Here is a 232,495-nt window from a genome sequence, read left to right as displayed (position 1 = left end):
CCTTTGCACACAGAAACAGGGTCATGCTCTCCCAGTTTATCCATCTGGGGTGCTCTCTTTCTCCCTCAGATGGGGAAGCTGCTGATGTGGAGCTGCCACTTGCCTTCCTGCTGCTCTCCAGCTGCCTTATTAAGAAAAACTGCCACAATTGTGAGCAAACTCTGCAGAACCCACACCTCCCAACAGGCACAAGCCAAACAACAGCCTTCCCATGGCCACCACTCCTCAGGAGGGAGTGACACAGGATTAATTTCCCTTCTCTCTGAAGGAAACTCTTCAGTGTATGGAAGCATTCCAGGAATTTAGATGAAAAACAATTCCTAAGAGATCAATTAGGAGTTTGGATAGATTGCATATGATATGTGCTATCCAAAGGAAACTTGGCAAAGAAAGCTACTTGGCCTGGGGGGAGCTGATGAGAGGGCAAGATGTCAAGCATGGAAAACACTTGTCTTCTAAGAAAACACAGAGACAAGAATGGCAGAGAGGAAGGGATGGCAGTTCAGGGCCAGAGGACAAGTGGTACCTTAGGAAGGTTTGTGACCAAAGGCAAGCAAACCTCTGCCAGAGCACAGCCTGGCATGAGACAGAGCCCCAGGAAAAGCTGGGCTTTCTAGACCTCCCTTCCAGCCTTTGTGCCAGCATCCTGTCTTCATTTACATAAAAAAACATGCAATGACAACACCAGCAAAGCTCTCTGCAGGCTGACACAGTGAACCCTGGAGCAGATTTTTTTAGCAAATAAACAACTCAGGTTCCCTGTACAGAGGAAAATGCAGCTTTTCTCTCTGGCTGGACTGCAGGGTCAGCCTCATGCTGAAATGACAGCAGTGAGCCATCCTCCCTGAGGGCTGCACAGGGCAGCCCTTGTCTTTGTCACATCAAAAGCTTCCAGGGCTCACCCCGTGCACTTTAATAGCAAATCCTCTCCTCCCATGCTGAGCTTATGTACATCCCATGCTGAGGCTGGTCTGTGCCAAAGCCCAGCCCTGGGGCACTCGTGTGACTGGAGAGTCCTGGATCCCCAGTAAGGCCAGACTGTGCCCAGGAGCCTGATGTCCTCTCATGCAGTACCATGAGCATTGTGGTCAGCAGAGCAGGAAGCACGGGCCCCTTGTGTGCTTCCAGACTGATGTTCAGTTGATTGGAAAAGGTCACAAAATCAGCAAACAAGAAATAGCATCTCCCCTGCCCCCAGCAAGAGAAGGAACAGTCACCCCAGGAACAGCAGGCTACAGCCAGCACCTTGAACAGCTTTGAAGAGGCTGTGCCTGACTGGCACTCAGACCAGAGAAGCAGCACAGCAGAAAACAACTCATCTGAAGCATTTTCAGCTTCTCAAGAAAAGCCTTTTTAAAGCGAAGGAGATTGAATTTGACACCAGCAAACTTCTTTTGAAACTCCTGGATAATTTTTAGTTTTAGATCCATGGAGAAGGGGATGGAAGAAGGTCTGGAAAGCAGATTGCTGGCTGCTGTTACAAAAGCAAGCTTAGTAAAATTAATAGAAATATTGGTAGTTCTGCTATGCTGTGCCAAGGATGTGTTAGAATAGAACCTGAGCAGACAGGAGAGATACAATGTCAGCTTAGCCTTGATATGAAAGATGAGCCTTCATCTCCTAAGGCTGTGCTAGCACACCAGCTTGCCTTCCCCTCAGAGCAGGTCTCTGCACAGCCTGCCTCATACAGTTCATCACTACCACAGTCTTGTACAAATAGTACTGGGATGGCCCTGGCTCACAAAGAAGTTATAAAATAAAGAGGGAGACATTTTTCCTTACTGGAGTTTTAATGACATCACAGTGCAACACAGACCAGCTTGGTTTCCTCCACAGGAAGGCTACATCAAGTTCTTTTGGACCAAATCTACTCTTCCCCAAGCCCATGAACAGAAGCATCTGGCCACACCACAGCTCTCCCTCCACCTCCTTTTCCCAATCCAACATGCCAAAGCAACAGCCTTGCCTTCTGCCATACCAGCAAGCAGAGCAGGCAGACTGCTGCTGTCATGAGTGAGCAAATCTCACTTTCTAATCCTGCTCTCTTTCCCCTTGAGCTTGCTCTGCTGGTAACAGGAGGAGGGAGAGGAAAGCTCTCACATTCATTTTCAGAGCTTATTTTGGGAACTGACAGCCAGACCCTTGGGACCACAGCTAGTTGTTTGCATGGTACTGATTCTCTTCCAAGGTTTTCTTTAATCTGCTGAAATGCCCTTCAAAGCTTGCCCTGCACTTTTATGCTTACAAAGTTAACCCAACCAGGAAAAGCAAAGGGCATGTGCATGCTTGTCCCCTTTTCCCCACATGCTGATCACATGTAAGCTTGACTTTGGCTTAAGGATCTGCATGTCCACAGCTGCACCCAAATGTGGCTGCTGTTCCCTCATTAACTGCCCCTCTGCAGCCCTTGCCTTGGTTATTGCCAATAACCCACCCCCAATTGCAAACCTAAAACCCTTGAAACCATTTGCATCCTAAAAAAGGGTTCTCTGTTCTTCTCCCTCAGCACTTCAAGGCAGGCAGCAACCCCAGCAGAGCCAGCACCTTTATTCAAAACAGGCCCAGACTATAATAAATGGTTTGCTGGTGGCCTCTCAATAAATTTGTTTAGTCAAATCTATTTTAGCTTTGAAGATAAAACACAAACCTGCTCCTCAGCACATCCACCTCCTGTGAGCAGAGAACCAAGCCCAGCCATGGTTTCCTGCCACCAGCTCTAGCCAGGATCACTCATCCCTGGGAGCTGAGCACAGCCACATTCCAGCTCCCAAACCTGTGATGGGCTTTGCCAGGCTGCCACAGCAGGAGGAAAACAGTGTCACCCTGAGCAGACAAGTCTGTCAATGCACACTGCCTGTGAACTGCTACGTGGGAAGTGCCATCTCCACTTTGGCCATGACTGTACAACATAAACAGCTCAAGCCTCTTGCAGAGGCTCATCCTTTACTCTCACAGCACGATGCTGCTCCTTGTGTGCACTGTTTGTTGAGGCCCAAATAAGTGATTAAGCCTTGAACTTTTCCTAGCCTTCCCTTCAACAGCATTAGTCACTCAGATGTCATTAGTATCTCCTCTGAAAATTGCATGTTCCTCCACAGAGCAACAGGGGCAAGATGGATGCTCATTCCCTGAATGCCAGTCATGCTCTGAAGTCAACAGACAACTCAGCTATTGCCTTTACCCACAAAATTCTAGCCACCCAGGTATACAAGAAAGCAGACAAGGAAACAGGTGCCTGTGTCCTCAGAGACACTTCAGCAGTCACTGTTTCAGAGAAACTGTCACTGTTTCAGGCTTCTGATTGGAGTGCACTGAACAAGTCAGAGTAGTTAAGTACAAAAGCTGAAAAATTTTCATCCTTGGATATAATGGACAGTCCTCAATGACAGGGGCACAAGATGACAAGAAGAAAGGGAAAGACAACTTACCCTTAGCAACAGCCCACAGCAATTTTCCAAGACAAGCATCCCTCCCCTGACAAACAACCATGGCAGAGACCAACCTGTGCCATGGTGCTGCTAAAGAAAGGGAATAATCTTGGAGAAAGGAGACAATAAAAACAAGTTAGTGCTTTACTCACCTGCTCTATCAGGACTGTACACACTGCTTGGAAGCCACACAGTGCAGAGCCAGTCCTTGGCCTGAGTATAGAAAATGAAGGAGCCCACAGAGCCCTTTCAAAACTAAAGCCATGCTGATGTTGTGTCAGCAACAGAGACCACAGCCAGTGCAGATATAGTGAAATAGACTATTTTATTGCTGCACACATGCTTACACATTTCTTCTTAAATATAATGTCGCTCTAGTAAATTTTACAATCTTCTTGATTCAGCAAGTGGGTAGTAGTAAATAAAAAGGACAGAGGTAACAAAACACAGAAAAGACACTGGCAACAGAAGAAAAATCAGAAGGTTTTTATTTTGTGATAAAATTATTTGCAGCAAGAATAAAGTGAATTCAAATCTAAGTTTTGTCTTGGGCTCATCTTAATTAGAGAGCTTGCCTGCATGTTGACCATCTGCTTCTGCATGCTTTTGGATAGCCCTATTTTGCCAAAAGGGATGGGGGGAGTTAAAGGATCCCAAGTAATTGGACAATCTGACAGGCCTCACAGATGTGACCACTAAGTGCAAGCAGACAGATGAGGCATTTGCTTGGAAGCCCACGTGGACTTGCACTGCTGAGGAGGCAGATCAAAAGGCCACACTGACCTTTTCTCCCATATGTACAACTGCAGCCTCACTTGCTCCACACTTAAGGACACAGGAATGGAATTATTCAAGAGCAGCCATATGGAAAATGCTTCCCAGCACTGCTGCTCCTCCTCTGCCTTCCTCCTGCTTTGCCCACTGCCAATGTCCATTTGCTTTAGCAGCTGAGGCATCTGCAGAGAAAAGCATTAGCACATTCCTTGATAATCCTGCTTCTGCATCTCGCTCAGTACAGGCAGAAGGCAAAGGCCATGTCCTGTTCTCTGGTGGCTCTGTGCAAGCCTCAAGGGCTGTCACAACCACTGCTGTGGAAAGTCAGCTGCTAAGATGTCAGAAGCAGAGGAGGAGAAGAGATGTGATAAACTAAGCATCCTGCTAATGTTCAGTGTTATCTTCAGACATATACAGAGGAGAAATATAGGGGAACTGAGCCAGCTGAGTTAAGCTGCTAGTTTCTGTAGCAGATTCTCATAAGCCTGGACACTCCACTCAGCAAGAAAACAAGCAGTTCGCCTTCCACTCTACTTTCTCCAAAATATATGGGACTTGATATTAAAGCTTCCTCAATAGCCCTTCACCCTCTTCAAGTTCATGGAAACACCTTAATCAGTTGTGCTGGGCTCTTTGGTGGTCCTGTCAAAGACACACTAAGCTTAGAGATGGAGAAGGAGGTACATTCCACAAATTACACAAGAAATGCACAGCTCCTCTCCATGTCACTGTCCAAACAGCAGCACACTCCTGCTGCTTCCTGCTTCCATGCAACACTCCTGTGGAGGGACACATCCCCCACCCTCACCCAAATATGACTGCAGAAGCAAACCACAACTCCTTGCACTTCTTCACAAGGGTTTTCAAACAGAATTGAAGCACAGGCTGCTTGAATAGCCCTGCCACAACCATCCCCTGCCCGAGAGACTTGATCTGCAAGAGACACCACTTAAACCCAGATGACAAAGTACACAAGCATCTAGGGTTCAATTATATCAATGAACCTCATCCCTTCTCCCCACCACCCCCACCCCAGCTTCTGTTAAGTGCAACTCAATCCTGACACACAATTTTGCCAAAGTCTGGCTTTCCCCAAGCACAGTGGCCAAAGCCCAGAGTCCCCTCCTCAAAACAGAGTGCAGCCTCCTTAGTGCAGGTGGTGCCCAGAGCCTGCCCATGTACCTGCCAACAGCTTCAGTGCAGGAGAGGCACAGACAGTGAGGCTGCAGCTATCAGTCTCTCACCTGGTGAGATTAGCAAAGAAGAAAAACCCATCCTCCCAATACATCCACACCTGAAGCAAGTCCCTACCAAACAACAGATCTCCAAACCACCACTATTACAGAAAACAACACCCTGAAGCTGCAGGGGATCCTTGCCCAGTTCTCACATCATATAATAAAAGCACACCTGGCACAGTATATTTCCATCTCTTGCCTCAGCAAGCGACCAAAATGTATTGTATCCTGTGCAGGATCAGCATGTGCTTCACTCAATGCCTCTTCTCCCTACCAAAGCACAGCATGGGAAAGCATGGTCTGCACCCTGGGGACCTGAGGATCTCTCAGTGCACCATTCCAGAGATGTACAGCTCCAAGGGCAGCCTGTTTGGCAAGGCAAGCTTTATGTAGGGTTATCACCTGCTGATTAGTGCCAAGGAGAAGGAACACCATCACCCTCATTAAGAATCCAGGCAGACAGTATGAGATAACCTGACCTACTGCAGAATACAAATTCAAAAACATTCATTAGTACAAACAGTGAATTTCCTGGAGAACAATGAAGCTAAAAGGCTCAAGGCTGAGCAAAGTCAGAAGGTCGTAGAGTGGGACAGCAGCCCTGTGAGGGAACCAAAAGGCCCCTTTCCTTTTAAGAAAGGTTTCCAGTGACCCCTCTTCCCAGACCCACCAGCAAGTCAGCCTTGCCCTACCACAATGGACAAAAATAAAGGGAAAAGTGTTATTTCCAAAAAGATGTTTCTGTCCCTTCTTAAAAAGGGCTGCTCTCACTTCTTTTGTGCATTGAAAGCTACTGCTTTCTAAGAATGGAAGGATTCTGGTCTCTACTGTATTCTAAAAGATGCTTGTTCAGAAAGCAAAGATTTAAATTCTGAGCACATCAAAGCAATGAAAAGCTAGGGAAGACCTGGAAATCACTTTTTTTGGTTTTTTCCATCTAAGTACTAAAACAGCAGGTGAAGACATGCCTTCCACATAGCCAAGTACCTCTCTTCCCCATTAGGGAAGCACTGGCCAGTTTTGCCAGCCTTATAACACTGACAGTGACAGTGCTGACCTCCTTTCCCATATACTTATTAAGACTTTAATCCAGTTTCCTTCCTCTGCTGCTGGTAATTCAACAAATATTCTGGCATGAGCCAGTTTCAGAAGTGTGTGATTGTACCACAGAATGGGATGGGTTCTAACCCCAGGCAGCAGGAAGTCCCCAGAACAGCTCCCTTACCATTCCTAACTGCTCAGTCTCCTCTCCACAGTGTATTGTACAAAGGAGCAGCTACCGGCTTAGGCTGAGCTTTGGAGCTACTTCTGAAAGGAGAAACAAAAAAAAAACAAAGTAAAACCAAACACAAACCAAAAATGCAAATGTCCAGACACAAATAAATTAAAAAGAAACCATGCCTGAAGGTGAATGGGAAGGAGGACAAAGAATGGGAAGTGGGACGTTCAGACTCAGATGTTCTTGCACCCTGAGCCAATGCAGTGAGGGCTGTGCAGGCTGCACATGGCAGGCAGGGTTTGCACACATCAGCACTCGAGCCCTATACTGGCCAGGAGGTTTTCTAGAGCTTCAAGTTTCTGGTTGGCTTCCTCAATGGCACTGTAAGTCTGCACGTTGCTGGTGATGTGGAAGCGGATGTCATCGACCAGGGGGATGGAGTCAGTCTCCTGCCGCTCCTCCACGGCCTCTGCGTTCTCCTTCACAGCAGCTGCAAACTCCTCCAACTCCACCAGCTGCACCAGAAGGACAAGACAACCATCAGGAAGACAACAAGACAGGTAAAAGAGATGCAAAGCATTGGGATGATGGTCTCAGCCACTGTTAAAGGATCCCACAGCAAAGAAAGGAAAGCTAGGGTACATGGAGACCCAAATCGTCCTACAGACACCATGTGGAGATGCATCCTGCCACCCATCCAAAGGAGACAGCAATACTCCAACCATGAACAGTCTCAACTGAAGGCAATCTGCACCTCCAACAATGCCCTGTAACAGCCTCTAACTAAGCATCCCTCTGTGTGTGCACAGGCACACACACAATATTCCCCCCAAAAAGGCTCCCTGGCAGGAACCAGGAGATGTTGCCAGACACTTTTGGGCAATGCCTTCTAGCAGAGAAGCCAATGGGTGCTTGTGCCCACTTCAGAACCAGCAGCCACAAATGACTGTCCTCCCTTGACTCAGCCCCACCACCACCAGCAAGGCAGCTGCTCTGCTCTGCACTCAACCTGACAGAATTGGGTCACCCATGAATGATTCTGCATCAGGTTCCCAGGAATAGGGGTGAGCTGAGAGGTGAGAGGCAGCTTCCATCTGTCTACAATACTGAACTGTGCCTGGGCACAGCAGGTTGCTGAGCCCTGCTCTGCTACCACACTGCCAAAATCTCTCCCTGCTGCCATCAGTGCATCTCCACAGGATGCTGGCAACCACTGATGTCTGAACATCAGCTGGGGTGGCTCTGTCTGTACCAACACCCTTAAGAAGACATACTGCCAATGCTGGGTTCAAGGACTCCCACTCAAGCTAGAGAATGGGGAACATGCAAGCAAAGCCCTATTCTGATCATTACTTGGGATATTCACCATCTTTTAAATGCTTTTTCAGAAGCCAGAATCTGGGTACATGCTGATGTGCCTGTCATTCCCACGCTATACACTGAACAAAGTAACAGCCCCAGAACCATTTCCTTAGTTGTTTTCTCATGTCAAAAATAATTTCACACCTTTCAAGCTGCAGGTGAAAATGTTACGTTCCCATGTGAACTGCACAAGCCATTTATAAAGATCTGTCTCAGCATAAAAACCCTTCATAGGCTCTAGTTTATCCTTCCATATGGCAACTTTCTCCAAGAGTCCTGAGACTAAGCTATAATCACTCAGGATAACACTTAAATTGAGCCCCATAAGGAAAACTTCAGTGTTAAATTCATTACTTCTTGCTGTTCAACAGCAAATTATCCACTGAGCAAACCCCTACTATTTGATGTGTCATCCTGGAGTTGATTAGAGGTCACACTGATTTCTCCTGTCTAGAGCACTATGCCAGGAAGAATTTCCCCCAGCAAACACCAAAAAACATTTCCTGCACAGAGCTCCCCTACACTCCCCTTTGGCTTTTCTAGGTTGCAGCTGGTGTATTCAGGCAACACCATGGCTACTTGGGCACGGTAGCTGAAAGTTCAGTGAAAATCACCTGCCCCTGGTGCTTGCAATGCTTTTTGGGCAACGTTTTCACCCCACATTCAACAGGGATGTGCTAGCTAGGGACCAAAATCTGGCTAAGTGTGATGACACCAGGTACTGCCACACTCCTCCTCCTCCATCCTAACTCACCATGTGCTTTGCTACTTAACTGCTGCTCATTTTCCAGAAGCACATTAATCCAGAGAGGATGACCATTAACTACAGACCAAAGTACAGCCATTCAATCTGCTGTCTCTAGGGCTCAGATACACTGCCCTGGGGAGTGTTTCAGTACCTTCTCGATGATCTTGGCCATGTACTCTGTGCACTGGTCCTCCAGTCGGGTCAGCTGGAACAGCTTTGCAATCCTCCAGATGTTGATGATGTTGTCCTCGTCGAGGATCTGCGCCAGGGTCCTGCCACAGAGGCGCTTCAGCCCGGGCAGCAGGTACATGTCTGCCACACACAGCACGTCATAGGCGTTCTCTGGAGACAGCTGGCAGGGCACAGGGGAGTTACTGCCCACTCCTAAGCACCCTGCTTGTCACTGGCAAGCTAATGTGCTGTTTGACCCATTACTGGGCAAGTGCTGACCATGGAGAGACAGGAGCTCTGTCTTTGAGGCTGCATCTCCCACTCAGTTACCATAGAGGAATTTAAAGGGCAGCATGGAGTTGGCCATGCTGCAGGTAACCCCTCTAGCTAAGCACAGGGCAGTGCTGAAACACCCAAGTGCACCTGGCTGCTAAAAAATGTTCAGTGAGACAGTGACCGGTTGTTTTTACCAGACATAAGCCAAGAGACAAACAAAGAGGACAGCAGGACTGAGAACCTTCTCCCCACATTTTTTCTCCCATTTTATACTGCTGGACTCCCATTTTGTGAAAAATATGCAAAATTCTCTTAAGAGCCAGCACAACCTCCCCGGCACAGGGAGTACACTCAAGGACAGAAAACTCAACACAAAATAAACTGTAGGTGAGGTCCAACTGGGTGAGAACACATTTTGCACATCAAATACTAGTGGAGTTCTAACATGTGTTAAGAATGGACTGAATTAATGGACCAGATGCTCAAACTTAAACTGTTGTGAATGGCCTTTAACATTTTAAGGCTCTTGAGCAAGAGAACAACCTTCCATTGCCTCTTCCCCCAAGCTGGGCAAATCCTATTTTTGTCAGCCACCTGCGTCACTAACCTGGAACCAGAGTCTTTCTCTGTTCCTGCTAATGTAAACTGCAAAAAGCTCAGTTACCCAGATCCATTGTAACAGTGGATCTGCAGGACACTGCATGCCCTGGCTGTGGAGGAGGGAAGGGCTCTTGCATTTAGAGACAAAGCCACACTAGCCTGGATGGATGGAATGATAACTGGTGCAGCCTGACCCACTCTGCTCATAACCAGTGAGCAGCAAACACACTGCTGTGCACATCTGCATGTGTGGTTGTTCACCCTGACAACTGCAAAGAGCTCATTATTTCTTCCCCACAGCTGTCTGCACCTGTGCTTGGAGACAGCTACCAGCAAGTGATCCAGCTGTGTAACACCCTGCAGCAGCTGGGCAAAAGAATGCAAGAAGTAGGAGAGCCATACCATGAGGGCTATGTATGTACATGGCGTAACAAAGCCCTTGGAATTATTAATCAAGTGCTGCTTTGTCCCTTCATAAGCTGCAGAAACCTCAGGAGCTGGAGGTGTTTGAGCCAGTAGTACTGATGGCTGCAGCTCCCAACTGCTTCATCAAGGACAAACCTGGCAAATGTTCCTCCAAGAACTGCCCTCAAGCCTAAAGTATTCTGATCAGAAACTTGTCTTTGTGCCTGGAACCCTTTATGTCCTCTGCACACACCCTTCCCCATAACTGCAAACACTGTCACTACTGCACAGCAGAGAGACACCTTAAGTCCTTTGCAAAGAAAAACACGGAATTTAGAGTGCTGACACTTGGCCGGAGAAACACAGGACAGGGAGAACACCCCATGTGTAAATGTGGAACTTGGGCTACATTCCTGTCTTCCTGACCATTTTTTTTGGTAGTGTCTCATGCCAGATGAAGTCTCTGCAGAAGCTCACATCTTGGCTGCTTGGTTTGAAACTCAAGCACCATTCTGCACATGAAATATATGAATAAGATTCTTACAATTCCTAAACATTGTTGTTGGTCTGTCCTCCTGACCTAAGCCCAGACAGAGCAGCTGAGGCACTCCTTGGAAAGGAACAGCTGCTTGGGAAACATCATCATGAGGAGGGCAGACTGGAGAAGTGCAAAGGAAAGGGTCAGGCTGCAGTGCAAGGGAACAAGGTCAGGAGGATCTTCAGGCAGCTTCTTTCCCCCCCTGCCTGCCCTTTTAGCAAGTGGTTGAGGGAAAAGTGCAGGCAAGTGAAGGATCAGCTCTCTGGCACACCAGTAGCAATCCTGCCCTTGCTGCCTGCCAAACACATCTCTCCTCACTGCTACCCAGAGGTGAACAGATCAGCAGAAACAAGGTCACAGCTGTCTGCACCCTCTGTATGTGGCACCTAATCCAGAGCACAAACACTGCTTGGGGGAAGTGACACTGGCAGGTGCAGCAGCATCTCCAGTCACTGCCCTGATGGCAGAATGTGTTCTTGGATCTTGCAGTGAGACCTGCTGAAAGCATCTGCCATAAAACCAAAGCAGGAAGTGAATTAAACACTGAGATTTGCTGCATCTTCCACTAGGCTGAAAACTAAGTGGGTTAGGGCTATTTTGTTACTGCCTGTGGTACTGAGCACAGCAAGGCACTGGTCTCCCAGTGGAACCTTTGCCCATCCCAGTAATAAATAACAGTGGAAATAATGACTTGCTACAAATGGAAAAGTAGGCTATGATGTCAAGAGTAAACAAGCAGAATCTCTCAACCTATCCAAACCTCCAAATGTGTTCAATCTGCCATCTACTGGCAGATGCTTCCCTTATCTTTCCACAGAGCCCAAGAGGGAAAGCTGTAAAAGCCCTATTTTTATCATGTCAATAAACAGCATGCAACCTAATCTCCAGATTCTTATGTGGGATAAAAGACTAGGGATTTGCTTCCTGAACATCATGCACATGAACTACAACCCTGCCTGGCTAACAGCACATCCCAGTATGTGGGCTCCTGAAACAAAAGTGAAGTAGCAGAGTAGGTCAGTGAAATTCAAGAATATACACACACACCCTGCTCCAGATTTAGAAAAATACTGCTGAGAACACCTCAGAGCTCACAAGCACTCAAGGAAGGACCAATGGCTGGTCTCACCTCTGTATCATCACTGTAGATGTAGTAGAGGACCCGGATGAAGATGTCTTCTGAGATGTTGTGCAGAGTCACCACAGGGATGCTGGGCTGTGTCTGTAGCTCCTCACTCTCACTGAAATGATCTTCAAGGAGGGCTTTGAAATAATCACTGCGACCACAGAAAAATGCCTGGAGAGGGATGAAAAACCAAAACACTGACATCTTGCTCACTGCACCAAACCAAAAGGCACTAGCAACCAGCTGTCGGAGTAGCTCAAAGATATTTCAAAAGTTCAGACTCTGAAACTTTGATTTTCCCTGCATTTTGAAGCTGTATCTCCAATATTTTTCCAGACCTTATTCTATCATGCCTACCCCCAGAACCACAAACACAAATGGTAAACCCAAGAGATTTGAAATTAGCATGGCACTAGGGCAGGACCTTGAGTTGAGGCTGGATCTCAAAATTCATTCTTACTGCTGATTAAACATTCCCCTCTCCATACTGAACTCATAAGCCAGCAGCAGCAGATTTTGCAGCTCTGAATGCTGTAGCTGATTTATAAATTTATCTCCATACCTCTGCAAGAAAGGCAGCTTTGCTGCTTTGTTAAATGCTTTAAATGCAGTTTTCCAGCTGAATCAATGCTGCTTCTGCAGACTACATCCAGCACAGGAGGAGTGGGGGACACAAGTAGACTAGATTCATGGCAAAAAGGGAGGAGAAGGAAGCACAGCACAAGCACATACCTTATGGCACAAGAAATTGTAATCCTCCACCCGGAAACACACGTCAGGACAGCTGTTGAAGTTGTCAGTGCTATCAAACGGCAACTCCCCAAATCCAACCTAGGAAGAGACACCAGAAAACCCCTCCTTTAACATTCCTGCTTGAAGCATGCTCAGGTTCCCAAGTTCAGACTTCTGTTTTCCCAAAAAATGCCGTCCCTCTACTCCCTCAGCACAGTGCAAAGCACCAGAGATGTTCTGAACACAGATTCCAATATCAGGAAATAAAGAACTTGCACTGCTTATAAGAGATATTCCTGGTACACGTTACAGTTGCCTCCTTTATCCATGGTAATTTCCTGACTCTCCATACCCCTTTGGAAAGTGTCTCTCTGCTATCTAAGAAGGCAGATAACCAGATGGAAGTAAAGTTTACTTCAGTTTAGGACCAGCCTTTTACTGGGTACATGTAATAACATATAGATTACATCCATGTATACACCAGTTTGAAATGGTTTGGCTACAATTATTGCCTCACTTGAATAATCCAAAATTGCTAAAGCACATTTTAGATTTTTGATTTGATTTGCAGCCAAAGCTAGTGTTGTTGCAGTATTAATACTCAAGTGAATTATTTTAACAACACACCTCCACCCAATCCCACATGCCAACAATGACAGCACACACCAAAAAAAAACCCTGTTTGCCTTATGTTATTTTAAAGTGACACTTTCAAATATTTTCTCTTTCACCTTATTCTATATACAGTGTAATTCAACTGCCAAAAAAAAAAAAAAAAAAAAAAAAAAGTTCACATTCACAGTATGCAGCCAAGATAATCCTTGGAAACAAAAGTTCCTCCTGGTTCTTGCTTTCCATATACATGTCCCTGAGGTACCTAGGATAAGCAGTTTATTCCTGCTGTCTTTCATCCAGGAAAATGACATCCCAAATTTGCACCCAGGAAAAACCTGGGCAGACAATAAAGATCAGACTCACAATAGCAGACTGTCCATTTCCAACCCACCTGCCTCCAACCAGACTTCCAGCTCTTCTGAGGAGCCAGATGACTCCTCCCTGCTGAGCTAAACAAAGACACAGACTGGAACACACTGGGTGGGAGCTCTCAGGCAGTGAGGTTTCTCACAAAACATGTTCTCAGATGTGGCAAGGCACCAAGCTGGCAAAAGCTCACACCACCACTGACCATGGCAATCTGGACCCATCTCCCATGCTCTTTGTCCACAGCAACACTGGGAAGCTTCTGATTCCTAATCACAGGAGAAGCCCAGTGATGCAAGTCATGCCCATGGCTGTTGCAGTAATGCTGGCTCTCCATAGCCCCTCTCTCCTGCAGTCCAGCTCCACTGAGCAGCTCCTGTTCCAGAAGAGATGCAGTAATTCAAGGAATGTTGCCCACCTGATCTATCACCTGCTTTTCATATAGCTGCACAAAGGGCACCACTTTATCAAGATGAAAGGAAATTGTCCCATTTGTAGGCTCCCCAGGCTGCTATTTTACTGCTATCCACGTCTCATATTTCAAGGCTTTGGTTCTTGGTCCATGGTCTGTGGATCTGCACCCTCACTCTGTGGCAATGTATTACAAACACCAGTATCATGATGGAACTGCCTGCTCTGTTTGCATTGCTGTTCTCCCCCCCTCCATGCCCACAGCTTCCTTGACCTCTTCTACAAATTCTGACATAAATCTGAAAGCTACAGATTTGCAGGCACGTCATAGGTAAAACAAACCTAGAAACAAACTTTGCCAAGATGCCACTCTGTGGCACAGGAATTTTAACTGAGATAAACATCACATCTCCTATGTGCATCTCTTCCTTATTCTCCTTTTATTGTCCAAAGGTAAATCTCTAAAATGAGTCCATCCCTCTGGAATAGATATGGGAGTTTTATTTGTCTCAGAGTTTGTCTCCTGAATTATAAATTCCTCTGGGCTCAATTTCCTGCTTGTAGCCTTGCCTGGTCCCCAATCTGCTGCTCAGGTTTACAAGGCTATTTTCAATTCCTGCTACAAAAGCAGGTTCACATCTTTGTTTCTCCTATTCAGCATGAAGTGGCTTTGCAGAATTTTCCCTTTTACTCCCCTTTCAAGTCTCTACCACTTCTACTCTCCTCCCTTGTCATGCTTGAGGAATCTAATCTCCTTTCCAGGATCTTCCTGCAGAAAATTGGCTTATTCCTCCTACCACCCCTATTCATACAACCTCCTTCACGGGCCTCTGTCCAGGCAAAGCACAGCTGCCAAAGTCAAGTATTCTGCCCAGGGAGCACAACACAGTCCAGCCTACAAAGTGCAAATACATTCACAATAACTCAATCACTATATAGAAATACTCTGAATACTTTCAATCTCCACCATCACATGTGGAACACCAAGTCTTTGCTGCTACAAATTTTCTATCAGAGCTTAAATAGAAATGTTGCTGGAGGCAAAAACATACGAAACAAATCAGCGGCAGCAATTTGTACTTTGGCCAGATTATCTCAGCGAGAAAATTGTAAATAAATTACAACACAAAATACAGGGGCTGGTGATCCAAGAGAAGATTGGCAGCTCACAGCCAGATGCAAGTGGATTGGATACAAAAAACCCCTAAACTGGAAACACATTGCAAATATTTCAGTCAATCTGCCTCTGCCAAAGGGGCAAAGCAAAGCACAGGAGTCATAGCCATGGACAAGCCCAGTACACAGGTGTAGACAGACAAGATGGAACCCATCTACTTGTTTCAAACTGTTCTTCCTCTGCATTACAAGATCTAGTTTTACCCCCAAAATAGCAAATGGTCTCTTTTTTGCAGCCACACTGCATATCAATACGGATGGAAAGAACAGTATTTATCTCATGTCAAGCTCTGACTTCATCTTGGTTTGGAAGGTAAGATCTCAGTTAAAAGGTAACTGAAAAGCACTTACAAGGAAACCATGTGCCTACAGTGTCATACACTGGAAGCCCTGGAGTCTATAACTCAGAGGTCACCCAGCAGACATGAAATGAAGAACCAGGCAGACAGTGGGAAGCCACATGGTTTTTTGCAGTTGCCTTGCCTGTCATGGTATTTCACTAAAATCTGGCACTGCTAAATTTTATTGCAACAAACTGAGGAAGCAGCTGCTGTGGACAGAAAAATCCTGCCCATTAGTACTATAAAACAAAAAAGAGACAACAACCACACTTGAAAAAGAAAACATTATGGGGGGGGGGGGGGGGAAGGGCTTTCAAGCACAAACAGAAAAGAGAAACAAGGTACCAGAATTATAAATACGTTTGAGATTTCAAAGAATAGATAGTTCTCAGTCTAGAAAATAATAATGAGCTGTGATTGGATGTCAAACATTCATTATTGTTCAAGTTCATTTAAGATACCACTAACCATGAAATTGGAATGCATGAAGTTTCACACATCATTCAAGTATCAAAGACATTACATGTAAATTGTTTGTTTGTACTGAAACAGAAAGCTGAATACAATCCCATTTCATGTAATATGGCATTACATGACGTGCAGCAGCTCAAACTGTTTCTAGCCAAATTCTGGGAATGCTGGCTTTTATCCAGAAGGCAAATACCTATTTTGTTCTGCATAGGCTAGAAAAAAAACATAATGTATGTTTCTCTTCAGAACACAGATGTCTGTGTGTGACTACTCAGTTGCTCCTGACATTTTAGGTTACATAGTTTGTATTCTATTCCTTGTACGGCAGCAAACCCTGCAAGAATGAGGATGTGCAATGCCTCTGTCCCAGAACAAAGATGCCTAATTAATGGAATTTAGCAATTTGAAAACATTAGAGTAAGAGATAAATGACAAACAAACAAAAATGAACAAACAAAAAGTACCTAGAGAGAGAAAAATGGGAATATTTTAGAATTTATCAGGCTTAAACAAAGCACCCACAGTTGTGCATGGCACACGAATTCCCTAAAGGGCAGGTGTGTGTGCCTATGCCCTCTTCACTTGTACAGCTGTAATAACTGTAATGCTGCCTTCAATCCACTCTATGAACACAGCAAGAACACCACAGCTCAAAATTCACAGCACTGTCAGATGATTATACTATCCCATGTTTCTTCCTTTCCTTCCAGTTCCTATTCTATATGAAAGAATTAAGAAGGGAAGTGTTTCTAACTCTAGAACAACTTAACAGGAGTATACCATCTAATTCTGGAAACAAGCAAACAGGAAGTACTCTTTTTATTTGTGAAGTGACATAAAATATATGTCAATGTCACAATGTTTTGGGGTCCATGATGCTTTTTTTAATTCCTGGGAAGATAATCTGAAGTTTACATATAGTATCACCTCCCTTTAAAGTCTGCAAACATACAGAAAAGCATACTGAAACTCACAAAAAAAATCTAGTTATGTGCAGGTTACACAGGAGAGATTTCTGAACTGGTAGTTGTAAACTTGATGGAGGAAAAAACCTCCCTCTATAGTGAAATATACCTGAAAAAGGCAGCACAAAACATGTTGACTTATTAAGGCTAGAAACATTATCCATGTACACACACACTCTGCACCAGGCAGATCTATTTGGCAGAAGACAGAAATAGAAAAGGCAATAAAACTTTGCTCTGTCACTCAGTCATACAACCTCTGGGCACAGCAGCCACCTAAAATGAGTCTACATTATTAAACACAGTTGGTATAAGAAAGAGGACAAAAAAAAAAGGACATACCTAAGACCAAAATGAATCTGCTAATATTACAGAAAGCACCAGATGCAGAACAATGAAGACAACTAATAGTTATCCTGTTCTGCAAGTGGGAGAGAAGATCTGAGGGACAAGACATAGTTGGGAAAAGCAGATTTATTGCCAATCAAGTTAAATTCTCTTCAGAGGGACTCACATTTCTGCTGGAAACATTTTCAGGGTTTGGAAGCATCTCTCTATTGCAGTGTGTCAGTTCCTAGCAAGCAAGCCCAGCAAGCCATCCTCCACCTAGATATCCCTTTGGGTACCAATGCCTGCTGCTACAGCATTTTAATTCTCAACAAGGATGGCAAAGAAGAGTTGGTGGCCTTGTCCCATTGTATTGAATGGGGAAATCCCCTCCAACCACATGGAAAAGGTTTTATTTACCAAGATCCCTGCAGGGAGGAATACCCAAGGGGAAAGAGCACTGACAGCCTCATTAGACAATTTTACAGCATCTCCAAGCAATAAAAGCCTTTCAGCACTTGGAGGAAACAAGCAAGCACTGGAGTCTACAGAGCAAAGATGTGAGTGGACACAGGTGAGCAGACACCCAGCCCCCAGAGCCCAGGAGGTAGAAGTGCTCCCTACCCGCAGTTCAGGCGGCAGGGCGCAGTCTGCCAGGAGAGCCAGATCTTCCTGCAGCCGGCAGTTACCTGCGGGCTCAATCGTCAGCACTTTCACACAGGTCCCTGGCTTGGAAGAGACTGGAAGAAGCAAAAAAACAAAAGAGCAGAGATGCCTGAATTCCTCTGCAAATATTCTCTCCCATTTAGATAAAAGAAAGGCCAGGAAAACTAGAGTTATTGCTGTTCAGCTCTTACTGCAAAACTCACACAATTCTTCTATGCACACACACATCCAGCACCCCTCAGTGCAGCCAGTGAGCAGGGCTAGAAGGAGATGCATGTATTCTTGTCTCTCCTCAAACCTCCACCTAATTCCTTATGCTGAAATATCAACTGTGGGAAACAAAGTTATCACAAGCATATTTCAAGCCCAACTTGCTCTTTGGAATCCATGTCAACAGTTACAGTTAAGGACCATGGATCAGGCTGCCTTGATGCCTGTAGAAGCCACTCACACACTGCCTTCCCCAACCACCCCTACAGCTGACAGTGTCACCTAAGGTAAAGCCCATGCCAGGGAGTTTTTTAAATTAATCTGCTTCCATGCCTCTCTGCTCTGTCATGTGCTTTCACTGGCTCCCATTTCAGCTGTGCTATCCTGATTTCACTGCAGGGAACAAAGGGATTTATTCTTGTTTAGCCAGTAAGTTCAGCAGGTATGAGTCTGTCCTCTACTCTCCATCTATAGATCATTAAAGCACAAAAATCCCTAAATACCCAGACTCCTGCCATGTGCCTCAATTAACCATCACTACCATCAGAGCTCAAACCGACCATTCAGAGACAATAATTTCATTTGCCTTTTTCAGACCTAGTGTCTTATCAGCCTACAAAATAAAACAGCCCACTAATGGGAAAGCAAAACACATGATGATACTTTAGTGGTCTTGCTATGACCAAAGCTGTTGTGGAGCTCACAAAGACAACCCTAACTTCAAACGAGTGGTAGCCCAAAGCAGACCCACTATGATATGATGCACTGCCAGCACCGCCTTTCCTGTTTCTGATTACCTTGCTCCACCACCTCAGCTTACCACCTGAGGTTTGTTCCCAGGTCAGCATGGTTTGGGGGAAGAACTGGAGCACATAAGACATTCAAGGGTCCCTGGCATACAAGGAAGCATGTGAAAAAAGATAGAGCACCACTGGAAAATTGTGGTGAGGAAACCTTAAGATACTGTTGGGAGCCAGAAAGACACAGAGTTAACTCCAAAGCATTCAGAGGAATTTCTGACAGGTATGATTCACCACATTAAAACCCCTCACAGGTGAATCACGCCACCTTGAGACCTCATTTCTCCTGACATTTTGCACAGCATTACATGAGCTCCATCAGATGACTCCACTGGGTCGTGGGCGAAACAAGACCATGATGTGCCACAAAACAAGATCTCCATCCCCTCCTCCACATCACTGCTGCACCCTTCAAACATGCCACCACTGTACCTCTCCATAGGCCCATATCCCAAAAAGATTTCTGGACAGGGAAGGATAATCTACCAGTACAAAACAGTCAGGTACCATGATTGCTACACACAAAGCTCACCAGCAAGGAGACAGGCTGCCCTATTAGCACAAAATACTGCCCTCATAGATGACTTCCAGGGTAAATAAGCTAAGAGGAGGCCAGCACCAACACAAACCAGACTGAGTACATTTTCTCAAAAAGTCCTGGTCACTTACACATCAGCATGAGAGAAAGAAATTTCTTACTTTGCAATTAGAAATTCTTCAAGGCAAAGAGAAACATTAGCATTTCTGTAGTACTTATTGTAACAGTCACCAGGCTCTGTAAGTGTTAATAGACTCAGCAAGTTTTATATAGTAGTCAAGGCAAAGAGTTCTTCTCTTGGGATCCACAGAGTATCTTTCCCAGTGACATAAAAGAGCAGTGATTTTTTTCTGAGAAGCAAATCTATTCAGACACTGCATCTCTCAAATCCAAGGGCACAGCATTTGTCATCACTTGAAAATCTTTCCTAACAGAGAAAATAAAAATCAAAGTTGTGAAATAGGAATAAACTGCTGGCTGCCAGCAAGCAGCACGGACCATGAAAGAGGAATGCAAGATGAATGGAGGGGTTTCTGAAAAAAGCAATTTAAACAATGGAAGGAGCTGAAGGGAATAACCAAACTGTGATTGAGGTTGAGACTGGGTTTCTTCCCAGTCTAGCACAGCTGTATAGCACTGAACATCACCTACCCATGTACCAACTGCCTTACTTTTCCTGCTCAATACTTCTTTGCAGTCTTCTGGTTAAACTGAGCCAATGTACCACAAAACATAAGAGCCACAAATAAACCACACTAAACTTCCAAAATCTTCAAAATTATGCCACACTCAGATGCATCTTCTTCTCAATGGCATAATTAGCTATAACCACAGATTCTGTACATCCAGTGTGTTTGCTACAAAGGTAAGCATCTCAAACCTTGCTCTCACCTTTTTAGCCCTAACACTTGCTGAAGTAACTGCAGAACATTTATTTTCTAATACACACACTTCCAATGGAAGGATTATGGCTTAATCTGGACAAATTGTTTGAGCTCTTCCAAACACGGTGAAATAATTTTTTCTTGTTATAGCCACAGATTACACACAGGAGAAAATACACAAACATTCACATCCAAATATATCTCAGGTGCAACAGAAGGCACTGGGTCATCCTATTCCTGTACTACTTTCTGTGCATGCCAAGATATTAAGTGCTTTTGAAATACTGATTAACTCTAGATAATGAGATTGCACACACTGTAATTATCCAGTGGAGCTGCAGAGGCTCGAGTTCATCTTGTTTTCTTCTTTCAACTTCATAATACAGATGCAATACATGACCCTGCTCTGCAGACCTGAATCACATATCTGTTCCACAGCATACACTTGAAACAGGGAGAGGTTCCTAAAACACTCAAAGAAACAGACATGCTTTGTCAAGTGCCAGACATGATGTGGTCTAAAATCCTTCAAATTTTTTAACTTCTATAACTCTTGATTCTGCCTTTCTGCAGAATCAAGTTTTCCTGGCTTCCACATGAGATTTAAGAAACAAATTTTTAACAGTTGTTCTATTTGTTTGAATCCAACCTGTCATAAATCAAAAACCAAGACCAGTACTTCCAGTGCTTTAAATCACCCATTGATAGCCTTTTGTCAGGCCTCAAAACTGAAGAGCTATTCCCTCCCCAAAGAACACAGAAATTAAATTATTTGTCCAGAGCCATTATATTTTCAAGTGGTGCCTTTATCTAAAACCTGCAACTAACCTGAAATTTTACTTCATTATTTTCCATTTGAAAACCCACCAAGTCAGCTTTTTCTGCAGTTCCCAAATTTAAGCACCTTCTTTTCCTTCCACAACATAATATGAGATTTTAACTAAATTAATTAAGGTGGAATGTCTCAGCTAGATCCTGGGAGAGAAGGATGAAAAGGAAAAAATGGATCTCTGGCATCTCACCAAATTACTCTGATATCAAAAGATGACACAAAATAATTCTCTTACCTGATTTCTGAGTAGCTTTTATTTTATATTCATTTCCACTCTCCTTTTCCACCCCTTATTTAATACAAACTGATACCCTACAGTTTTTGTAGACACCAGGAAGTGCACTTCTAATCTCTTCAGGTCAATGTTTACATTTGTGTTTACATAGCAGAAGTAAGACCTGTGACACAGCTTCCACAAGGACTTGCACCCTGGTCTACATGAGAACAGATGTATGGTAATCTTGTACCCCAACACCACCAAACAACTGCACATGTGCAAAGAGAGACCTGCACATGGTAACAGCTTCCATGTGAGTTGTAGATGAGGAATTTCTTGAGCCAGAAGTATCCTATCAATTATGTCCTGCAACTTCAGGAGGCTGAATAATCACAACTTGTATTAAAAACAAAAAGGTGGAACAGCTACACCCCTGCCTCTTAGATCAAGGAAGAAGATCCTATTGACTTTAAACCATAGACTGGAGTCTCTTCTCAAATCAAAATTAGGCTCATTAAAGTAAAGGAGTTAGCTCAGGGCACAGAATTAGAATCAGAAGCTTTCAGCTTGAAGGTTTTGTTATCTGGTAATTTTTTCTGCTTCGTGACTAACGCACTTGAGCTGTTCTGATCATTCTTCATGTGTCCCTTAGCTTGAGCTAAGGAGATGAATGATAAACTCCAACTGCTGATCTTCATACAATAAGCTTTGGATAACAAAAAGTCCTTAAATAGAGGATTGTTTCATTTAAAGTTTGGCACATCCATGTGTTACTAATATACACATGCTTTCAGAAATACTTCTCTGCTTTTAAAAAAAAGTGTTACATCTCCCTCTACACCCGTTTTGGGCCAATTATCAACCATTTACTTTGGTTAGGGGTTAGATAAATGCAGAAAATTACTTCTAACTGTAGATATTTTAACTTTCTGGGGATTTAAACAAGCTCCCTGCTGGAAGGCACTTCCCAATATATACTCCACCACGCTCAATTGAATGTCTGGCAACCATAGCAAAGTCCTGCTGCCATGGCTGCTCTACTATAAAGAAAGCATTCAATATAAATAATAAATATGTGTGTGTCAGAAACTACTACAGCTGCCCTACAGAAAGGCCATGACTTAAAACTATCACACAAACATGGAAATTCCATTCTGGAAGCTCCAAGGACACCATGAAAGATCCACCATCACACTTCCCTGCTTCTCCCTGAAAGGGCACACAGGCACAGCAGAGACAACAGCAAGTCAAATGCTTACCAAATTCATAAACTTTTTTACATTTGGTCTCCAAATCATCGATGAGGTCCTGCAGCCGACACTGCTTGGCCAACCTCTTGCAATCACTGACATATTCTACGTCAATATCCAGACGACCTGTCAAGAAGAAATGCAGTCAGATCTCTTAATCCACAGGATTTAGGTATAAAAATAGCAAAAAATAAAGTCTGAAGACTTAATAGCACAAAAATGTAATAATTAGATACACTGCCTCACTTTTCAGCATCCACTTACAACTCAGTGCCAGAAGCTAAGACTTGGTATGCCACCACCACCCACCACAGTTTGGCCTTTAAATCACATTTTCACTTTCCAGGGTTTACCCTAATAGCTTCATTCAAGAGTCCAAAGACCAAACAGGCTATATAAAACACGTCTAATTCTCTCAGAAAATCAAAAAACAGCAGCACAACAGCAGCAGGCATGACTGTCACCATTGACTATCTGGCTTTGGGTAAGAATAGACCTTAGGCTCACAAGTTTTCTTCCCAGGATCTTTTACAATCACTGAAAATGCGCCAAGGGACATTTCTGAACTCACTGGATTGGAAAAGCAGAGCCTTGAAGACAATGTTAATTTCTGGCACCACCTCCTGGCCTGAGATAGTTCAGCATTTAGCATGCCTACAATACAATACTGGGCATTTTCACAGAAAGTTTAGGATCAACTTCTGTTCAGAAAAAATACTAGAAAGTCTAAGTATTCAGCACACACTGCTCAGGTCTGCCAAACTGGAAATGTCCTACATGAGAAACTGGCTTTTCACCACCTTAGGAGGCTGTTACACCAGATGACAGATTTTACTTCCTTAAGTTAAAAATACAGTCTCCAAATCCATCCAATCAACCTACCTAAGCTGATTTTGGTTTTAACTGACTGTATAATTACTGACAGGACAACAACTTGCAGAAGGTACAAACCTCTTGGAAGAGCTGGTGATTGTTCACATTCTCCTTTTCTGCCAGCAGAGAGGATTTGTTGGCAACTCAAGCACCCAAACACTGCTGAGTGCAAGCCTGTGCCACTCAGTGCAGAGGCACAGACAGCTGCCCACCAGCCATACAAACAAACACCACAGGGTAAGGTCATTTACCTGTGTACAGATACTGCAGAAGAGCACCAAAAGCTGCTGGGTTAATCTAAAACAAAACATGAGAAAGTTACATTTGGAATCACCATGAATTTAACAGTAACATGAATGAAACACAATCATGAACAAGTAATAAAAAAACTCCCTAAGTAAGAACTTGCACACTGCACATGATTTCCTTGTTCCTCACACAACTAATGCTGCCACTCCATCTGGCTTACACAGCCCCTTACTGTTTCAACTGACACTAATCCCTCAGGTACCTCAGGGGATAGGACCTGACTAATGGAGGAACTCAAGAGACATGGCTGTAATACAGACTGCAAAATCCAGGCTTTTACTGATCATAAACATTTCCACATCTTCCTAACTATAGAGGAAAGACATTTTTGTACAAAGAGAGAAGAGTGTCCTGAGAAATTGGAATTATGTTTGTCACAAGAAGATTTGCACTGCCAGGGTCAAGTTACAGAAATGTGTGCCAGAGTATTGATGGTTAATGGATGGAATGCAAAGGCAACAAAAGGGACTCAATTAGTGCCAATTATGGAGGATGTCTTCACCACAGACCACCTGTCCACCAGGAATTAGACAGACTCAATTCATCCTAGAGAGGGGTCATGATGCAGCTAGCAGATGGTAACAGCTACATGCTACTGCAATTAATTATGTTTGAGTCCATGACAGAGGAAACAAAGGCAAGATATGCAATCTAGAGCCTTTTGTTATCTGAGAAAGATGCAATTTTACTGCATAAAGTGCCTCCACAAGCCCTTCTCCGCAGCTAGGGTCATACTGAGCCCCAGGAGCTAATCACTCACTTCCTCACCCAGCTGGAACAGCAAAAGAAAGGAAAGAACTGGAAGCACAGCCTTGCTCACCAGTGGGTGCTTCAACACTATCATGTTTTTGCCCTTCCATTTGGTCTCAAACATCTCTGCAAAGTAGGCGCTGCGAGCGCTGAGGATGCAGCGGTGGGCACAGAAGGATTTGCCATGAACGATGAAAACAATGTCACTCTGGTACCCCTGCTCCAGCAACCTGTGAGGAACAGAGAGCAAGGAAACTCACTGCAGGATGAAAAAGGGAAGAATGGAGTAGTGCTAGTGGGGAACATGGCACAATTAGGTCTAAATGAACATATATTCCAGGCATTGCAGTCTCTCCCTGCCCAGCAGGAAGGTCAGCATGGGGGCTGGTACTTCACATACTGCAGTGGGATTTCTGACTCCCTTCCACAACTCAAAGTAGTTTTGTTGGTGCAACAGGGAGGTTGGAGAATGAAATCTTCCTGCCTTAGGTGAACACCTGAACACCAGGAACAGATTTTAAAGTGGAAATAGTTGCCCCCAAGCACATCTTCAAAAGTGAATATTGCAAAATGACACATTTTCAAAAAGAACTACCCTGCTACAAAGTAAGATGCAACTTTCCTGCTCTCTGGCCACTAACAGTGTGTGCACTTTAACCATGCAACAAATAGGGGAGGACTTGATGTCACCCACCCTCAGAAGAAGGAAGGATGTGACAAACATGAAATGCTGACAATTACCACATCAGAGGTGAAGCCTTGTTTATGCCTGCATGCCCATACATTCATTTTTCAAAAGGGAAAAACCAAAACTGCTACTTCTAGATTTTACAGCAACCATCACCAGTATTTTCTAATGCCCATCACTCCTTGCATATATATCCTCACAAACATCCTCAAGCAGTCAAATCAGGTGGACATCAAGCATCATACTCCTTCTAGAGAGCTGGACCAGTGCATAGAAAGGTGTGCAGTCACACACAGAGATGTTTTCACTCCTGAATGCTAATCTCAATCTCCTGCCACTAGAACACCCTTCCTTCTAAGTGCCTTGCCCCAGACCAAACAGAAGCATTGTTTTTTTACTTTTTGCCCCTCTACTGTTACTTTTTGTTTCAATTTTAACACAAGGTCTGCTTGAATGAGAAGAAGACACCAGCACATTTTAGCTTTCGTGTATACTCAGCCCTGCACCATCGGAGCCACAGTAACCAGGGCAGTAATAAATCACCCTGCAAAATTCGACTTCCCTGGAATACAGAATCTGCTTTTTCTCAAATAAATGAGTTTCCTTCCTCCCCTCTTTTACTACAGCTTCAGAAATTAGGACACTGTAGTACTGGGAAGATTGTCAGATTTTTCTAGGACTTATTAACATTCTGGTTTCAAAGATATTAAAAAAAAAAAAACACAACAAGGTTTTAACATTTGTAAGTCAGACCAATGGGAAGTAAAAATGAAAAAAACCCCAAATCACACAGAGCAAGTCTGTAGTAACATCAGAATTACCAAGGTAGAGACAGCAAGAAGAAAAGCTTGAAATTAGTCCTTTACTCCTGAGAAAGTCAGGTTGCCACTCAAGCTCTAGTACAATGTAGGACAGGCAACTTTTAGAAGTATCTTTACACACTTTAATAATGAAAAAGAAAGAATTGGGCAATGTCACTTTGAGTGACATTTTGAGTCAGTGTGAGGCTTCCTAAAGTGCTCTATCTCACAAATGAGAACATTTTATAAGTGTTGAAAATTTCAGCTTGCAAACTATAGTAGCTTCAGGCCTAAAACTTAATTTCAGTTGACATACTATCCTACATTGTTGATGTGGTTTTAATGATCTGATTTTGGTTCAACAGTCAAGGATGATGGCTTAGTGCTTCTGCCTTATAAAAACCAGCTTTCTGTTGACTCTAGAGTCTGTACCCAACTCACTGGAGTCTATGCACACACATACTTGGAGATCACCCCTCAGGGCACAGAGGAACATCCCTTAGGAAGCTCTACACACCCAGGAATGAGGGAGGGTACTCATGAGCTGCCTTTCAGAGCTGCCCTGAACAGAGAGCTGAAGATGCAGAAGAGCTCAGGAAGGATGATGGGGTGCTCTGCACATACCGCTGCAGGAAGACATCGTAGTAATCCCTCTTCATGCACTTGGCCGTGATCTGCTTGTACTCCTTCAGCAGCCGGCGGATGGCATCGCTCAGGGCTCCGTACAGACAACGCTCTCCATCAAAAGTGTTTGCCTCACACTTTGCTCCTGTGAAACAACCACAGGCACAGCCCAGCAGGCAGTTAGATCCTCCTCCAGTGTCCCCAAATGGTCACTAAACAAGTGTGACCTCTGTCTGCTGACATGTTCCACTGATGAGCATATTGACAAAATGTATACAACCTAAAGCTGCTTTCCCACAGACAAATCCCTCTCTGAGGAAGTCAGACTTGTTTGAACTGACTTGTGTAAAAAGCCTCTCAATCACAGCTCCAGCAGTGTTCTGGGAAGACAAATCTCACTGTACAGAGTGCAATCATTTCTTGGACTGTTAAGAGCTCCTCCTAAAATGTATTTCTGCTTTGTGTAAGACAGGAGATGCCTCTTTAGGTTAGAATCTGCTAGAAATTTGGAGGGCATTTGCATTTTCCTATTTAGAATTACACAAGTGGTTGATTAAAATGCTGGGAATGCAGTAGAAAACCAAACCTTTTGAGACATGACTCCACACTCTGGTTCCTCTGGCAAAACTCTACTAGTATCTAGGGGAATCTGGGTGCTGAGAACAAAATGGGCAGGCACTTAGCCTGAAGAATTGGTCTTGCTTTGTTGGAGATTAGCAAAATCCCTTGCATTTCACCTTGAAGTCCTGCTTACAAAGCCAGGCTATCAGCAGAGTACAAGACAGTTTTACACAGTCAATTCTTCCTATGAAGTACAACTCTTAGATCAGCATATTCCCAAAACCATTGCACCCTCACAAAACACCAGCTGTGATTTCAGACACATGCTGCCTTAAGCCATCACAGACAGCTTCCCTTTCTGTGCATTTTCAAGCTTTCAAGCAAATCAAGAAATTTCAAGCAATTTCAAGAAGCAAATTCAAGCAGGAAATGGCCTGCAAAAGAGACCATGAAAGTGTGTGCAGGGCTCCCTCTGTAGCCTGAGATCACTGATCAGATGGTTGGTTGTAACAGAAGTAGTTTCCACAAGGGACAGCTAGAAGGACATACAATCCCAAAGGACCAGAGAAAGACACTGCACCCACTTTTGCTCACCATTGGCTAGAAGATAACGTACAAGCTCCTCATGTCCACACAGACAGGCGTAATACCTGACAATAATGAGAGAGAGAAAATTAGAGATGCAGTAGGAAGCAAATTCCAGTGTTTTGGCACATCACCACACACAGATCACAGCACTGAGCATCCCTGAGAAGCTTAGGAGACAATTCCTCATAGGAGTGAGGAATCACCAAATAGCACAGAAGCCTGATCCCAGCAACAGACTAAGCAGGATCTGTTCCCAGCAATCCCAGGCACTGCAAGGAGATCTCAAGGTGCCAGTCTGGGTTCAGCATCTTCTGCTGCACCACCAGCTGCCAAATCCATCCTCATTTTAATGGAGATCATTTCATGGCTACTCAGCAGTCCACTGAATTCTCAAAAACACTCCTTGCTCCTTCTGTTCTCAGTCTGACTGCCACACACTATGCCAAGGAAGGAACAGCACCCACACTAGATGTACAGCAAATCCACCCCCCAAAGTTCTACTTCAATGAGTTTTGTTTTCACTTTCACAGTCTCACCTTTTCATAATTCTCTTTCACAAGGACCTCAAATTGTCCTACAAACTAGGAGAATCCTGTAACATGCATTGCAGCAGCCAAATGTTAGTCTACCTTTACTCTGGGAAGTTATTCTGTACTCTAAATATATTGTAGATGTCTAAGTGTGCTTTGGAATTGTGGGGAAGCAATAAGCTCACAGCACATCCCTCAGCACCTCCAGGGGTATTCTTCATTACCTACTGCCAGACAGACTGTGATCCCACAGTACCTTGGCATTTTACCAGGCCAAGCTTTCACCTGAAAAAACATGCTAGAATGTCATGGTGGGGGAAAAGCCTCATCTAGCCAAGAGCAGATGCTTAATCCAGGTAATTTGGTGAACAAAACCCCCAGTTCTCAGCATCACTACAGCAAGCCCCAGTCAAACTGGGAGACAAAGACACATTTAGCACAGCACCCACAGGGAAGAGAAGCAGAACTATGTAGCCAAAGCTCAAAAAAAGCAGAACCTGAGACATTTTGTAACAGTGCTCATAGCTGCTGATGCAGACAGAGTAAAGGAGCTCTGCAGGCCCTACCCCCCACCCAGCCAGTGCTCCAGGCTGCAGCACTCACAGGGGTGTACTGTCCCACTTATCACGGACATTAATTTCCACATCTCGCTGCTCAAGAAGGTATCTGGAAGAAAGGGAGAGAGCAAAGTTATAACTTCATGCAGCTACTCACTTAGTCACATTCTCCTCTTTCAGAAGACATAACTTCAAGTTCACATAGTAACTTCCAAAGATATGACAGGATCCTGCACTGGACTTGGGGAACTGACAGCTATGGCTGAAGGGGCATCAGCCAAATCTTCAACCCAAAGAATGGTGCTCCACAGCATGGCCTGGCAGCTCCCTTCAATTTTAAGTGGTGCACATGGGGAAAGAGGGTAATCACACACATCTCTATGGGGCAGCAATCTCAAAAGAAGCCTGAGTACTTCTGAGACTAGCTGTCTCAAACTTCAGGCTCCCCTGATCACATTCAACATACCAAGCACTCAGCTCCTTTCTACTCAGTCCCATGTGGTCAATTTGTCCCCCCTGCTCTGACAGCACTCTCAGAATCCAACTCCTCCACCATTACCTCTGTAAGGCCATCCCTCAGACCCCTCCTTCTACAGAAAACCTGCAATTTACTGCTTGCAAGGATTTAATCTAGCACAACCACAACAGATAACAATGTTCTCCAGACCTTACCTATCTGTACACTTACCCTTCACTAGTAAGCACCTTGAAACAGAGGTTGCTTTGATTATCTGGCATATCACACATTAAGAGATGGAAGAATCAAGTAGGATAAAAGGGAGAAGAACAGTTTTAGACTCAAACCATGAGATGCAGGAAAAAAGCCTGCTGTAAACCCTAGACCTTGCATTCACCCTGCAGACAACAAGCCCGTCTACCTCCTGATCCAAAATCACTGCAGTTAGGCAGTGCAGCTTTGAGATGAGGAAGGAAACTTGACCTGAAATTTTAGCATCCCCCTATTTCTCAGAGATACTCCCACAGTCCCCAGCACAAGGTATCTATAAACATTCCCATGACGATGGCGTCCCAGGGATCAAGCAAATACCGTTTCAGACGGTGAAGCAACAGCAGCTGGAGAGGAGCCTTGTGCAAGGCAATTGGCACAGGCAGCACCCACACCCAGGAGCACGCAGGGACCGGCGGGCACACACCGGGACCGGGCACACCCCACCCGAGCCTCGGCACGGACCGGCGCACACCCAGCCGCGTTTGTGACCGCGAAACAAACTGCGGAAGCACCCCGGGAGCTGGTGCCCTGGGGAGGCCGGGACGAGCTCCAGGTGGGCACGGCCCGGCGGGGCCCGGTGACAGCGCGGTTAAAGGCAGCGGCGAGCGCGAGGGACCCGCTCCCGGCCCAGCTCACCGCACGCGGCTCACGTCGCCCTTCTTGCAGCTGGTGAACAGGTCGCTGGTGTCCATGGCCGGGCCAGGCCGCGGGGCGGCGGCGCCGCATTGACGCGGAGAGAGGAGCAGCGGCCGCAGGCCGGGCCGGGCCGAGGGGCAGCGGCGGCGGCGGCAGCGGCAGCGGCAGCGGCGGGCGCTGTAAACACGGCGGAGGCACCGCCCGCCCGGGCCCGCAGCTCCCGCAGCGCCCCCTGCGGCCCGGAGGAACAACTGCGGCAGCGCCGGGCGGGGCCTGCGGGCGGGCTCGGGGAAACGGAATGGTCTGGGATAAACTGGAACAAACCCGGGGAATAGTCTGGAACCGGAGCTCGGGGAAAGGGGAATTGCTCTGGAACCGGGGCTCTGGAGAAGGGGAACTGCTCTGGAACAAACCGGGGGAATGGTCTGGAGCCGGGGCTCGCGGAAAGGGGAGTGGTCTGGGATAAACCGGGGGAATGGTCTGGAACCGGGGGAATGGTCTGGAACCGTGGCTCGGAAGAAAGGGAACTGCGCTGGGATAAACCAGGGGGATTATCTGGAACTGGGGCTCGGATAAAGGGGAGCTGCTCTGGAACAAATCGGGGGAGATGGTCTGGAACCAGGGCTCAGGAAAAAGGGAACTGCTCTGGGATAAACAGAGGGGAATAGTCTGGAACCAAGGCTCGGGAAAAAGGGGACCTGCTTGGGACAAACCGGGGGGATTGCTCTGGAACCGGGGCTCGGGAAAAGGGGAACTGCTCTGGACAAACCAGGGGAGGGATGATCTGGAACACACCTGAGGAGGGGAGCTGGCCCAGCACGGCTCTCTCTGCACTACCTGCAGTTGCAGTGAGAGGGGGTCTCATTAATCCATTCAAAGGCAGGTGCCAAAAGGATGGTGCCAGATTCTTTTTGGTGGTGCCCAGTGACAGGATGAGGAGCAAAGGCCGTAATCCAAAACACAAGAAATTCCACCTCAACATGAGGAAGAATTTCTCTACGTTGAGGGTGGCAGAGCCCTGGAACAGCTGCGCAGGGAGGGCACGGAGACATTCAAATCCCACCTGGATGTGTTCCTGTGTCACCTGCACTGGGTGACCCTGTCTTGGCATGGGGCTGGGCTGGATGATCTCCAGAGGTCCCTTCCCACGCTAATAATTCTGTGATTGTGTGTGGGTTCCAGGTCTGGATCAGGTGTGGGATGGTGGAGAGCTGCATGGGACATACATGGCACAGGCACACAGGCAGGGACTCTGCTGTGGAACAGAGGCTTGTGCTCTAGCAGGAAAGGTGTCCTGGGCTGGTCCTGTGGGTACTCCATGGGGGAAGCCTGTTTCCACAGCCTGGGCACCTGGCATGTTCAGGGCTTCCACAGAAACCTGTGATGGGAGAGTTAAGGAGTGCACTGTAGGGAAGGGGGGCCAGGCTGACAACCCCCATCCTGGCAGAGAAACCCTGGCCAGTACTGCATTACGAGATGCAGCAGATATGAATTCAGGCAGATCTAAGCAAGCAAAGCACTGCACTCAGGTCAGTGTTCAGACACCCAGGAGGTGTGTTTTATTGCAAAGAAAACAAAACCACAACCCTGTTATTTCCAGGGCCAGACACAAGTGTTTCTAAGTGTTCTCCGGCAGCAATCCCGAGCAGTGGCCAGGGCTTGCAGTTTGTGTCCAGCAGGAATGAAGGTGTTGAGAACGGCTCCAAGCCTGGCTGTCAGCATAGATGAGCACATGAGGCTCTCATGAGCCAGCACAGATGAAGGTGCTTGTTGTGTCTGACTGCTGGAGCTGTCCCAAACCTGTTGTGAAGGACAGATGTGCTCCTGCATGGCTGCAAATGAGAACAGATGAGTTGCTGATGGCAGTGGCTGCAGTGGGATCCTGCTGCAATGCTCTAAGGTCATGCTGCAATAGTCCTCAGGATAATGTACCTTCATTTCACACCAAATCCTCTGCCAGAGGGATCCTTAAAGTGTCTCTTGAACTGTATTTTCAAGCTGCATTACATCCTTCAGTGCAGTTACTGGGTCACTCCTCATTGCTTCTTTCCACCCTACAAACCCCAAAGCGGTGTGCGGGATTCAGAGTCCTGGGACATGTCAGACTCCATGTTACAGGCACAGTTCCAGATATCTGGGTGACACCTCGGAGTAATCTGCAGCGTGGCCATCCCAGATCTCATCTGGAGGATCCCACAGAGATGGAGAGCCACTCTGGCCTTGGCCGTGCATCCAGACGATGCTATCGCCGGTGTTCCCCGAGGCTCCTCACAACAGCACCTGATGCTCTCTCTGAAGAAACACCTCCATTTCAAGGCAGAGTCCTTGCATTCCAGCTGTGGTCCCAAGGAGCAGAGGGAGCAAGTGGCAGACAAAGCAGGAAGATGGAGCTGAGACCATGTTGTTACCCAGGTGACTCCAGGCAATGTCCCATCTCGCTGTTTTGCAGACCAGGACATCCTCACACAAACCATCCTTGACATGCCTGGCACAAGCCCCTCTGCTCACAGTCGAGTCCTGCAGCCCCTCGTGCATAAAGCAGATTATCCTAGGCAAGTCACAGGAAACAAATACCCAAAGTTAAGAGAAAAGTTCCTTCTTTTTTGCCTTTTTTTTTTTAATTTTTCGTTTCCAACTCCCAACCGCCACCAGGTGTCAGTGCGACCAAACATTTGGCAGATGGAATAATGGTGATGTCCGAGTAGGTGGCAAAGTTTCCCAGGAATTGCTTTGTCTCCTGCATCTGCTCTGTTGCCTGGCACACTGCTCTGAGAAGTCCAGCTTTCACAGTTTTTATTAAAAAGAAGTTTAACTACATTAGGGTGATAGAAAAGCTTCCTGTTACAAATGCTAAGACAAAGGTTTTCTTCCTCTTTACATCCTCCCTGTGCAGAGCTGGAAATGCAAGCACTGGACAGAGTAAAGTGGGCTACCAACAGCCTCTCTGCAGTGCTTCCCAGCCCGCAGGTCCCCGGAGATGTCTCTGCAGGGCTGGCAGGAGAGGGACAACAGTGCAATTGACTTGACAAGATCAGCCTAGTGCAAAAAAATGATACAGAGAAAAATCGAGCTGTAAAAGGATAAAAAGTATCACCAGACTAAAGTGAAATTCTATCAACCAGTAGATTTCTGAAGCTAAACTGGGATCATACAGCCAGGTGCACCCTGTCAGAGACAGCAGAAAAGCGTCCTCAGCCTCACGACAGCCACCCTTAAAAGTGTCTCTCAGATCACCTGGATGCTCCAGACAGAAAAAAGCATCTCTGGAAAATCCTCCAGGCCACGAGAGGCCAGAAGAGCAAATGAGAAGAATTTGCTTGCTAGCAACTTGCTAGCTGATTATTGAGCCCACATAGCCCCCTTGGTTTATTTAAAGTTTGAAGACTTTACACGAGACTGGGAGGTGCTAAGCCCAGCCAGAAGCACTGCTTTATCAGTGCCTTGTTCTTTCTCTGAATTAGGATAGTGGAGAGAAAACAGGGCAGCAAAGCAGCTCTTAGCAGGGATATGCACCAAGGAAGCGACTTGTGGGTGAAATTATTCACATCTGATTGGTGGCATTATATTTTTAACAGCCACTAGGCAATAAAAAAAATATTTTATGAGGATTATTGAACTTGGAAAGATTGACACGGTGCAGCTGCCTAAAGGCCACGGGCATGCTAGGCCCATTATGCTAAGTGCTATAAAAACTCAAATTTTAACTCCATGCTTTAATTTACTCACCATAACAACAATTTGCATTTAATCCTGTGAGCCCCAAAGTGCCTTCAACACAGCCAATGGGCATGTGCACTTTTACTGCACAGATCCATGGGACTCAGGAGGAGCCATCAGTGAAGGGTGGTCAGAGAGGGCCACGTATGGCTGTCCATGGACATGGACTGTTCCCCACTACCAACTGCTGGGGCAGGAGAGGGAACTCTGAGCATCTCTGCAACCCTACCAAGGTACAAAAGGAGCTGATGATCACTGTCTCCTACATAACACCAGGAAAGATATGGGGGCAGGCTAAAAACACTGAAAATCGGAGTCTGGATAGGAAACCAAAGGTTACCACCTTTCTTGAATCCCTAATAAACTGGTATTAGAGTGGTCCTACATCGAGGTGATCTGTGGTTCAATTTGTATGCAAAGCGCTATACAAACTGCAACAACAGACTCTTGCACCTTGACTTTAGGCACACACACCAGGGAGGAACATGCTACAGGTCTCTATACACACGGTGATAGATTTACAGGCTCAGCATCAGGCTGCACATCTGGGGCCTCTGCATACAGAGGTCCCCTTCAAGACCAAGAGTGAAGCTGCATCTCGCAGGAAGCAAGCATGCAGATCAACACTAGGGAGAGAAGTACTGGTGCCTCTGACCGAAGCAAGTCCCTCAATCCCTCAGTAACAGAAGAAACAAATGTTCTGGGGTTTCAGGCTTGACAGCAGTTTAGGCAGGGCTCAGAGAACAATTACACATATTCACGTGCCTTTAGCACACATCTTCAGGGAGCTGGAGCCTCAAAGTTGCCTTAGGCATGCCTGAGAAACATTCATTGGGGAGTTCTTACATCCAATTCTCATCTCATCAGAACTGGCTCTTACACTGTTTAAATGCAGTGATTCTAAAGATGTTACCCTGATTTATACCTGTGGGATATTAAACACTTCCACCCTTCACTCAGGGCAGGATGCTGAAATGGACACAAAAGGATGAGAACATTACTTGTTTCCCTATTTAAAAAGTTTCACATAGTCTTTATATTTACTGCAAAATAACCAACTGAAACCAAACTATCCTGAAAAACAGAACTGGAGTGGAAAAGGACAGCCAATTTAAAACTTACACTTAGACAAGGGATATTTTCCTGCTGATTTCCCAGGCTATTGTGAAAGAGGCATGTAAACATCATTTTTGAGCAACGCTCCAACCTAAAGCACATTTCCATCTAAAATGCTGCACCATGGCACTGAATTCTCTGCAATCAGTCAAGCAAGGGTAAAGTGCTCAAACTTCACAAGTTCAGCTTGGAGTTGTGGAGCTGAAAAAAGGAGTGGGGCTGTTTGTGGTACCAGGGGTGAAATGAGATGACAGCAGGGAGTGGGTGGCAGGGGTATTTTCCCCAAATGTAAACATCAGCTCTCATACAATTAGTAGCTGAATGCTAGAGCACTAGAAAACCTGTATTCACATGGGGAATGCAAAGTCTGCCCAGGACATTGATGGAATCTTGGCTCCCCTCCATCCAGAATGCACAGGTTTTACTGCACCTGCATGGACTGAATGTGCTCTCAAGGTCAGGATCTGGAAAGTGAATTACTCCCCAAATCTGGACTCTTGGTGGCAGGCAGCCCCACCATCTTGTCTCTCCAGTCCAGTCTCAGCCACTACCACAGCCACTACCACTATACAGTGAGTGCATTTAAAGGTGATGAAAGCATTGGTGCTACTGATAGGAACACACACACGGAGATCTATAAACCCACCCCTCCCGCTTCCCTCTGTTCGGTGATCCTCCTGGTTCCAAGCCTCAGGTGCAGGCTCAGGACTTCCATAGGGAAAACTTGCCCAAAGACCTGTTCAAAGGTTTTAAGAAGTTCCTGAGAAGCCACCTGATCCCATGGTCCATCAGTCAAGATAGGAGAGAAACAAGTGTGTTTGAGAGGGTGGTTCCCTCCTTCCTTTCTCTAGAGATGTGTGTCTTCCTCAAACACATCCACATCCTCGCTCGCCCGCTTGTTGATCAGGACATCCCAGCTGTCAGGGCCGTTGATGGTGTTCCCACCGTTGACACTCGGCTTCTTCTCCTGCATTTCCGACTGGCTGTCACTGGCCACGTCCAGGGTGGGGTTGTCATGGCAGCCGTTCTCAACAAAGCGCAGCTCCTCGCCGTGCGACTGCCAGGGACGAGAGGACACAGATGGAGACAAAGGGGGACAGGTCTCAATGCTGCTGGGGGGCACAATCACACCAGGCTGTGAGGGTCACCAAGAACTTTGTGGAGTCAGTGGGAAGAGGTAGATTTATTCCCAGCCCAACCCTCACACTGGAAATGAGCTGTTCTAAGCACACCTGCATCTCTCTTACACCTGAATGAACTCCACTGCTGCTCCAGCAGTGTATCCTGCTATGTCCCGTAATAGGGCAGGGGAAAACAAACTGCCCTCTTTAACTTTCCAATCTCCTCCATCCCAAGGGCTAAGAGTCTGGCTGCCTTCTCCACCCACCCAGTGCTCACCATGTTCTTCATCTTGGGCAGGCGTCTCTGCCAGCAGTTGTAGATGAGCCCCAGCACGATGATGATGGCGCAGATGGAGCCGATGATCACCAGCACCACAAAGAGCTTCCCATAATCGCTGCGCGTCTGGTTGGGGTGCGACTGGCAGCTTGTGGTGGTCGAGTAGTTCTGGATACCAATCTGGAAGGAAGGAAGCAGTACACTAAAAGTCCTGACCTGCAGGCAGGTAAGACTTTCCAGGGTCCAAGTATAGGACCATGAATGTGGGCAGAGGAACTAAAAGCCAGGGTTGGAAACTGAGGTTGTACACTGTCTTACATTACTACAAAGCTCATAACTACACATAGCACTATTTTCCATGAAAGTTGACACATCAGCAAATGACAGTAGGCACAATTTTATTTTGCTCACTTGCACATGGATATCACACCTTTGTGTAAGACAAGAGGCTTTCATGGGAGAAAGTGCCCAAGACTGAGAGTTCCCAAGACAAACTACAGACCACTGACAGGTGCTGAGGCTTTGGCAATCAGTTGGCAGAGAATGTAACCCTAGTAAATAGGTTTCCATTAAAGCTCAGGTCCTAAGAGTGCCTAGTGGTCTTTACAAGGTCTTGAAAGTGGACAGCTGCCCATTGAGCCTAAAAGCTTAGGAATAGCTGCCCAAGAAACTGGCCCCTTGTGGCTGTCAGCAACCAGCCCAGCCTTGGTCCCAGTGACTTGGCAAATCTGAAAAGGGTAATGTATGTAATGTATGTATCAATAGTAGGTGTGACAAGTCTAAGAAAATATTCTCCCTCCTCCTTGCAATCCCATGCTTGTGCAAGGGCAGCACTGTGAGCAGAGTTTCATTCCTGACAGAGTCAGAGTCAGAGGCATGGAGCAAGGAGGCTCTGGTAGGACCCATGTTAATATGAGGCCACAGTTGCAAAGTCATCCTTGCATCCACACAAATCCTGCTTTCTGGACAATTCTAGGTGCTGATCCTTCAGTCACACAATTTCTACAGGGTTGGCTTTTTGCACTTTCTCTAGTGTAAGCCAATCAATACACCACTGAGCACTTAATTTGCTTTGTCTAACCACACCAGTTTGTTAGGTCAGGGAAAAACCTGAGAGCAGACAGCCAGCAAGGCAGTGGCCCAACCCTGCTGCTAAAATCAGCAAAATTACTCCAGTGGCTGGTGCAAAAAACTCAAGCAGAATCAGGTCCTAGTACCTACATACCCTGTAAGACAAGGGAAAAGCCAGAGATCATGGGACTGATTTGTCTTTATCTCTATCCTCTTCCAAGCTGCCCAGGGTTAGAAGGGAATATGTGAGGTCTAGAGGAGGCTGACCCAGTCCTCTGCCTGCTCTTGGGGAGGGAGTTTAAGGAGTGAAATGCAGACCCTGGAATTGTGGAAGGTGTGTGAATGTGTCAAAAGAAGCCAGTGTATGTAGAACAGCCACAGGGTGAGCAGGGCCAAATGTGGGTGTCTGCAGCACCCACACTGCTTTTGACAATAGTATGGAAGGGGTGACACTGAGAATCCAACAAAATGAATGTGTGAAAGCAGTCTCACAACCAAGCCAGACCCTTCCCAAGCAGGGAGGGAATAACCCATAGTTACTCTCTTAAAAAGAGGAGACATTTGATGGCCTGGCTACCAGTGAGGGGAGAAGGGAGTTTGCCAAGCATCTGACTCATCTGTTTGTCTGCTGTGGGTTCAGCACTTGGTTAGATTGAGACATACTCCCAGTTTTCAAGTTGCTTATTTTAATTGTATAACTGGTCTTAACAAATGGATGCAGGCAGACAGGCTCTTACCTCAGCTAAGCTCCTCTTAACATCCCCCAGTGCCATGAGAACATCTTTTGTAGGGATAACACCTGCAAAGTAGAGGAAGGGATCAGTGCTGCTCTCAGCTCAGTTAGTCAGATGTATTCATCAGTCCAAAATCCCCAACAGGCTGGAGGCAGGGAAACACACATTTTTGTTCATTGGTGTTTTGTCAGGAGGCTGAAAGAACACAGGATCACAGACAAGGGTACCAAATACTCTTTAAAGGAGTAAAAAAATCCAGGGGTGAACTGATATCAGAGCAACCTAAGTACTCTCCCCATCACCACAGAAGCTCTCAGGATCTGTGTCTGCTCTGGGAGCAAGCAGCAGCACTCAGAAATCATGGAGACAAGTTCATAAAGGTCACAGAGACCATAATGTCAACATTAGAAACCTTTGTCACTAAGCAGGCAGCAGAAGCAGTACAGCTCCTGTACCAAAACAGGAATAAAGAGAGTAAAATGTTCCAGTCCAGCCCATGTTCACTGTCAGCTTTTGTTTATTTGGGGATGAGGGAGGGCACTTTGAACCATTCTAGTTCAAACAGGACTTAAGAATTGATAGGTTAGGAAGTGAACCAAGAGCAGTCTGTCATAGCCTGCCATGGAGGGGAGTACATAAGCATCAGGACAAAGCTGACAGATGCTCAGGGAAAGGCAGTCCAGGGAGGCAGCAAAGCTGAAGGCAAAGTGCAGAAGATGGAGCTTTGTGCAAGCAGTGAGGGACAACCCAGAAGGCAGATGTTAAGAAAGGTGTCCTCAGTCCCTCTCCATCCCTCAAGTCCAGTGAACACCAAGAACTGGTGGGACTGAAATGGATTGGAAAGCAAAAACTCCTTCCAAAATGGCTGTGTACCTCCATTTGGGAGCCCCTTAAACCCACTCCCCATCACAGGAAGGCTCCTTCTGCCAGCACTTACCCTGTTCCCCTGCCAGTGTCATTAGCAAGTGCTTGTCATTCTCGTTGGGTTTGCTCAGAGAGATGAGCCAGCGGTCCTGCAGCCCCTCTGCCTGCCTGGAGAAGGCATCCTCCACCAGGGCCAGCAGCTGGGGACCCCTCTCCAACCGGAATTCCTCCTGCCACAGGAAAGGAACCTTGGTGAGTGCATGGTAGGGACAGGGCAGCTGAGACCTCTCAAGAGCCAGCAGTGTTAAACCTGGCACAACACTCCACTGCACAGTGCCCCATGCTCGAACACAATCATCTCCTGATTGACCAGCCTTCCTCCTCAGCCCCTGTGGCTGCCATATGCCCCACACCAAGCCCAGCTCTCCTGGCACTCAGGGGCTCACTCAGGAAGCAGCATTATGGTGTAAGGTGGGAAGGAAGCAGCCAGGCTCTTCCCCACAGCCAGCGCTGGGTCAGCAGGTGCTGCTCAGCCTGTCGTGCTCCAGCCAGCCCTCAGCAGGCTCCTTTGCTGCTTTCACACTCCTGTGTTTCTATTCTCATCTCCAGTTGCCATGCCAACCTGAAGGCCACACAGATGATTAATAAAATGGAGAGTTCTTGTTGCCATGGCAATTTGAAGCGCTCAGGGCAGGCACAGGCCTGTGCCAAAAATGGTCTAATTGGAGAAGACATCGATGACTGGAGCCTGAATCACAAGAGCCTGGCAGTGCCTCCTCTCATCAAATTATGGGTTTTGGGATGGGGAGGCAGGAGGACTGAGTGAGGAAGCAGCACTGTGATGCAGCACCATGATGCTCAGCTCCAGCTCCAGCTCACGGTCTCACTGCCAGCCTGAGGCTCTCTTTTGGGGAGAGGAAAGGGGAGCAGCTGAGCCAGGAGCAGGAGGACAGAAGTGAGATGTTTGGTGATGGGGAAAGCAGAGGTTGCAGAGCACTGATCAATTCTCCATGGTGGAGAGGAGGGAGCAGTGAAGGAGCCTGAATGCACCTGTGCCAAGGTAGAGGGCACCTGCCAATGCACAGCCAGGTACCACTGCTGGGTCAGAGCCTCCAGTCCTCACCTGGGCAAACTTTCCAGGTGTGTTGAGTGGGAGATTTGCCCAGACAGAGACTGGAGCCCACTGGGAAGACAAATGGGCTTCCAGCTTAACTCAGAAATACAAACACAGTCCCTGCAGCAGGTAAAAGTCTGGTACCATGAAGTGTACTGAAGGCCAAGGTGCAACCCTCTGGAAGGAGCCAAGAACCCTCCTTGTCACTCAGCTTTTCAGTGGGTCTCGATACACAGCAGATCTTGGCACCAAAACATTGAAATATGTGAGGAATACCCATTCACACTAATTCAAACTACAGCACTTACAACACAGGTTCTCCCTCAAAGCCCCAGAAACCCAAACACCACAGAGTTCAGATACAGAAACCAAAAAACAAAAGGGACAGGCAGACAGAAGGTGAGGTGCCCAAACTGAGAAAAGTACCAAAGGTAGGAAACAAACTGCATCAACATCAGCAGAAAGAAGAAGAGCTTGATTCCAGCTTCACTCATGCAAAGTGGTAATGGGAGGCAGGGAAGGATGAGATGCTCATGTTAAATATGTATGTCAACAAATGTCCCTTTGAATAAGGCCTAGTACAGCACAAATCATTCACTGGGAAATATGTTTTGAAACATGAAATCAAGTAGAAAAACAGTTCAGTCCTGCCTATCCCAGGGCACCACCTTCCTCCAGCAAGGCAGAACTGAGGATTTAACAGCAAAGACATAATTTGATCAAGAGACATCTGCACATCTGCTTTTCAGTTCTTCCCCTTACAGAGGTTTAAACAACACAAATACAAGTGACCACAGAAAGGAAATTACTACATATTACAAAATTAACCAGTATTTAAAGTCCACAGAGATGGGAGAGAGAGTGATGGGGACATGAAGAAAACAGAGCAAAAGGACACTGGTTTTCAAGGACTCCTTTTCTGCATTATGATTGTAGCAAGGATACTTAAAACCCTCCACACTGCTGGAAAGAAAAAGGAGGAAAAAGACTGACTTTTCATCTATTCTTACAGCATTCAACATGCTTTACTGTGTATAGGAATTTCCCGATTTTCCCTGTCCCCTAAAAGGTCACCTTAAAAAAAAAAAGAAAAAAAAAAACAACACTAACAACCAAGAACTCACCAGTAGTGGCAAGAGGTCAGTGCCACAGAGCAACCCTGCAGTAACAGAACCAGCTGGCTCTGCCCACAGCAGAGCCCCACAAAGCAGGAGTGCAAATGCAGGAGGCCAGAACACAATTCCTTAGTGAAACATTTTGGTCTCAGGTTGTCAGGCTCATAACAATTTCTTAGAATTATGAAAGGCACCTTAACCCCAGGCCTTTCACAACTGGTTTTTAAGTGCCTGATAAAAAGCCCGTTAGAAGTGAACAAGCCCTTTTATCAGGGATCCACAAAGGACTCTGGGCTCATGAATTAACTGCAGCTTTATGAGGATGGATGGACAGGCACTGGATTAGCAGAGCATGGCTGGTTAACAGACACACATAACACACAAGATAATAGGGTGGGGAGAAGAACCCTTAAGGAAGATTTAGTGATAGCTGCTTGATACTTAACCATGCACAGTGCAAATGGGAGTCCCTATTCCTCTGAGCCACCAGAGGATTGTTACTATATGCTGGAAGGAATGGATGGAAAAGGAAAAGAAGGAAGGAGAACTGCATTCAATCCTGTAAGAGGTTCAATGTTAAAAGTTCTCATGTCTCATGACAATCCAGGTACTGACTGGCACAGACTAGCAGCCAGAAGTTAGTAAAAAATCCAATATGGAACTGACATGTGCTAGACTTGGAGCAAAATCATCTCTCTCCACCCACTCTTTTTCCCTTTTGGAGAACTGGAATATTTCTGTCCTCCTCCCCTTCTCTTCACAACCTCTATAGGTTGATATTTAGTGCTTTTAAAATGTTTTGTGATGAAAGCAGACAGCAAGAACTGTGCCTGCCTTCACTTTTCTAAACACCATTGCCCCCGTGCCATCACATCTCTTTGGAGTGACTTACACAGTCGATGTTATCTGACATATTCAGGATGATATAGTTCTTTCCTGCAAGGTTGCTCCAGTCTTTGCAGATCACCTGGAAAGACAAGACAAAGATAGCTGGGTTCAGGTGTGAATGGAACTCTGCTACTGAAAGCACAGGGTACACAAGGGACAGGAGCAAGGCATTTTACCATACTCCCAGAAGCACTTCTCAAAGGAAGTGACTGTCCTTTAGCTCTCTGTTCTAAGGAGGAATCACCATTTCAGTGCTAACACAAAACAGGGACAAAGTTACTGTGCCAGCTTGCCACAGCTCAGCTTGACCTTCCACCTCTATCTAGACTCAAGGAGGACACAGATTCTCAGTGGAAAGCTCTCTAGCCTGCAGCCTTATCAGCACTTAACACAAAAACTAACCAGGAACCTCTGTGGTCCTTAAACAAACTGGTGAGACAGGACAGCACTTAGCAGGCAAGATAGGATGCACAGAGGGACCAAGTCACTTGTTTAGGCTCCTGAGCACCACAGGCAGAAAGCAAAATTAAAAGCTTTGCTTGGTACTTTCTCACCAGTAGCTCTTGCTACATATCTTCTCTTAACCAGCTGCCAGTTTGCTGGATTCAGGAACTGCAGTTCACCCCTCCTCTCCCACAGGCTCTCCTAGACCAATATCCTCACACCTAACTGTACTCTGCTCCACCTGCTCTGCATCTGCTCCCTGCAGACAGCAGCAGCAAAAACACCACTTTCTTCTCACTCCCCTTCCAGAAATCCTTGGGGCCATGTTTGTCCTGACACTTCCAATAATGCAGGCTGAGGAAACAAGGAGCTGTTTTCTCTGCTGTGCATGCCCCAGAGGAAAGGTGTTCCGCTTCTGTTTATCAGAAGCAGGATTTTGTGCAGCTAGGAAGATGTGAAGGGCCAGTGCTTTCACCAAGGATGATGGATAGCCTTAAGAACTGCTGTGAAGAACTCCCTGAAAATTCACTTTTGACTGGGTGAACAAAAAAAAACTACTTCCAGCAGTCAGACTTAGGGGTTAAACACTGCCCAGGAGTGAAGTACCCAGATATCCCCACTGCAGCCTCCCAGCCAGCCCCTGCAGCAGTGCAACCTGTGCTGAGTCCCAGGGCAGCTCCGTTGGCAGCGCGGCCACGCGCGCATCCCCTGGCGGCGGCGATGAGCTCCTCTCTGCTGCCCCAGCCCCAGCAGCTGACTCAGTGCCATTCCAAACAGCATCCAGCGCAGGCTCCTCAGCTCTGTCCCACGGAGACACGGAAGGGGGGTGCTGCTCACTGCCAGGAAGAGGCTGAGTGCCTGGGGAGCTGCTTGCAGGAGAGGGTGTCCCCACAGGCATTTCCACTGTCTGCTCTGTTTCAGTCAGCACCGTGGGCTCCAGCATCTCCCAGCCCACCGTGGGCTCTGAGACCTCCTCCCTGGCTGAATGCTCTTCCCCATCAGCCTCCAGTGTGGTCTCTGCAAGCTCTGCTCCTGTTGTAGCCATAGTCAGCTCCAAATCTGCTCCCCCAACAGCCCAAGTGTCTCCAGTGGTCACCTCAAGGAGTTCTTCTGAATCACTGGGAGATCTTGCAGCAACAGTTGTAGAAAAAGTAGAGGGCACAGATAGAAGACCTGGTCCCATGCTGCTCCCAAGGTCTAAGCCTGGAGAAATAGAGTCCTCTTCTTGCCCTCCTATGGCTGCCTCAGTCACAACATCTGGCCTGGAAGAGGCTGTAGAAAACAGAAGGGAGAAGGAGTCCTCTTGGTCCACTGGTTCAGAAGATGTAACCTCTGGTCCAGAGGTCTGGAGGCTCTCCATTCCTCCTCTTGAGTGGTCTATAGGGAGCAGCCCCTCCTCTTCCTCCAGTGTGGAGAAAGGTGTGTGTAAGTCAGGCTCCACAAACTCTGCTGCTGGCTGGACAGTGGCCATTTCCCAGTTGTCTGCTTGTGTCCCATTTCGTTTCAGCAATGCCTTCTGAGATGAAGCAGGAAAAGTATAATCTAAAAAGAAATCCAAAAGATTTCATGTTACATCTGAACTAAGAACTCTGAGAGGGCAGAGAATATCCCATTATATGTGTCCAGCAACAGGTGGGGGTCAAATGGCAGAGACCCTCCAATAGCAGGTAGCCTGCCACAGCAAGAACCATCCCATCCAGTATGTGCACTTCTCCATCTACCCATCCCATCCCAGTAAACCTGTATTCCCAAGAGATAATTTCCATGTTTGTTCTCTCCACATCTGTTCTGCCCATAGGCACTTTCACAGACAATAATAAATAACAGTTTTGATACCTGGCATCTTTAAGTTGAGGTTATGAGTGCTAGGAATCAGCTAGAACCAGAGATTTATTTCAGATGGGATTGAGAAAGATATGGGGTCAGCCACAAGCTAAATGGGAAATACTACAGAAGAGAAACTAAAGCACAGAAAACCAAATCCCCCTTCCTGGTACACCCAAGTAATACCACCAAACCCTGAATCGACCTGGGCATATTTGAAATGCAGAATTTTAGTTTGTACAGCACTTCACAGCAGAAAAGTCATCCCACAAACATCTTTATTAGTTTAGCTTTGCAACAGCAGCTGAATCTAACTCCCCTCCCTCCAACTACAGCCCCTGTTATTCTGTGGCTCTGACCACGAATGGAAATGATGTTGCTAGACAAACATAAATGCTGAAGGAGATGCAGCTCACAAATGTAAGGTCAGAGCAGGCTGGGGTTTCTTCTGGAAGCTAACAAGCAGCTGGGGACCCAGGAAAAGTAAAGTATCTGTAAGATCAGATATGTTTAGCTCAGGGTGGCAGGCACAAATCCAGCCAGCATAAATCAACCTTCATCTTTCTTGAGAAACTGCTCATACCCACGGAGTTCTGTTTCAGGAGTCTGCATCCCAATTAACTCCCTTTCTCCCCAAGCCAAGCACAGCACATTCTCAGTGAGAAGGGAAGGAAGACGATCCCTTCACAGCCAGAAATCAGCCCCCTGCTCTGTCTATGGTTATTAAGTAAATGACTGTCTGAAATTCCCAAGGCTCCCGTCTCCTCTCCTGCCTGCCAAAGCAGATGCTCCACTGAGCACAGTGGGCAGCAGCTGTCTGGATGCCTTACAGAGATCTGCACAAAAAAGCTCCACACATCCCTGACTGCCATCCATCGCTCGCTGCTGCCACAGTGGGTGCAGGCTCCCAGGCAGGGAGAGCAGAGAGTCAGCAAACACACCCACTGCCCTGGGCATCCCTGGCAATCAGGGCTGCCCTGCCCTCCTGAGTGGAAAACACACTGTTCCATCCACCCCAAGCAGGGGGTGTAACAATCCTCCTGTTCAGCTGGTGAGTGGCTTTCCTATCCCACAGCTCATTCCCTGGATGGTGTCAGCAGCTCCTCCCACATGTTGCCCACAGGTGAGTGTTACCCAGCTGCTGACCTTCAGAGCCCTGGTGTGGAGACTGGCTCCCAGTTCTGCCTGCAAAGGGGCCACTGGGACTCACTGCCCAGGGCAGGCAGAAGCCATGCTGCTTTGCTGCTGTGTCTCACCAGAGAGCACCCTCCAACTGACACCCCACCCAAAGACCCTGAGGATTAAAAGATTTTTGCTTCCCAACAGCCAGCTGGTGATGCTTCTCATAGGCCAATGAGGCTGGTAAGAGCGATCAGCAGCAGCACAGACCAAAAAGAACCCATGTCTCCTCCACTGCCCGGCACTGGTCTTCCCAAAGGCCCACACCAACAGGTAACATCCCAGTGTCTGCAGACATGGTCACTGCCGTGCTGGATGGATGGCAGGAACAGCCACAGGCCATGGGGTTGAGTGCCCATGGGTGGGACTGTCTTCAGACAGACAGTAAAGCTTAGTGCATCTCCCAGGGCTCTGCTACTCCTCCTGCTGCAGGGATAACTCAGGGTTTGCACCAAGAACCTGCTCTGGCCTGACATGCTGTGGGTGAAAAGTGAGGGTTTCACCCTCTAAAACAAGGCCCTGTCAGATGAGATGTTGTTTCAAGGACCAGTGATCCAATCTGCCATCTCCTTTGCCTAAAGACATTCTAAGATATTCTCAACTCCTCTCCACCTTCCTCTCCTCTGTGCTCTTCTTTCCTGCAGCAGAGCATGAACTGGCAGGCAGATGGGCACAGCGAAAAAACAAACCACGAGAAAGCAGCGTGAGGTTTGTCCCATGGGACCAGAAATGCTCCCAGCCTGTCAGCTCTCCTTTGAAGTCACACACTCAACCTTTCCTTAAAGTGCTCTGTCACAGATTAGTTGGCTCCCATGGGGGAAAACCCCGCATGGTGCAGCTGTGCTGCCTTTCCACCAACAGGATCTAAAGATCTCAGAGGAACTGCCACCTCTGCCATCTCTCCCGGGCAAAGAAAGTTTAGGACCCATCCCACTCTCTCCCAGCAGACTTCTATCTTACAAGGCAGCCAAAGATTGAAACCTGAGCTGCTTCTATAGGCAAACAAATCAACAGGGTAGAAGCAGACACAGGAATCCTCACACTTGCTACTAACTGGGTTAACATTCTCACTTGTCATCAGTTTCCCCACTAGGCTGCATGTTAAGCTGGGAACATCCTTCTGTCTGGTTCATAAGAGCCCACTGATTAGAAACTCAGCTCCTCTCAAATCCTGAGAGGGCTATTACTCGGATTCAAGTAGGAAACAGTGAAACTTGAGGCACAGGGGTGCTGGATTGTGCTCCTTAAAACAAGGATCTCTCCATATAACCCAGTTTCCAAAGGGGTTCAGTCCCTTCCCAGGTTCAGGAAGGATCACAGAATGATCAAGGTTGGAACAGACCTTCAAGACCTAGTCCAACCATCAACCCAGCAGCACTATAATCATCCCCAAGTGCCACATCCAGATGCCAACTATGATGAGTCAATTCTTCCTTCCAGACTCTTCAGCTAGACAGCTCCCATCTGGAATCAGCTCCTCCTGTCTCACTAACAAGGGCATCTGCCAACTCCTCAAGATCAGGTGTCTTTAAAGCACTCACATTTTCTTTTAGTTTACACCCCTCTTCTATGATTTGAAGGAATTTTTGCACCCTGTCCATCACCCTGGTATGATCTCAGCCCCTAAGCTGGTCCCAGTATATTCTTCCCAAGCCTCCATCCAGACAATCTGGCCTTTTATCCATCTGTGCAATGCAGAGCTAGCAGCTTGCCCATTTGAAGAGTCTTCTCAGCATTTCTCTTGATTCCTCTTCCCTTTGACCCTAAGGGAACTCAAAGGGATCTCCCATTTTTAGCATCTCTCCCAACATTCAGGCAGCAGCTCCCCTTCAGCAAGTTCCCCTTGGCCCACCTGGCCATCCCCTACCTTCAGCAGACCCCATACACCTGGTTCCCATGCTCTGGGCTTTATGGCAGTGCACCCACAGACCTTCCACCTCCCTGTGCCACTGCCATCCACCTCCCTTCTCACCACTTCTGTGGGCAGAAACAGCAACCATGGAACAGAGAGACACAGCAGCCTGTGCTCCTGCTGCAGAAATGGGACTGAGTCTCCTGCTAAAGGGGACAGGTATTATGGAGCTGGCTGATATGTCAGTGTGCCTGGCTTGTTTATCAGCTCATCTAATTTCAGGGAGGAAGCAGAGCTCTGCCAAGGCCAAGGATGGCCAAGGAGAAAAGAGCAGCAACTGCACACACCATCAGCTCCTTCCTTTCTTGCTGTCTCCCACCAAGAACAGCAGTAGGCTGGAGCACAAGAGGATCTCATGGCCACACACAGACATGGCACAAGCCCCTTTCCTGCCACAAACAAGAGCAGCCAAGCCACAGGGGAGCCAGGCTGATCCCAGGGGGGACAGCTCAGGAGAACCAAGCACTGGAATGATGAAACTCCCCCAGCACCTCTGGCAAAGTCTAGCAGGGATGGACCAGAGGCAGACACAGCTCCACGTCATGTACCCTCCCACAGCTTCTCAGCCACACCATCCCCTTGGGAGTCTGGTTCACAGATATGAAATTACACACCTCTATCTCACCTCTTTGCCACCACATCCTTAGCTTCACCCCTTAATGCTTTCCACCAGTGGTGATATTATGCATATTGCAGCATCCAGCTGCCTCCCACAGTCCCCCAGCTTTTCCCTTCCAAGCTCTCTTACAAAAACCCTCAGGCAGTATTTTTTAAAGAAACCATCTTTCACAGCCTTTCCAAGTCTTGCCCTTTGCATCTCCCAGCAGACCCAGGTCTGGGTCACACAGATCCATTTTCTTGGCCTGGGGAGATGATTTTCCCTAGGAGAGGTGAACATGAGCTTCAAACCTCTGTAAAAGCCACCATTCAGGCAATGTCCTGCTTCCTCCAAAATCAATACCAAAACATCCCTGACACCAGATGGGCCAAGACATGGCATTGTGCCAGAGCACAATTCCCCAGCCAGACATTTAATTCATTACATTTCTGCTTCTCCATCATTCCGAAGAGCTGGTCTCAGTTACTGCCCTACAAGGTTTCCTACCCTGTATTTGCTATTAACTGTTTAAAGTAACTTTGACAACTCAGAAAGAGGGTGATCCTCATTGTTTTTAGTACACATAACCTGACCATAAGGTGTTTATTGGATTAAACTGGAAGATCATGTTAACCAGTGATTGAATTACTGATGACGAGAATGTACTGTAATAAAGACAAGAGCATTCCTGGGCTCTAATCATAACACATAGCACCATTCACACTAAAACATCTACCAGTTTTGGGAATCACAAGGTGCACTCTACTGAAAATGCAGCCAGGTCTGAAACTGTATTTGCTCTCTTTTTTGCAGGACAGAACAGTAAGGCTTACTGCAAAAAAGTCATACTCCAGCTGATTGAAACCACAGGGGGATTTCAAAGAGGCAAAATACAATTACTGGTGCTGGAACTGAGCCAGTTGGGGCTAATATACTAATCTTCCAGAAGAGCTAGGAGAGGTTATTATCTGTGACTCCAAGACAAGTCCACACACACAAAAGAGATCACAGTCAAAAGAGACCCAAAAAAGCAAAGTGATTAGGCCTCATTATGGTTGAATTTGCTTGAGGTACAGACCTGGCACCAGGGACTACAGCTGTTCCCAAACAGCCTCACACCTTATTCCAGCTCAGCACACAGACTGCAGTGAAGGCAGAATAAGTATCCTCATCCAAACACAGTCAGTCAGGGATAACTGCAGAGTGACACCTTGCCCAGAGAATCCCTCTGTCACAGGTCAGCCCTTGGCAGCAGTGCCTTGTCCCAAGATAGATCACCCATGGCCCTGCACACTGAAGCAGGGCACAAACAAGAGGCTCCCCAGGAGCTGAGCTGGGGCAGGCGGTGCTCAGCACTAAGCTGCTTATGGAGACAGTCCTTACCAGGTGCTTCATTTCATTAATGCTTGGCTTGAAGATGGTATTAAGAACTGCAGATCTGCTGTCAGTCTGGATGAAGAGACAGTAGATTTCAGTAAGGCTGAGAGATACCAGGATCTCTCTGGCCAGAGGCAAGTAATTCAGCATGGAAGGAACTGAATCTCAATACTGGAGAAGATGGAAGGTATTTTATTCCACTAGCTGGTCAGAAAACTTACTTTTTTTTTTTTAATATAGTCCTTCTAACTTGTCTGTCCCACTATCCCTCATCCTAACTCTCCTGGGAATCCCTTCTGCTAATTACTATGAATAATTAAAAGATTACAATTTCCTCCCCCATCCCACAAAGCACCACATGCTGTCCTAGGAAATCACCAATCTATAAGACTAGATTTGATAGCTCCCAGTACAGCCATCCCTTGGTCTTGAACCACCTTGGAGCTAAAAGAGCAGTCCCTGTCTGTAATGAAGTGAGCTTCATGCCAGCCCACTGTAACACTGGAAAATGGGATGATGCACTCCAATGCTTGAGTACTCAGCTGTTGGGCAGGGGAGGAGAGGGACTATGTGCCCTCATGCACTAGACATTCACAAGTCTTGTGTCCACTTTCAGGAGCCCACACTTCCCTGGAATTAACAATTAGGCTGCCTCAGACTCGAGCCTTCACTGGAGGAGAGGAACATGTGGGGCAGTGCATCCTGACCAAGCCAAAGGAGAACACTGAGAGCTGCCAACAGGGAGCACTCCAGGGTGGACACACCACCAGGTGACTCCTTCACAAAAACAAGGGACTCAGAGACCTACAACCCTATTGATCCCATCTTCTAGCCCTAAACCTGGATGAGATGTTTTATTTGTTGCCAAGGACATCTTTGTAACAGCAAGAAATACAGGGAACTGGAAGCCTCCAGGCAAAGCAAGATGGAGAAATGGGAAGAAAGGAAAGGAGGATAGGAAGGGCCAGATGCAAGACCCTGCAGGTCCAACTCTCTCTTCAGAGTGGATCTGTGGCTCAGGCCAATTTGCTACCAAAGGTGAAGCAAAGCAGCCAAACCCAAACTACAACCAGAAGCCTGAAGGGATGCAGAAGTAACAAGTCCACTGCTCACAGACTTGCCTTTTGGCAGCAGTACAAATCACACACTGCTTCTTTCCATAAGGATATAGCATCCAAATTCCCACCAGACATAATCCATCTCCTCCACATGTGGCTCCACTGGGTAGCAGCTGTGCATGGGGTGACACATACAAGTGCACACTTCTGTGCACCCTCAGACAGAACGAGACAAATGTCAGGGCCCCTCCAAAGGCTGGTGCTCACCGATGTCAATACAGAATCACTGTTCCATAGCATAAATCAGCAAAAGGACATTATTCAGGAGAGCCAGAGCCCCAGGCTGAGCTGTGCTCTGCCACTGGGAGTTTGTTCTCACTTTCTAATGGACTAACAGGTGGCCCTAGAAAAGTTTTCTAGAAATATTTTTAAAGGATGTTTTTTGTGTGCTTAACAATTAAAAAAAAAAAAAAAATAGAAGCAGCAGCTGCAGATTGTTATTGCTTTTTAGCTCTTGCAGCCTTGAAGTCACACAAAGGCAGGGCAGTCTACCCAAACAGAGTTCAGATGGACATAAAAAAAGGAGAGATGGAGATAACCAATACAGCTTTTGAATAGCAGGAGATCTGGCCTATCTGCAAGACCCCCACCAGTTCAGGCCAAATATCTTTATACGAAGACAAAAAGAAGCCAGCACAGGTCTCCTTTCATAGCAAGTAATTTTCTCTCTCTAGGAGTACAACAATCCTGTTCTGTGCCTTGATTGATGCAGTGTTTCTAGTCTGTGCCTGGGACAGAGTTACCAACTATGCTGAGCTACACTTCACTGAATGAAATCTCATATAAGGAAAACTTACACCATAAACTTTTCTTCCTTAAACAGCAGCTGTTTAAAACTGTTTAATGGGTATATACATCGAAAATAGCCCAACAGATGTCATCACACAGTTCCACAGCATATCACATGGCATCTGTCACACATGCAGCATGTAAGTTCCACTGCTTGGGTGCATCTCTCATACAGACAGGAGAAGACTGCCCAATTTAAGGATGCTATTACAATATCCTTTATTGTAAAATGACACACAGCAGGTTTCTAATTAAATTTTAAGTAGAAATGTGCTCCCAGCTCCTGAATAATTCAAACCCTTCTATTAACCAAGGTTCTGAAATGCCATTGAGACACAAGCTCTGGACACAGCAACTGTCAGGGGAAGAAACAGCCCTTGGAAGCAGAGCAGTGGTTAGCTGGGCAGCGGATAGGGCAGGGTATGCATAAAGGACAGCTGAAAGAGCACATCTGCTCCGGGAGGAAAGGACTGCAGGCGGGAACGGAAGGGAGAGCAGCGTGCTCCGCATGCAAATGGGGCGAGGCACGTGCAGGAGGCCAGGCTGGTTCAGCACCAGCCATCCTGCTCTCAATGCACAAGCACATGCTGCTCTCCAAGTCACGTCCAGATCTGTGAGGACACGCAGGTGCCTGCTGGCACAGCGAGAAAAGCTGGCTGAGCTGAGCACTGCCAGTGCCTGAGAGCCCTGAGCAGGGAGTGTGGGGCAGGGACAGCCCCATCCCATCCCCATCCCCATCCCCATCACCCCTGCAGGCACAGCTGCCCCTCAGCCAGTGCCCCAGGGCAGGAACAGCCCCATCCCATCCACCCCCAGCACCCCAGCTGCCCCTCAGCCAGTGCCCCAGGGCAGCCAGAGCACAGCCACACAGCTTTAGCAGCACTGCCAGTGAGCAAAGGGCTTGGAGACCTAAGCTGGGATGGCCCCTGCCCCACATAGCGTGCACTGTGCCCCAGTGGACAGCCCAAGGCACAGCTCTGCAGCAGCTCTCAGCCCTGTGTGAGCACAGGTGTTTTTTAAGGTCACAGAAATAGGAGTGGAGATAAAACAAGACTTGTGCTTTCCACCTGCAGACTCAGTCAGATCTGCTGAGTGCGATAGTGCATAAGGGAAGAGGGATAAGGCTGAAGCCTGGCCCTTGGTAACACTTAATACATGTCCCACATGACACTTAAGAGCAGGAGCATGTGAAATAATCTCCTAAGCTACTGGAAACCCTGCAATGCACCTCCTCCTTCCATCCCTCTCCCTGAGAACATCTCAAAGCCAATGAGGGGCTTGGAGAGAGACTACTGAGGGGACTTGGTGGTCTCAGAAAAACATTCCACAGAGGAAAGTGAACTCAAATGCCAATGAAACCCACTTTGATCATGACCTATCAGGAAGCAGGACAGAGTAGGCAACAGGACAGCTACCCAAGAGACAAAACCTGCTGCTTTCTCTTGGACCAAATTCCCATTGAAGTCACACAGAGAGGAATCCAGAATTTGATCCAGGGAACTCAGCTCTGACTCAAATGCTAAGATGGCCTTGATCTTAGCTGGGCTCTTGAGACCTTAAAGTTGTGCTTAATAGACAGCAACAGAAAAAAGCAAGAGAGAAGAGAGCATAAAGGGGAGAAAGTGAAAGGAGGGCGTGAGGCAATGGGAAACTGGATGGAGGCAATGCTTTTCTCAGCTCATAGCAGCTCAGGAATAAAAGCTCAGCTCTAACTTGGTTCCTAAAGCCTATGGCCTATGCTTGCTCAGGGTTCACTGGGGACACATCAGGCACTGAGGTGAGAAAATAGAGCTGACATTTAATCTCAGGCCCTCTTAGCAAGAGTTGTGTCAAAGCAGGAAGATAGATCCCTGCATCCTTCCACCTCCCCAGAGTCCCTGCAGAGGGGGAGGAAGAATGGGGTAAAAATAACTCACCTGTTGCTGGTCCCAAGTCCAGGCTGGAGTCATTGAGCTCTCCCCCATCTTCCCAGAAGTACTGTGGGGGCTGCAGGATCTTGGACTCCTCATTCTCCTCGCTGGCAAAGCCTGACCCTGGAGCAGCCTGCAGAGAGCCAGGGGCGAGGTCCGGCTCGGCAGCCCCCGGGCTGGGCTGCTCCTGGGAATTCATGGCCTCCAGCTGGGACATCATAGCAAATTCCAGCAGGGAGGTTGATGTGAGGCCATCGGCAGCTGGGTCCTCCGAGGAGGCAAGGCAGAGGCACAGGGTCCCTGGATAATGACAGCAAACACACATCAGAGAGAGGAGTGACACCCACTGGGCTTGTCTTCCCCCTGGAGCCTGTTCCTGCCAAACCAACCTGCCCTGAGCACGGGCTGTGCTCTCAGCTGATGAGGAAAATTAGAGTATTTTGGGAAACATCCACAAGCATGCAGAGTAGCATTTACATCCAGGAGGAGTCGTGCCAAGCAATCATCCAGCCTGGGGCACCTCTTTCTGCAGTGATGATTCACCTCTCTGAGGTGTTTTTGCCTCTGTTAATCACCCATCCTGGAGAGGAGGTGGAATGCCTTGTACTCCAGCCATGAAACTCTGGCTTTGTGAGAACAATGACAGTTTCTATCAGACTGTCCTGATCTACAGCTATATTACATGCAGGGAGACTGATTCAAACCAATATTATCTACAACAGTGTTAATCATGTTTTAAATCTGTAGGGTGAAAACCTATTTTTTTATTTGAACTTCAATGCACTCACATTGTTCGTTTTCATAAGAAGGGCTGACCATTACAGATAACAATTATATTGTGACAACAGCAAACATCTATTGAACACTAAGCAGGGAAGCAAGCTGCATTTTGCACTTTTCTTTCAACATTATACTCTTATTATTTCCATTTTAACTATTAGAAGGATTGACTGACGCTTCTTGATTCCTAGATGAGACTTTAATTGTGATTTGTGTCAAGGTACATTCACATGCATATTGAACTTCAATCAAAATGCAAGAAAACGGCACCTGGGACTTGGCTTTATTCAGCTGCTAAGTACCATTATAAATATGGAAGCATAAGGAAAAAATAAAATTACCAAAAGCTGTTTTACATTTAAAACAGTTTTGTTAAGCAAGCAAAGTAACTAATTTGGGTGAACTGTACCATTTGCTTTGCAGCCCTCTATTATTCAGCACATCAAAACTAGAAGATCTCATCCTCTCACAGCTGATTTTTATTCATAGATTAGAAGAAAAAAAGGACAAGTTTTCTTGCTTTCTCAGCTCAGACTCAGTTTGTCAATTGTTAATGAACTAGTCACTGAACTGAACTAACTGAATAAGCTGAAATGAAGACTAATTTGGTATTTTTCTTTGATAACTGATTTTTTAGACAACAGAAATGCAGCAGCTCTAATCCATCTGGACTTCAGTCAAATATCTGATACAGTGCCTCACGCAGAATTACAAGAGACACAAGAAAAGACACCTATTAGCAGGAAAACTGTAATGCATTGGCTATACAGAAGAATTACAGAGGCTTGTGCTGGAGGGAGGCTATAGTGGAATACCTCAAGGTTTGTCCTTGGATCTGCTGTTCTATCACATTTTCCTAAGTGACCTTGGAACAAAACGTAGGAACGTGATAATGAAATTAGCCAGGGACAAAGCGAGGAGACATCCTTGCTGTACAGAAAAAACACAGGTACAGCTAGGTGATCTGGAGAATGGGAATAACAGAAGTATTATGAAAAGAAATAGCATCAAATGATAAGGCACCCTCTTGAGAACTAGCATAAAACATTTCTGATACAAGATGGGAAAACATCCATTAGCAATGTCTTAAGAGGAGAAACTCCCGTATTAGGAGCAGCTCTGAGATATCACTAGAATGCTGATATGAAAATCCTGGCAGAGCTGTGAAGTATTAGAAACAGAAATTTTACAAAGCACTGCTGAGACATCACCTGAGTGCTGCACACATTTCTGGATACCCGTGGTCTGAAATGATTTAAGCAGAGCTGAACTGCCTTCAGGCAAGGGCACAGACAAGGCAACCTCCTGATGTTGCTACCCACCACTGTGCCCTGCAACTCCACATCCCAGAAGCACAAATCCAAACCAGGGCAAGTGCTAAGATGAGCTGTGGGGCAATGGCAGATGGGTAGGTCCTGGTGTGCTCATTGAAAACACTGGCAAGCTGGCACACAAGTTTGGCAGTCGCTGCTCATCTGACAAACTGATTACTAAACCTGTCCTGGGAATATTAGAAGCCAGAAATGCATTTCTTAGGTCTTCTGCCTGCTCTGACCCTCTCCACCTTCCTCCACTATTCTCTGAACTCAGGAAAAGCCAATATTAGTTACCCTTTCCCATACACACTTGGGCCAGGCTTCAGCACTTCTCAATCTTGTTTACTTTGCCCTATTGATCCAAGGCAAGATCAGCTGAGGCCTGAGCAGCAGCAAAAAGGGAATGGCAAAAGAGGCAGTGTGTCAAAGGGGAAGGAAGCTACTGCAGCATCACAGAGCAAACCAACACACCTCAGGGCATCCCTAGGGATGTGCCAGCTCCTGAGCTGTGCATGAACAGTGAAGTCCACAGCTGGAAATAAGAGCTCACACATCCCTTGTGCGTGAGCATGGACCCAGGAAGATCTGGCCAGGACAGCCCTGTCCTGGTTCAGGGGTGCCCAGCAGGCTCCAATGTGAGCTTCCCCAGCTGACAGATGACATCTGCATCAATGCAGGAGCAGTCCACCACAGAGAACACTTGTCTTGAGGAGCTTACAGCTTAAGCAAACATGACAGAGAGCAGCACAAAGGAGAAAAGAAACATTATTCTCAAAGTTATCCAACAAAGGAGAGCAGAAGGATGGGAAGAGACCATGGCAGGTCCAAGGCCACATTGAATATTTGGTTTATATGTGACTGCAACTGACTGCTTAGATCCTGAGCAAGCTCTTTATCCACCCCAATGCCTCAGTTTCCTCAGTTAATGCCTGATTTCCATTAGCAGAGACATGGCTGATGCAGCAGTTATCCAACACTGCAAAGCACATCCTGGGTCTCCCCAGCAGCAAGGCAAAGCCTCAAAATATACCTGTGTGCCAGCATCTACAGTGCCTCAAACCTCTTTTCATCAGCTACACTCTGTTTGGGCAGCCTACAGAGCTCAGCCAGAGCCCATCCCAACCCTTCTACAACACACATCCCACGGCAGGTGAACCTGGTAATCCAGAGAGCTATTTCCATGCATGTGGGAAGCTCAGATGCTGAGAGTTTGTTTACCCTCCTTTAACTCTGAAGTGTTTACCCAGTTAAAACCCCCTAAGCTGCATTATCTGGTTTACTGGGATGCTGTGCTTTCCTCAGCCCAAGATAAAATGACACCATCTTATCCCTAAGAATGAGTCATGCACAGCCTGAGCAAGACAGGTGTCTCCTGGGGTGGATGTAACCCCTCAGGGTCTGACCTACAGGCACAGGATGCAGAGACTGGTCTGGGGAACCCTCTGTGCCAGCACCAGCCTGAAAGTCCCAGGGCTTAAAGAACCACCACACCAGGGTACAAATCAGTACCTCTCCAGACACCACCCTGACACCACTTCATTCATGCCTTCTGCACCAGCAGCAAAAACCCAAAGGCTTGGGGTGCCAAAAAGCAGCCTGAAGATTTGCCATCTTCCCCCTCTCTTTCAAGCCTCTCATAAAGGAGCTCCACGCAGCTGTCAACTCCAAGGCAAAGAAAGAATCAAAGCATGAGCTGAGCTGGGAGGCAGGGGAGCACAGCTGAGAGAGGAAATCTAATGCCCAAGACCTCAGTTGCAAGCCATTTTCCTCCTAGGACGGGTAACAGGGATTAGACAACTTCTACCAGCCATCAGTCTCCCGATTTTGTATTCTAAAACGCAGATCAAGTGATAGGAATAAAGAAACAAATGAATAAAGACCTGCAACTGTAGATGGGAGGGAGCAGGGAATGGAGCCAGGGCTCACCAGCTGCTTCAATGGGGCGTTTGTCTCTCATTTCTATTTTTGCGGCACCTCTGCGTAACCTGGAGGAGACGAGGCTCTGCATGCTAAAAAGGGCAGCCAGCCTTCGGGGAAACAGCAGGCTTCGAGCACGGGAGGGAAAACCCTCCCAGAGCAGGCAGAGGAGGGGCAAGAAAGGAGAGAAAGTGGGAGAGGTAGATGGAGAGGGGAGAGGGAACAAAGGCGGAGAGAACCGAAAGCAGGATGGGAGCTCCGGCGCTGTCCTGCTGCCAGCATCCACAGAGGAGACGTGGGGACAATGCAAAAGGTGTTTCACCTCTACAGGGAGCAGGATGGGGCAATTCCAACAGCAGGGAATAATGCTGCAGTGCTACCTTCCTGAAGACACTGATAAAAAGCCAGCCAGGAGGATACAGATGAAATGAGTTCGCTAGTGCTGACCCCACTGACCCCTCAGAAAACAGTTCTAAGTCAAAGTGGAGAAGCTTGCTCTGTTCAGCTCAGCAGAGGATTCAACACAAGAGGCCCAGACAAGGAGATGAGGGAATTTCACTCAACAACAGAAAAAAAAAAAAAAAATCTGTAAAAAGACTATCTGCCATCTTTCTCACAAAGTGCTGTGAATAAGAGCAGTTTCACAATTCTAAATAATTCTAAAAGAACCCCAAAGTGTTTTCTACATCGCCTGACCAAGAATCACTTCATCCCTTTGCCACAAAGCAAGTCACCTCTCCATGGGACAGAGCAGCTATTTAAAAGCTCCCAACTGGCCTATTGAACAGGACTAGAAATAAAAGAGGAAATAAGTCATTTTTGTGTCCAGCTGAAATGAGAAGAGGGATTTGGGGAGATGAAATGGAATCTGACTGTGACTGTGTCAAACAGCCTTTAAAATTTTTTTGCTTTTTAATTAGTAACAAGCAAACCTCAATTTCTCTCCAAGGAAACACACAATCATCCCTTAAGATGTCATCACATCAGCTTGATCTGTAGAGGGGCTGGAGTGCTCTTCACTTTACCCAACAGAAGGTTGGCTTATTCTCTCCTTCCTAAGTGTTGTGGCTACACCACAGTGCCATGGAAGCAGGATCAGCCTGCTGAGGAGAAAAACACTTGCCTGGGGCACACTCTGACTTACCTGTCTGCTGCCACCACCCTGCAGAGCTGCACACCCCACCCAAGCACACTGCACAATGGGTCCCAGGGAGGGAGGTCAGAGCACGGTGGCATTGCCAACGAAGCAGCCACAGGAATGTCCATCTGGCCCTGCTACCGTTGACCTTCCTTTCAAGCCCACCCCACAGCCAAGAGCTACCCAACAATTATTTCCTAGGAGAGCTGGGTCAGGAATGGGTCATTTACTGATAATCAGTTAGGACAGAAACACAATGACCAGATGAGGGAAGCATCTGCCAGGGATATTCCCTCCCCCAGACCACTGTGCCTTTCCAGCTGGGGAGCAAGGCCCAAGGGCAGACAGGAGAGAGGCCCCAGGGCAGGACGGTCAATGGCACAAACCACTTCCAGAACACAGCAAAATGCAGGGAAATTCAAATAACAAAAAAAAGATCCCAAGCATGGCCAGCGGAGGAAGAGAGTGAAATGTTGTTTGACTGAGAGATGTCCAAACTGATTCCCACAGTCACCTGGAGCCTCTGCACTCCAAACCCTCAACAGCTTGCACATGGGATGACTCTGTATCCAACCAAGTTCTTCTGGTGCTCATTCAGAGTTACAGCCATACCTGTTCTGGGACACACCACCTAAGGGAACTCTCCCACTCCAGCTCCCACACAGCCTTATTGCTGCTCTCCCACACTGCATTAGACTACTTACACTTAGGGCCAGCCATGGCCCTAATCTCAGAGATCATTTCCAATTAGGGCTTCAGAAAACAAGATCAGACTGCCATCCTCCTCTGGTACTGCCAGCAGCCTTACTGAGTGTCCCTCTAGAACCATCCACCTTCCTGTGTCTCCAGCATATTTTAGAAAGCAATAGGAAAAGCACTTGGTCTGCAGGGAGCACATACCTACCAACCCACACCAACAAGAGCAGCAAGGCACAACGGAAGAAGCCCTTGCAGTGGGACAGCTCTTTAGAGGGATGTTGTGCCAGCATCTTTAATCTTTTACAGCTCCTTACAGCAAGCATAATGAGAGCTCCAACACCCAGCTGCAGGGAGTGCATGTCTGCACGTACGGGGTGGGCACTGCCTCACAAAGAGCTGCCAACATCTGCTCCCTTTCATTTCAGCAGAGAGTATCCCCAGCACGCAGGTATAGCCACGGGAAACAGCCAGGCACTGCCAGGGGATGCACCTGCTATTGCAGGTAATTGCAGGTGTGCCCTTTGCCAGCACTGGTGTCCAGAGGTGCTGGGCATCCTCCTTCCAGCACCAAGACATGTCAGCTGTCCTGTCCTCAGGATCTGTAACATCTGGACTGCTCTAAACACCTCCACCCATGTGCACACAGGAGACTCCCCTCAAGCAGGTCACAGACACTTCGACATGCCTGTCTGTCCTCCCCCCTCTGCTCAGCCGTTCATGCCAGGAGCCACAATCTCACTTGGTTTCAGTCTCCCAGACTGTTTGCCTTCACTCCCTCCCCAGATTGTCTCGTAGCCTTCACACCTCCCTCCTCTGCTGCCGCAACGTCTGCTCTCCTCCACGGTTCCTGCTATTGACAATGGCAGCTCCCAGCTCGGGGCCAGGGGAGACGCAGCCCCTGGGAAAACAGCATCGGGTAGACACTTCTATACAGCAGACGTGAATTTTCTTTCCTCAGTTATCTTTCATAGGCCTCTTCAAACAGCCCACAGTCCCCAGGGGTTAACAGATCACAGGATGAAAGTCACTCATCTAAGAGAAAAACCACAGTCCACAGACTTCTTTGCCCTCTCACCAGCCCAAAGCATTTCATCTGTCTCTCCAGGTCTGTGCTTCCTCTTCTCACTCTGTCCAGCCTGTACCCCACAGTGTTCATTCTGATTTCCAGCACACCAAATAAAGGTTCATGCCTGCTTCTTCTGCAAAGCCTCCCTGCCCAGGCAAAGCAAGCCATACCTCAGGTGCCTCAGGGTACTTCCCTTGAGAGTGGTCACCTGTCAAAACGTAACTAAAACCTTTTAGACCCCAAAAGGTCTTTAAATCCCCCAGCACAACACTGAGCACAAAATGGTTACACTCCACTCCAGCCCCTGCAGCAGAGTAATGACAATCACCCTGCCACACACTGCACTCCCAAGAGGCTCCACTGTCCAAACAACCTCATGTATCCTAGAAAAAAAAAAAAGCTCATGCAAAGGTTTGGGGGTCTCAGGGCACGTGTATGGGTTCTGACTACCTCCACAACACCAGGAAGGACAAGAAGAACCATGGTTGCAGTCGGTGTATAGAGGGAGGACTGCAAAGCTGGTTTCCCAGCATTAACAAACTGACCCCAACCAAGAATGTACATCCAAAGCCTGGTAAGCACAACAGGGCTTCACCAGCACAGGGACAGTCAGGGACCAGTCTGAGCCCCAGCAGGGTGTACCTTCCTTGCCAGCATCCCTGGCCTGAACAAACCCACACACGTGTTTTGTTGGCCTCAGTGCAAGCCATGCTCGTGTGGCTGACAAATAGGCTCTCCCCATTCTTTTGGGATTACGTGTTTCTGTAGTGCCCTGGTTTCAACAAACAGCCAGTAAGAATGAGGAGCCAGTTCACCCAAGCACCAGCTGTGAGCCCTGATGCACCTCCCTCCAGCCCCTCAGCAGGGCTGTCAGTGCTGCTGCTCGCCCAGGTACCCTCAAAATGCCACAGCTTCTTCCCGTGTAGAGTGAGTGGGAAAACTTGTGTGCACTCTGATCTGCAGCTCGTTGCCAGCAGCTTCCCCTTGAGGGCTTAATGTGGTTATTTCTACCCCTGATGCCTGTAATTAAATGAACATTTCCTTACGGCAGTGAGGCGGCCAAGGAAAAACTGACTAAAGGGAATTTTCATTCATCCTGATCTATACTCCCTCATCTCTGGCTTGTTCACACAATGCTAACAAGACATATTCTAAGCAGGCAGAAAGGGGAAAAAAAAGCCCTTAAACAGCCCACATGCAGACAACCACCTGGGGAGAGAAAAAGAGGAAGGAGACCAATTCCCTCCTTCTCCCTCTGCATCATTTTTCTACTTGCAAAATCAAAGGGGCCAGTTACCCCTCAGATACCCTAGAGCCTGGAGAGATGTTTCCACACTCTGCCAACAGACTTGTGCTGCCCAGCAGTCAGCTGGGACCCTGATGAGACACATGTCCCATTTCAGCACATCCTGCAGGTCTGTGGAGGATCCCAGCCCAGGGAAACATGGGGAACCACACACAGACAATCCAGCTCTCCCTCAGGTATTAACTGTTCCTGTCCTGCAGAAGTGAGGCCAGAGGGCACTGAATTATTTCAGACTGGAACTGATCCTGAACCATCAAGCAAAGCTACTACCCAGAACCCCAGAACAGAGCTTGATGTGCAAATTCCCAGCAGTCTGCATCTCCACTTCTGACCTCCTATCCAGGTAGGAGCCCAGTTGTCTGGGGACACCTGGCCCACCAAGTCCAGCCCCACACTGTTGCCACAGCCCACCAGGATTACAAATTTCACTAGATTAGGAATTGAGCTGTCCCTGGGAGCTGCTCCTCACCTCCCACCCCTATGCCTCTCCCTGCTAGGATAGCAGAGAGGATCACAGGGAAAGCCAGGGACCCAAACCCTCCATATCACCACCAGCTGGACAACAGTACTACAAAGTTTCTAGCATCCTCAGCAGAATAGGAATAGGAAGAATATCCTCCTCTCAGCACAGCAGTACCACTGGTAGTTCTTTTGGCTGTCACATTTGAAAACCACCATGAGGTCCATCTCCTTCCTGTGCAGAGCAAACACAGCTTTCAAGCTGTGGGAATGGGGTCAACCCTTGGTGGCAGACTGGCAGGGTGGGATTGTGGCAGCTCCCCTCCTCACACCTTACACTCTTCTCTGGAGGAGGCAGAGGTTTGGCTGAACTTGTGAGACGCAGCTGAAGAACCTTTGCCAGCTGTGCCCAAGGTTTTCCCTTAGCGTGGACAACCTGCCTGAAGGAAGCCACAAAACTGGCTCCCTCCTCAGCTCAGGAAACACTTATTGCTTCTGTGCCACAGAGTATTGGCACAAAACCCCAACAGGTTTTCAAATCCGTTTTGCTCTTTCAGCTCACTATTGTTTGCAAACCTAAAAGGCTTTATCTCTTGTCTTTACGGAGCCCCAGACAAGAGAGACTCACAGCCCATGGACAGAGCGGCTCTACAGATGACACAATCCCCAAGAACATTTTCAGGAGATTGGGGTAATAAGAATATGTGCCAGGGGAGTGGATGTCACTGTATCACAGCTTGGTCGTGCTGGAAGACAGTGACTGGTTGGTAAATCAGCCCTTCCCTCCCTGTCAGAATGACTCAAGACAAAGACTCCCCCACACTTCAAATGTCCCCGTTCACAACTCCTGTTCCACACTAACCAGATTTCTGTACAAAGGAATGGATTAGGGAGGAAGAGGACAATCTCAGCCTCATGGGTCTTTGGGGCATCCCTTTGTTGGGAAATTTCCCCAGACTATTTAAAAATAGAAGCAAAGCCTTCATAACTCTTCCGAGTATTAATTATTCCTGCACTTAATTGCCTTTCCCTGGCACCCTACCTCTCCTCCAAATTTCAAGACAAGGCTCTTGGGGAATGGAGAAGCAATTTGCGGTGGCCCGTTCTTTGTATCAGTTTCGCGGTAGTTCGCAAAACCACCACGACGCCAGACGAAGGCACCGCTAGCCGAGCGGGCGGTGTGGGGCAGCGCTGCCGCAGCCGGGCCGGTGCCCCATCTCCGGGGCAGGGGAGCCGGGAGAGCGACCCACGAGCATCCAGCCCAACATGCCGGGAACGCGGGGGGCCCGACAACCCGGGGTCCCGGGGCACACACCGGCTCTGATGCCCGGCGCGCACGGAGAGCCCGGGGTGCGACACGCAAGTCCCGGTACTCGGGGTCAGCGGTGCCCGCGGGGAGCAGCGCGGTGATGGAGAGCTGCCCGCTGCAGAGGTCCCGGCGCCCCGGGGCATAGGAGGCACGGTGCAGCGCTGTTCCCCGGGATGGGGGGTGAGCAGACCCGCGGTGCCCGCGGAGGGAATCGACACCCACCCGCCGCCCAGCCCGCAGGGACGGCAGCCTCACTCACCGGCGGCCAGAAGCAGCAGCAGCAACGGCGGGGCCCGGTGCGAGGGCTGCATGGCGGCGGCCGCTGCCCTGCCGCACCGCCTCTTCACGGGGAGCGGGGCCGCCCCGCCGCCCGCCGGGCTCTGCCCCTCGCCGCCGCGCCCGCCCGCCGCCCGGCCCCGCTCCGCATCCCGCCGCCCGGCGCCGCCTCCTCCCGCCGCCGCCGCTCCGGGGGCGGGGAGCCGCCAGGGGGGTCCGCACTGCCCGCACGGAGCGGCGGGGCAGGGGCGGAGCGCAGCCCGTGCTTTGCTCCGAATTTCTGCCTGCGGAGCCGCCGCTCCCCCGCCCCGGGCCGGCGCCCCCCGGCCGCAGGTCCCCGCACGCCGCCCCCGGTGCCACAACGAGCGCCGGCGGCGCGGCTGCTTGCGCCGGGAGCGGTGATGAGCCCCGCCGCGGGCAGGGGATGCGCCGGGCCCCGCCGGCGGCACGGCAGAGCCCGGGAGAGCCGCAATACCGCCGGCAGCGACGGCCCCCAACGCACAGACCCTCCGCATCTGCATGCTGACCTTTCTTTAGCTGGCCGCTGCTAACGGAGCCGTCCCTTCTCCCTCGCCCTTCAACTCCCACTCATCACCTGGAAAAACTTCTCCCGCTGGGCAAATTAATTTCCTCACCTCTGGTCCAAGCCCCTGTTCATGTGGGTCACCTACAGCCAGTTTCCTAGGACCGTGACCCGATGGCTTTTGAGTATCCCCGAGGCTGGAAACCCCACACCTTCTCTGAGCAACCTGTGCCACTGCTGATCCTCATAGGAAAAATGTGTTTCTTGATGTTCAGAAGGAACCTCCAGTGTTTTGGTTTGTGCCCATTGCCTCACTGGGCACCACTGGAAGGAAATGGGGCAGTTGGATACCATCAGTATATTTGTCGTAAAGGCACATCACTGGCTCACATTTTATGTGGTGTTGCCACGACCTCTAGTCCTTTCATGCCAAGCTGGTTCCCAGCTGGGTTGCCCCAGCAAATACTGGTGCATGAGATTGTTCCTCCCCAGGTGCAGCTCTTTGAAAGCCTTGCTGAACTTCAGAAGGCTCCTGTCAACCCACTTATCCTGTAGACCTGTAGAGGTCCCTCTGCATGGCAGCTTGACTCTCTGGTTTACCAGACAGAAAAGGATATGCAGCTCTTCCCAGTTTTGTGTTGGGATCCTGAACTCCACCATCTCATGGTCACTGCAGCCAAGGCTGCCTTTGACCTTTATAGGTCAACGAGTATCTCATTGCTGCTTAGTGTGAGATCCAGCAGAGCATCTCTTCTTGCTGCTTCCTTTATCACTCACTGCATCCTGAGGCTTGGGGCGTTGCATCTGTTTTCTGAAGCTGGGTCCGTGTTGGAGCCTCTGCCCTAGCAGGGACAGCTGCTTCAACACCTGCTGGGAAAACCATTCCATGGTGTGTCACCACCATACCCCAGACTGTCACATTGATACTAATTCAGCTGATGTCCCCTTTCTCATGCCCTTCTGTGCGTACTGCTGTGTCTACTAAAAAATAAAAAAATCTGTATTGCAGCAGCTTTTGGGTTTGTAGCTCTTGGAGCAGGTGGATAGCACAGCAGAGGAACACGCTGAATATCCTGGCAAAAATCATTATTACAGCAACAAGACCAACTGCTCCAATTACACTAAATTTCAAATTAAACACATCTTTAGTGGCCTCGGGGCACAACTTTACAATAAACGACACAAGCAATGGCTTTGTCAGACAGGTGCCCAAGAAATAAGGCTCAAGAGGTCCTGTAACACCACAGCAATTGTGAGGGAACACGTGCCAGCTCCCTGCACTTCAACCCCTCTTGCCAGCTGGATGGGTAGAGCTGCCCACTCCCCTCCTGCAGCCCTACAGCGTGTGGCCCCTCAAAAAACCCTCACAGCTCTTGGTTCAAGGCTGCAAATATGATCTGACTCCAAACCAAAGGGCCTGAAAGCATATTGGTCCCTTCTCACCAGGCACCCAGCTCATGTTTTCAAGTTTCCCTCAGCAGTGGCCAGGAACATTTCTCTTTAGTTTCAAAACAATTTTTTCATCACACATTCTAGGAGGGCAGGGGATGCTAAAATCCAACACTGCAAGTTCTGGCTGAGGAAACAGCTGTACTGTCACATTTGGCCTCACCAAATGTCTTTGTGCTTGCAGTGCTTGTACCGTGTGCCCAGCACTCTGCCTCTCCCACACAGCATGTCACTGAGACAGCAGGACATAGCTCTGAAGGTGATCAGGATTTTAAATTCAAGCATTCTGATTCCTCAAGTAAGTGTTTATTAAAAACACTCCAGAGTCTTTATTTCCCTGTAATAAATTGATTTTTTTGTTGTTGTTTGAAGAATAAGGCTCCTGAAGGAAAAACTGATGGTTTTTGTTTTTTTTTCAGGCATGAACTTGCTGTTTTTCAGCAGCTAGAGAAAGGTGTCAATGTGCCATAACCTGCTGAACTCTGTAATGAATCAAACAGCCAGCTGAGGGTACTCAGTATTATTGATACTGACCTTTACAGCTCCTGCCAGGCTGGCACTGGCACATATCCCCCTTTTGTGCAATTGCCAGTCTCTTTTGGCCAAATCCTACTTTCCATCATCTGCTCCAGTGCTGCAACTCTTCCCAGCATGACCAGGGCAGGTAACAGCCTGGCTTCACCCCTTCCCCAGCATGGCAAGGCAGAGCTCACAGGCTTGGACCAAAGTACTTGCTTTTGGCTTCTTTTAGACCACATCCACCCAGGGCTCTGAAAGTCCTTTTTATCCCAGAATCAATGCAGCCCCCAGCCCCCACCAAGCAGGAAATGCAGCAGGAACTACTGAGCTGTCGCTTATCCACTGGATGAGATAAAAACACTTTAGTGCACTCAGATTCTAGCCCAGGCATGGCATTTAATGAATGCTCTTGTCATTTTTCACTTTGTTGCTGGTAATTTGGCTGTCTTTGCATGCAGGTGGCTTACTACAAGTGGGTTACTAAAAGCCTTTCAGATCTCCTGACCCTGCCACATCCAGCTCCCCAGTCTCAGCAGCTCATGGCGCTCCCTGGATTTATTTTGACATTATACATCAATCTCAGACTGAGCAACAAAGGGGGAGTATGAAAGGAGAAGATACATCTTAGGCAAGAAAATTAAATAAAATTAGTGGCAACATCGATCAGCCAGGTCAGCGCTGCCAGGGGAACCAAAAACAGCCAGCAGGGACGGGCAGCACCAGCTCTCTTTAAAAAAGCAGCACCAACTTCAACCCAGCACAGCCCCTGCATCTCCATTTCACACTCCCTGGAAGAGGTGCAGCTGGCTTGGCTCTCTTCGGAGGCATTGACAGCTTTAAAGTCAAAGGCTTGTCATTTCTCATTGGATCTCCCTCCAGCCTCCCTACCTGGAGTACATTCGCGTATGATGTTCAGAGCACTGGTAAAAGAGGCTTTACAATTGCATTAAATGCTTTTTTTTATAGCTGCTTCAAAGCTGTTCAGAAATTTTTCTTGGTATTACCATTATCTGTGCTTTTCTGTTCTTCCCCAAAATTGTTCAATTTCACAGTTACGTCTGTTAGGCAGAATCAGAAAGCAAGTGTGTATTTTAGGCTGGCAAAACTGAAAATCCTTCTGTCTCCCCCTGTGAGTTACTGTAACAGCTTTTGCCTTCAGGAAATTCAGCCAGCTTTCCCATTTCAGTGTAAGGGTCACATTTTGTTCCAAAATGCCTGCAAACAAATACTACTGAGGTAGAGGAATGAGGTGATAGCTGAGGGAAAGAATTTGGTGCCTAAGACTTGTCAATTAAAAAGAGACTAACCACAAAGTCTAATCTCAGGAGAAATTTAACTTATTTTGAAACTCCATTAAAAAAAAAAAAAGAAAAGAAAAAAAGCAGGCGACTCATTAACTTGAAATATGCTGGTGAGATGTTTTATTCTCCTAAATACAGCAAAACTGAGTTCACCTACAGAAGTGAAAGTGATCTATTGCCTGTGCTCAGCAGAGCAAGAAAGTAAACAATAAGCAAAACAAATAAACAGTCATATGTTAAGTTCTGGCAGTGTTAAAAAATGCAATATGTCACTAGTACCAGGAAAAGGGTTTAACCCTTCTTTCTTTGCCTACTCACACTTGGCAGGGCAACAGAAGTTGATCTGTGTCCATTCTTAGGTCAGAAGGAAAAAATGGGCTGTTCTCATCACCTTAACTGCCTGCTCCTTGGGGCAGAGGCTGGGTGACACAGCAGGCTTGTGCCACACCATGCCATTTAACACAATCTTCTGTCAAGCTATACAGCCTTTTGGCATCTCATCCCTCCAGAAGAGGAGAATTCCCTACCCTGTCCAGCCCCTCCTTCCTTGGGCACAAGGAAAGATTTAACCTCTCCCTTTTTCCAGAATATGTGAATTTACTTCAGAGCCTCTGACAAGCTTTATATAAGCTCATTTGCTGACTTAGCCTTTTTAATTCTGGGACACCATGAAACATTTTGACTGTACCAAGCAGGGGTGGGTACCCACTCTATTCCTGCATAGCCCAGGCATGCAGCCATTCTCTGGGCAAAGCACACAGCTCCTGCTCTCATCCAAAATCCTGCTGGGGAAGGTCTGTAATAAACACTTCAAGAGGAGTGACCTGGAGCAACTAACACCTTCCAGGGTAGGCTGTAATTACAAGGGAAGAGATTCTGTTCTGTTTAGAGCCCCAGCAAGATTTTCAGTATCAGTTTGAGCCTTTCTTCATCTCTGCATCAGCTTGTTCCCCTTAAGGGACAGCACACTGCCCACCTGGGACACAGTGCTGCTACCAGCCCTGCTTTTTTCCCATTCCCTCTTATGAAGTACAGGGAAGAACAAGCACAAGTTGTGCTTGACTTTGCCCGTTTCCACATGCCCCTGCTGCCTCCCATCCCTGCAGGTTCGTGTTTCTCTCCTCACCAAAGCAGAGCTGATTGCTGCACTAACAGCCACTCGACAGCAAAGCTCAGCAGATTCCTAGAGGGCAGAGCAAAACACAGCTATATTGAATTTGGTTAAGGGGCCAGAATAACCTTTAACAGAGTCACCTGGGGCAAGGAGGCAGACAGCTCTCCAGCTGAAATCTCACACAGGTTTCCTCACAGCCCAGGGCACAGGGCTCCTCACTCGAGGGGAATGGCAACCAGGTCACATTGCTCTGTCACAGCTGGCGTGCAGAGGGATGGTCACAGCCCTCCATCTACACAAGTGGTGACTTCTGAGCCTTTATCTGTGTTGAGCGTATCAACTCAGACAGTAAGCAAATTGCTTTCTGGAAGGGATGAAAAATCTCCAGAAGTCAAGATGTCATGAGGGCAGCAAGCCTCAGATCTTCTAAAGCTTTTGACTGAGGCAGAAGGACAAGCAAGATAAAGCCCAGTAAAGCCAAGGGGTTGATGACATGGCACAGGAGGTTTAGTCTTAGCTCTGCCTGTTTTAGAGTTATGACCAGAGCCTGAAGAAGTTGCTGTCAGACCTTCATTGTAGCAGGTTTGAGGAGCACACATCAGGGAGCTGAGCACAGCAGGCAGCAGGACAGCCCCCCCAGTACCTTAGACAGATGAGCAGCTCAGAGATGACACCCAGATTGAACCAGAAGTCCAGATCCTCAGAGAAGGTCACAGTGATGAAGCCAGTCAGTCCCCAGGTGAGAGTCAAGGTCTGCTTATGGCAGCCATCCTCCAGGAATCACTTGGCAGTTCCATAGTTGTAGAAGGTGAGGGGGACATCCTGTCATTTAATGGGCAAAGTGTTTTCACTGGGTAGAACCCAGTAGTGGTCTATAGCTTTCCTTTTAAAGTGAAAAGGCTAATGTCATCTTCAGAAAAACTCTTGCTATTTTAATTGCTGACTAAGCTGGAATGTGGGTATGTATTTTCAGAGTGGAGGGATCAGCCTGTACCTGAAGAGGGCTGGTAACTCTTGACTCTGAGAAGAGCCAGTCACTGTCTCATAGGCTCTATTGGTACTCCTACATATGTGTTTCTATGGGATTTGGTGGGACTGAAGCTCTTCAGCATCTTTTAGGCAGGACAGTTATTGTCAGATCTCCCTGAGCACTAGATCACCCAGTGAAGAAACTTGGCACTTCCTCTGGGCTCCCCCAACAGCCCAGCTTCTCTTTTAGAGAGAAGTGACTTTCAAAACAAGCAGAAAGGAGCACAAGCCCTTCCAAGGTGCTTTTGCTGTAAAAATGCAGAGCTCAGCAGCCCCTTAAGGCTGCTCACAAATGTTTAGTAGAGGCCGAGGGGGATGCTGGATGGCTGGAAGCCTTGGCAGACCAGTGCTCCATGATAATGGAGACATTAAATCAGTGATGGCAGCAAGAACTGCATAATAGATGCAAAATACAGCTGAAGCCTGATCCAATTTTGGCTCTGCTTTGTTAAGTAGAAAAGTATTTTAGGAGATGGAAAAATACTAGGAAGTTCAGAGTGCACCCTCGCTGCAGCACAGTAGGAGATGTAGCTGTTTGCAGTGACTCACCTGTATCCGTGGATACACATCTGCTGTAAACATATTCCTATACTGTCTTCCCATGCTGGAATTCAGGTGAGTTGAATCAACAAGGGCAGAGCTGCAAGCACCTGAAACAGCCCTCCTGGCTGAACTGCAGCTGGCTGGACTGCACTAGGATGGGAAGATGCCACTATCCAACATAACTGAGCACTGTTACACTGGGAAAGTTCTTGTCAACCAGTTTCCAGACAGCTTTTCAGTAAACACAGTGGAGATGAACAGAGAAGGTTCCAGCCAAGGTCTGGCATGGGAGAAAGTGAAACACTGCAGGTCCAGAAATGCTGAATATGCTCATTTTTCCAAGAGGCTTTGGGGAAAAACAGACATTACTGAATGCAGAACTTCACCTGTTCAAGAGGCATCTGCCATTTGACACACAAACTCAGAAACAACCGCTGGCACACTGGATAAGCCCGTGATTTGCAGATGCAATGTGTTGGTTCATGATCACAATAAAGGCATAAGCTAAACTCTGCTAGCACAAATGAAAAGCCCTTTCTTATAAGCTCTAACTCTCTCTTTTTCCCAGCTCACACATGCTGATTGATTAGCTGGTATCTGCAGGCACTTGCTCACACCCCCCAAGCAGGTGCAGTGTTTGTGTGCATTGTGTGTGTTTTCATTCCATGCTGAGCTAGAGTCAAACAGCTTATTAGGAGCCCTGCTGCTCTCTCAGGAGTTTGCACGCAGAATGTTCAGATTAAACTGGATCAGGATCTGGCCTATCATGCCCTTTTCAAATCCAGATGATCTTTGAGGCCAGACTGACCCAGCCTTTGCCAATAACCACAGTCCCAAGGGGAAGATGACCACAAGAAGGGACACCACTTGTCTCCATAAAGCCCTGTCTCCTTTACAAGGAGCACCTTTATTATTTTATTATCTTTATTAGCATAGCCAGCTGTGAACAGACCTCACCTCCCTGACTCTTACCTTTACCCCTGGCTGCCAGGGGCACTGTGCAGTTTGAATCACAGCAGCAAGAAGCCAAGTGCACAAGCTTGGCTAAACTCAAGGTTGTCAGGGGAGCAACTCCTCACCCTCTTGAGGGTGTCTTGGCTTGCTGAGCTCCAGAGCCCTGCAGCAAAATCCTGGCTCTGTTGAGCAGGAGCATGGCTCCTGGCAAGGCAGTCCCTGCTCAGAGCAGCGTGTTTTCACCCGGCTGCACCCCTGTCCAGACCAGACACCTGATGCTGTCAACAGCCAAAGCTTGCTGCAGGGAACCTGAAAAGCTCAGTGGCCGTGAGAGGAGGAACATGCCTTCAGACTGGCATGAACACTCCAGTGAGCAGCTGATGCCAGCATTAGTGAGGGCGCAGCTGCAAGAATTCATTGCGCTGCTGGATGCTGGCAGCACAATGGTGGGAGGGTACAACTGCCTTTGTGTTGAAGATTTGGGAGGCAGAGTGAGAAAAATGACAAACAACTCCAACAAGGGACACTGCATGTGCCAAGTGAGGTGGGACCAGAGCACAAGAGGCAGGAGAAAGCTGCAGGACAAAACTGAATGGTGCCTATCAACAGCCCTGTCCAGCAGCAGGGCAAGGAGTTGGGAAAATCAGGAGTCCCACCCCATTCCTGTGTATCTCTCATGGTTTGCAGTGACATGTTTTGCCACCTGTTTAACTGCAGGTCACTACAGGCATAGCACAGGCTTCACAAGGTTGCAGGAGTTTAGGAAGCATTTCCTATTGCTCCAGTATGACACAAAGCCTCTTTCCTCCTCCTGCACCCAACATTCATTGACACAAACACACCAGTTTGCTTGACAAGCTTGTTTCATCCCTTGTGATTTCTGGTTTTGCTCTCCCAGGGCCAGGACCTTCCCCAGCAAGGAACTGTGCCCAGAGCTGGGCACAGTGTGCAAGCACCTGCAGTTGCTGTCCCCAGGGACAGTCTCTGTGGCCTCTGGCTTTAGGAGATAAGGTGCTAACAGCTGTGTCCCTGAGGAACCACACTGGACTTGACAAAGCAGATGCAGCCACACAGCAGCTTAGCCATCCCCAACACAGACCTGATCCAGGCCCACGTTCAGGGGCAAAGCTCAGGCAGGGAAGGAATACCAGGAAGTGTCTCTATGGGCTGCCTGCACAAAGTCCTGGTAGACAGAGACCCAGTAGGAAGGGAAAAAACAGCCCAAACAATTAAACAAATACACAGGGGGGAGCTGGCAGACAGAGGAGGCAACATGCAGAGCCAGTTTCAGGCTGAGCATCATGTGCTCAGCCCCCAGCAGGGCTCAGGCACTGCAGGCTCCAGGCTGGGAGGACACACACACACACACACACACACACACACACTCATCCCTGTGACAAACCCCACGGTGCCAGTGCCACCTCTGCTTGGACAGCACACACTGCAGCAGCCAGCCCAAATTCTCCTGAGCTCAGGCAGGAGATGCTGTAAGGGCCCACAGCTCCAGCCAGGAAAAAGCACACTCACTGCAGAGCTCAGCTGCATCCTGGAGAGGGGTTACTGCTTCTCCCAGCCTGGAATCCAAGTGGCAGCCAAGGCATGAGAGCAAGGCTGGCTAAAACAAGTGTGTGTAAGGAAGGGAGGAGGGAAATACTGCAATGGGACAGTCACAGTGGGATACAAACATAAACAGGCAAGACAGAGAAGGAACCAGTCCTTGGTAGGAAAGGCAGCATTCATGGCATGGTCCAGGGCAACTGTGTCCTGCTATCAGTCCACAGATACCTCAGCTAGAACTGAGAGCCAGAACTGGCCCTTCCTTATAACCTGAAGAGCAAATATGAGATGTGATTGTACCCAAGCCTAACCCCACAAACTGCTGAGCAGTTCATGCAGCATCCAGGTTGCTCACTTAAGCTCTTACTTCCAACTCTTGGTGCAGGAGTTACCAAAAGAGGAAACACAAAAGTATTGGAAAACAAATGTATTTAAAACACACATATTAAGAAAATTGCATGTGAACACTGAGCCCATCCTGTCCTCCCTGAACACATCCAGCTTAGGCCTCCTCACTGCCATGCCCAAAACCAGCACTGGTACTTCACCCTCAACAAACTGGTGTGAGAGGGTGTTTAGGTGTCAAAGGTAGCACTTGGATTCAGTTGTGAATTCACACCTGCTGACAGTTACACAGAGATAACACCCTCCAAGGCAAGGGAAGCCTCTCCACTCCAGCTTCTGGAGATTCCCCAGCACATACTGAAGAAGTTTTCAGTTCCCATACACATCACCATTAAAATCAGAAAGAGCTATGTTTTGTTTCAGCTCTTATCTTCCTCTGCCTCCCCCCTCCTCCCCTGTAGAAACCAAGTACAAGGTCAACCCATGTGGGGACCTGGGGAAATGTCAAGTGTCAGGCACAAAGGCCTGGAGCAGAGAGGCTGGCTGGTTCATGGAGAGTTGAAAGCAGTTTCAATTATCACCCATCAGGCTGTAGAATGACCAGAGATGGGAACAGAGAATCCCTGAGGGTGCTTGCAATCCAAGGGGGATGGATAATGCTTTCCAAATGCTCCCACTTGGGAGCAGAGGAGCCTGTAACAACTAGTGACAAACAAACAGAAAACATGCCATGTATATCGCCAGCAATTCTCTCCCTGCCGTGCTTAGCTACAAGGCAAAACAGTGAACAAAGTTGCTAAACAGACTTGACAGGGCATTTAACTACTTAATTCTGTTCTATTTACAAGGTCTTCAGCAGCTCAGCACTCCCTTAATCCATAAGGCACAAAGCAAGCAGAAGGATGTGCAGCCTAGTCCCTGCAGCTCAGGATCTCTGTAGCACTCCTGGAGGGCTGGAAGATGGAGGTCTCATCTCACAGAAGCATGTGGCAGGCTCTGCTGCCAGCCTCAGAACTGCTGGACAATCAGCTTCCTCTTCACATCCCGGCTGAACCTGTTCATCTTGAACACTTCACTGTCATAGAAGGCTGAGAGGTTGTGGATGTTGATCTGCCGAGCCTGCCAGGAGGAAGAAGGGAGAGGTAAATGTTTATTTAATCAAAGTAAGAACCACGTGGTTTTCCACAGCAGAGGCTGCATAATATTTGACAGTCAGCAATCTCTGCTTTGCTCAGCAGGAACCAGAACTGCAGCAGCAGGGGAGACTTCAGGTCAGGAGGAAGGAGCATTGGCAGTGCTGAGCTGAGCCAAGAGAGGATGCTGGCTCAGCATCTGCCTGCTCTCAGCTTGTCCTTTACTTCCACCAGAGCTAGAATGTAACTCCTATCCCAAAGCCCCCTGAACCTCATCTAGTGGGAGAGTTTTGCAAGGGAGACATCTGACTGGGGGTGCTCACCCTGGCAACACCAAGCTGTGGCTTTGGGAGCAGTTGTTACTCTGCACATCTGATGTGCAGAGCAGAAAAGCACTAATCCAGGCATCAAGCCCTGCTTTAGTGCCAAGCAAGGTCAATACTTTGCACAGAAAGGCCAATTCAGAAGTGCAACCAGGATGAAGATGCATTAAGGAGGAGGAGGCAAGTGAGCCTCAGGGGGGATTGGAAAAGTTCATACACAGATTTATCTGCTTTTTGCTTCTTCAAATGCAGATGCCAGGGAACTTGAGTTCTCGTTCACCTGCATAAAGCACCATACTGCAGGATTTACCATTCCAACCCTGAAGCTTTATGGGGGTGTATGAGAACAGAGAGGCAAGAATACAGAACTTCCAAACATCCAAACAAGAGGAGCAGATACAGAGGAGACAATCCTGATGCTGCGTTATACTAACACCAGGATTTTTAATGGCATCATAAGGCAGGAAGGGAAGTTAGAAGTCTCAGATCTCAGAATGCCTCTGGTTCTGAGGCTGCAGAGAGCATGAACCAGTCCCAGAGGCAGCTGGTTGTAAGCCCATACCTTGTCCACCAGGTCCTTCTCTGGGACTTCTATGGTGTCTTGCTGGGCTCCGTAGCGGTTCCTCTGGTACATCACCTGCTCTGCCACCAGCTGCTTCAGGATGAACAGCAGCAGCTCGTTGTTGTCTCGCTTGAACGAAAGGTAGCGGGAGAAGGTCTGGCAGGGAGGATGAGATGAGCCATGAGCATCAGAGGAGTGATGCACTGCAGTGCCCAACATCAACCACCCCCTCCTCCCACAGAGCACACAGGGAACCAACTGACACTGGTGTCACCTGTGCTATTTGTGTATCTCAGTGACTATGGCCTTGCCAAGGTGCCGCCTGCACATGCAGTGGCAGCCCTCTGACAGCCACAACTCCTCTACTGACTGCTTTTATTCCCATCTGGAATCTCTGTAGGGGTGCTGGTGCCTCTTGGGGCTAGCAGTGCACTGCTGTGGAGTTGTGCTGCCCACAGGGACACAGCCAGGGGAGGGCTGACCCTGGGCACTGCACAGAGCAGTTTCCCTTAACCCAGACTGCCCTGTGCCTCCCCAGCAGACGCTCCTACTTGGCTGGCTGTTAGAGGCCAAAGAGAGAGGCCACGAGTCATCCAGACAGAGGGCAGACACTCAACAGTGGATAAATGCCAGTGTGTGGCCAGCCAAGAGCTGTTTGGAGCCAGCCCCTGCTACTCAGAGAACAGGGCAGACTGCACACTAACCCAGAGTGAGTGCTACCCTGTGGTTAACTGTACTCTGAGAGCCCAATAAAAGCGTGAAGAAACAAACTGCCTGCTTGGCTTGATCACCTGGCAGCAGCAGTGGCAGGAGCCCAGTGCCAAAATAGCAGGGAAAGTGTCAAGAAAGAATAGACATGGCAGTGCTTTTGACTCAGAGGCTCAAGGTACACTTCCTTCTCAGACCCAACAAAGACATTGCCTCACCACAGACTAACAAGGGGCAGTCACAGAATAATGCCTTGTTTGGGGTCCCTCCTCAAAGGCACCCAGCTGGAGCTGTTTTTATTGCACAATGATTAAATTATTTCAAGTATCCACTCTGCTATGGGAAAACCTGGAGTCAAGCTGGTAAGGAAACCTCATCTGACTGTGAGTGTGGTGTGTGTAGCTGTGAAGTGGCTTGATCCCAGCTCAGGTGGTGTTAGTGTGACAGCCAGAGTGGCTCCTGCACGGTCAGACACGGAACTTCCTCGACACTTCAGACCCACAGTACAGCACTTACACAGCTCAGCCTGCACAGGGCAGAGCCCTGCAGAGCATTAAGTCTCCTCCCACAGCCAGGGCAGGGCAGGGAGGCTGCAGCTGAGCCCACGGGCCCTGGGGTGCAGCCCAGCCCCGGCGCGGCGGGTGCCCACCTTGCGCATGCTGCGCATGACGCTGAACTTCTGGGTGTCGATGAAGCTCTCCAGCATGACCCTGATGGCCATGTTGACGTCGTCCTCCACCACGTAGTCGCGCAGGTGCATGCGGGCGTGCGCCTCGGCCATGCGGATCATGGACTCGATGTGCCGCACCGTGATGGGGATGCTGCCCGTGGCCTGCGGGAGGAGCACGCGTCACTGAGGGTACAGCACAGGGGCCCTCTGGCCCAGCATCAGCTCCTGCCACGCTGCACAGCTCTCTGCACCTCAGAGGTGACTCAGGACAAGAAGGCTCTGCCACCTGCTGGCACAGCCACACAGCCTGGCACAGCTTCCCTGCTCATCTGAGCTCAGCACAGTGCAAGGGGGTGTTGTAGGGTCACTCTAACACTCTTTAGGGCCTTTCCAAGATTAGCAATCCAGTTTCCCCTGGATTTCCTATTTTAGGAGTTAAAGAAACAAAAAGCCAATCAAAAAAGGTGCAGTTTTCCTAAGCTCAAAAAAATCTCCCTCATACCTCAACAAATTCCTCTTCTGCTTGGAGAGCATGAAATGATCTTGAGACATGATCCCATGGACAAAAGAGAAGGGCATTTCTACAGATAATGGCTCCCTGTAATGCATCAGGAGCATGTGGATCTGAGCGAGTGCACACATCTCCTGTGGGCCTGCCAGACTGGGTGATAACAAAAGGACTTTGCCATGGCAGGCACTGTACACGTGTCCAGTCCATCAGTCCACACATCACTAACAGGCGAGACTCTGCACTTAGATGAAGAATCATCTGTTCAGCAGATGCTGCAGGATCTGCCTGTCTCTCACAAAACAGTGGCACAGACTTTTGTGATGGGAATGGCAAGAATGTGTCAACAAATGCTGGAGCAGTCTCACGCTGATTTGCAGCCTAGATACATACAGCTCTTCCCTCCTTCCCTCAGTATTCTCACCATAGACTCCTTCCTGAGGTCACTGTACATCCTGGCCACCTTGTCCTGGTCCATCTGGTTGAGTTTGGGGTGGACCTTCTCTTTGGCGTAGATGATGTATTTCCTCAGGATCTCTTGAGGAATGGGTTCAACCCCATAGGTGTTGGGAAGGATGACCTCATTAGTGTCCCCATTCACTGCCTCCTTGCTGCCTGGGTGGTGCTTGACATGGCTGCCAACAACGAACCGGGCAAGCATTTCATCCTACGAGAGAGCAGTGCACCAACAGACACTGAGCACACTCAGTGGACAGAAAAAGCCCAGTGGGCAGCTGCAGCTGAGCATCCCCAGAGCAGCAGTGACGCCAGCACACGCTCAGACCCCTGGCACAGCCCCTACCTGCACCGAGTCCACTGTGTCTCTCACCACGCACAGGATATCGAAGCGAGAGATGATGGGCTCCGTCAGGTCCACGTTCTCCGAGAACGTCAGCGACGGGTCGTACCGCCCACCTGGGTACAGACACTCCACGTCAAACAGGCTCCAGGGCTGGAGCTCTGGAGGAAGGACACACCTCCAGTATGCTACCAGACTCTTCTGCTTGCTTGGTCTCTGCCCCAGACTTGAAGGAACCAGGCAGAGGGAGGGGAAGCTGTGCCACAGCTCTCACGACTGTGCACTTACAACCAGAGCCTCAGATGGTCCTGTAGTCTCTCAGCACTCACCTATGGGATTGGCAGCAGCAATAATGGTGCAGCGAGCTTGCAAGGATGTGACAATGCCTGCTTTGGAGATGGAAATGCTTTGCTGTTCCATGGCTTCGTGGATGCTGGTCCTGTCTTGATCATTCATCTAGAGGAAAGCGAGAATGATTTACAGTGAAATTATGTCTATACCCCACTGCCAAGGGCAATCAGCTCCAGATGCTCTGAAAAGGCAGCAAACTGCACTATGGACCAGAAAGGGCCTAAGCAAACTGCAGGCACTTTGGTCATCTGGGAGATGTCACCATGAGCTACAGTGTGTCCTCGGAGGACAGAGGTTACAGCTGGTCACTTCACAGCTAATCCTTCCCAGAGAGATGAAGCTGAGCTCACCTTGTCAAATTCATCAATCAGGCAGACACCTCTGTCAGCCAGCACGAGGGCTCCTGCCTCCAAAGTCCACTCCTTGCTGACTGGGTGCCTCTGCACATAGGCTGTGAGGCCCACAGCAGAAGCACCCTGGCCAGTGGTGAAAATTGCTCTGCTCGACGCCTTCTCTACGTATTTGAGAAACTGTGACTTTGCAGTACCAGGGTCTCCACACAGAAGCACATTGATGTCACCACGAACTTTGTGTTTGCCACCTACAAAAGCAATGGGAAAACCATGTGGCAGCTGAGTGCATGGCTTGGCAGCAACCCTGCCCTGAGCACCACAAAGCTGAAGAGAGGGCAACCAGCAGGCAAGGCAACCAGTTTAGAGGAAAGTTGAGGGGGAAAGAAGTCACTTTTGGACACAGTCATCTTTGTAAAACACTCTCTTAACGTTGCTGACACATCCTTCTAAGGAGATGGTAGCAAATCAGGGTGCCAGAAGATCAAACCTCTAAAGAAGCATTAAACGTGACCTCCTCAAGGAGGGATAAAAGCTTTCCTGGGTTTGCAGCAGAAGCTGTTTTCAGTCACAGCATTTCTACTATCACACCAGAGTTTTCAGTGTGATAAAACAGCCAGTTCAATCACAGATATCACTCAGCCTGCTAAACCTTGTTTGTTACCAAGCCACACAGACAACTCTAACCACTCTTGTTGCAATGGCACAGACAAACCCCAGTCCCTTTGCTCTCCCCTGAGTGAGGCAGGACCAAAGGACACAAGTGACACTCACCTGGGTTTTTGGGCTCTCCACCAAAGAGAGCTAAAGCCAAGCCTCTCTTGATATCTTCATGTCCATAAATAGATGGGGCAATGCTGGCAAAAATCTGAAAAGGAAACCAGAGTTGTCCAGGGAATACCAGCTCTCATTCTGAACAGAATCTTGCAAGAACATCAGCAAGGTGCCATATCTAAATCTACTCTTAAGATACTGCTGTCTCCAAAGAGTATTTTATTATCCAGGGTGTGAGGGCTTTTTCAATGGTAACGACCCCACTCACTGTTGCCTAAAGGAGCTTCACAAAAATTCTGCTCTTGGGGCACAGCAGATTGTTTAGTCTGGTGCTGGAAAATGCTGCCACTGCCTCCACAACCCTGTTGTACACAAGGCACATCACAGTGCCTGTTATCAGCTCCTGTAAAGTTGGAGACCTTGATCAGAGGCTTACTCAGTGCACAGGACAGTACCTGAATGGGCCATGAATTGTCATCAGAGTCAAACATTACGAACAACTGGGTTATTTTCTCAAGGGTATTCTGAAAATAACCTGATCCTGGAGACTACTCATGTTAAAACACTCCTGGCTCAACTGAAGTTGCTGCATCCACTGCAACAGCAGTCACTGGAACAACAGCACACCCAAGGCAATAGAGAAAAGTTCCCCCATCACAGAAATTAAATCTGACCCAGGTCAGGTTGAACATGTACCAATTCAGGAGCTTTGCTCTTTCAAGCATTAGATTCAGGTCTTAGCACATAGAGGAAGCAAAGCTAAAATCTCTACCACAACTTAAGCTAAGCAATAATATCCCCTTCAGGGGACTGGAGATAGTCACTGGCCTCACAGAACACTTCCCTACCTGGCTTTCAAGACACGGGAGAGAAAACTCATATAAGCAGTGTCTGGATGTCTCTCACCTGTCTTCTAGCCCCATTGTGATGTAGAAGGCTCAGAGAAGGAAAGGGTGAAACAGAAAATTTGACCTCCAAAAGTACAAGGGCAGTTCCTTATTTACTTCCCTCCTATAACTGACTCTCATCAACAGCTGTCTGAGAGCTACAGACCATTGAGAGAGAAATGGGATTTCTGGGCTCCTTTAACCACTGTTTGGCCAGCTGACCCATTTCATTACTTTCTGATCCAGCTGCCAGGTGATGGCAAGCTATCAACAAGGAAAAGAAGGGATGCCTGAGGCTGACCCACCTTCTCCCCAATTTGCTCATCCTTGGACAGACCCACAATCACTTTCACGTCTTCATCAGTCAGTTCCCCAACAGCCAGCTTGTTGTCCTTCTTGGCAATGTGGTTGGCCAGGATCACAGTGGCAAACACTGGGAACCCGTTGGCAGTGTTCAAGGAGCCATCATAGTTGTTGTGGTAGATCCCTGTCAGCTCCTGGGAAGCAGGAAATGCTGAGTCAGTTCCTGCACAGTACAAAACAGCCCCCTCTCCATTCTAAGGTAAGGCTCCAATGCATCTGAGGACAACCCTTCCCACATCCCCACAGATGGTCTTGTGATGTCAGAATTTAAAAATACCCTGTGCTCTCCCAGCAGTTGAACAATGTACTCACAATCTCATCTCCTGGCTTGCAGCTGTCCACCAGATCAGCAAGCAGGATGGCATCCTTGGAGCGGGGCAGCCTGCCTGCAGCCACCTTCCCAGGGCTCTCCTGGATCTTGATGCGCTGGTAGTTCTGATACACTGTCTGCAGCAACAAAACCAGTCACCCAGCAGGCACCAGCATGGCTTTTCACAGCATCTCACAGTGAAGGGCCATTCCAAGACTTACTGTGCTTCAGTTAGAAGACTATGGATATGACAGGATGGAGGTTGTGAGGAGCAGTTCCAGGGTGTGATAGAAAATAGTGGGGACAGGAAAGCACTTTGCTGCATCTCAGAACTGTGTTTCAGCCTCACAGTCCACCCAAATACCAGATCAGTTCCTGGGAGAAGAATGCTCCACTTGTGATGGTTAGAGGTATCAAAGCAAAAAATGAAAGTCAGGAGCTCCATGTCAATGATTTTGCTCTCTGGTTTCCTTAGCTGACAGGTCAGGACAGACCTAACCTGGGAAGGAGATCTGGACAGTGTGTGTCTGCATTTCTAATATAGGAATGAATAACTGTGCCACAAAGGTGATTGTGGCAAGATTCAATCCAAACACCTACAGTGCGGCAATAAATTACTTTTGGTTGATAAACTGAGCCATTCAGGTCAAGAGGTGAAAGAGACCTCAAACAGACCTATCTTCACAGCCCCCTGGATACAGCAGAAGGCCCCTCTCCCCACAGAAGCTGTTCAAAGGGTGGGCTGTGAGGAACAGGCAGTGGAGAGGATGAGCAGCCACTCCCACCCAGGCAAGCACAATCTTACCTCTTCCATGTTGATTTCAAATGGGCCAAGAGACTGACACTCAGGGCAGGAACCGGGTTTCACCTCCTGGTTCTGTGACTGGAAAAAGGGTCCTAGGATGAAGTTGCACTTGCTGCAGTTGTATTTGACCATGCTGAGCTGAGGCAGGACCCCTGTGCAGCTTGTCACCACTCCACTGGTCCGGATCAACTGATTCAAGTGCAGCTGCCTGAAGAAAGACAGAGATATTCTGGATGCCTGCAGGGCACAGAAGGCAAAACACCCTCCAGAAACACTCTTGCTGCAAGGCACAAGTTTACCTCAGGGATGCTGAAAGTTCATCCTCACTACGGTTTCTTCCTGTGCTAAGCTCAGCTAATCTGTTAGACTTACCCAGAGGTTTATCTCCCAGGTGAGTCCTGAGCACCCCAAGGCCTAATGCAAGCCCCACAGGCACTGCTGGAAGCTCTGCTCTTACCTGAGTGACCGCAGCTCTTCCACCAGAGGCAGGTGGGAGATCCGGACATGGATCTCCTGAGCAATACGGTCATACTTGGGGTACATGGCCAGCACCACTTCCTTGGCTGCTTCATCAAAGATCTTCAGCATCTCTGCTGGGGCCTCAGGCAGAAAGTAGGCAAGGACATGCTCCTGGGCTGCCAGATCCTCGTAGTTCACCACCAGACTCTCTCTGTTCTCTTAAGAAAAAGATGGGGTGAATTGTAATTTCAGCCTGTTCACTCCTCAAGGAGTGCGCAAAGGATAGACAGAACAGACAAGCCTGTATCCTGCAGGCTGAAGTTAGTAGAGCTCTGCACCTTTTCTGAAGTTTAGAGGTTAAAATTTGAAAATGGGTGAAAAACCCTTTTATTTCCCTCACAAACTCTTCATCAGTACCAAGCTTGTGATTGCTCCTCTCCAGTTCTACACAGATACTTCCCAGGCTCAGTGTTCCTGAAATTCAAAAGCCTCAGCCCAATACACAACACTCTCAGAGACCTCCAGGAAACAGAAGTTAATAGGAGAGACATTATGCGTGCTGAATGGCTGGCAAAAACCTCCTTTGTCTTATGTTTGTGGAAATGGGTGAGACAAATGCCTTTTATTTCCTAGCTTTATAAAACTGATCCTGTTCCACTGCTCAAGCTTCTGCTAATATAAAGAAGAAATACAACATGAGCTGTTCCTAGATGTGACAATTTCTGCTTTTAAAACTCATCAATGACAGCCTTAATGACCACTTCTCTGGCAGTGCCTAGTCAGAATATACAAGGCTACAACACTGACACAGTTTCCAAAGTCACAAGGTCTATTTGTGTCCCCTTGCTGGATAATCCAGTTTCCAGTGTGAGAAAGTAACTGGTGCAGACAGCAAGCAATTGTTGTCTCTTTCAGATCACAAACTTGCAGACCACTGTCTGCTGCCCCACATATTCTTCTGCTAGCATTTATACGAAATGAATATTAATGAGGAGCAGACGCCAGGGGCCTTCTAATTAGTCAGCCAGAATCAAAGAAGACAGTAGACATGTTTCCATTATTCATTTATCTCCATCAGCATCAGCCTTTCTTAAAGTGCTGATTCAATGTCTGGAACAAGGAGGGCAGGCAGCAAAATGTCCACCTCTGTACTGGATCACCACAAAGTACCGTGACCCACATAAAAAAAGGGAGAGCCTCCAACGACCCAGCCCTACCTTTGCACATGTCACTGATCCTCTCCTTGAAGACATTGTGCCCATGGTCATCCACATGGGTCTTCAGGAAGTTCTTGAAGCGGTGATAGATCTCAAGCCGGGGAGCTGCCATGGACACCCACTCCCTCACTGAGTGCCCCTTCATGTCTTCCAGATTCTCAATGCTCTCAATCATGTCTTCATCCTCCTCTTCCATGCCCTCAGCAGCCCGCTCCGCCAGCCGCCTCTTCCGTGCAGGGCGGTCTTCATCCTCATCATCACTGTCTAAGGGTGGGAGGAAAAACTGTTCAAGACCTGGGATTCCCATTGCCACTCTATGGATTAGTCACAGTGGGATTGCACAGGCTGTGGAAGTAAAAAGGTCACAGTCTGGGACACAAACCAAGGGACATCCCAGGCCCAGCCTAAATCCAGTTCTAACTTGCTCCTACATCTTCCACAACATACCTAATACTTTAAGGGTGTGAATTTGAAGATTTGTATGCAGCAGCACACATTCAAGTTCATTGATGCACTGACCAAGGAACAAGCTTAAAGTGCATCAAAGGCCCTTCCATCCAGCCCACAAAAGTCTGTACAGGAGCACCAACAAACTCTACAGCATATGCTTGGTAGAATCCCAACCCTTTGATACAGGCCAGGATCCTAACTTTGTCACAGCAGTAACCAGAAGGACACCAAAGGACACTGAGGAATCCAGCCAAGCCCACAGCCAGTGATTTCATTAAGAGCCCAGACACACTGGAGCTCTAGAGACCTCCCTACTGGGAGAGCAGTGAATACCCAGCTGCCCCCACATGGCTAGGTTGTTCCCAAGCACCCAGGGCGGCCCAGCTGGCACAGCTCACTGCACCTACCGTAGAGCAGCCCCCTCCTCATGCGGCCCATGCCCTGCTCCAGCTCGCGGTCCCGCTGCCGCATCACTCGCTCGGCGGCTTCCCGCTGGCTGGCAGTCAGCTCCTCCACATCTTCATCATCCAGGGCCAGCCCCTCTGCCTCGTACACATCCAGCTCTGGGATGGGCCGGTAGTCCCTAGCACACACACACAGAGCAGGCAATCAGGCCAGGAACGCAATCCTGCAGCGCTTCTCCTGCTGGGCAGGTGTCAGACAGTTGTTCTGCAGCAGGACAGAATGGTACTGAGCAGAAGGCACTTCCCAGGGGAAGATGCCCTGCAGTAAAGGGCTCCAGCAGCATGGTTAGGAATGCAAAGGGCTCCAGAACCATGGTTAGGAATGCCAGCATTCAAGCCTTTGTGTTGTGAAGTTCACCTTGCCGGCAGGCCTTGCTGAGTTAAACAATATTAAAATTCATGCCTGCAGAAGTAAAGAATGCACATCACACATGCAGGCAGATCCTGGTTTACCCACCCTGGACCATGATAGCACTTTGCTCAATTCTCCCAGGACTCAGATGACACCATTCTCTGACCTTTCTCATCGCCCAGCAGTTCTCCAGCCCCCTCACCCCAGCTACCAGCACAGCAGAGGGACAGCCTGAGAACTCCCTCCAGGCGGCTGCACTGACATCTCCCAGCGCCCCACCGCCGGACACAACCTCCCGAACATTTCCTTACCTTTCCATCCCTTCCCCAATGAGCTCTTCCCCTTCTTCCTCCTCTTCGGGGAGCCCCTCGGTGCCCAGGAGCCCTTCGGACTCATCCTCGAAGGGGGGCAGGTCCCGCCCGGGGCTGGACGTGAAGGCATCGCCGCGGCGGGAGCTGCGCACGGGGCTGGTCACCGCAGCCTGCGACTCGGAGGAGTCCTGCCGGGACAGAGGGAGGGTGAGGGATGGGGGCCGCAGGGACAGAGGGGCCCGTGCCTCCAGGGGCCCTGGATGCGGGCCGCGGTCACAAGGGGGTGTACGGATCACCGATGAGTTATAATAATCAGCCCTCCTCGCAAATGACAATGGAAACAGTGGGGGGGGGGAAGGAAGACAGGGGTAAATCTATCCTCCGAGCCCAGCCGGGGCGGAGGGAAAGGGTCCGATCCTGCCAAGCCCGGCTCGCTCCTATGCGGCGCCGGGAACGCGGGAAAATTCCCTCGGCGTTTCGGGAGCACCCCCAATATCCCCCGCACCCCAAAATCCTCTCTGCACCCCGCAGGGCCGCAGCGCCAAGCGCCCCGCAGCGGGGAGCACCCGGGGCCCGCAGCCGCGGGGGCAGCACCCCAAATGAGCGGCTCCCCCGGCCCGGCACGGCCACTCACCGCCATCACCGCCGCTTCCTGCCCGCCGGATTCCGCGCCAAAACCACCCACGTGGGCAGAAAAGCGCGCGAAACCTCATGAATAATGGATGAGGGGCGGGCCCCGCCTCGGTGCGAATATACATGAAGGGGGCGGGATTCGGGAGCGGGCGGGACCCGGGGCCACCCCGGCCGAGGGGGCCGGCGGGCGGCACTGGCAAACTTTGGCAAACATTTCCGTCTGGGCTCGAGGGGAGCCCGAGTTACGGGAGAGATCCCAGTGTGGATTCCAGAGCTCTCGCTGCCTCTTCGGCAGCAGAAATCAAGCCTGGCTTGACCGGGTTTGCCATTGATCCAGTTCAATTATCTTTTGTTCTGATTCTCGCTGAAAGGACAAGAGGTTGGAAGGAGTTCTGGCATTTTGTGGTTGTCGTGGGTTTTCTTTTTTTCTGTGTGTGTGGTTTTTTTTTGTTTTTGGTTTTTTTTTTTTTTTTTTGTTTTTTTTTTTTTATGTTTGTTTGTTTTTTGGATTTTTTAATATTGTTTTGGGTTTTTTTAATCTTTAATGGTTTCTTAAATATTTTAGTCTTTAATGTATGTGCTGAAAGTAGTAGGAAGCTGATCAGAGCCATTCTGGAGAACAGACATATTTGTTTCTCCAACTGTTCAGTGCAGCAAGCAAATGCCATTTGTGAGAGGAACTGAAGAAGAGCACCTGTGCCATAGAGACTGGAAGAGGAATTTAGACAAACAATCAATGGGCTGATGTTTGTAAGGAGGTGGAATGCCTCAGGGTCTTGCCTAACAGCAGGTGGTTTGGATTTTGGAGATCTGCATTCTCTGAAGGGTTTCTGACCACTATTTAGTATCAGGCTATTTCTGCTCTTGCCTGGACTGAGATAATGACCCTGAAACAAGAGATACCAGAAGCAAAAGTGACTGAAGAGGCAGCTGACAATCTGAAATGGATCTTCCAGGAGCCCAGCTGGATGATTCAGGCTGGTACTAATATAGCAAGCGCATCATGATATAAATAGGAGAGTGGCTCAGCCTCTTCTCTGTGACACATGACAAGGAGCTGGTGAGTGCTCAGAGTGAAACAGAGACAGGATACCCCCAAGATGCTCCACCTGTAGGTTTCTAGAGACCACCATGGACTTGATGGTCTTAGAGGTCACAGAATCACAGAACCATGAAGATCAGAAAAGATCCTCAAGGTCATGGAGTCCAACCCAGGGTTAATCCAGCCCTGCCAAGTCCATCACTAAAAAATGTCTCTAAACACCACATCTCCATGGTTTTGGAACACTTGCAGGGATGGTGAATCCACCACCTCCTTGGGAAGCCTGCTCAATGTTTCAGCACCTTTCCAATGAAGAATTCTTTCCTAATGTCCAGTCTTTTCCAACCCAAATGATTCTATGGCTTAAGGGAAGGCAGCCCAAGACCTGGCTAAGGTGGTGCTGTCTGACAAGGCCCAGATGACACACTGTGATGAGCCAGTGTCACCACAGGGTGCCACTGTCTCTCCAGGCACTGGACAGCTGGATGAACAGACAGATTTTCTGTTTGTCCTTCCTGGATGAACACACACCATGTCCATGTTTTCACTGCTAACTTTGGGTGCAAACTACAAGTGGTCCTATGCTTGAGCTGGGGTGCTCTGTCTCTTTGACAAGAGCTGAGCTTGGGCAGCTAAAACCACCCCTAAAATCAGGCTGCTGCCATTCATGGAACAGCATGGGCTCCTTCTACCACACTAGAGACATGGACTGGGCATGTGAGAGGGCTGAGATACAGACAAGGCCCAGGCTGCTCGCTGGGGTGACCTCACCTGAGCACCAAACTCCTGATATCCAACTATACCACTAAGATTTTGTAGACTCGTGGCTTCTTGCAGCACAGGAAGACCCCTAGGGACTGAATTTTCCTCAAAAAAAAAGGCAGAGACACAGAAGTGCAGTCCAGGTGGTATCCTGTGGTGCAAATTTATGCCCAATACTAGAAATCAGATGGTTGGTAGAACAGCTCTGAAACAAGACAGGCACATCTGTCCCTGCAGTTGCTCAGCACCTGAACAGCAAAGCAGTTTCAGATGAGAAGTAATATCCTGTCCAGTAGACTGATCTAATAAAAGCTGAAAGAGTACTTGAGAGAGATAAAATGTCACAGAAGAGTGGGATTTGGTGATGACACGAAGGTGTAATGCTCTCCTGGACAGCATGTCTGCATCTTCCACCTCTGACACCTGCAAGGCAGGTGAGATTGGCACAGCACAGCAGCAAGGTTGCCAGCTTTCCTCAGGGCCCTCAAGGTTGTATCAAGGCTGCTGAACATCACCTCTTGTCCTGCTTCAGCCCAGCAACACCAAGTGACACAGCAAGAACAAAGGGAGTGAGCCCTGTTATCTTTAAGCACTGGCTGGAGGAGATGATGCATGGAGCAGCAGGGCTCAGCTGAAGGATGTGTGTGGTTAAGGACATGGAGCAGTCCTTGGAGGTGGGAAGAGAGAGTTGTGTGTGTGCACACCATGTGGGGGCTGACAGGCAAGGTGGTTAATTCAAAGGAACAGTAAGTGTTCCACCTCCTGTTTCACACAAGCAGCGAGGAAGGCAGGAGCTAAAATGTCACTGTCCTTGCAGTGGCACCCAGCAGTCTCCTGACCATGAAACAGCTTCTGGATATGGTGTCCCAAATACTGAGCTCTAGCCTCAAACAAAATCACATGGCAAGAGCAGGTGGATTGGAAAGCAAAATCTCTCCTTCTGACACAGTTATGTGGGAGGTAACACATTCAACTAGTTAGTGCCTGAGGCTACAAGTGAGAAGACATGGATTTTACTTGTCTGTTACCAAGGCACTTTTTAGGCAGAAACACTCCACCTCTCTTGAAACAGAAGTGTCCCTTCTGTAGCTCAGAGATCTTGGTGTCAGCCAAGCCTTTGAGCTCAGATCATAAATGGAACACGTCAAAATATTGCAACATATCATTAACCTGAAGCACAGGGTGAAATGAGACAAGCTAAGGACTGGCTCCTCCAGATGTCATTCCAGAGGCATGACACCAGCATGAAAACCTCTTTCAACCCAGCGGAAAATCAGAGGAATAGGGCTGAGGCAGGCAAGTCTCCAGGTACAACCCTTTCATGAGGCTGAGGTGTAGCTGGAAAATTTGACCTGAGAAGATCAAGCTGATTTAAGGCGAGGAAGATCTGTCTATGTGTGAGGAGAGCCTGGAACCCCCTGTGTATGGTGTTTGCTGGAGCAGAATGTGCAAACCTGACCAATGTAGGGATCTTTTAGAGGTGTAGGCTCTGCATAGCAAACTTCAGAGTAGCAAAATCCTTGCATTCCTACAGAAACAAACCCTGCAGCCACAGGTGAACCACAGGTAGAAAACCACGCCAGAATATATCCTCCAGTCCTTGCAATGACTCAGATAACAAACATTCTCCGTGAAACTTCCCCGTCAGTCAGCTCTTACTGCTGAGAACAACGTGCTGGTTATTTCCTTTAATTTCCTAAATAAATCTTGGCTCATTTGTCACAGTTACTTCCTTGTTTACTTTTGCCCGTCTGGTATCTGCACCTCCGAATCCTGCTAATTATTGATCGCGTTTCCCTTCAGCAGCAGTTGTGCAAGCTACGCCGTTTCTTCAGTCAGCTTCAAACTCTCCTCAAAAGCCAAACTCACAGGTTGTTAATCATTATCCCCTGCATGAACTTATTATGGGATGTCCCTCAATTATTAACTGTGCTGCCCCGCATCCACAGGCTGTACGGAATTCCTGGGAGGTGCATCCTGTTGGGTGTGTGGCGGTGGGTGCAGGATGGCACAGCGCTCCTTGCTAGGTGCGATGCTGGGCTGTGCGGGCTGGCCCGGGGGTGGGATCGGGCTGTAGAGGACAGAGCCTGGCCTGGCCTGCCCTGCTCTGCTCTGCTCTACACGGACAGAACCGAGACCGCCGGACCCGCCCGTCCCCACCGCGCCCCGCCGCGCCGGCTACCCACAGGTGGGTGGGGATGAGGCGCCTTTAAAGCGCGGCGGACCAGCCCCCTTAGTCCCGCCTCCCGCCCCTTTCTATTGGCTCACTCCGCCACTTCTTGTGGGCCCTTTGACAGGACGCTCTCTGATTGGCCCAGCCGCGGGCCTCTCGGGGACCGTCTCTCAATAGCGCTCCTGGCGTCCACCGACAAGTCCCCGCTTGGCCGCGCGGCGCTGCGCTCGGGCCTCTCTTCAGCGACGCTCCCCGGCCGAGGGGAGCGGCAGGGCCGCGGCCGGGATGGCGGGGCCGGGAGGCCGGCACTGAGCGGCGGCGGCGGGAGCGGGGCTGGCTACGAGCGGGGCCCGGCGGTACGAGCGGAGCGGGGCCGGCGGGAGGGGTAATGGGGAGGGGGGACACTGCGGTGCCTCAGAGCGGGGCGGCGGGGCCGTGCTGCGCGGGGGCCGCGGGCCTCCGAGGGCCTCCGAGTGCAGCCGGGGCCCCCATGGGCTGCAGGCTGGGGTGGAGCTGCAGCGGGGCTCCAGCTGTGCTGCTCCGGCACGCTGAAACGGGCGGCGCGTCCTCGCCAGCCTAGAGCCGAGTGACCGCGCACTGCCGCTTCTCGTGGTGTTGTGAACCCGCCTTCCCCAGGAATCAAAACTAAAACTGAAAAACCCCGGGATGTGCATTTCTGAAATCCACCTCTGCGCCGTGGTTTTCTGTCTCTGGGGGTTTGGGCTTATTATTGATACTTCTGCTTTCGGTATTTTTCATCGTTTGGTATTTTTTTCCTCGTTGCAGTTCCTTTATTTTTAAGCTTAGGTCAGAATGAGATGGAAGAGTGAAACTGGAAGGGAGCACTTCAATCACTTTGGGAAAATCCCTGTCTTAAATGCTGAGAATGAAATGAAGACTGCAACTGTAGTGACCAAAAGAGAGGGTTGAAGAGACTTCTTAAAAAGGAAGAGAGAAAAAAAAAAAAGGCTTTTTTTTCTTTTCTTTTTTGTGTTGGTGGGGAATTTTTTGTTTGTTTTAATTTTAGTGTACTGAGGTATTTTTAAGCATTTAAGCTACTGAAGTAACAGTTATATTTGAGCAGGGATCTACTCAGTGCAGTTTTTATTGTGCAAATAGAGTACTGTAAGAAGCAGTCTTCATCCTATCATGATCTGTACTTAAGAGATTTTCTGATGCTGTTTGCAGGAAGACAAAAAAGTTTCGATTTTTTTATTACAGCTGCAACTTGTAATTCACCTTTCTGTAGGAACAGAGAATTGCTAGTGATGTGAGCTCTGAATTCCACTGAGCTCTGATATTGTGACAGTGCCATGATTCAAGGACTAATATGCATTGGTGAGATAGCATTTCCCTGAAAGTGTAGCAGATCCTTACCCAGTGCTCTGTCACTGCAGCCCAGGGGTCATGTCCATGTTCTTAGTCTAAAAGCACCTTGTCCAGGGTCTGGACTGAGGAATTGGCCTTGACCAAGCCAGCCTGACTTCATCTGGAGTGTAGGAAACATGTTGTTTTGTTTTCTGGTGTATAGAGCTGCCTGCTGGATGAAAAGCGAGACCAGGACAGCAGCTCCGGTGTCTTTTCATGTGGCTCTGGGGTGATTTTACCCTCACATGAGCTCGGCTGGCTGAAGTGAGCAGTCCCATGGAGGCAGGGTGTGGTGAGTAAGCTCTTGGATAGGCTCAGCTGACTGGACTTATTTAGGACTTGACAGGGAAAAGATAGTGTGCTGAAAGGAGCAGTGGGATGACAACCTCTAGTTGGATCCTTTCCATCGATTCCTGGTCCAGTTGCTGTGGGATTTTTGCTGTTGATTTGTGCGGGAGCGAGCCAGTTCTCCACATCCTTGCTGTAGGCCTTAGCTATTAGAAAAGTATGACCACAGTGCTGTCTGTCTGATGGCCTTGGCTGCCCTCTCTTATCAGGTCCATGTTGGATGTTCTGTTGCTTTGTGTACACTTTATCTGGGGAGGAAGAATGCAAGTAGCAGGCTGTAGCCTGGCTGAGAGGTGAGCTTGGTTCTGCTTTGCCCTTTGAAACCTCGTGACTGGAGTTCTGTTACGTGTAGCCAACTCCTCTCCTTATCAGCAGCTGCTGTTTCGTGATAGTGGTGGCTTCTGGGGAAAATAATGGAGCCTGTTTGCTCTTTCCATAAGAAGTTGTTTTTCTAATGTAAATCTCTCACAGCTTTATACTTGAGCTCTTTTCAGTGTGGCAGGCAGATGGAATTCTTTGTCCCAGAAGAGCTACTGGGAGGTTGTGATGGTTCACAGTTGATAATGTTATTCTGCCCATGGTCTTTGAGGTTCTTGTCTACTTTTCTCCAGCTTTAAAAAAAATGATGTAGAAGTTTTTCTGTGTTGGCTAATGTGACTGTTCTTGGCCTCACCTCTACTGATGTAGAGGTGTTACAGAGGAAGAGAATGGAGCAAAATTGTTCAAAGAAAATCCTGCTCTTAACAATTCAGAGAAATGAGTAGCTGAAGGGAAGAAAGGACAGTTCCAGAGATCAGTTTGGAAAGTGAAGGTTGTTTGCTGGAACCTCTACTTAGAAATAGAATTTTTTGGCCCAGGCTTTGCCATCTTGGCACAAAGCTGCTCCTTCCAGGTCTGTGTGTTTATTTACTGTGATGCCTCTCCTGCAGCAGAGCATACGGCTGTCATGGTAGAAAATCCCAGCTCAGGGAGTATCTGTCAGCAAGGATGAATCAAAAGGAGGCTTTGTTGGCTGAGGGTGGGATCATTCCCTTGCCCCTTTGAGAACCTGGGAAGAATCTCAGCCTCTGAAGAGAAAGAAGAGCCTGTGACTGACAGTCTCGAGCAATTTGTGAAGAAGGTGCTGCTGAACTCTGAAAGCTCAGCAGATGACACAGGGCTGTGCTGATGCTTTCCAGCTTGTGACTCACCCAGAACCTCTAAGGGAAAATACCTCTGAGCCCTGTCATGGGGGCTGTCAGTTTTCACCACTCAAGTCAGGGCTGGAGTCAAACAGGGAGAATTTTTTTTTAAATAAATCCTGGATTAGCTGTAACACACAGACTGCTCAAGTGCTGTCCCTGGCAATGTGCATCTTTAAGATGTTGGCTGTCAGAGATTTATAATTTTTGCACATGTGGGTTGTGTATGATCTTTCTTTTGGGGATTTTCAGGAGGGGTGATTGGACCCTGTATTTGTATTCAGCTTGTAGCTACTGAAGTGCCTTAACAGTCAGGGTTCTCTTTTAGGGTGGGAAGAGAGTTGCTCAAAAATAGAATTGTTCTGGTATTTTGCAGAGGGTTAGAAAAAGAATGCTGAATCTTGGTTTTTGCCAGCGTTGGGTTTGAAAGGTAGAGACTGTACAATCCCTTCAGGTGAGTGTATGTGAGGCACTCCCTGCTCTCAGACTTCAGGGTTGCTAACAGCAATGGGTTTTTGGGTTTTCATCTTTTCTTTGCAGTAGCTGAAATCAAATTACTGGCTGTCACTTCTTGATCTTGGGACCAAGAATGAGTATCCTGATAAAGTAGGTTTTTGTCTGTATCTGATGATGCCATGTATTGCTGTTGAGTTTTGATTTCTTCTAGGAATCTGCCAATACTCAAAGAATAACAAAATTTAATCCCACATAGCACAATTTGAAGCTGCTTGTTACTCTGATATCAGAGTGTGGTTTTGTACTGACCACCCTAATGGCTGTGTGTAGGCTTAGGGCAAGGTGGCATTTCATTGTGTAATACAGTCTTTGACATGATGATAATTGGCTGTACCAAGCAGGAAGCAATTGTGCAGGGGCTTAATGTCAAGGATGTGCTTTTTTAGCTGTGACTCACAACTGATTTAATATTGCTTTTTTCTCTCCTGTGGTTGTCTTGCTCTGTTTGACCTGGACCAGAAGGAAGACAGGATGTTCCAGTCCATGATGTCTGTGATGACATTGTCCATGTCTGACAACATCACACATTCGACTGCCCTGGTGACAGCGCTGGATAATGTGACAACTCTGTCCCCGATGACAACGCAGGTGATCAACGACACGAACATCACGGTGCCGCACAAGTGCCTGCTGCTGCTCTATGAAGACATTGGGAAGTCCCGGTGAGTTGGAGCAAATGGGACCACAGTCTGACCCTGGAACAAGGGAAGGAGCTTTGTTTGTTTCTCAGTTTGATTGAGAAGGGACTTGGACTGGTGCTTTCCTTTCTAGAGCCTGAAGATCAGGGATAAAACCTGTTTTATTTACTTTTTGCAGAGTCCGCTACTGGGATCTTCTGCTCCTGGTTCCCAATGTGCTTTTCTTTATGTTTCTTCTCTGGAAGCTGCCCTCTGCCAGGGCCAAAATCCGGGTCACTTCCAGCCCAATCTTCACTACATTCTACATACTAGTGAGTACCACTCTGTGCCTTTGAACTGATGAGTGTCATTTTTAATACCACTCATGAACAATATCACTGAACTAGTGGAGAGAGCCTAGACCAGCTCTTGCAGGGATAAAATCTGTTTTCCATTGAAGGTGTTCTACAAGAAATAGACATTTTCACTGTTTCAATCCAGCTTTTAATAGGTTCTGGGGCCAGATCAGCTGTATTTTGTTCTCCTGTGGTGATTTCATTTTCTCCTTTTCCTTTTTTCTTCTATTGTTGCTTTGATGTCTTGGAACCTAGTATCTTGTGCTTTCTGTGCTCTTTGCAGTAAGTAGCATAGGACACAAACCCAGCGTTTCATTGAGGTAGTGAAAGGCGAATAATGTGTGAAGCTGTTGGAAAGCTTGGTCATCTGCTGAAGAAAATGATGTGACAGGGTTCTGGTTAGTCTGGGAATGTAGAAACCCAACCCTGTTAGTTTCTTTCACATCATGTCAAAGTGTCCCTGACTTGATGATGTTCTTGATAGTTCTTAAGGTGGAAACAGAATAGGTACAGTACAGTACAGTTATAGTTCACAAACATCTAAGATCTTGCTGTTCTCCTCTCACCAATCCCGTGATGTCCTGTGATATTGCTTACAGGACATCATAAATGCAGCTAAGGACCTACCTGAATTTGTTTAAAAATACCATTCAGAAGCTTTTTGATACCCTGGCGTGCCTCAGTATGATTGCTCTTCCTCAGTGGGATTAGTACAGGTTGTGAAAGGGAATGTTTGTTTGAATTGAGTTAGATGGACACCTCTTTCCCTGGCCTGTGTACAGGTACTGGCATGGCAAAACCCAAGAAGCTCAAAACCAAATCTGGCCTAGTAGCCTCACCTGAATCTTTGCTGGGAAGCCTGGTTAGCTGTTTCAGGCCAAGAGTTGGGGTTCTGGGCTTCTGCACAGTTTTGGATAACCAGGTATACACAGAAATGTTTTTAAAAATATTACCATCCCTTTCTAGTTTGGGTTTAAGCCTTTCTCCATATTTCTAGTAATGCACGTGGTCAGGAGAAGTTTGTGCCAAAGGCTTTGAAAAACAACTCTTGATAAACCGAAGGGAGAAAAGTGAACTGACTTTATGCTCTGGATGGCAACTCAGCCCCTCAGAGCTGCTCTCTCACTCCCCCTCACTGTAACAGGGGAGAGAATCAGAGGAGTAAAAGTGAGAAAACTTGTGGGTTGAGATAAAGACAGTTTAATAAGCCAAAGCAAAAGCTGTGCACACAGAGAAAGTAAAGCAAGGCATTAATTTACCACTTTCCATGGGCAGGCACGTTCAGTTTCCAGGAAAGCAGGGTTCCATCACATGTAATGGTTACTGGGGAAGAAAACACTATTAATCTGAAAGTCTTTTCCTTCCTCATTCTTCCTGTCTTTATGTGCTGAGCATGATGCCATATGGGATATTCCTTGGGCCAGCTGGGGTAAACTATCCCAGCTGTCTCCTCTTGTGCACCTCCAGCCAACTCATGCTGGAGTGAGGTGTGAGGCAAAAAATGCCTTACATTCTGTGTAAGTGCAGTGCAGCAATAATGAAAGCATTTGTGTTATCAACACAGTTTTCAGCACAAAAATCCTAAACACAGCCCCATTCCAGCTACTGCAAAGGAAATTTCTTCTCTCCTAGCCAAATTCAGCACATAGTCTTAGAAGAAAATGTGTTAACTCAGTTTTATACTCATTTCTTGAGCATGTTATTGGGAACTGAGGATGGAAGTGTGTTCTGTGAGGACTTCCTTTAAATTGCCTGTTTGTCATGTCCCAAAGGAATGCTTTCCTGTGGAGTTGGTGATTAATGTGGAGTTAACAGATTGGGAAGACTCTCTACCTGCTTAGAGAGGAAACAAAAAGATGTGTGTTCCTCTCCAGTGAGTTGTTGCAGCTCTAGAATGCCATTATATTCAGGGACCCTTCTTTTTTGTCAGTGTTTTGTCATGAAATTTTCCACCCCAGGAGGGATTGTTGTATTCTTCTTTCTTGCCATTGCTGTCCCTTTTTCCTCTAAAAGATACTCATCTGTGAGTCACTTATTGGTCATTTCCGTTCTGCAACCACCTTAGAATCAGCTTGGACTCTTGGTTCTCTGGTAGGTTTAGCTGTATCCTACCTTCATCATTAGGATCAGCCTGACATTTAGAGAATTTTATCTGGAAAAATTCACTTTCTTAGTGTGTAAGTCTGCACAGTGGAGTGTAGATACACCCAACTTAGCTCTTAAGTGCATGGTATGGCTGTGACAACACAGGGTAACTGAGCCTCGCTGAGCTGTCATGTCTTTAATGGTATATGAACTGAGTTGGGGATCTCTGATGCCCTGTGCAGCAGGGTAAGATGTTTTAGAGCTGGTGGCTGCAGGTGACTTTTCCTCTGCTTTCCTGAGCATTGTCAGTATGGAGTGAGAGAACTGCAGGTTTAGTTTTGACACAGTTGTGTAATGTGGTAGTTGGTATTGAGTGCTTGCTGTTACCCGATGTGATTGGTTTATCAGACATACCGACCTTTTGGTTTTGTAATTCAGAGAGATTTGTTTTCTGTCCATTTCTTCTCCTCCTCTGCCCCAATAGAATGAAGGGTGGGAAGACTGTAAAGATACTGTTGTAAAGACTGGGTGAATACTCTTCAGAGCTTAATCTGACAGCTGAGGCAATTGTTTCTTCCTAAATTCTAAGGCTCTGCTCCTACCTAATGGGTCTGAGGAATCTTTTTCAGGAAATTAACTTTAGTTTGCTGCAGGAAATTCTTAGTACACGTTATCAGACTTGAAAGATGACCTGAGAATGGTATTCCCCAAGGGTTTCTGATCACTACTGCATATGTGCCTTTTGACATGAGCTCACTTTTGCTTTTTGTTTTGCAGGTATTTGTGGTGGCTTTAGTTGGCATTGCCCGAGCCGTTGTGTCCATGACTGTGAGCGCCTCTGACGCTGCCATGGTTGCTGACAAGGTAGGTGCAACACTGACATTGGAAGCTGTGCTTTGTGTACTTCTGATCACAGCAATCTGCTCTGGCTTTCCTCTTATGTATGTACAAGAAAAATGTGCTTTTTTTGCAGTACTCTTAGCTATGTGTACTATGGAATCCTGTTTTGATAGCTGAATATGAATCATCACAACATCCAGGATGGTAAAACAATGGATTTCCTAAAATAGACACACAAATAGAGGCAGCAAAAGTTTCCTGTTACAGGGGTGAAATGGTTCTCTTTTGCAAGAGATAAACATTCAGATACCTTTACTGGATAGGCAAGACATGGTCTTTGTTACTCTTTCAGTATTCCAGTGGCTTTTTGAAAGTGTTGAAGTTTTTGTATTGAATGCAATTAAAACCAACTTCCCTTTTGAGACTGACACCTGGATGTCCTTGCAACCACTCTGGGCACTGGGTGAACCTTCAGCAAACAGGAAATATCTTTGTATGTGCTGTTCCTTTGTAGTAATTTGACTTGTAGCAAAATATTACTTAAAACAAAAGGCTCAGCAGTTCTTGAGCTGTTAGAGAAAGAGGAGGCACCTAGAGTACAGGTCTTTGGGCTTTATTCTCTGGGATCAGTGTGATTTCCTTGCTTTTCCCTTTAATGTTATTGTCAAAGAATTGTGATGAGCTGCTGTTGTGAGTGGCTGGATGTTTGCAGCATTTTTCATTTACCTCTGTCCAACAGATGTAGGTCCAGGACTTAAATAATGAAGAAGAGATGGAAAGGTGGTTTTCTTCAGCTCTGGTGTTGCTGCTAAGTGCAGCTACTGGGAAATCATGTAACAAGACAGATACTCTGTTTTTTTTCTGTAAATATGTTGTATCTTGTCTGTTTATTTTGTGTTCTTTTATATATATATATGCACACACAGTGTGTGTGTGGATTAGAAGTCTTATCCAATGCCTTTTAAAATATTACTTATCTTCAAGAGAGTATCATTCAGTATTTGGAGGTAAAGAGTTAATAAGCCAGAATCTGGGTGCTTGTTCTAGGTTTGGCACTAATTTATTGCATGACTCCCTGAAAAATTGCCTTATCTGCTTTTTATTGTTCTTGTTTCACCAAATAAAACATGAGATTGCAAATGACAGGCTGAAGCAGGGGGTGCTTTTTACTTGAATATGCTTTAGATTTATGGACCAGTAGCTTTGGAAGAGGCAGAACAATGAGTAGGTTCAGGCATATCTACTGCTTTAAGAACTTGTTTAATATTTTACTTCTGAGGTCATCATGGGCTTGTGCTCTTTGGGAGCACAGCAGCAAGAACACATCTGAAATAAGTGACAGATCCTCAACTGGGGCAAACCATGGCCACTTCCTCTCTGTAGAGCTTTATTTGCTCATTCACACACAACTGTTCTGTTCCATAGGCACAAACAGGGCTTGGAACAAGCATGTGGTCAGTATTCCTACAAAGCATGAGAAGGGTTTGTGGGAATGAACAGCCATTCAGAGGCTGCCATCCCCTGGAGTTTTGCTTTAATAATTTCAAACTGGTTCCTGGCTCCATCTAATCTGTTTGTCTGGTGTCTGTTATCCCTCAGATCCTGTGGGAGATCACAAGGTTCTTCCTTCTGGCGATTGAACTAAGTGTGGTGATTCTAGGCCTTGCCTTTGGTATGTGTCAGGAGGTTTTTGAGTGCTTTGAATGTTTCCTGTTGCCTTTCCTTCCACAGAGGTTGCATCTGTAAGTTTATGGTGATGCTGATTCTATGAAGTGAAGAGGCTATAGAATAAATGCAAAGGGCAATTTGTGGAGATTTAGTTAGAAGTGGCTGAAGGACTCATTATTCTTACAGATCTATGGTTTGTGTGATTTAAGGGTTTGTATCTGCTTGGTTTGTCCTTCACTTATATGATGGAGTCTACAGCTTAGGTAAGATTTTTATGCTAAGATCAACAGTCTGATCTTTGCTTGAAGCCCATTTTATTTAAAATGGTCCCTTTGGGGGCCCTTCTATCCCCTTCATCCCATCCTTAATTGGTTTGATCCATCCTGGCCACATTCAAATGCTTTATCTGTAACAGCAATTGTAATTCTATTTTTTTCAGTTATGTAAGTGAAAATGCCTATCCCTGTGGGTCAGAGGTAGAGGAGAGGGTGGGCGTTTGTTGCACATGTCAGTGGGACATGTGAGCAGTATATTTTTCATCTTTTGAGAGCTCATAGAATAATTTAGATTGGAAGGAGCTTCTGGAAATTGCCTACTTCAGTATATTCCAGTACAGATGTCTCTACCCCAGCCTTCCATCTCCCTGAGAAGCAGCTTTATAACACCCCAGCAGCTAGTTATTTTCTCTTAGTGTGGACAGGAGGAAAGCAAGTTAAAATCTGTTGTTTTGTAAGTAGGATTTTTGCCCGTGAAAGGCTCAGCTCTCCAAACAGGGTTTAGTGAGCTTTAACCTTCCCTTGAAGGCCTCTGGAAATACAAGTGTTTTCCTTTATTTGTTCTGAGAAGAACTGTTTTTAACCAGTGCTGGGATTGCACCCTGAGTCACTTCCATACTCAATAATTACAGGTCACCTGGAGAGCAAGTCGAGTGTGAAACGTGTGCTGGCAATCACCACTGTGCTGTCTCTGGCATATTCTGTCACCCAGGTGAGTACATTGAAGCAGAAGAATTTGCAGAAGAAGGAACTTTGCTTGAAGTTAAGCAGTTAAGTGTGTGACTCCTATCTGAAAGTGGCAGCTTTGCTCCTTAGATGAGGTTTTGGAGGAAGACAGAATGCTTGTGGCAGTGTATAAGCAGATAGTATCTGCTTGTCTTCTTTACTGCATAAATAGCTCGATTAGGTGAAGAAATGAGGTTTGGATGGATTGCCTTGTTTAATGAATCTGGGAACAAGAGTGAGGTTTTCCACACCTGAGCCACAAGTTCTGGATCTGGCCTCAAGGGCCATGAAAACCGTGTGCTTGCCAAGTAAGGGTACTGCAGTGCCCTTGTCCACTGAGTCTTTGAGAGCTGAGAGCTCTTGCTTTTCTTCAGACTAGCAGCTGGCTTGCTGGCTCAGTTTATTAGGCATGTCTTCATGTCCCTGAACAATGTAATCTGTGTCTGGGTTTATTCTCCTCCTCAGCATTCAGTGGTCAGCTCATGTCTATACTCGGGGCAGCACCAGAATAACACACAGAGCTTTGTTCTGGGACCAGGCTCTTGGCTGCAGAGGCAGATCATTACCACATGATAAAGCTGGAGGAGTCTCATAAAATATCAAGTGTTGGAGCTATATCTGGGTTCAGTAGTGCTTATGAGCACTTTTCTCTCCACTATCTGTATGGGTAGCTCCTAAACAAGACAGTGTCCTTTCCCAAACTGACTATATTCTGGATATTTCAGCAGAAAGGTCTGCTTTAAGGATGGAAATGGAGCTCTTGGTCTGTTTTAGATAAGTGCTTGCATCCCCTGTCCACCTCAGTCTCTTTTCTGCAATTTTGCTTATGCCAGTTTCCTTCAGATGCAGATTCCTGCTACTCTCTTTCTCCTCACTTCTTGCCTTCAGTTTCTTCCTCTTCTGTTTTTTAACTGTAACTTGGTCTAAGCAGGGCAGGGCGTGGTTGGGTTGGAGCAAGGGGGCAGGCCAGCTGTTTTCTGAACTTCTTTAAGCATAGTATCCCTTGTCCAAAAATGCATTTTAGTGAGGGTATTATATTGCTTGTAACAGAATCATGTTGGTGCCACTTCTTTCCTAGGGCACCCTGGAAATCCTGTACCCTGATGCCCACCTCTCAGCAGAAGACTTCAATATCTATGGCCATGGAGGGAGACACTTTTGGCTTGCCAGCTCCTGTTTCTTCTTCCTGGTTAGTACTGGAATATGTTCTGCACTCTGATAGCTTTTTTTTTGTATTTTCTAAATGGAACAAGGAGAATGATTTGAGTACAGTAATGCCCTAATCCCCCTCCTGCCTCCTACAGCATGGCATTAATGCTTCTCATGTGGTGGGGAAGCTGAAGTAATAAAGGTGCAGTGGGAGTGGGTAAGCTGGGGCAGCTGTATTCCAGCTGAGCTCAGATGTTCTTCCCTTGTGTGTTTCTCAGCTGTTTTATGCTTATGGGAGTGAGTTGTGGGGCCTCCACATCTGGGCTGTGTTTAATGTTAAGGGTTTGTGCATCTCCCCTGAGACAGGGAGTGCATAATACCACACACCATCCCTGCAAAGGTTGATGAGTTCAGTTGCCAAGCAGCCATGGAACTGTTAGTTCTTTGTCTCAACAGGTCTATTCCTTGGTGGTGATTCTTCCAAAAACTCCTCTGAAAGACCGGATTTCTTTGCCCTGTAGGTAACTGTGGTGTTTTCCATAGTGTAGATGGGTACAGCATCAGGATAAAGCATAGGTGGGAATAAAAGGTTCCTATGTTTGTGCTGCAGATGCATTCCAAGTCTCAGAGTTTAGATGACATGGCAAAGGACTGGTAATTTATCCATAGAAAAGTTAGTATGTTGCGTCTTTTGGAGAGCAGATACACTGCTACTTTAGTAGCTAAACAATAAAGAAAACAAGACCTACTGCTCTGGTAATGATACAGGTATAACGTAAATACATAATCTTTTGAAAGCCTTAAGGAATGGCTTCTTAATAACAGCTTCCTTTGAAATGCACACATGTTAAAGTGTGCATGCTAGTCATCCCCTGGGAAAGGAAGGCTAAATGGCAGCTGTTCAACAATTTTTATCTGGGCTTTTACATTATCAAGATACTTCTGTTTGTTTGGTTTTTGTTGTTGTTGCAGAATATCTCCAGCTCTTGAATAGAGAGAAGCTGTTATTCAAGTGTTTGTCCTGAGCTTTTCTCTAAGTAGTGTTGACGTCCCTGGGTATCCTGAGGGAGTGGGATATGTATGTCACAGGCACAGGTCCTGGACCTGATCTGCCTGATGTCCAGCATACCCTGCTGTTCTTATCAATGTCTCCTGAGCAGTTTTATTAGTGCTGTACATTGGAAGGGCACAGCTCCTGGTTTAGCTGGGTTATTTTTGTTTGCTTTTCTTGCATTCAGTTATGTGACTGACACTGGTTCCAGATGGCTGCAAATTAAATCTTTGCATGTGTTTCTGTAACCTTGCTTTCAAAACCCATCTTGTGTGTGGATATACACATGCAGGAGGGTATGATTTAGTCCATTATACCACCATCAATCCTGCCAGCATGGGACAGGAAAATGGAGTCTTAATTCTTCAGCAGTTCTTAGAGACAAGGTGGTGAGAAGCTTCTGTTGCATTTGGCATCTCCATCAAACAGATTTCCACGGGCCTGGTGTTTGAGGTTGATGTGTGTCCATGTCTTTCCCACAGCCAGGAAGAGTTTTTATATTTATGCTGGCATTCTGGCACTGCTGAACCTGGTGCAGGGCCTGGGCAGTGCCCTCCTCTGTGTGGATATCATAGAAGGACTGTGGTATGTACACTGGGGGAGGAGGTCTGCAGCCCTTGGTCTTGTGTTGTATTTGAGTGTCCTTCAGCATTGCCTTTCCCAAGAAAACAAACCTATGCTGTGTTCCTAAGACGGGATAAACCTGTTGGTTCTGTTTTGTGCCAAAAGAGACCTCTAAACAATCAGGAATTCCCCAGTGGAGAGGTTGTGGAGCTGCATGTGCTGCAGTTGTCTTGAGGTGGTGAGTGAGAGTAATAGTGTGAATCTACTGATGTCTGGTCATTAGTAGGTGATAAGAGAGGAAATAGTCAGTTTGCTGGAAATAGACTCCAGGTATAAGGGTGACTCTCATTCTGCAGGGATCAATATCACACCTGTGAGTCAAAATTGAGAGTACTGAGACTGCTCTTGGTCAGACCTTGGGTTTTGGCATGGTTCCCCTGAGTGTCTAGAAACAGTGAGACATGTTGATGACAATGGCTGTTACTTTGCATCAGTTTAAATTTGTTTAGCATGATTTTTTTCTTCATCTTTGGAGGGAAATTGGATCATCTGGGAGGATGTGAGTGGTGTTATACAGCTGTACTGTGCTTGAGTGCTAAATGTTCCCTTTTGCTATTGACAGCTGTGTTGATGCTACCACGTTCCTGTACTTCAGCTTCTTTGCACCTCTCATCTACGTGGCATTCCTGAAAGGTTTCTTTGGGTGAGTAGCCAGGACCAGGAGTTTAGATGGGTATATATTGTCATTTAAGTATTTTGCACTCAGGTTCTCTTAGTCTGTACAATAAAAACAGCAACTAGAATGTGAGTTAGAGAACCAGTCTTAGTTTCTGCCCTTGAAGAATTTCTGTGATCCGGGGCTGCTCACTTCTGTGCAGGGCTACTTTGTATGCAGAACAGAGCTGATGGCTGTATTCTCACACATTTCAGAGCATTTCTTCAGCATCAGCATCCTGTGTAGTACAAAGTTGTTCTGCTGAAGTTGATAGCTAAATGCTTAATGAGGAATTAAGTCCTGGGGGGAGCTTAAACGGTCTTCTGGGTGGGTTTTGGGGTAAATTTGTAGAAAGGATTTCAGGGTTTAGTAACTCTTCGGTTGAGGTCTCTAGCATGGACCCAAAAATCACCAGTGAAAAGTCCTGGGAAGATGGATTCTCAGGCTGGGGTCGCCGCCGTGTGGCCACTCACAGGAAATGCACCTTGGTGGGAAAACGAGTGGTTTAGTGTAAGCTTTAGTATTTGTTGGTCATTAGCGAGAAACAGCAGGCTTTAAAATAACTAAGATGATAAAGTGCTTTTAAAATGTAAAAGTGCACCTCTGCATCCTTTTGAAATTAGAAGGGATGCTGATCCACAAGTGTTTGTATTTTGGTTTTCGTGATGTGCACAGGTAGAACTTGAAGTATACTCCTGTTCTGACTCATTCTGGTGTCAGTAGCCAGGCTGCTGTGGAGTTCAGTAGTGTTTGGGTGCTGTTGCCCTCAATAATTCAAAACTCCTGAGGATGAGAACTCTTTTCCTGCAGTAGAGTCAGGATTCTACCATTTGTATTTGTATGATTTGCCATTTGTATAAGCTTCATTCAAAGCTTAATTTAGCATTGCTTTATGGCAGTTACTCTGCCACAGATTTCTAGACCAAAAGACATTCATTTAAGAGTATTTAAGGTCTGAATGCACAATTTCTTAACACTGGTGAGTTTCAATTAAGGATAGTTGGCTGGGATACCACATAGATTAAACATGCGTTTTAAATCTTTCATCACTCCAGGTCAGAACCGAAGATCCTTTTCTCCTACAAATGTCAGGTGGATGAACCTGAGGATGTGGATGTGCACCTACCCCACCCTTATGCTGTTGCCAAGAAGGAAGGAATGGATTCTGGGTTCTACTCGAGCACTCAGATTGACACCACAGCCTACCTGGATGACGTGGCCTCTATGCCATACCACGTGGGCAGCATCAACAGCATAGACAGTGACCGCTGGAAATCCATCAATGCCTGAGGCAGGCCACCTCAATCACAAGATGCCTCATTCCTGTCCTTCCAAACTCCCTGATACCACAGCTCTTAGGATGTCCACTGGAAATCTGTCCTTGGCTACCTGCTGTGGCTTTCCTCTTGTCCATAGGATTTCCAAAACCTGTTGGAACTAAGTTGGCAGCCCAAACCCTTTTGGAAAGAACACTTTCTGTTTCTACCTGAGAACAATGTAGAGCAGTTTCGTTCATAAACCTTTAAACACTGAACTTTCCTGATTCTCCACGTTCCAGATGTGAATATGACCCAGAAGATAGCCCTGGCTGGCACATCTTCCTTTTCAGTGACTGAAAGCACTTAGAGGAATGGTGTTTAGGGATGAGGGTGCTGCTTTGACTGCTGTATTGTACATACATGGAAAGATTTTGGTGGTTGAAACCAAAGATGGTCTTCCTGGGCTTTTTCAAGCAGCATTGCTGCCTGCATCTTGCCATAATGCAACAGCACAGGTGGTGATAGTGTCTGACAAGGGAAGCTGCTCACTGGGGCTCACTCCTGGTTTCAGCTAACACTAATGAAAATTGTGATTTGGACTTGCTAGTGGTTAAAAGAAATGTTCTCAGTGGGGAAAAAGAGGTATGAAGAGGAATGAACTATTCTCTGAGCCCAAGGAACATTTGGCAAGGTTGTTAGCTCACAGCATGGATATGAAGTGACTGAACAGTAGGGAGACAGAAGGACAGACAATGCTGCTGTCTAGCTGAGCTGAAGGAGCTGTGAACCAGTGTGTAGAGGCTGTACCGCTGTGTGTTTGAGCTCACAGGAAAATCTGAATCTCAGCACTGAATCAGGGCTGAGTTTCAAGAGTAAAACCTGTGAGGTAGGTGTGTTTTCCATCTGCACCCTGCTTCATGGCTCTGGCAGGGGCTTGGAGAGTGCTGTGAAGGAGGAAGTGACTCTGCAGATGAAGGCTCCAGAGGCATTCAGGTGCTTGAGGCAGAGCAGAGCCCTATGATGAGTCTGAGCTGTCAGAGTTTAGTGACTGGAAACTCAGACACCTTAGGTGTGCTAGAATCAAGCTCTGGCTAGTGTGCTGCAGTGGGAGGTGGATGTGTATCTCTGGCAGTGTCCTTCCCTTACTTTGCAGTTCAGATCCTCAGATTGCTGCTGGTCTGAGGAAGTTTTATGGCTTGATATGTTGAAAATACTTCTGTGCATGTGGGGAGCTGTCCTTTTAAAGACTTTCTAGAACTTCTTACTAACATCTTCCATGCTGGAAGGGGAGAATCCTGTTCTCTGAGCTGTCTGGCATGTAGTATCAAAACACAGTGTTCTAATCCAGCAACTGTTCACATAAAGGCTGCATCAGTCTGGTTTCTGGGATATCCTGTGCTTTCCAAGGATGAAGATGTGTATTCCTCTAGATTTTGGGATGCTTTCCTACCTGAGTCCTCCAGGTAGGTGGAGATGCGCTATAAGCAGCTTTCCACTAGGGGTGGTAGAAAGAGGGAATTTGCAGTGTTTGGGGCCTTTGTGAATCTCTTGCCCCAATTTACTGCTGTTCCTGAAGAATACTGAGGTAAGAGTTAACCAGGTGCAGTGAGGAGGTGTTGGTGTGGATCATTAGCAGGTAGATGGTGGTGTTTGCTACCAGGTGTTCCACCACAGAGGAGGAAAACATGGGTAAGAACATGAAGTTTGTATTGGTTGCCAAAACTATGCAGGCCTTTGCTATCTTTTTCTGTTAATGAGCAATGCAGCTTCTCTGTCTGCCTGGGCACTTTGCCCTGCAGCTCTCTTAAGTAGCACTGGCACCTTGAAAACAAACAGTGCCCCTACTCAACAACCTCCCCTTTTTTTTTTTTAATTTTTATTTTATTTACTTTTTAGGGGAAAAGGCTTCCATCTGTCTGTGTGCTAGAACTGAGTAGTTTCTTTAGGTCACAGCCTTTCACATTTCCATTTCATGCAATGACTGCAAGGGCTGGCCAAGGAGCTGGCCAAGTCAGCCCTTGCCAGGTTAGGAAAGTGTTCCATGCTCCTCTGTCACTGCTGTCAGCCTGAGCCACGCTGGGCTGCTTGCTGTAAAAGGGATGGATGATGTGATGCCTGAATTGCTGTGCTGCTGCTCCTATAGCTGCTTACAACACTGATCCAGAGCTGCTGTTGAAGGGTGGGGGAACCTGCAAAACTTCCCTGGGCCTTGGACAGAGTCAAGAGAGATGAAGATTTCAAAGCAGTTGAGAATTAAAGGAGCAAATGGTTTTCCATCCCAAGGAGTATTTGGCCTTCAACACCCTGACTGAAAAGACTTGCCTGCCCTTCTTGATGATGTGATGAGCCTGTTATGAATTTGCCTTTTTTACCACCTGAATTCAGTGCTGAAGGATCACCTGTAGAGGTTGTCAACACATCCATCCTGTCCTTTGCTGGCAGGACTCCAGTATTTCTGGGATGTCCCATGTTCTGCTGCTGAAGAGCTTCTGCACTAGGTCATGGACTGACCTTCCTCCTGATGTGTATTTATGTATATATAATGCTTTGGGCCATCTTTCAAGTGGTTCTTGAGCAAAGTGTGTTTTGTGTGGGGGGTGGTAAAGAGAGAAAATATAGAATAAATGTATATTTTTGTTTGTAAAATAAATAAAATTAAGTTTGGCATAAATGGTCATGCTTTATTTCTCAAACAAGACACGGGAGGGGGAATAACTTGAAGATTTAAAAGTAAAAAAAAAAAAAAAAAAAAAAAAAAGCAGGAAGACATGGGCACAGGTGTGATGTGGGTTTGTTTGCCTTTGCCAGCTCTCCTTCCTGGATCTTTGCAGGTGATGTCTGCCACCTAGCTGGGAGTGTACACCTGGAAAAGACCTAGAGAAGGATGACAGGAATGATCACAGTTATGGAAGGACTTCTGGAGGAGTAATTGCACAGTTGAGAACTCGCCAGTCTGAAAGAGCAAGGGTGCAGGCCTGTGAAACCCTCAGAGGACAGAAGAGGTGAATAAGGAGTATGTGTTCATGGACTCTTTCAGTACAAGAGTTGGTTGCTGTTAAATTAAGTGAGCAAGTGCCAGGTAAGAATCGAGCAGGAGGCAGGTGAGTGTGTTCTGGGAGGGAGCTTTAGCCTCTCCTGTGCTCTTGCCTGGCTGGGTATAGTGTTCCTGGGCTGCAGACAGTTCATGGTGTGCAGTGCCATTGTCTTGAGAGCTCGAGCAATGGGCCAGCTCTCCAGCATACAAGGTTAAAAATCGCTGCTTCCAGGAATGTGCTCTGGAAGAGGCCTGGATATCCAGGGGGGTTTAAGGGGTGCTGAGTCCCAGATACTCCCTTAATGCTGGGCCAAAGCTCTGGTTACCACATTAACTGTAGTAGAGGAATAGCATTACAGAGTTAAAACTGCTCCCGTGCACTAGTGAGGAGTGTAGTGTGCTGAGGAGATAAGTAGATGTTGATACCAACTGGCCTGTATTTCTGGGAATACAGAAAGCTTGTTGGAAGAAGATTCTCCAAAGCTGTTATTTCTTGGTCCAGCTGCCTCTGTGCTGCATTATCTCATTCCTTTGGTTTAGGCTGTTGCTCAGCCATGCCGGACAGCGGGGGCTGTATCAGCTGTATCAGAGCGGCTGGAAGGAGCGCAGGTGCATTCTGAATTCTGCTCCCAGCGCAGCTGCTCTGTCTGACGGGAGGTCATCCTTCCCCAGCTTGCGGAAACCCCGTGAGCTGGACGTGTGGCAGTGGAAATGGCACGGACAGTTTTGATGCCGCGTTCGCTGACAGGGGCGGTGTGGAGGGCGGGCTCGCCGGGACAGGAGCGGGACTCTCCGCTCTCCCGGAGGCGTTTCCCCGGCACAGACTACAGCCCCCAGCGTGCACCGCGCCCGGCCGCCAGCACCGCGCCGCGCTATTGGCCGCCCCGCGGCCGCCGCCAATGCGGAGCGGGTATATTGGCAGGTGCTGCCAGGGCAGAGGCGCTGCGGGCAGCCGGTGCGGGAGAGGGGCACGGCCGCTATGGGCAGCAGCGCGAGCAGCCACGGCGGCAGGAAGGTGTCCTTCGGGCTGGACGAGCGGGAGCAAATCCGGGTGCTGCAGGGCATCAGGGTGAGGCGGGCCGGGCGTTGGAGGCTGCGAGGGCCGGGGGCGGAGGGAGCTGGGCTGGGGAAGGGTCTGGCCGGGAGCTCAGGGGAATGAGGTGCAGTGGGAGAAGCAAGGAGGGGAGAGAAACATGGAAAGCTGAAGGAATAAGGGGTTGGAGAAGTGATGGAGCGAGTGTGAGTGGTGGGAGAGGGGTCTGGGGGCCTGGGCACGGCTGTGTCCGAGCACACCAACTCTTTATTTTCACTTCCAAACTCTGCTCTCAACCCTCCTGGCTGCTGAATGACCTCGGTTTGCCCCTGCCTTGTGCTCAGCAAGCAGTTTGATGCTGAGGGCATCCAGGAGGAGACAGCTGTGCCCTTGTTGCCGGGGCGGAACGCCGCGGTGCGGGCGTGTGGGAACAGACGGGGTTTGTGCAGGGACACTGGGACACTGCTGCTTGCTTGGCCTGCGCTCCGAAATTGACAGGAGCGTGTTGTGGAAACAAACCATGGAGAGGTGGTGCTGACACTGACGAGGATTTTTTTTTCTCATTAATATTTTCCTTTTTTTTTTAGATGTTAGTTTTGGGGTTTTTTACTACTACCATCATTTTCATTGCTCTTGCTTCTTGATACGTTGATGTGATTTCCCCCTAGAACCTGCCAGTGTGTGTTTTGCTGTGGCTGCTTATTTTTCATCCCATTTTGGCTAATTATTTGACAAAAGTTAGCTAAGGTTCTGCCTATCTCCTTATTAAAGTATTTGATGGAGGTAAAATTGTCTTTGGCTAATTTCTCTTTACAGGATATAGACAAGGATTTGTGTCTTTAAAATCAGGAATTGGGCACGATAACAATGTAAGATGAAGGTACTAAAAATGCTGTTAAGTTGGGTAGTAGTGGTATAGCTGAAAATATGTTTCTTACTGTGGTAAGTCTAGGTGGGGGAGCAGCCTCATTTTATTTTGTTCTTCAGCCAGACCCTCTGACCTTGGCAGGAGGAAGGGGTCAATTTTAACCCAAGTTTTAACCCTGTGACAAGCCTTTTGGACTGAATTGCCAGAAAACTTCAAGTTAACTTTTCTTTCTTTTTCATGGGTTTGAATCCATGTCAGGGAGTGAAAATGAAGTTTGCAAAAATGTTTGCAGTCTTATGTGAGTGGGAGGTCTGCGTGGCTGTTTTCTGTCATATGGCTTGTAACACATCTGCCATGCTGAGCTGGGTTAGCTAGCATGGAGCAAGAAGAGGAAAAGATGGACTTAAAACCTGCTTAATTGCTTTCCTTCCACTTCTGGTGAATTTGTCCCTATACAAAAGGTTGTCTTGTTTGGGGGTGCTCTCCACCTTTGTTTGTGGAAGATTGTCTAGTGGAGTTTTTAGGGTCAGGCAGTTGATTGGAGGTTGTGTCACTGACTGATAGGGTATGGGTTATAAAAATGTCAATCAACATACAAGTGCTGACCACCTGGATTGAAGGGCCATTGCAGTGAGTTACTGGCAATACTTCTGTAGCATCATGGAAAGTAACAAACAGGGAGATTCACAGTGAAATACACACCAGAAACTGACTTGGCTCATGTCTTCCCTGGTTCTGTGTTTCAGCTCACTGAAGATGTAGTGAACCGAATGAGGGGGTGCTCTGTAAGGAAAAGGGACATCCATCCATCTCCCCGTGCATCCGATGGCACAGCTCCATCTTCACTGGCTGCAGGAGTGAAACCCAAACCTACAGGTACTGTCGGGGTGCTGCTGCCACTGCATGTCACAGAGGATGCTGGTGTTTTTCAGTGCTACCTCATTGTGAGAGGAGCTCTTTAGTTAGTCTGTATCACTCTGTGAACATTTCTAGCATTTCAGATATGCAATAAACAAGGCAGAAATATTTTGGGTTTTTTTCTGGCAAGCTGCCTTGTTGCCTGCTTTACATATGCAGGGTGTATATGGTGCATGGGTGAGAGAAGTACTGCTTTTTACTCTTTGCAAAGAATCTCATGGGGAAGGATAACCAGTCTAAGCACAGCTGGCTAAGTGGATGATAAAAATTTGGTTTCTCAACTTGTCTTTCTTTTCAGGTCAGAAAACGATTTGATTTCTATTGGTTCTCAAATAGGCTTTGTTGATAGATATCAGCAGTGTGGATTTGTTTAAGACATCCTGGCTAAAATGAAGTTGGGGAACTAGGCCTTTACTTTTAGGGATTTGTTTGCTGTCAGCCTGTGTCTTTCCTGAATGTAGATTTAGCTTTATGGATGGACTGAACTCCATTAAATAATTTCATCTTTACTTGTAGAATCCCTTGTAACTACAAGGAGAGAAGGAAGTCAAGAGGAAGACTTACTGGGACTAGAGGAGGGAAATGGAAAGTAGATCTACAACCATGCTTATATTTCAGTATATATAAGTGTTTGAGGACTTAATATCCTCACATGGAAGTTTTCTGTAGCATGGTTTAATCATTGTGGCTGGCTGAAAATTATGCTGTTGGTGTCTCTATTTCATAAATTCAAACTCTGTCCATGAAAATTAAATTTTCTTGACATTTTTTTTTTCTTTTGATGAAAAATATGAAATTCTCCTGAAATCATTTATGTTGTGGTGGAGGACTACATTTGTAGTACTACTAGTTGTCACAAGTTTCTCTTCTGTTTCCTAGGAATTCAGCCACCAAAGGCAAGTGACTCTGCTGCAGAGCATGAACTCTACAGGAGGTGAGATGAAGCTCTTGAAAAAGACAATAGTTTAGCTCATTTGGGAATATATCTGTGTATGCATATGTCTGAGTTTGGCTTCAGTCTGAGCATGATGAGTGTCTGTTTGACGCTGGCTGAACATGAGCCAGCACAGGTGTGCCCAGTGGCACCCTGGCTGTGTCAGCAATGGTGTGGCCAGCAGGACCAGGGCAGTGATTGTCCTCCTGTGCTGGGCACCGTTGAGGCCACAGCTCAAACCCTGGGTTCAGTTTTGGGCCCCTCACTACACAAAAGACATTGAGGGGCTGCAGTGTGTCCAGAGAAGGGAAATGGAGCTGGGGAAGGGGCTGGAGCACAAGGCTCCTTGGGACTGGCTGGGGGTGTTTAGCCTGAAGAAGAGGAGGCTCAGGGGTGGGGGTGTGGAACTTATGGCTCTACAACACCTGAAAGGAGATTGTAAGGTGGGGATCAGTCTCTTGTCCCAGCTAACGAGTGACAGGACAAGAGGAAATAGCCTCAAGTTGTGCCAGGGGAGATTTAGGCTGGGTATGAGGGAAAATGTCTTCACTGAAAAGGTGGTTAGGCATTGGAACAGGCTGCCCAGGGAAGTGGTGGAATCACCATTCCTGGAAGTATTCAAAAGGCTTATGGATGTGGCAGCTGGGGACATGGTTTAGTGATGAACATGGTGGCGTTGAGTTAATGGTTGACTTGATCTTTTCCAACCGTAACAATTCTGTGATTATATTCTATGATTATGTTTTAATGCCTGAGGATCCCCTTTGAAGCCTTTTTCAGTTAAGGGCTGCTTCTCTTAGTGCTGTTGCTGCATGCATTTTGTGTGATTTTTCTTTCCTGTGTAAAAGCTAAAGAGCAGCATTGTCAGCCAGGCTGACTCCTTTTATTGTTGTATGTCCCTTGATCTTTTCCAAAGCAGTGTCTATTTGTCTGGCTAACTGCTTCCAATTTTCAGTGTTTTCAGGTGATAATTAAGTACTTAATGGAGCTAAATATAACTGAAATATACATTTATATGGTGCTGTGTCTGCTGTTGTTGCCAAAGTTGTACCTCACTGAAATTGCAGGTCATATTTAAAGTTCGTTGGGCTTTTGAATTCTTGCTGATGATGAGATTGTGATCAGATTTTTATCAAATAGATTCTGGACTTGTGTTTTGGCTCTAAGCAGGGGTACTCTGTGACAAACCATGACCCTGTTGCCAGAAGTCTGCTGATGACCTTCTCTCTGCTTTTGATGCTCCTACAGGTATGTGGAAGAGCAGGCACTGGTCCAAGAGGAGTTGCTCTGGCTAGCCAAAAAAGAAAGGGAAGCAGCCTGTGAGGCCAAGCAAAGGAACTGCATTATTGAGGAGAGGCAGAAAACAGCCCAGGTGGTGAGTAACAAACCCCCTGCTATGTGTCCAACCTGAGCAGGCTAAAATGGCTCTGCCTGAGGGGATTCATTTAATGTCACTTGTGTGATGAACTTAGAACCTTGGGTTTAGGCTGAAATGCTCCTCACCTCACTCATCACTTCACATTTGGCTCACAGTGCAGCTGCAAGCTCCACCTGCAGCATGTCACTCTGTACTGCCAAGGCATGAGCAGTGGCTGTGCTGGACAGCTTTCCCATGGCAGGGAGTGTGGTATGTGTATATGTGGCCCTTGTCTAGCTACAGAGGGCTCTTTTGAACTCTTAAGTGTATGAAATAAATGTTTCAGTATATGCAGGGTCACATTCTCCTGACCTGATGTATCCTGAGACTTTGCTCTGTTTTTTTTTTTCCTAGGGTATAATTGTGCATGTACACAAATTAATAAAAAGTAATAATATCTTTATTTGTTTGAGTCTTTTATAAATCTGGCAACAGAAGAACTGTTATAAAACTGTCAAGTACTGTAATCTTTTGAGGAAGGATTGATTTTTAAGGCCCACGAAGCATAAACCCTCTTTTGGACACACCACTGACTCCCAGACTAACTTGTTCTAGCCCAGCTGGCAGACTTACTTTTGGGGACTTCTTGCTGCAGCTTTTACTATTAGTCAGGCACCTTGGTGTTGTTGAGGTGACCCATTGGGTTGCTGTCATACCAGTGCTGAGAAGAGCAATGCTGGAAGCAGAAGTACAATGAGATGAGACTGAGTAGAGCTAAAGGCTTCTATCAATCACTGCAGTACACTGGGATTGTCATTGGTGCTTAATATTCACATGATACTATTTATATTGTTTTGTTTTACATACTGCTATTCCTGTGGCAATGGTGTACTGTCTGTAGTCAGTGCAGGGTCTTACTGGAGCTGCCACTTTTTCCTGAGCTGCAGTGGTGTCAGGGTGTGACTGTGCTTGCCACAGTGAGATCAAACTGCCCTTGTTTAGACTGTGCTGTTAAAACTTTATTGAGACAACTAGACCAAGAGAATTCTCCTTGGCTGGTGCATACTGTGAAAGGATGGTTTGGGGAAAGGACAGACTGGAATATGGATAGTCTTTATTGTGGTTCTTTCATCCTACTGATATGTAGCTTAACCAATGTTAGTTTGATTTAAGTAAAGAATCCTATGAGGTTTGGGTTTTTTTTTCTATATGTTGAATGCTCTTTAACTGTATCTTGATCAGTCATAAATTTAGGATACTTGAAAAATGAGATAGTCTAGTCTGTCCTTGCAAAGATGAGGGCATAGCTATTGTTTGTCAGCTTCTAGATATCATCCTAAACAGGAACTGTTTTGGCCAGACTTAAATTATTTGGATCCCTATCAGACTTGCTTTTTATCAGATACAGTTTCCTTTTGGGTATGGTTACCTTATTGTATTGACTCAATCCTACTCAAACCATGTCTGTCCTTTGTCTTCTAGTGTTATCCTCCTTTATTATGAACAGGGCTTGAGTGTTTCTTGCTCTTCTGTTTTTTTAGCCCCAGTGAATGGGGAAAATACTGGATATGAGCTGCTTGTCCCTGTCTTGTGTCAATCTTCTCTTTCAGGTAGAAGATAGTGGAACTCAAGGAGCCTAGTGGTAATCCAGGTGCAGACAGCAATGGAAGTTATCTGCATGTATTTAGAAGGGAGAAACTTCTAGGCCTTAACATGTCATTAGTTCAGTGATTAGTAGCACTTTCTTGTACTGTTGTCTGCAGCAGTGCTGGAACATTCTTCTGTAACTATACCACTTGTATAAATCTGAGTACCATAGCTGTATTTTGAAGTGATTTCATTGTGATTGTGCTGAACGTTACTTTCATTTAATCTGCTCTTTATGGCTTTCACTCACTGACTTTTATTATTGGAAATATTACTATAAGGACTTCAGTGTTATTATATAGTGCAGACAAAGAGAGAGAGGACTAGAATTAACCTTTGATATGGAACTTGCTGTCAGCTTCTGGGGCCAGTTACTTGATTGTTTATGGGGCAGAGTGCAGATTAAAACTTTTTGTTGTTTTATAGTGGTTTGTATGTTTTGTTTTGCTAATTTTTTCTCCTTGAAGTATACTGGTTTCAAGAGGGATTTAGAGTTAAGTACCTGGGTCCTGTTCTACATTTTTGTCTTGATCTTTCTTTTTCTTTTAATGACTTTGAAGAAGGTACTTAGCTTCTAGAAACCTTAAGGTTTTGAGTAAAACTCCTTACAGCTTTAGTTTAAGAAGCAAAAGAGCTCTGTAAGTAATAGTGCAGCATTCACTTTCCTCTTTGAGTGAATATGGCTTTTTGATTAACCTTGGGCACTGGCTCAAATGGAAGTAGTCTGCTAAGCTGCTGTAGAAGAACTCTGCTCAATTTGTGTTAGAGATAAAATGTTTTGTTGTTTGTTTGTGCAGCACTGCAGGATCATGGTGCTGAGTGGACTCTTTGAATAATTTAATGCTGTGGGTATTTACAACACAACAAGGATTATACATGCAGTATTTCAGAGCAAGGCCTAGGGTGTTTAACTAATGCTGGTGCCATGCCTTAAGTCTCATGTGAAATACCCAAGAATTAACACAGCTATCTTTAAATCCTTTTCTATTTCTAGCATGAGGAACTTGCAGAGTTGTCAGTCAAGTTATTTAATTGCTTGCCTATGCTGAGAATAGTCTCACTATTCCCCTATGTGAGAAGTCTTTCCTTTTTCATTTCCAATTAATCAAAACGTCTTCTCTTACCTTCTTAGTTCTTTTGGGTTTCTTTTTTTTCCTCCTTCCTACCAATAAAGGAAACTTTGCAAACAAAGCTGCTCTTTTTCCTCTTTGCTTTTGTAATCTCTGAAGGTTGAGCAGCATGTGCAGCATGCATCAGGACCCTGTTGGAGCCAGTGACTCTCTGCCTGATGGTTTCCACTGAAACCTTTAAGACAAATCAATGTGGAGTGGGAATGGATAAAAGCAGAAGCTGGGAGGGGGGGAAAATAAACGCGATTAAGCGAAGACATCTCATTACTACTCTACAAAAGGGAGGATTATAACTTATAAAATAGGAGGATCTCATTTAGAGGCCATGTGCACTTGTGTTATCAGAAACACAGGGAGAGCAAATAGAATAAATGAAATTAATACTTTGAAAAGAAGCATTACCCGGATTTGAGCATTGAACTAATATGATTTGTGCAAAGCCCTGAAGTTCTTATCTCCCTGTTTAATACCCCAGGGAAAATGGCTTTGTCAGAGTTATTGACCAAAAGTCGTCATCTTCCTTCTCACTTTGAAAGAATGAGTTCACAAATGGGGTGATGGTAGGACAGACTTTGCACTATGACCAGCTGTTTCAGGCAAGACTGATGGGCACTGGTTGCTGCATGAAAACAGACTGGGCAGAGAATTTGTAATTTCTGGAAAGTTTATCCAGCTGTCCATGATGGATGACTTGCTATTCCCAGTGTTTCTGATCATGTCTGCTCACTGGCAGGCATTGGATTGCAACCTTTGCTTTCTGGTGGTTCCAGCATTGGACTGTTGTGACTAGCATGAAATGGGCTCAAATGGGCATGAAAAAAAATACAAGGATTTGGATTTGTTTCAGGATGCTCCTATTGACCATAGGCTGTTGAATTCCTTCAGATGATTTCTTGCCCAGATATAATCTCTTTGTTTTTCAGAGCCTCTCATCTCCTCTTCCTGATTCAGAAAAGATGGTATGAAGGAAGAATGCATGACTGGGAATGCCTTTGATCAAGCAGTGGGTTTTGATAACGCTGTCACCTTGTGAATGTGGCATTCTGGACTCTTGGGCTTTGCTGTGGTGTACTTTGGACATTTCCACCCTTGATTTAGTGTATATTGGGCTGCTGACATTTTAACTGGTATCTTTTCTTCTCCATTTCAAAGAATGTGGAGGTGAAACTGCTTAAAATTGCTGAAAACAGCATAAACAGCCAGGTCATAGATTGGTGCAATAGAGGAGAATTTTGGTGTTAGGGAGTGATCAGATCTTTTTCACTTTGTAGGGATGGAGGAATGATCTAATCAACCTATTTGTGGAAATTTTCCTTTATTTTTCTGGCAATTGATGAAGGTTTAAGTGAATCTTGTCGGTTTGTTTTTTTTTTGTTTTTTTTTTTTTTGCTTTGAATTGCCTACTGTTGTTGATCAGTGTCAGCTGTAGATGCAGCTGAGCTGGCATTGAAGATGGTTTGAGAAACTGTGCTGAACATGGTTTAGTTTGTTAAGGCTTTCATTTACTTTGTGATAAGCTGGGGATCAGCTTCATCCTGGCTGATTAGCCATAGGTAAGCATTCCTAGATTAGCTGGGGTTTTGCTGTGTGTAATCTCCTACCATTGTGACAGGCTGTAGTGGCCGGATGAGGCCCAGCAGTAGAGTGGTGATTGTTGGAACTGTGACAGCGTGGAGCCATCAGTGAGGTGACACTGCTGGTTTTGAGGTCAGGTCTCTATTGTCAAAACTTGCCCTTTTTTTTCCTCCCTGTTTATTTGAGTTGATGTAATGAAAGGTATTGTCTCCATGGGCTTTGCATTATGGTTTGGAAACTGCTCACCTCAGGGATGGTTTATTTGATCCTGCTGGCTCTACAGCTGAAGCACAGCACACTGAGCTGAACCCTTCCCTTTCTAAAGTTGTAAACCTGTGTGTAGAAAATAGGTTGGTTCTGGGAGGAGACATGACTAACACATAAAGTTTGGTGTTTCCTGGCTTTTTATTTTCTGTAAATACTTCTTGATTGAAGTTTATCAGTGAGGCAGGAAGCATGGATTCAAATCTGAAAGTATGGAGACTGCAAATAATAGTGGAAAACAAGGAAAAAAAACCCATTCAGTTTGATTTTCAGTGATGTTGCAGTTGTTAGCAGCAGGTATCTATATGTGTTTTTGAAATGCACCTTTTTAATACTTTCTTTAATGTTTTCTTTAGAAGATAAGTGATGCATTAAGTTATTAGAATCTTCATTTCTACCTATAGTGTGGGTGACATCAGTTGTAGGGGCAGAACCTCCTTGTGAACATGATTTGCTGGTTTGGCTCTTGCAGAGCATTCACAGACTGTATGTCAAACACCCAGACTTGCCCTTAGTGCCTGCAGAACCAGGTAGGGTCCTAACTAGGTTAGCAAGAGTGGGAGTGTCTTGGGCTGGAAGCTGCAATGCAGTTGTTTTTGATTGCTCTCACTAATTGACAGCTAATTCTTTCACTAATTGAATAAAGCTGCCTTTTAAATATGTTGATACAAATGGAAAGATGTATTTTTAGGTTTGAGGCTTAATGATTTATTACCAAATGTTGCAAACTATTGACAGGGGGATTTAAATAGCTTCAGTCCTTGTGCCTTGTATCCCACTCATTCTTGCTGTGTGAGCTTGAGACACTCTTCTAGACTTTCTCCTGAAAAAAAAGTGTTGGTATGTGGAGACTTTAAATTTAGTGGTCTGTTATTCTATAGTCTCAGGCCAGAACATCCCTCCTTTTCCCTACGATTTGGCTCCTCTTTGTCTGTTACCCTCTACTATAAAACCAAGTGTATTTCTCCAGTGAGAGGATTACTTAGTGAAACCATTAAAATATTAAACATTTAAGGGATCCCTATAGAAAGTAATATTGAAGTGTGAAATGATGGACTTTGGAAAGGTTTGCATTAAATTTAAGCTTGGCATGGTGAGGATCTATCTACATGTCTTCTACCTCCAGCAAGCTAATAACTTCTGTTCTCTGGAGCATCAGTGAGGTCTAAATTTAACTAAAGCAATTTTGGAGAATGTGCACTACAATAAAGGCAGAAAGTGAAAACACAGACAATGCAAAAGAGAACCTCCTCTTCTCTGGAGGGAAGGAAAAGGTGTTACCTGGCTAAGAGTAAGATTCTGCCTATGTACTGCTTATTTTCCTGCTTCTGCTGCTCTGATTTTTCAGACATTTATAGCATTTTTTAACAACTTCCAATTTCTGCAGCTAGTCTTTTATCTCCTGACTGAAGGTTAATTTGTGTTTGGAGAGTTTTTGCAAATTTCAGCAGCTGATGGTCGTTTGAGCTTCCCATTTTTGTAGTCTCTTGAGCTAAGAGACCTTATCACAAGGTTGGCCTTTTTTAAAATCCAACAGCTGCAACAAATTGAAGTTGTCTGTGGTGCTGCCTACTTCCCCTGTCTTGCCTTCCATTTTCCATGCTCCTATTTCACACTTTTTTTTTTTTTTTTTGTCTACCAAGTTTACATACTCCACAGAAACTTTTTCAAGATTCATTTGTTCTGACTTTTAGGGTTACTGTAAAGCCATTTCATCATTTAGGAAGTAAAAGATAAGATTAGCCTTCATTTTCCCCTATGTAGAACTACAAAATATTCAGTTCATAAAGAAATAGGAGAATAATATCATTCTATTTTTCTGTGACTGGTCCAGCAAAACTAGTACTGGGTTTTCTTATTCTACTGTCAGACTGCTGTGGAATAGTAGAATTCTGCTCTAATTTACAGCTCATTGAGGGAGGCATAAGCAGCACAAGACAGGCCCCAAGGCCATTCTGTATCTTAACTGTTTGTGATCATGTTTCCTCAAATACAGTGTTTTCCACAAGTCCCAGTACAAATGGCTTTGTTGGATAATACTAGTAGATCAAACTGAGTCTAAATGGTATGATCTGAGTAATCAAAATAAATACTGATGTAACTTTTTATTTCTCACCTTAAAGAACAGTCAAAGTGAGCTGATATAAAGACTAAGTTTCACTGAGGTTTTTTCCTGTTTATTCCCTCTGCTACAGTTGGGCATCCTCTAACCTGCCCCAATTTGCTGACGTTTATTTTAATTCTTGCTTGCTTCCTTCTTTCTCTCTCTCCATCTTTTTACTTTCCCAGAGCTGCAGGACGTTTGCTCCTGCTGCCTCTCCTCGTTGTTGGTGTTATCAGGCACGTGTGCAGCGGGTGAGATTGCAAACGCCGCTGTTCTCCAGGATTCTAAGCATCAGACAATGTTTTACACGGCGTCCCATTCTCTAGCTGGCTGGTTGGACATGATGTTGGTACCTTATCTTCACGCTGACACACACTGGACATTAATAGAAATACATTGCTGAGGCACATGTGTGGAATTTCAAGCAGCCTTTCTAGCTGTGCTTTAGATAGTCTATTGTGTGCTTAACCTCTTGGAAGAGGTTTTGATGAGAAATGCCTGATGTTAACTCTTAGGTGGCTGGGTGGACTGTCTCCCAGTTCCTTATTATGGTCAGCATAATATCCTCCTAATTGAACACTGCTTATCTGTTTTGGAGTTTCAGCAAGTTTAAACCTATCTTTCTATGACCAGTATTCCTCCTTCCTAATGCAGATTTTTAGGGAAGAAATAGCTGTGTTTTGCAATAAGGATGAGGTAGGAAATGTGTTGCTGCAGAGGGAACTGACTTGCCAGCACCCTTGTGTAGCTTTGTCTAAAGTCTGTCCCTGTATTATTTTTGGCTCTCTGATTGCCATACATCAACTAAAAAAATGACCTGGATGCAGCTGCTTCTATTTGCCTGGAATTCTTTCTGCTTTTGGAGCACATCAGAATATATATTGTTTCCTTTGTACTGTATCTGTATACTTTCTCTGCTTGTTTGCTATGACCATCTGCAATTATCTATATTATTTATGAGTGCTGAGTAAAACATGATGGAAAGTAGCTTCTTAAAAGGGACTGTACTAAGGGAAAGGAAATGAGCTGATGACTTTGATTTTTTAGACAATGAAAATAGAACACCTGCAAGCTTGTGAGAAAGGGAAGGAATTAAAGCTAGCTGTATTTCTTTTTCCTGTCTGTGCATTACGTGGGGGGTTTAGAGCCCTTTTAGCCTTGAAGACTTTGTGATAATGGGCAAACTTGAAGGATGATACAGTAGGAATCGAGTAAAAATTGATCAAACAGACTGAGCAGGGCTATGTATAATTACTGTCCAAAAGAAAAAAAGCTTAAAAAAAGTTTAATATTTACTTGAATAGAACATTAGACTAAGGATACATTTGTTAAATAATCAGTACTCTTCCAATTAGGACTGAGAGCTTGCCATTTACATTCACTGCATCTTCAGCCTAATGCTTTTGCTGTGGAAAAAGTGATTCACTGTCTGGTAGAAGATTTCAAGCCCCTTTATTTTTTTCAAAGATACAGGTTCATGTCTCTTCTTTTCTCTCCATCCTCTGAGCAAAATGGATTTGTTCCTTGGTTCATCTTGCTGTAGCTGTAATTGGCACTGTCAAGCTGAGACTCTGGCTGGCCCCCCCCGGCTTCCAAACCTCCAATACACAAAAGGTTCCTTACAAAAGCAGCTCCCTTACCAGCTGAAGACCTCAGTAATCACTCATTTTTGTATTTTCATATGATAGTCTCTCCTAGTTTAACAGCTAAATGTGGGAAAAGGGAGATGGAAATAAAGATTTGTTTAAAAAATGCCAAACCAAAACAATCAAACCCTCAAAACCAACAAACCACACAAAGCAACACACTGAAAAAAATCCCAAATCAGAAAAACTCCCCCCAAAACCAGCTACAGTTTTAAAGATAATGAACATCAGTCCAGCCTGTTGTTTTCTATCATTTAAAAAGTTGTCTTCCCAGCTGCTGTGCTGTTTCCTGTTCAAGACTCAGCATTTTGCAGTGTAATTTTTCAAAGCTTTGTGTTACTGAAGGTTATCATAGAGTTCTGTTAAAAAGCTGCTTGCCTGTGATTTCCTGTTAAACAGTGATCTGCAAAAAGAGGTGTTTCCGTGGTCAAGTAAGATTTTTCTGTTCCTTTCCTGGGAACAGAAGTGGGATGCATCAACACCCTTTCCCATCTGATGGCTGTTCAGAAGCCTCCTCTCAGGTCACTGCCTTTGTTCCAAATCATGCTGAATGTCTAAATACAGCCTTGAAGCTATTGCCAACCTCTTGCATTTTCTTTTTTTTTTTTTAGACTACTTTAGAAGTAGTCCATCAAATTTCATGCATCTAGTGTAAAAATAAGGGTTTTCATTGTAATAAATGTGGCTGGAGTGTCAGTTTGTGCCCAGATTAAGTGGGGACCATTACCTGTGCTTATGCTCCAATGTCATCCTGCCATAGCAGGCTTTTTTTTCCTGAACTTAATAAGGAATATGGGTAAAGTACCTGGAGGGAGAGCAGCACTAATGGTCTTAGCTGCCATTCTCCTCTGTGAATAGGACTAATGTGGTTGATAAATACTTCCCTGCCTCAGGCCTTGCAAGTGCAGGCTGCTCCCGTAGGAAAGAGAGTAGCCCAAGGCATACCATGGGTGTTTTCAGGTATAATTGAACCAGCTAGACAGAAGAGATTTTCTTCAGCATAGAGGAATTTTAATCCCGCTTAATTTCAGTGTTTTACTGTGGAGTATCTTGGTGAGCAGGTAATGGTAGATGATAGGTTTTTTTCTGACCATGTGCACACTCAAGCTTATGAAAAATTTAACCTTGTTGTTTGTATATCTGTTTAGAGGTTACATCTGCTTTTTGTATCAGGAATGTATCTTACTGGACATTCTAAAACTGTAGCAAAAATTCACACGTTTATATGAAGGAGTAACAAACTTTCCTGTAATCAGACTAATTTCCTCTAGTTGCTTGTTGCCCAGCAGATGTTGCTGTTGAGCTTGGTTAGGCCTGGCTCTGCAGGTCATCGAGCCGTCTGCCTATTGTAAGTGCTATGATGCAGAGTGATTGGGAGCTAAGTTTCCTCCTTGAAAACTCATATCCTCTACTGCTAAGTCAATACACTCTCCAGAAGCTTAAGGTATGTCTTATGTAGGTGTGTGTATATAAATAAATAAATCATATTAGAATGTCTTTTTTGACCCATGCATTATGTTTTTCACTTAATTACTGACTCTGAATTCTTATGAAACTTTCTGCTTTCATTACCAAAGCAGTTTTGATAGCTTGGTTTTTCTAATTATTTTTGAGGGAGAGTGGTTTTTTTTGGCTTTTCAAGTGATCCTCTAAGGTGTGCTGATGCAAAGGGAGTCTGGTAAAAAGTCCACAAACAGCATATCCTCATCAATATCCCTTTGAATGTAGGATCTGGGAAAATCTATCATGTGCCTCATGCAGAATGCGAGAGATGAATTATATTTCTTGTTTAGGGTGAAACCCACTGCTCAGTGCAGCAGCTGCTCTGTGTATTGATCTTGCAACAACAAGCACATCTGTGCTCTGCTCCACAGTTCTTTGGGATGTGATTTCATTGTAATGCCCTTATTTTGGAACTGAAATGTTTTTAATGGGCATTTCAGTTGCCTGCCAGCGAGGATGCCTTTGCTGAGTTCATACAATTTTCCAGCAGTGTTGAGAGCACTGGGAAAGCAGCAGTGAGTATTTCCTGAAGGTGGCACTGAAGGGACACCCATGAAGTCTCCTTTCCAGGGGTGGAGCAGGAACTGCTGAGCCCTCAAATTACTTGCATACCAATGAAATGTCTCAAAGTTTTTGTTTATTTGTTTTCATTCTTACTCTAGGTTCTCCAGGAGTTACCATAATATTTTTCAGGATGAGTTTACACTGTTTTTGAAGTTCATTGCTTCCTACAGAAATTGTAGAATCACAGAATGGTTTGGACTGGAAAAGACTCTAAGGGTTATCTAATTCCAGCTGTCCTGCCATTCTCTAGATCAGGTTGCTCAGGGCCCCATCCAACCTGGCCTTGAATGCTGCCAAAGATGACATTCACAACTTCTCTAGACAACCTGTTGCAGTGCTTCATCACCCTTTGAGTAGTGAATTTCTCCCTAATATCTACTCTAAACCTGCCCTCTTTCAATTTAAAAACATTGCCACTTGTCTGTCATCATTTGGCGTTTTGAGGCCATGACATAATTTACAAGCTGCTTCTATCTTTTATTTTCTTACCATGTTGCCTGGAGTTCTCCTTCCTGCTTAATGCATAGATCTAGAATTTATGTCATTGCATGTTCAGGCTACAGAGGGGGGGATGAAGCTGTTGTGAAGACAGGGCAGGTTTTCACACAAATGGTGTGATATGTTCTCATACCTCTGATTTTTCGTTGTTCTTCATCTCTCCAATTTGTTTCTAGTGGTGTTTCTTGGAGGGGTAGATAACAGCTATTGAGGGCAAGTTTGGTTTTGGAAGTGGTGGAAGAGAGTGGCAGGTGCTATGATAATGGCATCTCACGTTTGCTATCAAAGTGGAGATTGCTGCCTCCATTCTTCAGATCCTTTTTAGGATTCCCTGATTTGACCTACCTGATGGCTTTCTAATGAGATATTCTCCAAAGCCTGCTCAGTAAAAATTTCCTATTCTGTGTCTCTTTGGCTCTATTTGCAGTCAGATTCTGTAGACTGAGAAGGCCAACAGTGAAGAAAAATGGAGTTTCTCTCAGCAGAAGTTTGAAAAGTATCTGCAGTGCTTTTGTAAAGGTAGTGTTTCAGGTCAGTCTTCACTGATATGGTAAATTTCTGACTCATTTGAGTAATTTGGGGCTTAAAAACATCAAGATATCTAGCTGGCCGTGGCTGAAATGAATTATTACTTTTAGCACAGAATCTTCTTTTGAGAGAGAAGCTGGTGGTTGACTGGAATTCCTGCAGATTCTTAGACAGAAGATTTGTGTCTTTTCATCTGTTTTCAAGAAGGAGAAACAAGTTATAAAAACCACTTAAGGTTCAGTTAAGATTTATTCTGCCTGCATAACTGCCTCCCATAATAACTTTAATATGCATCATCCTGAAACTCCTAATTGGCCCTGGTGTTGGCAGGGCTTTCAGACCCAGCAGAATCTCCAGTGTTCAGCATCTTTTAGGAAGGAATGTAGCCAGAGAAGCACAAAAGATGAAATGGCTGCCTTATAAATTCTGACTGACTTTGAGAGTCCTTGTTCTAACAAGCAGGAGGATGCTGTTGAAGGCATCTAGATGAGACCAGTGGTGGGAGTTGTGTAGGTGAGCAATTGGTGAGGCAAGAGGAGAGGATGGGGAAAGGCCTTGTGGGTTTGGTGGGAGGAGATGGTTTCATTGTGGGTCATGTACCTATTTATTCTGTTGTTTCTGTTGTTGGTTGGAGTCTTGTCTGTACTGACGCTGATTTTTTTTTTTTTTTTTTTTTTTTTCTTATGGGTGCTTTTGAGGTTGGGCTGTGGTTTGAACTGCTGGTTCAAAGAGCTGGTTTATTTTTTTAGGAGATTACCCCAGTCAGTTGTTCCTCTCTGCTTGGTGACTGCCTGGTCCCTGTGTGGGTGCTCATCAGACAGATCAGAGCCTGACTGACTGAGAAGGTTGAAGTTTTCCTTAGCTTCTCCTCTGCTGTCCTTTTACCTGGGTGGAGGTGGAAGCCTGCCAGGCTGTGCTGGGGTTGTGTGGTTTCTGTGAATGATGGAGGACTGTCGTTCTTGCTCTCCTGGGCTGTCAGTTGGACACCTTTTGCAGACCCTAAATTCTCTTTAAAACAAAGCATTTGGCTTAGATTATTTAATTCCATTAAGTAATTTCACTGCTAATGCATAATTATCTACAACAGTGACACTCATCTATGCTTTAATTATCACAAAGCTGCACAACTCCCCCTCCCCCCTGCCTGGAAGTTGTCACTTGTGCAGGGTGGTTTTGCAGAGATAAGTGTGTAATACATGGCAGTGCTTTGGGTCTCACAATGCTCAGACAGTTGCTGATTGCTAAATGTAGGCAATAGAAGAGGCAAGGATTTTGGTCTCAGTGTTCTATTAGTGGTTTTTATCCATGTGGAGTGAGAGACGTTGGGAAGGAAAAAGCTTATGAAAACTTCATAATACTGGCTTGAAGATAAAGATGTGAGCAAGTGCTGATTGGAGGCATTAAACTTACAGGAACTGGGAAAATTTGGAAGCATAAGTATTTGTTTTTCTTTTGAAGAAATGCAAGAAGTGAAGCATCAGTGATCCTGGACAGCAGCCCACGAACCCTGTTTAAGGAAGATTCCTTGTATTTATTTATTTATTTATTTTTTCCCTCTCCACCTCCCTGCTTTGTTACTGACTCTTTTTGGTAGACACCCTCTCAGAGTGCAGAAGAACCCAGTAAAAATTATTGATCCAGGCAGTCATTGTGAGGAAACAGAGATTCAGGGTATTTACTCCTGAATTGAGAGAAGATGCATACTTGAGTGAAATACCTGCTGTTTCTAAACACCATACACTTGTTTATTAAGGAGTGATTTTGTTAAAGGGGAGGACAAGGTCAGCCTGATCTGAGTAGAGGTTATGTGGGCAATATGATACTTGTGTCATTGAAAGTTAAAGGTCTGTTTGGGAATAAAGTTGTCTGTAAAAGATTTCTAAACCCTTGCAAAATGAAGGGGAAAATCCGGAGGGGGCTCATAATTGTACTGCTCTGGTTTCACAAAGCTGAGAGGACTGGGTTGGAGGCACCTCATTTAACTTGCAATGATGCGCTGAGGTTTGTGGATGAAGAGCACCTGGAGCCTGTGTCAGAAAGAGAGCAAATTTTGAGAGGGACCTGATAGAAATGAGGATGGTATGAAGAAGCAAAACCTATGTATTATCTTATAATAGATGGAAATGAGGCCATTTGTTGGTGTTATCTGCTGGCAGACATGTTCTGCCAACTACCTTTGTTTGGAACTCTGGCCAAGAAGTGCAGTATGTAATTGTTCTCCTGCTTCTATCCTGACTGAATTCTTAGGATTGAAATTACATTTTTTCACATACAAAAGCTCTGAATTTTTTTCCTTTCTATTGTTATGATGAAGGCAATTTTTTATTACTGACTGTCAGGAATGAGGAAGGGAGAACTATACAGCTTATGTTACAACATACATTCTCAGTCTCTACTGCACCTGGCTGGCAGCAGTGGCACCTGTTTGAGCAAGATTCCTTTGGCCTAGAAGTATGTTATATATTTTCTTTGGCCCAAGGATATAGTGTTAAGTGTGTTACTTGAAGACCTCACAGCTTGCTAAGCTCTAAATCTTACCATCAATCTCATGCTTGTTTTCTGTGGTACTTACCACTGCAGTGGTTTATGTACTTCCCAGATAAGTAGACTGGCATAATATGGTGGTCAATTTGGCTTTCTTCCTCTCAGGAAGAACTGTACTTCCTAAAGAGGTAATAAACTCACCCTACAGTAATTTATTCTTGGACCTTTCTTTCTGAGAACCTGAACATGATTGACAAATTTCCAAAAGTCTCTTCTCTAAATGCTGTTGGTTGAAACACCTTTCATACCAGGCAATTGATGCTCCCATAGAAAGAATTTGAAGTGACAGAACTGATACTCTGAACAGTTGCTGGGTTTTTGGTTTTGTTTACAACTTGCTTGAAAACCTTCCCATAGGAGCTCAGAAGTAAACACTGACTCAGTGGCTTTTCTGACTCATCTGATAAAATCTGCTTGCCAGGTTTGATGTTTCCATCATTTGCCTATGTTGTCTGACTCTCTGGAGCTGTGCTCTCACCTTTGTTACTCACTTTTCAAATAAGACTGGGATTGAGATGTCACTCTTAAAAAAAAAAATAAAATTAGTTTATTCAATGATACAGAGGAAAATAGGGAGATGAGAACTTCATGGTGGAGGTGATGGAGTTCCATTGCCTCACTCTTGGCTGACATGAGTGAGATGCAATGTGGAAAAAGCTTTCCTTATCCACATAAGGGTAGATTGGTTGGTCATTGTAAGGGGTCTGCTGCAGAAATGGATGGGTGACTTAGCCCAGTGGGGCAGGCATGGGGAAAAAAATAGTAATAAGCCCTATAAGCCTGGGGTTGGGGTAAGAGGGACAACAGCACTTTGTGGCTTTGTGCACACATGATGCTTTTGCCTCTTGTGAGTTTGTTGGCAGGTGTGGAGAGAAAGGATCCCAGCCTGGCAAGTCAGCCACCAGTGTGGCTGATGATTAATTGCCCTTTTTAAATTGCAATTATGTCAGTCGCAGAACCCGTGAATATTAATTCCGGATTTGCTGCTTGAAAAAGTGAGTGCTGATGAGACAGGTCCATTTTACTGTGTCTCAAAAGTGAGATAAGTGCTGCAGCCAGTAGTTATTACTGAAAAGAAAGGCTGCTGTGACTCTTAGCTTTGCTTTGTGAGTGTCTTGTTTCTTCTTTTCCAGTGTTTCTGTTCCCTTCTTCAGCAACCTCCCAGAGGTTACACTGGATTTTCCACACCAACAGTAGAAGGTGGCAGGCTGACACCCAGAGTGAGTGAATCACTGCAGGCAATATGAGTTATCTGGGCTTGGTGGATGGCTCTCCACCTTCCTGCTGCTTCCTGAATCCCTTAGAGACTTCAGAATTAAATGGGGATTGCTTTTTTGCTGCTCCAGCTCTTTCCCCTCATCTCAAATGAGTGTAACCGTTCATTCCATTATACTTGAATCTTCTGAGATAATTTTCTGATTGTGCCCTGTTGGAAGGATATTAGCAAGCAAACATCAGTACACCATGACTGTTTTCCTTTCAGTAATCTTCTTGAATACTTGGATGATGAAAATCTTGGTTGCTTCTGTGGTTTGGGTCTCTCTTATCAGTCCTGATCCTGTCTAGTATTTTCTGCATGAATCAGGACAAATTGTTATATCTTGCTTGTGCCTTAGTTTTCTTGGAATAGTAGTTATCTCAAAAAGTCTTGTCATTTGTTGATTTTCACTGAGATCTTTGAAGGTGAATAGCATGATATGCTTTTAGTAAACAAAAACAAAGCCCCTCAGAATCCTCTGGTGTTTTTTATGCTTTTTGTATTTTAAAGATTTGTCTTTCATTTAAAGCTTCTCCAAGTTTTCAGTTATAAGTGACTTTAAATACCTAGTTATCTCAGCTTGTGGGGCTGGTATATGCTGAGTTATCAAAATGACTAATTGTTTGTAAGAAACAAAATTAGATGGTGCAAGTTGCACAAGTTAGCTCCCCTGTTCTTCTTTAGTTTTATGTTTTGTGTGGTTTGTATAAGTTGATTGTTTTCTGAAAATTGTTCAGAATGGAGGCATTAAAGATCTGAAAGTGTTGGGCATGTGAATGTCAGCTAATGACTTTAGTTGATGACTGTAGTTACTGTTCTACTGAATTAAAAGTACTATGTGATAACCCCTTCAAATGCAAGAGATGTGACTTGCAGGCAGCAGGAGGGTTCTTGTAGTTCAGTGTCAGACTGCCAGTGAAAGCCTAGAGGAGAATTATATGCAGCAGAAAACAGAAAAAATTGTTTTCAGTTTTTGCTTGGTGTGGTCCTTTCCTGGAAGGCCTCTAGCAGGCAGTTAAGTATATTTTGGTAAAGTTTTTTTACCAGCCTGGGTTGGCATCAAGAGCTGGCCTAGGACAGCAAGTTCAGTGCATCATTCTGGCTTTTCTGTTTTCCCCATTTTTCAGCTTTTAGAATTGAATGGTTAATTGCTTGTTTTCCTCTGACCCTTTAATTTTGAAAGGCTCCAAGCAGTCTTGTATGGCTACTGTTGCCCTTTGAGGTGAAAAATGAAGCATTTTGTTTTATGAAACAAGGATGTCTAATAGTGCTTTAACAACAGTTAGCTTTTGGTCACTAATTCTTGTGGGTGTTATTTTTATGCTCCCTCTCCTTGCTGTTTCCTTGGTGCACTTTGTCTTTACCCTGATGTAGTAGCTACCTTGTCCAGTGCTTGGTTGATGGCATGTAAGCATGGTTGTCACAGGAGGAAATGGTCATTTTCATGACTGTTCTGAAGAGGTGTCAGAGCTGCCTGCACCTCTGGCTTCCCAAACTGCCATTTATTGATATGGAGTCTGCACTTAGAAACCTGTTGGCAAAATGCAGAGTTTTCAGTAATACCTGATTGATACAGAAGTTTCCATTGCACTGTAGGACTAGAGAAATCAAAAGCTTCAGACTCCATTTCTGTTTGGGTAGTGTCTGTTTTCCCCAAAATGCTTTGAAAGCTTTGTTTTGTTATCAGAAACTGAGCTTTAATTTCATGTCGCTTGTCCTTAGGATAATATTCCCTAGCTAAATGGGGACTCTGAACACTTATTTTAATTAATTCATGTAGTTTTGAAATATGTATTTTTTTGTTCTTAGATTGTTTCAGTAGGATTTGTTTCTGCAAGACTGTAGCAGCACACATTGCAGACCCTCCCTACAAGGCACTGCCAAGACACTCCCTGTTTTAGGTGGCACCCGACAGACAAGTCCATAGCCTGCTGCTCAATGGTGTGAGGTGTGTACAATCCTTCTGTTGACACAAGGTGCAAATATCAACTCTTCATCAAGAAATGCCAAGGATAAGTCACGTTTAAAGAATATGCAGTATTAGAGGTGATTTCTGTCTTTAACAACATGCCTAATTATCCCTCACAGGGGAATTGTGTGATACTCTGGTGATTTATCTTGAAAGAGTGTAAGGGTATCAGGTTAGCGACTAGAGGTTTGCATTCAGAAAGTTGAGGTGTTTTGGAACAGAATATGCTGATCATCACCATCATGACAGTAGTTTTGATTTTTGGGGACTGAGAATGGAAACTAAAACTTGTAATGGCTCTTTGTCTTGTTGTAAGAAATTGGCTTTGACTCCTAAAATGTGACTTGAGAGAACAGTCAGTGTTGTGGAAAGCTTGGAAGGAGAAGGCAGTCTGCCTTTGTGTGTTGGTTCCCTATTTGGTGTGTGCATGTTTCTTCCCCAACATCATAGTAGATCTTGTCCTTTTTACATGGCAATTCCAAAGCTTGTGAGTTCAAGGCAGGCTTTTCTTCCTTGGAGACAGTGGTCTGAAAAGAATCCTGCATTTACAGCTTGAGCTCTGTGACCAGTGTGAGGAGGAAGGTGGGGATGGAGGAATGTCAGTTCATCTGCTGCTTGTCTCCTTTCTGTCAATGTAAAGAGCTTTACAGAGACAAGTAATATTTTGCAATTGAGTTTCTCTTTTAAAGACACTCTGATGCTAATGTTGATTTAATAAGGTTCTCTCCTTCTCTCTCCTTGCTTAATTTGAAACGTCTAATTTTGTGCTTCACAGTTCTGAACACAGAATTAGTGAGGGAAGAGGAGCCGGAGGCAGGAGGAGCAGAGTGCCACACCAGAAGTTGCCAGGGGAGATTGATTCAATAGAGTGAAAAGGTGCAAAAGGTTATATGTCCACAGTTCAGAGCAACGTGATGGTGGTACTAATGAGAAAGAGAGCTTGATCCTTTAAAATGTTTTAAGATCTCTGTGGGTGTATAACAAACATTAAATGAAAAAGGGAGCATTAGAGTGTTGGTTTCTTTGAGTGGATTTTTCTTTTGATTTTATATGGATGTAATATATAATATATGACAGGCAGGAAGGATAATATTCTGAGATAAATAGACATTTTAAGGTTTTTATTTTAAAGGTTGTTTTGTGAAGTGTGGCATTTATTCTCAGAAATGTTGAGAGGTTATGAGAGATTCTGAATTTGATCTGGCTAATTTATTTTGGCTGAACTTGGATGTGTGTTTTTCCTGCTAGAATTTTATTCTAGTGGAAGAACCTATTGACATCCATGAACATTTAATTCCTTTGTCCTGGGGATAGACGTAAACTCTCCAAAACCACAGTGACGAAAGATTATCAAAAATATTGTACAAATAATAATGGTAGTGAAAGCTTTTTCTTTGCCTCCTGCTTTGTTAGTGTGCCTTTCCCCTTCCTCATAGGAAACCACTCCTATGCAATGGAGTTAAAGACTAATTTGCCTCTTGCTTGAGTTGGATGACAGTTCTTCACACAACTGAGCGGACAGTGTAAAAGGAGTACAAGATGTGTTCAGCTCAGTTTTATGATAAGCTGCCAACATGTTTCTTTGAAAACCTCATTAAATTGCAATTAAATCCACAGGAAAAAAATAGGCCATCTCAGTGAATACTTGATAGATGAGTTTGTGGTTTTCAGTGCCGGCCAGGGGCATGATCTGCTTCTTGCAGTTGGAACTCAGTGAAAGCTTTGGTGAAGTCTGACCACAAAATCACCAAAAAACAGCTGCCAGCACTGGAAGCTGTGAAAGATGATCCTCTGCCTGGGTTTCTTTCATGCCCTTGGTCAGGGAGAAGTATCTGCTTCCTGATTAAAACTATGTATAAGACCCTCACCCCCCCTTTCTCCTCACATTGTTTCTGGTAATAGGACCTAACACTGAATTCTGCAGAGTTATCTCAGGCATTTGGCTGGGGAGTGCACTTGACCAAGCAGGCCTGCATAAGGAATGAAGCTTTAGTCCAACTGTTAATATAGATTCTAAAGGAATCCTGAACCTGCTTTTAAGGAGTTTCTTTTCTGTTGACCTTCAGTGCCTATAGTGACTAGTCTCCAGGAATATTTATCAGATCACTTGCCTGTCTGGTTATTTCCAGTCTATTGCACTGACCAACTTATTTGATCAATAAATCAATCAATCAACAGGTTCTTAAAATTACTTTCATTGACTTTGGAGGTGTAACATACAAAAGGAGTCTACAGAAAATAAATGATTGTATGCGTCCCAACTATAATTACAGAGCAAACAGAGTGGAGATATGTTTGTAACTAGTATCTACTACAATAAGTATAGCAATCTGTCTTTAGGGTTCTGTGATGCTATGTTGTATTGACTCTTTAAATTTGCAAACTCATGGAGCATGAATCTTGGCTCTCTCAGGTTGTCTGACTGCTGTATTTACAGCATACCCTATTTTAAAGCTAAATTTCAAGCTTCTTGCTGTTGATTAAAAGGTCCAGAAGTAAATACTTAGCATGTGACATAATTTTTGAGCTTCAGGAGCTTCAATGACAGCAGAATGTTTTCTTTTCCTAAGGAAAGTTTCTCAAACTGTTTAACTCTTCCTGCTGCACCCGGTCTATGTCACCTTCTTCTTGACAGTAGCAAGACCTGGTTGGTGATCCTTGTTGGTAGACTTCCAGGTACTGCTCCTTCACAGAAAGAGAAAATGCTCTTTTCCTACCCTGAATTTTCCAAGCCATCTGCCTTAAGCAAGAGTGTGTTGCATTGCCCAGTAAATGGTCATTGAATCAGCTTTGAGTTCTTGTAGTTTTTAGAAACATTAAGCATTTGCACAATGGGAAAACTGTTCTTTGCAAATTGTCCCATCAAATGGAAATCAAAATTTTGCTGGCAATGACATAGATTTGTGAGTTGCTCTTGATACAGTCATGCCCTGGAGACTGCAACGTAAAAATAAAGAATGCAGTTTTACAATAACCTGAAATCCTTGTTGCTGAATCTACACTCTTCTTATTGCAGATGATTTTATTATGATGTTCTTGGACTTCATTAAAAGATGCAACCTTGCAGCGTTTTCTCTTATCGCAGCCTTGAGAGGAGCCGAGAGTGTGTGTATTTGAGGTCCACTATATTCTCTTCCTGAAACACAAAGTGGGTTGCAAGTGCTTTGGAAGCAAGAATCAAAGTCTCTAGTGGACATTTTGTCTGTAGCTCAAAACCACAACTTAATTCACAGCCTTTTCATAAACACTGACTGTGGCCTAGGATGTAGGGGAAGGCTGCAGGTGAGCATGGAGGTACCTTTTCAGAATTGCTTGTAGGGAAATTTAGTACTGACTGCCTGTGTGTCATAAGTGATCAGAGAAGTAAGAGAGGTTGAGATCAAGTTCCTCACTTCTGTGCTTTTAATTTCCTGGGTAGTCTCTGATTATACTTGGCATATGTTTTTATTTCTACTACAAGCATGATTATGTATGTGGACTACCCTAGGCCATTTATTTTGTGTCCCCTATGCTTTATGTGGGCATTCCAGTAAGGCTTTGGAATCCACATGATTTATACTGAATGTTAATTACTGTATGTCTTTATCACATGCACCTTGGCAGGTTGGTAGCTTGGAATCTGCTCCCAGAATGATACTGACCGTGTAAGGCTGTGTAAAGTATGCTTTGTGTATGTCTAGGATGAAAGAGCAAGGCAAAGAGGAAAATTTGCAAGGCTGTCAAAGGGGTAAAAACAAGCTGAGTTGTTCAAAAGTACACCTGATTCTCCACCTGCCACAAAGAATTCATAGATTCTCCACAAAGAATTCATAGACAGAGGATGCATGACTGTGGCTGAAGGCTTTCAAGAATTTTCTTACTTAAGTATGTAATTATGACAGTCTCTCTGTATTAAAAAGCAGTTCCAAAGTCAATTGCTTTGCTTTTAAACTGTATAGGGTTTGAGATAATAACTTTTAAATTAAAAAAAAAATAGGTTTCTAATCTGGTGGCAGGAAATTTGTATTCATTTTACTATGCTAGCCTGTATCCATTGGCTGGTGCCTATAAATATCTGTTTTGTTCAAGGGCAGCTAAAAATTGTGTGTAGTATCTGAGAGCAAATGTGGGAAGGGAAGTCCTTCTGAACAGGCAGGGTTCATAATTTTTACTGCTTTGGAGGCACATGGGTTGATAATGAATGCCATCTTGATTTTTTTTCCAAAGCAGTGGTTGTTTGTGAGGTACTGTGTTTGACTCAAAAGCTAATATATTTGGTATTTAGGAATCTGGCAAGAGAGAGCTCTGTCCCCATATGCAGGCACAGCAATGAGATTGGGATGTAGGCATGCATAACTGTTATTTCCCCCGTCTGTCCTATCCCTGGAAAGCCATATGCCACCCTTAGGCTAGTGTAATGGGAGTCTGCATTAATGATTATGAGCTAGAAATAATCCAAGAAGAGTTGAGTGGCCTTCGTTTCTAGCTCTACAAGAAATACCTCATTGACTCAGTCTGAAATATATTCTGGGATAGAAGGTCATAATACAGAATATTTCATTATGCCCTTTTGTGAAGTTTTGGTTGTTGGTTTGTTTTTCTTGTTCTAAATTGGTCAGGGACTTGGAGATTCTTAAGCCTAATAGGCAGAGTAGGAATTTAAGCAAGAAGGTAAAAATTTAGAGCAAGTTGTTGACTCGCCTACTATCAGAAATAAGCATCTTGAGCATACATCTCTAGAGAACCCATACTCTGCAAGATTTCTAAAACCTCTGAATGCCTTGTCTGTTGGCAGCCTACAAAATGAAAACTATATGTATGCATGTACAGAAGTGGTGATGGGAAAAGGAGAATGCGGAAATGGGCTGGAGTATTAAAGCAAGCAATGAAAGCAGATGGTTTACTTTGGATTTTATAAAATAGGTCTCTCTTAATCTTGTTTTAAATGAAAATCATGAATGGTCACCATTGCAAACCTATTTGTAGCTGTGCCATAAGTATTAGGATACAGTTGTCCCTGAATTGCAAAAGGGCCAAGATTTTTTTGGCTGCTTCCCATCTTCATGTTTATAGAATTGTGTATGGTCTGTATGCACTAGAGTTAAATAATTTCATCACAGCCTGCCTTCAAAATTGATTGCTGTTCAGTGACTCTTCCTTCTCCCTCTTTTTTCAGTTAGTTACATCTCAGACTCTCATTACATTTAATATTGATACTGCTTCAATTTTTCACTAAACTGGAAGAGTTGAAGAGTCTGGAGTGGCTACTGAATGTCTAGATATATTCTTTAAATACTTGAATTCCTATCATTGTGGACCATGATAAATTTAGAGCTGGATTATGCTTTAGGAAGAAATGACTGTTTGCTCATTCAGTGATGAAGTCTGGCCATCAAGATGTTGGAATATGTGCTGCAGAGTTCTTCAGATACTGACATGAGTGCAAAAGTTGTTGCCAACAGCTGTCTTGGGTTTTGGGCACCTGCTGCCTCTCATTTCTCGCATCTCCCACTCTATCTTCCGCTCCCAAAGCTGGCAGTTCCCCTAAAAATACTTTGTGTTGAGTTCTTAAGTAGATCTCTACCAAGCTGGTAGTCTGGATTCCTGAGTCATTGGTCACACTGCAGTGAAATCTGTTCTGTGACAGAGCTATTGACTATGGCAAGGAAATTGACTTTAGGGGGAGGCTGGTTCCAGTCAGGTAACAAAGGCATTGTCCTTCCAAAGGCTGCTGCCCTGTGCTGGTCCTTCCTCCCTCCCTGCAAATCACAGAACTGTGTTTTGATTGCTCACTGCCATTTTTACGTTTCCCCAGAGTGTGACAGACTTGAGTGGTGTGCACCATGTGTAAGGGTGATGTAGTATAGTGAGTCAGGGAAAAGTTGCTGGAAATTGCCCTTATGAGTGAAATACGATTTTGGTGCTGTTTTCTTTCCATTGAAAGTTGGTGTGTGTGTGGGAAGGCATCCCCTGCCTGAATAATCAGTGCTCAAATCTGAAATTTTCAGAAGCACAGATGCATTACATGCATAGTTCCCATATCCAGGCAGAGAATTCCCCAAGTGTCTGTATGAATCCCTAGGACAAAGGCTGCTGATTTGGCCTGAGATCCTGTTTCAGTAACCTTCTGCTTGTTAGGGCAATATCTTGACTGGGACAATTCTACAGTTAGGACTAATATCTTGACTGGGTTTTGACCTCAAACAATTAAGTCCAGTATTTATTCTGGTTCCTGCTGTCTAGTGGGTTACCTGAAAAAGAAAAAAAACCTTTTCGGCAGAAGAGTTCAGAAGTATTGACCAAGGGTGTTGAAAGATGACTTGTATCCCAGGGCTGGAATTATAAAACTCATAAGCTGCCATCTGGGAGCTGAAAGTGAAGCTCACTTAGGGAGCAAGGAAACCAGATATTGCTCGTTTCTTAAATGGATTGCTTAAACTTCAGAAATACTGATGGAATGGCTGTGTCTCTTGTTACCACAACTGGTAAATGCAGGTCTGCAAGAGATCTTGGCAAATGCTAAGAAGTTAGGAAAATTTAAACCAGTAGCCCTCTTGAATTTTCCTTTTTGTATTATTTTATTAGTGTATTTTATTTAGTCAGGGCGTATTTTTCCAGTGCAGCAATATGTACTACTACATGTTCTACTTTGCCTGTTTCCATTCAGAGGAGTGAATCTATTCCTATCCTTGGAGTAATAACTTTTCCCTCTGCTGAAGGTCGACAGGATTAGAGGCCTTGGCAGGACCTGCAGAAGACATGCTCTGTGATTAGCAACAGTGTTATTATATTCTCTAAAACCCTAATTCTGCTGCTGTGCATTGTGTCTTACGGGTCACATGCATCATAGGGGTGGTTCCTTCTCCTGAGAAGCTCTTGCTTCTCAGCCCCTGTCCAGTGCCACTGAGTTTTGTTTCTTTTGTAATGTGAGTGTTTGTCCACCAGGAATGTGTCAGTTCATGGCTCAGGCACCCAGGGATGACAGATGCACATCCAATAAAGAGTTAGTGGTGTGCATGACCTACCTGCTGAAATAATAGCAAGCACCATGAAGAGTGCTGTTTTCCTCCTGTCCATCTGCTGAGGATGGACAAACTTGCAATTGCTAAAATGTAAAAACAAAATTAAGCACATCTATCCTGACTGTAAAAATCATCAAGAAGAAAAGTGTTATTCAAACCAGGCTTCTGTCAAAATTGGTCAGTGATTACCAGTAAACACCTGTTGTGTATTGGTTTGTTTGGCCAAGGACTTGATGCTGCTATATCAAACCTGTCTGCAGAAAGGGGGGAATTGGCTTTTCTCAGTTGAAATGTAGATGTTCAGTTACAACCCTCTGAGCTGATAACACATCATCCCTCAGTTACCTGAAGTAGTCACTCTGTGCCATTAAAATGATGACAGATCCCATAAAAATATTACCCTCCACCGTCTGCTCCCTCTGGCAGTGAACTATGACCAAGAGGAAAGTTCTTTGTGCCCTGTCAACTCCCCTCAAATAAATAATCATAATGAAAAAAGGCCAGCCATTCTGAAGTTCCTGCTTAGCCAATGTGCTGCTGATTGAAGGTAGCCCTGAGAGGCAGGGAAGGCTTGCAGCCCTTTATAGCAAATGAGAGTTGTGCCTGTCTCATAAATGCCTTGGCTTCAAAAGGAGGTGGTTATGGGCATGAAATGTTTATCATCTTGTACTTGCTTTGCTGCTGCTGTGTTAATGTGTAAGTAAAAGGTAGTAACAAGTAAAGAGCAGGCAATACTGCAGTCTGCTTTATCTGCTTGTCTGCGTGCTTAAATAGGCTCATGGACAAAAGAAGGAGCAGGTGGAGGCAGCTTGGCTCTGACAGAGGTTTGAACTCAGCACTCAAGAGGTTTTCAGTTGCCTATGAAGGGGAATCTGGTTGGGAACCTGATCAGTCAACTGGCTTTCTGTTAGGAATCACTCTTTGAAATTGTCCTTGGAAGATGGTGACTTGCTGCGTAGGTCAGCTTGTGCATTCACAAATGCCCTTTAGAAGATTACTTGTTCTTGGCACATGATTGGAAGCAGCAGAGTTGTTGACCACCTCCTTTTGAGTGTGCCCAGCACTGCCACATTCTCTGGTGCATGTTGTGTATCAGCATCTCTGACACTGTGCAGCACCTTGCATGGCTCCCTGGAACTGGCTGTTACCCAGCTGCCTTTGCTTAGCTCCCACCCTAAATGGGGGTCCTGCAGCAGGCTGTGGGGACTTTGCTCTGGGTTTGGTTTAGGGGGTGCATGTGCTTTTGTTTTGCTTTAACAGCACAGTTCCCAACAGGGGACAGCACTGCATTGCTTAAGATGCTTGTCATTTAAAGGAACTTTTCTAAACTTGTCATCCTAAAAGCTATATTGCACAGCAGCAGGCAGCCTCCAAAAATCACTGATTTCCCTTTTTTCTTCTCTTTCCCTTTCTATCTTCTGCTCTCTTTATTCCAAGCCTGTGGATTTGGACGCCTGGGTAAGCTCTCTCTTTTTTTTTCTGGATCTTGCTTATTCCAAGTGTCATATTGTTACTGCGCGTGTACAGATTGTTATTGCTGAACACAGATGCAGGATTTTATTTTCTGTCATTACATTTTAAAAGGTGTTCAGCTAGAAAATTGTATATTATTTCCTCCATAAAGATTTTCACTGGTTCCTTTTGTGTAGCTTACAGCTGCTGAAACCAAACTTGATCTGGTGATGTGTATTGTTGCCTGAGAGAGAGTAGCAGAAACAGGAGGAAATTAAGGTTATGCCAGTATTGCTTTTTAAGGCCATAAGTTGCATCTGGTTTTTAAAACAGAACCTGGTAACCTGCCTTCAATAGAATGCAAGGTAGGACAAAAAGCCAGTGGTTTTTTAGGCCTCTTGTCTGGAACAGTGATTGCAGACAGCTCCACAGTAATGGTGATATTTCTGCTGATGCCAGTGGAGGTTGAGTCAAGGCTCCCCTGTGGCTACTTGCTTGGTACAAGCCTTCCTGTAAAGTTCTGCTATTCAGTCTTGGGCATGAAGTACACAAATTGCCTCTTACTATTTCAGTGTTGCCCTTTCGGCTCTGCCATTCCCTTTAGACTTGGCCAGAAACATGCCAGCTAGCTAATTTTGGAGTTAGCTCTGTTCTTTAGTGAATTGCTGTCAATTCCTCCTTCTCATCTTGGAGTCCTTAATAGCCTTTGTTTTTCTCCCCTGCCACCTGGACTGCTACCAGGACTGGAAGACACTTGGGAAAGCATGAGGTATTAGAATTTGCAGTTGTGAAGTGTTGCAAGCTGAGGTGCCTAGCCAAAACATCTCTGCTGTGCTGCTGCAGAGATGTAGCTGTGTACCTTTGGGGGAAGCTGATAACTCCTCTGAGCAAAGACAGGATGATGGAGAAACTAGGCATTTGATAGACTTGAGATCCTTTCCTTTATCCTTGTAGCTTATTTCCCTGCATTACTTCTGACTGATTATCTAGGCATCGTCTTGCTAGTTTGTCTGTGAGTGGTGGAAGTGCTTTGCCAAGAAGATAAATATTTTTGCAGCAATCTTGCCAAGTGCTGTGACTTGCCTTTTAGGAAGTACTTTATTGGCTGAGGTGGACCTTTCCTTCTAGCTTGAGTTGCCCTTTGCAGAGAGTAAGTTTTTAGGTTTTTTTGTCCTCCAGTAGAGTCTTCTCCACATCCTCTTCCCAAATCCCAGAACCCAAGCAGTACTGGGGAGAGGTGGTAGCTGTCAGCTGTGGGCTGTGCTATCTCTGCACTTTATTCCTGGGTGCCACATTCCTTACTATCATCTGACCCTGCCAATAAGCCCTTTTTTTTTTCTCCAAACAGATTTCTGCCCTAGTATTCATGTTTAACAAGGTGATAAGGTGGGACTGTGATTAAAAATAATAAAAATCTGGTGATATTTTGGAGTGTGACAGAGCCAAAGCTAATCTGGGAATGGTTGTAACTAGAGTGAAGCCCAGCTCTATATCAGTTCCACAGTCTGATGTGTGGCATGTTGGTGTCAGTTCAGGACAAGGCTAAAAGTGTCTGGTTTTGTTCATAGAGAATGAACCAATAATATTTCATTACCTCAATTAGGAGCTTGTAAAATATTTCTTTTGGCCTGTCTTTCAGCTAGCAGGCCAGTGCTCGAATTCTTTAGTTGAGCCAGTATATAATGTATAGCTTTAGAAATGTGCTTGCACTGTTTGTTTCTAAATGGGTTACTTGATAAAGGGAGAGAAGGAGGCAGAGAATCACATAACTCTGCCCTGGCTCTTTGTCACTGTTCAGAGCAGCACTGAGATAACCTGAAAAACCTTGGGCTGCAGAAAAAATGTGAAGAAAAGCAAAGGAAAAATCTGAAAGAGCACCCAACCAGTCCATGGATCCATGCCCATGGAAGCTGTAGCAGTGTGTTAGTAGTATGCCTCCATTGTAAGAATGGATATGCCTTTTGTAAGAATGCAATCCTTGTGAATTCTGAAGATTCTTGAATATTTCTTGGATACATCTTATACCTAGCTTTTGTACAGAGGGCAATGGCCAGTTGCATACATGTTATTTTATAAATACATCATCTTTTCTAAGTTTTGAGTGCATTCCTGTGTTCTATAGCTGAGTATGCTCTTTCTTCCCTGTCTGTTTTGTTTCTGTGTTCATACTTCTTGGACATAACGCTGTCTGTGTTCTACACAGTCTTAGATGTCATCTCTGGACTTTGGTCACCTCTTGCACAATATATTCAAACTCCAGTGTAGTTGTGCAGCTTGGAAGTGAAATGCAGCTTTCTGATATCTGATTTTCAAATCAGTGTGTTATCATGTGCATGTTTTCCCTTCTCCTTCCTTTTTTTAGTTCTAAAGGCCTTTTTTTTCAAAAAGTGTATTGAGGCTTTGTTTGGCACTTGAAATCTCAATCCCCTGTGAAATTGTAATCATCTCCAAAGCAGCCAGTTCTGTCTGGGACATCACAAGCTTCTAACTTCAGGTAGGGAATAAGCAGCAGGACGAGAGAAACTCTTAATAAATATCCTATATTCATTGAAAATGTCCCTAGTTGCCTAACCCAGTTTGGAACAGTGGATATTTCAGATGACACATGCTCTACTATACTCTTTGTACTTCAAACATCATCATAAAGTGTACTAAAGTTTTCAGTAATAACAGCTGGGGATAGAGGGAAACAGAAAGCAACTTTGAAGCAGATCTGTCAGGAATAGAGTGTTTCTCTGCGTACTTCAATGCACTGAAACAGCAGCAACTCTTGAAAACAAGTAAGGCATTGAAAATATGTTTATGTTGCAAGTACAAGGTTTCTCTGTAACCCCTAGTTCATCATACATTATGGGTGATAAGTGGGACAATGGAGGATAAATTACTTAGGGGGAAGAATGGAGAGTGCTTTGAGGTTGTAGTCTGCAGTTGGGAGATCAAGTTTTGGTTCTTTGACCTCAGTTTTGCAGGACCCTGGGGAAGTGACTAACAGAATGTCTGTCTGCTGCAGACAGGGTGCAGGGTGCATGGGTGTGGAGGCATTCCTCACTGCCAGCTCCAGTGAGGTCAGTTTGGGTGGTCACTGTGCAGAGCAGCACACCCCTAACATGTCTGCATCTCAGCACCTCACTTGAGAGATTAGGTGTTGGGGTTGTAAGGATCAGTGTGCTGGATTTCTTGGTGAATGATGTCACACATTCACAGGCTGGAAAGTTGAGTGTGTGGGTTTGTGATCCATGTCTTGCCAGAAAGAGAATAAAGCCTCTTGCACACTAGTATTGTTACATGTATTGATTTTGTACTGCCAGAATATCCACTATCCCAGGAGACTAGCACTGATATGTAATCATTTAGATTAAACAGAAGCTTTCTTGAGTTTATAAGAATTTATTATTTGACTTTCTTTTTTTTCTTCCATCATATGATGCACCTTCCATCCAAATCATGCAAAGGAATCAGTACTGTCTCACTCTTATTTCTTTTCCTTACTTATTTTCCCCTTAAGGAAATGCAAATCACTTGTGGAGTATTCTGATTTTATGGGTGTTACGCAGAAAACCTGCAGAAGAATTGGGGTCCTTTGGTCACCCACCAGACCACCCCACCTTCTTACATCTGTTTCATTTTACTTGAGATTTCCTTTACTGTGTAGAAGATTTGTTCAGAGGAACAGCTATGTTTCTCTTACCAGAAAATGGTTGTAGTTCTGGCACTTACAAAGTACCCATTGGTGCTCCTATTGTTGCTGTGATACTTCTTTTGTCAGGCTGCATGTATGGGGTAGCTCATTCTCATCCCTCTTCCCATTCTATTCCAGCTGGTTTGCAGGTGGGAAGTAGTACGGCAGCTATAGGTTAAAACAAATCCAAAGATTTTGCTTTTAATCAAGTGCCTTTGAGAGAGAAGATTTAGGTATGAGTCTCTATTGCTTGTGCCTTATCCTGGTCTTGTTCTGGGACAGCAAACATGGAAATAAAAATATTTTTTTTTTCTTTAAAAACAAAAAAACCCACATCACCACCACACCCCTGCAATCTTCCTATTTCATATAATCCTTTTCTTGCTTGCTTATCAACCACCCTCACTGCCTAGATTGAAATCTCTTCTAAGCCCTATTATACCACTGTATTTCCATCAGCAGGGGAGCAGAAAGAAGGACATGCACAGCAACTTGCTTTCAGATATAATTTTTCTCGTTAGCAATGGCTTTTGGCCATAAAATGACAGGTCTGAGCCCACGGGGATATTTCTGTCCCAGCTGCTTAATCATGTTGGACCAGCATTTTCTGTGGTCATGGCATCATTAGAAGTTGAGAGTGTTGCTGGGATGCTCTGGACTGGCAGGGTTTGTGTCCATGTTAAGCAGGCTCATCATTCTGGCTTTGAAAGGTCTTCTGCCTGCTGTTAACTTCCATGGCCCCGGAGATTTTGAGGTGAGATGGGGGACGAAGAACAGCTGCCATCTTTTCTTGCTAATGTTCCTTGTTATTTTTAAACTTCAAAAGTTTGATTCAGTTCCATCAATGTCATGTTTTCTTAATGCTGGTTCAATTTAGGGGTAGGAATATAATGAAGTGGTGCTGGCTGTAAGGAACTAGAAGGCTACAGCTGTTGCTGTGCCCGCACAGACTTTTTAATTGAGCACTGTTTAGCTGATGAATACCAGATATACTGTTTTGAAAGTGTTGTGCTTGTAGTTTGAAAGATAGAGGAGAAATTCTCTTGGCAGCCATACCCCTCTGAGTCTGCAGCACCAGCCAGAGGAACTTCGAGGGTGCTGATGGGGAATGCATAGAAAGCATGTGAAGAGAGCACTTAATTATCTGCGTAGTCCTATGTATGTCTGTAGTAGAGAAGTATTTAATCCTTAGAAGCTTTTGGACACTCCAAGGGGCAAGGGTTTATAAAGAGGAGGATTTGAGGGGATTTGGTAGGTTTTTTTTAAAGTAAGGTGAAGAACATTGGAGTAATGACTTTCATGTTTCATGGAAAAACAGACATGGATAAGATGGAGTTCTGAAAAAGGGAATGGGAGAAGTTCACCTTTCTGTGATTATCTGTTTTCATTTAATAAGAAGTGTAAAACCAAGGATTTGAGTTCGAGTATGATGCTAATGAGAGCATTTCAAACGTCAGGGGATAACCCAAAATGAGCTGCAATTCTTAAGGTTTGTAGTTCCACTGAGGGGGATCCCATGCAGGAGTCCTGAGCAGTGGTTTTTTTGTTTTGGCTTTTTTTTTCTTTTTAGTTCCTTCCAGTCTACATTGCACATGCTTTCCTTGCACTAAATTGTTTATTTTTAATTTCTTCTTCTACTGATTCTGTTTTGTTGTCCTTCCCAGGCTATGCAGCTGCAAGTCAGAGAGGCAGAGTTGAAGCTACAAGAGGACTTCTATAAAGAGCAGTTGGCCCGCATTGAGAAGAAGGTAAGGCTGAGTTGTCTTTATTTCTGGCCCCTGCAGGGGTAGGACATGGATCTGTGGGGATCCAAAAGATAGAGAACCAAGATATGTTGTGCTGCAACCTGGAACTGTCAGCTAACAGTATCTTTTCTGCCCCCTACCCCTTACATAAGTGATGAAAAAGCTGTACAAATCTTTTGAGCAATTTACCTTTGAAAGATAAAGGTTTTTATAACTGGATGATTTTTTAAAAATGATTTCTGGTAGTTCAAACTATTATCTTTTTCACCATGGGATTTAGATGAAAGCTAAATTGAAAAAAACAAACAAGTGCCGTGTTTTTTATTCCTTTTGTTAAAAATCCTTTCCTTAATAAAAGAAATAATCAACCACCACAGCATAAATTTTGCTATAAATATGAATTAAAGTTGTATTATTAATTTTTCTCTGGGGAGCCAAACAGTTCAAAGAGTGGTGCTGCAGTACACTGCCTGCTTCTTGCTGGATAAGCCTTTGAAATGAACATTATTTAAAGAGACACTGTCAAGCATCTTTTAAGCCTGAAATGACCTTTGAAAATCCATTTAGGGATTTGAATCTTTCCCCTAAACGTGGGATTTGCTTCTCTGTTTAATTGTTTACCATGATGAGTTTTTAAAAATTGATGCCATAAAAATAGGAGCAGCCATGCTGTTCCTTATGAACTAATGTGTTCTTCACTTCCTGGCAAAATGAAATAATGTTATAAGTAGTCTTTATTTTTTAATAAATGTGGAGAATAATCTTCTCCAATTTGAAGCAATTAGACCTCCTGACAGGGAGCTGCATACATTCGACTTGTAGTTGTGTTATGTGACTAAAAAGAAGTGCAAACAATGAAAAGGGTGGGTTGTAAAGAGCCAGAGAAATCAATCAGTTTTACTACCAACATGTAGCAGGATGGTGAGGATGGAACATGGGAAATTGTAGATTAGAGAAATGGTAGGAAGCTGTTGGCATATCTATTCCTCTTTTCATTCCCTCCTACTGTATGACTGTCCATGCTGCATTTTTTTGAGCCATCAGTGGTAAAACATGCCTGTGAGCAAATTCACATGATACAATTTTGCAACAGTTTAATCCGTACAATTCATTAAAAATAAACTATTAAAACTACCACTCAGTGTTGCATTCGTATTTTAAATTCTATTTCTAGATAATGGGGATTGTTCAGTGAAATTGCAAACAATCTAGCAGCTATCACTCTAATTATCACAGTTGTCCATATGTTCACAGGCAAAGGGAATTTTTGCAATTTCTTGGTCCCATGCTGTTTGCTTCTATTATGTTCTTCTCTCTGGATCTGGTTTCATGAAGTGGAAATTGCAGGGAAAACCTGTGTGTCTGTCCTTTATGGACAGTGGAGTGGGGAGCAGTTTGTGTCCAGGCTTCATTGTCCTCTTTTTGAAATCTTTTGTTGTCATTTGTGTTTTCAAGTCCATGTCTCTTGCTACAGGGACAACTTTATAAACAATGTGGTGGATATTTTAGTGCAGGGTCTTCTTGGAGGGGAGTAAGGTGTGCTGCCCATAGTCCTATTCAAACTGCAGAGCTACAGAGAAACTGTCTCCTAGTTGTTATGTGTACAAAAGCAAACAGATAAAAAGAACAGGTTTTCTTTCCTCTCTTAAAACACTGCATAGTTTCTGACCCTTAAAGACTAGCATTTTGCTGGTAATAAAATAGAAGAATGCCTCCAACCGTTAGTCTGGATGGGAGTGGGAGGTGGTGGGGGCTAGAAGGGAAAGGAGAGAAATGTACTTGAAACAGTGTAATAAAGCTTAATTGTATTAGTTTTGAAAAAGGTTTTTGATCTTCTCTGAGGATAATTTTATTCCTGTAATGGTTGGAAAGATGGAAAATGTAGCACAGAACAATCTTTTTTATTAGCTGTTGCTTTTATATAATTCTGCTTTTATTTGTTGAATACACGCAGACCTTGACATTTATTTATTTATTTTTCCTTCCACTGTGCTAAAGCTTTCTAACTCAGGCTTAGATGTATTTTTATATATCTGTGTATGTGTGTGTCAATATTAGAAAAAAACTGTCAGTAAGGGATGGTGGGGGAGAGCTCTGAAATATGATTTTGCTTTCTCTGCTGTTTTAAGAGGGGATGGTCACTTGAAGTGTGGTCACTGGTAGTTCAGAGGTGTTTGGCTGTGAGTGAATGAATATGGCTCAGTGTGGAGTTAGCAAACTGAAATTCCTCCTTCTAAGGATCAGGCTATCAGGAATTCCCCTTTCTCCTTCCCTGCTGTGCCCAGGTTGGTTTTGTCCCCAGTTCTGCATAATGACAGAATTCAACAGTAGGAGACTTAGAGATTTGTTTTTGAAGGATGTTTTGAACTGTTGATGTTAAAAATCCAGTACCTTCCCAGTAGGATGCTAAGAGTAATTGTGTTACACACTCCTTACAACATAAGAGCTGCTTGGTGAATCAAACACACAGACTATCTTGTTTCCTCTGACAGTGGTCAGTTTGCAAAGACTTTGAAGGAAGAAGAAGAAAAAAACATCACCAAAACAAAGCCACAAAGAAAACTTTTGGAGAGCAGCTTTGAGAAGAGTCTTCCTAAATGTTGTCAGTTGGAGGCAGACACATGCCCTGCTGCACGAGAGTTTATTTTCATTCAGTATTTTTATTCACTGAAAGCTGGATTGGTGCCATTGTTCTTCTATGCATCTCAGGCATTTTTCCTGTAGCCATGTTTAGCTCTGTGCCTCCAGCATCATGTGGCAGTGTGTGCCACAGGTTAACTTATGTACTCTATAAATTCTCTGTTATCAGTTTCAAATATTCTTTTGCATTTAATATCTTTCATGTGAAAGAGATAAAAGAAATTCTCCTCATTATTCATTATCGTTAGGCTTCTGTTCCCTCTTTTACCTTCCCATTAAATGGAGCAGTCCATGCCTTTTCAGCCTCTGCTTGTGTGAATGATTTTTTTTTTTTCCAGGTTTCTCATTCTACATGTCTGTCTTTTGGCACTTTCCCCCTAGCAGCTCTGTCTTTGAGATGTATTGACCAGAATTGAACTCAGTAGTTCCCTTGAATGTAGCAGATTGTGTGAATACATTATCCTTTTATTTTGTAATCTCTGAGAGAGTACTGTAATCTACTGGACAGAGCACAGAATTGGAAGGAAAAACCTGCTCATTTTCTAATAGCCGTTTCTCTTTTGGGAGTTTGAAACAATTATTTAGTCCATCTATCTCAGTTATTCCATCTATATGATGGAATAGCTTATAATGGGAGGGCAAAGTGTTGTGAAACAGTAAAGCTATAAAAATGCTAAAAAGGCTTTACCTTTAGTTTTGCATGAGGTGAACTAGGGGTATACCTTATTTCAAGCAGATCTTGAGAAACTCAGTTTCTCCAGACAGTCTTATTACAATTTTCACAGGAAAAGGCACATATAAAAAAATAATCGCAGTATTTCAGTTTTTGGAGTTTTCCCTGCATCTTCTACTAAAGCACTGGAAGAAATGAGACAGTGAATGCAGCAGTTCTGTGTCACAGTAAGGATCCATCTAGTTCAGTATGGTGGTCCTGGCTGTGATTGAATGTCCAGGGGTAGCTGTTAGAACTGAACTGATGGGAAAAGAGATTGTGGTATCTCCTTTACTGGAGGCGGTCAAGGAGCATCTGGACACAATCCTGTGCTATGTGCTCTGGGATGACCTTTCTTGAACAGGTAGGTGGGACCAGATGACCCACTGGGGTCCCTTCCAACCTGACCCATTCTGTAATCAAAGCAAATTTATGAGGTACTTGCCTCAGACACTTTGACCATCCTGGCTAGTAATTTTTGGAACTTCTCATGTATTTAATCCTCAGGGGTTTGTGAACCAGGATTGTGTGCACAGTGCTCAGGATACAGGGGAACTGTGAACATGTGTGGCAGCTGTGTCAGAGTCACTGTTTGGTTCTCTGTTTCTTTGTAGTGCCTGACACTTGATTTGCACTTCTGACTTCTGTTGAGCAAATGCCACACACTGCTGCTACTGGCAGCATTCCGCTGTTTTGAGTGCAGACTTAAATATATACAGTGGGTGTACTGGGATTAAACCAATGCTGGGATTAGTTGCTGGGAATATTCTTCCCACTGCACCCTTCTGTCGCTGTCTGATTAGGAATGGCGAGTAATGCAGCAGCACAGGCTTCATGCAGAAAGCAGAAGAAGCAGCAATTTATTGAAAAGCCATGGCATTTATATAAGATATATCGTGCAAAGCAAAGTAGAAAAGACTCATTGGTCCAAGAAGGCAACACCTCTTTGAAATCATACTTTCTGTAAAATATCATGAGACACTTACACGGCTCGGCGGTCAACACCAGGTGTCTATCTGTGTTACTCTTTCTTCCCTCTCTTGTTTTGTCTCTGAGAAAAATCCCCAGCCTGGGAAAGGTCCAAGCTGGAGCTGAGAAAGCCAACAGCCTGGGAAAAATCCAGGTTGGATTTTTCCACAAGCCTTCAGTAGTGTCCACATCCTTCATTGTCAGTTTGTCAGGGGTTATGTGTGTGGGAAGGGATGGTGGGCTTTGTTCTGCCTGTAGTGTGGTGCATGCTTCTTAGAGATTTTTTTTAAATCAAATTTTATTGAGCAAATTCCTTGCAGAGGATCATTACACTGGTAAAACCCTTAGTCTTTCTCACTTTAACTCTGATAGTTTCTTGTAGTTGTGTATTTCTGTCTCTTGGGTCACTTGTATGTTTTCGTTTTGGAGTGTCTGAAATATTTTGGTAATTAGGAAAATGAGAGGGAAAAGCTCCTTTGAACTGACTGTTTCTAATATAACTCTATGTGATTACAGGGTTGGAGCTGGTGATACAGGCATTCCATTCCACACCTGTGTTTCCAATGTGACTGTCTAATCTCCAATAAGTAATCCAGTAATGAGACCTGACTAATTTATTATAAGTGGTTAAACTTCTAACTCTGACTTGTTTCAGTAATTTTACATCTCATCCATGTAATTTGAGTTATTTTGTAAAATGTGTATCTTCTCTCAACTGTTTTGAATGAGGTTTTGTGCTGTAGTGTTCCTCTGAGTAGAAAGAATGAGAGTTAGACTAATAACCTGTAGGGAGAACCTTAGATATACTCAACTTGAGAAGCTCAAGATGATTTTTTTTATGCATTTGTTTGTTACTGAGAAGCAGGGAGGGAGATGGAGGAGCTTGTTGTTACCAGTTAACATATATACTGCTCAGAACTGGGATTTTTGTTAGGGATTCTGTGTATGCTTTGTCCTGGTCTCTCCAAGCAGCAGAAACATCCTTTAAAAAGTGTAATAAGAAAGAAGTGCAGTCTCTCCTGGAACCCTTCAGCTGCCAGGAGATTTCACTTAGCATATTAGTTGTGTACTTTCTCCCAAGTAAATATTTATTTGACTCCTTTTGGCATTTGGCCTCTTGCTGAGTTTAACCTGACAAAAGCTAAGGGCAGTGCTATACTACAACAAAAACACGAGCAGCGCTTTGGAGTAGTGTAAAACAGCAGAGAAAGGCTGAAGGTAATCTTGGAAGATAAAGTTAAACTCCTTGCTGTAGATGATGCCTCTTTGTTTGGATTTTCCTAAGCTCTGGCTCCCACGTTATCTCTTGTTAGGCGGCTGTGGACTACTGTGAGCAGTGGGTGCATTAATATGCAACATTTTTCTGCTTGTACTTTTTCAGAGCAGTAAGTAGCACAAGAGGTATTCATAAGCTGTAGAGTTTTTGTGCAAGTGGGAAAGGAATGCATTGAATACATACCTTTTTTATTAATAAGGTTGACTGCACCTTTTTCTCTGCTTGACTTCACAAATCTTGTAATTTTGTGTGTGGTATTCATCTTGTTTGGTTTGTTTAAATTAATCTCTTTTTGCCCTTGTACTTCCCATTTAATTCATGTTTGTAAAGCATTTAGGATGTGTAAAGAATGGGAGGCGAAGTTATTTTTGTTTGTTATTCTTACTGGCCTTGATCCTTCTTCTTGGAGCTGTCTCCCACTTTGGTGTGCCAAGGTCACCCCTACATGCAAGTCCACTGTCATTTCTGGTTTATGGCTGGCAACTTGTGTCAATAAAAAATTCTGCAGAAAAAATGTGATAGAAGCTTGAAAAAAAAGCCTTACAGAACAATATGTTCATGTTGGATCTTCATCATTGATTTAAAGCAGATTCTGTGGGACTGTGCAAACTGATGTCACCTGGTAAAGGTGGGAAGGGATTTCTGTTGAAGGGGATGAGAAATCCATTCCTTGAGTTGGGATGCCAGACTTGTCTGTATCCATGAGACCTAGGAATCACTTGCTCACCTTTGAAGAAACAAACTGTGTTCAGGTGTTAATTCCTACCAAACCCTCTGCCCTCTCAGTGGGAATTTAAGATTCAGTGCCCTTTGATCAATGAGTTAATATGTCCTGGCAGGTGTCACTGACACTATTTGCTTCCTCCTGTAGTGTCTTGGGGCTGTGTGTGAGCTATTGCCATGTGTTTAAGGGCTGCTTTGTTTGCCTCCACTCACAGTCTTGCCAGGCACCAGCTTACTGCTCTAGCCAGTGCTGTGGGTACCTGGAGGAAGAACAGCTAGTGTGAACTTCTGGTCTCAAAAAATGCATTTTCCTTTCAGAAGAATTTCTTGTCCCAATCTCCATAATTGAACCTTAAAATATTCTTTACAATTTCATTTTCATTTCTTATCTAGTTTGTTCAGTTCTCTATTCATCCTCAGCCCTTCCTGCGAACCCTTCTTCTCACAAACCCACCAATGCTTTCTTTGAACTTACATCTATGATCCAAAAAAGCAGTTGCCTTTCAAGGCAGTAAAGCACTACTGTTAAGCACCCAGTTCATCAAACTGTTGTTTTAATCTTCTGAACTCAAGAATAATCCCCAGTGTAATTTTCTGAAATAGGTTGACAAGATCCATGCTAATCATTCAGATCACTTCCAGTTGCTCAGGTTGCCTGTCTGGATGCTGCTCTCAGGTGGCAGTGGCTCTATCAGTCTCCCAGGGCACAGCCTTTGATGTTTAGAGAATGGAAGATCCTGTCCTGTGCATGAATTAAATTTCTGAACAGGAACAATCTGAAAAGGGACCGAACATGAAATCATCAATCTGAACTGGTTCCAACCTTCTATCCTCTTCTCCTTTCCAGTTTTTCTTAGGCATTAAATGTCATGCTGGGGTAAGAGCATGACAGGGAGGGCAGCATCCCTAATTTCTGCTTTCTGTGGGCATCCACAGAAAGGGCTGAACAGCGTCTTTAGAGGGAGCTAATACTCCTGGTAGCCTCCCTGTCTGCAGGGAGAGCTTCTTTCCTTGTTGCTGGTGGCCAACACACAAACTGACATCCAGTACCTTGTGCTCAATTCACCCATTTAATGGCTTTTTTTTGTGGCAAGCTTGTGAAGTTTAGTAGTTAATATACCTCAGTACACAGCTTTTAAAGATCAGATAAATTGATTGGTAATTTGATGAACTCAAAGAACATCTATAATAGGGTAACTAAAACGTGTTAGATGTCAGCACAGTCTCTCTGCCTTCTCTGCAGTGTGTATGTTCTCTCTTCAATATGTGTTGACTGCTGTACAGTACATTACATCAAATTACAAGCAGCCTCTATGCAAACAGCAGCTAAGTGTTTGCTTCCTCTTCAGCCTGCACGATTAGTGCAGAGATGCGTTTGCAGTCTGTGTGCTGAAGGGTGAACTGTCAGAGCCTTACGTGATTTTGTTTCCCTGGCATTTAGAGTATCTTTGCACAGGGAGAGAATGATGCTTATGGGCTGCTTCATCTTGGAGGAATCCATCCTCAGGCTCGACTTGTGAAATAAATGTGGCAACGTGTGGTTTGAACTTAGTGTCTTAACACTGAATTTAGCAGCTGAATTTAGATAACAATCTGGTATCTGGTCTCATCAGTGTATCACTATGAAGACTTGTTAAAGGCAGAACAAAAAGACCTAGAATGTGATCTTGTCTCTTTGTTAGAACTCAACACTGAAGCATTTGTCAAGTCTAGTCCAAAAAGAGCAAAACAAGAGGTTCTTTTGTCTTACTTCTGAGAGCTTCCCCTTTATCTAGTATTTCTGATGCCCTTCCTTGGCATTTTTTATTCAATCCAATTTTCCCTTAATTTCATTCATTTTCTCATTGCTTAATAGTTTAAATTTCTGATTCCTCCCTCTTTGTGTTTACAAGCTTGTTTATAAGTGGGATTGGTATTTATAAATGTGTCTATGTATATTTATATAGATAACACTGTTATCAGCAAAACCAGTGCTACTTTTCTAATGGAAAGCAGCACTTCACCCCCCCCTCCAGGTGTGAACACACACACTGTCTGTCTCTCACCTGTTTTTACTGAGCTGCAGTTGTACCTCAACAGCAACTACATCACCCTGCTGCAATAAATACCAGTGCTGCCTGTTATTTCCCTGTAATTCACCAACCCGTGTACAATTAATTTCTGGCCCTGTTATTGCACTATTGGCTATTTTATGAAGCTGTAGAGAGTTAGCACAGTGAATTGATTAAATATGTTCCAGACCTTAGGCTGGATTCTGTGTGTCTGCTGGGATTTTAATGATTGAAGCTTGTGCTTCTCTTGGGATATTCCTGATTTAGACTTAATCTTGGAAATTGGTTCAGGTAGACAAAACTTCCCTGTGTGTGGGATTCACTTGCATAAGACCCTGACTTTGGGAAATCTGAGATTTCTATTTCAGCTCACTGTGGTCCTTCCACATATGGCATGAAAAAGGCATTACTATCAGAACTTAAAAATAAAGCAAACACCGGGATTCATTTTGAAAAGGTCTTAAATTATGGCTCTGCCCTTACAGAATACGCTGTCATCATGTTAATGGAAAATATGGCTAATAATTACTCTATAAATTGACTCCCCAGAACATCTCAAATTTGTGCTGAATTAAGTAGTCCAAAGATCAGACTTTAAAAAGGAACTACTCCATATTTACAGCGGCTGTACCTTCTGAAGTGTTTAGTAGTTTACTGTGGGTGTGTTAAATACATGTTTCATGACAGCCTGGGGCCACTTCTCTGAAGGTTTTTTCCCCATCTGCCAGTCATTTTAAAGAAACATAAATAAAAGAGCTACTCCAATTTCTTGAACATATAATGCACATTCCCCAGAGACCAGGGTGACTCAGAAGTAGCTTGTAAATAACATGTTCAATGTTTTTAAATAGATGTGTACCATCAGGCTTGCGGTGAGGTCTTCAGCCACTGCAGACTTGCTTTGCCTGTCGCAAAATCTCCTGATTCCATGATGATGAGAGGTGGATTTCTGTTTGGTTGGTTGGTTTTGGGGTTAATTGGTGGTTTGCCCATACATTCTGCTGTTCTGGGGTTAATTGGTGGTTTGCCCATACATTCTGCTGCCCCAAGGATACCACAGTTTGCCATTAAACACCTTGGCTCAGATGAAGATTTCCTGGCTCACCCATTTGCATTTTAGCCCCATTGTAAATAAATATGAAATAATGGCTAATTTTGTTTTGTTTTAGTTAAGAATAGTAAATATACATCTCATCTGTAGTAGAACCATCTGGGAGTTGAACGCTGACAAGTGTGGAGAGGAGGTTGCCCTGGTAGGTGTTCAGCAGTGGAGTGGCCAGCAGGTAAAAGATATTGTCCTGCACAGGGGACAGCAACAGTGAGGAATGCTGAGAGGCTGCTGAATCTGTGCCCATCTCCAAGAGGCCATAGAGGAGCAAGAGATGGGAGAAGAAAATGTGGGAGCTGAGATAAAGCACTAAGCCTCTGGTTTGAGAAGACTTGTAATTAATAGGTCATTTTATGAGAAGAGCCAGCTTTTATTTTCCTTCCCAATTACTGCATTTCAGGTCTTTTAATAAGAAAACCAGCTTAATTCCTTCTCCTTTCTTCTCCCTCCCCATTCTTCTGAACAGAAGCCAATTTTTTCTTTCGTAATTTCAAGCTGCAAGGTTGCTTTGAGCTTGCATGCCTAGGCCAATTGAGGAGTGCCTGGGTTGTGGATTTTTTTTTTTTTTTCCCCCTAGAGATGTCTCATGATGTACTGGACAGTACAGAGAAATGATCTAATTTGCCCTGACATGCAGCAAGCTTTGAACTGGCTGGACTGTGGTTCTTGATCAGAGAAGTCGACTCATATGGGTGTGTTGTAGTGTGCTGCCTGTCTGAGCATGTATATGCATTTTTTTAACCTCATTTTGTATGGTAGTTATGTATACCACAGAATTTCCTTTGGCTGTTTAGGGAATTAAATGTAGTGTATGTGACCTTTCACCTTTAGGTCATTTGTTGAGATGCAGCAGCAAAAAGCCATTACTGCCTGATGGATAATCACTCATTCGTGTGGCACTGATATGGCTCTTCCTTCAGTTAGAGACAAGGATTTGTTGTAGGAATAACAAAAAAAAAAAAAAATCCCCCATAATAGTGTCCTAACTGTCTGTTTCTGGGATAGGCACAGGGCATCCCAGGGAGGAACACAGCATTAGTCCTTGCCAGCTGAAAACAGAACAATGCTGGGTTTTAAGTTTGTGTGCTCATTTATTCTGTGGAGAGAGGATTTACCACCAGGTCTGAAGTGTTTGTGGTGTTTGCTGTTATTTCCTCCTATTGTTCCCCAGCAAAAGCATAGTTCTGTCCCTTCTTTGTATTCCTATTGTCTGAGCTCAAGCTGTCTCCAGTTGAAGAGTTTGAACTTTTTGCTTGGTCTTGTCCAGATATAGGTGAAATAGTGATACTTTTTTTTTTTTTCATGAGCCTGAAAAAAATACCCATTTATAAAAAACACTTTTCCCAGGCCTCTTTTTTTTTTTTTTTTATAAAGTTTATCAGCTACAGCCACAAACCCCTGATAATTAGGATGCTTATACCAAAATATTTCTTCTGGAACTTTAAGCCTACCTATATTTCCTTTTCATTTAATGCCAAGTTCAAGGTCTGTTGTTGCTTGTATGCAGTAATCCTTACTGTCAGACTGTGTTTAGAGATTAAATTCTGAGTAGATTTAGCTTGCTTCTATGGATGTGTGGTACACTGTGCATGTGACATTCTTTCATTTATGTTCCTGAGAAGCCTTGGCATCAAGACATTGTGAGATTTTTCAGGCTTAATGTTAATAAGTAATTATTCCTATTATTGTTTAATGGGCTACAAGTGAGACCTGCCTTGTTGCCTTTCCTCTGCTTGGATCCTGTAATGAAAGTACCATAACTAAGCTGGGGGTGCCCAAAAGCTGTGTAGGGCCACAGGTGACATCCTGCCCCAGGGGTGTGTCCAGAGTGGTCTCTGTGGAGTACAGGAATGAAAGAGTTATGTGGCTGCTCCTGCTCTCTGTGGGTGTTTGATTTTCATGTTAATATTTACAGCTTAGTAGCCCTGCTGTGAAAGTGCCTCTCTCCATTGACTGGAGGTCTGTGGTCCTTCTGGGCTTTTCTTTAGAGCCTTCCCTCTTTGCCAGCTGCAGAGGTGTCTCTTCAATGCCCTTATAGAGGAGGCAAAACAGCTGCATTAAAAAACAGGTGAAAGAGAAGATTGCTAAAAGCAGAGAGAATGAGACTGTCAAATGATGGAAAGGAAATTGCTTACAAATATTTTCTATTTCTTTCTTATCCCTTCTGCCATCCTTTCTCCTTTGTCCTTCTTTTGGTTTATTTTTATCTTAGGATAAACATTGTATTTATTATCTGTTTGCTGTGTGGTGGATTTCAATCTTTAGAATACAAAATACATATAAAATACAAGAATATAATACATATAAATACATATAAAAAGAGACTAGTATTCCTTTCTCTGGAATAACTGATGCCTTGCAGGGCGAACTAGATGTTATGTGACAGTGGTATTGTAAAGGCAGGCCAAAGCAATCTGTGTTAATCCATTTTCTTTTTCTTTTTATCAGTGTTTTGTTTTATATTTAATTTTCCTTTCTAAATAGTAATCAATATTTCTTTGTAGAAATAACTTAACTTTTTTTGCCACCTGTAAAATACATTGTTGCTTTATCGTGTTTGTCCAACTATCACTAATAAGGGAGAATGACATAAAGTTATCCTTTGTAATACTATTTTTGAGTTGTGGAGCTGAGAACTTTTCCAGGTATTCATTAACTGAGATTTCTAGCTCACTGGAAGATAAGTGAACATTGTCCCTATTGTAGAAGTGAGACCTTAATGCTTAAGGTTAGTATTTTCTATAATAGCTTTTGTCTCTTCACATTTTGGTTATCTGGGTATGGTGTATTTCTTCAGATGTGCTGATTACCCATAAGTTGAGCTTGAAGTTTTGAATAATGAGCTCCTGAGCATCTCCAGACGGAGCCACGAGCCAGCAGGCACTTGTGAAAGTGAGGATTTGTCTGTGTCATTAACTGTGTACAGTGACCTGTGAAGTCCTAGCAGTCATTTGGGCTGTAATCATTAAACCAGTCTCTCCTACTGGATAAAATGGGAAGAGAGCCTGCAAGCACAGTGAGAGAACCTTGACTGAAAATACAAATATCTTCAGAAAATGCTCTGGGAGTAGTAGTAATAAAGAAAAAGTACAGTGGGAAAATAAATTGCCGCTGATGCAATTTTTCTTCCTCTCTCAAGTTTGCCTCTAGTATGGCAGTTTTTCTCCCTTCAATAAATAAATGCAAAGATGGGAATTGCTGCCAAAAACTGTCACATTTCTGGAACTTTCAGCCCCTGATTATTCACATTAAGCCTCTCCCCCCCTCAGCAGTACACTATTCTGAATATGTACACCCACCATTCTGTCAGATCTGTGCAGTCTGTGTCTGGTTCATCTTCTGTGTCTTTGATGTGCTCCATAACGTAGGCAAAGAGAGGTCTGATAGTCTCTCTAAAAACCTGACAGTTTGTGTGACAATCTGTCCACGAATCCACAGGCTCCTTGTCAACCAAATGAGCCTTTGAATATCAGAGGTTTCAGAACAGTGCTTGCAGCATTGCATATGCACCAAGGGGAGAGTACAACAGGCTTCCTTGTAACCTGAGAGATGTCTGCGTTTTCCTTAATCATTCCAGGGACATCTCATCATTGCTTCTTGGCTGGTTCTCAGCCCCGCACATGTCGGGGTTATTTAGCAAAGCTTGATTTACTGGAAACTGCACATGGAGAATAATTTGTAGTTGGGGGTAGAGGAAAAACCCTGGGAGGGGGTGGAACTTCCAGGCTTTGGCTTATTTCTGTTTTTCAGTGGGTTTTTTTGTTTCTTATAGTGACTCCCTTCCCTGCAGTTCCTTTACGCATGCAAGTGTATGGATGTGATGCATTATTCTCCAGTTCTTTTGCACAACCTGCTGCTTTGGGTTCCTCTATTCTGCCTTCCTCTGGGAACCCAGTGTATTGCATTCCTTAGCTACCTGTTGTTTAAAAGGATGGGGTCATGAATTTAACTTAGTTTTTTTTTTTCTTTTATTTTTTTTTTTTTTTTTTTCTTTTTTTTTCAGTTGGGAAAGGAACTGTTAGCTGGGCCAGCTGCTGCAGTTTATAAATGGGACTTGGGATATTCTCAGCAGAGAAAGATGGAAATTTTAGCTGCAGCATGACTGTCCGAGGTAGTGGGAGTTTTGCTGGAGGCTCTGTCAAATACCAGCTTTGGCATGACAGCATTAAACCTTAGTTAAAATGTTCCTTCCTTCCTTCCCAAAATAAGCTCCTGTGACAGGCCTGACAAGAAAATGTGCTTTGTATCTTTTTTATTGTATGACAAGTATTTGATGGCTGCCAATTTTGTTTGATGAGGTTTTTTTTCCCTCTATTCCCCCTTGAAAGTGCTGGTCAGCCTTTGAGTGAAACTTGCACCTGCATTTCTTAGCGCTCTTGATATTCTGGCAATTTTGTTCTTTCTTCTCCATTTCCCTTAGCATTGATTTTCTGCATTCCTGTCACTCTCTCATGGACAATGCCCAGTTGTTTGAGGCAGCATCCTCTGATCTGGAAGTTCATCCTGATTGTGTGGTGGATGTGCTGCTAGAACCCAAGCAGCCCTGCAGGATGAGTTGTGCAGCTGCCCAGCATGGGTGCTGGGATTTGGCAGGCAGTGCTGTGCCCTTAATGCCATGGGCACCACGTTATCTGTGCAGGTCAGCCACGTGCAGGACTCCTCTGAAGCAGATGCTGAAAACTCTTGATGTTTAATCAATGCCTGGGAAGCCAGTTTACCTGCACTTGTCAGGTGTAATTGATTCGGGCATTTACTGTGAATTCCTCACCTTAGCTAAAATTCCAGCTGGGAGAAGAGCAGGGTGATACTCTGCTACAGTAGTGCTGGCATTAATCTGGGCCTTTCACAACGCTGTTGCTGTCCTTTTCAGAAAGCCTGAGTTACCTGCTGGAATTTTATGGCCTTTTTCTTTGAAGCTGCTTTTACTTTCCAGAGTTTGTTTAAAGAATTGGCAATGCTTTGTTTGTAGTCTTTCAGAAGGGTGTGCTTTAAAGCAACCTTGTATAAACAGTGTTTCTTTCTCTTTTCTCCTTCTTTCCCTTATAATTGCTTCTGTAGTCATAATTTCTTTTTGCTGGTTGCCTTTCTGACTTGAAGATAACATGAGGCTTTTTTGCATGTTTCCAGTCAGGCACTTGAAGCTTTTGGAAGTTCCTAATACCATTTTGCTGTGGGGTACCTGTTTTTAATTAGACTCTTCCCAGGGTACCTTCATAGACAGTCTGACTCCATGTGCTTTAGGGACTGTAGCTTAACCTTTTTGTACTTAGTTTGTTATCCACAGGATAAACTCAGCCATGTTCCTTCTCCCCAGCTCTGCCTCCCTCAAGCTTTGTGGAGATAGGTGTTCTGTGGGATTTTATCTTTGAGAAGCTTTCTAGATATGCTACAGAATTAATATTTTGCTTTCAACTCAGGATAATATTGCAGACATGAGAAGATCTGTTCAAAGAGGAATGTACTTCTGCTCCTGACTAGTTTAACTTGCCTGTGTTCTTACTGTGGACACTACTCTCTTTATGCTTTCTCTGAATCTTAATCCAAAATTTATGATCTCACAGCTTATTGCCGAAGGAAAGAATAGAATGGAACAAATTCAATGCTCTCATTTCATTATTGGTCTCAGCGGGAGGAGTAGATGAACCCACACATGAACAGCAAACAACAGAGCTGTGTTTAGAAGTTGGCTTTGGCTGAAAAAAATCTTTTTTTTTCCATATCAGCAAGCTGTTTGTAGTTCCTTGCATCTTTTCTCTGTTACCTTTTAAGAAAAAAAGCTTATAAATTTTCAAAAAAGCACTTTAACCCTTAACTTCTGTGCTCTAGTGATATACTCTATAGGCATGTATCTCTTCCTTGTAAATTGGCTTTTATTTTTATGTGCATTTGATGGGAAGGAAGAAATGTGAATGAGCTAACTGCTTGCTGATACTAGCAAATGGGCTGAGCAGAAATGCCAGAGGAGTGAGCTCAGGAGGTGAAGAGATTTGTTTCTTGCAGCATATTCTGAAATTCCCAAACTCCCTGTTTTGGACCAAAGCTGATAGCAGTGATTGATTGTGTGGGTTGATTTTAACACATCCATAGGGTCATCCAGTGAACAGATTGGTTCGGCTCATCTGCCTCGGTACCTGTGGGAGGGATGCAGGTACATGGGGTAATTTTTCAAATCTGTTAGGAGCTGTTTGCGTGAGACTTCTGAGTGGTGAGAATGAACAGCCTGATCTGCAGTGCGTGTGAACCAGCAACTGCTGAGGTGTGGGGAGCCTGGGTGCACCTTTGCTTCCCTGAGGCACTGCTGGGAGCAAAGGGGACTCCCGAAGCTGGCACTGACTGATGTTTCTGAGCTGGCACTGGCTGATGTTTCTCTGCAGCTTCCCTGAGTTCCTCATGGCAGCAGCTGCATCCAGGGCATATGTGTGTGTTGGCTGTCCCCAGGAGTGTGCAGGCAGGCCACAGTTGTGCTGCTTCTCAGGATGTGAGGATCCTATTTCTGACTTCAGAAGCAGCTGGAAGCAGGAATTTTGCTGTGGTTCTCCCCCCACTCTCCAACCTGCCTTGGCTAGCTCTGGGTCAGAGATGGAGGGAGTTCGGCATGGACAAAGCAAAAGATCAAGGAGGCTCTTCTTCCCAGGATAATCCAAGCATTTATTTTTGAAGGCTTCCAGGGGAAAAAGAGGGAGAACAAAGGAGTAGTGAAGAATTTCAAACCTAGGGTGAAGGGAGGGGAAACCGAGCTGTAGCCAGTAGAGTTGCACCGATGGGGAAGAGCTAAAGGAAAGCTAAACCAACTTCACAAAACTTCAGAAAAGTACAGCACAAACCATTTTTCTCTGTGCAATATAAAACAGTATCAATACAGAGTCATAACAATACAATACAACAGAATTTGTATGCCTTCCAGCTGACATTCAATATGCAAGAAGTAATCTTTGCTTTCCTTACCTGTTTCTCTTACAAATTTGTGGTGCCATTGTGGGGCACACCACGTATTGCCCCGCTCACAGCACTGCCTCTTATGCTCTTTTGGGTTTGAGAGGGGCTTGCAAAGGGCATTTTGCTGCAAGCTGGTGACATGGATGTCAGGAGAAGGGATGGAAGCCCTGCGTCTGTCAGGTGCGAGGCAGATTGCACCGTCTAATCTCCCGGCTGCCGTCTGCAGCATTTGTCAAGGCTTCCACTGCCCTGCTCCGTTTCATCAGAGCTATCACTGGCATTCATCTAGGCTGGCAGCATTTCAACAGCTGTTAATCCTCTTTGTATCTCTAAACACTGTGACCACTGACAAGCTTCTATACTCTGAGGTGTCAAAATATCTCAAGATATCTGTGGTGATGGTGGCTGGGTTTGTTGGTTTTAAATCAAGATGCCTTCCAATCTATTGACCCGAACTGAACCTGATGGAGAAATCTTTGTCCCAGTGTCAGGTTTTTAATGCTGCTGCTTGATGTTCACAAATAATTTCACCTGAAACCTGATTGATTTTGATTTCCTCATGCTTGTTTTGCTCAGTTTTCTGTTTTACATGTTACTGCAAGTAGCACGTTACACTGAAGTTGTAAGGAATGTGGTTTAATGTCAGTGTGAGAATGAGCTGGCAGGGTTTTCTCTTTGTGTTTCAATTACTTTCCCTCCTGAAATAACCCTGAGAACTCAGTCTTCTGCTATTATGTTTTCTTACTTTGCTATATGTTCTGGAAAAGGCCTGGGCAGTATAGTGAGGTGTAGTAGTGAGTGTTGGAGTTTCTCTGCATGTTTGCAGCCAAGGAGGAATGCTGAATTAAAATTACTCCAAATTTAGCTCTAAGTTTTAAAATTGATTCCCTTTGGAAGGGAATTTTTAGCACAAGGGTGTTTTGGAAGAGTGGAGAGCAAGTGTATAGCAGCAAATCTGTTGCAGAAAAACAGCAGGGTAAAGGAAAGTGGTTCTGTTGCACTTTAGGCTCTGGTTATGTATTTTTACAACTTCTTGGTGTTTTTATTATTTGCTACGAACCATCATTTAATAGCAGAGAAAAATCTTTCAAACTAACATTTCCTTGCTTAGTTTGTTTGTCCTCTCTGGAGAGCTCTCTCCCCACATGACAAAGCTCTAATGTTCTGAAGTTGACTCCCCTAAGGCTCAGCTTTATTGAGAGAAGTGAAACATTTTAGGTGGTTCATTCATTCTTTCTGTGTCTTTTGTTATTTGAGCCCTTATGGTGTCCTTTGGTCATGTTTTTAAACTTATTTCTGCAACTAAGACTGCCAGGAGCTTTATTTAATAATAGTTGAGGTCTCATGTTCAACTTTTTCTTTGTGAGCTGCCATTTTATCTCAAGCATCAAATATTGTGAAAGTAAATTAAAAGCAGTGTTCATGTCTTGTAATTTCATGTGGAATGTTCTCTCTTTTACTGTACCACTGAACATCGTTTTATGAAGATAAAGGACTTCACTAAGACTACAGGCAGCTCAGACTTTGTTTCAAGTGCAAATACCACACCTTGATCCTGCTGAATAGCCCTTGTGTGGAGGCGACCCTGCTGAAGTTGAGGGAAGTGCTCAGATGGTTTTGGCTTAGCTCCTTGTTTGCAACTATATTATAAAGCCCTCGAAAGTTCTAGGCCACTGGAATGTTCTCTCCTGCCATAGCGTGGTGATAAACTGCTGAAAATGAAGCAGGTCTTGTGTCTGAAGTAGTACAGATGAGAATACTTGGAAAATTATTCTCTGTTAGTAGAAGCCCCAGATCACAGAACCTGCTGTGTCTGTGCCCGTGCTGAAAAACCCTTCTCTTGCCCATTTACCCCATTTGTTGGTCATTTATTGTTTAGGACAAAAGAGAATGTGACTTTCCCAAGGTTGGAAAGGATCTAAAGGCCAAGGGAAATGTATTTTAACAATCTGCTTGTTGAACAAACTCAGATTTAAATGGTAACCTCCTGTTTTTATTACTTGGGGAAGGATTTAAAGGTACTGATTCACAGCATTAGAAATACTGTTTTATTGGGATTTAGAGTTTTTGAAGGGGAGAGATCTGAATCAACAGCAAGTGACCTAGTTGGATCACAGGGAAAGATGTTTCCATTCATTTTTAAAACTCAGCGGCTTTATCTGCAGCTTGAAGGTGTTCTATGCCCCTCCTCAATCTTTGCATGATGCCTGGTGGTTGCTTTGAGACCAAGTCTTTCCTCCTTCCCCTCACTGAGATTCTTGTCTCTGTTCACTTGCCTGCTTTTGGCAGCTGCAGAATTCAGAACCAAAGCCCGGGTTCCTTTCCCAGCTGTTCTTGTCCATGTCTGTAGTTGATGTTGTTGAAGATGAGCCTGACCAAAGTGCTGGGCAGTTGAACCCTCTCTAATAAACTAGGTAAGATTGTACCACAAGCACTTCAATCAACAGAGCATCCAGCAAATGATTCTGTTGGCTGTCGTTACTTTCCTTAGGTGAGTTAAACGTGACCTCATGCTGGGTCTCACGTACAACAGATTTGTTCCTGTTTTCCTCTCCTGCTGCTGTTCCACTGCAGAGTGCTGCAGGCTAATAGTATCTGACGGGACTACTTCCTATTGCCTGAAAAATGTTTAAATTTGCTACCTTGCTTTCTCTTTTTCCCAGTTTCTCTCATTCTGATCTCTCAGATCCAATCCCTTTGAGAAATCAGACAGTGTGAAATATGGAAATTGCTTGGGTAGTAATTGGAGAAACGGTGAGACCTTTGAAGCCCAATGGAGATAACGCTTACATCTACTTATTCACGTTATTTAATTTTTAATGGCAAATTTAATTAATGAAGCACAGGTCTTGTGGTTTCATGTGTGAATAAGTAACAGCAGGGAGCTGTAAGTCATGAGGTCTGTTTACAGGCCAGAGAAAAAGCCACCATTAAAAGCTGAACTTTTCAATATAGGAAGGAGAAAAATGGATTTAATAGCATTGAAGTTTGACTACTCTGTAACAAGTAAGTAAACAAAAACATTAATGATAATTTGCCGGTAAAATGCATTTTGAAGTGGTTAGTCCTCCATGATTTCTCAGTTTAAATCTCTCTCCTAGGTCAAAGTTTGAAAAAGCAAAATCTGTTCTGTGTTTCTTTTGGTGTGTAACATAAATTCAGGCATCAGACATAAAACGCCTAAATACTGTACCTTGAAGCCCAGGTTCTGAAAACCTTTATAAACCTTCCAATTAGCTGAGCTTCACACAACTTCAGAGGTACAGGCAGCTGTTATCCCTCTTGCAGATGGAAAATGATGACTTGCCCAAGATTGCACAAGTGGCAGAACCACTAATAGAACTTGAGTTATATCTGTCCTTTCCTTTTTCCAGCCACTGAACAGTATGTGTCGGCTCATCATGCGCAGGAGCACAGCTGCATTTATGGGAAAATAAATGAAGAAGGGCAAGAATAGTGTTCTGTATAAAATGACCAAATTTGGGGAGAGACGAGATAGCAGCTCGAACTGGCCCTAAATGAATAGCTGTCCTCGCTTTCAATACCATTTTGTCACTTTTTTTGATTGATTATTGCATATTTTCTGCTTGTGCCTTTTCAGAGTAAGAGCCTTGCAGATGAGCTTCGAGCAAGGCAGTTGCCAGTGGAGTCCAGCAGCTTTGCCTAAAGCAGCTTTATCAGTGCTTTAGTGACACGAGACCTTGTAGTGCAGTCACTGGGGGAGTGCAGCCATTCCCTCCTGCTGATTGTGCCTGGGAGGCTCCTCAGTGCAGCCCACAGGAGGAATTCATCCTCCACATTTAGCAACTGAGCAGATGTGAGCTAAAACTCTTTCTGTGCAAGTTCAGGAGAATTTAATGCAAACCTCTTAAGCCCTGCAGCAAGACACTCAAGACTCTGTTTGGCAGTGCCTTGACTGAGACCTGATACGCCTCCTATGTTGTTAGAAGGGAAACAGGCTGCATAATTTTCTTTTAAAGAGTAAGTAACATAAGTAGAAGCACTGAAATGTAAAATGGATTTTCCAGTGCTAGCAGCCAATTTTGATACTTGCATGTCAATAACTTACAAGATCCTTCACAGCAATTAATGAAAGAAGAGAACAAAACATGACCGAACTCAAAATAACTCTGTGCTGGAAACACCTTGTATTTTTGGTTACATGGAGTAACCAAAGCTCATTGTTGGTTGGTAGCAACCTTTTCCCCCTCTTTCCCGTCCTTGGAATGAAGGATGTGTTGTGGCCTTGATGCATTTTGCTGAAAATAAAATCGACTCTTAAGTATTTCTGGTATTCTTTGAACTGAATATTCTGTTTGTTGTTGGAAATTGTCATTAATTATAGAAGATGACTTTGTTACAAGATAAGATCTGAGATGCCTTTAATTTTTAGAGCTGAGCATTCTATTTTTTGTTTCAGAATGCAGAGATCTACAAGATGACAACTGAGCAGTATCATGAGGCAGCCACCAAGGCAGAGGAACAGATAAAGTGAGGAGCCATTTTTGTTCTTTTCAGCAGTTCCAGTTGCATTTCATAACATTTTGTGTGTAGCTTCTGGATGTTCCTGTAAACAGAGTGTGAAGTTACCTCCTGTCAGGTACTGAGGGGTCTGAGGAGGTGCAAGCTGGCTTCCTCTGTGTCAAGCTTGACAGAGTATAGTATAAAGTTGATAGATCTTGCAAAGAAGGATGAGGGAGAAGAAAGGGGCTTAAAAATTAATATTAAATAGGAATATTTACTAGAGTTTTCAAAATGCCAATGGAACGTGTTTAATCAACTTTGACCCATTTTATTTAACCTACAGCAGCATTGGATTGGTGCATGGGGGTAGAAAGAATGGCACCGCTTTTAAAGTTTTCATTGTCCAGGGAAAAAACCAGGCAAACAGTCTAAATCTCATCCCTGTTAGTTTCAAACTAGAGTTGTAATTTTCATGAATGCCTTCTTAGAATGATTGCAATGATTTTTCTGGTTTTTTTTACTGGCCTTAGCATAATAAGTGGACCTTTAATGTTGCCTTTTTACCATGAGCATATATAGTGTTTAAGTTATATTTGTATTTGCCAGTAGAGTTATATAACTTATTGTTCCACATGCACTAACAGCTGCCCAAGAAAAAATATTTTCTATAATTCTTTAATATTAATGAGGCTAAAGCAATTACGCTGTCAAGAGCAGCACTCGGATCTCAGTTGGGTAAACAGTTGGCCAACATGCAATAAACTGGAGTAGCAGCATATGTAGTCCAGTTGGGTCCAATCCAGACTCTACAATGCTTAATTGCATAAATAGATAATATAGTAATGATGAATATGTTAGTGGGGTGTGCAGTATATTGTGTTGTCTTTATTTAAAATTATGTTTGATTGCCAAAGCGTCACATAACCTGTTGTAATTTCACATTTTTGTTTGGACAATCAGGCAATAAATTGATAAAGAAGCCAAAACAAGGCAGCTAACACATTGCTTGCATTTCCATCCCATTTTCCATAGCAGAATTCTAAATTCTCTTTTAAAATAAAATTTTAAAAAATCATGGGGCATAATGTTCTTATAGTCTTTGATCAATGGAATCTTTTCTTGGATTTACTTCTGCAAATCGTGATTAATTATCATGAACTTGTGTAGTGGTGATTTACCCTTGTGACTTGGTAAAGGAAGTGACTAGGACCTGGGATTATGTTCTCCACTTACTATTACAGACTGTAACTACCTTATTTTTTATAGGTAGTCTGAAGGTTGGTTCCTGATGTTTCCATTTCTGTTGGTCTGTTCTGTTTCTTGTGGAAACGAAGACTGGTAATGTAGGAAACTCAGGAATGCAACCATTTCTTGCAAAGGTTAGTGGCAGAGACCAACACAAATGCTAATGTATTCTTCCTTTCAAGACTCAGAGAGTGTGTGGTCTCTTAAGGGGTTCTTCCCCTTTTCTTTGAACCTTTATCATCTAACAGTCCCTGGCTTCTGACCTTATTGTACAGTTCTCTTCTATTTGATGGCAATATGAACTTGAGCCATTATAAAGGGACAAATTCCTTGGGCTGTCTTCTTTGCAGCAAAAAGAGTCACATGCCTTAACGTGACTTTTGTATGAAAAAATAATGTGGCTGGGGGTGTCTTGAAAAGGGACAAGATGAGTGGCATGAGTGAAACTGAGGGTGAAGTTGAGTATCATGCATTCTAGTTCTTTGCAGTAGGAATTGCCAGCAGTAGCCAGGATTGCACTGAGCTGAGCACTGGAGTTCATGATCTGGGACTGGTAATGGCCTTTGATAATTGCACTTGCAAGAAGAATCATTGCTTTTCCCCATCAGTCTGCAGTGTGTCACTTCCATCAGTGTGCAGAAACCCTTTTCTGATTGTTGCTTTGTGTACAACACACTGTACAAACGCTCCTGAAGTGTTCCTGTGCCTCACACCTGGCTCATGATATGGCTGGACAGGGTCAGGGGAGGGTTCCTTCCTACACTGGCATCCATGCTCAATTGGTAGGACTTGAAGTCTGTGTGTTGTGAGGTTCTCTTGTCAGGCATCCCACATTCAAGTCTTTATGCAGCTTGTTTATGATAATAACCTACAAGATCCTGTGACTTCAGTGGAAAGAATAGTTTGTTCATCCTGTTTAGCACTTTCATATTAGACACACAAGCATAGTAGGTGCTAATATAAGTTAGACTGATTTATGCAGATCTAGTTCTTTGGTTTGCGGGAATAAACTGACTCTCCTGCAAAATTATGTGAAATGGAATTATTAGCCAAAGTAGGAATGAAGTACAGGTTTGCCTGTTTCCAGTGCTAGACTATGATATCTCCTTAAGGAAAGGAAACCAAGAGGGGCACTTTCTTCACCATAGTGTCTCTTCCCGAGCTTCTTTTATCCCTGTTACATGTGAAGACCTGCCCTTGGCACTTGAGCCTTGTGAGACCAATCCACCTCATATTTCTCTGCTCTTCTCCTCTGCCACTGTGTATCAGCAGAGCTGATGGAGGAAAAGGGAAATAGGGCTACGGCTCTTTCCACAGTGAGTACCCTGTTTTTCAGAGTCCGTGTTGAAGCCAAGAGAAGAAATATCTGAAACAAAACTCCAGTTTTCTTGGCATTTAATGACTTTTGTAATTCTTTTATCAACACTTACAGCTCTGCACAAGTGGTCAAGTATTCCACGGACTGTTTCCACTCCTTAGTGATTTTCAAGCATTGCAGGATTTAGGAATATTGTACACCTTTCCATCAGTGACCCTTCACAGCATGCCTGCTAGGTAGGCAAGTAAACCTTCCTATCTCCCTTTGTATATATACAGAAGTGAAGTATTTGGTGCTGAGCTTCGTATTAAATCACTGACACAGTCATTAGCTCCTGCTTTCCACTTCAAGGTTTGATGCCTGCATGGCCTGACTTATGCAATGGTCTTTGTTCCTCACTCTTCACCTGAAGCCAGCCTGCTCTCATCTGCACATACCTCCTATCAGAGTGTCTCCTTCTCCTTTGTTCTGGGCTCTATCCAACCTGTTTTATTTCTTCCCAGGAAAAAAATCCTAGCAACCAGATACCACTAAGCACAGCTTTCAGCACCTTAAGCAACTTGCCCTTGTTGCTTGCATGCTGTGGTGACTTGGACAGTTGCCATGGACATATTGTCTCAACTATGTTGTTATAATTGGTGCATTATTATTTTTCTCATTTGTTAACCAACAGAATTAAAGTCAGGGGACCTAGAACTTCCCCCGCCCTCTTTCCCTGTTTAGCAAACTGTGCACATCAGTAACCACCCACAAAGGAAGCAGCGTGTAAATAAAAAGCCAGTGCTCCCCACCCTTCCCTTCGTTCCACATCCTTTTCTCAGTGTTCATAGAGCCATGACTCAGACTGGGTTTAGAGAAGACAACTTGCTAATCCCCTCCCTGCTACAGAGAATAAAATGGCATTTCATTCCAAGCTCTATTAATGCACTCGCTCCAGGGATAAAGCAGCACTCCCAAAAGGCAGTGGCCAAATTTTCTTTCTGTTGCGTTGTCTTTGTCTTCTTTTGAGTGTTACATTTAGATTAGCTTCTGAGGATTAAATGTTATTACAGTCCCTGAATCTGTTAAGGGGAAAGAAAAAAACATCAGTAAAGAGTTTATGGCTTAGTGCAGCATTCTTGATTTAGCCTCAAAATACTGGTTTGCTTTTTTTTTTTTTTTTTTTTTTTTTTTTTTTGTGATTTATTTTCTTCTGTGAAGGTTGACTTATCACTTTAAAAAAAAGTTATTTATTTTTGTAGTTGTTACTTTTGGATGCAAGAACTGGCCTGGGTGGGGGTGTGACTCCAAAAGGTAAAGCTGCAGGAGTTGGGTGAGGGGATTAGGAAGCTGTTAAAAGATAAAATTGTTCTGAAGCTGAGTTTTCCTCTGAGATCTCCCTGTAGTTTTCAGAGCTCTTTCTAAAGTTGCTTACTGATGACTCTGTTGCTTTGCATTTTTTGCTGAGAGGGCTGCATATGCTTTGTGCTGTTATCAAGGAGTGCATAAAGGATGGCAGTATCTTATCCTGATGGAGATCAGCCGTGAATCAAAGGCAGCTTTTTAATGGAGAAGCTGCCAAAGAGATTTACTCCATATAGGATTTACTATGTAAGAGTTTCATTTAATGGTCCTCAGATCTTTAAGCTTTATGGACATGAGTATTTAAGGTGGTTATGTTCGAAAAACCAGCAAGTAGTAAGTATCCTCCTGACTGAGTGTGGAGTAGGAAAGCATACTGACTCAGTGAGGGTAGGGGAAAAAGGTTCACAGATGGATTCTCTGCTGGCAACAGAGAATGCATGGTTTGCTTTTGGTACTCATGGAAATGAAAGTTTTATTGAATTGCACAAGATTTTACGAGGCTGATGGCCCCTCTGTTTGAATGCAAGATTAACTGGAGCCTAGAGAAACCATTTTTTGTTTCTTTATGTAGATCTGGACAGTTTATTAAATGGTTATGTGGTCATACTTGAGGTTGTTAATCTTGAAGTCTACTGTGAGGCCTTGGGTATATCAACAGAGGACTGTGCCCAGGAGACAAAGTCTGAAACACTTATTATGTGGACAGTTGTGAAGCCAAAGGAGAAGGGTAAAGACATCATAGTTTTCAAACAAAATTGCTGTGGGATTTCTCCTATCATTAGATTAGATAAATGATTAATTTAGTGTTGAAATTAAGAGCCTCTCCAACAGGGATTTAAGATTTTCCAGGAATAAGAGATTGATTATTGCTGGAAGCTCATCCATAGCCTTACCTCAAATAGTGCTTTTGTGCCCTGCAATGATGATACCTTCACCAAAATTATTTGACTTCATCCCAGTCTTGTTCTTCCCATGGTGCTTGGTTTGTGCTACTTGTTCCTTCTTCTGTCTACACTGAGTCTGTTTCATAATCTTTAAATAAAGAGATGGGTTATTAGTCAAAGCTTTTCTATTTCTCACTTTTATAAAGTTGCTCTTAGTAGGAAATTAAAATATTCTCTAAGAGATTATAATGCATGAGTTTCCTCAAAGTTATTTCAGAAGAGGGTTGAAGTATATGGGTGAATTTTGACTTCTACTTCATTCTACATGGTGTGCATTTTACTGAAAGAAAAAGTTTCTGATCATTTCCAGTTCTGCTTCACAAAGTTGTTCACTCATTACCTTAGCATGTAAACATTTTCCTTATGAATTCTGAAAGGGCTATTGTTAAGCAACTACTTGTACTACAGTGCATTGATTTCCTAGCAACATATATTCCCTTACTGCTTTAGGAATATGGTGTGTAGAAATAGAAGTTGAATGTGTACAGTGAATTTGCATAAATTTTCCAATTGGGCCAGATTATTCTTTTTCTGAACCAAATTTTAAATCTTGAGAATTTATTATATTGTGTGCTTTGAATCTTCTTTCTGAAGTTCAGTTCTTGGGGATTACTAAAAGATGCTGCTTCCAAATAAGATTTTTGTTTTGTCCAGTTAGTGAAATGAGTAACATTCAATCTAATGTTCACAGTATTGTGTTTCCTCTCATGCGTGGTGAGAGATGAGCCCAATGAACCGAGATTGCAGTTCTGTTAGCACTAAAAAACTGGTGTCTCTTCAAAACTGCAGGAGCATTTCTTCACTGCTACGTTGGTAGAACTTGGACACTTATAAAATAAGATCTGAATAGCAAGGACTCGACAAGAAAAGGAAGAGGTGCCAAAAACTCCGTGTAGTCTGTTAGGGATGTTTCTGTTGCTATTGATTTTTACACGAAAAGCACTTGTTTTCTGTAGTAATGTTGCCTTTATAAAGCCCTTAGATCAGCGTTTGTTGGCAGGCCAAGTCCAGATTATTTTCAAAAGCATGGATATTTGTGCAGCTGTTAAAACAGTCATACTTTGTGCATCAGAAGACATGAAATATTTCAGTTCACAGCTTTTTATTGTGGAGAATACAGTGAAAATAAAAGCAGATCTCTGCCCTCACATTGGGAATTACATATTCCAGCGTGCACCATGGTAAAAGCATGGTTTCTCCAGGTTTCATAGTGCCTTATTGTGTATTTACAAATAATGGCAGATCCACGCCAAAATCCAAAACTTTTGTGCCTTTGGCCTTCCTCTCCCCTTGGCTTGAATTGGGAAAGGTGTCATGAATATAAATTAATGACCCAGCTTCCCCTATTCCTGCTGTGTTCTTCTGCCTCTGTCTTCAATGTGTGTCTGGTGTAGTGTGCTGGTGATGGCATGGGGCTGTTCTGTAAAGGACTGAGGTTAAAGTTGTCTGGGGAAGCTTTGCAGAAAGAGTGGTGAATTAAAGATGTCAGAAGCAATAATGCCTGGGAAACCACTTGTTACCAGTGAATTAATGACTTGTTTGGTAATTAGCAGCCTGAGGCAAAGTTGAGGTAACACACTAACAATCTGGTCATTAATTCAGTTGCAACTGATTTCAAGGGCAGTGTTGCTATTTTGAACAGTAATTGTATTCCTGATTCTGGATTATACACGCTGTGTCCTCACTGTTGAGTCAGTCTGTCCCTGAAGTCTTGGAGGGATGGTTGAAGACACCAAAGTCAAGGACCAGTGGGGGAAATTTGAGGAAATAGTTTGTCATGTAGGTCAGAGCTTCTATATTTTTGTCTTCTGAGGAAACAATGGTGCATCATGGTTGTGCATCTGCACAGAGGAAGTTGGTGGTGTTTAATGCTGAGCTGATGAGTGTTTGAAATCCTTTTCTCCCTTATAGAAGAGAGAAACCATCTCTGCTATCAAATCGGGCTTCAATAACTGTAATTTATTATTTATTTGTTTGTGTGGTTTTGATCATTCATGAAGTTACCCTGATAAAATGGATTTCTAGTCTATGGGATACTCAGCCTATTGTGAGAGAACCCTGCTGGGTTTTATTCTTTCTATACTTGTACTTTTCTTGTTAGTCCTGGCAGTGTCTCTTGCTTGCGTGTCTGGGACATGTACCGTACCAACTACAATGCAAACTAATTTGACTCATAAACCTGGCATTTGGAAGGCAGGAGCACTTGTTCAGGGGTGAATATTGTTTCCTTGGAGAGAGCTGGTCAGTGCAAGGGCCACCAGCAGCACGCTGGAGTAGCATCAGGAGGCATCACCTGAGAGACTTCATGGGCTCTTCTCCAGACTTGGTACCATGTTATCTAAATTGTTTTCTATAAAGTTTTTTTCTGAGGACTTCTTGAGTTTGCAATATTTACTTAAAAACAAAAATGAACATAGAAAATGCCCCAACCTTCCCCCAAAAACAGCATTTTAAGACTTGTTTTGTGTTCTTGCTTTGAAAGCACCATTATTGATGTTCTCTGAGGGATGAGTAGCTGCTTAATGGAGATCTTTGCTGAGTCAGTATTCAGAATTGCACAGCTTGGTAACAGGGGACACTGTGGTTTAGAGAATGTGGGCAGAGGTAAGAGGATTTTTTTAAAAAAGGTGTATGTTTAGTTTCAGGCCCCACCTGAACTTTAAAACCAGCAGCTTCAATCTCCTCTCTAAGTTTGTTTTGGCATCTTTAGCAGGATATGCCACTCTGTCAGTGCAGAATATACCAATGGACTCATATTTTTGTCCATCCCTTTGTATAGCATGAAGTGAACTATAGGAACTTAGTGCAGTGCTTGGTGGCATTTTGAAAAAGTAACTGCTGATCAAATGGGTAGTCAGGATTTTCTTTTAAAAAAAGTACATTTCATTTGCAGTGTGACTATAAGATCATCTCACATAGGAGAAATTTACTGAGCTTGCTGTCTCTCATTTAGAAAACTTTCTGGGAAGGTATTTAATAGACCAAGAGTTCCCCAACTAATTCCCAGGTATTATAGCACTGTCACAACCCATATATTCTTAGAGCTTGTGCTGTGTATCTTCTACAGACTTCATGCCTTCCCTTCCTGACCTGAGATCTTAACCAGTTTTTAGATGATGTTTTTATCTGGAGAAAGAAAATCCCTATTCAGGTCACTTGTTGGGTTGTGTGTTGTTTTCAGATTCAGTTATTGCTTGCTATATTGCTTTTCTGCCTTGTGGGAGCTGAGCCAGCTTCCTTTCTGATTCAGAGAACTCCTTCCAGCAACAAGATTCTGACTCATTCCTGCTTGGCTTCCAGAGACTGTTTTGCTGCTAACTTTAGGCTCTTCATCTTTGCTAGTCAACTTTTAGTAGCTTGGCATCTTTGGGAAAAAATGGTGCATGGCTTTGTGGGCAGGAGATCCAGTTCTGTTAACTTCTGTATCTCTTGGCAAGTGAAGGAAGAGGCAGTAGTTTTCCTTTTATCTTCCAAACTGGCGGTTTCTCATAGCTCAGTATTCTACCATCATAATCAGTAAAGAATTTACATCCAAATGTACATTGGAATTATCCACTTGTGGGGAAAAGTCTCTCATTATTCTAAACCACTTGCCATCTGCCATGCAGAATGCTAATAGAGGTGATTAGTTATTGCACTTGCAGGTTCAGTAGGATAAGGAAAATTTTATTTTATATGGTTTAGTACAGTTTTTGTTTATTCCTACCCTTCTGCTCCCCCAGAGACCCACAGCCCACCACCATAACCCCTGTGCCCACAGTTTGTGTGGCCTAAGGAAGTCAGTTCAATCTGTTTGAAACTGCACTTGGCAAAACACAATGAAATACAAGTCAAAGTCTTTCAGGATGACCCATGATTGAATGGGAAATGACCACTTGTGTGTGAGGATAAATTATATAGGAGGACAGGGGAATTTGTGGTACACTGGAGTAAGTCAGTTGGGGAACTGGAACCAGCATTGCATGGGTCACACAATCTCTTTGCATCAATTTCATGAAAATGAAATTAAGAAGTTGTTGATTTCCAAAATTAGAGGTTGTTACAGAAGACTGCCAGGTTTTAGTCACTTTCAACATCAATCTGTATGTTTTAGAGTTTGGGTTTTTTGGGATTTTTTTTCATTTGGTGAATGAAATGTGGTTGGGGCAGGCTGTTGCTGCCAAATGCAGTACAGTGACACAGCAAGTGGTTGACACTTGAGTTTTGGAGTTTAGTGGTAAGTTTTGTTCTCAGTGATAGAATCTAATTACTTACACAGAAGATGATTTCAGAACAGCTTCTGTGTATCTGTGATCAGAAGGACAGGAGGTATCTGTCCTGGGAATAACAAGGGTGCAGTGAGTGCATGAACTCCAGTGGGGAATTTGGTGGCAGTTTCGAAAAAGCTGTCAAAACAGGAATTGGGATTGGGAAGTACTTGAGTGACAAATTTTGTAGGAACACAGAGTCACCTAGAAACTCACAGTACTTTAAAATATTCATTCATTTGGCACTCCATGAACAATGTATGGAAAAATAGAGTCAGGTGACCTGTAGTTGAAATGCAGCTGTCAAGGGGGAGAAAGAGAGAGAGGAAATACTGCAGGTATGCAGGAGTGTGCTGCTGACAGTGTGACAAGGCATGTGAGAAGGCTTTAGACAGGAATACAGCAACTGAAATTTGGAGGTAGCACCCCTGTTTTTCTGAAAATTGTCATGAGGTTTCACCTTTTTTTTTTTTTTTAGTCTATCCCATCTTGCTCTAAACAAGCTTTCTATTCCACCTGGACCAGTGGCAAAGCATGATGAACAGTGTTTTGAATACTTGAGGCTGATCAGAAATACTTCCTTCCTGATCACATTCATTCAGCCTCATGAGACATACAGTTTGTTTACACTGTGCTAGGTTATGTAGCTTAAACATTAGTGATTTTTAGTAGACTTTTGGATAATCTATTAAGCTTCTTCCATCTCTTATTTCCCTTGCCACAAAGATGCAACACAGCTCTTACCTCTTCCATTCAAACCACGTTATCACGCTGACGTGCAGGATCAGGGAATCCATGGCTTGTAGTGAGGGCACAGTGTTTGCTTTGTGATAGTGCAGCATCCTGCAGCCTATGCTGAAAGTTAGCTTGCCTGGCTGTTTGTTCTATGCTGATGAGTTTGTTATATGTGAATGAAATGCTTCAATTGTGTTTAATTTTCTGCTGTAAATGTCAAGGATGCAATAATGAGATAGAATGAAACCTTTCTATGTGCTCTGTATTACATCTGTCTGGAGTCATTTTTCTGACATGTTAGAGAAACAATCAGAGCCAATTGCTACCCAAGGGAGGATGCAGTTTTTACAGGTCAGTTAACCACCTATTGGGTTTTATATGTGTACAGTGCAGCTTGGCAGCACACCACATTTATGTGACCAAAGCATCAGTGAGCTTAGTCTGAAATGTGTGTAATGGACCCTGGATATAGAAACATACTAAGCAGCTATACCATGTGTCTGATTCCTTCCCAACATGCAGAAACTGCTGCTGAGTGCCCTGGGATTTACTGGCAGTGCTGCCCATGCCTCTCGTTGCTGGTGTCTGGGGCTGTCTGTGCTGTAGTGACAGTGGTGACTAATGTGGTTTGCTTAAGTTGGTCAGCACTGGTCTTAGTCAAATAATGCAGCAGAAAGCAGCTAACCCAGTCATTGGATTTTGTAGCCCATAAGAAATTTCATGTTGCTGGTCCATTTAGGTTGCTGCTTGCAGCTGTGTGCTGGAGCCAGCTACTTTTGACTTATATGAGGGACCCTGTGTGTCTTTGTTTAGCAGTTTCTGAGCAGAAGTATCCAAGTGTCTGAGTTTAGAAACCATCAGCCTCTGTCTTGAGTTTTTTGTTCAGCTTGAATGGTTTTCCAGAGTAAAATGTAAAAAGAAGATCTTGCTCTTAACTCCATCTGGAATTGCTCTTCTTCCCAGTAAAGCCAAGTGATGGTGTGTTACTCACTGTGGAGATACTGATTTTGCACTAGGCTAAAGAGCTGCCAATTCCTAAAGCATTTAAGTTCTGTTTGGGTATCTCTGCTTGGGTAGTCTGATCTTCAGCTGGGTGGAAGGATCAGAAAATGCATAGACCTCTTCCAGCTTTCCCTTGCTTTCCAATACTGAGTCTATAATTCTTTCAAAATGGGAACCTGTCAGCTGCACCTAAGTAGTAGCATAGTGCTGTGTTTGAAACCTCCTGTCTCTGGGTCTGTATCCTGATGATACAGCCTTAATTGCTTTCTGCAGTGAGTTTGGGTGTTTGTCTTTGGAAACTGTTGCTTCTTGATTAACTGATGGACATTTAGACATGCACTTTTCTTACTAGTGCAGTGCTTATGATAGAAATTCTCAAAGAACCTTGCTTTAACCTCCCAGACACTTCATACTTCTTCATGGGGTTTATATCCATGTAGGAATGAATTTGCCAAGATAAATGAATGCAGTTATTGACTGAAGCAGCTGTTACCTGCTGCTATTGAACAGTTAGGAGAGGGTTAAGAAGAAAACCTCTTCTGAGCCACTAGATTGGCCCTGACTAAGATGAATGTCTAATTCACTCCCGGCGTCCTTACTGCTGCCAGTAATAAAAAGCTTGCTTCACATATTCACCCCACTGCAGACGTTTCTCTTAAATTAAATATCAAGAGGACATATAATAGCACGATTCCACGCCAAGCCAATATTATCAGATTGATGTCAGCAGTGATAATAGAAGAAGGATAAGTTGATGAGATTTCATTTATTAAATAAAGTAAAGAGAATATGCAGTGATAGAAAGGATTTGGTAACTCTCGGTGTCAAAATGCAGCAAGATTGTGCTCATTCTGTCTTACCTCAAGGGATAGTAGAGAGAAGGATGCCCTTTGTTTCATTTTAAGAAAACCTTTCTCTTCTTTTCCAGACAAAGACCTGATTTAAATCCCTCTGTAGGAGGGGGAGAGGAACTTCTGAAATCATGGGTTTCATATGTATGTAGGCTTCCATGCCCATTGCACAGTGGCAAGGCAAAGTGGTAGGGGAAGCACTGCTAATGAATTTTATTTCTAAATCCATCTTTTCCTTTTTCCTACCTGTCATCCTTTCTCCTTTCCTCCTCTTTTAAACAAATGAGTGTGTGTTACTGATTTAATCTTTCATATTCTATATCTCCTGCATGTATTTATTTCCAAGGTATTGTCAGAGCCTGTCTTCTACACTTCTGTCTGCAGATACTGTACTAGCACTTCCCAGCCCAGCCTTTCTCTCCTGCCTTTTTCCAAGCTGCTGTAAATGAGCCTCTTACACCTGTTTTGATAATAGCTGTAGCAGTTGCAACATATCTTATTTTAGACAGAGGCCAACTGTCTACCTCATTTGGTGGTGACATGTGCTTAAAACTTTGACCCACTTTAGGAGAAAGGTCAAAGCATACAAGTCTTCTGCTAGCTGTATATACAAACCTCATCGTTTCCCACTGTTTTCCTTTTCTTTCATATGAGAAGTAACAGTAAAAACCCTCAATGACCCTCAAAGTGTGGTCGGGTGTCCAGAGCATAAATTTTTCTAAAGATTAGAAAATGCCAGCAGCCTTGAGCTAGTTGGGAGATAGTTGTTGAAAGTCCATCTCCTGTGGAACTCAACCCACAGTGTCATTGCATTCTACAGATGAGTTTGTAGTTGGATATGCCACTGCTTTAGTTCCTTTTTGTCTCAGATATGTACGAGGAAAGCCAGACCCCTGTAAGGTGCAGCTGTTGTATGTGCATAGGGCTGCAGTTCCCCCCGTTTGGAAATGTTGCAGCCTGAAGCTGAGATTTAATGTGAGCAGGAGAGTGGCACCCTCTTGATTCAGGCAGGGCAAGCACTGTATCTCAGGCAACTGTTCACCAGAGCACTTCAGGTACCTCTTTCCAGTCTAGATGAGTACCAGAACTAATCTGGTGGATGTGGAAACTTGTGTACTCCCAGATTCTGCAGTAACTTGTATTGATAATTACCCAAACCAACTTGGCAATTTGTTGATTAGCGTCTCTAATTCTGTTTTGAGAAGCTGGTGCAATTGATGCATAACCAGAGCTTGAGGTTTTATTTTGAAGAAATAATGGAGAATAATCTTGTTATGATTCTGGGTACACAGTACCAAATAAATCCTCCCTGTGTTGTGGGGGAGTGGTGTGTAGGAATGCTGGTTTAAATACTTGCTGGGCAATGCATACTGGTCTGTGCTGATTGATCCCCTGCCTTTGGTAGGCTTTAGGCAACAATACTCTTTTTTTGTGGCTTCTTGCTCAGCACTGTGTGGCTTTTAAATAGCCCTGTGAGCAGAGCACCAAGGGTTCTGTTAAGGAAAACAGACTTTGCAGCACTGTCTGAGTCCACAGGTGGGTCCTAACTTCATTTATTTTAGGCAGTGAAGACTGCTGCCATAGGAAGGACAGTGATCTAAAGCAAAACACAATTCCTGTAGCTCTCCCTGCTGACAATGACAACCTCTAAATATTTCTGAGATGTTTGTACCATGTTGTTCAGTTCAGATGAACACAAACTGGTTTGTGGTATGCTGTACCTTTTAGCTCTTCCAAGTTTCTATATGAAAATTACAAAATGCCCTTCAGTTTAACATCACTGAGTTTAAAAAAACTAATTTTAAAAGTCTTAACTTTTTCAATGAATTGAGGGATTTGGTGGTATTTCCTGACCTGGTATTGTTTGGTATCATTTCCACAGTCTCACTGATTTGATTAGAGTGATATTAAAGTTAGTGACAAAGCAAAATGCCAACATTATGAGTTTCTGAAGCTCTCTCTGGGTTCTTTCCTATCCCAAAAATTTGAAGATTTTTTTTTTTTAGGATATGGATTTTCAAGGCTTTAAAGGTGATTTGCTATATAACATAGAAATTAGAAATGAACACTAGCCCTTAGGGACTGTGCCTGGAATAAGTTTCTTCTAAAAGATGTAAGATTAGTGAAGAGGTAGAAAAAGAAGTATGTATAGTATCTTTGGTTGGTTTCTGACCCAAATCTCGGTGTTGTAGAGCTGTCATACTGATAAATTCCTACTCTGTCCACAAATGTTGGCAGTAAGACTGAGGACTGAAGAAGTATCAATTAGGGTATATCTCAACCAAATTATTGTGACCCAGGTTGCTGATATAGAAAAGACAAAATTGTTCTTCTTTTGCTCCTTCCAGTTCTTTCCTGAGCACCTTACACAGATATACACGATTTGGAGACTCTTATCTGAGCTCTGCAAAATCTTTTAGAAGATCTTGGTTTAAGATTTCCTGTTTCTTAGAAATCTGTTTCACTTGAGAGACTGTGACATGCACAGGGACAGGTCATGTTTTCCCTCTCTCTGCCTTGCTGTGAAGCCCTTCTGCTGAATGAATGCCTGTTTTTACTGTGGCAATGAATACATCATAGCATGGCATTAATATCTGCCAGTAGCATCCAAGTGCTTTGGAAGGAAGAGGTGTTTGATATTTGGGCACAGATCTCTAAGCATATTGGGGCAGGAAATGCAAGGAATTAAATGGATTTATGGTTTAGGAGATGACATCTGAGGATTGCTACACCTGAACATATGTTCTCTTTTTCTCTGGTAAAACATACCATGGCCATGGTGCTGTGAATGCCTGCAATTTGTGTCTGCCTGTCTGTGCAGCTGATGTCACTGTTGTTACTGTGTTTGTGCCATTGTTGCTGGGATTGTTTTACAACGACCTTCCCCTTTATTGGTACTGTTGCTGATGATGTGCCATATGTACACATGCATATTAGAGTAAAAGAACATCATCCTTAATTGTTCTTGGGTAGCTGTCAATGCCATTTACAGAGGATGAGTACTAATTTGTGCAGAAATACAAAGAAACAGATATCTGGTCTTGCTATTATTCTGGGTTTTTTCTAGTCACTAGGAGAATTGCAGTGCTTCCAACCATGCTGGATTTCTTGTAGTGTTTAAATAGATGAGAATTCAATAGATGGAGGTGGCTTATTCAACAAGTCTGTTCAGTTCCTTGTCAGACTGTTACAGATCTAGTGCAGGCCCAGCCAGGATTCTTGAGTTCTGCCAAAGATTCTCAGTGTGAGTTGAGAAAATCATTGAAACTCTTGGACTTGGGGATTTTTTCCTCCCGACTGCAGGCGAGAGATGATGTTTTATAGAAGGGTGAAACAGACCTCTACACCAGCTAAGAAAGGTCATGTTCCTACTTTCTGCTAAGTACCCTGAATTTTTCAACTGAAAGACACTGTTGGTCATTTGATCCACTTTGGTGATTGCTGCTCCCACCAGTTTCTCTATTAGACTGCATAACTCTGGCATAAAATTAATATGTGTATTGCTAGCCAAGTGGTAGTAAGTGGTTGAAAACTCCTCTTCACACATCATTCTGTGCTTATTTTCCCTGCAGGAGGAGGCATGCTGATCCTGTCTGTGTAAACCTGCAGTCTGAAATTCTGAAGTGCTTCCGAGAAAACAAAAATGAAGTGCTCAATTGCTCGGAGCTGGCGAAGGAATATCAGCGCTGTGTTAGTGCAGCTCAGAAGGTAACAAAAGCTTCTCTGTTGTACTGGCTGGCTTTGCTGTCTTGTTTTGCATGGTGCTTTCTTCTAAGAAGTGTTGTTGAGAGCTGTGGTATCTGTTAGTCAAATTGCAATCTTCATAGGAGACAAATCTTCCTTGGAATCTATTTTCCTACATTCATTCCACATTTCCCAGTCAGGCTGTGGTATGTCCCAACTTTATTCCTATCAGTGGGTCCTGTTCTACCAAGCTGCCACCAAAACAGTAGAACCAATGCTCCCGGGTTTCAAAGTCAGTCAATGATTTCCCCTAGTTTTACCACCTTGGATGTTGTATACTGCAAACAGTAAGTAAATGAATTTTGGCAACGTTTGCAACATTTTCAACAGGCTCTGAGCATCTCCTGTTATGGGACTTTGCAGTTGGAGGTCTTGCTTCTTTTCATTGCTGCGTGGGGAAAGGTTCTGTACTGAGGAAAACTGCTGTCTGTTAAGAAAATTCCACACTCCTAAAAACTCTTCATCTTGTGTGGGAGGCCAGGAAGTCTTATGGCTCTTCCTTCTGAAATGCAGAGTCCCAGTATGTTCTGTTGATGCCTTAGGACAGTGGCTGCTCAGTACCTTGGAAGAATTTCTGACTATTGAAACAAGTGAAGGGGAAAAGAAAATGAAGTATTTGGACATTACAACTAGGGTACGATCCTGGGCCATGTGAGAATTCGGTGGGTCAGGTGTCCCTCAAGGGCAGACTTTTCTGTTTTGTTTTTTGGGGTTTTTTGACAGTAGAAAATTCTCCAAAAAGTGCTGAGAATATAGTAAAGAGGATGTAGGGAAAAGAATGGTGATAAAAAATTGAGACTTCCCTCATGGGATTACTAAAGCAAAGGGTGGGGGAGAGGTGGATATTTCATGGAAGCAGGCTTTCTCTGCATTAGCATTGTGAGGGGAAGCTGTATGCCTGATTTAAGTATAACATGAAACAAGCTGCCAGCCGGCTCCCAGAAGAAGCCCGACAGAAGGAGATGGGAAAATTGTCAGGATATATTAGACCAAATGTTGTTGCTAGTCCTAGTGGAATTTTTTTCCTTCCTGTTTACAAAGAAGGTCTTTGTATGTCTGCAAATCAGCAAGGTTAAAGCTGCCAGGGAAAGGGCTTTTCTCTGATATCTCTAAAGTCCCCAGTTCCCAAAACATGTGGTTTCTTTTTCTTCCTCAGCTTTAAAGTGGTGCCTGTGCTGCTGCTGCACAATCCGTGCCCCTGGTTGCTGTGTGCAGAGCATTGGTGCAACTGTTGCCAGCTTCTGTTATCCTCCTTGCCTCCTCTAAATCAGGCTTCTAGCCTTTTCAGTGGAGTATATCTTTAGCAAATGCATTTACCAATACATCTTTATTGCATGCAGTGCGGGTGGAATGTGATTACCAAAGAAGACAGATTGCATTAAACTTCAGCATATTTGCAAGCTGCGGCTCCAACCCGCCTGAGAAAGGGGCTGGGATGCTGCCAGCCCTGAGCCCCAGCCCAGCATTATTGAAGAGTAAATTGGAAGCTAAATGACTGGTAACAGCAGAGGGCAGTGAAAGATCCTAGTAACTTGGATCTTTTTTGGATTTGGTGGAGGTTTTTGTAGGTTTTCTTTAGAAATAAAAAATTGAGGGTTGTCTGGTTGTCTTCGTTCCCAGAGTCTTCAATGAACTTTAGGATTTTCTCCCCACTGTTATTAGAAACTACCTGGGAGGAGAAGTGCATAGGACATGAATTTGTTGTGGATGATGACAATGTGGCAGAAAATCTTGCTATGTTTTAATAAGGGACTTGAGAGACTAAGGAATAGGTAACTAACACCTTGCAGCTAGAGACAGACACTAGAGGTACTTTGTACTTCTGCAAGTACAAATTCAAATACAACTTTTGTAAGGTGATATATCTTCTGTAGTTTCCTTTTGTCCCAGGAGAGTTCAAGCCCTGACAATTTGCCTCACTACTCTTCTGACTCCTGAGATACATGTAGCAATCACAAGCTGTTGTTTTATCATGTAGGATTAAAACTCCCTCCTCCCTTCCCCTTTTTAAGCTGTTATTTTTCTCTAAGTTTAAATTAGCATCTTATACCAAATGGCTTTGTCTCACGCATTCCTCTTTCAGGAAATTCAGGTTGGAGAAATGTGGGAAAGAAAGGCCAGACTCTCTTAATTTCTTGGGTATTTTTTAACTTTTTTTTAGAAACACAATTTGTTTTTCAGTGCAGGAGGAAATGTAATCAAAGCTGGATGTGTGACTTCAGCTCACTTGCATGGTGGTGATTTATTCTTCTGCTTTTTACTAAAGATTTTATAAGGCTTGCTGAATATTCTTTAATGAAGCATCTGGTTCTCTGCAAGTTCCTTTTGATGGCTGGTAAAAATGTCTCCAGGGCATGGTATACATTAGATTCAGAGAAAGCAAGCTCTAGATTTCTAGACTGAAAATTACAGCTTACAGTGGATGAGAATGATTCTTTGCCTCTTCCCCCTTACTATGTTTGTTCGAGACCATTCCTTTGGACACTCATTTCCCTTTGCCTGTTGTGCACATTTCTCAGCCAGGAGCTGAGATACGCCCTCAGTTATTTCTCCCCATGAACAAATATATCAGCTAATCATTCAATGAGTTTTAAAGTTTATTTTCTACTGGTTTCCTGTACAGCCCCTCTTCCTGTAACAGGTTACTTTATTGTTGTGCATGGTAGAGATATAGCTGTTGTTACCTGTTTTGTATATTTTCTGGCTATTGGGCCATCTCTTGTAGTCAATAGAGAGAAATAGGTATATGTAGGGTATGATGCATTTGATTCTAAAAGGTCATCTGAAACAGGCCTGCTGAATTGCCAGCCAGAGATGAGTATTTCCCTCTGCCTCTTGAGAGGCACATCCAGAGCACAGACTACAAAGTTGGTGCCTGTTCTGAGATGCTCATGGTTATGGGAGCAGAATCCTGCTCTGGTTGTCTGCCTTTGTAGCCAGTATGCTTTCAAGTTGTTCTGCCTAACCTGCTCATGAGCTTTTCCATTTACACCATCCTGAATGTTGAGTTTTGAGCATGTCACTACCATTGACTCAGTGCAGCAGCATCAGCCCCTTTAGGCACTGGGTTCCTTGCTGCATCCCATGCTTTGCTTATGAGGAAGTTCTCTGACTTTAGAGGATGTTACTGTGATAGCTCCTGTTTAATTTAGGAGTGCTTTATCTTTTCTGGTGGTCTGTTTCCATGGCTCTGCAGAACTTGAGCTACAGCATAAAAATGGCTGGCTTTAAATCTAATAAAAGCTGGGATAATGGGGCAGCTGTAGGAGGGGCAGCTCCCATTGTGTCTTTCAAAATTGCCTGTAGTTTATTGACTGCAAGTTTCACCAAGAACTACTGCTGCTGTTAGATAATGAGAATTGAAAATTGCTGCTGCTGTTTCCCCAAGGTTTTATCTTGTGCCAGTGAGAAGGGGGTGTGGAAGGAAAAAGAGAGTGGGCAGTGGAAATCTGCGTAATTTCTTAGTTTGGGTCCAGATGGAAGGGGAAAACAATGATTTTGTTTTAAAAAGTCTGAGTCCTATTAGTGAATTGCTTCCCTCCCCTGTGCAAATATGCACTCACATGCAAGCTTTTCATAGTGTTTGTGACCCATTCTGCTGCCCTTGCATTCTGTTCACACCAACAAGCAAATCTGAATTGAAGATGAATTTTAGTTGGTTACTTTGTTACGTAAGTGGTGATTAACCAGGGAATCTCCAACCAGCTGCCACTTGGAAAATGAGGCCTCAGGTGACCACATATTAATGTGATTTGAGATTTCAAACAGAACCTGCTTCCTGCAGCTGTGTGCAGAAAAATGGCTGTTAGTGAAGTGCATGTATCCCTTCTTTTCAGGAGTTTTCTTACTGTCTCTAGGTGCCTGTCCTTCCCAGAAGGACCAAGGTGCAGTTTTTGTGCTCTAGCTCCTGGCCAAACCAGGCTATCAGGAGCTGTGTACTCAGACATGTGTTCTCCCTTGTCAATAGGTGCTGTATACATTGAGCTAGGAGCCATTCATAATCCTGAACTCTCCCTCCCTGTTCTGTGTCCAGCTTCTCACAAATCTGCTGTTCATAACAGACAAAGGTAAACCTACTACTGTCAAGGCTTTAGGGCTTGTCTGCATAAAGAAATTACTATGCAATAAACTGATGAGTTTCTCAGTGTATGAACGTTCAAAGTTTGTAATGAAAGTGCAGGGAAAATTCACACACATTTGCTGTGAGTCACTCTGCTGTGTGCAAACAAACCCTTGCTAAATACTGATTGACTGAATTCCAGTGAAGGGAGACTTAACATAACCTTGAGTTGTCTGTATTCTGCTTTGCCCTTGACTATAATAAAAAGGAATGTGGTCAATTTATTGTGTTTACATTTCCAAGTGATCTCTGTAAAAGCCCAGTTCCCTTTTGGCACACAAAGCAAAGCATTACAACTCAGTTGGAAGTTTGTCTCTAATCTGTGGGCAGGGACTTAGCTTGCTGAGAGGATGCTGCAGGTATTTCTGCAGTGTCCTGTCCTGATGGAGCAGTTTTGCTCAAGCACTCTTGATCCTGCTGGAGTGTGGCCTGCTGTGAGCTTTCATTTCTGCAACTTGGATCTCTCTCTGCTTAAGAGAAACAGAGTTGGATGCCATGGGCTGCACTGCAGGTATCTGATCACTCTGGATCATCAGGCTTTTGCTAAAGTGATGTTTCCATTCTGTGGATTTCAGAGTACTTTATAGAAAGGTTGTGTACTTACTGAGATAGAGAGAAGCAGTCTGTGTGTGTGGCTGGAGAAAGGAAGTTTGGACCAGGTATAGAAAGGTCTGTATCTGTACTCTAGAAATGGCAGAATTTCTCCTCCCCCTAGGATTCTGCAGAGGTAGATCTTGGCTGTTGCAGCCTCATTGAGGAGATCTATCACATGGTGTGCTGCTTGGAATAACTTGAAAGACTTCAGGGTTGTTTGAGCTTTCTGGAATTCAGGTTTGTAGTTTTAGATAAATCTGTGTGTTTCCTGTCTGGAGGATGCTGTGCCCAGCCATCCTCAGCCAGGTATGTGGCTGTCCTGCCTCCTTTTTGTCAGTTGGTCCTTGCTCAAAGAGAACATACCTGTAAAGGGCTTGTCTTGCCTTCTCTATAAAGAAAATTCTCTTCTTTTTAAAATCTTTCTCTCTTTCAACCTTTATTTGTGCAAATGCTGTGGTGATAACACTATCAGAGGAGTTTATGACTCAATAAATGGCCCCCACAAGGGAGTTGGGGGAGAGCTGCAAGCTGCAGGCAGCTGCTGTTTGTTTAGTTGTAAACACATAGGAGCAGTGGATTAACTGTACCCAGGCATACCCTGACCCGGTATTTGCAAAGGTGAAGAAGATTCATATTTTGCTTCTAATTATGAAGGATGGAAACAGTTATTGTTTTGATTTTCAAGGCAGCAGTTGTAGGTTCTGGCGAGTCTTGGGTCTATACATAACACTTCATATTCTCAAAAGTTCACTGGTGGATAAACTAAAAATATAGAGCTGCCTGAAAGGACATAAACCACCATCCTAATATATGAGGCATGTTCCAGGGTAAATGCTGGCCTACTTAAAATGGAAATGTCTGCTGCCTGTACCTGGTATTTATGAAACTGGAGGCATAAGTTCTTTATTTACTCTGTGTCTCAGCACTGTGTTCCCCACAGCATGGTGTGTTGTGAGCATCCATTAATCCACAAGAAAAAATTCTCTCTGTCTGCTTTTTGTAGTCCCTATAAAGTCCAAACCTCCTCAAGTTTATAATTTTTGAAGAAAATGAGCAGAAATAAGTTAAAACTCACTTGGCTGTGCTTCAGGGCTCCTCTTTCAGTGATACTTAGTCCATATGGTACATCATCTTTACCTCTGAAGTTCTTGCATCCAATGCCTGACCTGGAAGGAGGACTTCTGCCTGCATTTCTCTTCTCATACACAGTGTGTTTTCTAACAGTTCAACACCCAGTCCCTGTGCAGTTTTTTTTTGTTTTTTTTTCTGGTTTTTGTTTGAGGGTTTTGGCATTGTTACAGTGACGCATAATTGCTTTTGAGTCTAATTTCTTGCTTGATGGTTCTGATTTCAGATATATTTACAGGTAAAGTTAATCTAAATATGCATATTTTTACAGATGATTTTGAAAGCAACTTTTGTAAAAGAGGGAAAGAAGTTAGTATGACATGACAATTTCTGAAGCTGAATTATTTGGCATTTTGCTACTTATAAAATGTGATCTTGTTACAGTTCTTGTTTTAAAACCTAGTTTGCCTGAAAGTGTTTAAAAACAGCCTAAAATTTCTTTACAATAAAATACTATAAGAGTTAGCTGGTCAGGAATGAGACATCTTAGCTGACCTGATGCTCTAATGAGGTCTTTGAGTGGGTGTATCTGAAAAGTCTCATTAGATTTTGGTATCAAAATTTCATTCTTTGTATTCTCTTTCTTTTCAAAATTTTTTTTCTTTAGGCTTAAATTAGTGGGAGTAGATGGATCAAACATTTCTTTAGTTCTGTGCTCTCTGTATGGTGTATTAGGCAGCATTTTCCTGAGAACTGTAGCCTGTATTCAGTCAAGCTTATCTAGTATGGAAAATAGTTGCTGGGGGTGAGAGACTGTGGTGATACATATGGCTGTTTTAATGCCAGATTCTTTCACAAAAGATTTGTAGCACTGTTGGCAAGTGGGAAGTGGAAATTCTTACTCAGATTAATTCCAGGAGACTGATGACCAAGCAGTCTTGGACAGAAAGAAGTTTATTTCCAATTTTTAAACTATGTGTTTTGCTGCTGAAGTTAGATTGAAACAGATCCACAAAAATTGCTGTTGATAGCAACTGCTGGTTAGAAGCACAAGGTCAGTGGTCAAGTGCTTTCAGACTCCCAGGAAGTTCCAAAGTAGCCCTGACTTCCATAACTTCTGTACTAATGTTAGATCCATTCTCTGACAACTTGGCTATAACTTGGGAAATTTTATCAGTGGTGCCAAAGCCTTCATGACAAACTGGGGAAACCAAAGATTTGTTATGCTCTTTGTTGATCATAGTCTGCACAGGATGGTTTCCTGCTGTGTGCAGTTTGAAATCTCCACACACCATCCATCAGGTATTTTTGTTGTAGGTTTTGGGGCTGAATACTTTGAGTGGGATTTAAAGCCTTCACCACTCAGCTGCATGTGTCTGTGTGGGCAAGGTGCAGGGGTTATTGTGGTGGCAGTGGTCCCATTCAGCTGGAAGAGTTGATCCCAAGCAAGCAAGACTGCTCTAAGCTGAGCCCTCCTATTAATGGGCAGCCAATCCTTTTCTCTTCAGAGCTGTGCCATGCTGGAGGAGGAGGGAGATTTGCAGAAGTTGCCCTGATGCTGCTTGCTAGTATTTGTTCTCTCCACAGAGCCTCCTCCTCCAAGGCTGTGGAGCATTCGTCTGTTACAAAATCCAAACTTGGAGGGAAAGTCTCTTTCTGCACCCTGCCTGCAGTAATTGTTTGTGATTTTCACCCCTCTGTGACACTGCCTGTCTACCCAACAGACCTCCTTGTCTGGAGATATTTCCTGACATATTTGTGATGCTTCCAAAACAATTTAAAGCTCTCAGTCCTAGCTAAACCTTTGCAAGCCAATGGAAAAAACTTTTCTGGATACCAGTGCTTCAAATACAGTAACAAGACATGTTGAAGATTGTGTGTTACAGTGATCTGAATACATTGTTAGTTAGCTTTGCTGCTGCTACTTCCATCTCTGGCAAGAAGCATTCTTCTGGTTATAACATCATTTTTGGTTAGCAGCCTTTCCTGGGGGCTTTAAGAGTTGGTGAAAGGCTCTTAAAGACCTCTGCAGTCACAGAAGCTGTCCAGAAAGACAACACTTGTTATAATTAAAGTTTGTTACCTTTGTAATGCGAGGGGAGCAGGAAGAGAAGCCTTGAGTTAGGATGGTGCTGCAATGTCTGGTGTACCTTGTTTCTGAAGCTGCTCTATTGTGTTGAGCCCGAGTGTGCATGCAGAAATGCACACAAAATTATTTTGACAATGTGTTTGCTCCTTGTCCCTGCTGAATGCCTGTTTGTCCTGTATAAATGGATTTCAGGATCAACCAACCTCCAGCTCTGAATTAGTCTAATAAGGCATGGTATGTAGGGTTTAAAGGTCGTTTTGCAAGCAGCTGGCTTCCTGCATATATTAGGGGGAATGATTTTTTAAATAATGGTATTGGAAAGCTGTTGATTTAACTTTTAAAATACCTGTATGCTATAAAATTTCAGCTCTTCTGCCTCTGTCCTTCAAGCACTCTGCTTGCCCTCTGCCTGCTCATCTTTCTGTCATTTCTGATTACCTCTGCCCATCTGCCTCTGCATTCTTTCCCCTTAGGTTTATCAGTCCATGTTTGCTGCCCACAAGGACTTAGCTTATATTTCTGAGGAGCTCATCTCTTGGGTTACTTCTCTAGCTGTGGAATAGAAAGCTCAGAGTTCCTTGGTTTGGGCTGTTAATAAAGCACTATTACATTGCTGTTTTATTGGGGAACTGGGAGCTCTCAGCAGTCACCACTACACTGGCAGCATTTTTGTGTCCTAGCAAGTAGTTCCCCCCTCAGGATGAATTTAATGTTGGTGAAAGAGGATTATAATTATTTATTTTTTTTCAACTCCTGAATGGGTTGAATCATGCACATTGATTATTCCAGTTTCCTCTCTGTGGAGTGTGTACTTCAACCCCAGCCTGATCCAAGTGTTTCACATGAAAATGGGGGATGTTTTTATTCATTTGCTTCTTCCCTGGATTCCTCTTTGAGTTTGCTGATGAGAGTGATTTGAAATGTTCTAGTGACTTGTAAAGTATAGGTGCTGTGTTAAAAACTGAAGGGAAAACCCACATGTCCAGGTCAAGCAGGTGGCAGGTGTCCTTTGGCAGGTGTCAGTGTCCTCCTGCCAGGTGTGAGATGGTGCCTTCCCATTACAGTCACTTGTACATGTACAGACTCCTGGACTTCAAATGTCCTTTCTGCTGGTGTGAAGTTTTGTTCACAATATGGATCCTCAGGAAGCCAGATAATTGGACAAAAAGCAAGCTTAAAATTCAGGGAGATGATAACAGCTGCAGTATTTTTTCTTCTTGCATTCAGACCAAACTGCTGTTTAACTTTTACACTTGTCTTATTTTCTGAAGGATGTTTCCTACTCATGATTTGTAGTTGTTCTGAGTTTATTCTCTTTTTAATACCATGCAGTGCCCTGACACAGCTACTGAAGCAGCTCAGTTTTTGTCTAGGACACACCTTTCTTCTTTAGATGTTAAAAGTACCTTCTTTTTGCTCTTGAAGTTTTTACTCTGTAGCATTTTCCTGGCTGTTGTGGAAATAGGAGAGTGGTGCAGGACTGAATTGATTTGTGGGCTCTCTCTGGCTGCCTGTAAGGGCTCAGACAAGCAATGCTCAGGTATGTGATGGGTCCCTGCTCAGCTGCTGTTTAAAAAATACTCATATGTTAGAATCTTTTTGCTGATAGAACTGTAAACCTTGCAATTTAGAATAGTATATTGGCATAAGATGACAAAAAATCCCCCCAAGTTCCTAAACATCAAAAAATTTAGGTTTTTATCTTCTCTGTGAGGCAGTAGGGCAAGTATTGTGTTTCAGTTACCTACTTCATAACTTTATAAAATAAGTTCTTTGACAGAATAGGAGAGTTTCTAGTTATAGATACAATATAGAGACTTGCTGATCTCTCCAAAGGATTTAAAAAGGAGACTGAATTGCTATTTGTTTCTTTGTCCCATCTCAATTCCATGTTTGAGAACTTCTGGTTCCTTTTCATGGGTTGAAGAAGGGAGGAAATGTATCTTTCTTTTGAGGCACTTCCTGCAGCTAAACATAATGTGCTGGGAAGTTGTATGGATACTTCTAATGATCCTCTGGGCTCTCTGACACTGCCTCTTCATGGATTCAGGTGTATACCAGTTGGTAACTTTGGACACAAGAGTATCAGCAGGAATTGTTGAAAACTTTTGTCTTCAGTAGTGCTAAATGCAGCCTACTTAGGAATACCATAATTTAACAAGCTCTGGGTAGTATTTCTGGGCTCCTGGGGTGTTGTCAGTACAGTTTAACTTCCTGTGGCACATTAAGGTTGTATTTTATCTTTTGGTACCAAGCCTAAGTGCTTTTAGGAGTAATCTGAGATTCAGGAAATCTCCTCAAATCTTGTAAAAGTAGACAGCCACTGAAAAATGTATTGGATGCTGTGATCCAGGTAGGAGTGTTCCTATCTGTGTGTACCCTGAGCTGACAGGATGAAGGCATGGTGATAGAATTGGAGTGCACTAGAGAAATTTTTGTGGAGAGCTTGTATGGCATCAGTGATCACTGTATTGTTCTGCAAAAGCCAAAACTCTAAAGCTTGTATAGACTCCAGATTGACCTCTGGAGCAGAAGCAGGTTCATTGCTGAAGTTAGACTGGGTGTAATGTCCTAATATATTTCCCTCTTTCTAATCTTTATCAGATATCTTGAGACACATGGGCTGCCACTTGGTTCAGAAACAATAAGCATTTTAATTTCACAATTAAAAGTGGAAGTCCTACTTTGTTCTCACAGTGGCTTGTGTTCACACAAAGCTAGTGAAAGTTCACAAAGTTGTGAACTTAGACAACAGAATGCATTCAAGGTCCTTTTTAATCCACTATCAGATGAGTGCTGGTTGGGAAAGAGCCCAGGCTGTGTGAGACACTTCTTAGTGCCTTCTTGTTTTGCCTTGACATTTGCTACAATAAAATCCCAGAAAATGCAGGAAAGTCCCTCTCCAATCAGGTTAGTGTATTAGCAGGCTTCTTGCACTGATGGATTAGAGCCAGGCTGTGTTCAGTAAATGTGGCTAAATAATAAAAGGTGAGATTGTGTGCAGTGATCCCAGGTCTCCTTTCTCCAGCTGCTGCCTCCTGTCTATTTGCTGGGAACCTTTGCACAGGCAAACAGCTTTGCTTGAGAGAACAGGCTATGCACTATTTTCTGACACAGCCAAAGGTGGCTGACACAAAGCCAAAGGAGAGCTTCTCTCTGAGGGACTGAAATGTCAACAGAGATGTTGTACTGCCTTGCAGAGCCCTGCCTTGCTTTGTATAAAAACTGAACAGATGTTGGTAGGTCAGGAGCTTTGCCATATGCAGAGCAGACCCTGGAGAGCAGGGCAGAGCCTGCTCAGGTGACACGAGTGACACTGTTGTGGCTTCAGTGTGCCAGCACTCCCCCTGAATGTGGGGCTCCCCCAAGCCATGTTGGAGCTTTGCCCTTCTTAGGGAAGTGGGACTCAGGTAACCACGTTGTGCATCCATGAGCCTGGTTTATGTCCCACTCTCTGCTTACTCTAAACCTGCTGGTGAGTTGCAGTGGTGTTCCTCAGAAGCACAAAGGCTCTGAAGTAATAAGTTCCTGTGTACCTTGTGAAAACAGGCAATTAGGTGGAGGCAAGGGACCTCAGTGGTGCTTGTGCAGGGGGGAAGGATATTGACTCACTCTTTATTAGACGTGAGTTTGGTCACAGAGAAACTTAACTTGGAGACATGAATCTGGAGGAATTCAAATGGCTGCTCTTGAACACCCTATTTCCACTTGGAGACTCTGGCTTGCCTGAATGTTTGAGGGGCTGACTTCTGCCTACCATGGTGATCACCTTCATTTGTGAGAGATTCAACAAGGGTGGCACTGCAGCAACTAAGAAGATTGTCCTTTGGAATATGCCTTCTCTGTCTGAGTATTGATTTCCTTCTTTGCTTTTGAGAAATGGAAACAAACTCCTTGCTGCAAGAGAGGGTTACAGAAAGCTTTCAAAAGTTTATAGCTTGATCCTCTAAGGCCTGTTCTTTTAAATTAGGATGTGATAAAAGATAAAGTATTAGATGTGAGCAGCCTGGAAAAAGAAAAGGGCTTGTGGATTTAAGGTAGCCTGTGGTCTTACTTCCTGCACCTCTTTTTATGTTGTTCAGGGAAATGTTTCATGCTTGGAAAATTTGAGCTCTGGGGATCAGAGCCACTGATCCTTGCTGGCCTCAGCACTTTCTGCTGCTGCTGAGCAGTCAGATCCTCTGTAGCTTGTTTTTGCTGCTGTATGTTGAGACAGGACGGCAGCTGAGATGAGGGAAGAGGAAACTTTGCAGTGTTGTGGTCCTGTGTCCAGGGACTCATGTGACAGACAAGTGTGTGTGAATGACACAGCCTAAGGTGTGCCAGCTCACTGATGGGTGCTCCGTGGGGTTGTTGTTTGTGGCGTGGCTGTGCTGTCACAGCTTGCTCAGAGGTTGGTCACAAGGTCAATGACTTTTGACTGGCTTTTTTTCAGTCCCCACTGGTCATCCTTGTCCATCTATTATAAAGCCCACTTTGGCATGGCTGGCAGGAGCTTATTCCAAAGCCTGATGGAAGTGAGGTGTAGCAGTTGTGGAGCGTGGCCATTGAGGAATTGGTTGTGCCAGCAGGACTGCAGGTGGGCTTTGGACAGGATAGCAGGGGTTCTTATTTATAAAGTTTTCATAGGCCCCTTGAGTACAGTGATGGGCTTTGAAGCGTGGTTTCCTCTGAGCTCTGCTTCCCCACAAAATCTTCAAGCATGATCCATCAAGGAGTGTGAAATATATTCAAAATCCCACTGCTGCCTTTTTCTCAGTCAGCAGGGTTGTGCTTTCTTCTCCGGTCTGGAGTTGTTTGCTGTTGAGAATAAGCAGTCTCTTTTCTTGTGATTCCTTACCTCTCTTTGGGACATGATGCCATCAAGAAAACCAGCTGTTCCAGTCTGAGAGCTGCCTCTGCCTTCGTGCTCTCTTGTCGATTGTGTTGAATCAATGAAGTGCTGCAATACTGTAGAGAAAAGGGGGGTGTGAAGAAATGAAGAGGGAGATCACACAGAGGAGGATTCATATCCTGTCACATGGTTCACAGTGGCTGTGTCTGGAACTAGATCTATAATAACAGAAAATCCCTCATGAAAACTGGAATTCCAGGTCCAAATCCTTGCCTCACTAAGCTGTGGGATCTGAGAGTTCCCACATGGGGAAGAGAGCTAGCTAATCTCAGCATCTGGGGAGACCTGACAAGTCCTGACTATTCCTGCTGAGAGGGTGGTGGCTTTGATAAGTGTTATGGGAAAAAGTATTTAAAGGAAAGAAGTGAGGGAGATAATTTCTGGATGCCAGCTGTAGAAGAAGGATAAGGTTCAAAATATTCCTCTTGAAAATCCTGCAAATTGCAATTCTGACTCCCTTCAACTCTTGAACCACTGTCTCAAACCTTTGTCAATACAGACATTTGTCCTGTGAAGCTCAGCTTCAATGGCATCCCTGTTCAGCCAAGAAAACTGCCAGGTTGTGCTTTGACTTTGGTTCCAGCTGTTTAGTGCGAAAAGCTTTCATTGCTGCTATGAAAAGCTTTTCTTAAGGGACAATATAAAGCAGGAATGTTGTGCTGCTTGAAGGCTGAAGTAGGCATCTTCCCTTGAGAAGAGTCTTCTAAAGCACAGATGTCTGGTGCACATGGTCATGTGGATAAAAGGTTATAAGGATTATGTGTTAATCTGTAGCTGTTAATCTTCCCAGCAGGTTTGGATCCAACTGATATTTGGGCCCACCAGCCAGGTATGCAGGAGAATTTCTTCAGTGGCTCTGAACTGCTCCACAAGCCTCTAGGCTGTAACTGCACATCTGGGTCCTGCCTGTACTCCCTTGTGATCCTTGGTTCTTGCTTTGCTCTCTCTGTTGGTGCTTTCCTTGGCTTCATCAATTTTGATTAGTGCCTACCATGGTACCTGGTCCATCCTGACAGCAGGATGGTGAGTTCATACCATACTGTGTGTTTTACCTCAGGCAAGCTTGTGTTCTTCCAGATAATTGCTTCAGAATCAACAGTTGGAAGCATTTCTTGATCTTGGCATGGATTTCTTAAGTACCACTGAAGTTCCAATGAGTTTTTGGAAGTGCATGTTATAGAGCTGTAAAGACTTGCCTTCCTGATTCCCAAGCTGGCATTTCTTATTTGCAAGTTTACATCTAGGTAAGCACTTGATTATCTGTTTGGGGTTTTTTTTTTCCAATAAAAAAACCCCAGTTATATCTTTTTATAGTTTTTAAACCTGTTTCCCTGAGGTTGCTGCTTGGAGTCCTTCACTTAAGCTTAAAAATACTATCAATTGCCAGCCCTCTTGGGCAGGATGTGGAAGATTCAGGAATTCCCATTTTGTCTCACTGGCACCAGAATCAAGTGCTGTATAGCACTGCCAAGTTATTTCCTCCATTGTATTTTTGATTTGGTTGATTTTTTTTTTTTTTTTTTTTTTTTTTTGTGGTGAATCCCTGATTGTTGCAGTGCCACACTAGCACTGGGGCTGGTCCCCATGATGTCAGGAGAGCACATAGCAAATGTTTGAGCTGGAAGCAAGGTAAATTGTTCTCAAACTCCTCTGTGATGTTCTGTGATTAAAACTCAGACTGTGGGTATTTTACATATATTTCATGTGTGGCTCACTGATCTCCTCACCATTTAGCATGAGCAGTTCTGGCCATGTGTAGGTTTGTTCTTGTAGTCTGAACAAGCAAGCTAGAGATGTGCTATTGCCTGGGTTTGCTACCTCTTCTTCCTCCTCTTCCTTCAATCTCTTTACTCACCTATTTCTAGTCTGGGCTCAGATCTTTTCTTTCCCCTCTGTCTTCATTTTTTCACCTGCTTCCTTCCAGTGTCTCTGCACCATCTTCCTCCCTCCTCTCCTCTCTTCTGTCCCCTTCGTTTGCATTCCTTTCATTTCCAAACCTATATTGGAGCTGACACCAGGCTGCCTATTCCCTGCAGCGCTGAACTGGCGGTTTGGAAAGAGGAGGCTGCAATTCCCTCAAGGAGCAAGGCAGAGTTCAGTGTCTGTCTTATTTTTAAATATGCATCTGAACATGGCTGATCAGAGGAGCAAAAGAAATCTTTGGGTTCTGAGTGCTGGAAGCTCATAAGGACATAGTGTAATCCTCTGCATCTCCCTGCTCCTCCTGCGCTCCTCATTGAACATGAAAGCTGCTTGGCACAGGAGACTTTGACTGCAGGAAATATGGGTAAGAATCAGAGACCCCGTGGAAGGAGGGTGCTTTCAAAGCCTCACACCTTTTTCTGCTTGAAGTTCTTTTCATTCTGTCAGGTTTCTGCCCTCTTTTGAACCCTGAAGGACCCCAGGGTACATTACCCAGCTATACACCAGCTTTGCAGGGTGCTTTCTAACCTTGGGCAAGTGAAAGACTGATGACTGGTCATCATGCTGGTAGAGTGAGGAGACAAGCTGATATATTCCAGTTCTGTGTTCTTACCACAACCAGTGCCATGGCAAGGTACCAGAGATGGATGTGCAGGTTTCCCAGTAGGAGCAGGAGCTCTGCTAAGGCAGGTTTTGTACCCAGCTGGTGAATTTCCTAAATTGGTGAATTTGCTGTGCAGCTCTAGCTGCTGGCATCTGTTCAGGCAGCACAGTGACGAAGTCACCTAAAGGGCAAAAAAAAGGCAGGTGCTTGCTGGTTCAACAGCTCCTGCCAGCAGATTAGGATCAGAAGTGAAGGAGAGCATATTGAATTAAAGCTGTAATCGTAATTTCAGTTTAGACAAAATGAATGTAGCTTGGCAGAATATCAGGGCCCTGACTCTTGTAAGAATGTGTCACAGGGTCCTTGGGGACCTTAGGAAGATCAAGACCTTTATTAAAGACCTTCTGTCAGCTGTGTTACTTTCTGTGGCACAGGCTACTTTGCTTTGGCACGTTCCTTTCTGCAACATGTTGGACACTTCTGATCCTGAAAGTGGTCAAACCTGGTGTAAGTAGCTAAGGGTTCAAGTTGATTGCAGCAAGTTGTGTGGGGGAGGCTGCAGGCTCATCCTCTTCATGTTTTTTTTTAGTATCCTTGCCTAGTGAGCAGTCTAACCCATCAGAGGAGATACCTGACAGCATTAGGACTCAAAACCAGGTGATTGTCAACTGAAGTATGTTGACAGTGTTCAGGGTAGAGTGAAGTGGGCTCTGCTATGAAGAGAGAAGGCTGAGGAGGCTGTATCTTAGTCCCTGAGAAATGCCCAAATCATCCTGGAGCCTGGAGAAACAAATTCTTTTGATGGGAGAAAAAGTCTTACAGGAGGATCTCAGTGTTTATGCTAATTTCTTTCTTTAGAAAGAAAAAAAGTAAGAGTTAAGACTTTCCAGTAGCAGACTGGTGAAATGATATGTGTGAATGATGGAAGAGATGACTTCTGGGGTGGATGGATTTGGCCTTCTGTTCTGATTCTACCTTTTTTTGCCAAAGGATCCACGTTTTTGGACTCTGAGGTGTGTTCAGTTGCTGTCCTTTTAACAGTTTGCACAGTGTTTATGTGGAAGAAGTTGTGTGTTTGCATGGGTGAGGAATGGTACAAGAGCTGGCACTGTACAGCTGATTTCTTCTCTACAGTGCTGCATATTCAGTTGTCAATTTTTCTCTACTTGCTGAAAATTTTTTGGTTTCTTGTTTTAAAATAGCTAGTAGAGAGAGAGAGGATCCATTGCCTACAGGGATAGCTGGAGCCAAGTGGCAGATAAATCTTCCCTGGCTGTTCTTTCAGCTCCTCCCTGCCCTGGGGATGGCTCTGCTGGAGCTGTGGCTCCCCTGGATGTCTCTCTGTGTACCCAGTCCTGATGAGAGCATTGTGTACTCCGTGGCTTACACACTGCAATCCCAGCTGGCATTATTCTTCCAGTTAGACCTTTCTTGAATAGCAAAGCCACTTGTTACAGACTGTCTTTTTTCCCTGAAAAATCACATATCACAGTGTTCTTGCCAGAGCAAGGTTATGTATATGGGGGAGCCCTAGATAACAGCAGTGAAACTACCAGAACTGGCTGCTCTGATTGCACCATTTACTGAAGTCATTGGGGCTGGAAGAATTCCTTGGGAAAGGAAACAAACTGCTACAACAATTCCAGCATGCTTGTATGACCTTGCTTTTGCTACAGTGGGGAACAGTTTCCAGAAAAACAGTAGAAAGAATATGCCCAAAGTCACTTTCATGTGTAACTTAAAGTATTCAGGATTTTACCCTAGGTCCCTCAAGGTAAAAGGCTGTTGTGTTAACCCCAGCTCTTCATCTCTTGCCAAGTCTGGAAATCCGGGTTCTTAAGAGGAGCTGTTACTTGTATGACCTTCATGCGTGAAACAGTTTCTCTTTTAAAATGTGTTTTCCCCTTTATCAGTTATTCATTGAAGAGTCTCTTTGCATCTGTAGAATTTTGAAGGGTAGCTATTATTTTACCATTTTAATTTTCCCAGCTGTTCAAATAATTGTTTTAACCTCTCAGTGCCTGGAAGTGCTTTTCACATCCTGATAGCTTTGCATTGTATTTCTGTGGTTTCATGGTTTAAATTACCAACAGTTTTCTCCCTATTCCAAATGATTACTCTGTGACTTTCTTCTCTATAGCTTTCAAGTCTGCACTGTTCTGAACAGTGCACAGTTCTGACAGCAAGGCACTTATAAAATTCCACGCTGGGATACCAGGCTCTCACATCCTGTTTTGGGGCCTGGGCTTTTTTGTTGTTGTTCTCCACATACACACACACACACACTGCAAAAAAAAGAACTTCAGTACATAAAAATCCCATTAAAATCAGAACAAACTGGTTATTCTGAAAGGTCTTGCCAGTGGCCTCTCTGGAGTTGCATTTCGCTGTATATAGGGAAGGGGCTCTGACAGAGACAATGAAGCCAGCACAGAATACATTGTGTTCATGCAGTTTTACAGTGAGTAAAGTCAAAGTATTTAATTTGACAGTGGTTTCTCTAGCCCTTGCACACATCTCTGACAGCTGAGGACAAGGCAAAGCTTCCTGCTGGTCTGGCAGAGGATGTGGCTGATTGAGCTGAGCATTTAGTTCCAGGGCAGTGTTCCCAGCCCAGGGTGATGCTCAAAGGAGGAGGGATTCATCTTCTGCTCCACCTGGGGCAAAACATTTCCATGTGGGAGTACCTGCAGACCAGCAGTGCCTCATTCCATAGCTGCACTTTTCTTATTTATATTGATATTTATTTTCAATGAGCACTGCTTGTCTTGAGTATGTCTTTACTGGCCTTGCCATAGGGACAGAGGTAAAATTTGAAAACAAGTAATTACATTGTGATATTCTGGACATACTGTTGTAGTTTCTCTTATATGTTCTTCTCACATGTTCTGAAAGTTGCAAAAGGTGATTTATAATTCATCAAACTAAGCATAAAACATCTCACTGCAAAGCCTATCAATCTGATCCCATCTCTTTCCAGCCCTTTAATTAGGGAAGCCTTGCTGAAAAATGTACCCATCAGCTACTGAGAAATAGTGCATTCCTGGACCCTCAGTATAGATCTTGAGTTATCCAGGTGCCAAAATGCTGTCAGAACTGACAGATCTTAGAAAATACACCCACAGGCAGAACATTATCCATTATACCAGCACTGAGCAGTGGGCAGTAAGGAAAAAATCAGCAGAGAATGTGTCTTTATCAACTTTAATTGGCTTTTCCCGTTGCTAAAAATCAGTGTATCCGGCAAGGAAGAGAACCTATCTAGCAGTTTGATTTTTCCATCCCAGAGCTGAAGGGTGCAGTCCATCTTCACTGACGTGTGATGTGGACTTGTCTGAGCTCAGCTCCTGGCAGTGCAGTGGAATCCACAGCCCGCAGAGAAGGCTGCCAGTCTGTCCTCGGTGAGTGACCGTGCTTAAACAAGTGTGAAGAATGAATTACTCTGGATAAGTTGGATTTCATCTGTGCTCCAGTTGCTCAAAATTTGCTTCAGACAGAGCCAAACTTAGTTAAAGTTTTCTTTGGGTGCTGGCTGCTAACTGCTCCTGGAATACAACTAGCTGGGGTGTGGAATCAAGGATCTGGGCAATGGATATGCTGATCAGAAAGGAGACAACAGCCAAAGGAAGCAGGAACTTTGCCAGAGCTACAGGAAATGCAGAGATTTGGGGGACAGAACAAGCTTCTTTTGAGTTGTTTGGCACTGCAGGTTTACATGTAGCTTTACATCAAAGGCAAAGGAAAAGCAACTGTGTGGATTTCTCCTGGGAGGGCTGTTTTGACACCTTGTTGCAGCATCGTACATTTACTGAACTATGTAAAATGTTTCAGTTCTTCTTTGGTGCTTGTGTCTGTTGCCATTAGATTTATGACAGTTTTGTGAAATAATCTATTCAAGATCATTGCAAATCTGTTATTATGCTGTTTTTTTTCTAATTGATTAATGAAAACTACTGATCTCTTTATTTGTGATGTATTGCTTCTCTTGCTAAATTCCACAGAATTTGAGTGCACCTTTATTTTAACTTTCTATTCAGTTATGTCAAGCTCCTCTATCTCATTTCTGTAAATACTAGAAAAGAGAAGTATGTTCACTCATGAACGGCAATTTAGTAAGTGAACTTCATTAGAAAAGTTTCTTTTTCACAGTCCTTGGTGGTCTTACAAACAAACTGTAGGACCACCACAGGTTTGCAATCATGTTAGTTTAACCCTTGTGTTTAATAAAACTTTAAAAAAACCAAAATTGTAAAGGTTTGTTGTTATGACAAATGAAGGAGCAGTCCTTTACCCAAACCCAATCCATAGGGAGCCTTTCTGCTGTTGGCACAGATCACTGTGATTGTTTGGAACGGATCTGCTGAGCTGTGGCAGACCAAATCAGTGTTCTGGAAATCTTGTCACCTCCTTGAGTGGGCAGTGTTGAGGAGTGAGGGTGCAGCAGCAGGGCAGGGACACACGGGGCTCTTTGCTCCGTGCACACTGCGGCTGCAGCGGGAGCCTCCCAGTCACGAGCAGCCTCTGCCCTTGCTGGGGCTGCTGCTGGGCCTGGCACAGTGAGTTCCCTGTCAGGATAAACCCTGGAGCCTGCCCTGTACAAGCAGTAAGAATATGATGGACCTTATGGAAAAATAAGTGTTGATTGTGAGTTTTTTTTAAATTTTTTATTTCTGCTTATCATATGGCCGTGAGAGACACAGCAACTCCTTGTGTGTGGAAGGTTTCTTTAGAAATTTGAAGCAAGTGGGAGGAAGGGATAACAAAGTCTATTCTGTTCCTCTAATTCAATCTCCCTATTTACAAGCCCAACTCGTCAAGTATGTTGTCACTGTTCTTTGCAGCAAGAGGAAGACTAAAGCCTTAGAACACTTCTGGAGAATATCTACAAATCCATGTGAATAGCCTAAAACATCATAATCCGTGTGGTTTCCATGGATGCCGACCGTGCTGCAGTTAGGGCAGTTCTGGTGTGTTGCTCCAAATGCCACAACAATTTTACCAGAATGCAGTATTCTTGCCTGATTGCCCTAGACTCTGGTGGTATTGCTGCCTGCTGTTAAATAGCTGTCTGTGTGAAAGAAGGGTTTCCTGCATATGCAGCTTGAGGAGGTGGTAGAGTTTTAAGTTTTATTATGTACTATAAAATAATAATTCCTGATGAAGTGAAACTGCATTAAAAGCTCAGGATTTTGACATCTTATTTTGAGATGGTAAAATGCTTCTTTGGTGGCCTGGAGTTACTTAAGGTGTTGCTATCCTAGATTCTCAGTGCACAGTGTAAATGTGGATGGACTGTGCCTGGCTCTGGCTCTGTGTCAGTCATTCCCTAAATGCCTGTTGGCACCTGAGTGACCAGCTCCTCCTGTTTAAAAGCAAGGCTGCACAATTCTTCTATTTTTCTAAACCATTTGCTCTCTTTAATTGAGCACTGGGAGTCATTGTGTGCGTGGTGCTGCAGAATCCTTGTCGTGTAAGGGCATTGATAAATATGTATTGTGTTGTCAAGTGTTTGTAGCTACTCTGCAGGTAGTGGTGGAGGAGTGAGCTGCATACAGTTAAGAGTCCTTGTGTCTCCGGGGTCAATAAAAACAAGATGGCACAGAGAATTGTGGGAAATGAAGCCAGGATAGCTGCCTTCAGCATCACCTGCTAATAAGCCAGCTATTTATAGATCAGCTGAGGCTTTGTCAACTAGATTGTTAAATTAGTATTTGCATACTGGCCTCATTGTCTTTCACAGAAAATGTCATTTGCATTAGTGCTTGGACATTAGTGCAGCTCCAGATACACGAGTGTGTTTCGTCACAGTCCATGGCTGGCAGTGTGTGTGTGAAACCATTCCTGATAGATTCCTGCTTTGCAAATAAATCCTCTTCTCCCTGTAGCATCATTTTCCCATCTTTCTGTGCCTCTCATTTCTTGCAGAAAAGCTCACCTTTGTTCCCAAATGTCCGCAACTCATCATGAGGCTGATCTCAATAGAGAGAGAGATGAGCAGCATTTCTGCATAGCAATTCCTAGTTAATCTCTGCCTCTCAGAGAGAGACTTGAATTGTTGATTGCTTGTGGGTAATTTAATAACTAGCAAACAAACAAGATATGTAGATTGTAGCAACTTAGCCCAGATGCAAAATCCCCACACCTATTTGCATCTGTTTGAAAGAATTCTGTTATAAAGGTTTGCTTTTTTACATTTTAGCACCGGTGAAGCAGCATTGAGAAGAGTTGCTGCTCAGTGAAGCTGTGTTGATCACAGCAGGCTCCACACCTGGCTAAGCAGTTTCAATCCTCTGTGCGTGTGTGTCTGTGTGCCTTTCAAAAGGGAAGAGTAATCTACTTGCTAGACGTGTCTCTCTCGTAGTCCTTGGACGACCTTGAACAGTCATTTAACTCGTGTTTATTTGCCCATCTCTACCTGGGCAGATATTACTTCTGTGGTTTGGAGTGTGGAGGTTGAATGGATGTCTCGGATTCGTTATGGATGAAAAGTGTTACTGAAATGTAAGGTATTCGTACTGTCTCTTCAGACAGCTGATCAGAGTTCAGATTCACCTTCCTGTCTTGCTGCTTCTTGCTTCAAAGCCATTTGGACACTTGGATTGTGCAGGAGTTGGAAGGCAGTAATAGCAGGGCTGTGCTGCAGACAGGTGTCACAGCCTTCGCTCAGATTCTCTTCTTAGCGCTCGCAGGGCTCTTGATAAGGTGCTGTTATGCTGGTATTGTGTTATTCTTAATCTGTCTTTGGCCTGCAAAGGGTCCATCAGCATCAGTTTCTCTGACACCTCAGCAGGCTCTCTGGGCACCTCATTACTCTTTTCAGGAAGAGAGCATTGCAATCCCGTTACTGCGTCCGCAGAGAGCAGAGCTCACCTGCCTGTGCCAGCCCAGTTACTGTCAGGTGAGAGCTCAGGGTGAGGGTTGCAGTTTCTCTCACCAGGTACATGGAGCACATAATACCACAACAATATTACAGTATTTCCTGAAACCATTCACCTTTTATCTATTTTGCTTAAGACAGCAAAGCCTTGGTTTCCTCCCCTTCAAATTCTCTCTTCTCTTGGCCCACAGAAGAGGGAGTGGGACAGACCAGCTGTGGCCATGGGTTTGGGAAACCTGGAAGCTGCTTCCTTGGTGCATCAAATCCAGTGACTTTGCTGTGCTCATTTCACCACTACCTCTTCCATTTTAACTTTAATCCTTGCCAAAGGCAGCACCTGATTCTTACATTTTCAGATCTACCAGTTTTTTTCTGCCTTCTGCTGCTATTCAAGGGAGATGGGGGTTGGGATATGGTATTCTGCAAAATGTCAAGGTCTCTTCCTGGAGAGCTGACAGCATAGGTGTTTTATATGTACACGGGCTATCAGGATGAGACATTCCTACTCAGAAACATTGGCTGAGACAGACAGACATTCCTCCTGCCACAGAGAGACAGGCAGGCTCACTGTTGCCAAGCCTTGAAATATTTGGCATGTTTTCTGTTGCCCTAGTTTTGTGGAGTTGTACCTGAAGTTTTAAAAGTACATGAGAATTTTAGTTTTGTGTTTTCACTGAAAAAAGTAAAAGGAAGGAATAAATAAAATACAATAAACTAACCCTCCTGCCTAGACAGAAGTGGTGTGAGAATGTGACTCAATTGCTTAAAACCAGAAGACAAATGAAATAACCCTACTGTATTTCTAAACAGTTTCAGAAGTAAACCTTGTGGTTTTGTGGGAGTTTCTGACTTTCCTCTTAGGTTTTCATCATGTGAGAAGTCTGCAGCAGGGCTTGTTTTCTTGAGTGAAGGGATATTTGCAGCTCTCTAAGAGTTCATGCATCTGCAGTGTCCCCTGCAAGCAATAATGAGCTGACCAAAACAATCAATCTCCCTGAATTAGAAGAGCCCTGCATTTTTCAAATTTTCTTTGCATTCTAATTTGTGCTTTTTCAGTTGTTCCAGCTTTCAAGCCTATCTTGCAAGCAGCAGGATCTTTAATTTCAAGTGGAAGCCAAGATTTCTTGTAAGAATGTGGTTGAGGGTAGCGGTGTTTTGACATTTTCACAGTTATGTCATATATCATCACACCTCCCCATGAGCTGGCAGCAGCGTTTACACGGAGATGAACGTAATTATTCACAGAGGGGCCCTGTTAGAGCTTCGGACTCCCTGGCTGATCTAGAGGAGACCCAGTGGCTCTGCAGGTCTGTGTCTGTCTCTCATGGGCTCACAGCAACATGCAGCTGCCTGTGCACTTCCACACTGGTTCCATAGGCTGGCCAAGGCACGTGCTGCTGAAATCACTGATGAATTCAGAGGCACCCACTCGCACCTCTGTGTCGCCTGAGCAGAGGGACACATGCAGCCAGGCTCCCACAACAGAAAGGTTTCCAATAAAGCTGAAACACAGAGTTATTGTTTGTCCAAGCCTGGCAAATGCACAGAGCCATTGTGTGGGTCCTGAAAGCCTGGGCGCTTTATTCTCTGCAGACTGAATGGCAGCCGCGGGTGATAATAACACAAGATTAAAAAAGCCAACATTATAGGGGCATTTACAACCCGCTGAGAGAATGAAATCTCAGCAAGGCTGAGCTGTGTCTCTAGTGATCCTACATTTTTACTGCTTGCTAAGGAAATGATGGGCAGCTCTGGAGAAATGGCCACCACAGAGCAGATGAACAGGGAGCAGGTTGGCTGTTCGAACGCTGCAGTAAGTAATGGAAAAGCTGTCTGCAAATCAAGTGACCAGCCTGTCCTTCCCCAGCTGGCTGAGCTGGGGGCTTGTGTGTGTGCAAGCACAGTTTCCTTCCCAGGCAGGCATCAGTGGGATTGGTTTGCATTGTTCAGAGCCTTATGCTTGGGGGTCTTTGGCCTGCATCATCCAGGCTGGTGCTTTGGTAGCTGTTAGCAGGTCCACTCAGGAGAATTTACATGTGAGAATGAGACTGACTGTGGAAAAGAGATGGTGGAATTAGTTTTCTGCCCGTGGGAGCAGACACTCTTTCTGTCAACTTAAATTTAGGAAGACAATAAATATTGAGCTTCCTGGATGCAAGTTCCAGTTCTAAGTCACAATAATGACAACTACCTTACACAATTTGAGCTCATCTGACACCACATCTTACATGTGGAATTTTATTCTTTTCAAAACAAAGAAACCCTAATCCACCAAAAAAAAATTAGTTAAGGAGCAGCTTCTTCTCTTAAAAATCAAGGGCTTAATTCAGTGTTGGTTTTAACAATTCTTTAACACAAATGTCTTATAAAGTTCTTTGTGTACATGTAACTACCTAAACAGCTTTGTAAGACCCACTTTCCCCGAGCACACATGGAAAACTGTACTTGGTAAGACAGAGACAGAGTACCAGCCTGTAGCAAGATCCTCTCAGGATATGCCCAGGCTGCAGAATAATGATGGCAGATCAAACCAGCCCTAACCTTGCTAGCCTTGAGTATTACCAGCAGGCTAACCCTGACAGTGCTGAGCCACAGGAATTTGTACCCACCTGTTCAGACAGGTTGTGCAGCTCTCTGCTACTCAGCAGGTTTCTGAGGCAACATCTTACAGATGTGACCTTGGTCTTTGGCATTAATGATGCGATGAGTGAAATGATGGGAGGTATTTTAAAGTAACAAAACATGGGGTTTGCTACATGGTTCGGGCAGGTGTGGTTTAATAACTGTACTTTTCCTTTCTGAAAATGTTCTTCTCTGTTCAAGTGTCTTGCTTTTCTTGTGCCAGGCAACGTAGCATGGAAATTGCTGGGCCCTGGGTGCTGTTTCTAGTGTGGGGTATTATGGGGATTCGGAAATTCAGACTGCTTCATGGATTCATTTACTTGAATTAATGAATCTGTCTCTGCCTCTGTTTCCCCAAGAGTAATGTGAAGTTACTTACGTCAAAGGGATTTATGAGCTTTTTTTCTATATTGGCCATTTTGCAGAGAGTGAAATTCAACTCACAGGGCTCTGCAGAAGGACAAAGTATTTGAGTTTATTGTCTTATAATCCTGGCTACAGAAAATTGGCAAGTTCCTGTTTGAAGTCTCTTTAAACGCAAAGTATAAGTACTCTTTGATTTTTTTTTGTCCTCTTTCTTTCTTCCTTTTTTTTTTTTTTTCTCTCTCTCTCCTTCCTTTATGTGTTTTGTTTTTATTTTAAATGTTCCCTTAAACTGCAAACTGTTCAGGTTGTGACCTGAAGGCTCCTCTATGCTGGCACAGATTTGCAGAAGGCAGCTGAGTGCTTGCTTTGTTTTCACAGGTTGCGAGTGTGAAATTAAATGTATGTTAGTGGTAAGGTCTTTGTGGGGAGAGGGTGTAAAGAGGTGTTGAGTGACAGTAGAAAAGAATGGTCTAGGAGCGGGGAGGAGAGGATGTAGCTAAAACTAAATATGATGCTTGTTTTTTTCCAGAGCCTTTACAGGAGAAGCATGAATGTGTTCCCAGTCCACAACTCCCTTGTCTCTTCCTCCCCTGCCCCCCTCATTTTTTTCACTCTCACCCTCTGGGGCTGCTGTTTTAGGATGAGTTGGTTCCAAATACACAATAGTTTCCAAGCAGATAAACGAACACCTAAGCAGCAGCACTGGTATCTATCATGAACAGACATGCTGCACAGTGAGGAAAATTACAAGATGGAACTGGCATCATTTGTCATATTATAAAAAAAAATAAAAAGCTCCCCGTCCACTTGAGCAGCGTCCACAAGACAATTGAACAGCACACTTAAAAACTGTCACTTTCTTTTCCAGTCTCTGAATACATTTTCAAATGCTAACGTTAAACATTCCACCTTCAGGTCCTCTGTAAAGAATGTGTTTTAGGCAGATGGAAGCAGGTCTCTGTCTTGACACGGATGCAGGACTATAAATTTGCAGAGGAGGCAATAGGAGATAATTATTTAGAGGGCTTTTGTGGCTTATTCCAGCATCTGGTGTTTTACCAGGGTGTTCTCTGAAGAGGAATAGGGACAGGATGGAGCTAAAGAAATGCTGGGCTTGTTTTTCACTTGGTAAAGGTTTTTAATCTTGAAAGAAAGATTTGGAATTTACATAGAAGGAGACACTGAGAAATCAAGATTCATCTCCCAGTGTTCACCGTTTTCCCTCCATGGTTCAGGTTGTAGGACATTTTATCTGCTGGTCTCTTAATTGCAGTGGTTGAGCTGGATGCCAGTGGGCACCCGGGGACTGCCTGTGACAGTGCCATGCTCAGGCCAGCTGAGCTTGCAGCTTTCCCACAGGTGCTGCCTGGGTGTGCCTGTGGTTGGGCATCTCCATCTAATCTCATAACCCAGCGTCTCCATGGCCTCCCAGTCTCTTCCAGCCTCTCCCTCCCGATCGGTGCATCATGCCCGGCGGGAACACCCAGTGCTCTCCAAGGACTGCAGGTCCCCAGTGCTTCCCTGCTCCTTGATCTTGCCAAAGGGGAGTGGCACAGTGAAATGTTTAGTGTTTCTTGACTTCTGAAACCTCTGCCCAAGAGGTGTGGCTCAGTCATTTGACTGTCTCGGTTAAGGCATTAGCATTTCAAAAAGGGCTGTTAATTCTCTGTCTGGTTGCCTGAATTTGGTAGGAGATTGTCTAATTGGGGCTTGGTGAGGGCGGGCCAACCAGACTTTTCTTCCTTGAGATCTGATCAGATCTTGCAGCTCCTGGGACCAGATATTTCAAGATACTTGAAGATTGGAATGAGTTAGACATATAATTAATTCTTTGCAATCTGATACTCAAATACTGTAAATGCTCAGTCAGCAATAAGCTTCTGGTGCTGGAGAGTTCAGTGCTGAGTCAAACACGCTGATTCTGCTGAAATAATTTCAGTTTCTGGTTTGTACCTGGATAAGGGAGGGTAGTCTTCCAAAATATTTTTTTTCCTCTTTTTAATTTTACCTGTAGGTGCCCATAGTCTTTGGGAGGTTTTTCACAAAAACAGGTAGAAGTCATATCTCACATCTGTCTGCAAACAGACCTGAGGATTCCCAGTTTTCTCTTGACACTATCATTGCTGATTTTTGCCTCTTCAGCCAGAAGAAAAGGAGAGCGACATCTACACCCATGTGGGTGAGATGAATACAGCTATCACACAAATAAAATTACTGGCTGCCGAGTAGCAACAGCTTAATGAAAATGTGAAGTGTTAAACAAATAAAGCCAGTCAAGCTCATACTACTTCTGTGTGGAATTTCACTGTATCACTGAACAAAAATAGAGTTAGGCATAGGAAAAGGATATCTGGGGAAGTCTCTGCCTGCCTCTCTTCTTGGTGTATGAAGCTGGACTAGACAGGATTGAGCCATACTTTAAATGTGGACATGATACCCTGACCCAAGAGGAATTCTCCTTATCCAGAGCAGGAGCCAGCTAAAGCACGACAGAAAAGAACAAGATAAAGCACCAGATTTCCTCTGAAGCCTAAATGCAAATTGTACAGAGGAATGGATCCCTTGAGAACTGAATTTTTGCATATTTTTAGCATCTTCTCTTGGTGAATAATTATGATATCTCTGTGTGGTTGGTAAGTGGCATTACTCTTAGGTACAGAAAGGGAAACTGAGATGGGGATTTATTTCAGCTGCTGGAAGAAGTTGGGAGGTGACTGACAGTAGAGCCTAGGCCTGGCTTATGTGCTCCAGGCAGTGCTCACCCTCCTGGAGTGCAGGGGAAAATTGCAGGGTTTGGTAACACTGGCAAGCACCTGGTGAAATCCCCAGTATGAGAATTTAATGACCACTGTTGAGGTGCCATCTCAGAGGCACAGTGCCATACCTGAGGGTGAGGTGTTTTCAGCTGCTCTTTGCACTCAACCCAAGGACTGCACTTTCTTGTGCTTCCATCTTCATGAAAATTTCTGGAGTTAAAGACATGTTCATTAGAACTAGTGCAGGTTAGTAATCCATTCTGGGATGAGTTCTGGAAAGGCAAAATGCAGTATATAAATCTGGGATCAGCTTGTGAGGCAGCCCTGCAGCCAAGGAACTGCTGTGTTTGCCTCCAAATGAAATTACATCCTCTTTCCCTGGCTTCTCCCATCTGTCTGTGTGGGGCTGTTCAGTCAGTGAATGGGATGGGATGATCCCTAGGATTTGGGAGAACAACTGGGGTTGCTTCTTCTATCTCCTGTCTCTCTCTTCCTCCACCTGCTCCCTGCTGGCATTTCTTCACAAATAAAGCACATCTCAGCTAGGATTGGTCTCTGATTGTGTGGAGTCACAGGTGTATTGAAGGTTTTGTGTCTGGGTCACGTGGAGCTTTAATGCACTGGGGAATTAGAAATGTTCTAGGAGTTTAGATTCTAAGTGCCTTTATTTTTCTGGGTGACCTTGTGAAATTTCTTTGCACTAGACCTGTATCTTGCAGTCTTGCTGCCTTTATCTAATTTGTTTTCTTGTGTATGTTGCTGACATCCGTGAAGTGTAATTTGTTTGAGAAGTGGCACTTATAACAAGGATCCCGCTAGTAATCCCTGCCTTGAATCCCTATATACACAATGTTCCAGGAATAATTAAAGTCACAAACTTCAATCTTGAGGGATGCACAGGGGAAACCTATCCTGAAATGAGGCTTGCCATATCTGACTTTTCTGCTTCCAGTGCTTTTTAGCACTGTAGGATTTGCTATTTTTGTTCCAGGTCTGAAGTAGATTTAAGAGGAAGCCTGACATCCTGAATTTACACCTCCTAACAACAGTGTTCATCAGTCAGTCTTCTTACTGTGTCCTGTCTCTACCCCTTCTCTCTATTAATTTTCCTCAATAGTCTGCAGGGATCATTTGCCAGGCTGATTCAAATTCCTGCACTTCCCTGGCATCTTGTTTTATAACATCTTGCATCATGTACTTTCCATTTCTGTAATCCATTTAATCCAAGATACTGAGATGGCTTTGCAGGTATTTATTGCATTTCTTTCTTCCTCGTGTAAGGAGGTAACAGGTCATTTATACAACTTAATCCAAAATCTCTTGGCTTCTGGGTTATTTTTTCCTTTTATTTTCCCACTGATTATTCTGGAGGCTGGTAGCAAGAACAGGAAAGACAGCATGGAGAAGTTGCCAATATTTGTCTATTGTTTCATTACATTGTGCCCAGAGCATGGTTTGGCAGTTCAGCAGTTAAACCCTTGCAACCAATGTCCCCCAGCAAATAATGTTACTGTTGCCTCTCCTTAATTTTTGGAAGTGCTGGGCTTAGGGTTTGAAATAATGAAATAGTGTTGCATCAGTAAGTGGTTTTCCATTCCTTTTGGCTCTGGAAGCGGATATTCACAGTTGGGTGAAGTTCATTTTAATCCTCACAAAACCAGAGCTGGATTTGTACAAGTTGTCACTGTTCTGCTTTAGAAACACTCTGTGCCTTCTGGATCCCTTTATCCCTCCCAGGGGCTAATCCATGAGTTTGCAAAACACTTGGGGTGGCTCTAGTTGCAGGATGGAGGGATGTCCAGTGTTATCTCCTTTCCCTTCTGCATTGCCTTCTACCACTCAGTCCAGAAAGGCACACTAGTGTTTGGAGTGTGCAGTTTCTGATGTGTACAGATTGTGGGATGTAATTACCTTCCTCTGAGATACAGTCATTACACTGGCTGTAAAGAGAGAGGGTCACAGTCCTAATGGGAAATGATTTTAAAGCAATCTTGACCAAATCTAGTGGAGCCATTTCAGAGCACTTAAAACTCAGCCAGTTCTTCATGGCACTTGTGATATGTCCACTTCATGCAGTGAGAGGCATTGGGATTAACACTTGTTGAGGGATAAAGAAAATCCATGATAAATTGCAGCATTGGCTTTGGGCAAACGTTGTGTGCTGCCACGGGGGAAAGGCACTGACAGAGCCTGGGCTTGATTATTATTGTTCTTGATACTGATTTGGAAAAACACAAGGCTCTCACAGAAGCAATAAGCCAGTAGTCATGAAATCTGCCACCTTGGGCTTCCTGTGCTACAAGAGCTGCTCCTCTGTCCCCAGGCTTGATTCCTGCAGAGGCAAGAGGATTTTTCCCATTTCCCAAGCAGGTAGCTGGGCAGATAGAGACATAGTCCCCAAATCAGAGCCAGATTACTGGTGGACGAACTGTTGGTTTGCCTGGGAAGTTCAGGCTTCAGAAATGTTCTGTCTTACAAGGCAAATTTGGTCAGAGGTTGTTTAATAGCAAATACTAGTTTGTGTTATGTTAGAGAAGGACAGGCTTCAGCGTGCTTTGGTGTGTGCTGGGGTTGTGCTCAGTAGCAAGGTGAGGAGTAAGATTTCAGCAGAGCTGATGGAAGGTGGCAGTCAGCAGTTGCAGGTCATATTGAGGGGCTCTGGCAGGTCTGTTGGGATCAGCCCAGGACTAAAAAGCAAACACCACTTCACATAAGCGATTTTCTGTATTTCAGGCCTTTACAGAAGCACAATAGCTCAAGCTGTGCAGGTTAGCAAAGCTCTAAGCTGGTACCTGGGAGAGCAAAAATAACTAGTAGTGAAATGCTCTGTGTCTGATTTTCATCCTTTGAGCTCCTCTGTAATGTTATTGGAAAACAAAAATTGTTTAAATAATGGAACAGACCCGATGAAATTGTGCAGTGATGCAGAAGGGGTTGTAGAAGGGTTATTCCTTTCTTTCCATTACTTTTCTCCTCCTGCCTTGCCTCCCAAACGTGGGTGGAATCTACATGTCAGGCGCTAGCGACATCAGCCTGGCCTGGTGGCTTTTCTTAATGGCAAGGATGAGATTAAATGCAATTAACATCGATTGAGCAAAAACTGCCCTCGGTTTGTATGTGGATTAATTAACAGTCATCCTTTCAGCAGCAGCCCTTTGCAGAGCTGTATTTGTTCCTCCTGGCCCCGCTTTTTCTAGCACATGTCCAAAATCAAAAGCACTGAGCTTGTTCCCTACTGTGATGGCTGGGGTTACCAGCTCAGCAGGGAGATGCAGCCCCCCAGCTGGGATGATTTTTTGTGCAGTCTGCTGACTGCAGAGCTGCTCAGTCAGTGGCAAAATATTTCCTGTTAAGCAAGGCTAATGACGGGAGCTCTCTGCGAGTTAGAACAATGATCAGAACAATTGTCTGGAGGAAATCAATGTTATAATGCATGAACAAACAGGTGAGTCTCAAAACAGCTGGAGATTAGTTGTGCTGGTAAATAACTTTGTATTCGGGTGATGCAGAGCAATGGGGAGGTGTCAAGGCAGAGCAAAGCAAGCAGTGTGTTGGCTCTTGTGAGCTGAAGGAGAGGGAGGAGGAAACCATAAAGACTGTTTCTGTTCCTGGCACTCTGTTGGTGGGGTATGTAGACCAGGAGACTTCCATGTGAAAGCACTTTCCGGGGTGTTCTGACAATGCATCTGGTGAGTTTTTTGAAAAGCGTCCTTTCTGCTGTCAAGCCAACTTTGAAGACACCATCTGGGGAAGTAGCCAAGAAGTCATTGGGTGAACTTCCCTTCTTTGCAAAACTATTAACACCAGTACAGAGAAGAGGGAAAACAAAACTCTCTTCATAGCTTTTTGAATTAATGTTTTTTGTTGCTGCCAGGCATGGTCCTGGCCCTCCTTATTCCAGTCCCAAGGACAGCAACTGTTGGGCTCCTGAAGGATGAGAGAGACAGAGAGGCTTTTCTGTGCAATAACTATATGGCACAGAAGTGCTGTGATCCATTAGTCAGCACAGCTGCTCCACAAAATAGCCAATACTCTGAGTGTAACAGAACAAATTGCACATAACCAAAAAATACCTACAGCATACATCAAGCCAAAGTGACTCAAATGTCCCTTGCAGCACTTTGGGGTGCTAATAGCCCTGCAACAAATGCCTCATCCAGTGCAAAGGCCTTGAACACCCATCTTAGGGCAGGTCAGGATTTTTGTATTTTGTTTGTGCCTCTTTCCGCACTAACTGAGGTGAAGAAGTTGTGCGGTCACGTTGCTGAGGTCTGATGTGTGCCAACATAGAGCTGCCTGCACACGGCAGGGAACTAGGAACTATGGAGATTAATTTCTACTTTGTCACTGACACTCCAAATGCACCAAGTCATTTATCATGGGGATCTGCTTTCTGATTTCTTCATAGCTGCACAGTGCCCATATGTGTGAGCGCTGTGGTGCGACTGCTTAGAGGGATGTTAAAACAAAGGCAAGGCACGTGGTGGAGGAAACTTGCAGGGTTTACCCTGTGAGACTAACAGCTGGTTAAATAAATATGTCTTAACACAGCTGAGGCTTGGCAAACAGTGGCTCTGGCAAACACGGAGGGAGGAAGTTCTTCAGGGTCTGGCTGTTCAAGGAGGGAGATTCCCCTGCTGGCTGAGAGCCTCCAGCAAGGCCAAGAGCTGAGGCACAGAGCTGGCCAGCGAGGGGGAGGTGGAGAGGATGCTGCAAATTCACCAGGCAGCCCCAAGCTTCTGCCCCGGCATGCAGACTGAGGAAGAAGGAACAGGACAGAGGAATAGGTGCATTAGAAAGCCTTGCTGAAACTTGCTTACCCTGGTGCTGGGTACCAAGGCCTCAGCTCTGTTAGAGGACAAGGACTGTCTTGGGCATTGACTGGACTCCTTTCTCAGCAGGGGTGAGATTTGTGGAGCAGATCTACTTGCAGAGCTCAGCCCTTTCTCCTCACTCAACTGCAACCAGAACTGGAAAGCTACTGGCTTTCCCACAGGGGCTGCAAAGTGGCAGGCTGTGTCAGCTGAGCCCATTTTCATTGCAGTTAACTCCTGAGCAGGATGCCACAGTGGTGGAAGAACATGAGTTAGTGGCTCGAAGGTCCCATTTGCTGTGAGAGGCATGGAAGAAAACAAGGGCTGTAGGCCCTCCAGCTGGGCTTGCTGTCAGGACTGAACAGACTGCCATTCCTGTTTGTGCTGATGAGGAATTTGCCTTTGTGTGGACATTATTTTCTTATGTAGAGGCACTGGGCTGGAGCTCATCAAGACTGGAACCTGGTCTCTACTTGGATTGCATTGGCAATGGCATTAAAAATAACATGCCCTCCCTATGTAAGAAGGGCACTGTTCCCTCCCATCAGACTGTGGATGTGATGCACTCTTCAAGGCTGCTCGTCTTCTGAGTTCTTGTTCTGCTAATACTGCAGCAGAGACCAGCTAATGCCAACTGTGGGGCAGTCATTTTATGAGGAGGCACCAAAACTTTTCAGTCTGAGCCTTCAATCCATTAACTGGGAGTATCCTGTCATGTGAGAACAGCAATTGCCATCTGCCTGGACTTGTTGCATATTCACCTTGTCTGGTGCATATGCAATGATAAGGGCATGGGCTTTACTGGCTCCTTCTGCTCAAAGTAAGTGGTGAACCAACCTGGTAGCATCTTGTGGAGAGGATTCCAGGTTAGAAGAAAATGAAGGGGGGCCAAGTCTGCGCTGTCATGGTTGCAATACTAGGTGGAATTTAAAAGTGGACATAGAGTGGGTTTAGTCTCAGAGATAGGATGTCCCTCAGCCCATCAATTCTGGATCCCTGGCTCACTGTGCAAAAGATTTTGAGGAGTTTCATTCATCCAGAGTGAGATGGAACCTGATGTTTTTGCACAAGGAATGTTTGTGAGCCTCCAGCTCAGTGCATGTGGTATGTGGGTAGGTTAGGCTGGGAATAATTCGTTGAGGTTAAGAGCTGTCTGTTTTCATTTTCTCCTGAAATAAGTGAAAATGTCATAGAATCATATAATGTTTAATCTGAAAGGGACCTTAAAGATCATCTAGTTCCAGCCCCCCCGCCGCAGGTAGGGACACCTGCAACTAGATTGACAGCGGTGGTAGTGAAGAGATGAGGCTGAAATGTGTAGTTATCATTTTGAACATGAAATTGTGTAACTGTGATACTCTTCAAAAGTGTTTCAAAAACAGTGGTTTTACTGTCTTCAGAAGGGTTAACCGCAGAGTAGCCACAGAAGTGATTTTGTTGTGTTTTGTTTTTTTTTTTGTTTTTTTTTTTTTTTTCCACAAAATGTAGCATTGCTGGACACTTTACTGAAGTGTTACAATGTGAATACAGCAAATTACTGCATTGCAAAATTGATCCTCAGTTGTTACTGCTTCATTCATTGCAATTTCAGTGAGTGCTGTTGGAGTTTTTAAAATATATTGCTCTGTGCATAACTTTTAAGTCACTAACGATGAGAAAAATTACCTGGGAAATTAGAGTCAGTGGAGTATTATTGATGGTTCATTTGCCAGATTTCTGCATAACCTTTGTCTAAATAATTTGGTGAACAATTTTCTCTTTATTCTTGAGTCTTTTGAAGCTTTTCCATTGCACTGTTGTTAGAGATGGGGCTGTCCTTGGAGATTCAGGGCCAGCATATTCGGTCTGCATTGGCCATGTATCAGCCAATATCAGCCTGCTGTGCTGTGACATCTTCACCTTCTGACAAACAGTGACAAAAAGTGTGCTAGCATCGTTATTTTGTGATGTTTTCCATTCTGATTCACACTGAAGCAAGCACAACTCCTCTCCCCAGAAAGGCAAATGTCTGGAGAGTAGAACTGAGCTCAAATACAGCCCTAATAAAAATGGACAATGAGACTGTATGCAGTGTTCAGTTGTCTTTCTCTAGCTGGCTTTAGCTCTTGAGTCAGTATGTCTGCTCTGCAAAAGGGACCTGCAGGTATCCAAAGAATGAGGAAAAGTAGCCTGTTGATGGGCTTACCCTCTGTGATTCTGCCGTTCCTGTAGCACTGACCACAATGATGCCATTGCTGCTGCAGGAGGGCTGATTGCCCACATTGTGAAGTGGGATCCAACACTGATTTCTGAGATCCTCAGAGGGAGAGGTGTTGCAGCTGGCGTTGTGTGTGTTCTCATCCACTGCTGATGGCATTGTTGGTTTGATTTCTTTGACTTTATAGATGTGATAAGATAAAAATAGGAAGAGACCACAGCAGACTTTGCAACCTCCATCCTAAACACATCAGAAGGCTTCTGTCTTATAATAACCCTCAAGAGTTCACAGCTCATATGCAGATACCTGCAGGGTCTGAGGACCTGTCACTTAGTAGATTTCTGTGGGGACAAAGCAGATGTGATTTTGCTTTGAATTTTAGGAGGGCTTGGATCTTAATAGGATATGGGATGTCAAATGTCAGGAGTTAGGGTGGTCTCTAGGTCCCCATCTTTCTTCTTCTCACTTCTCTGGTGCTCTTATATTGATCCTGTTCCAGGATGAGAGAGTGACAGGAGTGTGTGTGTGTGTGTATGTGTGTGTGTGTTTGGTGGCAGCTAATCAAAGTGCTCCTGTGTCCTGCTGAAGCAGGACTTAGTGTGGGGCTGCACTTACTCTTGTGACCCCACTGCTTCAAGGCTTACCTGGAGCCACAGCAGTTCTGTCCCACTGTCAGCCAATGGATTTACAATCCTGATTGTTGCACTTGACCATACGTTCTTGATCACACAATCAGCCTTACCTTTGGTATCATGAGCTGCTTTCTTACTTCCACAGTCTTGTCCCCTTGTGTATCTTGTGTTTTGATGTAGGTGAAACCTGATGATTTTTCTGTGGGATTTTTCACCCTGCCAGTGCTACTCTTTCATTTCTGATAGCAACATTCCCATGTCAACAGCTGCATAACCAGCGTGCTGCCTTTTTCTTTTGTCTCCTTTTTTCTCCAGGGGCTGTTAGTTAATTCTGGATAAACATCACCCGCCAAGGAGCAGAGGACAGGGACCACAGACGCCCTTGGAATCCCCAGCATCCTTCTGGACACTGACCAAAACCAGTGCCTTCTGCCCTCCATGACCAAGACAATACAACATGATTCCTCTTCTAACTGCCTGCATGTATCAGTCTCGGTGAATGTTCCTGGAGTTGGGAGAAGGGTCCCAGGAGCAGGGGATGCTATAGTTTCTTTTCATTGTTTTGCAATGTAAAGAATTGTGTTGACCCCAGGTGCTTCCAGCACATCTTGTAGTTTGGGGTTTTGCCCCAACATAAGCCTGGTTCACCCAGTTATAGCTTTGGTTTCACCAACCTGCCTATGAGTTTCAAGAGCTGTTGCTTCTGTTTGCTTGCTCTGGAGAAAGAAGTATTTGGAAGTAACCCTGAGTAGCTTGTTAGGATTAACTGTTCCTAGCATGCTGCTTTTGGTTACACCAGCAGGCACATTCCTTCCCTTCCAAGGTTCCCTCCTAAACAATAAAGTGTTTAATGGTGACTGTGTGCTGTGAGATACTTTCAGTCCCATGAGTTTGTAAACTGCTGTTTTCTGTCTATTGCCGATGCCAACAAAAACTCCAAATGAGTGTCAGGAAAGCAGTATTTCAGGTCACAGTTTATAAATCACAAAACTTGTTCATTTTGGTCCCAGGATGACTGGCTTATTTGAAAGTACTTGGTTGCAAAGTCCTGGCTGAAGGGAACTGGTGGTGGGGAATCATACTGGAAAAACCTTTGCCTGCTGGCTGCAGACCCCAGTTTATCTTTCTTTTCACAAGCTCTTGTGTGCAGTTCCTGCTGTGTCTGCCATAAACCACCACCCCTTTCACTCTTGTGCTCTATGTTGAGCCCTCTCCTTGCTGTGTGAGGAATGGAGGAAGCTGGATGCATCTGGAATCTTATTCTTCTAGAGGTAGGTGTGGCAGAATTGCAAAAGGCCTGTCAGCAAACCAGGGGAGCAGGTCCAGTTTGGTAACCTGATTCCTTTTCTCTGGGTAGAGCTTCTCTGTCTGGCAGCATTAGCTTCCTCTGTCCTCTCTGACTGTATCTGACAGTTTTTGAAGAATGTGAACATGGATTTTTGGAGGTCGTGTCAGAGTTTAATGCAGTGTTTATGAAAATGGATGAGGGGGGCTGAGAATTGTTTTCTGTGTTATATTCTGCTTTGTCGCTTTTTTCTTTAGACAGCAACTTAGTGCTTTACATCTTCATTAAAGCAACAAAATGCCTTTCCTTCTTATTGAGAGCTGATGCCACAACACTTTTCATCCTCAGAAGTGATGTTTGCTTACGCATGGCTTATCTCTGTTAGTCTCAGATCTTGCAAAAATTTCAGCTCTGCATCTTTGTGTAGGTCAAACTTGCTGTCCCCAGGGGAGGAAGAGCAAGTTTTCCAAAGCAATGCAGGACAATTAGTGCCCTCAGATCTGTTGGAGGAGGACTGGGTGGAATTTTGCTGCTGTTGACATGCCAGCTTTTGGATCTGCTTGGGATAGCCACAGCACATCTGACTGTGCAGGCAGAGATTTAGAGCACCAAGGTCTGTGTCCCTGACTAGGTTTGAAATTATTGTTGGTCTGAAGAGAAAAGTATGTATTTTGTCTCTTCCTCATTTTCCTCTTGCCCCTATCTAGCATTGCCTTGGCATGAGTAATTTGCATGTTATTATTTCAGCTGCCCTAAACTGGGGGGGACTATGATGCCAGGGCTGATTATTTGGCGGCGCTGGGCAATTTTCTCTGTTAGGCAACTGTAATACATTTTCATGTTCTTTTATAATGAGCTTTATTTACCAAATTGGCAATTCCTCTGTTGAGAAATAACTGATTACAGCATTCAGGGAGTTGCTGTCATCTCAAGATACGCAGGTGTCTGTGGAACATAAACAGATGTGATCATTCAGAGATTGAATTCGATAGAGGGTGGGGGGGAAAATCAGCCATAAAATCATAAATGTAGCAGCTACAGCTAATGCTGGCCAGGTGCATTGCGGCTGTTTGCAGCCCAGCAAGGACAAAGTGGCACTCAAATGCCATCCAGTACCTCCAGATGAGGGACTGCTTGATTACTAGCTGAAAATACACCTCTTACCTGTCACTGCTCTTCAATACTGGCTTGCCTGACTCTGTCTCCAAAAGTTTCATTTGTGGCACAGCCTTGAAGTGAGAAACTCCTCTGTCCTGCTGGTTTGATTTTAGCTTACTCTGTGCTGAATGTCTACAAACTTCTTGGTGATCATGTCCATGGGGACTGTGGTCCCATCTGCCTTTCAGGCAGTCCCTTTCCTTTGGTGTTTCCTAGTGCCCAGGAGCAGTTTTGTTGCTGCTGTTGCCCTAATCACCAGCTCAGACACCTGAGCCTGCGGGAAAATACAATCACCAGGGATGTCAATAGGAAGATGCTGAAGATGAAGTTCAGTTGCAGAGTCTCAGCTGCTATCCAAGTAAAAAATGTACAGGTAACACAGCTTCTTGTGTGAATGTTTTCTCTTCCCTCTCATCTTTGCTGCTCCTGTAGTACCAAGGCCCTTTTAAAGAAGGAAGAAACCCTACACCTTCTCCTAGGCCCTCTGTCCTTATGTTTCTCCTTGACTGCTTGTTGGATGTTCAGACCAATTTTTTTTCTGTGCAAGATTGTGACAGCAGGTGTCAGTTATGCTCCAGAGTGGCAGAGATCATTATTCCTGGAGCCTGGTGTCCAGTGTTGAATAGATGTCCTTTCTACACTGTTACCACCACAGCTGGCATTAATGGACAACTAGGACAGCAGGATAAACAAGGTCTGAATCTATTGTGGAAGCTGAATTAGAGGCAGTTTCCTCCAAAGGCAACTTCAAGGTGGGATAGAGGCAGCTGGCCATGCTGCTGTCTGTGCTGCATGGACTGGATAAAAAGCAGCTCTTTTGTGACCAGAAACATCTATGACCTGTTTCACCAACTAAAACCAAACTTACCCATGGCCAGGTGCAGTTTGGGCACAGTGCTCCTTTCAGCTGAGCAGTGCAGGTCCATTTTGCTTGCCTAGTTATTGCAGTTCTCTGCAAACTGGGCAATTTTGTGTACAAATGTATCCGGTGATTCGGATACAGTGTGCACAATTGTGGTAATTTCATGTGAGAATACAGCTTGCAGAGTGCCTGCTTTAAGAGTATGAATTGTTTTAAAACTTGCCAGATGAATGGAAAGAACAACCTTTTTTATTCATGCATAATTTCTTAGCGTTGCAGGAAGGGAAAAGAACAAAACCAGAGAAGTTAGAGAAGATACAGGAAATAACAGAACTGATAAAAATTTTCCAGTAGGCCTCAATAGCTTTGTAAATGAAACATTCAACAGGCAGCACTTTGAGATTCCAGTATGTGAGAATATCACCAGCACTTGAAGCACCAAATTTGTGATCTTGCATAAAAACTCAACCCGTTGCCTCCTGTTGTTAATATTTCACACTTGACTTTGCAAGATGCTTTATCTAATATCCTCTCTGCATTTAGGCAGCTGCCTTCTCTGCCTTGTCCATAACAGGAGAGGCTGGAGGAGGAAGGCAATTGCCAAGTGTGTCTGTAATCTATGTAGGAGGGTTTTGTGTAGCTGTAGGGGGAGAAGAGTAAGTCTCATTTCCTATTTTATAGTCTGCTGAGTCCTGTGATCTCATGCTGTGTGCTCCTTTTCCAAGCAGAATTTTTCAATTTGTCTTTCAAGTTGTTGTTATTTTTTATTTCCAAACTGGTTAAAAGTGTTTGTCTGTGGCTTGTTGATAAATTGTTTGTGTCTGACTCCCTCAGGTGCTTCACTGCCAGTCCTGTATGTTTCTCCAGACCACCTTTTTCTTCTCTTCTCTTGTGCCTCCCTATGGGCTGTCATCCAGCACTGAAGTGTAATCAGCCCTTTTTTGGAACCCATGGGATCCTGAAGGGCTGTTCAGTGTCCTGTGACATGTAACCCCACACCTGCTCCCATTCATGGGGGTTTTATCCTTGTCCAGAGCTGGATGTGATATTCCTGAGCTGTCTCACCTGCCTTGTCAGCCCTGTCACTCTGTTCTTGGTGTGTGTTGGATTCCTCAGAGGAGTGAAGGTTGGTGTGGGATGAAGTGATTTTGCTGTATCACCTTGGAGCTGAGGCTCTTCGGGCTGGTAATGCTGCCCCTCCATCTCCTACTCTGGTGTGTAATTGTGCTGGCAGAGTGGTAGTTTTGCAGCCTGGGGCAAAGCCAGAGGAAGCAAATGGAGCAGCCACTGGTCTCAGGAGAGCTGCTTGTCAAAAGTGTGTCTTGGATTTAATGACACGTGTGCTCTTCCAGACTTTTTATAGAGGTCAGAGCATGGCAGGAAACTTTCCTCTGTCGTCTTCCTAGGGAGAGCAGCACACAAACTTTTCTTTCCAAGTTGAAATCAATTGTTCCCTCAGGGCTATGTAACAAACTCCTCCTGCAGCTGATTTCCCCTTGTGAATGGCCTAAATTAGATGCTCTCCCTGGTTGCCCTCATTGGAATGGCTTGTGCTTTATCCAGTGATTTCATTTGTGCCATTTGCTACGAGATGTTGATAGCACTTGTCTGGTTCCTGCTGCCCTGTGTTGTTCTGTATGGGAGCTATTGCATGGCAGGCCTGCTGCCCCAGGGAGTTTAGGAGAAGAGGCAGCAGGGACCTGGAATCTCATTTTGGTTCCTACTTTGCACCCTCCTTTGTTTTCAGAGAGTGTGTTTAAAAATAATTTCTGGTATCTTTGGAGCAGGTTTTCTAATTGACATGAGCTGAAACAAAGCCCTTTGGCTCACTTGGATCTTTTTGAGGAGTTAGAATCTGTTCGCCTCCTTATGGATCCCTGAAAGCTTAATTTCAAAATGCTTTTTGAATACTGAGTTGATATTGGGGTGACAGCTGCAGGGTAAATTGTCTTCATTCCCATCTAGTGCTAACATTTTTGGCAAACTGGTGTATGGAGTTCAGTCTTACACACTTCCTACTGCCTGCTCTACAGAATTAAAAAAAGAAATTATCTTCAGTGTTTAAGACCAGAAAACAGTTTGGAGTCACCCGAGACTCCAGCAGAGCTGCTCATGTATAATACACATGCAGAAGGCATAGCTGGAGTGGGCATCTCCTCCTTTCCAGTGGGGCAGAGCTTTTGTGTTATTTAGTCCTTGAACTGTCTGAGTTAATCTCTCTAATGGCCAACAGTGGAGGACATGAGTGACACTCCCTCAGGAGGAATGAAAAGGATGTTTTTTCCTTCCTGCGACCTCTTGAATATCCCACTGTACCCATTTTCTTGGTGGTGGAGTCCATCGTCATAGTGAGTTTTTTTTTATTTTCTGTGAATGGGGAGTGCCACTGTAAGTCAGGATTAGCTAAACATAACATTAAAAATAAAGCACGGCTATTAATTTAATGGGTTCCTCGTTACAACCATCATAAAACAAGTAAACAGGAACTCTGCCAGTGCTGCCTGCAGTCCTCCTCCAAGTGGCTGAACCAAGGGAGAGATTTGAACTCTTGCCATTTGATAAAGCCATGTGCGAACATGGCTTTTTAAAAATTAATTCTTTACTTTTCCTTTAGTAGCTTTTCAACTGCTGAAGAAGTCTGGCCAGTGACTGCAATGGAGCTTTGCAGCTCTTAATGAGACAGAGGGGAAATGCCAGTTCAGGACTTAGCTTAAATCATATCAACCGAAATAAAAGATTACAAAAGGCAGAGAAATTGTTCTTTGTGGACTGCCTTGCTGAAATGGCCTTTGTAGTCCCTTTAATCCTTACCTACTTATTTTTCTTTTGCAAAGGAAAATAAGTAAATTTTTTGTTGGGACTTTTCCCCCTCTACTCTTTATCTTCCAGAGTGTTCTTGCCAGCTATTGGCAACTTCCTTGGATTGGAATTTACTGGATTGAATGGATCACACTGTGGATCTGTGGTGGGCACACGGCCTGGGTGCCTGCTCCCAAGTACAGCTCTGTCACTGCATCGCAGTGGGAAGGCACACAGAGGTGCCCAAACAGTGTAAGCTGAAAACAGTAGAATTATCTGTATGCTGGGCTGCTTCCAAACTTAAATCAGGTGCTTGTGGAGTGCTATGAGGTCTTTAAGTTAAAGAGGTTACAAAAAGAGAAAATACTCCTCCATTTGTTTGAAGACTCCATTCTAGTTATTTTTATATAGTGCCTTCTGGTATCCTGAAGTTTACATTCCCAAAATGGAGGGTGGTTTACAAAATGGAATATCCACAGTAATGTATTTAATATCCAGCTGTGAAACCTCAGTGCCAGCTGTTGGTTCCACCCAGCTGCTGGTTGGCCACATTCACGTGTGCTAGGAATTTTGCTCTCTGAAGGTAAGGGTTGCCTTTTAGTCCATGGCCAAACAGATAAAGAGGGTTCATGCTTCAGAGTCTAAGCTGATTATCTTTGTGAAAGTACCTTCAGCCAGCAGGGTCTGGCTCCTCAGCTTCTCAGAAAACAAAGCAGAGCCCTCTTCTGAGGCTGCTGGTGGTCCTGTATTGCTCATTGCTGATCCAAAGCTCAAGGAGTTTTATTTGAGACTACTTTGAGGCAATGCATGTGTTTAGATCTCTCTAGGTTATAGGAATCCATAGGTGACAATATCCAAGTGTAGCATCAGGAGAAAGAGATACATTTGCTTCTTTGTGGCTGATGGGCTGATGTTTCAAAGTGTGGTTCTTCTGCTGGGTAAAAGAACTTCATTCAACACTGCAAGGAATTGCACAGAAAAATGAGACCCAGGTGCACACCATGAATTTAAGGTGATCTGTATAATTCTTCTGACTGTGAACTTGGTCACTGCCAACCAGTGCTTACCTCGTGGGATTGGAGATGTTTACCTCATGGGACTGGAGGCCCAAACTCAGCTCTCTGGAAAAACCAAGCACACCCAGTACAGGGAGGTTTTATTAGGTTGTACTCAAGAGAATTGTGCTCCAGATCTCTTTGCAGTCACCCTGAGACTGGGAGCTCTAACACTGCTACAGATCTTGCAGCACTCCTGAGCATGCAGATGACAACATAGTCACAGCTGTTCTCAGGAGGGCAGAATTCTGCCATTCTCAGCTTGAAAGAAAATGGGATTTTAATGAGGAGAACAAGGTGAAAACTTCTGAAACTTGGAAACTTCCCACCATCCTTTGAGAATGTGGAGCATGGAGCAAAAAGCATGGAAGGTGGCTCAGCCCTGCTCCTGCCCACAGGACTACCCTGTGAACAAGGCTCCCTGGGGAGAGCTCCTGGCTCTCTGTGCTCTTCTTGCTCCATCTGGTCCACAAGAATTAGATCCCTTCCATGCAGCCTTAGATTTTAGGGTTAAGTAATTTATAAACCAGTCTGCAATATTTCTTCTTGTTGCTGTATATCCCTACATATTCTCCCAAAAGTCTTTTCCAGCTTCTTAAAGTTATATCAAATCTCTCCCTGCTGACTGCACATTCCCTCTCGTGGTGTCTGTATGTCCAAAGAGGCTGTGCCTGGCCCAAGGTTTTTCCCTCTTGTGTTGAGCCTTGAGGATTAAGTAGTTTATGGGAATGAAGAGGAAGTGCTTGAGGAAAGGGAGTGGCTGAAAATGTACCTTTGACTCTTAACTTGGGAACTTAATTAATGACCTTGGTTTAGGTTTTCTAAGGATTCTCCAAGCCCTGAAAATTTGCATTATTGAGTATGGTAGGTATGTTTCAGAGCTGTACAATAAATTAATGGACTTCTCCATGGACCTGTGCACAGTGTATCAAGTAGTGTAATGGTGCCCTTAGTCCAAACTTCTTAATGCAAAGTCATCTATGATTTTGTTAACAGAGTTACTCCCTACCCCAGGAGTGAGACAGGGACTTCTGGAGAAGCCTTAGTTACTTTCTGCCTTCTCTGAAGCACTTTGCACTGACTGTGGGCACTGACTGTGGGCACATCTGTGCAAACTGAAAAGCAAACTGATCCTGCTGACACTGCCTCATTTTACTTCCCCTGACACGTAATTGAGTGGTTGCACTTTATTAATGCTAATGACTTTCTAGTTTGAGCTGTTAGTGTACAGTTTGATATTTATATTTATTTGTTTGTAACATCCAGACTTTGTACTGTCTGGAGCAATCCTCAAGCTAATCTGATGCTGAGCCATTATTGTGACAATTGAGTCACAATACAATTTGACATTCATGCTGTACCTGGTGTAGCTAATTTATAACTCAATTTATAAATTACTTAAATAGGTTACATAATTTACCACATACCTTGTACACTTCACAGTAATATTCCCAGCTTGCAATTTAAACAATCTTTATACTGAGAATAATTTACACTGAAGACTCTTGAATAATTTTGCAATCTATTCCTGGACAGATAAGGAGTTGTGTTTGTTAAATAAACACTTGAAAGTGTTGATTTTAACTTACTAATCATCCTGTCCTGCTTACCACATGATCTGTAGCCTGTCCTGGGTGGGGCTCTGCTCTGCAGAGGTCCATGTCTTCAACTTCTGCCTTTCAGGAGCTGCTTGCCTGGGAGTGATGAATTTTTCCCTCTGTCATCCAACTGAAACTTCAATGCAGCTGGTCCTTGCTGCAAAACCAGCTCTTCTGGCTGCAGCCTCGTCCAGGAGTGCAGAACCCCAGCTTCTCCACTGCCCACCCAAGCACATGGGTGATGGGTGGTGATGTGACCATGGTGAGGTGGGGCTGGAGGTGAGGAGGGGGCTTTGCACTGATCTGGGAGAGCTTGTGATGCAGGGGTAGAGGACACCTCCAAAGATGTTATATTTGACAAGTCCTTGGGAAGTTTCTGCCTCACCCAGCTGTGGTTAGAGTGAGACAGGTCCTACTCCAGACCTTGTGGCACTGAAGTGTCAAAAGGAAGCAGTGCTAGGCATCATGCAACCTGTTCATGACAGCACCTGCAGGCATCTTGCAGGAAGCACCTTGGCCCCAAAGCTCTGTGCTTTCCTCCAGGAGCAGCTCCTGGCCAGCAGCCTCAGCACTGGGACCCAGAGGAGGAGCATGGTGCTGTTCATCACCCCTTGTTTGAGAGGCCTGTGGGCCCATTTCCATCGTTCCTGGTCCCTGGGGTTATGTGGCCATGAGTGTCACTGTGTGACTGGCAGGTGTAAGCCTGGGTGTCTGGCAGTGCCCAGAGGCAATGCTGCTCCTTACAGCTGGGCACAGTGTTGACCTGCTGGTAGTGTTTCCAGAGGTCCTGCTCTCCAAATCTGCCACATGCCATCTTTTGGAGTCCAGGCTGTGGCCAAACAGTTCCCACATGCCAGCAATAGAGAAGAGAGGCACTGGAGCAAGGACCTGGAGGCAAGGTGCTCATGCAAACAGCAGTATCACCTTTCCTTTCCTTGTCCTGTCACTTTTCATCCTGCTGCCACTGCCTCGATCCTCCACTTTCCCCAGGAGGGGCCAGTGGTGACAAAGATCATTAATTTTGCAACAGCTGCTTCAAAACCCCATCAGACCCCCAAGCTGTCACCCTGTGACTGATGCCTCTGAGCACCACAGATACCAAACCTGCAAACAAAATATTTAGAAGTGTGGGGATGGAGGCTGTCTCACAGTCCTGGCAGCCACCATGGCCACCAGCTCCCTCCCATTGATGCTCAACACTCTCCCCTTCCCCATGCCCTGCTGGGAGGAGACATCCCCTCCTTGATCTCCTTGCAATCTGGGGACCACTGTTCTCCCCAGCTCTGCCTTTGCTCCTCCCAATCTATGTCCCAATCAGAGCCAACAAATGAGCTGTTTTGTGCACGCAATCCTGGGACATGAACGAGCTGGACCCATGCACTCCACACCCGTGTGGGCAGAGCCTGACCTGGCTGGCTCCTGTAATTATCTCCTGCAAGGCAAAACAATTAGGAGTTTCTACTCTCCTCTCCCTCCCTTCCTCCTTCCTCTTCATTGTTCTTGGCAAAAAAAGGTTAATTAAACTCAGAAAATATCCCTTTTCTTCCCCCTCCTAAGCAAGAGACTTAATTTTCTCTTTATATTTGTATTTAATTAATTCCTGCAAAGGCTCTGACTATATTTTTTGGTATAATTTCTTTCTTTGTCTCTCTCATTGTTAATCCTTGCATATTCAGTTTTTCTCCTCCCTTTTCCCCTAGATTTGAAATTCTATTACCATTTCAGAAGGCAGGCGTTTGAAGAGAAAATTGAATACCCGTCCAGTCTTGATAAGAAGGGACATTTGGTACTAACGGTAATTTGTGAAGCAGATTTCCTCACACCCCGTGGTTGGTCCCCACCTTTCTCTCCGAGTTTGCTGTGGGTGATGTGCATGTGACATAGGGGCGTGGGGATGTCACAGCATTTTGCAGCCTCTGTATCCCTGGATTACTGCATCAGGGCGAGAATGCCCTGGCAGCTGTTGTGGGGATGGGGTGACACGGTGACATTCTGTGTCTGACACCTCCCATGCACCTTCCCATCCTTCAGGAGCCGACCCTGCACCCCTACTTTGCTCTTTTTGCTCAGGGGTGATGCCCTATCATATTATCCCCATGGCTTTAGGGGAAGCTGTGTTGTTTTTAGGAGAGCTCTTGTTCCCAGCTCCAGGAAAATCCTCGGTGCCAGCGGGAGTGGGAGCAGCTGCTCTCAGCCTCCCTGTGCGGGGCACGAAGGGTCATTCCCGGGCTGTGGCTGCTGGAATGCGCTGGCCTAGGTAGCACATCCACACCGGGATGTTGGGGCTGTGGACCCGGGCTCCTGCAGCCCCTCCGTCCCAGTCATGGTTCTGGGCACAACCGTGCCGCTTGTGCCCTTCCCCACCTTGTCCTCGCACCTAATGTGGGGTGCTGAGGTTCGGACATCTGCTGGCGTTGGGAAAACAGGCCTGGGGATTTATGGTGGGTTTTCCCTCGCTCCGGGCTCGCTGTCACGTCCTGTCGCCTCCCCCGCCCGGGGCATCCCGGCCGGTCCCCAGCGCCCCGCGCTGCCGAGGGATGCGGAGCGCCCGAGCGCCCGCGGGGCCGGTCCCGCAGCGCGGCCGGGCTCCGAGCGTCCCTCGGTCCGTCCCCCTGTCCGTCCCTCTGTCCGTCCCTGGCTGCCGGCAGCAGCAGCAGCAGGTGGCACTGTCGGCCCGCGCTGCCGCCGCGCTCCGCCGGGCCGGGGCTGGGACCGGGGCCGGGCGGGTCCCCGCTGCCCTGGGCGCATCTCGGGGAGGGTCCCGGCCGAGCCGGGCGCTGCCTGCCTGGTGCAGGACTAGCAGCGGCTCCCCGAGTGTGCCGAGGGATGGAACGGATTCCCGACATGCCCATGACAGCTTGGACTGAGCTGAAGTGAAATATTCCCTGTTTCCTTTCCCGAGAGAGAGGCTCCCTGGGCAGCCTATTCCAATGCTTGACAGCCCTTTCAGTGAAAAAAAATTTCCCTCATATCCAGTTTAAACCTCCCCTGGCACAATTTGATTCTGTTTCCTCTTGTTCTGTCACTTGTTACCTGGGAGAAGAGACTGATCCCCACCTGGCTACAAGCCCCTTTCAGGTAGGTGTAGAGAGAGAAAATGTCCAGGTATTGCTGCCCCCAAAATGCCCAACCCGAGCTGGACAGCCACCACTGTGGCCACTGGCGTGTCTGTGACTCCAGAGAGCCCCGCACAGGGCTGGGTGTTTGGTGTCATGCTGGGGCTGGAAGGCCCTGGGTCCCAGCAGGGCAGGACCATGGTGTTCATGGACCTGGAAGTTCCAACAGGAGCCCCAGGGAGAAGTCCCCACCCTGGCCCAGCCGTGACCCTGAAGTGGGATAGGTGTGATATGCTGGGGAGATGAGGCGGGATGTGAGTTTTCTCTGGAGAAACCTTTTCAGTCCGGGGCAGCAGCCTGGGGGTGGAGAGCATGAGGGTGACTGCTGAAGCTGCAGAGCCCTCAGGGAGCAGCATTCTCCCCACCTCCCTCGCTGCTGGGTAAATCATGACGGCTTGGACTGAGCTGAAGTGAAATATTCTCTGTTTCCTTGCCCAAATCTGTAGTTTCCTTCTGGCTCTGAGGCTCTGGGCCATATTGCACATTTGAATTTAAAAGCAGACTTGTGCTTGGGCTTGTTATTTATTTATTTATTCTAGAATTGTTATTTTATTTAAAACCAGGCTCGTTTTTCGCTGCAGTTTTGTGGTTCCTCTAAGAGCAATGACTGATTGACCTGGGTGCAGAGGGCTGGGGACACAAGTCAGAAGCTGGCCCCTGGTTGTGTGGGGTGTCCTCGGGGATGTCTGGAGCTGGCAGGAAGAGAGGGTGGAGGGGAGAGCCTGGGAGCCTGGTGCTGGCTGCCAGCCCTGAGAAGGGAGATGCAGAGTTAAGGCGATAGCTGGGGGTGCTAATGGGCACCCCTCTTCCCCTCCCTGCTGTAGGATTTGCCATCTGCTGTGTGAGAAGCGGCATTTGCTTGCTTCAGGGATGTCACACCGGGGATGACACGTCCCTTCTCGGCATTGCTGGGCTGCACTCTGCCCGTGCCCAGCGAGCTCGTGTCCCCGAGGGCTGGGCTGCAGCAGTGTGGGTCTGGGCCCTGAGCGTGGCCTTGTGGTTTGTCACAGTTTGATCTTACTCCCTGGAAAGCCAGGGGGTTGGTTGGTCCCTGAGGCTGTGGCACAGGATGCCCGATCCCAGTGGTCACTGCACGGGCTCTGCAGGGACCAGGCTCACCCCGGCTGCGGGGATGGGATCAGTGCCGCGGGGCGACTTTGGAGAGCAATGCTGGCATGGGGAAGGGGCAGAGAGGGGCAGGAGGAAACAGGGATAACTAGAAGAGGCAGCAGAGGGGAGGAGGTGGGCTGGCAGAGGAGGAATCGCGCCGAGAGGAGGATGCTGGGGAAGGAGGGGTACAAAGAGGGGAGAGCCCTGCTGCAGAAGCAGCACCCCGTGCCGCACGGCCAGCAAGCCCATCTCCCTGTCAAGCTGCTAACGAGGATTAATCGCCTGTTCGGGCTCCCGTGCGGGGCTGCAGCCGCCGCCGCTGCCCTCCGGTGCGGGTCCCCGATGGCTCCGTGGGTAATTTATGGCCACATCGGTGCAGGCAGCTGTTCGTAGGTTGGCAGCAGCACCGATGGGAGCCTGTGCCTGGTTTGAGGCTCTAAATAACCCCATCGGCTCTGCAAACCAGGCTGCCGGGAGGAGAGGGTGGCAGTCAGAAATCTCTAGTCCATCCCCCACAGCCATCAGGGTCCCCGGGCCGGGGGAGCAGATGGCTGCAGCCAGCCCGTGGCAGCCTTGTCACAATGGGGTCCCTTAAATACCGATACCACAATTAATTGGGACTCACTGATCACTGCTGCTCTTGCTGCCTCGCTGCACTTGGGGCAGCCGGTGCCTTGCCCAGCGGAGGCTGGAAGAGCTGCTGGCATCTCCTCCATGCCCTGGGATATGTGTGGAGACATATGCTTCCCCAGTCTGCTCCAGCCTTGGGGTGTTTGACCATTCCTTGCAAATGGCCTCAGAGGTTTTAGCTGGGGAAGGAGGTGCCGGGGACACTGAGCAGTGAGGTGGTGGCTGCCCCACAGCCCCTGTCATGTCCTGGTGGAGAAGGCTGGAAGGGACAGGAATAATTTGGGGATGCAAGAAAAACCCAGGGCCACGTGCTGGATATTTTTGAGGACGTTGGCTCTTTTTGAGCTGGATCTCCATCCTAGGGTGATCCAAGTCACCCTGAGCCTGGGCCAGCACAGCCAGAGGTATAACCCAATCTGTAATCCTTTCCCTTCAAGGATTTAGTGTTTCTTAGGCTTCTAGTTCCTTGTTCTGGCTCAAAACAACTGGAAAAGAAAAGTAGAGCTTGAAACCACCTCCTCAGAGTCCCCTGGCTGCTGTGAGCACTTCCAATATCATCTCACTGGTTTGCAGATCAGGAGGATGTGACCTGACCTGGTGCTGCAGCTGGCATCACTTCCCCAGGTGAGGTGGCCACTGGGGCTCAGGGGAGCACAAGGGTCCCCCAGCTGCACTCAGAGCAAGCCAGGGGGCTGTGCTGGCTGCTGGCTTGGCCATTGGCATTTTGGGGTCCATGGGGGAGCATCTCACTTGCAGCCTGCCCCGGGGCTGGCTGGCATGGCTCTGTACTTCAGCACCTTTGACAGAGCACAGAGGTGAGGCGCTTCTGGTGTGCTGCTTCTCACAAGCAGTGATTTTGCTTTCCAAGGGTTTGCCTCTGTTCCTGAGTTGGCTTCTCTGTTTGCCACGTGTGGCAACACATGCTCTTCCCTGCTCTCTTCCTCAGGCACTTCTGCCATCAGACAAACCCAAGTCTCTGGCAGGTGGGCTGAGGTTCATGGGGGGAGCAGGGGCCCAGAGAGTGGGGAAGAGGAATGTGGGGGTCCTGCCAGGGGGAAGGGAGAGCTCCTGGGGGAAGTGACAGCAAAGGCCCTGCCAAGGGCCAGGGAGGTGCACAGACTGTAGAGGAGGTTCATGTCTGCAGGATGGGGCTTTCCTTGCTGGTGGAGGGGGAGCCAGTGGGCTTGCAGAAGGCACAGAGTCTTGCTGGGTTTATCAGGAGCCGGTTAATAACTCTGTACTGGACGGTTCGTTAAAGGAGTTAATTTACCCTGGGCTGTTCTCTAATGTGGGCTACAAGGCTCAGCTGTGGCCGTGTCAGGCTGAGCTCTGCTGCCTCACTGCCCCAGGATATTGCCCTTCATTCTTACTCCCAGCAGTAGGGCTTGTGGGGTGAGGAGGTGCCAGCAAGGATGGGCTGGGTCCCTGCAGGGTTTCTGCTGGCATCCCCTCCTTTGTGACCCCAGGTCCTGGCTGGGACATGCAGCACCCCCTCCCCACTCCTACAACGAGGCACCAGCAAAGCCCTGTGGCTTGGCTCAGGGGCTGCCCTCCCTGGTCACCCCCAGGTGGCTGAGCTTCCTCATGGCACCACGTTGGGAAGTGGCTTTAGGAATACATATTGACATTAAAAAAAGGCCCCTTTGTACCTATTAATTGAAGTCATTAAATTTAATGGGATGGTTATTGCATGTTAAATAAATACTGGCTAATTATGAAAAACATATTTGCCAAGGCTTAACTATAGAAAAGATGCCTCAATTACATGGTTATTAAACCTAAAAAATATACACTTTTAATAATGAAGTGACATTTAAATAACATACATTAACTGTCTTATTAAATGTTGATTCTTTTCATATTTGAGGACTTTAATTTAGAATGTTTTCCCTGGCACTAACTATACGATGCATCATTAGCTGTCTTTCACTCATCATTTTGTAAACTTTTTTAATAAATAGGCTGAAGTGTTTGTACTTGCTTTTGTTTTCCTAGCTTCCATCTCTCTTCAGGCAGCAGGGATGTGCCAGGGGAGTGTGCAGGCAGAGCAGGAACTTCCAGGCAGCTTCTTCAAATCACTAAACCCTTCCTAAAGATGGTAAACCCCTTCCTAAATCTGTCATCTTAAAATAGGCAGGCAGCCAAACACTTCAGGATTTTTGACACATCCTTATGGAAAGGACCACTCTGCCTCACTCTTGGTTTTCCAGATCGAATTGGTTTGTAAGAAGGACCCAGGAGATGGAGAGCAGGGTAAGAGCAGGAGCTCAGGCTGCAGTGGAAGCACCATCCTGGTACAGAATTCTGTCTCTGCTGCCAAACCGTGGCACTAATCCTTGGCATGGTCAGTATTTGGGGATGCCTGCATCCTTCCCAGGTGTGGGGAACCTGCTTGGAGAGAGATGCTCTGTGGGGCACTTCCCCAGGGGCTGCAGCACCCAGCCCTGCTGCTCACAGGACTCCTGTGTGGCCAGAGGGGCAGGGAGCAGGGTCCAGGCTGTGGGAATGGCGTGGAGCAGCACAACCCAGGGCATGCAGGCTCCTTCCTTAATGCATTTATCGATTGCAGTGTACACGTCAGGATGTAATTTAGAAATCACTCTCCCAGAATCAATTAAAGACCTTACTGGCAACACAGGCATCTCTTCTAGTTAAAGCCTTCACCCTTCCCTCAAATGCACACCCCACCATCCCTGCTCAGCTTTTGGGGAGTTTCTGTCTCCCTCCCAGCCATCTGGAAATGTGGGTGCTGGGATCACCCTCTGGCAGGCCTGCTGCTTTTCTGAGAGCTGGTGTTGCCTCAGCTGCCTCCCCAAGCAGCCATCAGTTAGGGGCTGTCAGGGAGCCAAGACCTCTCATCTTCCGGACACATCCTTCATGTTCCCTGCGCCCGCGGCGAGGTGAGTAATCTGTGCTCGGGAGGCCCAGTGGGCAGCACACAGGCACTTAAATTAATTATGGAGGAGTTAAGTCCCAGGGGGCTCACAGGGGAGCGGGGCTCAGGCTGGGCTCGGAGGCAGTCGGCCGTGCTGACCGCTTTGGGCAGGGGCTGGAAGGTCCCTCCCCTGCCCTGTGGCTGCTCCATCACTGTGAGGATGTTGCCCCAGCATTAGACCACAGCTGGGGTCAGGAGGAGCTGCTCCTTAGAGGCAGCAAGATGGCATTGTGTGCAAGGGCACATTTGGCTTTCAGGCCAAATGAGTATAACCATGTGGGACAGGGATGTGCCAGCTGGTCTGTGCTGGCTCTGCAGGGCTGGATGTGATGTGTGCCTGTACTCCATCCATGATGGCTTTTTCTGGGGCACAGCCAGGGCTGCCTGGCACATGGACATTGTGTTGGAGGTCAATTGTCTCCCAAGCCCATCAGCCCATCCATTTCCCTACTCTCCTGTTGTGCCATTTAGTGTTGGCAGGGAAGGTGGGTCTGGGGCCAGGTGATGGTGACCCCAGGACTCCTAACACAGAGAGGAATCAAGGTGGGGATGGCTGAACCCACATGAGTCCAGCTGGTGGTGCAGGTCCAGCAGGCTTACAACAGTG

At 45.0% G+C, this 232,495-nt stretch overlaps 5 protein-coding genes across 6 annotated transcripts; 2 read left to right on the top strand and 3 right to left on the bottom strand.

The window, feature by feature from the left end:
• Nucleotides 1-3,734: 3,734 nt before the first annotated feature.
• Nucleotides 3,735-30,544, bottom strand: ABTB1 (ankyrin repeat and BTB domain containing 1). The gene is made up of 12 exons (XM_056501136.1): nucleotides 30,333-30,544; nucleotides 29,013-29,075; nucleotides 27,886-27,941; nucleotides 26,731-26,875; nucleotides 24,689-24,848; nucleotides 23,811-23,856; nucleotides 22,696-22,812; nucleotides 17,914-18,029; nucleotides 12,618-12,716; nucleotides 11,889-12,056; nucleotides 8,921-9,121; nucleotides 3,735-7,174 (listed from the first exon to the last, which is right to left on the bottom strand). Exons 1-12 carry the CDS (start codon nucleotides 30,386-30,388, stop codon nucleotides 6,968-6,970), a joined length of 1,434 nt encoding a protein of 477 aa, XP_056357111.1. The 5' UTR covers nucleotides 30,389-30,544; the 3' UTR covers nucleotides 3,735-6,967.
• A 1,318-nt stretch (nucleotides 30,545-31,862) lies between these two features.
• PODXL2 (podocalyxin like 2) lies at nucleotides 31,863-63,866 on the bottom strand. Its single transcript, XM_056501855.1, has 8 exons — nucleotides 63,750-63,866; nucleotides 53,507-53,800; nucleotides 43,449-44,335; nucleotides 42,354-42,428; nucleotides 39,306-39,462; nucleotides 38,372-38,433; nucleotides 36,564-36,743; nucleotides 31,863-36,222 (listed from the first exon to the last, which is right to left on the bottom strand). Exons 1-8 carry the CDS (start codon nucleotides 63,799-63,801, stop codon nucleotides 36,013-36,015), a joined length of 1,917 nt encoding a protein of 638 aa, XP_056357830.1. The 5' UTR covers nucleotides 63,802-63,866; the 3' UTR covers nucleotides 31,863-36,012.
• A 9,301-nt stretch (nucleotides 63,867-73,167) lies between these two features.
• Nucleotides 73,168-85,569, bottom strand: MCM2 (minichromosome maintenance complex component 2). Its single transcript, XM_056501851.1, has 16 exons — nucleotides 85,531-85,569; nucleotides 84,897-85,084; nucleotides 84,177-84,352; nucleotides 83,320-83,583; nucleotides 82,101-82,320; nucleotides 81,644-81,851; nucleotides 80,841-80,975; nucleotides 80,471-80,662; nucleotides 79,279-79,372; nucleotides 78,505-78,755; nucleotides 78,133-78,259; nucleotides 77,807-77,919; nucleotides 77,429-77,671; nucleotides 76,476-76,658; nucleotides 75,119-75,274; nucleotides 73,168-74,219 (listed from the first exon to the last, which is right to left on the bottom strand). The coding sequence occupies exons 1-16, from the start codon at nucleotides 85,534-85,536 to the stop codon at nucleotides 74,109-74,111; spliced, it is 2,667 nt and encodes an 888-aa protein (XP_056357826.1). The 5' UTR covers nucleotides 85,537-85,569; the 3' UTR covers nucleotides 73,168-74,108.
• Nucleotides 85,570-89,312: 3,743 nt separating this feature from the next.
• On the top strand, nucleotides 89,313-106,895 carry TPRA1 (transmembrane protein adipocyte associated 1). 2 transcript variants are annotated; one of them, XM_056501618.1, is made up of 11 exons: nucleotides 89,313-89,521; nucleotides 93,379-93,581; nucleotides 93,736-93,868; nucleotides 96,755-96,841; nucleotides 98,417-98,489; nucleotides 99,393-99,472; nucleotides 100,565-100,675; nucleotides 101,092-101,152; nucleotides 102,169-102,271; nucleotides 102,873-102,953; nucleotides 104,021-106,895. In XM_056501618.1, the coding sequence occupies exons 2-11, from the start codon at nucleotides 93,391-93,393 to the stop codon at nucleotides 104,253-104,255; spliced, it is 1,155 nt and encodes a 384-aa protein (XP_056357593.1). In that variant the 5' UTR covers nucleotides 89,313-89,521; nucleotides 93,379-93,390; the 3' UTR covers nucleotides 104,256-106,895. The 2 variants fall into 2 exon arrangements, with proteins under 2 accessions (XP_056357593.1, XP_056357592.1); XM_056501617.1 differs by lacking the exon at nucleotides 89,313-89,521 and adding an exon at nucleotides 89,659-89,862.
• A 1,261-nt stretch (nucleotides 106,896-108,156) lies between these two features.
• Nucleotides 108,157-216,197, top strand: CHCHD6 (coiled-coil-helix-coiled-coil-helix domain containing 6). The gene is made up of 9 exons (XM_056501730.1): nucleotides 108,157-108,327; nucleotides 109,906-110,035; nucleotides 110,957-111,011; nucleotides 112,260-112,386; nucleotides 138,037-138,057; nucleotides 143,395-143,478; nucleotides 164,311-164,381; nucleotides 179,613-179,748; nucleotides 215,656-216,197. The coding sequence occupies exons 1-9, from the start codon at nucleotides 108,238-108,240 to the stop codon at nucleotides 215,677-215,679; spliced, it is 738 nt and encodes a 245-aa protein (XP_056357705.1). The 5' UTR covers nucleotides 108,157-108,237; the 3' UTR covers nucleotides 215,680-216,197.
• The last annotated feature ends 16,298 nt before the right edge of the window (nucleotides 216,198-232,495 follow it).

Source organism: Oenanthe melanoleuca, chromosome 12 (assembly GCF_029582105.1).
Source record: "Oenanthe melanoleuca isolate GR-GAL-2019-014 chromosome 12, OMel1.0, whole genome shotgun sequence".
NCBI lineage: Eukaryota > Metazoa > Chordata > Aves > Passeriformes > Muscicapidae > Oenanthe > Oenanthe melanoleuca.
This window is presented reverse-complemented; position numbering and strand designations above follow the sequence as displayed.

Bases quoted from the DNA above. Each gene is read 5' to 3' on its own strand.
- ABTB1 (XM_056501136.1), bottom strand. From the start codon at position 30,388: ATGGACACCAGCGACCTGTTCACCAGCTGCAAGAAGGGCGACGTGAGC. The intron at 24,849-26,730 runs GTATGTGCAGAG...TGTTCCTCACAG, and splicing joins TACGATGTCTTCCTGCAGCG to GTTGCTGGAGCAGGGGTACC. The intron at 18,030-22,695 runs GTAAGCATTTGA...TGCTTCTTCCAG, and splicing joins TAAAAAAGTTTATGAATTTG to TCTCTTCCAAGCCAGGGACC.
- PODXL2 (XM_056501855.1), bottom strand. From the start codon at position 63,801: ATGCAGCCCTCGCACCGGGCCCCGCCGTTGCTGCTGCTGCTTCTGGCC. The intron at 53,801-63,749 runs GTGAGTGAGGCT...GTCATTATCCAG, and splicing joins GCTGCTGCTTCTGGCCGCCG to GGACCCTGTGCCTCTGCCTT. The intron at 36,223-36,563 runs GTGAGCACTGGG...CGTCCCTGGCAG, and splicing joins TGCCCAAGATGAAGAACATG to TCGCACGGCGAGGAGCTGCG.
- MCM2 (XM_056501851.1), bottom strand. The intron at 77,672-77,806 runs GTAGGGGCTGTG...GCTCTCTCGTAG, and splicing joins ACACAGTGGACTCGGTGCAG to GATGAAATGCTTGCCCGGTT. The intron at 76,659-77,428 runs GTGAGAATACTG...CTCCTCCCGCAG, and splicing joins ACCTCAGGAAGGAGTCTATG to GCCACGGGCAGCATCCCCAT.
- TPRA1 (XM_056501618.1), top strand. From the start codon at position 93,391: ATGTTCCAGTCCATGATGTCTGTGATGACATTGTCCATGTCTGACAAC. The intron at 99,473-100,564 runs GTGAGTACATTG...CTTCTTTCCTAG, and splicing joins TGGCATATTCTGTCACCCAG to GGCACCCTGGAAATCCTGTA. The intron at 100,676-101,091 runs GTTAGTACTGGA...TTGTCTCAACAG, and splicing joins GCTCCTGTTTCTTCTTCCTG to GTCTATTCCTTGGTGGTGAT.
- CHCHD6 (XM_056501730.1), top strand. From the start codon at position 108,238: ATGGGCAGCAGCGCGAGCAGCCACGGCGGCAGGAAGGTGTCCTTCGGG. The intron at 110,036-110,956 runs GTACTGTCGGGG...TCTGTTTCCTAG, and splicing joins AGTGAAACCCAAACCTACAG to GAATTCAGCCACCAAAGGCA. The intron at 179,749-215,655 runs GTAACAAAAGCT...TTTTTTCTCCAG, and splicing joins GTGTTAGTGCAGCTCAGAAG to GGGCTGTTAGTTAATTCTGG.